The 237,641-nt window shown below is 33.3% G+C and overlaps 1 protein-coding gene across 6 annotated transcripts; it reads left to right on the top strand.

Moving 5' to 3' along the window:
• The first annotated feature begins 45,935 nt into the window (after positions 1-45,935).
• On the top strand, positions 45,936-195,074 carry LOC133334353 (sodium/potassium-transporting ATPase subunit alpha). Of its 6 annotated transcripts, none has more exons than XM_061542644.1 (10): positions 45,936-45,992; positions 169,079-169,159; positions 172,648-172,779; positions 172,855-173,121; positions 174,496-176,277; positions 176,354-176,569; positions 187,141-187,235; positions 192,592-192,766; positions 192,837-193,069; positions 194,922-195,074. In XM_061542644.1, the coding sequence occupies exons 1-10, from the start codon at positions 45,972-45,974 to the stop codon at positions 195,040-195,042; spliced, it is 3,123 nt and encodes a 1,040-aa protein (XP_061398628.1). In that variant the 5' UTR covers positions 45,936-45,971; the 3' UTR covers positions 195,043-195,074. The 6 variants fall into 6 exon arrangements, with proteins under 6 accessions (XP_061398628.1, XP_061398629.1, XP_061398627.1 ...); XM_061542645.1 differs by lacking the exon at positions 187,141-187,235 and adding an exon at positions 181,632-181,726; XM_061542643.1 differs by lacking the exon at positions 187,141-187,235 and adding an exon at positions 177,513-177,607.
• Positions 195,075-237,641: the final 42,567 nt, after the last annotated feature.

The following is a 237,641-nucleotide window of genomic DNA, read 5'->3' as shown; positions in this document are numbered from 1 at the left end:
ATCCAGAATTGAAAAAAAGAATTTCTTTTTACAGGTACACTGTGTTTGGTTGGGTTGGCGAAGAGAGTGAATTTTTTTACGTTTCTCTTTTCATTTACTCTCACTTATTTATTTATTTTTTGTTATTTATTTGGCTTTTACACTCAAACAGGTTGTTTTTAGGTTTTGGTGGGATTTGTTGTTGTTTTTAATTTTTATCTGGTGAATGATGAATGATTTCGTCGTCTTTGTCGTCTGACCGTAGTATCTCACACAACCAAAATTTTTGAAATTAAAAAAAAAATATCTTATTCAAAGGAAGTCAACAACTGAGATGAAATTATTGAAAAATATACACATGTGGTTGTTGTAAAAAATATATATTTTATTTTAATTTTTATGTGGTTGTTTTGTTTTCTTTTGTTTTGAAAAAATATTCACTTTTGTTGTTGATTTTTTATTATTTATTTATTTTAATTCTCAGGTGGGTTGTTTTCTTTTTTAGAATTTTGATGGGGTGTTTTTTTATTTTATGAATTTTTTTTAATAGCAATTTTTTGTAATAATTTTCAAAAGAAATTATTACAGCCACTTTTTAACTTGTTGTTGTTGGTTTTTTTTCATGGGATTTTTTCACACACTTTTTTTAAATGCTTTCATATATTTAATGATATCTATAAAGGAAGAAAAAAAATAAAAAAAATATATTAATTGGGTTAATGAAATAAATAAAAAATAATAAAAAACGTATTATATATAAAAATATTATTATTTTATATTTTTGTTAAAAATTTATGTGTGCATATTTCGTTGAGTTATTTTCATGAAATTTTTGTTCATATTTAAATATATATATATATATATATATATATATATTTTTATATATATATATATTTAATTTAATTAATAAAAATTGAATTGATGTTTTTAATTTTTTTCTCTCTGATTTTATTATTTATATTTGCCTTTTTATAAAGTTTGAATTAATTTTTTTAATTTTTTACTTATTTTTTAATTTTTATTTTATTAAAGTATATTTTTATTTTTAAAATAGCATATATTTTTTAATATTAAAATTGTGTATTGTTTATTTATATTTATATAACCTCCATCATGGTAAGGAGGATATATGCAATTTTGTTATTCCGAAAATCATGAAAAAATACTAAGCCTTGTCCTCGCTTCAGTTGTAAATCACGCTATATTCTGAAATCAAGTTCGAAGATAAGCTATTTCAGACCACATTCTAGGGTAGCTGCCATACAATGGTCCTTCCAAATTTTCGATACTTTCAAGATTATGGACACATAGCTTAACCGAATTAACTGAAATTTAGTATCAGTAGACAACAAATATCCCTATTAAAAATTATAACCAGTAAGGAAAATGGTAAAGTCGGACTGAGCCGACTATATGATACCCTTCACCACTTTGGGTATATTCTACATATGTATCATAAAAGACGTCGTCTTTTCGAAGGAACATTGACATGAAATTGAACGATCTAAATATGCGATCTTTATTTATAAGTATCGTAAACCGACCAAATTTATGGGAAAAATATGGCGGTTTTGGTGCATTATTTACCTTAAATCCGACGAAAATATACTATATGGGAGCTATATCTAAATCTAAACCCATTTTCACGAAACTTAGCACATTCGACTAAATTCAGTGCGCTATTCCAAAATTCGTGCAAATCAAAAGATATATAGGGGCTTTGGTACACCATTTACCCTAAAACAGACAGAAAATATATATGAGAGGTATATCTAACTCTGGTCTGATTTCCTCGAAACTTGACACACGTCATTCTAGACTTAATTCAGTACACCATGCAAAATTTCGTGCAAATCGAAAGATATGCACCATGCACCATTTACATAAAATCGGACGAAAATATACATGGGAGCTACATCTAAATCTGATCCGATTTTCTTCAATTTCAATAGGGTCCTTGGGCCATATATGTGACCTATGCCAAATCCCATGCAAATCGGATCATAAATGCGACCTGTACTTTGTTTACAATTTAACACCAACAAACGAACACAGTGTGGTGAAGGGTATACAAATTAGAAAACTTTTTCGGATAGCTCCATATAACGATACCCCCAAATTTCCGATATTTTGTGGAGCTTGGGCACATTTTTCAAAGGAAATAGTTGTAATTTGTTATTTTGACTTCCCATTTTGAACGAAATCTAGCTACTAAAAATTATAAATATTGGTCCAACTTTTTGGGGTTGCCACCATATATCCTGATATTGAGAATTTTGGTCAAGTTATTCGATCGAATTGGCTGTATTTTTTATGTTGGGTACTAATTGAGTACCAAATCCAGCCTCTAAAAATCATTAATATTGATTCAAGTTTTTGGGTAGACCCCGTATAACGGTACATACCCTCAAATTTTCGGTATTTTGGGGAACTTGAACAAATTTTTCCCAACCAAAATGATTGTAATTTGTTATTTTGTATTCCCATTTGGTACGAAATCTCCGTACTAAAAGTGATCAATATTGGTCCAATTTTTGTACGTCCCGCATTTGCGGATTTTGACTATTTTGTACAAGTTTTTCGATCGAATTAGCCACCAAAAATTATCAATATTTAATTTTTATTTATTTAAAGTTTTATTTTGTAATTATTTTATTTATTTTTTAATTCTTATTTATTTTTATCATTTCATTATTATGTTTTTATATTAATTTTTACAATTTTTCTCTTAATAATTTATTACTTTAAAATTACTAATTTACAATTTGAATATTTTTTACAGAATTTTTAATAATTTTATGTTTTATGTAAGGTATAGTTAAATTTTATCTATTAATTATATATATATATATATATATATATTATATTTATTAAATATTATATTTATATATTTTTTATTTTATAATTTTTTTAGTTTATTGTAATGTTGTATGTTAATTATTTAACATTATTTATATGGTAATTATTTTTGTTATTACATTTTATGATTCATAATAATTTATTATTTAATTTTATTTATATTCACATTTTTTTATTTAAAATTTAATTTTCTATAATTTTTTTATTTAATTTTAAATTATATTTTAACTTTATTAATTATAATTTTTAATTAATTATTTATATTATTTTCAATTTAATTTTATGTGTGTTTTATTTTTTATTTATTTTCCATAATTAATTTAAAGTAATTTGTTACTTAATTAATATTATTTTTTTTAATTAATCCTTCATTATTTATATATATTTATTTTTAAACTTAATAATTATTAATTATTTGCGTGTTTTATTATTTATTTCTTTTCCATAATTTTAATTATTTTTTAACTATATTAATATTAATATTTTAATTATTTATTTATAATATCTTCTATTATTTTTTTTGTGCTTTAATTTTTTTATCATTTGAAATTAATTTTAATTTTTGTATTTATTACATGCGTTGTTTTTCAATAATCTATACATCATTTGTTTGTTTTTTCCATTAAAAATTTCCATTCACGTTTATGTTTATCCAATTGAACGTGGTAATGTGTCACACATACTACATACATATGCGTAAAACAAAATCCCACACGTCTTGTTACATGCAATTCAACAACGGAGAGGGAAAATAACAACGGCAACAGCAGCAACAACAACACCATGTATTTGAAAACAATCAAAACAAAGAACGCCAGCAACAACAAAAACAACAACAGCTAAATAACATTACAATGAGATATTGAGTGGCTGGCTGGTGTCTGTGTGTATGAAGTGAGCCGCTGCTTGCTGTTGTTGTGTTACCATATATTTGGGTTTGTTATTGTTATTATTGTTGTTGCTTTGATATTCCTCGGCCAAGCAGCACGTATGCTTCGTGGGTTATTGTGTTTCGTTGTCGTGAAACTCTTATCAACAGCAGCAACAACAAAACCTAGACGATTTTTTCTGTTTGTCTACACATGAATGCTGAGATAATGCATTCAAATGGTTAAAGAGGGAGAGAGAGATAGACCGAGAGTGTTAACACATTTAGAGCGAGAGAGAGCACTCACATATGGCAGATAAAGATTTTGAACCTTAATGTATTTAGTTTTATTTTTTATTTTTAATTAAATCACAAATTCACACATTATTATTATTTTATTTTTGTTCACATTGTTATTATTTTTATTGTTGTTGTTGTTTTGCTTTTCGAAATAGTAAAAACCATGTTTTGTTTCGAACATTTTGGAATTTTTGTCAAGTGTTGTGTGTGCCGTTTTTTTGGTTTTCGCTTTGTCACTTGAAAAACGTGATCATTTTATAATTCCAATAAGAAAAAAAAGACATGACACCATGCAAACTGAAACACGGCGCACGCACACCCATACACATATACACAGTCATATAACCGCTATGTTTGTACTCTGGCCACTGCTGACTACGTTTATGGCTGAATGCCTGTGTTTGTGTGTGTGCGTTCATGTATTGGCTTGTTTGTTTTTCTTTTTTGCTTTTGAATGTATCTCGGCGAATGGTGTGGCAAGTGCGGGGCCCATGTGTGTGTGTGTGTTTATGTGTATCTCTGTGTATATTTTAATGAATATCTCATCTATGAGAATAGCGGCACCATGGATTGCTCTTTTAATATTTTTTTGTTGTGTTGTTGTTGTTGCTGTTGTTATTATTTTTTTCTTCTCCTTAGTTTGTCGAGTAACTACAAACTTGTTTACTTGTAAAAATATTTCACTTTTTGGAATTTTCCATGCGTTTTATTGTTGTTGCTGCTTTGCTCTGTGGTGTCGTCAGACACTGTTGCTGTTGTATTTTTTTTCTTTCTTGATATAATTTTTTGTTTTTGTTGTTAAGTACACCATGAACAAAGTATATTAAATTTTTTTCGATGTTGTTGTTTTTTTGTTGTGTTATCTTGGTTTTGTTGTTGTTGTTTCTTATTATTATTTTCATATAAATTTAATTTTTTTTGTCTACAATATTTTTTTTCATTTCAGGCACCGCCCGGTTTGTATTTGTATTTCTTTTTTGGGCACACAAACATTTTTAACTAAATTTTGATTTTTTTAATTAAATAATTTTTCTAAATTATTTTTATAAATTACCTTTTAAACACAAAATAATTTTTTTCTCTCACGACACAATTAATTTTTTATTTTTAATATTTTAATCAAAAACTTATTTTTTTCACTTTGAATTTTCTCTTGATTTTTTTTGCTTTGCTTTACTACACAACACTTCCCACGTTATTATTTAGCATAGAAAGCACACAAAAAACAAAAACATAAAATGAATTTCTTGTTGTTGTTATTTTTTTCTTCTACAAATTTTTTTGAACTCTTCTCCACACAACTTTTGGACTCGACGAGAACGTTCCGCTTACAAAAAACAACTTCACCCGTTTGCCACCAGTCACTGAATTGAAATGAATTAAATTTTTTCTAAAATTAACACACGAGACACGAACACGATGAGACACAGCAACGAAGAAACCCAAACAAAACACACATACAGGCATACGTTTACGCTCCCGCGGTGAGAGTACACGACGGACGACGACATCGTCTACGATGATAACAACGACAACGTTGACCGACCAAACACAACTCACACACACATGCACTCGAGAGTATGGTTTTTGGGGGGTTTTGGGTAACGGTGGGGATAGCTGGATGGTGTTGTGTGTGGCTAGGGTTGCCAGGATTTAGGGATTTTTTTGGACTATCAACAAATTATGAAAAGAGGTAAAAGTGATTAGCAGACCCTCTAAGGGCCCTCAAAAGACCATCTGCAGAACTTCCATAGATGGAAGACCACCAACAGTTTACTTTAAAAAATCGATGCTTCGGATATTCCTTTAAAACTCAGGCTACGATTTCCTTTAACAACATATTTCTGGCTTCTAATATTTCTTTAAAGGGACAGGCTTCTGATAGCCCTTCTTTTATTATTTAACAAAATTCGGACATCTGAGAGTTCTTTAAAAAATCTAGGCTTCTAATACCGGCTGTTCTGAATATAATCACCTTCCTCAAAGTCTGCAAGATATTCCAAGAATCTCAAAATTTTTAATAGTTCTTCAAAAGAATTCTTTGAAAAAATCGGAGCCCTGACATTCCTTTAAAATATCCAGGCTTCTGATTGTCCTCTGACAAATCCAGGCTTCTGATAGTCCTTCTAAAAATATTTAAAAATAAACGAAGTCTTCTGATGATCCTTTAAGGCGTCTAATAGTCCTTTGAATAAAGCCGGGCTTCTAATAGTCAATAAAAAAATCCAGGCTTCTTAAAGCCTCTCTAATAGTCCTTTCAAAAACCTGGGCTTCTAATGTACCGCTAAATCCCCAGGCAACGTCCTTTAATAACATTCTTTAAAATATCCAGGCTTCTGATATTTCTTTGCAGTCTTTTAAAAATCTAGGCTCCTGACGTACCTTTAAATAATCAGGCTTCTGATCCTCCTTTAAAATATCCAGGCTTCTGATAATTCTTCACAGTCTTTTAAACTTTCCAGGCTTCTGATAGTCCTTTAAAACAAATCAGGCTTCTTTGAGGAAACTAGGCTTCTGATAATTCTTTGAAAAAATCCAGGCTTTTAATAGTTGTTTGCAAAATCTAGGCTACGAATAGTCTTTTAAGAAATCTAGGCTTCCGATAGTCGTTTTTTTAAATCAAGGCTTCAAATAGTCTTTTAAGAAATCTGGGCTTCCGATAGTCTTTAAAAACATCCAGGATTCTGATGTTTTTTTGAAAAAACTAGGCTTCGAATAGTTCTTTAAGAAATCCAGGCTTCTTATAGTCCTTTAAAAAATCCAGGCTTGTATGAGGCTTTAAAGAAATCCAGGATGCTGATAGCCTGTGGAAAATCAGTCTTTTTAAAAACCCCAGCTTCTGACAGTCCAGGCTTCTGATCGACCTTAAAAAATATTTTTTTTACTTCCAGGCTTCTGATAGTCTTTTAAAAATATTCCTTTAAAAATTCAAGCTCCTAATATTCGTCTAAAAAATTCAGACTTCTGAAGTTCATCAGAATCAGGCATCATTCTTTCAAAATATTCTTTAAAATATCCAGGCTTCTGATATTTCTTTACAGTCTTTTAAAAATGTAAGCTTCTGACGTACCTTTAAAACCCAGGCTTCTGATCGTCCTTTAAAATATCCAGGCTTCTGATAATCCTTTACAGTCTTTGAAACTATCCAGGCTTCTGATAGTCCTTTAAAACAAATCAGGTATCTTTTCATAATCTAGGCTTCTGATAAGTCTTTGAAGAAATTCAGGCTTTCAATAGTTGTTTGCAAAATCTAGGCTTCGAATGGTCTTTTAAGAAATCTAGGCTTCCGATAGTCCTTTTTTAAAAATCAAGGCTTCGAATAGTCTATTAAGAAATCCAGGCTATCGATAGTCCTTTATGAAATTCAGGCTTTTGTTGGTTGTTTTAAAAAATCTAGGCTTCGAATAATTATTTAAGAAATCCAGGTTTTTGATAGTATTTTCAAAAATCCATGTTTGTATTAGGCTTTAAAGAAATCCAGGATGCTGATAGCCTTTGGAAAATCAGTCTTTTTAAAAACCCAGGTTCTGGCAGTCCTGATCGACATAAAATATATTAATTTTACTTCCAGGCTTCTGATAGTCTTTTAAAAATATTCTTTTAAAAATTTAAGCTCCTGATATTGCTTTAAAAATCCAGACTTCTGATGTTCCAGCTCGATACGTCTGACTATGACGATGTTCGAGAGTAGATGGTAAAACTCAGGGTTGATGCGACGACGATATTCACCTTCCGCGCAGATCGGTCCATAGATATTTTGGAGAATGTTTCTCTTAAACACGCCAAGAGCAGCCTCATCTGTTTGCGCAAGTAGCCATGCTTCAGATCCATACAACAGCACGGGTAGAATCAGCATCTTGTAGAGTGTAAGTTTGGTATGGCGAGGGGTGGCCTTGTTCTTAAATTGCTTACTCAGACCATAGTAGCATCTGTTGGCCAACACTATTTTCCTCCGGATTTCAAAGCTGATGTTATTAGTTTTGTTTATGCCGGTACCGAGGTATATAAAATCGTTCACAACCTCGAAGCTGTAGTTTTCAAGTTCCACAGTCGGTCCGAGTCTACTGAACATTTTGCGCGTTGATAACATCAGCTTGGTCTTCTCGCCTTTCACTTTGGCAGACACCTTATCAATTCGTTCAAAGGTGGCTGTTACTGCTCGCAATGCTCGACCCATTATGTTGTTAACGTCGCCATTTCTATTCACATTTGCATCTCGTATGACCCTTTCCAGCAGAATGTTACAGGTCACACGACAAACTGTCACCTTGTCGGAATCCTCGTTCGGTACTGAAGGGCTCCGAGAGGTCCCTTCCGATTTTAACTGCTGACCTTGTGTCAGTTAAAGTTATTCTGCAGGAATTCCAAACGCAGATATGGCTTTACAAACCTGTGAGAGGATTGGGCTGCCGTATGTACCAGGTCTGGTCTGTAGTGAATATGCCAGGTCTGAACTTGCATTGATAAAACCCAAGATCCATCGGCTTCCTCTATAGTTGGCACATATCATCTTTTCTCCTTTTTTTGGTCAGGATGCTGAGGTTCCAATCATTGGGCATACATTCCTCTAGCCTCTCCTGACCACCGGTCTTGAATTGTTCGCTGGTATCCATCGGCACCTGCTACTTTATTATTCTTCAGCCGATTGGTTGTTATTCTGTCCTCATTTTGGGTAGGTGGTAGGCTTTGCAAAATGCTCCTTCCAGATTCTCAACACGCTGTCTGTCACCAGGTTTCCTTCTTCATCCCAAAGCCGTCGGTTTGATGTTTTACTCGTTGGTAAAATTACCGAACTTCATTCTGACTCCTGTACATCTCGATTTGCTCTCGCTCACGTTTTTCTTGTTCTTTCTTCTTTTTTTCTTAAAATATGGTTCTCCTCTCTCCTTTTCTCCCGATAATTCTCCCTCGCATTACTTGTTGCTAGTGGTTACAGTGTTGCCCTATACGCTGCGTTTTTCACCTCAGTATCATTACGATACTCCTGATTGGACCAAGGGTTTCTTGATTGTTATCTATGGTACACAATTGTTGTTTTTGCTGCAATTTGTAGGGAGTGGGCAATTCTTTGCCATTGTGCTTCTATATTATTATCGGGACAAGGAGTGCTATAGGCTAACAAGTGGGTAAGTTGAGCAGATTAGGCTTCTGCTACCTGTTGTGTTTGCAGCTTTTGACATCGTGTTTCCGTGTTACATTAGACCGCACATTTGCTGCTACATTAAGACGGGTGCGAACCTTGACTGAATGAATAACTTCCGTCTATCACAATATTATCAATTAGATTTCTCGTTGCTTGATCAGGAGAAATCCAGGTGGTCTTATGTATATCGAGATGCTTGAATATGATGCTGCTATGTTTTTTTACTGCCGCGAAGTCAATCAACCTAATGCCGTTGTTGAACGTTTCTTCCTTGAAGCTGAATTTTCCGACGGTGGGACCAAAAATATTTCCTTTCCGAATTTTGCAGGCCAGCGGTCATATGCGTTTTCTAGGCGCTCGTTTGTCTTCAGTCGGAGCATGGGCGCAAAAAAGTCTGATGTAGAAGAAATTTGCGCTTTTATGCGGTTTCTAGCAATCCGCTAATCTACTGGAGTGAATCTGGAGACGAGAACTTTTATTCTCCTGTTAACCATAAATCCGCAGCCAAATTCATGTCTCGTTTCATGGCAGGTATGATACAGGGTGTAATCATCTGATTTACTTACGCCAGTTCCTTTACATCGCATTTCTTGCAAGGCAATAATATCGGCTTTGTATCTCTTGAGCACATTCGCCAAAGCGAAAACTGCTCTGTACAACGTGGGCACATTCCAAGTGCAGATTCACACATCGTGGTTCTTTATACGTTTGCGGGAGTAGTAAACTTTAGGGAGGTTTGTTTTTCTTTTTCGTTGCTTTTTCAAAGTAGGAGGGGTTTTCCGACTATGGGCAACTAACCCGACGCCTCAACCCATTTTTTATGCCTCTTATGGGTGAAGTCGCGGCACATATCAGCTCACTGTTTCAACGGATGATGAAAGTAGCAACCCCAGGTGACACCGCGGGGAGGTCAGTGTTTACAATTGAGGTGAAAGAGGGACCACGATATGCCTGGGCTTTGCCATGTTAAAGCCAATCAGAGCCGTTGCTAGGTATCTTTCATCTCCTACGTCACCATCAAGTGGGGATTTGTTGAACTATTCCGCAAAAGGATTGATCGGTACTAGAATCGCTCATCTAGACATTTCCGTTCATTAACCGAACTAAAGGAATCTGTATGAATGATCTAGTTTCTTTTGCGGAGCGAAAAGAACGAGACTTCTGACTCCCTTCAAGAACGACACTTCTGACTCCCACAAAATTATCCCGAATATTGGCAACACTGTCAGTAGGCCTTTGCATGGTGGTTTGTAATTGAGGCTGGCTGGCCAGTTCAAGTTAAGCCCTCATGTTGCATGGGAATTACGGGAGATGTTTATGTGCCAACTTAAACCTCAACATCAAACAGTATGATGTTGCCACTGAAATTCCCAATTGGAAATATCAAATGGATTTATTACGAATGAAATCCTATAGAAAACCTGAAATTTTTGACAAAAATTCTTCTTAAGGATGCCATTGACCTTTTCCGAAGGAAGGGAATTGTATGCTTTTGTTTCATTGTCTGCAAGGATCAAAGGATAAACGAGTGAATGCAACAAAAGAGACAATGATGAAATTTCAACAAAGCATTTAATACATTGAATACCCAGACAAACATAAGACTTTATAAGAAGGCAGGGTAGGGGGGGAAGGTAGCTAGCTCTTCAAACTATGGGAAACCTAATAGATGTTCACCTATTTTCAGAGGTGCTATAAAGGGAATTTTGTCTATATAAGACCTTTAATTTCACTTGTTCTGTTACGAACAAGTTCGAAAGAACTATTCTGCAAAAGGAATCATCGGTACCAGATCCGGTTCATCTAGTTCCTTTTGTTCCAGTAGTTCATTTTTTCTCTCGTTCACCTAGTTCCTTTTGATTCAATCTTTCATTTAGATTTTCCCGTTCATTGACCGAACCTTTTAGAAAATCCTTTAGAAAGTTTATTCAAATATCTGCATACCTTCTATTTGTTCCTGCCATGTGCTTATTATTATTCGATCGAACCCCTTCCCTCATTTAAATAATTTCTAAACAAATTTGTTTTTTATGTCGCCGTGGAATTTTTTCTTTGTATATCGGGAATGCTAATGGTAAAAATAAATATGTACCTTCCGTCAATTAAATGAAGTTCGTCTTAACGACCTGTGAATGAAATCAATTTTTGGTTTTTTGTTGATTTATTTATTTTTTTTCTGCGTCAGTGACAAAGTTCAGATATGTTAATAGATAAAATAAACAATGGGTGTTGTCACCTTCAGGTGGGTAGAGTATTAGAAGTTGATTTCGATTTATTTTTATAGCATTTAGAATCGGAATTTTTCAAGTATTCCAAATATCGATATCTAACAGGACAGTACAAACCATACAACTGCATATCCTGTGCCTGACCATAAGGTGAACCCGAACCTAAGCTCTAAGCCAGTAAATAGAAGCAGTCGTTTATGACAATATTCGGGAGAATTATTGTGAAGTCGAGGGTATTTATTAGGGTATGGATTTCCGTGTTTCATGGAGGATTATATCATACCTCTATGGCATAAATATAGTGTCAGACAGGCTATGGTCCAAGGCAGCATTCGGGTGAAATGAAAAAAAATAATACAGTTTGAGAGTAAGTTCCATCCAAGTATGAGATATTCTTTGGTGCTAATTTAATTGGAGTCGCTTCACGATATGTAGTGCTGGAGCTCTTCCTACAGAGTAAATGTTATGTCCTTCTCCCTATAATATTTCTACGATCACCATGGTGTTCGAAAAGGATCATTCCTAAGTAGTAGATTTCGACCATCTTAATCCTCACAATATAGTTAGGTTTACTGTTTCCAAAGCTTTCTATATTTTTACGCTCACCTTGGAGTTCGGCAGAATATTAGTGTTCCAAAGTAGAGTTCGGCAATCTCGTTGTTAAAACGGTTACTGTTTCCTTTGTTTTTTTTATATTTTTACTCTCACATTGGAGTTCGGCAGAAAAATGGTGTTCCTAAAAAAATGTTCGGCAATCTCTTACCTGAATCGGTTACTGTTTCCTTAGCTATCTACATTTCTGCCTGAATAGGAGAGTTCGACAATCTTGATCCTAAAATGATTTGCTTTCTATATTTCTACACTCACCATGGAGTTCGGTGTGATGAATAGTATGTTGTAGATTTTCTGGTTCGCTTCGCAAACGGAAACACGTTTATCAAATTATACGAAATTCTTCGTATACAAATAAACTATCAAGTATTAGCGGGCCTATACAAAATATCAACTTATTTAAGCTGAACTCGATGTTTTAAAGATTTGTAGAGGTTATCTACGTGGACTTTTAGACTTTGTCTAATCTGGACTAATTGGAGGAGGAGTAAAGACAAAAAACTTCTGATAAGTTTTATGGATTCCTCAGTTTCCTTCGTGTAAGCCTCAATATCATATAATATATCCTTTACATATTCCGCATAGTTTCTGTTCTATCCAAGGTTGTATTAGATGACTACTTCAGGACTATCCAAGCATAGTAGTCTGGCTCCATTGAAGAACATCAAGGTCACGGTTGTTCAAAAACATCATGTCAATGTGAATTATACCTTATATCATCATTGGTCCGGTCGTTTACTGGTTTCCAAAAATCTATATTAATAAAACGAGTTAAGCGTCCAGATGAAACGGCTGAAGCTAGATTCTTGAAATTTTGGGTAATTTGGGCTGGGTTTTTGGAATTTCGTACTAGAACATCACGAAAAGTACTAAATATGCTAGCGTTGGTATTTGGCGAACCGGAAGACCTAGAACTCTTAAATTTGGAATGAGGATGGATGTTCAGTGGATGGAGTGTAGATAGATGTATCAAAGGGTTTTTCTAAAGTCGCGCTATAAGTATCCGAAAGGTACTAAAATTTACTAAATTTGGTACAATTTCGTAGCATGTGAGCGGAGAGAGCTACAAATTTGAAATTTTGATTGCAAATCAAGATTGAGGAGTAGGCTTGCTACCTTTGGAGCATCCAGCAACAACTGCCCAATTGTCACAACCGTGGATATCGGTTTCGACATCTTGGCTGGAGGCTGGATTTCCAGAGGGAAGTTGTGGCTTATCAACCTCCTGGGAGGCCTTTTTACGGGTTCTCCGTCGGGCTGACTTCGATAGTCCCTTGCCCTCCGTCTTCGGGGATGCTGGTATCTGAGACGGCTCAGTACTCAGTTTACCCTTGGGGGGTTATGAGGGCTTAGACGTCTCAGCCTCCAACTTCCTAGATGTGTTAGGACCTCCAACAGTTTTCTCCTTTTTTGGAGGGACTAGGTTTAGGAATCATTTCAATCTATAAGACCCTCGCAATATATTACTGGATAACTTCCGAATGAATTTTAGGTTCCTCTTGATCAAAAGGAACTCCTTATTCGTTATGGAGTTCCTGTGCCGTGCGATGAACCGGTTGCAGTAGTTTACCGTTCTCCGAACAATCTTTTTGGCAGCGATCTCCTTGGCTTTGACTACTCTTGCAGTTCCTGGTACTGATGATTCATCCATCTTGACGACGGGAGTCTCATCAGTCCCAGTCTCCGCTTCATTGAAGTTTGACCTTGTAGAGTTCGAGATAGAGCGTGCCGAGGCAGCCACACCAACATTAGTCGAAAAATCGCATTCCATAATGATTTTGTTTTATGCGAAAAGGGGGGGGGGGTGTTTATTAAAATTCGGCTCTATAGAAAAATATTTTGGTGAAAAAATATTTGGCGAAAAATTGACCATGGCATATCCTTTTACCATGGCAAGGACTCGACAACTTAGCCTAATTAAACATGTTGAGGCGTCCAGGTATCATGAAGGGTCCGTTCTAATACAGTCGGGACCGTGCCTGCAATCTGTAGTACACTGATGGGCACGAGGTACACTGATAAATCTGAAATACTGAAATTTAGAGGATTTGGGTATGTAGGAAGTTTCGGAAATTCGTACTAATATGTTCTAAATGGTAATAAATTTTGGTACAACTATATTTGCGGGAAAGCGAACGGTCTGGAATCCTGAATTTGGGAAGTATGAATTCTATGGGATTTATATTAAAGTGTACTAGTGTTGAGATATGGATGCATGGGTATCAGTCAGATACACTAAATCTATGGTTAATATAAATATTATTCGGATTATATTACCAAATCGGCTTCACTTCATACGAAGTTTACTAGTTTTCATAATTTTGGAACTTTGTATTTGAATCAAATTGGGTCTTCCATTCGCTTTATACTGTGTGTGCACTTTTTCAAAAAAAATTTGGCGCTTTATGGGGGAGGCACCAGAATGTGTGGGTCACATTTTCACCAAGATGGCACAAAGTTTGGATTAAATTGGATATTCTAGTTTTCAAAATTGTAACCCTATGTGATGGAGGTACCTGAAAATGTGGCCCTTCTTCGAACTTGATTTAAGTTTGGAAGAAATATTATGATATGATAAAGTTTCGAGAATTATCACACACTCCATTTGTAATTCGTCTCCAAATTGTCTGAAACGGATTCGATCCAAAGTAACTTGGGGTCTAAAACCAAAATTTCGAAGTGGTATATTTTTGCCGCAATTATTGACCAATTCGGTATTAGAAATGTTCAATTGGCAATGTGACTAAAACGTTGTCACACATCGTGAATTATTTTTTTTTATAATTCATTTCACGTTGACAGCATTTAAGTTTTTATGTGGCGTCTGTGGGACAACGAATAAACGAAAATGAACGAATCATAAAAACGTAGTGCAATTCCACTCCTTCAGATTGAAATGGCAACGACAAAAACAAAGACTACGACGACGGCGATGATGATGATGAATAAAGGCGAGTCTCCAAATAAGAAACCACTTGGTTATGCTTCATCATGTGGGTGTGTAATTGAGGTGAGGGAACGGGACAGAAGGGGTCTTGACTGGTATCATTTCATATAAAGAGGGAGGGAGAGGATGTATGTTTGTATGTATGTATCTGTTGCTGAAAACAATTTTTATTGGCTTTTTTCTGTTTTGTTGTTTCTCCAATACTCATCTGGCCCGCAAAAACCATCGAACGGACGAATTCATTTGAACTGACGTAATGCGTTCGTTCACGCGATTCCAGTGTGTCAGCATTGTTGTTGTTGTCTGTTTTTTTTTATTGCTGCTACTATATGGGGTTTTTTCAAAATAACAAACATTATCATTGTATTCATAGTATTTGGACTTTCAATACTGCTGTCGGTGTTGTTGCTATCGTCGTCTCATTCAAAAGTCACGTGTTGCCGTTGATCGCAATTATTTCGTTACGACTTGAAAAAAAACAGAGAAAAACAACAGCAACAACAACAACAGCATTGTAAGGTAAGGTCTTTGGCAATACGATTTTGAGTGTACGTATCGTTTCGTTCGATTCATTCGAAATTTTTATTTTGAAGTTGGAATTTCGTGTGGGCATGTTAATGAAAAACAAAAAACGCACAAACACACATATATGAGTATGTGTATCTGTATGTGACTAATTTCGATTTCCAAAGATCGAAATACATACTTGAAAAACAACAATATTCAGTTAAATGCAACGCTCAGAATGATTCATCCGTTTACAAAATTATTTATCATCTAGCCTATAGAGCTACATATGTATGTATGTATGTACATATGTACATCTATATAACGTTGTTGATAAGTCTGTCATATGACTCATGTGAAATCTTGTGAAAATCTTAATCTGTATTTTTAGAATAGTTGTAAAACTGAAATAATCAAAATTAAATCGAAATAAAGGCAAGGCAAGTTCACGAATTTCAGTGGTCCTCCAAAAAATGTAGGACCAGACCAATAAGAGCAGATTTTTAAAGAATATTTTTTCAAGGACCATCAGGCCAATAGGCGTGGATTTTTAAAGAATATTTTTTCAAGGACCATCAGGCCAATAGGCGTGGATTTTTAAAGAATATTTTTTCAAGGACCACAAAGACAATAGGCGTAGATTTTTAAAGAATATTTTTTCAATCTTCATCAGGCCAATAGGCGTGGATTTTTAAAGAATATTTTTTCAATCTTCATCAGGCCAATAGGCGTGGATTTTTAAAGAATATTTTTTCAATCTTCATCAGGCCAATAGGCGTGGATTTTTAAAGAATATTTTTTCAATCTTCATCAGGCCAATAGGCGTGGATTTTTAAAGAATATTTTTTCAATCTTCATCAGGCCAATAGGCGTGGATTTTTAAAGAATATTTTTTCAATCTTCATCAGGCCAATAGGCGTGGATTTTTAAAGAATATTTTTTCAATCTTCATCAGGCCAATAGGCGTGGATTTTTAAAGAATATTTTTTCAATCTTCATCAGGCCAATAGGCGTGGATTTTTAAAGAATATTTTTTCAATCTTCATCAGGCCAATAGGCGTGGATTTTTAAAGAATATTTTTTCAATCTTCATCAGGCCAATAGGCGTGGATTTTTAAAGAATATTTTTTCAATCTTCATCAGGCCAATAGGCGTGGATTTTTAAAGAATATTTTTTCAATCTTCATCAGGCCAATAGGCGTGGATTTTTAAAGAATATTTTTTCAATCTTCATCAGGCCAATAGGCGTGGATTTTTAAAGAATATTTTTTCAATCTTCATCAGGCCAATAGGCGTGGATTTTTAAAGAATATTTTTTCAATCTTCATCAGGCCAATAGGCGTGGATTTTTAAAGAATATTTTTTCAATCTTCATCAGGCCAATAGGCGTGGATTTTTAAAGAATATTTTTTCAATCTTCATCAGGCCAATAGGCGTGGATTTTTAAAGAATATTTTTTCAATCTTCATCAGGCCAATAGGCGTGGATTTTTAAAGAATATTTTTTCAATCTTCATCAGGCCAATAGGCGTGGATTTTTAAAGAATATTTTTTCAATCTTCATCAGGCCAATAGGCGTGGATTTTTAAAGAATATTTTTTCAATCTTCATCAGGCCAATAGGCGTGGATTTTTAAAGAATATTTTTTCAATCTTCATCAGGCCAATAGGCGTGGATTTTTAAAGAATATTTTTTCAATCTTCATCAGGCCAATAGGCGTGGATTTTTAAAGAATATTTTTTCAATCTTCATCAGGCCAATAGGCGTGGATTTTTAAAGAATATTTTTTCAAGGATCATCCGGCCAATAGGCGCGGATTTTTAAAGAATATTTTTTCAATCTTCATCAGGCCAATAGGCGTGGATTTTTAAAAAATATTTTTTCAATCTTCATCAGGCCAATAGGCGTGGATTTTTAAAGAATATTTTTTCAATCTTCATCAGGCCAATAGGCGTGGATTTTTAAAGAATATTTTTTCAATCTTCATCAGGCCAATAGGCGTGGATTTTTAAAGAATATTTTTTCAATCTTCATCAGGCCAATAGGCGTGGATTTTTAAAGAATATTTTTTCAATCTTCATCAGGCCAATAGGCGTGGATTTTTAAAGAATATTTTTTCAATCTTCATCAGGCCAATAGGCGTGGATTTTTAAAGAATATTTTTTCAATCTTCATCAGGCCAATAGGCGTGGATTTTTAAAGAATATTTTTTTTTCAAGGACTAAGGTAGTCAAAGACTTTGTATACCTCAGTACAGCCATAAATAAAACTACTGACATCCGTTTTGAAATTCGGAAAAGAATAGTGTTGGCCAGCAGATGCTACTTTAGTCTATGTAAGCAATTTAGAAACAAGGTAACCTCTTGCCAGACCAAACTCACACTCTACAAGTCGCTTGCGCAAGCAGATATTGGAATATTTGAGAGAACATTTTTCCGAAAGTCCTATGGGCCGATCAGTGAATACGACGGTGAATATCGCCGTCGAATGACCCATTAGTTGTACCATCTATTTTCAGGCACCGACATAGTCAGACGTATCGAGCATCAACGACTACGTTGGCTAGGTTATGTTGTGAGAATGGATGAGGATGGTCCAGGCATATAACATCGAGCCAATTGATGGTTCACATAGAAGGAAATGCCACCAATTCGATGGAAAGTTCAAGTGGTAGACAACATTTTGGAACATGGTCTTTCAAATAGGAATAGCTGCGCTTATCGGCTTACGGAACAAATGTTCTCTCACAAGCCAATAAATGTGGATTTGTATGGAATATTTTTCCAAGGTGCTCCAATCGAACTCCCTGCAAGTCGCTGTTAATAACGGTTCAAGTCGTCTATGAAAGACTCCCTTCAGTTCGTTAATGAAATACCCCTTAGTTTTGCAAAGACTCCCATCAGTAAATCTCCCTTCAGCTCTTCTGCGAAACACTTCCTTCAGTTCTCCTTCAAAACACTCCCTCCACCTCAGCTATGGAAGACTCCATTCAGCTCGTCTGTGAATGACTAAATTCAGTTCGTCTATGAAAGCCTCCCTTCAGCTTCAGCGTCTATGAAAGACCGCCTTCAATTCCTCTGTGAAGACTCCCTTCAGCTTGTTTATAAAAGCCTTTCTTCAGCTTCAGCGTCTATGACAAACTGTCTTCAGTTCGTCTTTGAAAGACTCCCTTTAGCGTAAGCCTGCAGCTCGTCGTTGCAAAACTCCCTTCAGCTCGTCTATGACTAAACTCGTAAACTCTATTCGTTTACGAAGGCTCCTCTCAGCACGCATGAAAGACTTCCTTTAGCTCGTCTATGAAAGACTTCCTTCAGATCGTCTACGAAAGACGTCCTTCAGATCGTCTACGAAAGACTCCCTTCAGCTCGTCTATAATGACTCCTGAGAGACTCCCTTCAGCTCGTCTATGAAAGACTCCCTTTAGCTCGTCTAAGAAAGACTACCTTCAGATCGTCTACGAAAGACTCCCTACAGCTCGTCTATAATGACTCAGGAGAGACTCCCTTCAGCTCGTCTAAGGAAGACTAAATTTAGCTCGTCTATGAAAGACTCCATTCAGCTCGTCTATGAAAAACTCCCTTCAGCTCGTCTATGAAAGACTCCCTTCAGCTCGTCTATGAAAGACTCCCTTCAGCTCGTCTATGAAAGACTCCCTTCCGCTCGTCTATGAAAGACTCCCTTCAGCTCGTCTATGAAAGATTCCCTTCAGCTCGTCTATGAAAGACTCACTCTTCAGCTCGTCTATGAAAGACTCCCTTCAGTCTGCAAAAGACTCCATCTATGCTAGACTCCCTTCAGGTCGTCTATGAAAGACTCCCTTCAGCTCGTCAGCTATGAAAGACTCCCTTCAGCTCGTCAGCTATGAAAGACTCCCTTCAGCTCGTCTATGAAAGAATCCCTTAAGCTCGTCTATGAAAGACTCCCTTCAGCTCGTCTATGAAAGACTCCCTTCAGCTCGTCTATGAAAGACTCCCTTCAGCTCGTCTATGAAAGACTCCCTTCAGCTCGTCTATGAAAGACTATGAAAGACTCCCTTCAGCTCGTCTATGAAAGACTCCCTTCAGCTCGTCTATGAAAGACTCCCTTCAGCTCGTCTATGAAAGACTATGAAAGACTCCCTTCAGCTCGTCTATGAAAGACTCCCTTCAGCTCGTCTATGAAAGACTCCCTTTAGCTCGTCTATGAAAGACTACCTTCAGATCGACTACGATAGACTCCCTACAGCTCGTCTATGAAAGACTCCCTACAGCTCGTCTATGAAAGACTCCCTACAGCTCGTCTATGAAAGACTCCCTACAGCTCGTCTATGAAAGACTCCCTACAGCTCGTCTATGAAAGACTCCCTTCAGCTCGTCTATGAAAGACTACCTTCAGCTCGTCTATGAAAGACTACCTTCAGCTCGTCTATGAAAGACTACCTTCAGCTCGTCTATGAAAGACTCCCTTCAGCTCGTCTATGAAAGACTCCCTTCAGCTCGTCTATGAAAGACTCCCTTCAGCTCGTCTATGAAAGACTCCCTTCAGCTCGTCTATGAAAGACTCCCTTCAGCTCGTCTATGAAAGACTCCCTTCAGCTCGTCTATGAAAGACTCCCTCAGCTCGTCTATGAAAGACTCCCTTCAGCTAGTCTATGAAAGACTCCCTTCAGCTCGTCTATGAAAGACTCCCTTCAGCTCGTCTATGAAAGACTCCCTTCAGCTCGTCTATGAAAGACTCCCTTTAGCTCGTCTATGAAAGACTACCTTCAGATCGACTACGAAAGACTCCTTACAGCTCGTCTATGAAAGACTCCCTTCAGCTCGTCTATGAAAGACTGCCTTCAGCTCGTCTATGAAAGACTCCCTCCCAAAGACTGCCATCAACTCGTCTATGAAAGACTCCCTTCTGCTCGTCTATAAAAGACTCCCCTTAGCTGGTCTATATGAACTTTCTCTAGCTCGTCTATGAAAGACTCCCTTCAGCTCATCCATGAAAGATTCCCTTCAGCTCTTCTATGGATTATTCCATTCAGTTCGTCTATGAAAGACTTCCTTCAGCTCATATATAACGACTCCCTCGAGTTCATTTAATAAAGACTCATTTCAGTATTTCTTCAGTCCATAAAGACTTACCTTAGATTGTCTGTGAAAGACTTTCTTCAACTCGTGGTTTATAAAGACTCGTCTAAATACCACATTCATTCTCCTTTAGGACTCCCTGCAACCCGTCAATAAAAGACTCCTTTCAGCTCACCCTCCATATAGGATTCCAACTCAATCTTCTCACAACAAATCTAGTGGATATTTATTTAGCATCTCAAACTTCAAATTGTGAAGCCAATCAAATACCAGACAACAACTTCGTGAAAAAAAACAAAAGAAAACGAAGTTCGTAACGGAAAAATACAAACGAGACACAAAACATAACAGCAGCAGCAACAACAACAACAAGTTCATTATGTTTGAAGTGGGGCAAGGCAACTTAGACGAAAAACATTTACAAACAATGGCAAACACACAAATGCACATACACACACACGCACACACCGAAAAGCATACATACACACATTCACTGCTACAAATAGGCCGAGCCAAATACCATTGTTGGCCAAATGTGTTTCACATTTTTGAAACGTGATTTTTTTTTGTTTCGGTTCGAAATGAAGTTCGATGGCGGACGTCGTGGTTTACGACCACAGCCCCTTATAACCGGCAGTGGCAACAATATTCGTAACAACTACAAGTGTTCAAACATTTGTCACGTATCCACACGGTCACACGTGTTTCATTACTTATTTGTTGTTGGCGCTTTGCGGAATGACTGAACGAACGAACGGGGGAGCGACCGAGTGAATGGATGAGAATGACTCTCGGTTTTTATGTGCTGTTGCCGCCTCGTGAGTGATTGTGTAATGTGTGATGTTGTTGGCATTGTTGTTGTGGGGGTTTTGTTGTTTTGGTTTCTTTTTTAGTTCCAGTCGAAGTGAAATGTAAAAAATACAACAACAAATGGCCATTTGAAATGTAAATGTGACAAAAAAAAAAACTAAATGGAAGCTTCTTATTTGGGTTAATAAGAGAACGCTTCGAATGAAATTCAGTCACTGAGCTGACCACGTGAGAAACTTGCAAAAACATCACCTGTAGTTTCTAGAAAGTAATCGGGTTTTGGTTGGATAAATTTGGACAGACCTAGCTTTAGAAGAGCTGGAAAAAGAGAGGGAGTCTTTAATAGACGACGAACTGAAGAGTGAGTCTTTCATAGACGACGAACTGAAGAGTGAGTCTTCCATAGACGACGAAATGAAGAGTGAGTCTTTCGTAGACGACGAGCTGAAGAGTGAGTCTTTCATAGACGACGAGCTGAAGAGTGAGTCTTTCATAGACGACGAGCTGAAGAGTGAGTCTTTCATAGACGACGAGCTGAAGAGTGAGTCTTTCATAGACGAGGAGCTGAAGAGTGAGTCTTTCAAAGACGAGCTGAAAGGAGTCTTTAATAGTACAGTTGAGAAGAATCTTTCAAAGACGAGCTGAAGGGAGTGTTTCATAGACGAGTTGAGAGGAGTCTTCCATAGACGAGCTGAAAGAGTCGTTTTTAGACGAACTGAATGGAGCCTATCATAGACGAGCTGAAGAGTGAGTCTTTCATAGACGAGCTGAAGAGTGAGTCTTTCATAGACGAGCTGAAGAGTGAGTCTTTCATAGACGAGCTGAAGTGTGAGTCTTTCATAGACGAGCTGAAGAGTGAGTCTTTCATAGACGAGCTGAAGAGTGAGTCTTTCATAGACGAGCTGAAGAGTGAGTCTTTCATAGACGAGCTGAAGAGTGAGTCTTTCATAGACGAGCTGAAGTGTGAGTCTTTCATAGACGAGCTGAAGTGTGAGTCTCTCATAGACGAGCTGAAGAGTGAGTCTCTCATAGACGAGCTGAAGAGTGAGTCTTTCATAGACGAGCTGAAGAGTGAAACTTTCATAGACGAGCTGAAGAGTGAGTCTTTCATAGACGAGCTGAAGAGTGAAACTTTCATAGACGAGCTGAAGAGTGAGTCTTTCATAGACGAGCTGAAGAGTGAAACTTTCATAGACGAGCTGAAGAGTGAGTCTTTCATAGACGAGCTGAAGAGTGAGTCTTTCATAGACGAGCTGAAGTGTGAGTCTTTCATAGACGAGCTGAAGAGTGAGTCTTTCATAGACGAGCTGAAGAGTGAGTCTTTCATAGACGAGCTGAAGAGTGAGTCTTTCATAGACGAGCTGAAGAGTGAGTCTTTCATAGACGAGCTGAAGTGTGAGTCTTTCATAGTCGAGCTGAAGTGTGAGTCTTTGATAGACGAGCTGAAGAGTGAGTCTCTCATAGACGAGCTGAAGAGTGAGTCTCTCATAGACGAGCTGAAGAGTGAGTCTCTCATAGACGAGCTGAAGAGTGAGTCTCTCATAGACGAGCTGAAGAGTGAGTCTCTCATAGACGAGCTGAAGAGTGAGTCTCTCATAGACGAGCTGAAGAGTGAGTCTCTCATAGACGAGCTGAAGAGTGAATCTGTCATAGACGAGCTGAAGAGTGAGTCTCTCATAGACGAGCTGAAGAGTGAGTATCTCATAGACGAGCTGAAGAGTGAGTCTTTCATAGACGGGCTGAAGAGTGGGTCTTTCATAGACGAGCTGAAGAGAGTCTTTCATAGACGAGCTGAAGAGAGTTTTTCATAGACGAGCTGAAGAGAGTCTTTCATAGACGAGCTGAAGGGAGTCTTTCATAGACGAGCCAGAGGGAGTGTTTATAGGCGAACTGTAGAGAGTCATTTATAGATGAGTTGGAGAGAGTTTTTCGTAGACGAGCTGATGGTAGACTTTATAGACGGGAGTCTTCTTAGAAGTATTTCATAATTAAGCCAAATAGGTCTTTATAGACGAGTCTAAGGTAGTCTTTCATACCCGAGCTGAAGTCAGTCTGTATAGGTGAGCTGAAGGGAGTAACTTTGGAAAATGCTAAAAAATCTCCCTCTCCACGATTTTATTTATTTATTATTATTATTATTTTTTTTTTTTTTTTGCAAAAACTGTTGACCTTTCTCTGAACAACTTCCTCAAATTTCACAATTCGTTTTCAGTTTTTTTTGTTTGTTTTGTGTGTGTTTTTTTTTAATCGTTGGTACACTGAAATTGTAGGTAAATTGTCTAACATCCGTTTCCACCAACAAGTGCTGTTGTTGTTATTGTCAGTGTTGTTATTTCGTGTGTATCCGTTATTAGCTACACGTAATAATAGACAACATATGGTCGTAGAACGTGCGGCAGAACCTCAAGAAATCTCCGTTATTACTATGACGAAAACCAACAATTCCACAACAACAACAACGAATAAAAGTTTAGACGGAAAAGGAATAATGGCAAAATGTTAAGTATTTCCGTTGCCATATTCGGTGGGAGCTATTATTTTAACGTTAATTATTTTGAGGGGAAATTTAAAAAAAAATCGTGCTATTTCCATTACAAATGTTGTGGGTGGTATTATATGTTTGTTTTGACAAATAAGTTCGTAATATCACGAAATATTTTTATTCACTTTTTGCTATATGGTCGATGGTCTTATCTCGACGAACAAGATCCGACCTAGCATGCGATCCATTGTGAACTGTAAAAGAAATGCGCAACATTTTCTGTGATTATCGGCTCCTTTTTTTAAAATAACATTTTGATCTGCTTTTCCGGATCCCTTTACAGGGACTGATAGGGATGCCTATCAGTCTTCAATAAGAAAATCGTCCGGTTTTCCATAAAATGAAAAATATCCAATTAGAAGACCTTCACAATCCTGTATAAAAATATATTTCAGTTTTCTCTAACAAGACCTATCAGTCTTCTTGAAGAAATATCTCAGTTGGCTATAAAAAGGCCTCATAAATTTCTATAAACTTACCACTAGAAACGTACCTCTAGTCTTCGAAATGTGGACCTTCTAGTTTTCTAAAGAAAGTCCTCTCAGTTTTTTTCATAAGAATTATTTTCCGGCTTCTTTAAGGTGACCTACCAGTTTCCTGTAAGAAGACCTCTCTCTCGGTTACCTTTAAAAGAGGCTTTTCAGTTTCAAGAATAATAATAATAACCTCTGTCGTCCTCAAGAAATCTCCAAGAATTCTATAAAAAAGTCTCAGTGGTTTCTAAAAGCATACGTCATAAAAATACTTCTGAGTATTCTTTAAAGAAAACGTATGTCTATAAAAAATTCTTCCATAAAAAACTCTTAGACCCCCCATAAGAAGACCTCTGAGTCTTCTAAAGGAATACTTCCTAATCTTCTAAAGAAATTCTTTAAGAGCCTTTGGTCCTGAAGTTGATCTTCCGAGTCAATACAGTACATAGAACCGACTGTCGCGGGGCAATGTAGTATCTCTGAATGTACAGGTCAATGGATCCAAGTACTAATTAGTCCAAGGTTCTTAGAGTCACATTATATTGCCTATTGAGCATGCCTCAACTATAAGATCGATAAGGTCAAGAGCAACCACAATGTTCTCAGGTCACTATCCGGCGGTACATGGGGGGTGCTGATAAAGAAAACTTATTGGCAATCTACACAGTGATATTCCGGTCTGTGATAAACTATGCTGCGGCTCCAGTGTGGTCCGCTAATGTAAGTACAAATCAATGGCCAAATATTCTATACTGCCAGAATGCCTTCTGATGACTGCAACAAGGTGTCTCCATGTAATGGGCACGACTGGATGGAACGGTGGATAATACCTATCCTGCATGTGGTAATGGTCACACTACACCTTTTGAACTACCCAGGCCAATTAAACATCTATAATAAATCCTTCAACAATTCTTCAATATCAAGACTTCTATAAGGAGACCTCTCAGCCATCTATAAGATCATAGCTTTTTAAATAACCTTCAAATCCAAAGAGATTTCGCTTTTCTATGTGAATACCTCTTAGACTTCTATATGCCCATATTATGCTTTTAGAGGACCAGCTTTTCCCTTGAAAGATGGTCTTCTGACAGTAGAAGGCTTCATAACTATAATTTTTTCTATGAAATACTTATTGAAGGTCTTCTGTTTATAGACTCCCTATTAAAGTAGGACCTTAACAAGAAGAAATTTCCTAGAAGAACCTCAACTTCAACTTCCCAGCCAAACCTGCTCAACGAATTTCATCTTTAAACGTAATCACAGTCCATAGGGTTAGGACTCTACCTGTGCAGGTCGCAGCTTTTTTTAATCAGCAGCAAAAACTGAGACTTTGTGCACGTCTATAAAGTGATCTCTCAGTCCACTATAATACCATAGCAGATTTCTATAAGACAACTTTTCAAACCGAAAGAGATTGGTTCTTTTAAGTCAATTGAATATCCACATTTTTTATTGATATTTTGACAATTTGTTTGCCATTTGTTATAGGAGGACCTATTTTTTACCTTCAGAGGACCCTCTTCGATTAGTAGAAGGTCCCTTAAAGTTATTTTTTTTATAATCTTTTTTTTATTATCTTATTTATTTCATATCCCAACATATAAACTTGCCACAATGTTTCATAAGAAGGCCTGCTTTTCCCTTCAGAAGATCTTCTTCTGTCAGTAGAAGTCCACAAAAAAAAAAAAAAAAATCATTTTTTCTCTTTAATACCTCTTGGTGGACTTGATCTCTTGAAGGACTTCTCTATACAGAGAAATTCAATTTTTGGCTCCTGGTCCATAAAAGTCCTCTAGAAAATCTGCAAATGTCCTCTTCAAAGTCATCTGCTCATCAACGATTTTTGGAGATTTTCCTAAGTATAAAGCAGACCCTTGAATTTCTCCAAAAACTTATACATATAGGTTATCAATAAAGATCGCAGATAGCCTCTTGTAGATCAATTGAAGATCCAAAATTTAAATTTTAATAGATAACTTTCTTTGCCACAATTTCTTGTAAGTTTGTTTCCAAGCGAAATTTATCGCCCTCCCACACTTACATACACACGTTTATTAACAAACCTTTATTAGTAATCTAAAAATTTTGTGGATTTTTTTGTATGTATGTCGATTGGTCTGCATTTATTTTTTTTCTGATTAATATCCGGTTTCACTTCATTGAAACAAATGGTCTGTTCAGCAATTAACGGTTTCATTCGGGCTAAAGCTAAATTTAGCACATTTGGGTATTTTTGTTGTAGTTGTTGTTATTTTGTGTATTTTTTTTGTTGGTTTGGCATTATAAATTTAAACTGAATTCAGCCATTCAACCACACCCGTGCTCCAAAAGTCACGAAACCGAAATAAAAATAGTCAATACAAAGAAGAAGAAGAATAAAACAACAATAAAAAATAAACAAAGTAATAAACAAAACAACAACAACAACCAAAAATTATCGTCACTTTTTTTAAAATACGAATCACGTGTACAGTGTGAGGTGGTGGGGTAAACGGTTCAGAAGCAGAGTTCGAAAGGTTTTTTTGGAAAAATTCCACAACGTCTATTTGTTGTTGTTGTTGTTTTATTTGTTTTGTAATCTTATTTACATAAATAATATAGCATGTAATAAGAATTAAAGTGTAAGAAAAATGTATTTGTTTGCCGATAACCTGTTGAGGAATGTTCGAAGTTGTTCCAAAAAAAAAAAAAGAACGAATGTGTGAATCGGGAATATATCCATAATTTGAAGAAAAAGACGGTGAAGTCTTCTTATAGAAGACTGGGAAGTCTTCTTTTTGAAGACTGGAAAGTCTTCTTATAGAAGACTGAAAAGTCTTCTTTTAGAAGACTGGGAAGTCTTCTTTTAGAAGACTGGGATATCTTCTTATAGAAGACTGGGAAGTCTTCTTATAGAAGACTGGGAAGTCTTTTTATAGAAGACAGGGAAGTCTTCTTATAGAAGACTGGGAAGTCTTATTATAGAAGACTGGGAAGTCTTCTTATAGAAGACTAGGAAGTCTTCTTATAGAAAACTAGGAAGTCTTCTTATAGAAGACTAGGAAGTCTTCTTATAGAAGACTAGGAAGTCTTCTTATAGAAGACTAGGAAGTCTTCTTATAGAAGACTAGGAAGTCTTCTTAAAGAAGACTAGGAAGTCTTCTTCTAGAAGACTAGGAAGTCTTCTTATAGAAGACTAGGAAGTCTTCTTATAGAAGACTGAGAAGTCTTCTTATAGAAGACTGAGAAGTCTTCTTATAGAAGACTGAGAAGTCTTCTTATAGAAGACTGAGAAGTCTTCTTATAGAAGACTGAGAAGTCTTCTTATAGAAGACTGAGAAGTCTTCTTATAGAAGACTGAGAAGTCTTCTTATAGAAGACATAGAAGTCTTCCTTTAGAAGACTGAGAAGTCTTCTTATAGAAGACTAAGAAGTCTTCTTATAGAAGACTAAAGAAGTCTTCTTATAGAAGACTAAAGAAGTCTTCTTATAAAAGACTAAAGAAGTCTTCTTATAAAAGACTAAAGAAGTCTTCTTATAGAAGACTAAAGAAGTCTTCTTATAGAAGACTAAAGAAGTCTTCTTATAGAAGACTAAAGAAGTCTTCTTATAGAAGACTAAAGATGTCTTCTTATAGAAGACTAAAGAAGTCTTCTTATAGAAGACTAAAGAAGTCTTCTTATAGAAGACTAAAGAAGTCTTCTTATAGAAGACTAGAGAAGTCTTCTTATAGAAGACTGAAGATGTCTTCTTATAGAAGACTGAAGAAGCCTTCTTATAGAAGGCTGAAGAAGTCTTCTTATAGAAGAAGTCTTCTGGGAAGTCTTCTTATAGAAGACTGAGATAGTGTTGTTATAGAAGACTGGAAAGTCTTCTTAAGAAGACTGGGGAGACTTCTTATAGAAGACTGGGAAGTCTTCTTATAGAGGACTGGGAAGACTTCTTATGGAAGACTGGGACGACTTCTTATAGAAAACTGGGAAGTCTTCTTATAGAGGACTGGGATGTCTTCTTATAGAAGACTTAGAGGTCTTTTTATAGAAGACTAAGGAAGTATTCATATAGAAGACTGAGATGGTCTTCTTATGAAGACTTATAGAAGACAGAGAATGACAAGGAATGTCTTTTTCTAGAAGACTGGGGAGTCTTCTTATAGAAGACTGTAAAATATTGTTATTGAAGCCTGAGAAGTCTTCTAATAGAAGACTGAGGTGGTTTTCTAATAGAAGACTGAGAAGTCTGTTTATATAAGATATTCTTATAGAAGACTGAAAAGTCTTCTTATAGAAGACTGAGAGGTATTTTTATAGAAGACAGATATGACCTTCTTCTAGAAGACTGAGTGGTCTTTTTTATAGAAGGCAGAGATATCTTCTTATACAAGACTGAAGAAGTCTACTTATAGAAAACTGATTGAGCTTTCTTATAGGAGACTGGGAAGTCTTCTTATAGAATACTGAGAGGTCTTCTTATAGAAGACTGAAGAAGTCTTCATATAGAAGTCTGAAGAAGCCTTCATATAGAAGTCTGATGCAGCCTTCTTATAGAAGACAAAAGAAGTCTTCTTATATAAGTCTGTAGAAGACTTGAAGGCCTTCTTATTTTTCGTATTTTCCTTATTGTTTCCCTATTTTTTTTTTGCTCCCCACAACCCACCCTAATACATCGCCGTAATAGCAACAATCTATTGTCTGCTTTAAATGTCAAATCGGAATAGAGAGAAATGTTATTAAATCATGACACAATCGTGCATGCATTGCACAACCGACAGATAGACAGAACAGACAAACTATCCATATGGACTTAGAAGTGTATTCAAGACACGTGTCTGCGATTAAATAGAAACCTGATTGCGATTTAGTTTATAGCAAATGAGAATGTACATTTTGAATGTGTAGGGAAATACTTTGTAGCAATTAAATATTGCAATTTATTATTTAGAAAATATGTAAATAGAATTAAGAAAAATGTGAAAAAAATCCACGCCTTAGACAGTCCTTGGAAAAAATATTCTTTAAAAATCCACGCCTTAGATAGGCCTTGAAAAAATATTTTTTATAAAAATTCACATCTTGGATAGTCATCTCAAAAAAATGTTCCTTAGTAAATCCACTTTTAGATAGTCCTTTCAAAAAAATAGATAGTCCTTTCAAAAACAGATATAAATCTACACCTTGGAAGTCTTTAGAAAAAATATTCCCTAGTGAATCCACGCCTTAGATAGTCCTTTGAAAAAATATTCTTTAAAAAAAATCCACGCCTTATATAGAGCTTTAATAAAATATATTTTTAATAAAAAACCCCGTCTGATGTTTTTCTTATAAAAAATATTCCTTCGTCCTAGATTTATTTTTAAATTAAATTCTTCTGGTTATCCTTTAAAAATTGTGTCTTAAAAATCGGTTTTTGTTCTCCCTCCATTTCCGCTCAAAAATATGAATTTTTCACGTTTTTTTTTCAAATTTCGTAGATCACCATAGTGACTGACGTATGTACATACAAACATATTTAGATACACTCTGACATCAGAGCGGTTGGCAAACATTTTTATCGGACAGCTTCGTTTTTATTACGCGCGAAGTAATGATTTACAAGCTTCGCCATCTCTGATAACAGGGAGAACGCAATTCAGAGAAGTGTCAAAAAATGGGGACTTTGTTTTAATTCAATCACATGTTTCGAAAACGATTTGAAAACGTCACTTTTGGTTGGTGTGACAAAAAGCGTGTTTTGGCTGGTTTCGATGTCAGACTTGTCGAACCGTTTTGCTATGATAATTTTAGATCAAAACGTTTCCACGTCACCTCGCAAACATATTTACATTCACGTTTATTCGCGTTTGTTCATGTTTTTGAAAATTGAATGCTAAAAATAGTTAATAAACTAAATTTATTGCCAAAATAAAAATTAAAAAAAAAAAACACTTCAACAAACCCGAACAAAAGTTTAGATAAGGCCAAACATTAATTAACATAAAAAAACTTCGTTAATGCCATTAACGAAGAACCCAGACGTCTGTCTTTCACAACTACGACTATGACCTTCACGCGTTGGCAACAAACTCACTTTTTGTTTGGAGTAGTGCTCTTTGACACAAACTAACCTTATCATCATATCAGTCAACATGTTAACTGGGCTATAATCACTGGGATTGTTTGCGAGAACATCTGGCAGTTACACGTGTATTTAAAATTTTATTTCAAAATTAAAAAAAAAAAATATTTTAAAATTAAAAAAAAAATAAATAAATTTTAAGGGACTATTCAAGAGGACAGTCCGAAGTTCTAAAAAATATTTTTAGGGCCAATAGTTAGCCATGGATTTTTTAAAATTTTTTAGGACCTAAAGTTAGGCGTGGATTTTTTAAAAAATATTTTTAGGGCCTATAGTTAGGCGTGGATTTTTAACGAATATTTTTTCCAAAGACTATCTAAGGCGTGGTTTTTTTAAACTATCTAAGGCGTGGTTTTTTTAAAGAATAGTTTTTTCCAAGGACTATCTAAGGCGTGGATTTTTAAAGAATATTTTTTCCCAGGACTATCTAAGGCGTGGATTTTTAAAGAATATTTTTTCCAAGGACTATCTAAGGCGTGGATTTTTAAAGAATATTTTTTCCAAGGACTATCTAAGGCGTGGATTTTTAAAGAATATTTTTTCCAAGGACTATCTAAGGCGTGGATTTTTAAAGAATATTTTTTCTAAGGACTATCTAAGGCGTGGATTTTTAAAGAATATTTTTTCCAAGGACTATCTAAGGCGTGGATTTTTAAAGAATATTTTTTCCAAGGACTATCTAAGGCGTGGATTTTTAAAGAATATTTTTTCCAAGGACTATCTAAGGCGTGGATTTTTAAAGAATATTTTTTCCAAGGACTATCTAAGGCGTGGATTTTTAAAGAATATTTTTTCCAAGAACTATTTTTTATTAAAGAATATTTTTTCCAAGGACTATCTAAGGCGTGGATTTTTAAAGAATATTTTTTCCAAGGACTATCTAAGGCGTGGATTTTTAAAGAATATTTTTTCCAAGGACTATCTAAGGCGTGGATTTTTAAAGAATATTTTTTCCAAGGACTATCTAAGGCGTGGATTTTTAAAGAATATTTTTTCCAAGGACTATCTAAGGCGTGGATTTTTAAAGAATATTTTTTCCAAGTTCTTAAGGGTAATTACAAATTATATTTTAGCTCATATGGATAGGAATTTACATAACCCTCGACCTATTGCGTTGCATGCAAAAATATTGAAAAAAAGACAGTTCTGTTTGTTGCATGTGGCAACATCACACACAACCACAATTCAACTTTGTATAATGTGGGTGAAATGCTTAACAAGAAATGCAGGAGGTTCTAACAGGTTTCCAAATGCTTTGCAGTGCCGCAAACCAAACATATGTATGTTAGACTTGTTGGCTTGAAATACAATGTTATCGAACATATGTACTTACACTTATGTGTCTACATGGGGCTACGTAACGTAAAATATATTACGAAATGCGATTTGGTGGCACGTGTCTTAAATGCCAGAATGGACGAACGAACGAAGAAGGCGAATGTTTTTCTGGTGGTTTTGTTACAATGGTATTCTTTTATAGAGAGACATTAGCTTGTGATAGGCATTAGAAATTTTGTTCGAAGAACCTAGTCCACAGTCCAGACTTGCCGTGGAAGACTTATGTAAGAATAACACAGGGACTGTTCCTTATTCGTCCCCATTCCTGTGTTCTATAGACCAAAGAGCTCAGCATGCGGTCTGAATCTTCTTTCAGAGACAATTTTTTACTATTGTGGAGAAATGCTCTTCGTCCTCACTAGGTTGAATTTTATTTGGTCGCGTGGGATTACAATGGTAGCTACAAGTTTCCTTAGGTTTCTATATTAGGAATAAAAATATATTATTTAAAAAATCAACAGAGTTTAAAAAATGTGCACTTCAGACAGTCATTAGAAAAACTCTTTGAAATCGACGACTCTGATAAACTTAAAAAAATTAAAAACCCCTTAAGATATGCCTTTATAAAAATATCCTACAAAAAAAAAAACCTCCTGATAGCCCTTCAAAATTTATTCAAAAAAATCGACTTCTCTAATTGTCCTTGAAGCCTATGAAAAATTTACGCTATCTGTATCCAAGCCTCTTAAGTCTTCTGAAAACAATATATATTTTTTAAAACCCAGACCTCAGATATTCCTTTAAAAAACATTCTTTACAAAATCCACGCTTCTGGTAGTCATTCGACTTTATTTTAAAAACCTGCGCTTATGATAGCCATTCAAAAAAAAAAAAAAATTTTGGAAAACGGATCGTCGTCTGTCCCTACAAAACTCGTTCCAAATACAATCTTTTTAAAGTTCTTCGAAAAATGTTACTTAAAAAATCCATGAATAAATTCAAAAAATTATATGAAAAATCCAAGCCTGTAATAGTTCTTCGAATAAAATAAGAATTAATTTTAAAATCTTTGCTACTGAAAAATATTTACTTCTGATTGTACTTTTAAAATGGTTGTTTAAAAAGTCCAAGCCTCAGACAGTCCCTCGATAACTTTTCTACAAAAATAAAAGTCTTTGAATGTTCTTCGAAAAAAATTCTTTCAAAAGTCTACACCTCCGATAGTCCTTTGAGAAAATAAGTCAAAAAATCCAACCTTCCTTTAAAAAAAAAACAAAAAATTAAAAAGGAACGCTCCTAATAGTCCTCTTTAAAACGGCTTCTCAAATAATCCTTTAATACAATTTTATTTAAAATAGCCACCCTTCTGGTAGTCCCCCGAAATAATCTTTGCAAAATCCAGACTAGTGATAGCTTTTTAATAAAATTATTCCATACCAAATTCGCGCTTTGGATAGTCATTCAAAAAAAATCTTTGAAAAATTCAAGCATCTGATAGTTTTTCGAAAAAAAATTTTAAGAAGTCCTTATTAACATATTTTTATAAAATCCAAGGTTCTGAGACACCATCGATAAATATTATTCAAAAATTCCGACCTTCAGATATTCCTGAGACACCATCGATAAATATTATTCAAAAATTCCGACCTTCAGATATTCTTTTGGTATTTTTTTTTTCCAAAGAAAACTGCCCTTATAGTCCTTCAAAACATTATTCGCTTTGATAGTCCTTTAAAAAATCCACGCCTTTGATGGTCCTTTAAAAAATCCACGCCTTTGATGGTCCTTTAAAAAATCCACGCCTTTGATGGTCCTTTAAAAAATCCACGCCTTTGATGGTCCTTTAAAAAATCCACGCCTTTGATGGGTCCTTTAAAAAATCCACGCCTTTGATGGTCCTTTAAAAAATCCACGCCTTTGATGGTCCTTTAAAAAATCCACGCCTTTGATGGTTCTTTAAAAAATCCACGCCTTTGATAGTCCTTTAAAAAATCCACGCCTTTGATTACTTAGCTGGCTTGTTACAGAACGGTTGTTCCATAAGCCGAGCTTAAAAAAGATTTCCAAGCGCGTCGGTCTTGTGCGCAAGTCCACCAATTTGGAAGACCACGTTCCAAGATGTTGTTTTCTACTTGGTCTTTCCATCTAATTCGTGGCCTTCCCCTTCTACGGGAACCATCCGTAGGCTCATTTTTATATGCCTTTTGAGCTGGGGCATCTTCATTCATCCGAACGACATGGCCTAGCCACCGTAGTCGCTGCAGCTCAATACGACTGACTATGTCGATGTCTGCGTATAAATTGTAGAGCTCGTGGTTCATTCGACGCCGATATTCACCGTCGACGCAGATCGGCCCGTAGATCTTTCGGAGAATTTTTCTCTCAAACACCCCAAGCGCTGCCTCATCTGCTTGCGCAAGTACCCATGCTTCTGATCCATATAATAGCACGGGTAGTATCAGCGTCTTGTAAAGTGTGAGTTTGGTCTGGCGAGAGGTGGCCTTGTTTCTAAACTGCTTACTTAGACCATAGTAGCATCTGTTGGCCATCACAATCCTTCTCCGAATTTCAAAACTGATATCATTCGTTTTATTTATGGCGGTACCAAGGTATATAAAGTCTTTAACTACCTCGAAGCTGTAGTTCTCAAGTTCCACAGTTGGTCCGAGTCTACTGGACGTCTTGCGCGTTGATACCATCAGCTTGGTCTTCTCGCCGTTTACTGCCAGACCCACTTTAGCAGACTCCTTTTCAATTTGTTCAAAGGTGGCTGTTACCGCTCGCAATGTTCGACCCATTATATCGATGTCATCGGCGTAGGCGAGTAACTGGTGTTGTTTGGTGTACAGAGTGCCATTTCTGTTCACCTTTGCGTCTCGTATGACCTTTTCCAGTAGGATGTTAAAAAGATCACACGACAAACTGTCACCTTGTCTGAATCCTCGTTCGGTATTGAAGGGCTCCGATAGGTCCTTTCCTACTTTAACGGCTGACCTTGTGCCATTTAAAGTTATCCTGCATAGCCGTATTAATTTTGCAGGAATGCCGAACGCAGACATGGCTTTAAACACCTCTGAACGGATAGGGCTGTCGAATGCGGCTTTATAGTCGACAAATAGGTGATATGTGTCGATGTGTTTTTCATGGGTCTTTTCCAGGATTTGGCGCAGAGTGAAAATCTGGTCAATGGTCGATTTGCCAGGTCTGAAGCCGCATTGGTATGGTCCGATGATGTCATTGACCATTGGCTTCAATCGTTCACACAGCACACTGGATAGCACTTTATATGCGATGGGAAGGAGACTTATTCCTCTATAGTTGGCACATATCGTCTTGTCTCCTTTTTTGTGCACGGGACACAGGATGCTGAGGTTCCAATCATTGGGCATGCATTCATCTAGCCAAATTGTGTTAATCAGCTGGTGCATGCTCCTGACCAGCATCTGGCCACCAGTCTTGAATAGTTCGGCTGGTAACCCATCGGCTCCTGCTGCTTTGTTGTTCTTGAGCCGATTAATTGCTTTTATGACCTCATCTTGGCTAGGTGGTATACACTCTATACCATCATCTCCTATTGGTTCTGGGGTATCTTCTTCATCGCCACTATTTGATACTAGTAGCTTTTCGAAATGTTCCTTCCAGATCCTCAACACGCTGTCTGTATCTGTCACCAGGTTTCCTTCTTCATCTCTACAGGAGGTTGTGCCTGCACCAAAGCCTTCGGTTTGGTGTTTTACTCGTTGGTAAAATTTCCGGACTTCATTCTGACTCCTGTACATCTCGATTTGCTCACGCTCACGTTTTCCTTGTTCTTTCTTCTTTTTTCTGAAAACACGTTTCTCCTCTCTCCTTTTCTCCCGATAATTCTCCATCACGTTACGTGTTGCTACTGTCTGCAGGGTTGCCCTATACGCTGCGTTTTTCACATCAGTAGCATTACGACACTCCTGATCGTACCATGGGTTTCTTGGTGGTGGTTTTTGGTACCCAATTGTTCTTTTTGCTGCAGTTTGTAGGGAGTGGGCAATTCTTTGCCATTGTGTTTCTATACTATTATCGGGACAAGAAGTGCTTTCTTCAAGCAGATGGGTAAGTTGAGCGGAGTAGGCCTCGGCTACCTGTTGTGTTTGCAGCTTTTCGACGTCGAGTTTCCGTGTTGTATTAGATCGCACCTTTGCTGCAACATTTAGACGGGTGCGTACCTTGGCTGCCACAAGGTAATGGTCCGAATCGATATTCGCTCCTCGGATCGATCGGACGTCTAACACACTGGATGCATGCCTTCCGTCTATCACAACATGATCAATTTGATTTCTCGTTACTTGATCAGGAGAAATCCAGGTGGCCTTGTGTATATCGAGATGCTTGAATCTGGTGCTGCTAACTACCATGTTTTTTGCTGCCGCGAAGTCAATCAACCTCATGCCGTTGTCGGAAGTTTCTTCATGAAGGCTGAATTTTCCGACGGTGGGGCCAAAGATATTTTCCCTTCCGATTTTTGCATTAAAATCTCCTAGCAGAATTTTAATGTCATGGCCAGGGCAACGGTCATATGCTGTTTCTAGGCGCTCATAAAATATATCTTTGGTCTGTTCATCTTTATCTTCGGTCGGAGCATGGGCGCAAATTAGACTGATGTAAAAGAACTTCGCTTTTATACGGATTATAGCAATTCGCTCATCTACTGGAGTGAATCTGGAGACAAGGTCTTTTATTCTCCTGTTAACCATAAATCCGCAGCCAAATTCATGTCTCGTTTCATGGCAGCTATAATACAGGGCGTAATCGTCTGATTTACTTACGCCTGTCCCTTTCCATCGCATTTCCTGTAAGGCAATAATATCGGCTTTGTACTTCTTAAGTATATCCGCCAAAGCGAACACTGCCCCTGTTCTGTACAACGTGCGCACAGGCCAAGTGCAGATTCGCAGATCGTGGCCCTTCTTACGTTTGCGGGGGTCGTCAACATTAGGGGGGTTTGGTTTTCTTTTTCTTTGCTTTTTCATAGTAGGTTGGGTTTTCCGAGAGTGGGCAACTAACCCGACGCCTCAACCCATTTTTTATAGTTCTTATGGGTGAACTCGCGGCACATATTAGCTCACTATTTCATCGGGTGATGAGAATAGCTCCCCAGGTGGCACCGCGGGGAGGTCAGTGTCCACAATTGAGATGAAAGAGGGACCAAGATAGGCCTGGGCTTCGCCATGTTAAAGCCAATCAAAGCCGTTGCTTGGTTTCTATCATCCCCTACGCCACCCACGCCTTTGATAGTCCTTTAAAAAATCCACGCCTTTGATAGTCCTTTAAAAAATCCACGCCTTTGATAGTCCTTTAAAAAATCCACGCCTTTGATAGTCCTTTAAAAAATCCACGCCTTTGATAGTCCTTTAAAAAATCCACGCCTTTGATAGTTCTTTAAAAAATCCACGCCTTTGATAGTCCTTTAAAAAAATCCACGCCTTTGATAGTCCTTTAAAAAATCCACGCCTTTGATAGTCCTTTAAAAAAATCCACGCCTTTGATAGTCCTTTAAAAAATCCACGCCTTTGATAGTCCTTTAAAAAAATCCACGCCTTTGATAGTCCTTTAAAAAATCCACGCCTTTGATAGTCCTTTAAAAAATCCACGCCTTTGATAGTCCTTTTAAAAAAATCTTCAAAAAGTACAGGCCTCTGATAGCCATTTGAAAAAAAAAATATTTAAAAATTTAACGACTTTGATATTCCTTTGAAAATTTTGTTTTAAAAAATCCAGGCCTCTGAAAAAAAATCTTTAAAAAATCCACGACATTGATAGTCCTTTGAAAATTTTGTTTTAAAAAATCCAAACCTCTGTTAGTCCTCTGAAAAAATATTCTTTTACAAATCCAGTATTTCTTAATTATTTATTTTAAAAATCAGTCTCTCTTAATTATTTCAAAATTTAGACATTACGACAACATTCTAATATATTCCAGTACTATCTAGAATTTTTCTTAACGTAACGTTTTACATTACGTAACAAATTCTATTTAAATACTCGCAATTAACATATTTAATTGTCGAATGCAGTTTCAGTTTGTTGCATTTGTTGTAACCAAATTACACAGAAGTTGTAATTTGTTACCAGACAAATTGCAATCGTATGCGTCATGCAAATTTTCTTACGAGATTCGGTATATTTGTATGGAGTGTTGAAATTAATTACATTTAAATACATACGCGTTTTCCAATGTCAAGAAAATCGATTACAAAACGATCAATTGCCAAGTGCCACCATCACTGAACACAGCTCATTAGACGTCATTAGATTTATTTCAAATAAATTGTTGTTTTGAAATGTAAATGGTGATATTATTTTCAAAATAATACAATAGATAGTAGATCATGTTGATCGTAAAGGGTTACTGGCTTTTTTGGTTTTCTATACAAATATATAGACGCCTGTGATAATCCTTTAAAAAAATCCATAAAAAATCCACGCCTTTGATAGTCCCTTGAAATAAAAATTTTAAAAAAATCCTTCGAAAAAAATTCTTTAAGAAATCCACGCCTGTGATAGTCCTTCAAAAAAAAAAATTCTTTAAGAAATCAAAAATTCTTTAAGAAATCCACGCCTTTGATAGTCCTTCGAAAAAAAAATTCTTTAAGAAATCCACGCCTTTGATAGTCCTTCGAAAAAAAATCTTTAAGAAATCCACGCCTTTGATAGTCCTTCGAAAAAAATTCTTTAAGAAATCCACGCCTTTGATAGTCCTTCGAAAAAAATTCTTTAAGAAATCCACGCCTTTGATAGTCCTTCGAAAAAAATTCTTTAAGAAATCCACGCCTTTGATAGTCCTTCGAAAAAAATTCTTTAAATAATCCACGCCTTGGATAGTCGCCTGAAAAATATTCTTTAAAAAATCCACGCCTTGGATAGTCGCCTGAAAAATATTCTTTAAAAAATCCACGCCTTGGATAGTCGCCTGAAAAATATTCTTTAAAAAATCCACGCCTTGGATAGTCGCCTGAAAAATATTCTTTAAAAAATCCACGCCTTGGATAGTCGCCTGAAAAATATTCTTTAAAAAATCCACAACTTTGATAGCACTTTGAAAAAAAATTCTTTAAAAAATCCACACCTTTGATAGCCCCTTGAAAAAATTCTTTAAGTAATCCACGCCTTTGATAGTCTATTAAAAAAATTCCTTAAAAAATCCACACCTTTGATAGCCTCTTGAAAAAATTCTTTAAGTAATCCACGCCTTTGATAGTCTATTAAAAAAATTCCTTAAAAAATCCACACCTTTGATAGCCCTTTGAGAAAATATTCTTTAAAAATCCACGCCTTTGATAGTCGTTTGAGAAAATATTCTTTAAAAATCCACGCCTTTGATAGTCGTTTGAGAAAATATTCTTTAAAAAATCCACGCCTTTGATAGCCCTTTGAGAAAATATTCTTTAAAAAATCCACGCCTTTGATAGTCCTTTGAGAAAATATTCTTTAAAAATCCACGCCTCGGATAGTCCTTTGAAAAAATATTATTTAAAAAATCCACGCCTTTGATAGTCCTTTGAAAAAAATTCTTTAAAAAATCCACGCCTCGGACCGATAAAAGATCCCTGCCTCAAACAGTCCTCTGTAAAATATTCTTTAAAAATCCACGCCTCGGTTTGTCCTCTGAAAAATATTCTTAAAAAAATCCACGCCTCGAATAGTCCTCTGAAAAATATTCTTAAAAAAATACACGCCTCGAATAGTCCTCTGAAAAATATTCTTTAAAAAATACACGCCTCGGTTTGTCCTCTGAAAAATATTCTTAAAAAAATCCACGCCTTGAATAGTCCTCTGAAAAATATTCTTTAAAAAATCCTCGCCTCGAATAGTTCTCTGAAAAAAATATTTTTTTTTTAAATCGTCCTCTGAAAAATATTTTTTAATTTTTTTTATCGATCCATAACTTAGAATATGTGCTGTCTGTTCCCGAAGTATTTACGACCTTCGGCTGTATTATATAAATCGAATATAGAATTACAAATAGTTGGCCTAACGACTAGAATAATTTCAACCCCCTATTTGTTTATTTTAGATGCATTTATTTAGATAAGTTGTTGCTGTTTTTAATAATAATAATATATTTTATGCACGCTTGTTTGGTTCCAAATGTAATTGGCTTATAACACAAATAGATATTACACAATGTAATGTGTTTATTATTTAATAACTAACGATTTTATTTATAATTTTTAGATTTTTTAGGAATATCCTACACGTGTAACCTTCATGTTCAATTACATACAATGTTATAATATACATATATATTTTTCTTATACATATGCAAGTGTTAACAAGTTTATAAATTACCCGACTATCCATTTAGCAATGAGTTTTAATAATTGAATCAGAATAGATTGGATTTTTTTTTTGTATTTTAATTTTTCTCTGAAAACGTGCAATTTATTTTTATCATATAACAAAAAAGCCAAGTGACTGGGTACACACGTGTAAATACCTGTGTATGTATGTAAATTAACACAGAGTTATACAAGGGATAGGAAAATTTTCTGCCTTCGGGGAAAATAAAAAATAATAATAATTCAAAATTAACATAGACATGTAAATAAAAAAATAAATAATTGATTCACCGGATTACACCTTTGAGGTGTAACATAACAATTACCAAAAATAAGAACAATAACGTTTTTCTTCTGTCATGGTCAATAACATTTGTTTATGATGTCATATATCTATTGGATGTTAATAGTATAGATGTATGTAACCGATATATACATATATATTCCATATTTTTTTAATATTAAAAAAAAGAAATTAAAAAAAAATAAAAACGTAACATTAAAATACACTTAAAACTATCAGTTTTAATTTCATGCAATTAAATAACCATTTCCTTGACACGAATCACATTTCCGTTACAAACAAAGTGAGGAACATTTTTCAATTCAGACATATAGATGGTGCCTGTGTACATACTGCGCGCAGCATTGCCATTTCAATATCGAGAGCCAATTTGTTTGTATTAAATCATGAAATGTAGATGGCTCTGTTCATTTATAAAATGGCTTTCCCATAAAATTTGTCGGAGCCTGTGATTTCAGCACTCGAATATGAAGTCCATTTTTCTAATATTGAAAATTGAAATAATTGCGTTAGATTTGTTTCAAAATTTTGTTAAGTGGTATTAATTTTGTTTTTGGCTTTAAACATTATATAATATATAAGTAATATGTTTTGTAAACTTTACTAGAAGCCCGAGAAATATATCAGAACCTAAAATGAACTTCAATAACTTTCCGAATAAAATTCTCAATTGTTACCTTTTAAAAGTAATAATTTAGAAGGTTACTGGATTACTTCAACATCTTCCCAACGATACCTTATAGGTAGATGAAGAAGGACCCTTAACTTTCACATATATCTTTCAATAAAAATATATTCGATCTTTCCACTGCACAGAGTACTTTAAGAGCTTTCCAATGATGACCAGCTCGAATCGTTTAGGTGGCCAATGAAAAACTACCGAAAATAGGAAGGTGAATAACCTCTGATCCGAATTAAACCTTAATACATGGCCAATGATCTTTATTCTTGGGTCAATGAGTTTTAATCCGATTTAACCTTTACAAGAGGACAATGAATATTAATACGGTGACAGTGACCTTTAAATCGAAGTATGTCCCAATTCGTGGTGAATTACTATTATTGTCATGTTACCACTGTTTCAAAACCTTGCCTTTATGATCGTCGAATTATTGCGGGGGGTAGATTATAAAAAAAGGGTCCGTTGATTTTTCAAGAAAGGTACAAATATATCGAATCTAAAAATAATTATAATTTATTATATTTTTTGGTCACCGTCGGATGCAGCAGACACACAGCCAAATGGTTTATGAGTGGTGGTTAATTATAAATGACGTGATTATATGAAGTGACTAGCATATATCCGCTAGCAGGGACGTACGCAGGGGGGCGGCCCGGGGGGCCCGGGCCCCCCCGAAATGAAAATTTTTCACAGTAAATGTATGTTTGCAACAGCGATTTTTTCATTTTGTACTACCGGGCCCCCCCCCCCCCCCCCCGAAATGAAATCCTGTGTACGTTGCTGTCCGCTAGTTGTACCAATGTCCAAAACTTCCTACATACCTCAATCCTACACCTTCGCAGTCATCCTAAATCCAAGTTTCAGGATTCCAACTTTATCGGTTGACCCACAATTCAAATTGTACCAAATTTAGTGCACAGTAGTACCAATTTCCAAAACTTCCTACATACTACAATTCTACACCTCCACAGCAATCCTAAATCAAAATTTCAGGATTCCAACTCTATCGGTTCACCCACAATTTAAATTGTACCAAATTTAGTGCACAGTAGTACCATTTTCCAAAACTTCATACATACCTCAATCCTACACACTCACAGTCATCCTATATACATGTTCTTCTTACCCCAAACCTACACCCCCACAGTGATACTAAATCCAAGACTCTGGATTCCATTTCTATCGCTTCACCCACAGTTTAAGTTGTACCAAATTTAGTACACAGTAGTGCGATTTTCCAAAACTTCCTACTAAACACAAACCTTCACCGCCAGAGTAATACTAAATCAAATTTTCAGGATTTCAACTCTATCGGTTCACCCACAATTTAAATTGTACCAAATATAGTACATGGTAGTACCAATTTCCAAAACTTTCTACATACCCTAATTGAACACCTCCACAGTGATCCTTAATCAATATAGTAGATAGTAGTACGAATTTCTAAAACATTCTACATACCCCAATCCTACCCCCCACACTGATTCTAAAACCAAGTTTCAGGATTCCGCCTCTATTGGTTCATCCACAATTCAAATTGTACTAAATTTAGTACATAGTAGTACCAATTTCCAAAACTTTCTACATACCCTAATTGTACACCTCCATAGTGATCCTTAATCAAAATTTCAGGATTCCAACTCTATCGGTTCACCCACAATTCAAAATGTACTAAATTTAGTACATAGTAGTACGAATTTCCAAAACTTCCTTCATACCCTAATTCTACACCACCACGGTGATCCTAAATCAAAATTTCAGGATTCCAACTCTATTGGTTCACCTAAAATTCTAATTGTACCAAATTTAGTCCCATTTAGTACCCATAAGTATTAATTTGTTGAACTGAATCCTGACCCTAATCCTACATCCCTACAATGATCCTAAGTCTGCTTTTCCACAGGCAGATTTTTATTTGGCAAATTTTTTGTTTTCTCTTTTGAAATTTTCGCTTGCTTTTCCATTAGCAAATTTTTCTTTGCCAAATTTGCGAATCAAAATACAAAAGAAAGGAAATTAAAGTCAAAAGTGTTTGCATTTTAAAGATTTTTTTATATTTTATTTACTTTTTATATATTTTATTATATAAATTGCCAAAATTAAAAATTAAATTTCACTTGCACAAATTAAAGCAACAGGTTTGTAAACAAAAGCCGGCTGTGTGTCAGTAAAGCGAATAGGTTCAAAAGGAAATGTCAACAAAATTGTTTTCAACGAACAGAGCAAAGCAGAATTTGCGTGTACGGCAAATTCTGAACAGGCAAATTTTTGTTTTTCTTCCTCGCACCCCTCTCTCCAACAAACTCAGTATTTGCCAAATAAAAATTTGCCTGTGTAAAAGCAGACTAACTCCAAACTTCATTGTTCCAGCTCTATCGGTTCATCCAAATCCAAATTGTACCAATTATAGTACGATTTAGTACTTTTGGTACACATAAGTAAAAAATTTCCAAAACTACGTACATATCCCGTACAGTGTAGGATATGTATCCCTACGTACATATCCTACACTCTGACGGTAATGTTAATTTCAATTTTCAGGATTCCAGCTCGAATTGTACCTCCAAATCAAATTTGTACCAAATATAGTACTTTTCGTATACATCGACCCTACTTCTCAACGTTAATTTACATTCCAAATTTCAAGTTTTTAGCTCAATCCATTCACTTGCTACGAAATTGTACCAAATTTAGCACATTTTCGTACCTTTCGGATACGAATTTTTAAAAACCCCCACCTCAAAATTCCTTAAGTCGATCGGTACATTTATATTGGGAAAATGTTATGATGTTATGTGATAGTAGCTTGTTCATGCTCCGAAAAACCGTGTTCCAATTTAAAGACATTTTAGTTGGGGAACATAAACTGGACTTTTTAAATGTATTTTTTATTCACCAGGAATTCGATATGTCAAATTATAGCCACTTTCATAAAAAAATTGGATGATATGGGATCTATACCATACCATAAGAGGCATTGATAATTGTTGTTGTTGAAAAGCATGTTCAAACGCCCCAAAATACCGAATAATTACCCTAATGTATATTTGTAATATTGTTCATTTTTGGTAGGGATATTTTCTACTCAATGCGAATCCAAAATATAAAATTACAGCTGATTTTGTTGAAACGCGTGTCCAAGCTCCCCAAAATACCGACATTTGGGATGTTACGCTATATGGGGTATTCCCTATCGGAAACATGGACCAACGTTGATCAATTTTAGTAGGGACATTATCTACTCAAAGATATTCCAAAATATGAAATTGCTCCCAAATTGGTTGAAAAACTTTCCAAATTCAAGCTTCCCAAAATACCGATGTTTGTGGTGTAGATTTATATGGAGGCTTCCCTAAATGGTTGTCCTATACTGATAATATTTAGTGGGAGGATTTATTATCATACCATAACCAAAAATACCAATTACAACCAATTATGTAGAAACATGTGTCCATAAAGTTTAAATGCAATAAGTCAATTTTTTGTAAAAATTGAAATTTTGTACACACTTCTTCAATAAGTAAAAATACATCGATTTAATAAAAAATCTACAATTATCTCATTTGTTGTTGTTTTGTGGCGGTGATTAAAGGCTCTAAGTCCAATTTATCACATGTCATGAGCTGGTTTTTCTCTCTTCTAGAAAATTTTAAAATATGGACTTATTGATAATTTTTCGTAGGCAAAATACTGCTGATTCTGTTTAAATACATGTCTAAAACTCTAAAAATACTGAATAATGTGGAGTACCATACAAATATTCGAATGCCTACGAAATATAGGGGCTATACCAAAACGTCGACCGATACGGCTTAAATGCACTTTACAGACACCTCTCAGAAAAGTTATGAGATTTTTACCATTCTGATACTGATTACGACAATATAAGTTTTTTCAGAGGAAAATCAATACTTTCCGATTTATGATCCGAACTTAAACAGATGTCCCTACTTTTTATTACATATCATTAATATTGCAATTCTGAAACGTTTAAAATTTTTACTAGAGATAGTCATAATGACTATGTTTTTATTTTTGGGATAACTTCATATGTCCGTCTGTAGGTGGAGTAAAAGATGTTCAAAGATACTTAATAAAAAGTGCTGACATTTCTAGAATATCTCGGAAACTACTGATTTCCAACCGAAAAAATGTATGTTGTTGTAATCAGTATTAGAAGGAATACATATGGTAAAAAAATTTCAAAATGTTCTAAGAGTTGTCCGTAAACTGAATTTTTTTCATTAAATATACAAAAATTTTACGCGATGGTACCTGAATTGCATTACGAAATAGTTACATCGTCTATATCACATCTTATCCCGACATTACAAGTCTGTCTTAAACTCCATTTCAAGTCGGCTCTTTATCGCGATTTCTTCTTTCAAAACTTATTCTTCGTTAGTCGACTTACATAACCCTAAAACAAATAAGGAAGACGATGGTGTAACAAAATCCAACAAAAACAAAAAGAAGAATATTGAAAATTTGAGATATTCAAAACAACTACCTGTTTTGGGCGAGAGTTTGCAAAATTGTTGGTGAGTAGTCGAAATCTTCAGAAAAAAGGCATAGAAATGCTAAAAATTCAATAAAGAAAAAATATTAATAAAAAAATCGAATAAAAAATGTCAATACCAATGTCAATACGACTTCAAAAATTTAATTGAATATCGTTTGTTTAATTATTTTATGTTTTCATGTTTTCGTTCTCTCCCTTGATTCGTCGACTGTGGCTTCAACATTCTATTCTGGCTTTGTTTTTGTCGTTGTCTCTGACATCCATCTTTACTTGCTGTTGCTGCTGCTTCATCACCATTATCCGCATCCAATACGACGATCGGCCATCATTATTGGTTTCTTGTTCGGCGATCAGCAGCAGAGCAGAAGTGGCAATATAATTTTTATTTGTTTTTTGGGCTGGTCTTTTTTCCAGTTTTTTTATTGTTTTTTTGGTGTTTAAAAAAATAATATGAGTCGTTCGGATTTCGAGGTAAGTTTTTTTCTTCTGTTTTTTATAAATTTGCAAATTTTCTGTTCAAACACAAGTGATGATTATTTACATTTTAGAAGATCTATTAATGTATGACGATATTTTGAAATTGTTTATAAACAAAAAACATAAAATAACAAAAACTCCTTGTTAATAAGACGAAGTTTCGTTGTGTATTTATCTTTCTGTCGTATTTAAACATGGACTAATGAAAAGTGAAAACGTTTTGCTTGTTTACCTCAATTCGGGGTTGTGTGCGGAAGAAGAATCTTATGACGGGTATTCATATCCAAATATTGCACAATATTCCGTTGCAAGCTGTGTAAATAACCATTCTAAAAAAATAAATAAAAAATTATTAAACATTTTGTTTGATATTTTCTAAGCCAAGCATGTCTTAGCCAACATCTCGTGCATTGTGGTTGACGCCCTTTGCTAAACACACACACACACACTCACAAAACCAATGACATTTTTTTTCGAGGCGAAGTTTAAAGCTAGAATTAAGAATTAATTAATGAACCTGCTGCAGTCAAAGATATTGAGAGGGTATACCTTTGAATGTGGAATCTATGGATTCTGAAAAAGGTGCAATTTTTAAATAGTGATCCTCATTTTTGTTCCTCCACCAAGAAATCCATTTCAATTTCAATACAATTCCTCCCGCTTTTTTTATCCGTCATTTTCGGTTTGTTTTCTTCAAGTCTGGCCGCCGCTTGACCTCTGTGTCAAATGTTGACCACTGCATGACTACTAGATCGCCTCCGACTTAATTGGGGTGTGTTTGCGGCAAACTGCTCTCCAAGTTCTTTTCTATCCATGCTGTTGGTGTTTTCTTCTTCTTCTTGTAGTCCATTTAATTAATAATTCGTATGTGGAACAACAACAAAAACAACGTATTGTTATTTTGTTTATTTTTTGTTTTGTTTGCTTGAATTCCAATAGGGGCTCTCTGTTATGGCTCTGCCGGCTGTGGACAGCGCGCTGTTGTCACATAAACAATAACAGTGTTTGATTAGTGTAACACGTGGTAACGTAACGTAGTCTTGTCAGTGTAATGGGATGTACGTGGTTTATGGGCCTATATATTCATTGGGATTAATTTCTAACATTTAAAATTTTAAAAAATTCGACATTTCCGATTTTTACCCTCACTAATTTGGTGAATATTCAAAATACACTAAATCGTTTGTGACTTTTATGTAGGGGATGTCATGGAGAAGACAAAATAAATAAATACAGACTTCCGGTTGAAAAATTTAACCTTGAATGGTAAATTACTATCAGGAGAAAAGAAATACACTCAGGATGACAAATTAGTCTAGGACTTTGCATGTGGGGCAATGAAGAAACCTCTGGACATACACATATTGATAATGTTCTGTGAAGAAGTTGTTTACAAAACATTTCGGATATCATCAAAAATACCGAAAATTGGGTGTACTATTCGAAGACGCGAATTGATATCAATAATTGTTGAGAGGACAATTGAAAAAGTTTTGACATCCCATGATACACCATAATATCAAATTAGGTGGGTTTTTCAGTCGACCATTCGCCTGAAAAATCAGCAAAATGCCGAATAATTTTCTACCCACCGAAAATTATAAAAATAACAAGGAATTCTGTTGAAAAAAGGGGACCAAAGTTCCAAAAATATCGAAAAGGATGTGTCCAAAATCCCCATACCATTATTTGAGAACTATATCAAAACGTGCATCGATATATCCCATTTTCGATATCAAACATCCTAGGGGCAACAAAAAATATGTGCATAATGTTAAAGCTCTATTTGTAAGTGTGTGCGATCTTAAGAGTTTGTTAATCCACTATTAAGTATGGCGATCGATATTTCTCAACTAGAGGAATCAAACTAGGCTGTTCGTTACTGTTTTCACGAAATTGTGCAGTATTAAAGCCAGATCCTGTAAGAAGAATAGCATTTATTTTTACCGTTTTCGATATTATATCTCAATAGCGCAATCCATTCACCGTAACGTTGATCAAACTAATTTTTCTAATTAGGAACTGACATATGACATATATTCCTTTCCACATGGTTTCATTGACAGCTCCCCATGCGCGACTTCAGTGTATTGTCCCTACCTCCTGCAAGTGCTTTATTTCAGATACACTGTAGTATTCGTCACTTGTAGGTATTGAGAATTGCTCCTGACTCCATTTCCCCAGTAGCACATGGGCGACTTTCAGTTTTTTTCTCCAGAGGGGGATTAACATCAGCCCATTTCGTATGTGACTTAGAAATGTTTTTTTTTTTTTTTAATTCTCGCCGTTGTGGTATTGCTGTTTGACCGATGAAGCGGTTGTAGAAATTGTTTCTTTCGCGGTTGTAGAAATTGTTTCTTCGCGATCTGGAATTGATAAAAAGTCTGGATGCAGAGATCGTTGAACCGGTGACTACCTTTGTGGATAGTCAAATGGCTCTTAAAGCCATCAAATCTTGTTACATCAAATCCGAAGCCGTCCTCAAGTGCAGAGCAGCTCTGTACATTGTGATATCTTGGGTAATGAAAGAGCGGACGAACTAGCTAGACGAGAATCTCAATCAACCAATCAACCGATGACTCAATCAAACCACCCATATGTCTTTTTTATCGGAAATTTGAGGCATTCTTTGACGAAAGAGCCTGTGAACTTTGGCACAACGAACCTAGGTGCAACGTGTCAAGGTCCATTTGGCCGACTCTAACAAAAGAACGCACTCACTGTTGAACCTGAGCAAAGCTGAAATTAGAGTGATGACAGGAGTCATTACTGGTTGATCAGGGCTTTTGCTAGTAAATGGGATCTTGATGCAATTGATTACTGCAGATTCTGCGTTGACGAGGAGGAAACGGACACAATTGAGCATCTCCTGTGTCATTGCCCAGCCCTGGCTTACAGGCGGCACAGACTAATGGGTGCTCATTTTCTACTGAGTCTCAGCATCTTCTCAACAACCGAACCTGCTCTAATCTACGGCATGATTAGAAACATTAAGTGGTTAGGAACATATAACCTTGACATATAACACATCTTCTGTCTGACTCCTAGAACCATCGACCCTCATTCCTTCCTTCATTTAATTATGTATGATTCTCAACTCTCCTTTAATTCCCTAATCTTCTCTCCCCTACGGATCTGTCTTTGTCTCTTCTCTTCACTATATCTCTTCTTGTGGATGATCACAACGGACCTAACCGGTCTCAGAGTGCTGCAGCCACATAAGTGACTGCACATCCCCAAACTTAACCTAACCTTCTTTCCGGTAAATTTTCTCCCTTGGTTAATTCTTCTGATTGATTGCTTCGATTGGAAGATAATCGGCTCCAACATATAACCTATTGCCTCGGTAGCATCAGCGTGCTACTTGCGACTGTGGAATTGTATTTCCTATCTCCGCGAAGACCATTGTCCTTTCCTACCACCTCATCAGAGGTCAAAGAGGGATGTCACCGCAATTGCCGTTGTGCTGACCACAGTTTGTCAAGGGCATACTATGGCAAGTATTTGTCAGCTAAGACTCCGTTCGAATACATTCGGTGCCCTGGATGCAAACCTGGAAGACTTATGGGCACGAAGTCAGCGTTAGGGAGGTCACTTTATATGGTAGTTTCGTCTCGACTAGGGCTTCGTTCCAATACATTCGGTGCCTTGGCTGTAAACCGTGACTTCTGGACACGAAGTTATATAATACCTCAGCGTTAGGTAGGTCACTTTATATGGTAATTTCGCCTCGAAGATTTTGGGATCTTGAGATCTGAGGCTATTCCGCAAAACCTGCGGCCTGTTCGTCTCTTCTTATTTGATTTAGCAGTTTTCTACTATTCGCAACCTGTGGACGAATTCTATAAAATGAAGCTCTGCTCCGTAAACAAAGAGTTGTGATATTTGGGATGTCCTGCTAGGTGAATGCCAGTAGGAACGCAGTTAGTTTGCTAAATTTACATTGACTAAAAAAACATTGCTGAATTGACTTCATATAGAAATATAAATAGTCATGAGTTTTTCTATAGAAAAAGTTTGTAGAACTAATTTTTTTTCTGTAGGAAAAGTTCCCTGATTCTGAACTACTTTTTCAGAAAAACGTCATTGATTTGAATATTTCTATAAAGAACCACTACATCTATAGAGGGGAAAAAATGACTTATATACTCACATTTTCCGCTGAATTGACATTTACTGTAGAAAAATTTTGCTGAATTGAGTTTTTCTATTAAAGAAAAATCAAAAACATTTTTTTATGTAGAAAAAATCCGCTTAATTGACATTTACTATAGCAATATAAAAAATATTCCCGCATAAAAAGTTTGCTGATTGATTTCTTAGAAAAGTTCCCTGAATTGAGTTATTTTTTATCGCAGAATTACAATTTTTTATAGAAAAAATTGCTGAAAGTTTTGATGATATCTGAAGGTCTTCCCCCTATCGAATAACATTAGAAGATCTCTAGGGGATGTCATAACTACAGAAGTCTCGTGGAGTGCCTGTGAAAGGTTTTTTTGCCAAAATAGTCGGGTTTCTTTCTGCTGAATTTTGTAGAAAAAGTTCGCTGAATTGAGTTTTTCAATCGAGAAAGTCCGCCAAATTGAATCAACAGAAGATTTCTGAAGGACTTCCGTCTATGGAAGCACTCATATAAGGCTGTAAAAGAGGGGGTTTTCGCCAAAATAGTTAGCTGAATTGAATATTTCTATAGAAAAAGGTCGCTGAATGGAGTTTTTCAATCAAAAAAGTTCGCTGATTAGAGTTTTTTAGTAGAAAAATTTAACTGAGTTTTTCAATAGAGAAAGTGTGATAAATTAAGTTCTTCTGTAGGCAAAGTCCGTAAAATTACTTATTTCAAAAAGGAAAGTTAGCTGAATTGATTCTTTCGATAGAAAAGTTTCCTGAATTGATTTCTTTTATCGTAGAATAACATTTTTTAGAACAAATTGATAACTTGTGTTGATATTTTTTTTTCTAAAAACAAAATGGCATAAAATATGCATATAAGAGCTCTTCATCAATAGAAGATCTCTGGTGGTATTCTGTCTATAGGAGAACTCTAGCAATCAATTTCTGAATTGAGTTTTTCAATAATAAAAGTCAGCTGAATTGAGTTTTTCAATAGAAAAACTCCGCTGAATTGAGTATATCAATATAAAAACTTCGCTAAATTGAGTTTTTCAATGAAAAAAAGTCTGCTGAATTTAGTTTTCAGTAGATCAAGTTCGCTGAATTGAGTTTTTTTAATATAAAAATTCCGCTTTATTGAGTCACTCAATATAGAAAGTCCGCTAAATTGAGTTTTTTTTATTGGAAAAAGACCGCTGAATTTTGTTTTTCAATAGAGAAACTCCGCTGAATTTAGTTCTTCAATATAGAAAGTCCGCTAAATTGAGTTTTTTCAATATAAGAAATCCGCTGAATTGAGGTTTTCAATAGAGAAAGTCCGCTGAATTGAGTTTTTCAATAGAAAAACTGCGCTGAATTGAGTATATCAATATAAAAACTTCGCTAAATTGAGTTTTTCAATAGAAAAAGTCTGCTGAATTTAGTTTTCAGTACATCAAGTTCGTTGAATTGAGTTTTTTCAATATAAAAATTCCGCTTTATTGATTTTCTCAATATTGAAAGTCCGCTAAATTGGGGTTTTTATTAGAAAAAGACCGCTGAATTTTGTTTTTCAATAGAGAAACTCCGCTGAATTTAGTTCTTCAATATAGAAAGTCCACTAAATTGAGTTTTTCAATATAAGAAATCCGCTGAATTGAGGTTTTCAATAGAGAAAGTCCGCTGAATTGAGTTTTTCAATAGAAAAAGTCCGCTGAACTGAGTTTTTCAATATAAAAGGAACGCTGAATTAAGTTTTTCAATATAAAAAGTACGCTGAATTAAGTTTTTCAATATAGAAAGTCCGCTAAATTGAGTTTTTCAATAGAAAAAGTTAGCTGAATTGAGTTTTTCAATAGAGAAAGCCCGCTGAATTGAGTTTTTCAGTAGGCAAAGTTAGCTGAATTGCTTGTTTCAAAAGAAAAACAATTTTTTTCAATAGAGAAGTTCTCTGAATAGGCCTTTTATATATTGAAGACTTTTTGAAAGCCTTTTATTATTCATATACCAAAGTCCTTTAAATAATATATAATGGAAAATATATTCAAGTTCTTTTTCTTTACCCTATTCAAATCCCCTCATCATATTTTGTTTCTCACAGTGCACATTTCTTAATATGCCTGTATGTATGTATAAACACATGTAATTTTGTATTTACCCACAATTGGAATGTGTTTGTGTAACACGCGACATATGATTAATAACATTGGAAGGTGACAGCTGCTACGGCTACTGGCAGTTTGTCTCTCCACTGGAAAACAAAAATGTGCCAGTTGAATTTTTTGTTGTTGTTTCCAAAATAAGAGCACTTAAATTAAGAGAACTCATAAAAACAACTCTTAATTATATGAGTAATGTCTCTTTGAATAACGTAGACAGGGAGCTCAAAACCCTCTCATTGGCATATATATGTGTGTGTAAAATGGGGCTTACGACATGCGCTTTATTCTCTGACAAAAAGCTTTGAACCCAATTGGAAAACCACCCTTGAAATTTTAGTTATTCTCTCTTGCTATATAATAATAACAACAACAATGGCACGAAAAGCTTTTTTCTGCAATGGAATTTAGAAAAGCAAAAACAGCAAATATTCTTTTGCTGGATACTTGCCTGGTTGATTATATAACACAAACTGGCTGCTATGTGCTTTGCTGAGCAATTTTTTTCCTCTATTAGCCGTTTATCGTCCTCGCTAGTTGTGAGTTCGTTCGTTCACTCGTTTAGTTCACTTTGTGTATTATATCATCAGTGGAGAATTTCTCTTGTATGCACTAGAACAAATCCGACTCATCCCCCACCATACCACCACGGTCATTTCTCGTTTGGTGGTTTGTCCAACAACCCGCCCACACCACCTAACGATATCTCCTATATTCAATAATACCTCACGTTCAATGCAAATGTAATGACCACACTTACTTATTCCTCGTCGTCGTCTTCTTCCTCATCTTCGTGTCACACCCCTCCTGGCCTAGTAAATATTCTTCACATGTCATTCATTCGACCACCACCCACTAACACCCTCTTTGGAAAATGTGAAAAAAAAACAACAACAACAAGCGACACAACTTGTGTCTGTATCTATCAGGCAGTGAGTTTAGCCTGCCTGTTCTCTAGTATGTTATTTCACGTGTTCCCATAGAAGCGAGTGCGACGAGGCGGGGTTGAGGACATATAGATATCGTGTGTTATTTCTCTTTTGTACACAAATCAGGCATGGCAAATGTTTATATAATTTGTACATTTGTGAGGAATCATAAAAATTGTAATTTTTTTGTTAGATTAAATGATATGGGCCAAGTCCATTCCATAGGGCGGAATTTTTAGGTCAAATTTTGAATGATGAAATAGTTTTGCAGATGTCTTATATAAACGGTGGATTTTCCAGATTTCAGCTATACACAGAAGATCTTTCAGATATCTATTACAGATAGAAAATCTTTTTGAGGTTTCTTTTGGAATAAAACATCCTTCAAAGAGATCTTCTGTATACCTTGAAGAAGGCTTCAATAAACAGAAGATATCCCAGAGATATTCAATAAACTTAATAACTTTCGAAGGTCTTTTGGAGGCCTTCCATAAAAATGCAACTTTCGACAAAATTTCTACAGACAAAATACCTCCTAACGTTTTCTATAGAATCTCATGGGGAACTTTTTAAACAGATGACCTACTAGCAATGATTCTGAAATATTCTACAAACAGAATACCTTCTAAAGTTCTTCCTATAAGGTACTTCAAAGATCTGCGGTATACCTTCAAGAGATAATATATCCCAGAGATCTTCTAGAAACACAATAACTTTCAAAGGATTTGCAAAAGCCTTCCATAAAAATTCAACCTTTCACAAAACTTCAACTGAAGTTAGAATAAGTCCATTGGGCGCCATTTCAGGTCAATCTACACGGAAGAACTTTCAGATATCTATAACAGATAAAAAATCCCTTTTTCCTATAAGCAGAATGTCTTCTGTAAATAGGAAACTTTACCGACTTATATACAGAGATTTTTCAGAGGTCTTCAATGCACTGAAAATAACATAGGGATCTTTTATAAAGGCCTGCAGAAGCCTTCCAAAGGATTTCCAGAGGCCGTCCAAAAAAAAATTCAACCTTTTACAAAAATTTCAACATAAGTTAGAATATGTCCATCGGTCGCCATTTTTAGGTCAATAATCGAAATCTACACGGAGGAACTTTCAGATATCTATAATAGATGGAAAATTCGTTTTTTCTATAACCAGAAGGCCTTCTGTAAATTGAAGACCTTACCGACAATACACTGAAGATAACACGGAGATCTTCTATCAAGGCCTTCACATGTTTATACTTCAATAAAAAAAGCCATCGCAGAGGTCTTTTATAACCAGCTGATAATCCGGAGATTTTCTAAAAATGTAACAACTTTCGAAGACTTTCCTGCAAATTTCTTCGGAAAGAAAAAAAACTTCGAGATGTGTTTTATAGATATACGACCCTATAAAAAGAGAATCTACGGCAACTTCTTTTCTGTCTGAGGACTTGTAAAAGATCTTCTATAAACAGCCTCAAAACAGACGATGATTCAGGAATATCCCATAAACATAAGACCTTCTAAAGTTCCTCCCAAAGGGCTACTATAGATAAAGGATCATCGAAAGGTCTTGTAAGGAGATTTATGAATATCTCATTGATGTTGAAGGACTTCTGAATGTCTTCTATAGATCAAGAATCTATTAAGATCTCTCCTATATTTATGGTAGGGTTTCCATCTATATATGGTGCCTGGAAAGTCTTTCGCTATTCATAATATTTCTATAGATACAAGACCTTCTAGATTTCTTCTATAGAAATAAGACCCCTCAAGGTACTTTTTAAAACAAAAGGCATTGTAAAAGTCTTCTATGAACCTTTCCTTTCTACAGATAACGGATCTTCTAGAGGTCTTCTAAGCACATTTTTGAATGTCTCATTGATGTTAAAGGTCTTCTATAGATCAGCAAATCTCCTAAGACTCTTTTATGAATTGCTTCTGGTATGGTTTCCGTCTATAAATGATCTCTGGAAAGTCTTCCGCTATTCACAATACGACCCCTCAAGGTACTTTCTGAAACTCAAGGCTTTCTAATGGTCTTCTATGAACAAATAAAGAGGTCTCCTATAAACCGAAAATCTTTCAATGTTCTTCCTATGAAAGGTAGTCTTCCAAAAGCCTTCTAACGAAATACCTTCCTTCTATGGAAGAATTCTGAGTGTATCATAGAGATAGAAGGACTTCTGATAGCTGCCTCCTATATATAAAATATCTCCTAAGGGTTTCACAAATCACGACTCTGGAAGGAAGTCATATATAGAAGTTCTCTTGAGGCTAAGAGGACTATTGAGAGCGGACTCCTATATAAACAATATTTCCTAAGGGTCTCCCATAAAAAGACTTTGGAAGCTGAGTCATCTATAGCAGTTCTCTTGCACTTACACAGACGAAGAAGACCTTTCAAAGGGGACCTTTATTAGGTCTATTTGTGTATTCTTTCTATAGAAGTCCTCTGGATTTTTCCGGATTTGGTATCTCTTAAGAAAATGTTCGCTGAAGAAAATATTGCTGAATTCAATTTTTCTACAGATAAAGTTTGCTGAATTGAGTTTTTCAGTTAAAAAAACATCCTGAGTGCCGTTTTTCTGTAGAAAAAATTCCCTGAATCAAGAAAAAGTTCGCTGAATTTAGTTTTTCTATAGAAAAACATTCCTGAAGCAATTTTTTTTAAGAAAATATTCGCCGAATTGAAATTTTCCAAAGAAAAATTTGGGGGAATTTTCATTAGCCGTGGGAAAAGTTCGCTGAATTGAGAATGTTAATAGAAACTTTCGCTAAACTGAATATTTCTATAAAAATTTTTTGCTGAACTGAGTTTTCCTATGGAAACATATTGCTAAATTAATCTTTTTCTATTGTTAACGTTTGCTGAATTGAGTTTTTTTTTATTAAAAATACATACTGAGTTGTTCTTTTCTGTAGAAAAAAAAATTCCCTGAATCAAGAAAAAGTTCGTTTAAAAAAAACTTTTGCTGAATTCAACGATAAAGCTTACTGAATTGGGGTTTTCTATTGAAAAAGCATCCTGAGTGCCGTTTTTCTGTAGAAAAAATTCTCTGAATCAAGAAAAAGTTCGCTGAATTTAGTTTTTCTATAGAAAAACATTGCTGAAATAATTTTTTTTAAGAAAATGTTCGCCGAATTGAAATTTTCCAAAGAAAAATTTGGGTGAATTTTCATTAGCCGTGGGAAAAGTTCGCTGAATTGAGAATTTTAATAGAAAACTTTCGCTGAACTGAATATTTCTATAAAAAACTCAAGAAAAAATTCGTTTAAAAAACTTTTGCTGAATTGAGTTTTCCTATAGAAATATATTGCTGAATTCAACTTTTTCTATAGATAAAGTTTGCTGAATTGAGTTTTTCAGTTAAAAAAACATCCTGAGTGCCGTTTTTCATGTAGAAAAAATTCCCTGAATCAAGAAAAAGTTCGCTGAATTTAGTTTTTCTATAGAAAAACATTGCTGAAATAATTTTTTTTAAGAAAATAATAAGTTAGCTGAACTGCGTTTGTCATTTTTCTGTGGTTCTATCTGAGGAAGCTCCCTGTGTGTAGAAGGGCTCAGACAATTCCTTCATTGGCGGAATACTTCTTGTGGAAAACCTCTCGAAGGTTATGTTTCTGTCCGTAGAAAATTGTTTTATGGGAGTCAATTTTTAGAAAATCGTTTTTTTATATAAAATACATCAGAATGTCTATTTTTCGTAGAAGGCATGGAGAAGTTGTCTGTATAAGGCCACTGAAAGGTAGTCTATCTCTGAAGACCTCGTCAGTTGCTCTGTGAAAGGAATTCTATTTATAGAAGTCCTTTGGAAGGTATTATGTTTATTGATTGACTATCAATGGGAGGCCTCCTGAAGGTCTTTCGTTATGTGCTTTTGAAGAACCAGTTGTCTATTAAGGACCAGTTATAGGATCTTTTTATATAGAAGTCTAAATTCTGTAGAAGACATCTGAAGTTATTTTATCTTCTACATCTTTTTGCTCTATATCTGACCATTAAATTTGTAGAAAGTCCCATCGGTAGCTCTCTGAAAAGACTATCTCTTTGCAGGAGATCAACTTCTATTGTTAAAAAGCCTATAGAAAGTCTAAGGGTGGCCTCTGATAATCTAATATCCTTTCCTAAATTAGTACGATTGAACTTCTTAAAAAAAAATATGCTTTAAACTATCAGCGCTCTGATAGGCCTTCAAAAATTGACTTTCAAAATCGAGATAGTCTTAAAGAAAATTATCTTTAAAAAATTAACCTCTACTATGCATCCTTGAACGAGACTTCTATTTATTCTTTTATATTATTTTGTTTGAACAAACTTCTGTTTGTAAAACTTTCGAAGGTCTTCTATTTATAGTAGATCTTTTGGAGGACTTCTATAGTTAGAAGACTTTTAAATTGTTTTTGGAAGTCATCGGAAGGTCTTCTGTCAATATGAAACTTATCAATTGATTTTTCACTATAGAAGGCCTCTGAAAGGACTTCTATCTATTTAAGACCTCTGAAAAGACTTCTATGAAAAAATACCTCTTGAAGGTGTTCTATCTATTGACGACCTATTAAGGAATATTATAATGACCTTCTATTTTTAGATGGCCTTGTAAGAGATCTTCTACTTGTAAAGAGGTCGTATACACGTAGTAGAGCTTCCCAAAAACCCTTTCTATCTATATAGGACCTCTTAATGGTCTTCTATCTATAGGAGTTCTCTGGAAATTATTTTATTTATAGAAGGAAGTCCTTCTACCTATAGAATGTCAGTGAAGGGCCTCTGATTATGATCTGATCTATTTATGGATGATCTCTTCTAGACATAGCGTATGGACGACCTATTAGGGAATATTATAATCACCTTCTATTTATAGATGGCCTTGAAAGCTCTTCTACTTGTATAGAGGTCCTATACATGGGTAGCTTCCATGAACCCTTTCTATCTATATAGGACCTCTTAATGGTCTTCTATCTATAGGATCTCTCTGGAAATTATTTTATTTATAGATGGAAGTCCTTCTACCTATAGAATGTCAGTGATGGGCCTCTGATTATGATCTGATCTATTTATGGATGGTCTCTTCTAGACATAGAGTACATCAGAGGCCTTCTACAGAAGGCTTATTGAAGGTCTTGTATCTACAAGTTATTCAAGGTATTCAATATGCAAAAGATGTTCCAGATGCCTCCAAATTGGAGGCTCCAATAGACATTCAACGTTCCTAAGGTCTTCTTTAGATAGTAGACCTTCCAAAGATCTCGTTCGAGATGTCCTCTACAAGAATAAGTCCTAGCAAATAAAGAAATGTTAAGGGGATCCCCTACAAATAGGCCTTCCGGTAGGCCTTCCTGATATAGAAGGCTTCTGGCAGGCCTTCTACATATAGAAGGCTTCTGAAAATCTTTCTGCTCGATATATTTGCAATTTTTGGAAGGTAGTCTCGAGACCTCATGAAAGTCCTCCATTAATAGCTCTCTGAAAGGATTTTTATGTGTAGAAGTGGTATCATACTCGTATCTATAAGAGGCCTCTTGAAGTACGTCCACATGCAGAAGACCTTTGGAAGCCTTCTATAAATATAAGTCGCCCTAACGTATTATATTTGTAGAGGATCCCTTTAACGTTTCTTTATTTGCAAGGACTTATTCTTGTAGAGGACATCTCAAACGAGATCTCTGGAAGGTCTACTATCTACAGAAGACCTTCAGAACGTTGTATGTCTATTGGATGCCCCTGGAAATTCATTTGCATATTGAATACGTCTAAAAAGTCCTGAAAGTCTTGTATCTAAAAACTATGTATGTAGAAGCCTTCGGGTAGATGTAGAATTTTTCTGAAAATATTTCTGCAATATATAAACGGCCTGGAAGGTAGTCAACCTTTAGGGAACTCATGAAAGGCCTCTTTAGCTCTTTGAAAGGAGTTCTAATTGTAGAATTGGTATCATAACTATAAGAAGCCTCTTGAAGTACTTCCACATGAAGAAAACCTTTGGAAGTCTTCTATTAATATAAGTTGGCTTAACGTATTGTATTTATAGAGGATCCCTTTAACGTTTTTTTATTTGCAAGGACTTATTCCTGTAGAGGACCTCTCGAACGAGATTTCTGAAAGGTCTACTATCTATAGAAGACCTTCGGAACGTTGGAGGCCTATAGAAAGTCTTTTGCATATTGTATACCTCTAAAAAGTCCTGAAAGTCTTTTATCAACAAAATAGAGAAGGCTTCGGCGGGCAAGTACTCTAGATATAGAAGGTTTCTGAAAGTATTTCTACACCTATGGAACCCTAATGAAATACCTCCATTTTTAGCTCTTTGAAAGGATTTCTATTTGTAGAAGTGCCGGGAGATTTTTGGAAGATTGACAATCAATAAAAAACCTGTGGAAAATCACTTAGGAGGTTTTCGTCTTTTAAACACCTTTCATAATACTTTTATATATAGAATACATCCGGATCCGTACCAAGTAAAATCACCGTACGCGATTTGAGAGTAATTTGTGTGAAAAATAGCATAAAAACGGCTCTCTGCCGTTTTTCGGTTCTTCGGTACAAGACCTGTACAAAACCTCTGACGTTCTTCTAGCTTTGAAATACCACTTTTATCCTGTTGCAGGCCTAATGAAAACCTCCCAAAACTTTGATATCTTTTCTATCGAAAGAAGACCTCTAATGGCCACCTATCCCTTCCTGCATGAGGGTACAAAACGTACAATTGTACATAAATTTCGCATCCCTGCCAGGCACACACAGAGTCGTTACTTATTGATTCGTTTATAGTATTTTCATGTTCACGCTCTTCTTTTCTCTTTCTCTCACTCACTTCCTCTCTTTCACTTCATTTGATTCGGGTTGATTTCCTTCTTTCGTTCTTCATTACTCTACTTCAACATTGACAAAATTATTTGTGTCATTAGGGCGCGTCGTCGTCGTCAGCATGTATACCGTTCGTGTGGTGTGGTAACCCAAAAGGGATTTTAGGTGACATCAAAGGCATGGCGAGTTGATGTTCCACACGGAATTTGGCTAATTATTGAATTTTGTGTGATACACAATTGACCACGACCAGAGTTGAACAACACAAGTGCAGCTGTTCCGACAAAATCTTTCACCTCCTCCCCATTTTTTCGGGTTTTATATAACCATATATGAAAAACGAAAATAATACGACACCATCGAATGTCATTTGAAGTTTGATGACAAAACCAAACTACCTCCCACCACCCTCGCCCTCCCCAAAAGATAGGCTTTAATTTTGTGTGTTTGGTAATTACAGCCTAAAAGTATGTTAATGTTTTAAACGTGTGTCTGTTTTTTGTTGTCTGTTTTTCAGTATTGATTTTCCGATTCGTTTTTTTGTTCTCCTTTGCTTTGCATACTTTGTTATTCTAGCTTTTTCCGACTTTCGCTCGGTGTTATCTAATCACCGTGTTTTTTTTGCTGTACATTTCCTCAATATGTTCTTTGCCGTTTGTCGTTGTCGTCGTCGCCATCGTCATCTGCTGGCGTCTTAATTGTTGACATACCTCTCAGCCCAGCTCGTGTTGGCTGTCGTCTTTTTTTTGCTTTTCACAGTTTTTTCTATGAATCAGCATTTTTGTCGCCAATTGCCGGAATTAAGTCTTTAAGGGCATAATCATAAGTTTACGCTTTTAATTGTTGTCAAAGAATGTGCTTTTAGTTGTTGTTGTTCTTATTGCTGGGGGATAATGTTTTTTTTTATTTTTATTTAACTTCTTACTTATGAAATGAAGCGTAAAGCGAGCAATGCAAATTGCCCACAATTAACGCCTACGTTTACAGATTTTTTTTGATTAACACCATTAAGCGGTGATAGTTACTTTTGGAATTTTTCTTCTTCGTGGTTTCATATAATTTTGTGGATTTCAAAAATTTTTAATTGCAAAGAAAATGGGTCAACTTCTGAAGGAGAACAGGAAAAATTTTTGAAGGCCTCTCTGGAAAGACTCCTATCTACAGAGGATTTCTGGAAGGTCAACAATTTGTAGAGGACCTCTTGAAGTTCTTTCACATACATACCTTTTAATATAAGTCGCCTTAAAAGGGTCATATTCTGTAGGAGAACATGAAATATTATTGAAGATCCGAGCATTCTGGAAATGTTATGTCTATACAGGATCTCTAAAAAAATACTCCTATGTACAGAGGATTTCCGGAAGGTCTCCTAATTGTAGATGACCTTTTGAAGTTCTTCCACATACAGACGTCCTTTGGAAGCCGTCTATTAATATAAGTCACTTTAAATAATTACAATTTATTGAGGGTCCCTTTAAGGTATTTTATTTGGAAACACTTATACTTGTTGAGGACCTTCCAGAGGTCTCGCTCGCGAACTCCTCTACATATATAAATCTTTCCAAATGAAATACCTTAAAGGGACTCTCAACATCTATCTATAGAAGACCTCCGGAATATAAGTCTATTGGTGGCCTCTGGAAGATCTTTCGCATATTGAAGGGAGGTCTCCCAATTGCAGATGACCTTTGAAGTTCTTCCACATACAGACGACCTTTGGAACGATTCTTATAATATAAATCACCTTAAATTATTACATTTTTAGAAGATCCCTTTGAAAACTTTTATTTAGAAGCACTTATACTTGTAGAGGACCTCCCGAACGAGACCTCTGGAAGGTTAACTATCTATAGGAGACCTCCGGAACGTTGTATGTAAATTGAAGGCCTTTGGTAAGTCCTTCGTCTATTGAAGACCTCTAAAAAGTCCTGAATGTTTTATTTTGCTAGAAATCTCTGAACCTCTGGAAGGTCTTCTGTCTATTGAATAGCTCTGCAATACCCAGGTATGCTAGGAGTAGGTCTATATATCTGTAGGAGAAGGTTGACTATCATACCCAGGAAAGCCTTTTGTTTATGCTAGGAGCAGGTCTATATATCCATATGATAAGTTTAACTATCAATGGAAGTCCTCTGAAAAGCCTTTTATTTACTTAAGTCCTTTTGAAGGTCTTCTGTCTATTGCAGACCTGTTGGATGCCTTCAATAGACATACAACGTCCTATATAAATAACGTTGTATGTCTATTGGAGACATCTGGAAGATCTTTTGCATATTGAGGACATCTAAAAAGTCCTGACAGTCTTAATTTGTTAGAAATCTCTGAACTTCTGGGAGATCTTCTATCTATTGTAGACCTCTGCAATACCTAGGAATGCTATGAGAAGTTCTATATAACTAAAGAATTTTAATAGAAGGTCTCTGGAAAGCCTTTGTTTACTTAAGTTCTTCGGAAGGTCTTCTGTCTATTGCAGACCTGTCGGATTTCTTTATATAGAAGTCTAAATTTCGTAGAAAGGCCTTCGGAACGTTGTATGTCTATTGGAGGCCCCTGGTAGATCATTCGCCTTTGGAAAATCTTTGTCCTGAAATATATATATAACTTCACTTCTGTAGTTTAAAGCCCTATAGAGAGTCTGCTATCTTTATTGTACCTTTGGTATACGTTGTCTGCCAAAGATTTTTAGTCCATTGAACTCCATGCGAAAAATCAGGAAAGTGTTAATAACGTAGACATATCCGAATAACCTCTATCTCTTGGGATTTATCTATCTTTCGAGGACCTTTGAATTGTTCTGTTCCTTTCAAAGGTCTATATAAAGGTTTATAGAAAGCCTCTATTACCATAAATTACCTCAGGAAGGCCTTCTATTCACAGAAATCTTCAAAGCCTAAATGCTGTAGAAAACATCTGATAACTTTCTATCTCACAAGATTTTTTTTTATCCTGTAAAAGGTTTTTTTTTTAACTGAAGAATACTTTTGGGCGAACCTTTGTCTATATAAAACCATTAAAATGACTTCTATTTATAGTTTAAATCGGGATGGTATTTAATCATCATATGACCTTTTTGAAACTCCTCTGATAAGTCATCTGTTTATATAAGACCTCTGGAAAGTCTTCTAACTACAGCAGACTCCAATTTCTAGAGGATCTCTGGAATGTCTATAGAAGACCTCTGGAAGTTCTTTTATCTATAAAATACCTCTGGGTGTTCTAATATCTATATTAGGCCTCGAAAATGTCTTCTATTTATAGGCGCTCTCATAAAGGTCTTCTATAGATAGCAGAACATCAAAAAATATTTTATAGATATAAGAACCTTCAGATTTCTTCTATAGGCATTTTAGAGAGGTTCTAGAAATATTAGTCTCTTATAGATAGAAGACTTTCCAGAGGCCTTATATTCATGTTTTATGTTTATAGCATGCTTATTCTATCTTTACAATATTATGAGAAGGTCTTCTATCCATAGAACACCTTTGGACGGCCTTCCATATTCTAAAGATATTTAAAAGGTTTGCGATTTACAAAATATATGTATGTAGGCTTCTGGCAGATCTCCTAGGTACAGAAGATTTTTGAAAGATTTTCTGCACAGTACGTACATTTGTTCCATCTCTGGATACCTCTTAAGGGCCGTTCTTTCGTAGTTTTCAAACAGAATTCAAATTGTAGAAGTTCTTTGGTATTGTATCTACCGGAGACCTTTGTAAGGCTACCTATCAGTGGATGATCTCTACGAAAGTCTGCTGTCAATGGAAGTCCTTTTAAAGAACTTCTGTCTGTTAAATTCCTTTCGTAGGACTTTTAAATATAGAGTCACCTGTCTTTTGTCTCATATAATTTCTTCCTGATCTATACGTCTATAACCATATAGAAAGACTAAATGTTATTCTAGCTTTGAAATACCTCTTATATCGGCTGAAGGCCTACTAACTCTGATCTATCTATAGGCAGCCTTTGATAGACTCCTATACGATATTGAATGAAAAAAGAAAATATAATTTTATTTGTACATATAGAAGATAGCTGAAATGTGTTCTATTCAAAAAAGGATAGTCTGAAAGTTCATCAAATAAATTCTTTAAAAAATTCCCGCTCTAATAGTCCTTTTGGAAATACCTTAAAAATCCGCGTTCTTATAAATCTCCAAAAATATTATTTAAAAATTCAACCTCTGATAGACACCCGCAAAATATGCTTTAAAAATTCATACCTATTAGGTTTATAGAATTTTTTAATAAACCCACCTTTATGATGATAGTCCTTTAAAACATAGCCTTTAAAAATTCACGCCTATTTTGACCATAGAAAAAATATTCTTTAAAAATGCTACACTTATGATAGAGCCTAAAAATAGTCTTTAAAAATTCTACACTTATGATAGAGCCTAAAAAAATTCTTTAAAAATTCTACACTTATGATAGAGCCTAAAAAAATTCTTTAAGAAATCCACGCCTATTTTGGTCATAGAAAAAATATTCTTTAAAAATTCTACGCTTATGATAGAGCCCAAAAAATATTCTTTAAAAATTCTACGCTTATGATAGAGCCCAAAAAATATTCTTTAAATATTCTACGCTTATGATAGTGCCCAAAAGTATTCTTTAAGAAATCCACGCCTATTTTGGTCATAGAAAAAATATTCTTTAAGAAATCCACGCCTATTTTGGTCATAGAAAAAATATTCTTTAAGAAATCCACGCCTATTTTGGTCATAGAAAAAATATTCATTAAAAATCTACGCCTATGAAATAGCCCAAAAATATTCTTCAAGAAATCTACGCCTATGATAGAGCCCAAAAATATTCTTTAAGAAATCCACGCCTATATTGGTCATAGAAAAAATATTCATTAAAAATCTAACATTTGATAGACACCCGCAAAATATGCTTTCAAAATTCATACCTATGATAGAGCCCAAAAATTAAAAATATTCTTTAAAAATCTACACCTAGAGCCTAAAATATTCTTTAAAAATCTACATCTTGAGCCTAAAAATATTCTTCAAAAAATCACCCCTCTGATAGCCCTCAAAAATATTCCTTAAGAAATTCACCCGAATATCGATTTTACAGATAATTATACAATTACCTGTGAAAGCCTCTTATTTCAAAATTCTTCAAGTGACAGGCCAAGGTAAATTAATGGTAACGGGTTGGTACATACCCTGAAATTGATAACTGACTTTAATAAGGACAGATAGTCCGATAATGCTTAGATAATAAAGATAATCTAAATACCAAGTAACATTGCTTAGGGTAGGTAGATCATGTGTGGTTAGTGGCGGATCTGTTTAAAAGTTTTAATTTCAATGACAATTTTGAAATGAAAAAATTGAAGCAATTTTGTACATTTCGAAAATGAATCATTCTGCAATTTCAAAAGTTCTTGGCTTTTAAATTTTATCAAAAAATATGTAGTACCTTTTTCCTCTCCATACCAAAATGTCTAGCGAATTGTTAATTACACACAAAAATTTGCTTTTTTATCTAAGCGAATATTTTATTTTTTTCTTTACAATATTTTTCTTGGGATATCACTGACAGATGTCAGTGATTAGGTGTTAGCTAAAAACCAAAATAAACACGAAATGATCTATGCCTCAGGAAAAAAGAAAAATATTAAGAAAGGGGATAACTTTAACAAACAAGTTTAAAATGTGGTGTCAAGAACCCCTTAGAAAAGTCTGAGATCCCCTCAAAGAACTACTCCAGCACAGGTTTTGACTAGACTGGCTAGACTGTACCCGGGTGGGTACATGCAGTGCAAACAAAAATGCTTAAATTTTAACACCTCGATGAGGGTCTCTCTCATCAATTGTCATTGAAACCTCAAGTGGAACCCTGGAGATAGTTGTACGGTCATCCAGGCTATCGAACAAAAAATAAATATTTTTTTTTAAGTATCATAAGTTGCGACATAACAAATTGAGCAACAGCAAAAAATAAATAAAATAATAATCTATCTCTCCTATGTTTTCTTCAATAAAAAACTTAGGCAACTTTAGTTAAAAAAAAAATAATTCAAGCTAAATTACCTTGAAAAATCTGTTGCTGCTTATCATCAACTACACTCCAAACTATCTTTATTTTTTATTAACAACTGTGATTATTTTTTTCTGATATGACTTCATTTCTTTTTGACGCGTAACATCAGAATAATGTGCCTGGCATTCTTCTTATCTATCTATATAAATCTTTTTCGAGTAGTAGCTTTTTTTGCTAGCTAGCCGTCTGTCTGCCGAAAACTTTTCAAATGACAATTATTTTTCCAGTACGTAACATTCAAGTGGGCTATGTTCGTTCTTCTTCTATCGGTGTTGACAAAGATTTCGTAATAAAAGGAAATTTTGTATAAAGTTGTAGAAATGAAAATATTCTTAAAAAATCCGCGCCTCTGATGGCCTTAGAAAAAATATTCTTTAAAAAATCCACGCCTCTTATGGTCATAGAAAAAATATTCTTTAAAAAATCCACGCCTTTTCTGCAGCTAGAAAAAATATTCTTTAAAAAATCCACGTCTTTTCTGCAGCTAGAAAAAATATTCTTTAAAAAATCCACGCCTTTTCTGCAGCTAGAAAAAATATTCTTTAAAAAATCTGTGCCTCTGATGACCCTAGAAAAAATATTCTTTAAAAAATCCACGCCTTTTCTGCAGCTAGAAAAAATATTCTTTAAAAAATCCACGCCTATTATGCAGCTAGAAAAAATATTCTTTAAAAAATTCACGCCTATTATGCAGCTAGAAAAAATATTCTTTAAAAAATCCACACCTATTATGGTCTTTAGAAAAATATTCTTTAAAAAATACACGCCTTTTCTGCAGCTAGAAAAAATATTTTTTAAAAAATCCGCGCCTCTGATGGCCTAGAAAAAATATTCTTTAAAAAATCCACGCCTTTTCTGCAGCTAGAAAAAATATTCTTTAAAAAATCCACGCCTTTTCTGCAGCTAGAAAAAATATTCTTTAAAAAATCCGAGCCTCTGATGGCCCTAAAAAATATTCTTTAAAAAATCCACGCCTTTTCTGCAGCTAGAAAAAATATTCTTTAAAAAATTCACGCCTTTTCTGCAGCTAGAAAAAATATTCTTTAAAGCCTCTGATGGTCCTACAAAAATTATTCTTTAAAAAATCCTCGCCTCTGATGGCCCTAGAAAAAATATTCTTTAAAAAATCCACGCCTTTTCTGCAGCTAGAAAAAATATTCTTTAAAAAATCCTCGTCTCTGATGGTCCTAGAAAAAATGTTCTTAAAAAAATCCACCCCTCTAATGGTCCTTAGAAAAATATTCTTAAAAAACTCACGCCTATTATATTACTTACTTAGGTGGCTTGTGACAGAACTTTCGTTCCATAAGAAGATTTCTGAAAGATTTTCTGCACAGTACGTACATTTGGTCCATCTCTGGATACCTCTTAAAGGCCTTCTTTCGTAGTTCTTAAACAGAATTCAAATTGTAGAAGTTCATTGGTATTATATCTACGAGAGACCTTTGTGAGGCTACCTATCAGTGGATGATCTCTAGATAGTCTGCTGTCAATGGAAGTCCTTTTAAAGAACTACTGTCTATTAAATTCCTTTCGTAGGACTTTTGAATATAGAGGCATCTGTCTTTTGTCCCATATAATTTCTTCCTGATCTATACGCGACCTTTGGTGTCTATAACCATCTAGAAAGACTAAATGTTATTCTAGCTTTGAAATACCACTTATATCGGCTGAAGGCCTACTAAATCTGGCCTATCTAGAGGCAGCCTTCGATAGTCTCCTTTCCCTTTTTAAACGAAAAAAAATTAAAATTTTATTTGTCCATATAGAAGACTGCTGAAATGTGTTCTATTCAAAAAAGGATAGTCTGAAAGTTTATCAAAAAGATTCTTTAAAAAATTCCCGCTCTAATAGTCCTTTTGGAAAAATCTTGTTAAAAAAATACACTTCTCATAAATCTCCAAAATATGCTTTAAAACCCTATTAGGTTTATAGAATTTATTTAATAAACCCACCTTTATGATGATAGTCCTTTAAAAAATCCCCGCCTCTGATGGTCCTAGAAAAAATGTTCTTACAAAAATCCACCCCTCTAATGGTCCTTAGGAAAATATGGTACTGATGGTACTTACTTGGCTGACTTGTGACAGAACTTTCGTTCCATAAGCCGAGCTTAGAAAAGATTTCCGGGCGCGTCGGTCTTGTGTGCAGTTTTTTCAATTTGAAAGACCATTTTCAGCGATGTTGTCTTCGACATGATCTTTCCAACGTATTCTTGGCCTTCCCCTTCTGCGTGAACCATCAGCTGCTTCACTTTTATATGTCTTCTGGGCTGGGGCATCTTCATCCATTCTCACTACATGAACTAGACAATGTAGTCGCTGCAGCTCAATACGTCTAACAATGTTGATGTCCGAGAATGGCTGGAACAACTCGTCATTCGACGCCAATATTTACCGCCAACGCAGATCGGCCCATAGATCTTTCGGAGAATTTTTCTCTCAAACACTCCAAGAGCTGCCTCATCTGCTTGCGCTAGTAGCCATGCTTCAGATCCGTATAACAGCCCGGGTAGTATCAGCGTCTTGTAGAGTGTGAGTTTGGTCTGGCGGCAGGTGGCCTTGCTTTTAAGTTGTTTGTTGAGACCATAGTAGCACGTCTTGCGCGTTGATACCATCAGCTTGGTATTCTCGCCGTTTACTGCCAGACCCACTTTGGCAGACTCTCTCTCAATTTGTTAAAAGGTGGCTGTTACCGCTCTCAATGTTCGACCCATTATATCGATGTCATCGGCGTAGGCGAGTAACATGTGTTGTTTGGTGTACAGAGTGCCATTTCCGTTCACCTTTGCGTCTCGTATGACCTTTTCCAGTAGGATGTTAAAAAGATCACACGACAAACTGTCACCTTGTTTGAATCCTCGTTCGGTATTGAAGGGCTCCGATAGGTCCTTTCCTACTTTAACTGCTGACCTTGTGCCACTTAAAGTTATCCTGCATAGCCGTATTAATTTTGCAGGAATGCCGAACGCAGACATGGCTTTAAACACCTCTGAACGGATATGGCTGTCGAATGCGGTGTTATAGTCGACGAATAGGTGGAATGTGTCGATGTGTTTTTCGTGTTTTTTTTCCAGGATTTGGCGCAGAGTGAAATTTGCCAGGTCTGAGGCCACATTGGTATGGTCCAATAATGTCATTGACCATTGGCTTCAGTCGTTCACACAGTACGCTGGATAGCACTTTATATGCGATCGTCTTGTCTCCTTTTTTGTGCACGGGACACAGGTTGCTGAGATTCCAATCATTGGGCATGCATTCTTCAAGCCAAATTGTACTAATCAGCTGGTGCATGCTCCTTACCAGCATCTGACCACCAGTCTTGAATAATTCGGCTTGTAACCCATCGGCACCTGCTGCTTTATTATTCTTCAGCCGATTGATTGCTATTCTGACTTCATCTTGGCTAGATGGTATACACTCTATACCGTCATCTATTATTGGTTCTGGGGTATCCACTTCACTGATACTATTTGCCAGAAGATTTTCAAAATTCTCCTTCCACGCTGTCGGTATCTGTCACCAGGTTTCCTTCTTTATGTCTACAGGAGGATGTGCCTGCACCAAAGCCTTCGGTTTGGTGTTTTACCCGTTGGTAGAATTTTCGGACTTCATTCTGACTCCTGTATATCTCGATTTTCTCACGCTCACGCTCACGTTTTTCTTGCTCTTTCTTCTTTTTTTCTGAAAATACGTTTCTCCTCTCTCCTTTTCTCCCAATAGTTCTCCAACGCATTACGTATTGCTACTGTCCGCAGTGTTGCCCTATACATTGCGTTTTTCATATCAGTAGCATCACAATACTCCTGATAGTACCACGGATTTCTTGATGGTGGCCTTTGGTACCCAAGTGTTGTTTTTGTTGCAGTTTGTAGGGAGTGGGCAATTCTCTGCCATTGTGCTTCTATATTATTATCGGGACAAGGGGTGCGTTCGTCAAGCAGTTGGGTAAGTTGAGCGGAGTAGGCTTCTGCTATCTGTTGTGTTTGCAGCTTTTCGACGTCAAATTTCCGTTTTACATTAGATCGCACCTTTGCTGCTACATTAAGACGGGTGCGTACCTTGGCTACCACAAGGTAATGGTCCGAATCGATATTCGCTCCCCGGATCGATCGGACATCTAAAACACTGGATGAGTTTGCTGCCGCGAAGTCAATCAACCCGTGCCGTTGTCTGATGTTTCTTCATGAAGGCTGAATTTTCCGACGGCGGGCCAAAGATATTTTCCCTTCCGATTTTTGCATTAAAATCTCCTAGCAGAATTTTAATGTCATGGCCAGGGCAACTATCATATGTTGTTTCTAGGCGTTCGTAAAATATGTCTTTGGTCTGTTCATCTTTGTCTTCGGTCGGACCATGGGCGCAAATGAGACTGATGTAGAAGAACTTCGCTTTTATACGGATCTAATGGAGTGAATCCGGAGACGAGGTCTTTTATTCTCCTGTTAACCATAAATCCGCAGCCAAATTCATGTCTCGTTTCAGGGCGTAATCATCTGATTTACTTACGCCAACCCCTTTCCATCGCATTTCCTGTAAGGCAATAATATCGCCTTTGTACTTCTTGAATACATCTGCAAAATCGAACATTGCGCCTGTTCTGTACAACGTGCGCACATTCCATTGCAGAATCGCTGATCGTGGTCCCTTATACGTTTGCGGTGTTCGTCAACATTAGGGTGGTTTGGTTTTCTTTTTCTTTGCTTTTTCATAGTAGGCTGGTTTTTCCGAGATTAGGCAACTAACCCGACACCTCACCCCTTTTTTTATAGTTCTTATGGGTGAACTCGCGGCACATATTAGCTCACTATTTCATCGGGTGATGAAAATAGCTCCCCAGGTGGCACCGGTGGGAGGTCAGTGTCCACAATAAGCCTGGACTTCGCCATGTTAAACCAATCAGAGCCGATGCTTGGTATATATCATCCCCTACGCCACCCACGCTTATTATGGTCCATAGAAAAAAAATTCTTCAAAAAATCCACGCCTCTAAAGGTCCTAGAAAAATATTCCTTAAAAAATCAACTCCTATTATGGTCCTTAGAAAAATATTCTTTAAAAAATCCACGCCTTGAAAGTATAAAAAAATTCCGACCCTTTGTCCCACAAAAAAAAATTGTCTCATATTTTTTTTTTGCTCTGCAAAAATTACATAATCATTTTCCAATATATAATTTTTCATGCTTATTCTGACTTTTCGCATTGTGGTTGGATGTGGTGTGGCTGGCTGCCTTTGGCCTCCAAAGATGATGACTTGCCCGCTCTGCCCTTTTTGCAAAAAACAATAAAAACAAGGCAAACCTCCCAAAAACAAAACCCTCCAAAAACGGAAGATGTGCAATTTCTCGACATTCGGTTTGGCATTTTCACAGCGACCTCAACCAAAAATCTTCTCGCAATCGCATCCAATTCAATTGTACCTTGGCCTCACCACAGCGTCAACCCCAACGGTTAGCAGGCAGCAGTGCCACCGCATCGCCACCCTCTCCAACATTAAGAACTTTTAAAGGTCGTTGGTATTCACTATCAAATGGAAATGGAAAAAAATATGTTTTTTCTGTTGTTGTTATTGTTATGACGAATACGAAAAAAAAAACGGCGCAAGTGCAGAAAAAACACATAAAACTATGGAAAATATGAAGAAGAAGAATCACAGAGCTGGATATGAAAAACAAACCAAAAAAGTTCACATAAATACAGGAAATTAACATAAAAACCATACAACGAGAACCACAACAATGGCAATAAATTTTTTACAGTAGAAACTCGTAGATATGAAGGTCATAAAAACACTTTTATGCAGAATGGAAGATATTTTCCTGTATGGAAAATTCAATTTTCTTTGCCTTCTAGAGACCTTTTACTTCTGGAAGACCAGAATATATCTATGGGTCTTCTTAAATATAGTTTTTGGTGCTTAGAGGTCCCACTGTGGAACCAAAATGAAAAAAAAAATATTCCATGCGCGGACAGACAGAAAATAGTAATAACAATAAAAGAACGACATTGATAATGCCTCAACATCATATTTAACCTAACACCCATCCACCCACCACCTACCCTACCTTACCATCATCATCGAATAAATCTACTGAGGTAGTAAAATGTTTTTTGTTTGCTCTCTCTCGACTTCACCTTTCTACATAAGCACACGGGCATGTACCTCCCCCGCCCCTTGGTACCATATCGGTCGGTCGGGTCGAGTCGGAAACATGTGTAAATAGCATTATGCTCGTTTAAATACGAATATGAAATTGTCATGTTTAAAGTGGTGGCGTCTGTGGTTCTGGATTCGAACAATGCAAATTGGTCGGGAACTATTTTTATTAGGTAGAAAAAAAAACATGTACGATGATATTAATGCAAATGGGATTTGAAATTCGCGTGCAGAAGCTAAAAAATATTATTTTACATATCTTCGAAAATTATGCCAATGAGAGAGCATGGAAAATATTTTTTAAAAAATCTAGGTCTAGTATGGGGCTTAAAAATATCCTTTAGAAATTATATCCCTATTATGGAGCTTAAAATTATCTTTAAAAAAATTACGCCAATTATGGACCTTCAATCTTCGCCTATTACGGATCTTAAAAAATATCCTAGCAAAAATATTAAAAAATACACTCCTATTATAGTCCAAGAAAAATATTATCTAAAAAATCCACGACTTTTATGATCCTACAAAAATATTCTTTAAAATATTCTTTTATAGTCCCATTAAAAATGGGACTCAACTTCGAACTCCCTGATCATGTTAATCAGACAAACAGAAAGATGAGGCTGACAAGATGATAGAGGAGGTGAGTAAAAACATCGCCAAACTCACAACTAGGAAGAAGCAGTTGTCTGGGGCACAAAGGCGGAAGTTGGCCAGATTGAACCGGATAAACAAAAAGAGCGAGACACAGGCAGAAACTCAAAAGGATAAGCCTAACCTTCCCTCCACTTCTGCGGAAGCGGCGAAGAGGATAAGGTCTCCGGATGAGCAGGCGACTGTCAAATCCGCCTAAAACAAAAAGAGCTTCCCGTCTAATGATAATAAGAAAAAGCTGAGCCAAACCAACGACAAAGGAGACTGTCACGAGAATCCACTGACGAGGGCAGACGAGGCTGGCTCTGATATCAGCAAGACGAGTGCTTAGTCGGAACCGTCCGCAAAGACCGGAATCCCAAAAGGACCAACCGGAAGTTGCGAAAGAGGAGGATGACGGCAACATATGATAAGGAGCCGCCGTCTTATGCCAAGGTTGCCAGGAAGCGCTATCGAGACGAGCTCTGCTATGCAGTGATCGACGGAAATAGCGCGTTCGGTAAGCTAAAGAAGGAGACCAATAAAGAAGTATTAAATGTGGTCAATACCAAGATAATGGAGTACCTACTGGAAGGAGGGGACTCTATAGAAATGAATAGCTGCGATTTCAAAGGGGACTATCTAATGCTGGAATTTGGAAGTCCAAAAAGCATAGAAGCCCTGAGAAAGATCTATTGTGGACCTTAAAAAATATTTTTAAAAAAATCTATGCCTATTGTGAACCTTCGGCCCAGATTTAGATATAGCTCCCATATATAGTTTTGTCGGATTTTATGTAAATGTATCTTTCGATTTGCGCGAAATTTTGCACAGATTTATATATAGCACCCATATATATTTTCGTTCGATTTATGGTAAATGGGCACCAAAGTCCCTACATACCTACAGGGTACTGAATTACGTCTAGAATGGTATGTGCTAAGTTTCGAGAAGATCATTTCAGATTTAGATATAGCTCCCATATATAGTCTTGTCCGATTTTATATAAATGGTGCACCAAAGTCCCTATATATCTTTCGATATGCGCGAAATTTTGCATGGTGTACTCAATTGAGTATAGAATGACGAGTGCCAAATTTCACTATCTGATTGCCCACATACACCGGTCCGGCATATTTCAAACTATTAAGTGTGTGATGTTTCTGCATCTGCTGGAACTCATTAAATTATATACAAAAATATTCATTGAGCTTGAAAAAAATAAACGTAATACCCATATAGTTCACATTGAATTAGTAACAACAAATTTCGAAACAAAGCAAGTGCCTAACAAAAACAACAACAATAACAACAAATTATGACATTTCTATATCGAGTATTTATGAAGAGTTTTGTAAACACACACGATTTGATGCAAAACAAACGATCACTTCAATGGCGCACGGAAAATCGAATGGAAAATATTGCGTTTTATATGGAGAGGGAGGGAGATAGGTAGGTAGGGTAAAGCATAACCGGAACCCTGTCTATAATTTTTTTCATATTCACAATGTATCCCTCCACAAATCACGTTGATCAGGTGTATAAATATTGGACGAGTCCATGCATTTCTTTCCACCACTCACATGCCTATGTCACCTCACTTCATATCTCCAGACGTGCACCCGTCGTCATCGCCGATCTATTTGCAATCAAATAGCCAACAACAAAATTTGTATTTTTTTATCAAAATAACAACAAAACGAAATGATTTTTTTAATTGAATTATAATTCAATAAAAAAATCTAATCAAGTGACAATGAATTAATGACGATAAACTCTGTGTGGCGGTGAAAACTCGGAATACACAGCCTGCCCATCCATCCACCATCCACACCCTCATCTATCTATCCACCATCCATCCATCCACAGGTTACTGCTATTGCTTGGTGTCGAACAAATGGAAAATTCTGTGGCCCATTTGTGTAGTCGTTGTTAGTCGACAAATAATACCACAAATATGGATTAGGGACAGAGCACGAGGGAGAGCGAACGAACTGGCGGTGTTTTTGGTTTTCAGGGTTCTTATGGTTACAATAATACTGGTGCGGATGATGACGACAAACACCGACACTGAATCGACGGGGGAGCCCAACTGTATTTCAATTGACAACCCGCAAACTGTGGAGACTTGGATACACCAACCAAAACAGATAAAATAATCGTTGGCCTAGCAGGCGGCAGCGGGGACCATTTCGATGAGGGTTTGAGGCGTTAGGCTCACCGCCATTTAACAATGTTTTGAAATGACAAAAACAACAACAAACAAACCGAATCTCAAACGTAGTGGGTGGCTGAGTTGACTTAACTGCTGCACCAGCTGCTTTTTAATAGGCGAGAGATAGATAGATATTGTCGTCGGCTGATAATTTACAACAAGATTGCGGAATTATTTATTTTGATTTTTATTACAGATCGTAGGTCTTTGTCTTGAGAAATATATCAGCAAGCAGATTGTTGTCAAGGGAATCAAACAGAAATCTAATTTTTTCAAGGTTTTTAAGAATATTTTTTCAAATTCGTAGATTTTGAGGATCATAAAAGGCGTGAATTTTTTAAAGAATATTTTTTCTAGGACTATTAAAGGCGTGGCTTGATGAACGAATATTTTTCTAAGACTATAATAGGCGTGGATTTTTCAATGAATTTTTTTCTGTCCGTTTGGGAATATAATAGGAGTAGATTTTTTAAAGAATCTTTTTAGGCTCTATCCTTAGGCGTAGATTTTTTAAAGAATATTTTTTCGAGCTCTACCTTAGGCGTAGACTTTTTTTCAAAAAATACTTTTAGGCTATATCACAGGCGTCGATTTTTTAAAGAATATTTTTAGGCTCCATCACAGGCATAGATTTTTTAAAGAATATTTTTTCGAACTTTACCTTAGGCGTAGATTTAAAAAAAAATATATATTTTTAGGCTCTATCACGGGCGTAGAGTTTTCAAAGAATATTATTAGGATCTATCACAAACGTAGATTTTTTTAAAGAATATGTTTTCGAGCTCTACCTTAGGCGTAGATTTTTTAAAGAATATCATTAGGATCTACACTAATGTGTAGTTTTTTTTTAATATTATTAGGATCTGCACACAGGTGTAGATTTTTTAAAGAATATTTTACAAGCTTTATCACAGGCGTAGATTTTTTAAGGAATATTTTTTCAGGGTCTGTAATGGGCGTAGATTTTTTTAAAGAATATTTTCCAAGCCCTTTCATATGTGTAGTTTTTTTTAGAGAATATTTTTAGGCTATATAACAGGAGAAGATTTTTTTAAGAATATTTTGAGGCTCTTTTTTTAAAGAATATTATTAGGCTTATATTTTTTAAAGCATATTTTTATGGTTCTATCACAGGCGTAGATGTTTTAAAGAATGTTTTTAGGCTCTATCACTTTTTAAATATTAGATTGAAATATTTTATTGAAGTGAAAAAATAAAAGTATTTTCCAAATACATGTACATACATGAATAGAGTCTACTATGTTACAAATCCACAATATAGAATACAGTATATATTAATTTGTTAAACACATATTTCAACACTTTCCCTTGTTTAATTAATTAATATTTAAGCGATTACATAGGGATTGTAAACGTGGCTTTGGTAGGGGTTTGGTCATTAGATCAGCTAGTTGATTCTCAGAAGAAACTTGCAATGTTGATATTAAACCTTCCGTAACCTTTTCACGTATGAAGAAATGTTTCAGGTCAATGTGTTTTGTACGCTTATGAAATTCTGGATTCTTTGCCAGACGTATTGCAGCCGTATTGTCAATTTTTATCACTGGAATTTCATTGTAATTTATTATATCCTTGAAAAGTCGTTTAAGCCATATTACTTCTTTTGAAGCTTCACTTGCAGCAATAATTTCTGCTTCAGTTGTTGAAGTTGACACAGTTGGTTGCCTTTGACTTATCCAAGATATAGCTCCACCTGCAAAAGTGGCAACAACACCTGTTGTGGATCGTCCAGTGGTTACGCATCCGCCGAAATCAGCGTCACTATAACATTCTAATATCTTTGGTCCTTGCTTCTTATAAGCTATTCCAACATCTATGGAACCAGCAATATATCTAAAGACTCGTTTAAGTCTCTGAATATCTTCAGAAGTGTAGTTTTCAAGATACCTTGATAAGTAACCGACGCTATATGCCAAATCTGGTCTTGTTCCCAACATTAGATACATGAGAGCACCTACTGCTTGTCTATATGGAAATTCAATTGTTGCTTTCCCTGCTCTTGTATCACATTTGATTGTGTTTTCCATTGGCGTTGAAACTGGCCTGCACTCTGAGAAATTAAATCTCTCCAGAATTTTCTTTGCATAGGCTTTCTGAGATATTTTGATTTGATCATCGCTGTTTTCTTTTTCGATACCAAGAAAATATGATGCGTCATTGCTAACGATTTTGAACTCCGATTTTAAATTCTTAAGGAAATAATCCAATTCCATTTTGTCCGAAGCAGCAACTAATCCATCATCAACATAGAGAGCAAGGATCAGCTTTTTGCCACATTTCTCCCTAGTATATAAACAACTGTCTGCGGAACTGGTTTTAAACCCAAGCTTTTTAAGAAAAATTTCCATTCGTTGGTTCCAGCATCTGGGTGCTTGCTTCAAGCCGTATAGACTTCGTTTTAAAAGGCAAACTCTATTTGTGCCATCATTAAAACCATCTGGTTGTTCCATGTAAACTGTCTCGTTCAGTTCACCATAGAGAAATGCTGTAGCTACATCGAATTGTGACAAATGTAATCCTTCAGTTGCAGCAATACTTAAGACTGATCGTATACTAGACATCCTTGCTACTGGACTGAATGTTTGATCGTAGTCTACTCCTTCTTTTTGCTTAAATCCTTTTATAACCAATCTTGCCTTGTACTTCTCAATACTGCCATCTGCTCTTGTTTTGATTCGATAAACCCATTTTGACGGGAGTGCCTTCGCTCCTTTGGGAAGATTCGAGAGTACCCAGGTATTGTTTTCCATTAATGAACTCATCTCTAATTTCATGGCTTGAATCCAATAATTTCTCTCTGTACTTTCAACAGCTTCCGAATAACTTGATGGAGGTTCGATTTGATTAACAAAATTATGTGACATCATTACAAATTCATCACTGACACAATTTGAAGTTATAATAGTTCGATTTCTCAACCTTTTGACATTTATATTATTATCTGTGTCATCTAAGGCATCTCTATTACGTTTTCTAGTTTGTATTTCTTCAAAACCTTCAAAATCTTCCATATCGCATGCAGAATCTTGAGATTGACTTTCACTTTCATTGTCTTGCTGTTCGACCTCTATATCTGATTCCGGAGGGTATACATCTTGGACCTCATCTTCTGAACTGTCGTTTAGACGAATTCGTATTGGTACTTCATTCCCTTGTGTTTGTTGTATATTAGTGGAAATCTTACTATGTTGCTTTTCTAAAATTTCTTGTTCTGATATCTTTTCAAAATTACAAAATATCACATCTCTGGATATTTCTACGGCATTTCGCTCTTTGATGTAGACACGATATCTCTCATCGCCGTCATATCCAACAATATATCCAATTATTGCCTTTCTATCCATCTTCTTGCGACGTTGACTGGGAATATGAATATAGCATTTTGATCCGATTATACGAAGGTGTCTTATTCGCGGCTTCTTTCCATACCATAACTCGAATGGACTTTTATTCTCTTTAGATGATTTTCCAGTTCTATTTAATATGTATATGGCTGATTTGACAAATTCTGCCCATAGTGATTTTGGAAATTCTATATCCTTGTTTGAGTTCATAAATGTTCTCGCCATCTCTACAATGGTTCTATTTTCTCTCTCAGCACCACCATTCTGTTGAGGTGTATATGGAGCGGTAAACCTTTGACTCACTCCATGTTTCGCTAGAATATTCTTTACATCTGCATTGGAAAATTCACCACCATTATCACTGTGCAATGTTTTTATGTTGTGTCCTTGGCATCTGGCATGAGCAAGCATTTCTACCAATGTATCCTTTACATCTGATTTGTTCTTCACAATATAACCGTATCTAAATTTTGTGAAGTTGTCCTTATAAACGACTATATACTTATATCCTCTAAATGATGATGGAAATGGTCCGCAAACATCGGTCGATATTAACTCTCCTGGGGATTTCGCAGTTTCGCGTTTACCAAATGGTAATCTTGACAACTTACCAAAAATGCAAGGCTTACAGATTTCATTGCTTTTCTTTACCCTTATTCCCATCTCATGTTCTAGTTTCTCCTTAACGTACTGTTTATTTTGGTGTCCCCATCTTTCATGGTATAATTGCAGCTTCGACTTTTCTATTGAACTTGAAGCACATTGATTTACAGATATCTGATGAAAATCAATTTTATATAAAGTTCCATTTGCCTCTCTGTGTCCATATAAAACGGTTTCTCCATTTACATCAAGCCTGCATTCATTTATTGTAGAATAAAACTTACTTGATGGGTTTCTATCATGTGAGGCCAACACAGAAAAAAGGTTTCTGGATATACCAGGAACATACCATACATCATAAAGTTTTACTGTCTTCTCGACATCCTTTACTTTTGACAAAAATTGAATTGTACCTTTTCCCATTGCATGTAAAGTCTCTTTGCCTGCAGCTTGTATAGAATGAGATTCTTTGAAAGATTCGTAGTCGATAAAGAATTCTTTTGAATTTGTTACATGCCTTGTTGCACCATTGTCAATCCACCAATCATTGACGGATATGCTCAAATTAACTTCTTTCGTTACAGAATGAAGGGCAACATTGGAACGATGGTCTTGGCTTACTGATGGCTTTGACTTACATGGTTTTCCATCAGCTATCCACTTTCTGCAGTCTTTAATCCAATGCCCCTTTTTCTTGCAGTAGTGACAGGTTCCATCTCTCGTATTATTTCTAAAATTCTGCATATTTTTCCTTTTTTTCTCATTCAGAGCTAATGCTTCTTGTTTTTCCACAATTTCATCTTCAGATTTCTTAAAATTCCTTTCAAACAAGCAGAGCTGCATAAGTAGTTCATCTAAGGACTTGTCTTCATCTCGTGTGAGCATCATCCAACTTGATTTGAACATTTCAAATGATTTAGGCAATATGTGTAGAATCTTGCAGATCAGAAGTAATTCTGGCAGCTCCTTTTCTCCTTTTATTATCAAGCCAGAATTGATTTCATTCCACAAGCTTTTAAGCTTGGATATATGTGTAGAAACGTCGTTTTCTGGTATCCATTCAAACGAAAAAAGCTCCGTGCACATTTTGAATAACTGATCTTTAGATGTTGCTTCAAATTGCTGATGTAACGCCTGCCAGACATCATATGCAGATTCTTTATCCATGACTTTCATGAAAATTTCATCTGAAATAGTGCTTGTGATCAAGCTCTTGGCATAGCTGTTAGCTTTTCTGTAGAAATCACACCGCTTTTTGTGGTCCCTCATTTGGGATTCTGTAGCTCCTTCTTCTAGGGGTTCCGGTTTTGTAATTCTGCGCTCAATTACATCAAAAGCTCCCTCGTAAAAATCTAGAAGATCCTTGACCTTTCGCTTCCAAATAGGCCATTCCGACTCTCCACATAACGGCTTCACGTTTTTGCAAAATTCCATTGTTTGCTCCTTTCTGATATTTATTTTTCACAGAATCTTAAGAAAATTTCTTTTAATATTTATTTTTTTGTTTTTTATAGACTTCAAAAAATGTTAATAAAATTCAATTTATTTTTATCGGGCTTGCTGGGCTCATAACCTATTAGATTGAAATATTTTATTGAAGTGAAAAAATAAAAGTATTTTCCAAATACATGTACATACATGAATAGAGTCTACTATGTTACAAATCCACAATATAGAATACAGTATATATTAATTTGTTAAACACATATTTCAACATTAAATATTATTTTTCCAGGTCTGTAACGGACGTAGATTTTTTAAATAATATTTTGTCAAGTTCTATAATAGACGTAGAATTTTTAAGAAATATTTGTCAAGCCCTTTCATAGGCGTAGATTTCGTACGTGTTAAGGCACTAGGGTCAATAGACATATCGCTGAATAATATTTTCATAGATGAAAAAAAATTTTTTTTTCTATAGAAAAAATTGCTCAGTGTTGTTTTTCTGTAGAAAAAATATGATATCCTTGGATTAGTATTGTTTTGCTATAGAGACAAATCTGAGACCCTTGCCTTAGTGTTGTTTTTCTAAAGAAAAAAATTTGAGGCCCTTGGCTCAGTGACTTTTTTCTATAGAAAAAAATCTGAAGCCCTTGGCTCAGTGATATTTTTCTATAGAAAAAAATCTGAGGCCCTTGGCTCAGTGACATTTTTCTGTAGAAAAAAATCTGAGGCCCTTGGCTCAGTGACATTTTTCTGTAGAAAAAAATCTGAGACCCCAGGGATCAGTGTCTTTATTTCTATAGAAAAATCTGAGACCCCTGGCTTAGTGTTCTTTTTCTATAGAAATAAATCTGAGACCCCAGGGCTCAGTGCTTTTGTCCTTATTTCTATAGAAAAATCTGAGACCCTTAGCTCAGTGTTATTTTTCTATAGAAATAAATCTGAGACCCTTGGTTCAGTGTTCTTTTTCAATACAAAAAAATCGGAGATTGATCTTTTTTTTTATTTTGAAAAAAACTACCTGAGAATCTTGTCCCATCGTTTTATTTTTTTTCTATAAAAAAGTACTGAGACCCTGGTTTCACAATTTTTTTCTATAGAAAAAATCTGTATCAGTTGGCTTTTTCTATAGAAAAAATTGAAACCCTTGGCTGAGTGTTATTTTTCTATAGCAAAATAGATCGTGAGACCATGCTCAGTTACATTTTTTATAGAAAAAAATCCTGTTACCCTAGGCTTTGTGTTCTTTTCCTATAAAAAAAGAATGAGACTCTGGCTGAGTGTTCTGTTCTTTTTTCTATAGTAAAATTCTGAGACTCAGGGACTTTCTACAGAAAAAATCCTGAGACCCTAAGTTCCGAGACTTTTTACTTTATTTTTCTATAGAAAAAAGATTGGTAATTTTTTGAACCCTGATTTATCTTCCCACAAAGTTGAAGCTACATCCGAAAGACCCGCTCTCAAACGGCTTAAAACTAAAATTTAAATTTTATTTCAATGTCATTTATCACATGTGACAATGTTATTCCGCTGCCGACTGATTAATTAATTACTGACAAAAAAACGACGAGACACAAATCATTGGTGTGCCAAACCCCGACCATTTGGCATCAACGAAACTTAGAAAAAAATTGACAACACACAACAACGTTAACTGGTCAACTGGTATTGGATCGGAATCTGTCTAAAACGAAAAAAAAAATAAAACTGATCATTTTACACTTCATTGGAAACGCAAATCAATAATTAAACAAAATAATAAACAAAACCGAACTGTTGTATACAAGATTACAATCATATCTAAACAAGTGCAAATAGTTGTCGTTGTCGTCCAACGAACGAACTGGCGCTCTGCACTACAAATAACCCTGACTTCCTAATATCCATTGACAGCAACTCAAACAATAACAACAACAACAGCGGCAATAGAATCGAAAAACTGTCGTAACTCAAATTTCTATTTCAAATAAATAAAAGACAAACATTGTGTTTTGACAAGGCTATATATATATATATATATGTATATAAGTATGTTTCCAGCGAACAGTTAGACAAACAAAATGGTTTTTTTTCGATGGAGATTCAATGGGAGAATGAGGTATTTAATTGTGATTAGAGTTTTTTTGACTGAAGCTTGAGGCGACCATCTCAAAAAAGTCACTGAGCCAAGAGACTCAGATTTTTTTTCTGTAGAAAAAAGAACACTGAGCCCCCTGGGGGTCTCAGATTTTTTTCTGTAGAAAAAAGAACACTGAGCCCCCTGGGGGTCTCAGATTTTTTTCTGTAGAAAAAAGAACACTGAGCCCCCTGGGGTGGGTCTTAGATTTTTTTCTATAGAAAAAAGAACACTGAGCCCCCTGGGGTGGGTCTCAGATTTTTTTCTATAGAACCTCTGTGGGTCTCAGATTTTTTTCTGTAGAAAAAAGAACACTGAGCCCCCTTGGGGGTCTCAGATTTTTTTATATAGAAAAAAGAACACTGAGCCCCCTGGGGGGTCTCAGATTTTTTTCTATAGAAAAAAGAACACTGAGCCCCCTGGGGGTCTCAGATTTTTTTCTATAGAAAAAAGAACACTGAGCCCCCTGGGGGTCTCAGATTTTTTTCTATAGAAAAAAGAACACTGAGCCCCCTGGGGTGGGTCTTAGATTTTTTTCTATAGAAAAAAGAACACTGAGAACCCCCTGGGGGTCTCAGATTTTTTTCTATAGAAAAAAGAACACTGAGCCCCCTGGGGGTCTCAGATTTTTTTCTATAGAAAAAAGAACACTGAGCCCCCTGGGGGTCTCAGATTTTTTTCTATAGAAAAAAGAACACTGAGCCCCCTGGGGGTCTCAGATTTTTTTCTATAGAAAAAAGAACACTGAGCCCCCTGGGGGTCTCAGATTTTTTTCTATAGAAAAAAGAACACTGAGCCCTGGGGGTCTCAGATTTTTTTTTCTATAGAAAAAAGAACTGAGGCCTGGGGGTCTCAGATTTTTTTTCTATAGAAAAAAGATTTTTTTCTATAGAAAAAAGAACACTGAGCCCCCTGGGGGTCTCAGATTTTTGTCTATAGAAAAAAGAACACTGAGCCCCCTGGGGGTCTCAGATTTTTTTCTATAGAAAAAAGAACACTGAGCCCCCTGGGGGTCTCAGATTTTTTTCTATAGAAAAAAGAACACTGAGCCCTGGGGTCTTAGATTTTTTCTATAGAAACAAAATCACTGAGTCTCAGAACTTTTCTTAAACTTTTCGAACTATCTTCCCCCACTCCACTATATCTTAAATTATGCCTCCCCAGTCTGTGCCTCTTCCATCATCTCGAACATGCTAATCAACCTTGACTGCGTGGGTTTAGGTTATTGTTTTTGTTGGTGTTGATTCTTTAAATGGTTTTATACAGCGTAACGAGGTTGAGCAAATAATAAAAACAACAACAAAATTTAAATCTCAATCAAGGGTCTTGGCATTTTTTTTGTTATAGAAAGAGAACACACTCAGGAATCTTTTCTATAGAAAAAACACTGAGCCTAGGGTCTCAGGCATTTTTTCCATAGAAAAATTCCTGAGAACCTAGGCTGAGTGTTTTTTCTATAGAAAAAATGCCTGAGACACTAGGCTCATTGGTTTTCTGTAGAAAAAATTGCTGAGTTCCTAGACTCAGTGGTTTTTCTATGGAAAAAATGCCTGAGACCCTAGGCTCAGTGTTTTTTCTATAGAAAAGATTCCTGAGTGTGTTCTCTTTCTATAACAAAAAAAATGCCAAGACCCTTGATTGAGATTTAAATTTTGTTGTTGTTTTTATTATTTGCTCAACCTCGTTACGCTGTATAAAACCATTTAAAGAATCAACACCAACAAAAACAATAACCTAAACCCACGCAGTCAAGGTTGATTAGCATGTTCGAGATGATGGAAGAGGCACAGACTGGGGAGGCATAATTTAAGATATAGTGGAGTGGGGGAAGATAGTTTTCTGTAAAAAAATGCGGGTAATATAAATTTCTTCTAAAATCGAAAAGTTTAAGAAAAGTTCTGAGACTCAGTGATTTTGTTTCTATAGAAAAAATCTAAGACCCCAGGGCTCAGTGTTCTTTTTTCTATAGAAAAAAATCTGAGACCCCCAGGGGGCTCAGTGTTCTTTTTTCTATAGAAAAAAATCTGAGACCCCCAGGGGGCTCAGTGTTCTTTTTTCTATAGAAAAAAATCTGAGACCCCCAGGGGCTCAGTGTTCTTTTTTCTATAGAAAAAATCTGAGACCCCCAGAGGGCTCAGTGTTCTTTTTTCTATAGAAAAAAATCTGAGACCCCCAGGGGGCTCAGTGTTCTTTTTTCTATAGAAAAAAATCTGAGACCCACAGAGGTTCTATAGGAAAAAATCTAAGACCCACCCCAGGGGGCTCAGTGTTCTTTTTTCTATAGAAAAAAATCTGAGACCCCCAGGGGGCTCAGTGTTCTTTTTTCTACAGAAAAAAATCTGAGACCCCCAGGGGGCTCAGTGTTCTTTTTTCTACAGAAAAAAAAATCTGAGTCTCTTGGCTCAGTGACTTTTTTGAGATGGTCGCCTCAAGCTTCAGTCAAAAAAACTCTAATCACAATTAAATACCTCATTCTCCCATTGAATCTCCATCGAAAAAAACCCATTTTGTTTGTCTAACTGTTCGCTGGAAACATACTTATATACATATATATATATAGCCTTGTCAAACACAATGTTTGTCTTTTATTTATTTGAAATATAAATTTGAGTTACGACAGTTTTTCGATTCTATTGCCGCTGTTGTTGTTATTGTTTGAGTTGCTGTCAATGGATATTAGGAAGCCAGGGTTATTTGTAGTGCAGAGCGCCAGTTCGTTCGTTGGACGACAACGACAACTATTTGCACTTGTTTAGATATGATTGTAATCTTGTATACAACAGTTCGGTTTTGTTTATTATTTTGATGGCATTTTTTCTATAGAAAAAATGCCTGAGCCTAGGGTCTCAGGAAAAAAACACTGAGCCTAGGGTCCCAGGCATTTTTTCTATAGAAAAAACACTGAGCCTAGGGTCCCAGGCATTTTTTCTATAGAAAAAACACTGAGCCTAGGGTCTCAGGAATTATTTCTATAGAAAAAACACTGAGCCTAGGGTCTCAGGATTTTTTCTGTAGAAAAAACACTGAGCCTAGTGTCTCAGGGATTTTTTCCATAGAAAAAGCACAGAGCCTAAGGTCTCAGGCATTTTTTCTATAGAAAAAACACTGAGCCTAGGGTCTCAGAATTTTTTTTCTATAGAAAAATAAATATTTTTTTTTTTGTTTTATGTCATGTCAAACCTTGATTGTTTACAATATCTTTCTAATTGCCAATGTTTTCACTGATCATGGCAACATTTTTTTATTGCTCAATAAACTATTTTTTTTGGAACGCCAACATTGACATTGTGAGTTTGCAAATTGAAAAAATAAAAACTGTTTAGGGTGTGGTGGAACCCTGTTTTTTTGTTTTATCAAAAAAATTTTCCCTCCACACGAGTCTCGATAAACCGAACTGATATGAGCAAACCAAATAATACAAATTTCAATGTTAGCTTACAAGCATCCCAACGCCTCCTCCATGCACTCACTGGGGCTCATTGTCAGTGGCCGGTAGTTGTTGTCTTTTTCCCTACACTAATTTTCAGTTGTAGGTGGAGGGGGAGGAGCTGGGTACACACATGAAATGTGTTGGTACATTATCTCATCATTCCGTGCATATGTACCTACATATGTTCGTTTAATTTTTCAGTAACATGATAAATATTTAACAAATGTAAACTAGAACAACGACAACAACTAGTACTACAACAACTAAAGTACACAACATATCTGAGAAATATACAGAAATTATGTTGACCTTGTTCGACAGGCGAAAATTGTCCCTATTAAGATTGTAGTGTGATTTTTCTTATGCCTTTTGGAAAATTTTCTTGTATTTGTCTGTTTTATTTTCTTTGCATTTTCTGTGAATGTAATAATGGGAAAATTATTCTGGGGAAATAGGTGATGTATGGCATTTGAATATAGAATGGAGAAATCTGAGACCCCCAGGGCTCAGTGGTCCTTTTTCTATAGAAAAAAATCTGAGACCCCCGAGGGCTCAGTGCTCTTTTTTCTATAGAAAAAAATCTGAGACCCCCGAGGGCTCAGTGCTCTTTTTTCTATAGAAAAAAATCTGAGACCCCAGGACTCAGTGGTCCTTTTTTCTATAGAAAAAATCTGAGGTGATGTATGGCATTTGAATATAGAATGGAGAAATCTGAGACCCCCGAGGGCTCAGTGCTCTTTTTTCTATAGAAAAAAATCTGAGACCCCCGAGGGCTCAGTGCTCTTTTTTCTATAGAAAAAAATCTGAGACCCCAGGACTCAGTGGTCCTTTTTTCTATAGAAAAAATCTGAGACCCAAGGGCTCACTGGTCCTTTTTTCTAAAGAAAAAAAATCTGAGACCCCTGAGGGCTCAGTACTCTTTTTTTCTGTAGAAAAAAAAAAACTGAGACCCCCCAGGGCTCAGTGCTCTTTTTTCTATAGAAACAAATCTGAGACCCCCCGAGGGCTCAGTGCTCTTTTTTCTATAGAAACAAATCTGAGACCCCCCGAGGGCTCAGTGCTCTTTTTTCTATAGAAACAAATCTGAGACCCCCCGAGGGCTCAGTGGTCCTTTTTTCTATAGAAACAAATCTTAGACCCCCCCAGGGCTCAATGGTCCTTTTTTCTATAGAAAAAAATCTGAGACCCCCCAGGCCTCAGTGGTCTTTTCTTTTATAGAAAAAAATCTGAGATCCCCAGGGCTCAGTGGTCCTTTTTTCTATAGAAAAAATCTGAGACCCCCAGGGGGCTCAGTGTTCTTTTTTCTACAGAAAAAACTCTGGGACCCCCAGGGGGCTCAGTGGTCCTTTTTTTCTATAGAAAAAAATGTGAGACCCCCAGGGCTCAGTGTTCTTTTTTTCTATAGAAAAAATCTGTGACCCCCCAGGGCTCAGTGTTCTTTTTCTATAGAAAAAAGTCTGAGACCCCCCAGGTCTCAGTGTTCTTTTTTTCTATAGAAAAAAATCTGAGACACCTATGGCTCAGTTTCTTTTCTGCAGAAAAAATCTGAGACCCCAGGGCTCAGTGTTCTTTTTCTATAGAAAAAAATCTGAGACCCCTATGGCTCAGTTTCTTTTCTGCAGAAAAAATCTGAGACCCCAGGGCTCAGTGTTCTTTTTTATATATAAAAAAATCTGAGACCCCAGGGCTCAGTGTTCTTTTTCTATAGAAAAAAATTTGAGACCCCAGGGCTCAGTGAATTTTTCAACAGGAAAAAATTGGAAGCCCTTGTCTTAGGGATTTTTTGCTATAGAACAAATCTGAGTGCCTTGGCTCAATGATTTCTTCAATAGAAAAATTTCCTGAGATATTTAGTTTTTTTTTATATAACAAAATTCTCGAGACCTTGAGGTCGGCGTTTTTTCTAAAGAAAAAATTCTCGTTCGATATTTTTTCATAGAAAAAATGCTGAAACCTCTAGATCGTTATTTTTTCTATAGAAACCTTTCCAACCGATATCTCTAACAAACGAAACTATTAAAATGTTTCGGTACTAAGTACAACACATACATATCTATGTTTTATGTAGTGGATATTTGTTCATACGTTCGTATGTCTGTATGTATGTCGTCGTCGCCGTTGTCACCGTGTTGTAGTTGACTGACAATTGTCGTCATAAGGCATTAAATTTAATAAAAATTTATTATAATTTAAGAATCTCTTTTTTTCTGCTGCTGCAATACAAAATAGAAATACACACATATGTATGTGTGAATGTGTATATAGATGTTCGTGTGTGTGTGAGCATTTAAACTGACGCGACAATATTCCACAATGCCAGTTCATTTGGCACAACGATAGGATAGCTAAATAGATTGTCTACGAAAATTCGTCGTCGTTGTTGTTGTGGTTGTTGTCCGGCCACTTGTCTCCTTGCAATCACCATCACGATCGTAGCGTGTTGTTTAGGTTCATAAAGCCATTACTACCGAATGCTGCTGCTGTTGTTAGTGTTTTGATATGATGTGAAAGCGTTATTTTTTCAATTCTCATTTGAGGATTGCTGATTTCTACGGCCATTTATTGTTGTTGCTGTGGTTGTTGTACAATTTTCCAATTGTATGTGATTTGTAACACATTTCAATGATGAATGGAATTGCACGACATGTCATCATCATCAGCATCAAGAGCTGTGCATTGCTGGCTGAGTGGATGGATGCCTGGCGGCCAGACAAAAGAAGAGTCCATAAACTGGACATCTAACGGCCTTTAAATGTGTTTCGAAATCTTGAAACGTGTTCAAGATGATGACAATCATCGCCATCAAGCCATCATCATTATCATCATCATAATATTCATCATTTATGAGTGTGTCTACGGGTTATCATGATCAAAATGAGATATGAATTTCAATTAACTGTAAACTATTGTTTTAAATTAAAATTTACATATTTTTTATTTTGAATGAAATTGAACGGTTGGTTTTGTGTGTGTGTGTTTTTTGTAATATAATCACGGTAATTATGTTTTTCACAATGTGGCGTATACATATTGACAATATGTATACGCAGGCGGTACCTTTCATTAAAATTAATAATTTTGAGTAGGAAGTCATTTCGATTTCGAGGTGGAGTGTATTTTAAATTAACCATTCCTTTTGAAACAAGGCAAAATATTCGTTAGAGAATATAGAAATTACATATATTCCTGATCAGCATAATATCCTATGTCGATTCTGTCTGTCCTTTGTAATCACAATAGATATTTCAAATTTTATACATACACATAATTTGCTACTAATCTTAGAAGCTTATGTCCACTTTTTGATATAGCATATATTTTCTGTATTTAGACAATCTACGTCTCATTTTCAAATCAAAGTGGGTTCTTGGGGTTCTTGTTAGAAAGTAATTTATAAGTCTCTACCGACTTCCGTTTTTTTTAATGTCAGGATAATGTAATGTAGGGTATACAAGTTTCTGCCACTACCGAAGATAATGCCATTTTTACTCGTTTTACAAAATATTGATTATAGGAAATTTTATTATAGTAAAACTTTCTATAAACAATGCTATCGATAACAATTTTAATAAAAAATGTTATCCATCACAAAAATTTTCCATCTATAACATCAATTTCTAAACAAATTACCAACGATAACAGCAATTTCTATGAAAAATGTCATCGATAACATTGTTTTCATTAACAAGTTTCTATGACATATGTCACCGATAACAGGAATTTTGTAAAAATTTCTTTTACAAATTGGCATTAATAACATTTACGATTTGGCCTTAATCGATAGGTTCAATTCTGTTGAAAAAAGATAATACCATATACTACAAAAAAAATTTCACCGATAAAAATATTTGCTGTGCTAGGTAATATGTCACGGATAAAATAAAGAGAACATCACCGATAACAATATTTTCTATAGAAACATAAACCGATAACAATATTTTCTATAGAAAAATAAACCGATAACAGAATTGCTTTATGAAATAACAACATTTTCTATATAAACACCGTGTCTTTAATTAATATAACAACATTTTCCTATAAAATTGTGATCGATGACAACATTTTTTGATAAAATTTAAACGATAACAACATTTTCTATAAAATGTGTCATCGATAACAACATTTTCTATAAAATGTGTCATCGATAACAACGTTTTCTATAAAATCTGTCATCGATAACAACTTTTTCAATAGAAAATTTCATCGATTACATATTTTTTGTAGAAAATTCCATTGATAACAATATTTTCTATAGAAAAGGCCATCGATAATAACATTTTGTATAGAAAATGTCATCGATAACAATATTTCCAATAAAAAATGTAATCTATAGCAACATTTTTATAGAAAATGTCATCGATAACAAACTTTTCTAAAGAAAGTGTTATCGATAACAAAACTTTCTAAAGAAAATGTCATCGATGACAACATTTTGTAAAGAAAATGTCATCGATAACAACATTTTCTAAAGAAAGTGTTATCGATAACAAAAGTTTCTAAAGAAAATGTCATTGATAACAACAATATTTCCAATAAAAAATGTAATCTATAGCAACATTTTTTATAGAAAATGTCATCGATAACAACATTTTCTAAAAAAAGTGTTATCGATAACAAAACTTTCTAAAGAAAATGTCATCGATAACAACCACATTTTCTAAAGAAAATGTCATCGATGAAAAAGTTTTTTTCTAAAGAAAATGTCACCGATAACAACATTTTCTAAAGAAAATGTCATCGGTAACCACATTTTCTAAAGAATTTTCTTTTTCGATAACAAAATTTTCTATAGATAATGTATCCGATAACAAGATTTTTTATACAAAATGTAACCGATACTAATGTTTATCGCAGAAAATTTCATCGATAACAACATTTTTGATAGGTAATGTCATCGATAACAATATGTTATATAGCTAATCTCACCAATAACAACATTTTCTACAGAAAGTGCCAGCGATAAAAATATTTTCTATAGAAAATATTTTTATCGATAATATTTTCTATAGAAAATATCATCAATAACAAGATTTATTATCAACGATAACAATATTTTTTCATAGAAAATGTCACCGATAACAAAATTTTATTTTGAAAATTTAACCGATAACCGAATTTTCTATAAAAAATGTCACCGATAATAAAAGTTTTCGATAGAGAATATCACTGGTAATAACATTTATTTCAAAATGTTACCAATAACAAGATTTTGCATATAAAATGTCACCAATAAAACCATGTTCTGTAGAACGTGTCACCGATAACAACATTTTGTATGGCATATCTTAAAAATAACAACATTTTGTAAAAATGCCACGATAACACCACTTGCTGTATAAAATTATCGATAACATTATATCATCATAATTTTCTGTATAAATGTAACCAATAACAACATTTTCTATGGAATATCTCACTCAAAGGTTCACCGATAACATAATTTTCTATAGAAAATACTACCGATAGCAACATTTCTCAAAGAAAATGGCACCGATAACAACAATTTCTGTTGAAAACGTAGCCGATAGCAACAATATCTATAGAATATATTACGGATAAAAACGGGTTTTATAGAAAATCTTACCGATAACTATATTTTTTATATAAATAGTTACCGATAACAAACTTTTCTATAGAACATGTTGCCGATAACAACATTTTCTGTACAAAACGTTCCCGATAACATGATTTTATATAGAAAATATAACTGATAACAAAATGTTCTATTGAAAATATCTCCGATAACCACATTTCCTTTGAAAAATATCTTTGAAAAAATGTTTTTAAGAAATATGTCACCAATAACAACAAATTCACCGATAACGATATTTTCTCTTAAAAATACCACCGACAACAAAATGTACTATAATATGTCACCGATAACAACAAATTCATCAAAAACGATATTTTCTCTTAAAAAATAAAAATACCACCGACAACAAAATGTACTGCAATAAATGTAACCGATAACAATATTTTCTATAAAAAATATCACCGATAACTACATTTTTATTAGTAACATCGTCGATAAAAACATTTTCTATGGGAAATGTAACCGATAACAAATTTTCTCTCTAGAACATATGATCGATAATAACATGTTTTATTACAAATATTACCGATAACAACATTTTCTATAGAAAATATCATCGATAGTAATATTCCAATATACAAAAATCTTATAAAAATATTTTTATCGATTGCATCTTCCGTAGAAAAATGCCGCTATTGCTAACGCCTACAATAGAAAATGTCATCGAAAACAACATTTTCTATTGAAGGCGTTAGCAATAATGGCATTTTTCTATAAAAGATACAATCGATAACAAAATTTTTTAGAGGTTTGTTTATAAATACAATATTCCTAAAAAACTATTTCGAAAACTAGGACTTCCACAGCAATCTATACGTGGACCAACATTTCATATTGAAAATATTCTCGAAAATAATTATTTTATAAAAATTATTTTAAAATTATTATTTTTTTATATAAAAAAACATCTTCTACTTCGTCAGATCAAGGAATCCCCCAACAAAACATATTCCCACGCTCAGATGACGTTTTCATTATTGTTTATTTTTTTTATTCGTATCAAATGTTGTGGTTAATCACTTTGCATTGGCCCCCACCCGTTTTTATGACATTTCAATTACTTCAAATCTAAATTGAAATTCCTTGTTCCGTAATTTTGTCCAGTTTTTTCCAGTTTTCCTTTTTTTTTTTTGCTTTGTTTTGTTTATTTTTATAAGCACCCCGGTGGTTTATTGTCGTCTAGGCAATGGAAACAAATTGAAATGTTTCAACACCAGTTGCTGGCGTTGAATCTATTTCGAAGGTTGATTGAGGGGTCTTAAGGCTAAAGACTAAAAAATAGTAACAATTTATGTGACGTGAAGTTTTTTTTTTTTTTGTAAAAGAAAAATTAATTATCGTCACCATATAAAGTTTTACGTCATCGAAGATAGAAATCAAATTTTTGAGACACTTTTAATAAACCGTCAAAGTTTTTTTGGTGAGTTTTACGTCATTGGACAGTTTGGTGCTTTTTTTATTATTTTCTAACGAAAAAATAATATTTTTGTTAACGATAAAATAATTAAAATCGATTATCACCTACATATGAACGTGTGTTTGACAACCGGTATGTATGCATGAGTTGAAGGCATGCAGCAGCAAGTATTTACAAATCAATATTGACCACATCAGTTAGTGATTGCTTTGATTTAAAAACTACCATGGCAGCTGAAGAAAAAAAAACGGAGTACTTCTTGCGAAAGTGTTACTGACGTCTTGTTTTTTATTTTATCAGCAACTCTTATCATATCTGGGGTATATTTTTGGTCAAAAAAATAGCACGTCATAGTGTCCAAAAAACAAAATTACCTATGAAGAAATTATTCAAATAAACAATCAACCAAACAAAATAATATTCCTAATAATTTTGAATGCATTATATTTGTATAGAGATTATCATAGTTATCGATAATACTGAAATTGGTCAGGCGAGTCCAAAGTGATTATAGATAGCCACCATGGCCGTCAATAGTCGAAAGTTTAGACAAATTTATTTTTAAATCAAATTTTCTAACACCATCATTCACAGCACAACACAATTAATTGAATCAATAAATAAATGAATGAATTTATGGCGGTGGCGTATACATTACGACAATACGTATACGCATGCAATGAGGGGGTGCTATAAATTGCCAAAAATATCTATTTTAATCATGCACAAACAGGCAAAACACAGCATACACTAATTGAAGGGGTAAAGTGAAATGCCATAGAACATTCAACACGTGTGTTTATATCCCTCGAACTGCTGGACACCCATTATCTGTAAACGCAAAACCTAACAACGTATACATGATGGCAACACGTATACGTCAATGAGTGTGAAAAATATCACCTACTTCAGCTATCAGTTTTTTCTCTTGTAATCACTGCAACCCCATGACCATGATTATCATTTTCCAAAAATCAATATTCTAAACAAACACCGATTATACTTGTGCCTCACACAAGGTTCTAATAAACACAAGTGATCCACAAACAAATATTTCAAATAAACCGACGGCCGACCAATACGAACCTTGAATAGCCGTTATATGTGATTATCAAAGTATTAGGTTTTGATTTATTATTTAGACGATTTGAAATTTATTAGTTTTTGGACCTAATTTATAATGTATTTTTTGGTTGGGGCTTTGGGCGGCTGGTATGTTTTTAATTTTTCATTTTATTATAGCTAGACTTTTTATTTCCCAAAAAATAAAACGTGATTTTAAATCAATAATAAAAATCGACAACTTATTAGCAAATATTGAATAAAAATACTTAGATTTATTTCAGACGTTAATTTTGGCACAACAAAATAATAAATTGAAATAAAACATAGTACGATATGATTTTATTAAAAACTCTAATAGTTTATATAGCAGCAGTATCGATAACTACTGTTTTAAATAGTAACCAGTAAGCGGAGCAGTATAGTCGGACGGGGCCGACCACATGATACCCTACACAACTGCCACGAAAATCTAATTTTCTGTGATACTACATTCTGAGATTGGGCAATATTTCGCGATATTTCCACCCTCTTGATCGACTAGAGGCCAACAAATAATAATAATATTCACTACATCTCTTCTAATTACTTGCCCCGATTCCTTTCACCAGGTGTTGTGTTGTGATGTTCGGCTTTCAATTGTGGCCTATAGATCAACTCGAAAAAAACACAAAAAATTAAGTGTCGGTCCACTTCATCCCAATATTATTAATTGGTCATCACCGAAAATTATAGGCGTTGTCCTTGACCATACCTGGATCCTCATGGAAAATTTCAAAACGCCCTCTAGTGTGGTAATGGGTTACTAAATAATATTTAAATACATAAGCACATGTAAATATTTAAGTGTAACTCCCACATCCGATTACACACGACAACATAATTAGAATCAATTTAAAGGTCTTGGATATGATATCAACTTTTCGGGTTCTTGTTCTTCAGGCGTAAATATATGGGCAATATTGCCAATTTTTTAATATTCCATTTTCAAAAAATCAGCTTTTTTGTTTTTGTGGCACATGAATGATTTTTGGTACACATATAGAGAAAAATGTTCTGACTCCGAAACCGTTCGCGATCAAATTTTTGGTTGATGCGCGCAAAAGTTATCGAGGTTTTAATTTTGGGCATAAGAAAAAAATCTTTAAATTACGCCGTTTATTATATTGACCAAAAACGTTGATATATATCTTCCTCCGTAAAATAAGAATATGAATATATTATAATAATCACGATAAAGTTGCACATATTCGCGAAATATGACAAAAATAAAAAAATATAGCAGATTACATCAATATTTTCATTATATTAATGACATACACACACCTAAAAATTAATTTAAAAATATCTACATAATCTAAACACGATGGTGAATCAAATGATATCAAAATCACACAAGTCCGTGTAGCGGTTTCTAAATCAAAGCGACAACAAAACAAGATATTGAGGAAAAATATTTGTTTTTGGTTCGAAAAAATAATGTCGTCATATTTATTTTTTTAATTGTATACAAGAAATTTCAGAAAAAAATGTTGGGGTTATTCTGCTATTTTACCCGAATTTCGCCGAAAAATTTACATATATAATAGTAATCACTTTTTGTGTATAAGTATACGCCTTGCGGATTATATCAAGACCCTTCCGATAAATCTTAGAATTCTACAAATAGGAATAAATCTTAAAATAAAATAATATTATGAAATATACATTTTAACTTGCGTATAAATCGCGTAATTCTCAAAATCATTTGATGCGCATGCGGTTTCCAGGAAGTACTGAAGTTTAATCAACTTCAATCCAATCCATATATATTATGCGAAATTTCATTTGACGGCTAAGATGTGCCACACGTTCCATTGAAGTACCCAAAAAATCGTAAAACGCGAATAATTTCCGAAAACTCCACATGCCATTAACGCGCTCCGATTTCGGTGTGCACCCTAAAAAAATACATCGATCTATACCGATTTCAATGTGGTCAATTAAAAACCATGGATGTGCCAGCTCACACTATTTTTGAGATGAATTGCTTCTAAATCGCGTAATTCTCAAAATCATTTGATGCGCATGCGGTTTCCAGGAAGTACTGAAGTTTATCTTACAATCCATATATATTATGCGAAATTTCATTTGACGGCTAAGATGTGCCGCACGTTCCATTGAAGTACCGAAAAAATCGTAAAACGCGAATAATTTCCGAAAACTCCATATGCCATTGACGCGCATCCGATTTCGGTGTGCACCCTAAAAAAAATACATCGATCTATACCATTTCAATGTGGTCCATTAAGAACCATGGATGTGCCAGCAAAATCTATTTTTGAGATAAATTGCGTACATCTCTCTTTCGGCTGAAGTTTTTAAAGTTCTCTTTTCGAAAAAGATCAAAATCCGTATGGGGTCATTTATTGAAGCGGAATTGATACACAGAAAACGCAAATAAATCCGCGATATTTTCAAAAACATTTTTTGCCAAATTTTGTGTTTTTGGAAGGCCAGTTCCCGCCGTTCTAGTAGATGGATTTTCACGAAGAAGGTTTTATATCATCCGAAACGTAAAAAACCTTGTTTATCGCGGGTACCCATATCATTCAGTTGACAGATCTAAAAATTTGGCCCGAAAAATAGGTTTTTTAGAAATTTGATCGCACAAAATTCGCACCTTCGGATGAGTATTACTCTGAAGCTGTGCATACTACATACACAAAATACATATCAAATTACGCAGATTCGCGACTACAATAATCTTATAATCGATTTTTATAAATTCCTTTTTGCGTATTAAAGCTAGAAGTAAAATTAAAAAAAACACTCAAAATCGAGCTTCAAAATGTCAGCATCATTTAAAGGTAGATGCAGTTAAAATTTTGAAAAATGATACATAAGGGGCGTAGTCCCCATTTTGTTGGCTTCTAGTTTTATTTTGACAAGAAGACCGTGCAATGAGTGGCTTAGTCACAAATCGATAGAGAACATAAAAAAACTGGTTCGCCTCAACCTGTTTTTACAAATTTTTTTTTACATTAAAGTAGACACAGCTTCCACCAAAATAAAGTTTGGAGGTCATTATCATGAACAGTTTGCAACGACAGATCAATTAACCCAAAACTAGTCACTTTTTTTCATATACTTAAGTAGCTCCCGAGTTATAAAGGGGTGAACCTCCGCTTCAGCTATGTTAAAAAATTGGCAATATTGCCCATATACGATATAGAATACAAATTTTGTCAATTTTCACACAAAAGTCAGGGTCAATTTGACCCGCTAAATATTGACCGATCTTAATCAAAACAGGCATGTTTATTCTCTGTCCCGATCCCCTTGCACAAATTCGCGGAGTTTGGGCCATAATTGCGGCCTCTGGAGCGACCAGAAAATCAGACAAAAATAAAGTTTTTGGTTCATTTCACCCCCTTAATATTATCTGATCTTTCCAAAAAACAATAGGGGTCTCCATTGGCCAGAACCCATTCATCATGCAAAATTTTGTGAAGATTGGTCTATAACTGTGGCCTGTATCATATTTACAAATTATAATGGACAGACGGACGGACACACATGTGTAGATCGACTCAACTAGTCGAAATATGACTTAAAGGTTGGTCTAGGACCAATATTTCGCGGCGTTACAAACTTTTGGGGCTGCACAAAGCTATAATACGCTGACAACATAGTTGTGTAGGGTATAAATACGGTCGATATCAACTATTTCTACAGGAAATCCAGTCGATAAAAGTTTTTTAATATCAACGATAAAAGCAATTTCTATAGAAAATATCATCGATAATAATATTTTCTATTAAAAATTTGAACTAACTATTTTTTTTATAGAAAATGTAATCCATAGCATGATTTTCTATAGATAATGCCATTGATAACAAGATTTTCTCTTTAAAATGTCGTCAATAGCAAGCTTTTCTATGGAAAATATCATCCATAGCAATATTTTCTGTATAATTTGTTATCGATAAAAAGATTTTCTTTAGCAAATATCATCGATAACAAAATTTTCTGAAGAAAATTATAACGATAACAACATTTTCTATAGAAAATACTATTGATAACAATATTCTCAATGGAAAAACTTACCGATAATAACAATTAATTTAAAGATGTGATCGATAACAACATGTTTACTATAAACATATATCGATAACATTATTATCTATATAAAACGTCCGATAATAAAAAAATTCTATAAATAATTTCAGCGATAATAATATTTTCGATTGGAAAACTCACCGATAACAACATTTTCTGTAAAAAATGTCATCGATAACAACATTTTCTATAGAAAATGTCATCGTTAATAAAAATTTGATCAATAATTTTGTTTATGAACAATGTTATCGATTAAAACTTGTCTATAGAAAGTATCATAGATATCAAGATTTTAAATAGAAAATTTCATAACAACATTACCAAAAGAAAAATTCATCGATAACAAGATTTTTTATAGCAAATGTCATCATCATCATAGAAAATTTTAGAACAACATTACCAATAGAAAAATTCATCGATAACAAGATTTTTTATAGCAAATGTCATCGATAACAAGATTTTCTGTACACAATGCTATCAACATATATAGAAAATATCACAAACATTATCTATAGAAAATAAAAACATTCTCGATAACAACAATTTGATCAATAATTTTTTTTATGAACAATGTTATCGATTAAAACTTCTCTACAGAAAGTATCATAGATATCAAGATTTTAAATAGAAAATTTCATAACAACATTACCAATAGAAAAATTCATCGATAACAAGATTTTTTATAGCGAATGTCATCGATAACAAGATTTTCTGTACACAATGCTATCGATAACAACATATTATATAGAAAATATCATCGATAACAACATTATCTATAGAAAATAAAAACATTCTCTTCATTAAATGTCGTCGATAACTAATTTGTTTTTTTATCAGTAAAAAAAGAATTTATGCTCAATGTTATCGATAACAACTTTTCTTTAGAAAAATTTCTATAGAAAGTATCATCGATATCAAGATTTTCAATAAAAACTTCATCGATAACAAGATTTTCTATAGAAAATGCCATCTATAACTCGATTTTCTATAGAAAATGTCATCGATAACAAGATTTTCTATAAACGATGTTATCGATAACAACATTTTCTATGAACAATGTTATCGATAAAAACGTTTTCTTTATAAAATACCATCGATAACAATATTTTCTGTGCAAAATTTCACCGACAACAATATTAGTCGATAATAAGACTACAAAAACTGTTTTCGATAACATGATATTCTAGAGTAAATATCATCGATAACATGATTTTCTACTAAAAATTTTTTCTATAACATTATTTTCTATAGAAAATATCATCGCTAGCCAGATTTTCTATGGAAAATGCCACCGATAATAAGATTTTCTCTGGGTAATGTTACCGACAACGACATTTTCTATAGAAAATGTCATCAATAACAACATTTTCTATGAACAATGTTATCGATAAAAATTTTTTCTGTACACATTTTCTTTATAAAATTGCATCCATAACAATATTTTCAGTAAAAAAAAATCACCGATAATAATTTTTCTAATGAAAAAGATATGATAAATTTCTTAAATTTCTATAGAAAATGCCATCGATAACGAGATTTTCTATGGAAAATGCCACCGATAAAAACATTTTCGTTAGAAAATTTTACCGATAACAAGATTTTCTATAGAACATGTTACCTATAACAAGGTTTTCTATGGATGTCATGTATAACAATATTTTCTATAGAAAATTTCATCGATAACAACATTTGTTATCGAAAATGTCATTGATTACAACTTTTTTATAGAAAATGTAATCGATAGCAATATTTTCTATTAATCATGAGGCCGATAACAAAATTTTCTATCAAAAATGTGACCGATAACATTGCTATCGATAACAAAATGTTATTTTTATAAATCTCAACGATACCAAAATATTTTAATGATCATATCAACAATAATAATGTTTTCTATGGAAAATATGGTCATCTGGGACCATTGGTCGACTTGTGGTCTCATTACGTTGTGGTATCGGCTTCAAAGGTTCCTGCGTAGCCTTGCTACTTGGTTCGACTTTCGTCTTCCCAGTGTTGGCTTTCCCATTATTCTTCTTAGCTGCTACTAATGCATACTAGACAAAGGCAGAATGACAGCACAATCTGCATCAGCGATGATTTTTAATCTGACCGGATATTCCTTATTGCCCAGGTTTTTCTTGAGGAGATTTTGGTTTTCGGGCACTTTTCTGTCATCTGACTAATTTTGTTTTGAGTTTTTGGCTTTTGTAAATTGGGTACCATTAGTTACCACCTTGGTAGAAGTCACGACTAGGGTAGCCACCGTACGCCTCTTGAGAATAGACACGACCTCTTCCCAACCTTTAGGGGTTTCTAAGTCGCTAATTTTGTTTGGGTATTGGTCGACAAATCTGTGGTAATAATGGTTTCTAAAGTCTGCTCTTGGATTCTTTGCCCTGCTTTATTTGTCTCAGAAGCACTGGCCACTACCAAATCAGGGGAAACCACCACCTCTCTATTAGAAATGTCGGCATCCTTTTGTACCGTACTTTGGGTATAACTCTACCTACCTTAAATTGTTTATATTGGTCCACTTTTTTAGACAGTTCCTTTAATTCGCTATTTTGGGCTATGGGTTTTCATTGGTCCACCATATAGCGTCCCTAATGTATTAATTTTTGATATTTTGAAGTTTTCAACCGAAAAAGCTGCAATTATATAATTTTGGTTATCATTGGGTTGCAAACCATCTTTACTAAAAATTACCAATATCGGACCATGATCAGGTAGGCATAGCCGCCTATACAATGATTGCTTGACTTGGCTCTAATTTTATATTTTAAATTATCATTGGGTTGCAAATTGTCCCATAAAAATTATAAAAATTGGTCGAGTTTTTTATGTTGATATGCGCCTTTTCCAACAGGCCTTTCCTTTCCACAAATTATTTTCAATACATTTCTATATTAATATATATAACCCCATTGAAAGATCCCGCGTAATTTTATGTGTGTATGTTCAAGGTCTTAGTCGAATATTCCAACCTGAGTTCATGTAGTTTCGTGTATTTCGTTTTCTTCTGACAGGAATTTACCATGGCATAGACCCCATATAAAAATCCCGATTGATTTTACGTATTCTGTATGCCTCATCATGGTAACGGGATATAAAGAGTTCGATCAAGCGAACTTAACAACATTTTATTTCCTGTTTTACCCGATAACGCTTTTCAAGAAATGCTTATTTATTGACAAGGTAATTTTCCCATGGAATAATGGCGCTAAAAACGATAAATGAAATAAATCTAGCCTAATTAGGATATAATTTAAGAAAATATTACCGGTAACAATTCCGGCCTGCAAATATTATTGCAAATATATCGTCAAGAACTACACCCAATTCGTCGTTCATTGATTAAACCTCATTGAGAACAATAATAAATAATCGATAATTTTTTTTTGTCGCCTGGATGTGACGTCTGTGAAAACAACGATTACTAGCTAAAATTTCGAAAATACTATTTTGTTGTTGCTGTTCGATAATTGTTATTTTTTTTCGTTCTTCAGTTAACTACGTATGTATAACATCATATATAAACTTACATAATATTATATTCCAGTACTATTATTATCAATATCATCATCATCAACAGCAGCGGCAGCAGCACCAGCAACACCTCCAGCTAAGGCAGCTTATCTAAAAGAGGTTTTTTTTCAATGGCCTGAAAGATACTCAGCTTTTTTGATATCAACAAGGTGTACAGAACAGATAAGCCCGAAGAATAAACAAGAAACAAAAAAACTTAACTACAAAACTGTGTATACACGAGTAAAGTGAAGTAAAAAACCCTTGGCGGATTTTTACCAAAAAAAATTTATGAAACAAAATGAAAAAAAATGACTTAAAAATTGAGTATAAACAGCTATAATAACAAATATATGACATTATTTAGGCGAAAAATATAAACACCAATGCCAATAAATATAAATTTAATTGTGGCAAATAAAAAAACTCGAAAAAATTGACTTGAGTCCTGCAGAACTTAAAAAAAAAACATGTCGAATAATGACTTGTCAATATTAATCGATTTTTTAGGATAGCCCCTAAATAACAGTACCTCCAAAAAATCGAAATTTGGTCACAATTTTCAAACGAACTGGCTGGCTATTTTTTGATATTTTGAGTTCTCACTGGGTAAAAAAGAACCCACACCAAACGAGATCAACGAGCTGTCGATGAAAAAAAGTGAGCAAAATTTCCAAATTTGATCGAAATTGATTTTTTGGTATTGGGTCTTCTGGAAGCTTCCATTGAGATCATTGGGTCTTCTTTGTCATATGTCATAGCCATACTAGCATGATTCGCTTTCCCAAGTGGATAACTTTCCCTTATGCTGGGGAGGGTCTTCGCTACTAGTGACAAAAGTGAAATCGGCCTGTAAGATTCACCTTTACTGGCTGGCATTCTTAACTGACTTCAGTAGCGGGATCACCCTGCCCAGTGTCCAGGCTTCGGGAACGACGTGGCTATCGACACATTGAGGATTATATTCCAGTACTATTGGTCAAGTACTCGACTCCTGGCTCGCCCAGCTGTTTCAGCATATACACGGATATTCCGTCAGGGCCCAACGATTTGGATTACTTCGCGTTACGAATGACACATACAACATCACCCATTGTGTGAACTGTGGTGGTAACTCCTCGGCGGAAGATCTTATACAACGTAGTACTCTTCGCTTCGCCCAGTCGCTCACGGGATGATCGACAAACAGCCGGTTAAAATAATTCGCGCATCTCTTCGGATCCGTCATAGCTGTTTCATTGTTAAATGTGACTGAGGTCCTATCATCCTTTTTACCAGGATTCGAGGGCGACTTAACCATTGCCCACAGTTTACTTACACCGATATCGATGTTGCAACTCTTCAGGTGCTTCAACCATTTATTCTGTTTATGTTCCGCGACTAATCTGCTGGCCTCAGTTCTCATCATGCTCATTTGCTAGACCAACTACTTCTGCATCTAGATGTCATCTTGGGTATTCGACCAGCATGTATAAATCTAGCTGCTGCAGCTGTAATAATGTCTCGGAATTTCCTTTCTGCTACCCGTACATCAAAAGTAATTGAAAGTTCTCTGAAATACTGGTTGGTGAGCTCTCTGAATGCTTGCCAGTTGGCTTTGGCTATGGGTAAGGAAAGTGTGGAGTTCAGAGATGCCTATGGAGACGATTATGAGAAGGTGGTCTGAGACAAGAGAAATGACGGGCTTCCAGACATATGAAATCTTATAATCATGAGAAGCCACTATCTTTCCTAAAAAATGTATCCTTAATATCACAACTATTTTCCGACATCGTTCTACGACATCACTATATACGCTCATTATTCCTTTTCACTCTCTTCTTTTTTTTCATAAAAAAAAGTATTCCTCCCGAGAATAAACACCACAACAACTATCCTTTTTTCGACTATGTTGTTGTAGCCGTTCATTTCCTATATGATTTTGTCAGGTTTTGTAGCCAAGTTAAGAAATGCAGCTACTTCCACTCGCTGCAACCACAGATCTTCAGAAGCACGAGCAAGTCGAATAGATTTGGCTGGACAATTGAATAAGTGCAGTGTGGTATGAGGACCCGTACCACATGGTGGGCAGACATTCTGCACCTGGTCATAAACCTGTGCCAAATACGAATTTAGGCGACTGCATCATCCAGAACGTAATTGGGCCAAAACTACTCTGATTTGTCTGGGCAGTTGACGTTCTTCAGCTGCTGTGAATGAGAGTGAGCTCCGAGGACGGCATTCATTTTGTATTCGTTCGGCACTGCGGCTACTGCATCAGTATGAATGCTATTCAGATCTGCTCGATGGGTAACTTGATCTAGAGGCTCCTTTTTTATAACGTTGGATCTGGGAGGGAAGTCTTATCCACCATATGATGGGATAATTGTCCCTGAAGCACCCGAGCCTGTGCTATGCTGACGTAAAGGACGGATCTTCGTTTCCTCATGAAGATGGTCCACTGCTGTCATGAGGAGGCACCTTATCACAGTCCTCAGGGCGGCGTTCTGACAGGTCTGAATACTTCACCATTTCGTAACACTAGTATTCGCAGACCACAATGGAACCGCATAGCTAGCCACAGATCGACCTATTTCTTTGTAAGAATTCAAAAAGGTTTCGTTATCTGCACCGCAAGTGCTGCCGGCAAGCGACTTGAACACCTTGTTTCTACTTGTCAACTTATTGCGCGGACGATTTAGTTGCTTGTATGCCCCTCATCTCCGAGGTCCATGTGGTGAATAATGTGGCCGACGACTTCGTGGCAGATATTTTCATATGGACTTATGTCAAGTACTCGACTCCTGACTCGCCTAGCTGTTTCAGCATATACATGGATATTCCGTCAGGGCCCAACGATTTGGATGACTTCGCGTTACGAATGACACATACAAAATCACCCATTGTGTGAAGTGTGGTGGTACCTCCTCGGCGGGAAGAGATCTTATACAACGTAGTACTCTTCGCTTCGCCCAGTCGCTCACGGGATGATCGACAAACAGTCGGTTAAAATAATTCGCGCATCTCTTCGGATCAGTCACAGCTGTTTCGTTGTTAAATGTGACTGAGGTCCTATCATCCTTTTTACCAGGGTTCAAGGGCGACTTAACCGTTGCCCACAGTTTACTTACACCGTTACCGATGTTGCAACTCTTCAGGTGCCTCAACCATTTATTCTGTTTATGTTCCGCGACTAATCTGCTGACCTCCAACGTCTGATCTCTGACCCTGGGAATCTGCTAGGTTAGATCGACGCAGCTCATCACGTTCATTTGCTAGACCAACTGCTTCTGCTGGGAAATTAGGTGTCATCTCGGGTATTCTACGAGCAGGTATAAATCTAGCCGCTGCAGCTGCAATGATGTATCGGAATTTCGTTTTTGCTACCCGTACATCAGAAGGAATGGACAGTTCTCTGAAGCGCTGATGTATGAACTCTCTGAATCCTTGCCAGTTGGCTTTCCTATGGTTAAGGAAAGTGTGTAGTTCAGAGATGGTGAAATCGGGCAGTCTGCCTATGGAGACGATTATGAGGAGGTGGTCTGAGACAAGAGAAATGACGGGCTGCCAGAAATCCCCCAGTTTCCTATTGCCCTCCAAAAGGACACTAATATTAGGCAAATAACGCGATTCACAGCTATTATTCGGCGGTATGTACACGTTAAGTACCTCTACCTCGGTACTACCACATTTGCCTGCTACCCCCATACATTCCATGTATGAGTTACTAGAGTCTACCTAAAGCGAGATAGAGATGTATTGAACAGAGTGGTGCACAAGGTATGCTAGGTCCCCACCTCCACTTCTGGTGCAATCCTTCCTCAAAACGTTGTAACCACCACAACTTTGTAGGCTATAATTTTCATTATGGGGAGGTGTTCTGAGACAAGAGAAATGTCGGGTTGCCAGTTGACGTCATTTATCAGACCTGGTGACACTATATGGTTATGTCAGGCGAACTGTGAAACTCTCCCCTTATTGTGATGGGTGCAACCTCATTTACCGTGCAGAACGTCGAGCTATCAATTTGCGTTGCCAACACAGTTCCCCTCTTGTCATTACCTAGGACAAAATGCCGCAACTCATGGTGAGCATTGAAATCCCCCAATATGGTAGGGTATCATATCAACCAAATTGGCTGTAATTTGGTATTCTAGGGTTTTCATTAGGTGGAAAATCCTCCTAGCAAAAATTACCAATAATGGATCCCATATAACGATAAGTCCCGAATTTCAGTTTTTTGAAAATATTTTTTTTTGCTTCTCGTTGGGGAAAAAAATCCCTTTTACAAAAATCAATGTAAATAAAAAGTAAAGTGATTGACTAACTGCCACATGACTTACTTAACGATTCATAAACGACCTGACGAAACGGCTTAAGCTAGAATCTTGAAATTTGGTGTGAGACCACTCTTAGTCGAAAGGTGTCAGATAAAGCTGGGTTTTCGGAAATTCATACTAGAACGGCGCGAAAAATACTAAAAAGTACTAAATGCGGTACCATTTGTATTTGGCGAACCGGTAAAGCTAGAACTAATAAATTTGGAATGTGTATAGTTACTAATGGATTGTATAGGAGATGTACCAAAAGGAATTCGACTTATAAATATCCGAAAAGTTCTAAAATGTACTAAATTAGCATGTGAACGGAGAAAGCTATAAGCTTTAAATAAGGAATGCGAAATCAGGGTCGATATAAGCAGGTGGATTTGGAAGTGTGTACTCATGCATACGATACGTACTAAACAGTACTAAATTTTGTACAATTTGACTTTGGAAGATCGAATGTAACTGGAATCCTGAAATTTGAAATGAACACACCCTATAGCCACACACCCATGATTCGTCACCAATTATGACCTGTTTTGAGGTAATATGGATCATTGAGACAATGTTCAGGAACTTTTGATCGATGACCCATGATATCCCACAAATATATTTATATGGCTATCTACTTTCCACAACAGTACCTTACCTCTTTGTGCCACCATATAAAATTGCATTTAAAATTATCTTTTAAATCTCTCCCATACTCTCTTCCTCTCCCGTTCTATCTGGAGATTATGTTAGTAACCCGCTTGTCTGTCTGTGTATCAATGCCTGGTAATTGCAATATTTTTGTGTCCGGAAAACCTCAATTGTCGTGACTTTTAAATTTGCAAATCTACAGCAGAAGCAACAACAAAAATTCTAATAAAAATAAAATATCAACAAATTCTAAACAACAACAAAAATTACATTTAGCAACAGATCAACGAAAGAAAGACATTTCGTTTTTTTCAAGTACCTAGATTTTAGCTCACACTTTGATTTTGGTTTTCTTGTTTTAAATTTATATTGGATTTGTAACCAAGTCCAAATTTAGTCAAATGATGAAAAACGAAGTGTATAATAGGGTGTGACGCTTTCAAAGGGTCTTCTGTAGATGAAAATTTCACAAAAATATCATAATATATAACACCCCATAGACTTGGAAAGTGTGCGGGACTTCGAATGACATCGGAATGAGGAATACTTTTTAAAACGAAGTGGATAGTGTGCCGGACACAAACCGGCTTCAAAAACCATCGTAATGTGGAATACTTCCTAAAATGGAAGAATAGAATCCGAGGTCTCAACCTCGGCATCGACATCAACACATGAGGATAACCTCAAATGACAGAAGATAGCGCCATCCAGAGGAAAATGGTAAAAGTAAAATCAGCAAAGACACCAACCACTGCACAAATTTCATATAGGAGTGGTTTCTAGGCAACGATAGGTGGCAGCCTAATTACCTTGGACAGGTTACAGCAGATCAATCTGGCACATTACTGAAAACACAAATTATGTATGAAGCCCAAAGTTCCAAGAGAAGTAAGAGGAAATAAAAAGGGGTTCCTATTTTTAGAAACCATACTATTTACATATAGTAACTAGGGTAGTGAAGTTTTTCCAGGCGACCAGACTGGAGTTTTCTGGGGGAGCTGAACAGGTCTTTATAGAGAAGCTGGAGGTAGTCCTTTTAGACGAGTTGAAGGCCGTTTTTATAGATGACGACGAGCGGGAGTAAGACTTCATAGGCATCCTGATTGCAGTCTTTATAGACGATCTGGAGGGAGTATTTATAGACGAGTTACAGTGATTGGCTGGAGGCAGCCTTCATAAACTGATAGCCGAGGAAATTTTTAATAAACGAGCTGAAAGGTGGGAGATCTTTATAGACTCACTGAAAACCAAGAAGTTTCTGTAGATCTTTTGAACCGCGAAAAGTCTTTATAAAGAGAAAGAGGTGAGTGGGGACCTTGTAGATGGACCCCATGAGCTGAAAAAAGTTATATTAAATAAAAGTTGTCCTTTTGAATAAAGTAAAGTAATTCGGGATAAAATAGCCTGCACCATCCATCAACGACTATTTTTACCGGGCTGACAATTTATCCTTAAAAAAAAAAAAAACTGAAGACACCGATGAAATGTTAAAGAAAAATCTAAACAGGGGCTGCTGACGATACCAAAACCCGCGTTTCTTAAGTGTATCAAAGATTAGAAATAAAAAAGAGGATTTTCTATAGAAAATTAGATCTTAGATCTTATAGAGGACCAGAATGTCTTCATTCAGCATGTCAGAGGGCAGTCCTGAACTTGTTTTTATTTAAGACCAGAGGGTCTTACTTTAAGATACCTTAATGACTAGAAGAACAGAATGTCTTCATACAGAGAACAAGAAGGCCTTCAGAAGACCGAGTAGGTCTTCCGAGTAGGATAAGATTTTTTATAAGAGAATAATAGGTCAATTTATAAATGATGAAGACATTTTTCGTAAGAAATCTTGTAGAAGGGTGGAAGAAGAAGACCAGGCGGGTATTTTTTATAAAGGAGATATTTAAGACATTTTATTAAAAATCAAGAGGTCTTCTTTTACAAGAAGGGAATAAGGTATTCTTATACAGTCGACCAGAAGGTCTTTTAATAGGAGCCATAATGCCGTCTAATAGAAAGGCAGATCAGACCAGAAGATCTTCATTCAGAAGACTTGAAGGTCGGTATTACGTAGTCCATAATGTCTTCATACCGAAGAAGGCCAAAGTTTCGCTTGTAGAAGATCAGATAGTTTTTATTCAGAAGAACAGAGGGTCTTCTAAAAGAAGGCGGAATGTCATCCTATAGAATGGCAGACCAAACCTGAAGAATTTGTTCCGAAGACCAGAATGTATTTAAAAAGAAAAAATGAGACATTTTGGATGAAATAAAATATGTGATATTTATGTAAATGTGAATCGACTTAGATCAATCGACTTCAAACAAATATCAATAGGCCATCCGTTGGGCTATGTCTGTACTTCTAGAAGACGCAACTACGTAATTCTATGCTCAATTTTGTACGTTGTGCAAAATTTGATATCAATCTGATTAACATGGGGAGTTTGATGTCCAATTTACTTGAAATCGGACGAAAATATGTATGGAAGTTATAGCCAAATATGAACCGATTTTAACGAAACTTGTCACAGGTTAGGTTATACTAATTTCAGTACGTTTTGTTCCTATCAGTCATAATCTATAATATAAGGGAGCTATATCTAAATCTCAACCGATTTTCAAATCGAAAGATATATAGGGACTTTGGTGCGCCATTTACATTAAATCGGCTAAATTTAAATCTGAACCGATTTTCACGAAACATGACAGACATTACTCTACGCTCAATTCAGTACGTTATGCCAAATTTCGTGCAAATCGAAAGATATATAGGGACTTTGGTGCAACATTTACATGAAATCGGACGAAACTATATATGGGAGCTATATCTAAATCTGGACCGATTTTCACGAAATTTGGCAGACACCATTCTAGGCTCAATTCAGTACGTTGTACCAAATTTCGTGCAAATCGAATGATATATAGGGTCTTTAGTGCACCATTTATCTTAAATCGGACGAAACTATATGTGGGAGCTATATCCAAATCTGAACCAATTTTTCCCAATTTCAATAGGGTTCGTCCTTGGGCCAAACAAATGAGCTGTGCCAAATTTCATCCAAATCGGATTATAAATGCGACCTGTACTTTGTTCACAAAAATACATGGACGGACAGACGGACATGCGTAAATCGACTCAGAAAGTGATTCTATTCATATTCTCAAAAGGAACCATGTGTCTATCTCGTTTTCATATGCCTGTTACAAACATATGCACAAAGACATAATACCCGGTACCACAGTGGGGTGAGGGGTATAATAAAAACAAAGTTGTTTTTGCCCAAAAAGGGGCGTTTTATAAGTGTTTCGACTATTGGGAAAAATAGGTGGATTATAACTCAGTGGGATTACTTTGGACATAATAATTATTTATGAATAAATAAACGGTTCATTCGATCAGAAATAAATGGATCGTTTTATCTGAACTTAAGGTGGACTTAGTACTTCCATTGAGCGGCATTTTGTCCATTCTCCGAACTCTTAAATATCTGAAAATATGACCTATTTAGTAGCTTATGGTCGAACAGAAAAAATCCTCTACTATTTGAGTGAAGAACTCCCTATGTCGCATTTCCTTCCCTCGAAGATGAAATTTCGAAGCTCATGATTGGTATAAATATCCATTTAAAGAATGTCGTCCTTCATTCGCGAAAAAAAACACCCTACTATTCCATAATAACCACTTCGCGGAGGTGTATCCAATTTAATAGAAACAAACAACCTACAAAATATGAAAATATGAAAATAAATGAAAAAACTCAAACGATCTATGAAATCTTTGTCAGTTGTGTCGACAGACAGACGGACACATCATTAAGAAACATTTCACACTTAAATCAGCGCAATAAATTCAAATAATCATTCATTCATGGCAAAACGACGCTTTCGTTGTAGTTGTTCTTGTTGTTGTTTTTGGGTTCTTTCACATTTTCTAGAGGATAGCAAAAAATGAAATAAAACCTTGTGATGTGTAAAATGCAAAAATTGCACATTATCACCATGGAAATGACAATAAGGTTAAAACCACAGCAACAACAATGTGTCAGAATCAGTCAGGCGAAGTGGTCAGGGTGGAGGGAAAAAAAAAATATAATAACTACAACAAATATATATTTTTTCTAACAAGTGATAGTTGCAACTTAAATGAGGTCAGAGATACTTGAAAATCGAAAATGGGGAGAATTTTATTTTGAAATAAATTTATTTTTTTTTAAACGGCGGTTACTTCGTCATTCTTGACCCTTACTGAGTCCTTTGATTTGTTTTCATTATTTACTCTGGGGGCTAAAATTCTGCTCCAAGCAAATAGTGGATATTATTTGCAGTAAACAAGTTGCTCCCATTGGCTCACTGTTTCTCTCTCTCTTTCTCTCTCTTTAGCCGTTAAAGTTACAGTTTTTTTAATGTTTATATTTAGGTTATTTATAATTTACAAATATTTCGACTCGAAAGAGTATAAATAATCACTTAAAATTACTTTGAAATGATCACTGCCCTTACAAGGCAAAATTCAAATAACAAAGATGAATTTCAGCTGAGCACGGCTAGGGCTCGAACCTAGGTCCTCGGAGCAACACAAATGTTGCCAGACCACTTCACGTTCTGAGCCATCAACACACTTCCAAAAACGGTTGCGCAAAAACATGTGTATACCATGGAAGCAATTGTAGGTGTGTGGATTAATTATCCATCGCTACAACAAAAATCTGCTTTGAAAATGACTGCTCCTAGAATGAAGACAAATGTCGAACTTTGATAAATTTGAATTTAATTCGCATATGCAAGTTTCGCATCAGGGCGGAATAAATACAAGTTATCAACGTACGACCTTTGTAAAGCCACATAGCCCAATATGCCAGATGAGCCGCTTAACCAACGGCGAAACGCGTCGCATAATGGTGGGTACGTAGGTTCTTCTCCTGGCTTTCCTTTTCATTGCAAAACTTAGATCATCAAGCTCGACTCGAAAGAGTATAAATAATCACTTAAAATTTACAAATATATTTGTAAGGATGCTCCTGACTAATTTTTAGTCCGTCCATATTATACATCTAACTCTTGTCCCAATCACATCTCAACCGTCTTATTATCTGTGGCCCTTGTCCTCCATGGCAGATTCAATTGTGATCTCTTTTCTTTCATCACAAATTTACTGACTAAAGTTTTTAGAAAAGTTTGCGGTCTCACGAAGAAATTCCATTGTTTTAGTTTAAATAGTTTTCTTTTTAGACTAGCTTTAAATGACCGGAAGACATAAATATTGTAATTTACTAAGTTAGAATAATAAAAAAAATTTCCCCAGACTCACCAAAACAAATAAAAAGAAAAGAAAAAAAAAACTTTTCCTCCAGTTTCTCTGACATTGTCCTCATTACTATTTTTTTCTTGCTGTTGTTGTTATTCTTTTGTTGAATTAAAATCTCTCATTCGGTTGACAGTTGGAATTAAGATTAATTATTTGAGTGGCAAAGTTTCACAAAAATGTTAGATGAGTCATGGAACTAATAAAACAAAAAAGTCCTAGTTGCCTTCTAAAAAAACAAGGCTTTGAGGTCATATCGATGTTTATATAGTAGACAACAAAGTATTATCATAGAAACCCACAGGTCGTCTTATAGTAAACCCAATTCTTCTGGTAGAGCGGAAGGGTTTCTTGCAGAAGGTTGGAAGGGCTTATTATTGACGATCAGAAGATATCCATTCAAATGTTATTATATAGTAGACCATAAGGTTATCTTATAGAAGAGCAAAAGGTCTTCCGTCTAGAAGGTTTTCATACAGAAGACCACAAGGTACACGAGATCAGAATGCCTTTTAAACGTCGAGAAATAGGTCATCTTATAAAATATTAGGAAGTCTTTAGGTGGATGCTTTCCTTTGGAAGATCACAATGTCCTCTTATAGTCAAATCGTACGAATATGCATTTATTATCTATCTAAAATCTTATGTATCTTATCTTTGTAGATAATTTGAAGGTAAAAAATCTCGTCGTGGAGTAATTAGTTTATATATAGAAGGAGAATATGTTTTACCAAAATATTCCCCATTCGATTTGTTGGAAGAAATGTTAAATGGCAAATAATAGCAATTGGATACTCAACAGGTTATGGAATTGGAATTGCATAAAACCTTTATGTATTCAATTGTTTAATTACGAACTCATTTTCAAGGTCCAAGTAAAAATTTTAGATTCAACACTACGTCTTGCGCGTTGATACCATCAGCTTGGTCTTCTCGCCATTTACTGCCAGACCCACTTTCGCAGACTCCTTTTCAATTTGTTCAAAGGTGGCTGTTACCGCTCGCAATGTTCGACCCATTATATCGATGTCATCGGCGTAGGCGAGTAACATATGTTGTTTGGTGTACAGAGTGCCATTTCTGTTCACCTTTGCGTCTCGTATGACCTTTTCCAGTAGGATGTTAAAAAGATCACACGACAAACTGTCACCTTGTCTGAATCCTCGTTCGGTATTAAAGGGCTCCGATAGGTCCTTTCCTACTTTAACTGCTGATCTTGTGCCACTTAAAGTTATCCTGCATAGCCGTATTAATTTTGCAGGAATGCCGAACGTGGCTTTAAACACCTCTGAACGGATAGGGCTGTCGAATGCGGCTTTATAGTCGACAAATAGGTGGTATGTGTCGATGTGTTTTTTGTGGGTCTTTGCCAGGATTTGGCGCAGAGTGAAAATCTGGTCAATGGTGGATTTGCCAGGTCTGAAGCCGCATTGGTATGGCCCAATGATGTCATTGGCCATTGGCTTCAATCGTTCACACAGCACACTGGATAGCACTTTATATGCGATGGGAAGGAGTCGTATTCCTCTATAGTTGACACATATCGTCTTGTCTCCTTTTTTGTGCACGGGACACAGGATGCTGAGGTTCCAATCATTGGGCATGCATTCATCTAGCCAAATTGTACTAATCAGCTAGTGCATGCTCTTGACCAGCATCTGGCCACCAGTCTTGAATAGTTCGGTTGGTAACCCACGGCTCCTGCTGCTTTGTTGTTTTTGAGCCGATTAATTGCTTTTATGACCTCATCTTGGCTAGGTGGTATACACTCTATACAATCATCTCTTATTGGTTCTGGGGTATCTTCTTCTTCAACGCCACTATTTGATACCAGAAGCTGTTCAAAATGCTCTTTCCAGATCCTCAACACGCTTTCTGTATCTGTCACCAGGTTTCCTTCTTCATCTCTACAGGAGGATGTGCCTGGACCAAAGCCTTCGGTTTGGTGTTTTACTCGTTGGTAAAATTTCCCGACTTCATTCTGACTCCTGTACATCTCGATTTGTTCACCCTCACGTTTTTCTTGCTCTTTCTTCTTTTTTCTGAAAATACGTTTCTCCTCTCGCAAGAAAAGGTTCTTCCGATAGTTTTCCATCGCATTACGTATTGCTACTGTCTCATAGGATTGCCCTATACGCTGCGTTTTTCATATCAGTAGCATTACGACACACATGATCGTACCACGGATTTCTTGATGGTGGTCTTTGGTACCCAAGTGTTGTTTTTGCTGCAATTTGTAGGGAGTGGGCAATTCTCTGCCATTGTACTTCTATATTATTATCGGGACAAGGGGTGCTTTCATCAAGCAGTTGGGTAAGTTGAGCGGAGTAGGCTTCTGCTATCTGTTGTATTTGCAGCTTTTCGACGTCAAATTTCCGTGTTAAATTAGATCGCACCATTGCTGCTACATTAAGACGTGTGCGTACCTTGGCTGCCACAAGGTAATGGTCCGAATGGATATTCACTCCCCGGATCGATCGGGGATGAGTGCCTTCCGTTTATCACAACATGATCGATTTGATTTCTCGTTGTTCGATCGGGAGAAATCCAAGTGACCTTTTGTATATCGAGATGTTTGAATCTGGTGCTGCCAACTACCATGTTTTTTGCGGTCGCGAAGTCAACCTCATGCCGTTGTCGGATGTTTCTTCATGAAGGCTGAATTTTCGGACGGTGGGGCCAAAGATATTTGCCCTTCCGATTTTTGCATTAAAATCTCCTAGCAGAATTTTAATGTCATGGCCAGGGCAACGGTCATATGCTGTTTCTAGGCGCTCGTAAAATATGTCTTTGGTCTGTTCATCTTTATCTTCGGTAGGAGCATGGGCGCAAATGCGACTGATGTAGAAAAACTTCGCTTTAATACGGATTATAGCAATTCGCTCATCCACTGGAGTGAATCTGGATACGAGGTCTTTCATTCTCCTGTTAACCATAAATCCGCAGCCAAAAACATATCTCGTTTCATGGCAGCTATAATACAGGGCGTAATCGTCTGATTTACTTACGCCTGTCCCTTTCCATCGCATTTCCTGTAAGGCAATAATGTCGGCTTTGTACTTCTTGAATACATCCGCCAAAGCGAACACTGCGCCTGTTCTGTACAACGTGCGCACATTCCAAGTGCAGATTCGCAGATCGTGGTCCTTTATACGTTTGCGGGGGTCGTCAACATTAGGGGGGTTTGGTTTTCTTTTTCATTGCCTTTTCATATTTGATGGGGTTTTCCGAGTGTGGGCAACTAACCCGACGCCTCAACCCATTTTTTATAGTTCTTATGGGTGAACTCGCGGCACATATTCGCTCACTATTTCATCGGGTGATGAGAATAGCTCCCCAGGTGGCACCGCGGGATGGGCATTAGACCTATATTTAAAAAAACTGTATGCACAACAGCTTATGGAATTGGAACTGTATTCACTTTCCTTCAAAAATTAAGATCCGAGGATAAAATATCGATACAATAATAAGTGTCACGCTCTTCTAGTCCATAACCCTCTACGAAAGGTTTCCATGATGGTACGATTATAGAACAGAATAAATTATTCCAATATCTCTCGAAGACTTCTTTTTCCTGTTGCCAGGATGGGCATACATCTATATTTAATAAAAAAATGGATACTCAACTGTTTATGGAATTGGAACCGTATTCTCTTTCGTTCAAAATTATTCAAGTATTTAAAGACGAAAAAATCAAGATCCGAGTATAAAATATCGATACAATAATAAGTGTGACGCTCTTCTAGTCCATAACTCCCTACGAGAGACTTCCATGACCGTACGATTATAAAACACAGAAAAGGTAATACCAATATCTCTCGAAGACTTATTTTTCCTGTTGCCAGGTTGGGCATAAATCTATATTTAATAAAAAACTGGATACTTAACAGCTTATGGAATTGGAGCCGTATTCTCTTGCGTTCAAAATTATTGTATATTTAAATCCATAAAGTAGCGATACAAAGACCCATGCTCTTCTAGTACATCTATAATATATTTCTTCAAAATATTTCCATGGTCGTACGATTACAAAATAGAAAAGAAACTATTCCGATACCTCTACATAGACTCTTCATGGTTGTCTCTATTGCTGAGAGGATGAGAAGACAGCAAATTTTTGATACCAAACGGATACTCAAGATGTTGCGGAATTGGAATGGAATACCCTTTCATAAAAAAAGTCCGGCGAAAATGATCAATACAACAATAGCTGTTATTCTCTTTTAGTTCATCTTCCATAACTTTGGTCGAAATTCGTCCAATGTAGTACGATTATAAAACTGTTTCTTTAGATCGGGACAATTTCTTTTTAGTTTTTCCTGTCGCCGGAATTAGCAAAAGTTCCATATTTAATAACAACGAAATCGGAATCGTATTACATTTTGTTCAAAATGTATTCAAATGTATTGCTTATTATTTTCTATTACCATCAAGATCTGGGTACATAGCGGCTTCATGACTTAGATTTAAATCAAATCCTGTACACCTGCTATTCTGCTACTCACTAAAGTTTAAAGTCCAACCGAATTACTACTTCGATTTTCAACGACCTACTGTTTGCAGCAACCAACGTCTTTCATGGTGTCTGCATGAGTTGTCAATTTGAGCACTGCTCCATTATACATTTCACAGCGCATGTTCTGCTTACCAAAAGAATGATTTTCGATCGAGAACCTATTTCGGAACAACCTATTTCAGGATCTACTCTACAAAAGGAACGATCGGAACTTGATCGGTTGAACTAAATGAATTAAATTCTGTTCACCAAAAGAAAATATTTTGGTCGATGCGGAACAACCTACTTCAAATAAACTATTCTGTTAAAGGAACATTCTGAACTAGGTTGGATTCTTTCGTTCATGTAGTTCCTTTTCTCCAATCGCTTTTTTACACTCGTTCACCTAGTGCCTTTTGATCCAGTCCTTAATCTCAAATTTTATACTAAATAAACGAAGGTCCGTTTACCAAAAAATAGACATAGGTCGGTGCGGAACTACCTGTTCAAAGAAACTATTCTGCAAAAGGAACGATCGGTACTAGGTTGTGTTCTTTCGTCCATCTAGTTTCTTTTCTCCAATCGTCTCTTTTTTACACTCGTTCGTCTAGCACATTTTGATCCAATCGTTAATCTCAATGTTACCGTCTATTGACTCTGTACCAATGAACGTTTGAACAAAATTATGAGCCTAGTTCCTTTTGCAGAACGAACCAAAAATAACTGAACCGCTTCAGGAACGAAACAGCCCAACTCTATAAAAGAGGACCTCAGTATGACCTTTAGGTCTTATAAAGGAGTACTTGATGGCCTTCTATAGAACCTTCTCTATGGGAACTGTCCTTTAAGACTTCTTCTATAAAATACTATATTCTGAGTCTCCTACAAAGATACCTTGTGTTCTTTTTAATGTAGACCTTTCTTCTCTTCAATTGATATTCAAAAAGAATTCCATGTTCGTAACACTGTGCCGATAACTATGATCTGCATACTGTACCGATTTGTTTACACAAATTCATATTCATGTTTAAATATTTATTAGCATTAGAACAAATATTTTCGACTGGTATACACTTTTCCTGTGGCATTGTAAACAACGACAGTATTTACATTAGCTTTTGTTGGGGTCACTCGAAGTTTAGTGGATGAATGGATGGCGGGTGACCACACACAAAATGAGCAACACTAACTAGAAAAAATAGCAGTTAATGATTATAATTTTCCATGGTCATGATCAACATTTAAATAGTCAGATAGAGAGAGAGAGAGAGAGAGAGATCAGCAGCCGGGCAGACAGCCCGTCAGTTAAAAATTTTAAATACTGTGAATAGATTTTGTCTCCAAACTAACAACCCCCCACCCCCACATTCGCTTCGTAATGAATGGAAATATTTATTATTGTTGTCTCAGTCTCAGTATCTTGTTTCTTGTTTTTTTCACTTCAAAATTTCTAGTCGAAAATTAGAATTTATGTATGTCGTCAGATTATTCCGGATAGAACAAGATCAATAATTAGATCTTCCTTACAATAAATGTTTAAACGCCAGTAATGAATGGCCATTCAAGCAAATAAAATCTCATAGAACGAAATGTTTAGATTAGATGACAAGAGCCCAACCCCTCTCCTTTCTCCATCATTCCATGACATGGTCTTCTTTTGACTGGCCCTGGTCGGGAATTGTTACTCGCTATGTCATTCATATTTGCCGTGATATCTTTTTTTTTTTTTTTGGTTTTTATTATTTTTAATCAACATAAATCAAGACGACGATAACAGACGACACTGTCGTTTCGTTTTGGGGTTTTTTCTTCTGTGTATCTTTCTGTCGGTTCACTTGATTGCCATCTTAAAGCTAGAGCGTGAAATCCGAAAAAAAAACTAACGAAACATTGAGCCTGATCATACAGGCGGCGGCAAATGTCTATCTATGGGTCGGCGATGATGCTGTTGATGGTCACTATGCTTGTGCTCATCAAGTAGCTTTTCCTGTTATTAAAATTGTTTCTATGTCTCAATGATTATTCTATTGCTTAGTAGTAGAAGGGAGGTAGGAAGTGAGAGGATACACAAATGACCACAACCTCCATAGCTTATTTTCTTTTTATTGAAAATGAGGTCATCAAGGTTTTCTTTCTACACGAAGTAATTCCTTTGTTTAGGATATCATTTTTACACCCTATGTTGTCAGGAATCTCTTATCGGAAATATTTTCCGTGTTGGAAATTATTGTTGACCTTTGGACTTTCTTTTTTTATTCGTTGTTTCGGCATTGAAAATTAAAAATATTTTTGGTTTCTTTTTGAATTGATTTTTATTTTTCCTTATTATTTTCCAATAGAAATAAATACCTGACGTTTTGGAAAACATTTATTTAGTCGATGGGATTTCGGAACTTGAAAACATTTATATAGTAAACTGAAAACAGTCAGGGTTGCGATCATTAGTTAATTGACGACGTTCTATATACAGCACACGGAGAATATTATAGTTTGAGACCTAGGCGCATATTCTTATCAGTTAGAGTTGGGCCGTTCCGGTTTATTGGTATTATTCCGATAAAGGAACGATCGGAGCTAGGTTCAGCACTTTAGTTCATTTAGTTTATCTAGCTACTGTATTTACATTTGTTCGTTTTTCGGGTTTCATATCTTTACTCCAAAATTTTTCGTCCATTTTGTCACATTTTTAAATAAATGTATAAATATCAACGCGGAACTATCAGAGCTATGTGAACAAAAAGAGCAAGAGTTATTCAAATGAACTTTTTATGGGCAGAATAAACTAGTTCCATTCTACAAATGGAACGAGAAAGATCAATATGCTTCGTAAACTACTAATTGCCGAACTCTATTATCAGTCCACTAAGTTTTTTAGTATCAACGCCGAACTATCAGAGCTATGTGAACAAAAAGAGCAAGAGTTATTCAAATGAACTATTTATGGGCGGAATAAACTAGTTCCATTCTACAAGTGGAACGAGAAAGATCGATCTGCTTCGTGAACTACTAATTGCCGAACTCTATTATCAGTCCACTAAGTTTTTTAATATCAACGCCGAACTATAAGAGCTATGTGAACAAAAAGAGCAAGAGTTATTCAAATGAACTATTTATGGGCAGAATAAACTAGTTCCATTCTGCAAATGGAACGGGAAAGATCGATCTGCTTCGTGAACTACTAATTGCCGAACTCTATTATCAGTCCACTAAGTTTTTTAATATCAACGCCGAACTATAAGAGCTATGTGAACAAAAAGAGCAAGAGTTATTCAAATGAACTATTTATGGGCAGAATAAACTAGTTCCATTCTGCAAATGGAACGGGAAAGATCAATCTTCTTCGTGTACTACTTATTGCGCCGAACTCTATTAGCAGTCCACTAAGTTTTTAGAGATATTATCTTCAGAAATTATATTTAATAATTTCTTTAGGTATCAACGCAGAACTATAGGAACTATTTGAACTATAAATAGCAAAAAGAACGATTGAAATGAACTATTTAGCAGTCGGAACTTTATTAAAGGGAACTATTCCTTGAACTAAATTACCAAACTCTATTATCAGTCCACTATGTATTCAGGGATGTTCTCCCCAGAATCAAAAACAAAATAATGAACGATGAAAGGGAGATATTTTCCAATGAACTCTGTAGGAGTTCAAACTATATTAAGAAACTATTTTCTTTCTAAAAAGGAACGAGAAAGATCGATCTATTTCGTGAAATAATTATTATCCAACTTAATTACCTATTCCCCGATTCGTGAACTAATAATTTCCCGACTCTATTATCAGTTCCCCTAGCTGTTTTAGGTATTTTCTTCCCTAATTTCTTATTTTCTTTCCCATGTGACACTGGTGCACTCAGGCTATTTAGGCAACGAGTGAACTCAAGTCAATGAGAATTTTCTTGGTACTTACGCAAACCTTTTTGAATGAACTTGTATAAAATGGACAAAATTTCATAACTGCTGTCTTGATGTAACAATTACTTCTGATTCCGTTTTTTATAGTGGCACTAAAATTTAGCTAAAACTCGTCAGAAGTCATAAGTTGATGTATGCGACAAATTCAAATCTTCAACCTATGGCACATGTAGTATATATTTATTCTTACACTTGTATTTTTTTATATATCTCTATTGGTCCATTCCTTCCGAGTTCATATTTGGATTCAAATAGAATTTTCAGAGCTAATATACATATAGGGAATCGATTTAGGTTTGGTAAAAATACTACGACGTTCAAAGCTTGAATCAAATCGGGTACTCATTTCGTTTCAGAGTAGATGACACATTTCCAAATGTTGCTGGGGGATGTATAAGAATTAGGAAATATCGTCCCTGTACTGGTTCAATCATTTTCGTTTCGCTCCGCAAAATAAACTAGGCCATTCATTTAGTTCAGTCATTCATAGAACTAGACGTCTGTTAATTCGGACGATGAACGGGAAGATCTAGATGGACAATAAGAAGAAAAGGAATTAAGAAAACGAGGGCAAAAGGAACTAGATCTAGGAAAACCCGAATCTAGTACCTATCGTTTCTTTTGCAGAATAGTTCCATTGAACTAATTCGAAATATGTAAACGAGAGCATACGGAACTAGATGAAGGAAAAAACCCCAACCTAGTACCGATTGTTCCTTTTGCAGAATAGTTCATTTGAACTAGTTCGTTTCGGAGCGACCCAACTCTGAAGGTTTAAAAATTCTACGATGTGTAAAGATTGGATCAAATTTTCCAAAATGTTGACCCTTTGTGAGGGTGGTACCAGAAAGAACGACAGGTTGCTCATCCATCATTGAATAGGTTGTAGGTTTAATACAAAAATGTTATAAGGTGGTGTAAAGTTTGGCTCAAATAAGTGGTCCGATATTTATTTTCTTCGAATTAGATTAATGTTTGGAATAAAGATTACATGAAATGATTAGACCAATACACTTGGGATTTAAAAAATAAACATTTCGCTGAGGCATATATTTGACGTATCAATACTTTGATATCCTCAGTTGAAAGTCTGATCAGAGAAAACTTCCACAATTAGACACAACAACTTTGTAGATGTGTTTCAAATACTCGGTAGGTCATGTTGCTAGTATCAACACCTATACATTATGTATTATGTCGGGTATTTATATCCAAATAATTTGGAAAATACATATGCGAATTTTATAATTGCAATGCAGTGTCTGAAATGAACAAACAATGAAATGCTAAACTACCAACAGTCGAGTAAGTGGAGTGATGGAGTTTCTTTGTAAGAGAAACAATAGCTAAAAACACGATTACTAAACTAACAGCCACCAATTGAGGGAAGAATCCGTTTCTCCCGTCTCTTGGTGGTTTTTATTAAAAAAAAACTGCCTAAAAGAGAATGGTCGTGATATTTTTCTGGTTTTGGGAAATGAGCTAAAAGAGAATGATAAATGAGCACAAATAGTGTTAAAGTAAGACGAAGAAAATAGTTTTGATATTAATGAAACGTTTACATATTTTTGGAAAATATTGGCTTTTTAAGAAATTTTACTCGTACTAAAAGAGTTGCATGAACAACATGAAAAAGAAACAAAATATGCAATAAAGAATTTTTGTGTGTGCTAGTTTCGTTAATCATTGCTTTTTGTTTTATTCCAGCTAAGTAGATGAGATGATTGGACATCTTTAGTATGTCCCAGGAAATGGGGCTTCCATCTGTCGTTGCCTAGATATAGGGCCTCATTGAATGTTGTGCAGTGGTCGGGGTCCTTGCCTATTTTGGTGTTGCCATTTTCCCCTAGATGACGCTTCTCTACTATTGTATAGTCTGGCACAAATGACAAGTGTCATTTTCGATATGTTGCCTAATTTTCAAAACCTGAGTGTCTGTAGTTATACCCTTCACCACACTATGGTACAGGGTATTATGTCTTTGTGCATATGTTTGTAACAGGCAAAAGGAAACGAGATAGACACATGGTTCTTTTTGAAAATATGCATAGAATCACTTTCTAAGTCGATTTATGCATGTCCGTCCGTCTGTAGATGTTAAATTGTAAACAAAGAATAGGTCGCATTTATGATCCGATTTGGATGAAATTTGGCACAAATCACTTATTTGGCCCAAGGACGAACCGTATTGAAATTGGGAAAAATCGGTTCAGATTTAGATATAGCTCCCATATATCTTTCCGTCCGATTTAAGGTAAATGGGGCACCAAAATCCCTATATATCTTTCGATTTGCTCGAAATTTGGCACAGAGTATTGAATTACGTCCAAAATTATGTGTGCAAAGTTTCAAGAAAATCGGTTCAGATTTAGATATAGCTCCCATATATAGTTTCGTCCGATTTAACGTAAATGGTGCACCAAAGTCCCTATATATCCTTCGATTTCAATGAATTTTTGCATAGCTTACTGAATTGAGTCTAGAATGATGTGTGTGAAATTTCTTGAAAATCGGTTCAGATTTAGATATAGCTCCCGTATATATGTTCGCCCGATATAATGTAAATGGTGCACCAAAGTGTCTACATATCTTTCGATTTGCACGAAACTTGGCTCAGCGTAATGAATTGGGTCTAGAATGATGTGTATTAAGTTTTCTGAAAATCGGTTCAGATTTAGATATAGCTCCCATATATATTTTCGTCCGATTTAAGGTAAATGGTGCACCAAAGTCCCTATATATCAATCGATTTGCACAAAATTTGACATAGAGTACTGAATTAGGTCCAGAATGATGTGTGCGATGTTTCGTGAAAATCGGATCAGATTTAGATATAGATCCCATATATATTTTCGTCCGATTTAAGGTAAATGGGACCCAAAGTCCCTATATATTTCGATTTGCACGAAATTTGGCACAGAGTATTGAATTAGGTCCAGAATGATTTGTGCCAAGTTTCAAGAAAATTGGTTCAGATTTAGATATAGCTCCCATATGTAGTTTTGTCCGATTTAAGGTAAATGGTGCACCAAAGTCCCTATATACATTTAGATTTGCATGAAATGTGGCACACGTACTGAATTAAGTCTAGAATGATGTGTGCTAAGTTTCGTGAAAATCAGTTCAGATTTGGATGTAGATCCCATATATATTTTGGACCGATTTAATGTAAATAGTTCACCAAAGTCCCTATATATCATTCGATCTGCACGAAATTTGACATAGAGTGTTGAATTGAGTCTAAAATGATGTCTGCCAAGTTTAAAGAAAATCGGAATTAAGTCCAGAATGATGTCTGCCAAGTTTCGTGAAAATCGGTCCAGATTTAGATATAGCTCCCATATATAGTTTCGTCCGATTTCATGTAAATGGTGCACCAAAGTCCCTATATATCCTTCGATTTGCACGAAATTTGGCATAACGTGCTGAATTTAGTCCAGAATGATGTGTGCCAAGTTTCGAGAAAATCGGTCCAGATTTAGATATAGCTCTCTTATATTATAGGTTGATTTTAAGTAATTGACGCACCAATGATCCAATATATGGCTGATAGGAACAAAACATACTGAAATTAGTATAATCTATATATAACTTCCATATATATTTTCGCCCAATTTTAAGTAAATTGGACATCAAACTCTTCATTTTAGTCAGAATGACATCAAATTTTGTACAACATACAACATTGAGCATAGAATTACGTAGTTGCGTTGTCTAGAAGTACAGACATAGCCCAACGGATGACCCATAGATATCTGTTTGAAGTCGATTCATATTTAGATAAATATCACATATTTTATTTCATCCAATTTCATGTTAATAGTCCTGTTTAATGTACCCATAGTGGTGATGGGTATCATATAGTCGGCCCCGCCTGACTTTACTACTTTCCTTACTGGTTTTTATTTCGTTTCGTTCCCTTGCAGCAATTTGCTATGTCATAAACTCCATATAAACCTTCCGATTGATTTCAGGTACTGACCTCTTGGTTGCATTTTCTGTAACTGCATTTTGGATTTTCATTACTTCCTGATAGATACGAACAATTTTAAAAAAAATAGGAAGAATGTTGGGACTTTATTTATCTAGAATTTTTGACAACAAAAATACGGTTTTGTGGTTTATTATTTGATGGTATATCATTATTTAAAAATATCTAAAAATTCTAATGTCTTGATTTTTGATGAGATTAATTGCGATTGATCATTTTTGTTGATAACTATTTTTTTCGAAAATCACAAAATGTTTTTATTTTTTCACATTATTCAGATAAGTAGTAAGTTCAAGATTGGCCATAAAATAAACACCTATTTTGGTTTATTTGGACTCGTTTTGTGTTCACCTTTTGCGGTCATATCGAATATATCGGCTGCTCTATTTATGGATTTCATTAACGTTCAGATGCAAAATGATGAACAATGGTTGGTGGCTTTCGAACTTTTAAACGTCTGCACGTTTTTCACACTTAACAAGTGAAAAATCTTTATCACCTTTAACTCATAAAAAAACGAAACGAAAAAAAAACGACGATCAGAAAAAACGATATTCACGTCTCTATGTGTGTATCCCACTTATATCGATATAGTATAAATAATTTAGTAGCGGCGTAGAATAGTTGTCTATCCCCTGCGACACACAAAGCCTCGCCAATACTGGCCAACAATGAGATAAAGTGCGGAGAAAAAAGCTAAGAGTACCCATATTAAAAGCATTCCCTTCACACTAATATTTCCCATTTAATTTACAATAAATGTAAATTTATTTAAATATTCGTAAATATATTCTATTTTCTTTAAAAACTTTTCAATTTCGTTAAAATCCTATTTTAAGACCAACTTTGCTCACATTTCAATACCTTTCGGTGCAGAAGTTTGATATGACATCATAATTTGTGGAATTACAACAATAGAAGAGAATAAATAACAATTTAAGTGGTAGTTTATACACAGAGATACACGACACAATCACACCAATACAAATACAAACATAAAACAAATACATTGTTCAATTTTACTTCAAGGCTGTGCTATTTTAGGGAAATGTTTTACTTTGTTTGTCTCTGTCACCACAAAAAGGACAACTCATTAAAAGTCGTTTATATATGTGTGAGTATGTACATAGCAATTTAGCATTCAAAACACAATACCAAGACAAGTATATGTATGTGTAGGGTCATTAGTATATTGTTTTATTTATTGAAAGTCCTTTTTGTCGTGAGAGGATATTGTGATATCCTATCAATCACAAAGCGAACAAGGAAGAGAAATTAAGGTCTTTATGTTTTAAGACTACTATTACTGACAACCTCGACATGCCTAATATAGATGTGTTTTCAACAAAAAAATAGCAGATCGAAAACTTGAGTTTGGATTTTGTTTTTTTTTTATAATAACAAATCGATTAAATCCTCGGGACTAACACCTGAGGGTGGGGTTTTTTTCTTATAGAAAACATCTCGATGATAACCTTAGCATAAAAATCCGAGATTAAACTTTTTATAAACAAAAATTCCGGATTGTTTTCTAAAGAAAAATAAAAAATCGTATTCAGAACCCCTAATGTATATATTTTTGCTGCCAACTTCAGGAGGGCACCCGATGTTAGATGTTTTCTACGGAAAAAAAATCGTTGGTAATCTTAGGACGAAAATTTGAGTACGATTTTTTAAAGAACAAAAAATCGGTGACAATCTCAGTGACTATATGTTGGATATAAATCGGTGACAACCTAGGGATGAACATGATGCTGAATTTGTTTCTGTTGAGAAAAAAATCGGTGTCAACTTTAGGACTAAAAACTGAGGTTGGAATTTTTCTATAGAAAACAAGTCGATTACAATTTCAGTATGAAAACATGTTATTGGATTTTTTTCTATACCATATAAATCGGTGACAAACTCAGGATGAATTGATTTTTTTCTATTGAAAACATTTTCTTTAGAAAAAAATTTTTATAGCAAAAAAATCGTTGACAATTTCAGGACGAAGAACATAAGGCTGGAATTCTTCTATAGATAAAAATCGAAGACAACTTCAGGACAAAAACATGTGGTTGGATTTTTTCTATAGAAAATAAATCAGTGATGAACAGGTGATTTTGGATTATTTTCTATTGAAAAAAAAAATCGTTAGAAAAAATTGGTGACAACTTTGAAAAACGAAGGTTGGAATTCCGTGACAATTCAGGACGATCTCAGGATTTCATTTTTCATTTTTTTATAGATGATAGCCTCAATCTAAATCATCAAAGCTCCGTGGATATATATGGAACTCTGATTATTGATTTTTCTATATCGGAGTAAAAATGTGTGTCGTCTTTGTATGTATGTCCATCTGAAATCCCGATAAAGCTCGAAATATTTAAGAAAGAAAAAAATCTATATTATGTGTAATTTGTTAGAGTATTTCTATAGAAAAAATTAATGACAACCTTAGGAAAAATACTTAATTTTTTCTATAGAAAAAAAAATCGATACGAAGCTCAGGACAAACATCGTCATATCCCATGGAATTGGTGACAAGTTGAAGTCTCAGGGCTCTTCATGATTAATTTTTTTTAATAGATAATAACCTCAGAACTCCCGAGGTTGGAGTATTTTAACAAAAAAAAAAAATTGTTTACATTCACGGGACACTGCTGGTTAATTTTTATACCCTCTCCCATAAGTTGGTGTGTATTATTGTTCGGAATATAAATGTGTTTCGATGTAGCTATGTGCAATCGTCTGTATATCTGTTGAAATCATAGATAGATAAATAGATAGATAGAGCTCGCAATATTTAAGATTTATAAGGTATAAAACATGGGATATATCGGTCCATGTTTTCCATGTTTTGATATTGCCCCCGTATTTGGTTACCCATAAATATTCGGTATTTTCGAATTAACTGTAATTTGGTATTTTGCTCTTATTAGGTAGGAAATCTTTTCAACAGAAATTATAAATATCGGTATACTTTTAGGCTTCATAAACAGTAATCCCCCGATTTTCGAAATTTTTAGCATTTTGGTCACTTTTTTTACTGGATTGGCTGCAATATGGTATTTTGGGTTGCAAATGTCCTTAAAAAATTATTAATATTGGCCGAATTTTTATGGTGGCCTCCTACATAATGGTACCTCCCAAATTTCCATATTTTGGGGAACTTTATATCGACCGAATTTGCTCTAATTTGATATTATGGGTTTTCATTTTATCTACAAACATCCTACCAAAAATTACAGTATGCGACAAAATCGAGCTCATGGTCTGGAGTGTGGAAAATTTCTATTGGGGAAGAAAGACATTGGCAAATATTCGAACTAAAATCTCCCCAACTAAAATTTTATGACAAACATTTTTGTAGAATATTTCGAGGATCAAAAATAATTTATTTCGAGGATTATGATAAACAGGACTTGAAAGCAACCGACTTAAAAGGACAAATATTCCACAAAAAAATTTCACATTCGATTTTACTAAAAAAATGCAATCTCCAAAAATACATACAATAGCTACTAATCATATGAAATATGAGACAACCTCTTCATGTATAATAGGGTCGCCAGCAAAAAAATGATCACGCCATACCTCCGAATCTTGAACTATGGTGAATTTTTCCTTCCGGGGTTTGTTTATACTCTCATCGGGGTCTTTCACCCCAATTGGAAATTTTCTCTTCCCAAAATCTTGTCGCACAGTGCTATCAATATCGTTCAAGGTTTTGGTATAGGATGGCAATCTTCCTAACAAAAAAGTTATAGATATCTGTCGATCTTTGGGTGTTACTCCCATATGAAGGTTCGGTCCCTCAGGCGCTTTTTCCACTTTCGAAGTGACAGTAAGTTAGCATTACGAAGGGGTTGTAATTTGGCATTTACGAACTTTAGTGGGTAAATTAATTCTTGTTCTTCGCGGAATATTTTCAATATAAGTTCAGAGGTAGGTACATAGCCCCCAATAAAAGGCCAAATATCATTCTCGGTATGTTGTGAAGTTCCTACCCGAATTTTCCAAACTCAGTGACTGTAGTTTTTTATTTCGTTTTCTCCTGGCAGATATTGACCATGGTATAGCCCTACATAAATAAGTTTCGCTCAATTTTAGGTATTTTGAATGCCGCATTATAGTGGAGGGTAAAAATCGACCCAGTCGTAGCGACGTTTTTAATTGTTTTCCTATAGAAAAAAAACCTTGATGACAAACTCCAGACATCCTAATTTTTTCTATTTTTTTTGGTGACAAATTCGAGACCCTTAGTATGGAAACAAAAAATGGATAACAAATTCAGGACTCCTTAAATATCATCTTAGATAAGCTCAGGCTTTCTCGGTTTAGATTTTCACTTTTGGAAACTAGATGTTTTTCTTTAAAAAATCGACGTAACCATGCGGACATCTATTGTTCGATTTTATAAAGGAAGTTGACACTTGAATTGGAATATTTAGCTCGATTACAAACAATTATTTCTCTATCCTCCTTCCGCTCTCTATCATTTGTCCAACCTCCTCTCTCTATCAAGTCCACTCTTCTTCTAGGTCATTTGGTCTCTTGTCAGCAAACATATTCCTTGGTGGAAAATTATAATGATAAAGTGCCAACACCCCCAACCCCCAAACGACTGGCATAACTGCGGAACTTTATCCACTCCATTTTTGGCAAATAACAAAATAGTGTCATTTCTAGTTGACTGCTCCTTTTTTGTCAATGTTATTTTCTTTGGTGTTAGTGTTGGTGTATATTTTCCTTATTTGTTGTTTTTTGCCATGGCAACACCACTTAGCCATTATATATATGGTGGGGTTTGGGTCAATGTAAGAACGAGGCTATAAATGGAAAAAACTGTTTTTTTTTGTTTGTACTTTTAACATTTGTTGCCAATTTGTTGTGCAAATTCTTCGTGGCGTCATCGAGCCTCCAGCGGATATATATTTGAGGGTGTGTGTATCTATGTGTGTGTCGAAGAGAAGTTACATAAAAAACCACCCACCAAACAACCAACCAACCTTCTTTTCGTAAATGTTTTTTATGGCTTTTCTTAAGAACTATAGTTGCTATGACCCCATTGCATTGTTGCAGTTGATGGTAATGTCCTTTCTAAGGATATCGTAATTTTTTTCGTATAAAGGAATATTAGAAGCATAAGAAAGGACTTTTTTAAGAATATTTTCTCAGGGGCTAAGAGAGACAGATATAATATTTTTTGGAGGATTTGTGGGACCAATAAGCGTAGATTTCTTAAAGCCTATTTTTCAAAGACAAGCAGAGCTCTAAGCGTGGATTTTTTGAATAATATTTCTCAAGGACTAGAAAAGGTCTAAGCCTTGATTTTTTAAAATAATATTTTTGAAGGACTAGCAGAGGTCAGCGTGGATTTTTTAAATAATATTTTTCAAGGACTAGCAGAGGTCTAAGCGTGGGGTTTTCTAAATAATATCATTCAAGGACTATCAGAGATTTTTTTTAATATTTTATAAGGATTAGAAGAGGTCTTAGCGTGTATTTTTTAAATAATATTTTTCAAGGACTAGCAGAGGTCTAAGCGTGGATTTTTTAAATAATATTTTTCAAATACTAAAGGAGCGCGGATTTTTTAAATAATATTTTTCGAAGACTAGCAGTGGTCTAAGCGTGGATTTTTTAAATAATATTTTTCGAAGACTAGCAGTGGTCTAAGCGTGGATTTTTTAAATAATATTTTTCGAATACTAGCAGTGGTCTAAGCGTGGATTTTTTAAATAATATTTTTCGAATACTAGCAGTGGTCTAAGCGTGGATTTTTTTTAATAATATTTTTCGAAGACTAGCAGTGGTCTAAGCGTGGATTTTTTAAACAGTATTTTCAAGGGCTAGCAGAGGCCTAAGCGTGGATTGAAAAATATTTTTTAAACAGTATTTTCAAGGGCTAGCAGAGGCCTAAGCGTGGATTGAAAAATATTTTTTAAACAGTATTTTCAAGGGCTAGCAGAGGCCTAAGCGTGGATTGAAAAATATTTTTTAAACAGTATTTTCAAGGGCTAGCAGAGGCCTAAGCGTGGATTGAAAAATATTTTTTAAAAATTATTTCAGTAGTCAGACTTTTTGTTCTGTTTCGGCCCACTGTAACATTTTCATTAACTGTACATGTTTGCATTACATTTAAGCTTAGCCAGCAATTTATTTGAATTTAATAGATGGACATGTGAGAATTAATGCAAATTTTTCCAACTGACATTAAAACAAAATTACCTGGTTGGTCTTCCAGGTCTTCTTTTACGTATACTCAACCCAAACAGTAACACATACACATGGAGTGGAATTTTTTACCACCTGGGTGACACTAAGGTTCGTCAACAATGTGACTCTTGTGACTAGTATATTTCGGGGCTTACGGTGACTAAATGGCATTAACGCACTAACCAACAATAACAACAAAGAAATTAAACAAAATAATTAAATAAAAATAAAAAAATAAATGGCTAAGTAGACAACACCTTCAGGAGCTATTAGAAATAGTTGACAAAATTATAGAATGAGAAGTGAGTGACGTCTTTAAATAAAAAAAAATATTTTACTATATTTTATTTATTTATAAAACGTTATGTTTTATGGCAATAAATATGCATAGTCTATTATTTGGGAAATATATTTATAAATACCAATACATGAATATAAATACATAATATTTATAAATACTAAACAGATAAGAGAACAATGAAATTAATATAAATTTTACTCCTATAAATAGAACAGTATTTGAAGTTTCAACTTCTGCAAAATTAGCACAGCTACGTGGAAATTTCCATTTGCTTTTGTTAACCCATGTACAAAAATATGCAATTAAATTTGTTTTAAAAAACCAGGCTTATGAGACTTCAAGCCCTCCAAAAATATTATTAAAAAAAAACCACGCTAGTCCTTGAAAAAATATTATTTAAAATATCTGCACTTAGAAAAATATTATTTAAAAAATACACGTTTAGTCCACTGCTAGTCCTTGAAAAATATTATTAAAAAATCCACGCTTAGTCCACTGCTAGTCCTTGAAAAATATTATTTAAAAAATCCACGCTTAGACCTCTGCTGGTCCTTGAAAAATATTATTTAAAAATTTAGTCCTCTTTTAGTCCTTAAAAATATTTTTTAAAAAATCCACGCTAAGACCTCTGCTAGTCCTTGAAAAATATTATTTAATAAATCCACGCTTAGACCTCTGCTAGTCCTTGAAAAATATTATTTAATAAATCCACGCTTAGACCTCTGCAAGTCCTAGGAAAATATTATTTAAAAAATCCACGCTTAGACCTCAGCTAGTCCTTGAAAAATATTTTTTAAAAAATCCACGTTTAGACCTCAGCTAGTCATAGGGAAATATTATTCAAAAAATCACCGCTTAGACCTCTGCTAGTCCTAGGAAAATATTATTTAAAAAAATCCACGCTTAGACCTCTGCTAGTCCTTGAAAAACATTATTTAAAAAAATCTACGCTAAGACCTCTGCTAGTCCTTGAAAAATATTATTTAAAAAATCCACGCTTAGACCTCTGCTAGTCCTAGGAAAATATTATTTAAAAAAAATCCACGCTTAGACCTCTGCTAGTCCTTGAAAAATATTATTTAAAAAATCCACGCTTAGACCTTAGCTAGTCCTTGAAAAATATTTTTTAAAAAATCCACGTTAAGACCTCAGCTAGTCATAGGGAAATATTATTCAAAAAATCAACGCTCAGAGCTCTGCTAGCCGTTGAAAAAATATTATTTAAAAAATCCACGCTTATTGGTCTTTTAGTCCTTGAAAAATATTGTTTAAAAAATCCACGCTTAGACCTCTGTCAGTCCTTGAAAAATATTATTTAAAAAATCCACGCTTAGACCTCAGCTAGTCCTTGAAAAATATTTTTTAAAAAATCCACGTTTAGACCTCAGCTAGTCATAGGGAAATATTATTCAAAAAATCAACGCTTAGAGCTCTGCTAGCCGTTGAAAAAATATTTTTTAAAAAATCCACGATTAGACCTCTGCTAGTCCTAGGAAAATATTATTTAAAAAATCCACGCTTAGACCTCTGCTAGTCCTTGAAAAATATTTTTTAAAAAATCCTCGTTTAGACCTCAGCTAGTCATATGGAAATATTATTCAAAAAATCAACGCTCAGAGCTCTGCTAGCCGTTGAAAAAATATTATTTAAAAAATCCACGCTTATTGGTCTTTTAGTCCTTGAAAAATATAATTAAAAAAATCCACGCTTATTGGTCTTTTAGTCCTTGAAAAATGTTATTTAAAAAATGCACGCTTATTGGTCTTTTAGTCCTTGAAAAATATTACTTAAAAAATCCACGCTTATTGGTCTTTTAGTCCTTGAAAAATATTACTTAAAAAATCCATGCTTATTGGTCTTTTAGTCCTTGAAAAATATTACTTAAAAAATCCAAGCTTATTGGTCTTTTAGTCCTTGAAAAATATTATTTAAAAAATCCACGTTTAGACCTCTGTCAGTCCTTGAAAAATATTATATTAAAAATCCACGCTTAGACCTCTGGTAGTCCTTGAAAAAATTATTTAAAACCTCTGTTAGTCCTTGAAAAATATTCCTAAAAAAAATCCGCACCTGTAGTTCTGTAGTTTAAAAAAAATATCAGTCGCTATTGCTCGTATCGACCTCATCAAAATCCTGATTAGAATTTTTGATTCTTTATTATTTTCGTTACGTGTTTTTATTTTACATTACGTCGATTTTTGTTAAGATGGCCTTTTCTGGTTGTTATCAGTTAACAAATCGACATAAAAAATAAGGGTTTGTATCTATCAAGGAAAAAGAGGCCAGGCCGTGTCATGCCATACAAGACCCGGCAGGGCTGGGCTAGGCAAGGCAGCCAGCCCGATATCATTTGATTTATATTTAATTTTTATAACAAATCAAGTGAGGAGCTAAGTGCACAACAACAACAAGAACTACAACCACATATCAACATCGACTACGACGACGGCAATGACAACGTCGATGGGTGGTTGTGGTGGTATTGACTGATGATGGTTGTGACGAATGGTGGCAGTGGTTGGTCGGTTGATTGAACATTTTCTTGTTTTTGTTTTTGGATTCAAGGGGGCTGTTGTGATTGACATCATTATTGACGCAGTGTGACGTCATTCTTTTTTTTCTTTCTTTCGATTTTTGTGGTTCTAACCATTTTGGCCAAAATAGCCGACAAACACTTGAGTTTATAAACTACAACAACAATAATAACAACAATCTACAGATAAACTATTTTTATGTGCATTGAAATACGATTTAAACAGAACATGACGACAACAACAACAGCAGCAGCAAGAACATGCTTTAATTTTTCCATTGAATACCTGCCAAAGGAGAACCCTTTTTTTGTTAGAGATTTTTGGTCATTTTATGTTTTCAATTTTTTTTTTGTAGTTGTCTAAAACCGGATTATTTTCTTTGCTGGCCACAGCAAATAAATTCCTTTACATAAGCCATAAACCCCCAAAAGAAAGAAAAAGAACGGCCAAAGAAGAAGAAGACGATGGAAAAAATGTATTCCTTGAAGCAAAAACCCACCCCTAATCCTTTTCATCGGATTCATCTTGTTCGCCGATAGATAAAGAAACACCGACATGAAAAGGCTCTCTCGCTCTCTATAAACCTGACACAAAATTGTGTGTAAAATGCGCAGAAGCCGAACTCACAATATGACCTGAACTTAGTCACGCATTCCCATAACGAAGGAAATCAAATTTTTATGTATTGTCTCAGCCCAAAATGAAAATGATACAGTTTTTCTTCTTTGTTATCTAATCCTTGGACAGTGGTTATGAGGGCTAATTGGGGGTAAATTAGATAATGATTTAAACAATATTTTTTCAGACACTAGCAGAGCCGCAATCGTGGATTTGGTTCAAGGACTACTAAACCAGGGACTTTTAGAGGTCCAAGCGTGGGTTTAAAAAACATACTTTACAAGGACATACTTTACTTGGCTTGGACCAAGCGTGGATTGTAGTAAGAATATTTTTAAGGACTACCAGATGTATAAGCGTGGATTTTTTAAATAATATTTTTCGGGGACTAGCAGAGGTCTAAGCGAGAATGTTTTAAAGAATACTTTCTAGTGTCTTCTTGTGGTTGACTCCAAGAAGAAATTATTGGACAAGTTAGTGTAATTCATATTCCTCTCAAAGCGTCGGAAGACCTTATGTTGGGCATTATCCAATGATCTGCCTTTGATGTTTAAAATGTTGCTATGTACACAAATTATGCAGTTCAAATGAGTTTCTTATTTGAGAAGCAATCTGCGTTTTTCAGTCTCATAAGTGCTGGCCATTACCACACCGTAGTCACCAGATTGGATCAATGCCATTAACTGCTTTCCTAATAAATTCCACAGACTTCTGATTTCCTCAGTTAATGTATACCTGACCAAACCGAAGGTTCAAATTCGTCACGAGATCAAATTATGCCCTTAGTTGGGTAGCAGTCGCTCTAGTCAGTGTTTTTTCCAGTCCCACATGTGGAGGTGTAAGCCGCACATAAGTCACAGTTATCCTAAGTCACAGTTATCCTTCCTCACTTCGTCAGTGAGGAAAAGGTCCTTCAAATACCAATCGACGGAGGTCAATGATTGTCGGTTATCGGGAACCACTACTTCGTTTTCAACATCTGGGATCCTTACGTGGTCATTCCATTTATGTTTTCGGTCTGAAGTGACTCCCACTTGTATACGGCGGCAATTGCTCTGTCGGTGATGTTAAAATTGATATTTCATTTGAGCCTTTTTCCATGTAATTTGGGATTATTTCCCTTAAGTTTTAAAATGTCGTTTACATAACAGACTGGTTCGAATTTCTTCCCGGTTAAGTTCCTTAAGACACTTTTGCTCTACTTTGTCCCTGATAGCTATGCCTACTATCTATACATTTATTCCATAGCATATGACTTATCCAGTCTATGATTGCTAGGTGAACTCGAAAGGCTTCTATGGATTGGATAAGCCCTGAGGAAGTTTACAGTCGCTGGTCCAAGTCTAAGGAAATCAAATATAATTATACCCTACACAACTATGTTGTCAGGGTATTATAGCTTTGTGCAGCGCCAAAAGTTTGTAACGCCGCGAAATATTGGTCCTAGACCCATCTTTAAGTATACCGATCGTCATATCTCGACTAGCTGAGTCGATTTAGACATGTGTGTCCGTCCGTCCGCCCGCCTGTCCATTATAATTTGTAAACACGATACAGGCCACAGTTATGGACCAATCTTCACGAAATTTTGCATGTAAGATGAGTTCTGGCCAATGAAGACCCCTATTGTTTTTGGGAAAGATCGGTTAATATTTAGGGGATGAAATGGACCAAATACTAAATTTTTGTCGGTTTTTCTTGACGCTCCAGAGACCGCAATAATGGCCCGAACATTGTGAAATTTTGCATGGAGAAGGGGATCGGGTCAAAGAATAAGCATGCCTGTTTTGATAAAGATCGGACTTTTGTGTGAAAAATGACAAAATTTGTATTCTATAGCGTATATATATGTCCCTGAAGGACATAGACCCGAGAAGTTGATTTTATATCCAAGAGGAGTGGTTGACCTTTAAATTAATACCAATTATATTGTAGTATGTGCTCGGATGCGGGAGTTACACCCAAATATTTACAGGAATCTCCGTATACATATATTATTTAGTAACCCATTACCATACTGGAGGGCGGAAATAAAGCGCTAATCGCTTTGAAATGTTCCATGAGGTTCCAGTTATGGTCAAGGACAACGCCTATAATTGTCGGTGATGATCAGATAATAATTTTGGAATGAAATGGATCGAAAACTTAATTTTTTGTGTTATTTTCGAGTCGATCTATAGACCACAAATGAAAGCCGAACATCACTACACAACCCACGGTGAAGGGAATCTGGACAATAGCTGTACTGAATACTCGAAATATTCGGAAAATATGTCACTGAGGTGCTGTTTACCTCTAATCGGGCAAGATGGGGGAAATATCACGAAATATTGCCCAGGCTCGGAATAAACATCAGCAAAAAATTTGAGTTCCGTGGTAGTTGTGTAGGGTATCGTATGGTCGGCCCCTTCCGACTATACTGCTCCGCTCACTGGTTTTTTAATTAATTCTGCTAATTTATCCTAAAAACAAGAAAATCATGTTGGACGCCATTTTTGAAAGTATACATTCGAAATATGCATCAAATGAAATTTTTAAAAACCACGTTGGGAGCCAAATAAAATTGATATAATATTCCAATAGATAACTCTTCTGAAAACTTTAAATAGTATGTTATTATCTTTTGAGGAAATTATCGACGACTTTTCTGAAAAACGTCTGAAGCGTTTATAACGACATCGGTTATAATGACGGTATCCACAGTCCCGAGAAAAGCTTTTCCCTTCATTTGATATCGTTTATAACATCATATTGTTTATAGCGACCAATTCGGACGGTCCTTTGACCTTCGTAATAAGCGATTTCGACTGTATATAGATATTCTAGATAGTGCGTGAAAGCGTTGGGCGCCACTTGTAAAATCCTTGAGTAAATTTACATCCGTTGAGCCCATTTTTTATTCAAGTCTAAGGTAATATTTTCCAAAAATAAATGACAAAATCCAGTTTAATGTTCCACAGACATGTTCAACCCTTATTTTTATAAAAATAGTTAGCTCAGCAATTGGGCGCCATTTGTATTTTATTTTTCAAATTTGTAGGAAAAATCACATAAAAATTTTTAGGAATTTTAAAAACAATAAATTCGTGCGAATGTAAATCTAAAAATTTTGACGTCAATCTTCCCACTGATTCCATAACTATTATTTAAGTTTGAAATAAATCGAAATTTTACATTGGGCGCCATTTTAAAGTATCTAATAAGTCGCAATAATGTACGCCATTTTGTTGTATGATATTTATGAAATTATTGACTTTTTAGCGGAGGGAAACAAGGTGTTTTCTTATAATTTATACAGAAACTTGAAATAGTGGTCCATCCCCTCATTGGGCGCCATTTATGGAAGAACATTTTTTTTTATTCCGAGGGAATTTAATACCTAGTCATTCGTAGTCAACACATTGGGCGCCAACTATTTTCTTCTTTTAATATCAAAGGAAATTAGTAGCGAAGAATTGTACAGAAACTTTACTAAAGAACTTTTTTTAACTCAGGGTGAATTTATATATATATGTATATATATTTTAATATTTAAATTTACAAATTTATATTTAACTATCGATAACATATGGGTCAACACATTGGGCACCAACACTGTTAAATATCAAACACATTTATATTAAACAATCGGTAGGATATTCGTAGTGTTAACACATTAGGCGCCAACTTTTTTTTATTAAATATAAAAGGAAAATTTTAATAAATGTAGCTTAAAAATTGCTTAAAACTTTTACATAAACTTGAAATAGAGACCCATCCCACACGTTAGTTGCCGTTTATGAAACATACATTATTTTAATTCATATACCTTTACTAGCGTTTGAAATAAGTTTTTTTCTTTTAACTTCTACTGAAACCTGAGAGAGTGATCCACCCCTACGTTGGGCGCCATGTATGAAATTTTTTTTAATTAAAAAATTATATATATATATATATATATATATTCTTTAAGAAATAGACTCCTGCGGCTCTACTGAACTTTGAAAAAAATATTCTTTAAAAAATCTCTTGAACCTTGAAAAAAGCATTATTTAAAAAATCCACGCCCGTGGCTCTGCTAAACATTGAAAATTTTGTCATAAAATAACGCGCCTGGGGCTCTGCAGTCCCCTGAAGATACATTTTTTAATAAAAATCAATCCTTGTGGCTCCGCCAGTTTTTGTAATCCAAGCAAGCTTCTAGTCCTGCTGGTCCTCTGAAAAATATTATTTTAAAAATCCACGCCTGTGGCTCTGACGAACATTGGAAAAAATCCTTAAAAAATGCGCGCCTGAGGCTCTGTAGTCCACTAAAAAAAATCCACGCCTGTGGATCTGCCAGTCCTCTGTAAACCACTGTTCTTCACCTAAACTGTGTTCTCTGGCATATGTCCTTCTTCTTCTAGTTGTGTTGTTTATGCACAATGTTGTCTCTCGTGTTTTCCGCCAAAGAGAACCCTTGCTCACAAAATCGCTGGCAAGGCAAATAAAATTTTGCGCGCGCCATTATTTCAAATTCTCACTCTTGCTCGGATTTTGTATTGCTCTGTCGGACCGACAATGCAGTACAAAAAATTAAATAATAACAAGAAGAAGAATAATTTGCTAATGTGTTGTTTTTGTTGCTGCCACACACAATTGCTTGTTTTGTTGTGTTCGGCTAGCTGGCTGGCACTTGTCACAGTGCCTTACATTTTCAAATAATACAAAACAAGAAAAAATTCTCTTGGAAAAATTATGAAGAAGAGGCTAATTTGTTGGTCGGTTCGTGTGTGAGAGAGCGCGAGTGGGGTAGGGTCTGGGGGGACATATATGTCGAGAGAGTATATGTGTTATTTTTTATAATCTCTAGATTTGCCATTAACTACAATTGTTACTAGCGTTAGTGTTGCTATTGTTGTTGTTGCTTTACTATTTAAAATTTCCAGACATTTCTTTTACAAGAACACACAGAAATTCTGAACTGAAAATAAAAAACTATTCTCTATTCTAAACTATTATTCCATTTGTACGTCGTACAATATGATGAGGGTTGAGAGAGAGAGAGAGAAAGAACACGATAGAGTATGAGAACGTGCTACACACTCCCTCTTCGTTCGTGTGTGTTAGACAATTTGACACATTTTTTTCCATTCATTCCTGTGTGTGGGGGCGTTAAGAATTTATGTTGTAAGTCATGTAAAACTTAAATTAAATGACATTTTTAATATAAAAATTGTTTTAAATTTTACAATTTATTAAATTTGTAATATTATTTTGTAATTTATTGTATATTTTGTAGTGTTTTTCATAACAAATAATTTGCATATGAAAGTATCTCTCTCCAATGAATTTTTGTTTGTACTTTTTCTCTGTTATTTACTTAACTCTGCTGGAATAGTTGTAATCGCTCTCTCGCTCTCAGTTGCTTCTTCTTTAATTCTCACTTGATGACGTTAACATTGGGGCCGTTTGCTTTGTATTTGGTTGTGCACTTTTTTTCATTGTGGGGTTTATTGGTTGGTAGCAATTGAATTTGAATATTTGTATACTAGCTGTGTTGTCAAAGTAGCGTTTTTAGCCCTAGTTGATATAAGAAAAATTATGATGTTTATGATAAATGAAAGAAAAATACTATTTTAAAATAAATATTAAATGTAATGTGTAATGTTATAATTATAATAGTCTCTCGATTATACAGACGATGTTATAATACATCTAAGTGGAAAGAGTCCTAACTTGGCACACGCAAAGACTGAAACGGAGTTAAACATTGCCTTTAACTGATCAAGGCTGAAGGGCCTTAACGTGAATCCGGACAAGACGGAGATATGTCTTTCATCAAAAAGATAAAAATGGGAAAGTATGAAATGCCCAAAACAAAGTAATAACCGCCATATCAAATAAAGTTAAATGACTGGGAGTCATTCTAAATAGGAAATTTAAATGGAAAGATCTTGTACAGTAACGGGTCAACAAGGCCCACAGATACTTGCTTTCTGTCGTAGGCTTTAAATGGGGTTTCATCAAAGATGATACCCTGAATCTAAAATAGCGTTATTAGATCAACATTAAAATATGCCTCTGAAGTCTTATGGGTAGCAATGGACAATATCAACTATGACTTTGAAGACTATATAGATCTAATTGTTATCCAAATAAAATATGAAGCGGCTGTGGCAGCTTTAAGACTTAAAGCAATGGTCGAATGGATCGATACCGAACACTATTACTCCGTTCCAGAACCTAAAAGATTCAACTAATTTTACAAGTTCTGCAACTTTTTACTCGAAAATCGTTCCTGAACCCATAAAACTGATAAAACATTGAACCAAATTTAAGAGAACACAAAACAAAATGGCGTTCTCTTTGTCAACTTTTTACTCGAAAAATTTGTCCGAGTAAAATTGGTAAAAAGGAATGCCAACTTCTGATTGGCTGTTATATTTTGACATATTTACTAGATTTTCGTTACCGAACTGTACTCCTTTTTACTAGCTTTACTATTAAAAATGTATTGGAACATACCATAAATGTTGCAAAAAATATATAGTGGAGTATACAATGTGATCCACAGCAATTCACAATTTTGAGTTAGACCAAATGCCCGAAATAAGAAAAGTCACATCATTTGAAACCAGTGATACAGGATAGAGGCTCATGGAATAGAGGAAGATTTGCACAAATGCCCTCTAGAAACTGTTGTTACTCAGATGACTCCCGGCTAGCAGGAATGACGAGACTGTGTATTTTTATTGCTGAATCAATAACGCAAATTTAAATTCGCCTGCCAGACAATCCTACAGTTGAAGGATAAAGCTATAACAGAGTGTCTAAACAAGTTATAGCCTCAGCCTTATGGCGGCAAGAATTTGCCTCACTGAAATATTGATTTTAAGCCCCATGCTTCTTTGAACCAAATCCGTTTCAGACTATTTGGAGTTGATTTACAAACGTCCGTTCGTCTTTCTGTCCGCCTGTTGTCCACGATAACTTTCGAAGATAGTAACGATTTCATCCAAACTTACACTTTAGTACACCATTTACATAAAATCGGAATATACATGGGAGCTATATCTACATCTGAACCACTCGTCCGACAACTGTTAAAATTATTCTAGTGACAGCTCATCATAATTTTTACAAGCGTACAAAAGCATTTTGGTGACCAATCCGTTGGACTATTGTGTCTGGAGTATTTGGAAAGCAAGTCTGGCACTAAAAAATACCAAAGTGTCGATCACCTCCAGCAAGCGCTTCGCAATGGGCTAAAGTACCGCAGAGCAACATTCGGGCAGCGTGTGACGGTTTAATTGGCCGTTTGAAGGCCATAATTCGTGCCAAAGGTGTCAAATTAGAACAAACCTAAACTTATTCTTCGTGCCAAAGGTGCCAATTCGAACAAATATAAACTTATTCTTAAATTTGATACTTTTTGTGACATTTTTTGATTTCATTCAATAAAATTAAAAAAAAAATGCAAAAATTATGGCGTTTGACTTTGTTGGAGTTTTTTTATCTCACCCTGTATGCGTACATAGATTATGTAAACTACAATCTCCTCTTAAGCACGATATGTGGCTGTGGCAGAATCGCCATTTTTTGTAGTACATTAAGCGATTAATTTTCGTCGATGTCAGACTTCCAAATGAAAAGAAAAATGACTTAATTACTTTAAATCAGTCCAGATTTACATATTTTGTTCGACCCTAATGGTCATGCTAACGCTGGTAACGTTTACAAGAAATCATCAAAGAAAAATTAATTAGCTTCAGGATGGACAAAAAGTGACAAATAAACCTACCAATTACTAACTGAATATGTTTTCCCTGCTAATCATATATTTTGCCTTACCTTGGATATAAATAACTTCTTTTATAACGAACTAATTTGCTTGGTCCCTACTAGTTCGATTTAACCGTATTTGACTGTATTTTCGTTCGTTTCCATGTCAATGGTCCTCCAGAGATGCTATATGGGCATTTCCCGAAAAAGGTAAACCAAGGCCGAAGAATTTATTTCTTTAATTGTTCTTAAATACATAAAGTAAAGGCAAAAATACAAAGAAAGACCGCATTGTCATTTTTCTTCTTGTTCTTAGCAAAAAATGCTAATTTAACGACTGTAAATGCAGACACTGCAGAAATAAAAACTGCAAAATCAACAATGTCGCGTGAGTTACGCCGCGTGAGTGACCGAGAGAAATCCTTCGCAAGTAAAGGATATGCCAAAGTGCAATAATAATGCTTGATATCTCTTATTCATGTAAAGAATATTAAATGTTCAAAATATCCACACAATTCGCAGAGTTTTCCCATTATTATCAATGATGTCTAAAGTCATGTATATTTGAAGTCGCGTGAGTGACCGCTCTTTTGTTGCTTTTATCTCAAAAGTTAAAAACCGGAGGATCTCAATATCACTCTGATAGCACTCCTAAAGTTCTACAACAAAGTATTAAGAGAGATTTGTAAAAAAATAAATTGTTTTCGATTTATTTAACATTTAAAGTTCGATTTTGCTTCTGAAAGTCGTGTAAGTGTCTGCGGAAGTACCCATATCTATTCTATCGACACATTCAACCAAAATTATTTGTTATGATTGTTTTGGTGATTTTTTTCAATATTAGATTACTTCATGCTGTCAATTCAAGCTTCAAACTGCAATTTATTTCACTTCAATATCACAATTGTTACCCAAGATACAGCCATTTTATACTTCATACTTGAACATACTTCAAAACAAAAGACGTTTTTGTTAAAGTTTAAAAAGTTGACCACACTTGTTAGCCTTAATCAAATGGGGATAGAGCAAACATTTTACATGTGTACCTCTCTCTCTCTCATTCTCTTGTGTGAACAAATAGCCAGCCATCCACCTATTGGGAGGTTTTCTAGTTAGGAACAACAAATCGGTATTATCTAAGAGATATTTGAGAATGGGAGAGAACGAACAACAACATTTTGATACACACAATTGGAAGCGTGAGTATTTTGTTGGTTGGCTAACTACCACTACCTCCACATATCAGCCCCAAAAAATACTTGCTGCTGCTTGTGTACTTCCTCTTTGTGCTGTTCTTTTGTTGGTGTTTCTTCCTATAACTCAGCTGAGTTGTGTGGTGAGCATTGTGTGGTGTATCTATGTGTGCGCTCAGAGAGCTGTGTACATGTGTGTGCGTGTTTTTCTGTATTATGGGGCTGACTTGTCTCGATTTTATGTGACGGTGATGAAAGCTTAAGCACTCGCAACTCGTTGAAAAATATCAGTCGAGCGCTGATACCGTACTGAAGAGGTCGGTCTTCTTGGAATAAGTAGAATAAATACTGAAAAAAATATATTATATTTTGTCTTACACGTCTCCGGGTTGTTTGTAAAAAAATCAAGTAGAAGAAAAAAATTATATATATACTTACATATATATAAGAAAAAGAAAAAAAAAACTAAACTGAAAAATAACGAAGAAGAAAAAAAACATAGTTTTTTGTTTTTAAAAAAAGAAAAGAAAAAAATGAAAATTGTTTAAAACATTTCGAAAAAAACGAAGAAGAAACAAAACGAAAAAAAAATAATTCTGAAAAAAAAATACAACAACCCAACCGTGTTAACACATAAAAAAGGATACCACAAAGCAAAAGAGTTTTCGATTATTTTTTTAATATTTTTAAATAAATGGTTTTAATTTAATTTACAGAGTTGTTAAGAAAAATAATACAAAAAAGTGTTGAAATTTTTTTGATTGAAAAAAAACGCCCGAAAAAACGTTTTACCTACCTAACAGAAATTCTGCCTAAAAAAGGGGGTAGTTTTTAACCCCTAACGAAATAAAAACGAGAAAAATTGTGTAACACCAGTGCTACAGAAAGGTAACCAACACATACAGACACACTCGCACTACCACACACACACACCCAATCACTTCTAACATTTACCCAGCCGCCGCACAGGCATCCTCCTTCTTCTCCTACGAACACATGAAAAGAATACATAGATACTCAAAAAAATGAAAAAAAGAAGAAAATAAAAAGACAAAACTAAAAGCGAAAAGAAACGAAAGCAAAATTTTTTGTAAATGCAAAAATGAAAAGAAAACCCAACAACAAAAAAGAAAAATAACACACGAACGGAAAAATTATTAGTACACTGAAAAAAAAAAAAATCGTAAAAAAAACTCAAGTACTTTGTAAGGACAAAAAACGAAACGGTATTAAGATTCTTTTTTCATCATATTTTTGCTTCGTTAAGTTTTCGTTTCTTATTCGGTGGTGTACAAAAAGAGAGCAGCGAGTATTCTTCTTCTCTCAAGGCAAATGGTGTCCTTGCAAAAATAAAATCGATTTTTTTTTTTTTGTTTCGTTGGTGTGTGGTGTATGGACATTTTTTTTACTTTGGTGGTGTGAAGGAAGTGAAAGACTTGAAATCAGCTGTAAATTGAAGTGTTTGGTTTAAGGCCCAGTGTTTCAAAAGTGTTTTGAATTATTATTATTTTATTAAAAATATATATTTTTTTAAATTGCGCCAATTTTTTTTTTTCAATTTTACCCCATCACATTGATTATTTGGCATTTACATTTGATATTTCTTTAATTAAAAAAACAAAAAAGAAAATTGAAAGAAGAAGAGGAAAATTGAAAAACGCACACACACTTGAAAATTCTGATGCTTCTGACGTCTGTAGTTTAAAAAAAAAAAAACATTGCTTGCCTTGTGGCCTACCAGCCATTCATCCATCTGCCTGGCTGTCTGTCTTATGGCCCTGAATTGATGAAAAATAAATTAACAAGAAAGAAATATATGTATATTCACACATACAACCGCCCTGTTTGCCTCTCCCCAATCTGGTCCCATTTTTTCTTGTTTGTGCCCTATAAATCATTGATTATAGTTTTTCTGTTCAATACCAAAAATATTTCATAATAATATTTTCTTCTCATATTCTCTTTTAGTTTTGCAATTTTCATAAAATTTTCTTCAAGTTTTCCTATCGCTCAAAAAGCTTCTAACATACAGGAAATATACAGAGAGAAAGAGACACAGAAAGAGACATTCCACGCCAAACATGTGATATGAGTAGTCGTCATTTGTAAGGGAAACAAAAATCCTTAAGAGAGAGAGAGAGAGATACAGAGAGGAGAGAAAAAAACGGCATATTTCCAGTAAAAAGGGAACACACTTCCCTTTTGTTGTTTCCCTTGACTGGATTTTTCTCTACTGATTTTAAGGGAAAAATTAAAGGTTCCAATTGGATTCTTAAAACAAATCAATTGGAATGAAGAAAAACTTGTTCAGGAAACAGATTTTCCTTTCGGATTTTTTTTTTTTTTTTTTTTTTTGAGAAAAATCAAAGTGGTGGAATTTTAATTAAAAAATCATTTTTTATTTTACCGAAAGGATTTTTAGGCAATTTTTTTTTAACAAATGAAGGAAGAGAAATTCATAAAATTTAACCTTTCTAAAATTTCTTTAAGGAAGTGCGAATCATTACATGATTAAAATTATTATGGAAAAAATCGCTTTGAAGAATAGACCTCTCCTTGAAAGGATTATCATAAAGAGCAAAACTGAAGAGAGTGACAAATATTCCAATAGCTTTACTAATAGATGTTGGAAAGTAGTACTATTGCATTTTTCCCTATTGGAATTTCTCTCTCACAAGTTTGAAGACAATGTGCTTGACAATTTTATGACTTCCAGGAGGGTAATAATCCCTAATATCTATTAGTCATGTTTTATGGACCCAAGGAATTTCTGTAAATATCTGTCATTAGGAAAATGTTGAACATTTCCATTTTAATTACATAAAAATAATGTAAATGTAATAATTATGAAAAAAAATATTTTTTTCGCCACTGATGTGAAATTTGACTTCACAATAAAATAACCCGTAGTATTGGTTACTAGTTAAAAATCATCGTTCTATAAAAATTCGTTCAGTTAGAATTTTCATCGAGGTTTATATACATTTTTCTTTCATAAAAAAATGTAATCGTTATAAGAAAGTTTGTTATATATAAATCTGGTTTTTTGCAATACGGTAATTTTTTAGCAAAAATATAAATTTTTTTCATTTCCTCTTTTCATTTTTGGAAGAAAATAACTTTTCTTTTAAGAGAAAATTTTCAAGCAATATCCTTTTTCACATTCTCCATATTTTCTTTTCTGGCTGAATTCTCTTGAAAAGTTACCTCCCAATAAGGAGCTGCAGAGAGCCAGGAAGAGAGTAGACTTCATGGAAGTGAAAATGTGGGTTATTACATAATCATGAATGGAGTTTGTATTTCAAAGATTTTATATAATATGTTTTTTTCGAAATTATATAAATTCTGTAAGGGTTTTACAGAAAGATATTTGTAAGTTTAATGCTACAAATTATTGAATTTTTAGGAAATTCCCAATTGAAAAGCAAGATAGGCCAAATCCCTTTGGATAAAAGAAATCGAAGGAAAATTTCAAAATATATATCTTTTCTATGGAATAATATTGTATTTCAGTCAGTTCGTTGGTAAATCCCTTTAATTTTTGATTTTTTTTTTTTCAAAAATCTAAAATTTTTCTGGATTCAACATTTTTTGTACAAACATATTTTGCATAAAGAAATTACTCAACATCGAATTACATTAAAAAATTGTTTTCTAGATTCAAGCTTTTTTATAAAATCCTATTTTTTAGAAAAAATTTATTCAGCATCGAATTGCTTTAAAAATAATTGTGAATCTTAGAACAAAAACGGAATATTTTTTTCTATCAAATATTTAAATTCAAAATCTGAAATACAAGTATAAAATTTTTTCAAAGAGTTTTTAATACTTTAATGATCGGCTTCGGACTGTTCTTTGGAAAATGCCTTTAATGTTTGGATTTTTTTTTTCAAAAATCTAAAATATTTTAGATTTTTTTTTTTATAAAATCCCATTTTTCAGAAAAAAATATTCAGCATCGAATGGCTTTAAAAATAGAAACAAAAATTGTACCTCTGGAATAATAACAGAATATTTTCTCTATTAAAAATATTTAAATTCAAAATCTGAAATACAAGTTAAAAATTTGTTCAATAAGTTTTTAATTGAATAATAATTTAAAATTTTAGAAGTATGCTCACTTTAAAAGTTTTAAATATAAATTAATATTTATTTCGTTTTTGCAAAATAGTCAGGCTTCTTAATATTTGTTTAACTATTTGCTCCTTCAGATATTCATTCTCAAATATTTAAATTCTATCAAATATTTAAATTCAAAATCTGAAATACTAGTTTGCAATTTTTTTCAATGAGTTGTTATTTGAATAATAATTTTAATTTTCATAAATAGGCTCAATTTTAAAATATAAATATTAATTTTTTTTAAATTAATATTTGTTAAATCTTCTGACCATCAGATACATTTTCAATATGCCAATTGCAATATCAATATATGAATTCAATTTTAATTTTAATGCAAAGCATAGTTCTTTTTTAAATCCGTCCTTTCATTTAATTTAGGATACTATTGCCTATGACCAATTATAAAAAAATTATACAAAAATATTTATTGAAATATTTATTTCTACATATAAAACATATTTAATTTTATTGACTTTAATCATAAAACACATATGTCTTATGATTACTCAGTTAATACAATTTTCCACTCTCGGTTATTTCCATTGAATTTATATCTCTATTTCTCCTTTTCTATCTCTCTCTCTTTCCCTGTTCTCAAAATATCTGTATTTCAAATTTAAATGAATTTCCACTGTGGAGCAAATTAGTCCCTCTAGCCCATTTTTTTAATTCTAATCTAATAAAAATTCTTATTCTAATCCTATACTCCATAATAAAAAAATCCTTTATTAAATAGAACTTCCATTCTAAAGAAACAAAATTTATTTCCCTCTCTCTCTCTCCTTATAGAGTAGAGTGTGATGATGTATTTTTCATTTGTAACACATTTCTTTTTCTACAACAAACCTCTACTATGCAACTCTCTTTCTCTGGCTTTCTTTCTCATTGAATTCATAAATATTTATTATGTAAAATTAATTTGTAGTATATTACAATTTATATTCATTTTCTCCAATATAAAACATTTTTCAAGTTCTCTCTACAAAAATAAATGGAATATTCTACTAAACAGAATAGTAATTGCCTAATTAAGTTGGTATATTTCATACTCTATCTCTCTCTCTCGTTGTATTGTTATACCGTTTTCCAATACAAAGTGATGCCTTCACTGTTTCAGAAAAGCAGTCATGTTAAAACAAGAGTGCCGCTAGGCAAGTCTATCTCCCCCTCTCTTCTTTACATTGAATGTTATAACACATTCCAGCACTATTACTAGGACAATTTAATCTCTCTTGCAAAACGGTAGTTTTGTTGGTTAGTATTGCTGTTCAATGAGAGTAGGGCTTGTTGTTATTGTTATTTACAACAGTGAGAAAAGAAAATATCTAATACATACGGTGAATGTTATCATTGCTTCCAATTGGAATATCATTGGAGAGTTAATGACTTTTGAAAGGGAGAGAACCATTTTGTTTTATAATACAAAGTAAAACGACCATAAGGCAAGACTTTCATTTAAAAAAATTATGTCGAAAAGGAACATTTTAAATGTTATTATTGTTGTTTTTATTGTTTTAAATATTTTCAAGTATTTATTGTAATATTCAATAGAAAAATGCTTTATTTTAAAGGAAGTCATTTAATGATATATTGCAAAATAAAATTTGTGTCTCCCTCTCTCTTTTGTTCTCCCATTGAATGATATAAGCATTCCATTACTACAATTGAAAAGGAAAGGGAAGGCAAGTTATGCAGGGTAGGAATTGTTAGTAAGAATTACTGTAGAATTTTTTAATATTTATTAAAAAACTAAATTAAAAAATTGAATTTTTCGAACATATCTGAAAGGTATGAAAGATATATAGAATAAAACTTATTAATTTTTGTCTTGCCAAAATTCAGCACAAATAGTGTCTCTCTCTTACATAAAAATTGTTATACAGTTTTTGTACTATAAAAAATATATTTTTTCAATTTCGAATATATTTGTGAGGTGTTAAAGAATAAAGTATTCTTAAAAATAAAAATTATTAATTTTTTCCCTTGCAAAACTCATTTAAAATTTTTTCTCTCTTGACAAATAAAGACTCGTTATACAATTTCTAACGAATGGAGTATTAGAGACGAAGTGTGTGTGTAAAAACATAAGGGTGTCAAACTACTCTGTGAAAAAAACTACAAAAAATATCCTTTTCTTCTTCTTCTTCTTTTTTGTTGTACAAAAATTACTACTGTTCATGTTGTTGGTGCCTTATAATTTTCTTTACTGCGATTACATAATATGCCATATTAAACAAAAATGTTCTATTTTTTCCTCCCAATTTTGAAAACAAAAATTCCAGTATTATTATTAGTTTTTTCGCAACTAAAAACAGTTTTATAAATAAATTAAACGAACGAAATGAATGATCAGGTTAGTAAAAAACTAAAATGTTTTTTTCAATTATTATTATTTGTTATTTTTTTATTTCTTTATACATTATTTTACATTGTATTTTATAAATTTTTTATTTATATAATTTAAAAATTTTTTATTATTATTTAAATTTTTTATAAAAAAAAAATAGTTCTATGAATTGAAAAAAAAAAATTATAAAAAAAATTTGAAAAAAAAAATTAAATAAAATTTTGAAATTATATATGTTTATTAATTGTATTTTTTATAAAAATATATATATTTTTTATAAAAAAAAGGTTTTTTTTAATAAAAAAATATACTTTTTAAAAAAAAATTATATTTCTTTAATTAAAAAACTAAATATAAAATAGTAAAAAATGTGCAATATTATTTTTTTAAAGTAAAGTTATAATTTCTTGCAGTTTTTTTAATATTGAAATTTTTTATTATATTTTTGTCCTCTATATAAAATATCACAAATTTTCTCGGTGTATAAATGATTATTAAAAAATCAAACTTTTTTAAACTCAAAAATTATTTGCTCTTGGTGTAATATTTTATATCAACAAAAAATATCCAGTTTTTTTTTAATTTTTTTGAATATTCAAAATTAATTGTTGTTCTTGGTGTAATATTTCATATCAACAAAAAATATCCAGTTTTTTTACACGTGATATCTCTCAATTCCATTGAACTGAGCTGAAGTTTATCTTTTTTTAACAGACATTGTCTTTGGTTTTGAATTGTAAAACGGGGGATTTTTTTTCAGGTCTGTTTAATTATTTTTTTTTTTCTTAGGTATCAGAACATTTCTTGGAAGACAATAATTATTTTTATTTTATTGTAAAATTAAATTAATTGTAATATTTTGTAGTGATGATGTTGAAACGTGATTTAAAAAAAAATATTCTAACCACTTGCAATTTTCCTTGCGGTTTATAATAAATTATATTTATGTCGATTTCAAATATAAATTTATTTGAAACGTGTGACCACGACAGTTTTTTTGTTGTATTTAAAAAATATATGTGACTACGTTTTAAAAACCCCATCATATTGAGGATGTGTGTGGCGATATGAGAATTTTTTTGAAAGAAAGTTTAAATGTGAAAAAATATTTTCTATTGGAAATTGTATTTCTGAGATTTTTTAAGAAAAAAAAAATTTCTGATTTTTTTAAAGAAAACAAATTTTCAGATTTTTTAAAGGAAAAATTTTCAGATATTTTTAAGGAAAAATTTTCTGAATTTTTTCAGGGAAACATTGTCTGAATGTTTTTCAAGAAAAAACATTTTCTGATTTTTTTTCAAGGAAAAAAATATTCTGATTTTTTTTCGAAAAAAATGATTTGGAAAATTTTTTTGTTAAAGAAAAAATATTTTTTTTCAAAGAAAAATTAATTTTTTATAGAAAAAAATCTTATTTCAAGGACAAAAATTATTTTTTCAAGAAAAAATTATTAAGGAAATTAATATTTTTTAAGGAAAATAATATTCTAAATTTAAAAAAAAAAAAAAAAAATATTTTGAATTTTTTTCAAGGAAAAAATTATTTTTTCAACAAAAAAATTACTTTTCAAAGGAGAAAAAAATATTTTTCTAAAAATAAATTTTTTTGTTAATGAAAAAATTTGTTTGTTAAAGATAAAATAATTTTTTTTTTTCAATGGAGAAAAATACTTTATATATATATTTATATATTTTTTTTCTATGAAATATATTTCAATATTTCAAAAAGTATTTTTGAAAAAAAAATTTATGCTGAAAAAAAATAATTTATTTTTTCTATTTATTAGAAATCTCAACCTGAGCTGTCCTACAGCTTATCAAAAGAAAAGAATTTTATTTTATATTCTTTACTTAGACAATATTTTCTTATCGTCCCCAAAGCGATTGATGACCTTCCTTAACAAAAATTATCTTTAACACAACCAACCAAAAGAACCTTCACCTACATTCGTTTTTCTTTTCCATTTTGTCCAGAAATTTCTTGAAAAAATTTAACCCCCCCTCAAACAGATAAAAAAAGAAAAAAAGAAAACCATTTGTTGGAAATTATGTGTCGGCCTTTTTTCCGAAAGAAAAAGCCCAGAAAGAGAAGAACAACTTTAACAAACAAAACAAATAAAAAAAAAACATCGGGGGGATTTTGAAAACCATAAACAAAAATCAAAATTCATTATCAAAACCATAAACAAAAATAAAAAAATATGGCAGTAGCCGATGGTGGTGGTGATCGTAGACACCTCTCGTTGGAAAGAGATTAGCCAACAAGTTTTAACCAGTTTTTGTATCTCAAACCAGAATAAACTGAAATTGGAGCTGGAACCGTAATAACATAACAACAATGATTATCTAAATCTATATATACAACTCTACCCGCCTTTGTTGAATAATATTTGTTTTTATTAATTGCCAAGATTTGAAGTTGTTTCTCCTTCTGCCTGGAGGCTACGACGTAGCAATTAAACTATCAATCACAATAAAAATTTCATGTTGATAAAAAATAAAAATAAAAAACAAACAAAAAATCAAGTAACAAATCTCATGGAGTGTCTCATACATAGGAAAAAAATATTTTTTTCTTTCTTATTGGAAATCATTAAATATTCATAGAGACGACGTCTACTCTGAGTTGCTGCCTTCAGCAGCAAGCTCTAGCTTGTGTTGTTTTGGAGGAGATCAAGCTGAGTTTTGTATTTGAGTTTGGTTAAGTGCTGTAATCTCCGCCGTCGTCATCACCACCACACCCCAACTTCTTCTTCTGCTACTCCCCTTCTCCCCAACCCCCCTCCGACTTCTGTCGATTGCACTTCAAACCAAACCAGCAACAACAACAATGCCAATGAATTTATTATTCATAATAAACACTGTGTTCGTTGAAGAAAAAAAAACAAAACCGGCTTAAACCAAGTCACATGGTTTCAGTTTTTTATTTGTATTTTTTTTTCTATTGCCTGGAATCCGAAAAACGTTTGATGGCTGTTGGTGGTTAGCTGTTAAACGCCACTTTATTAATAAACAAAAAAAAAATTATGGAGGGGGTGGGGGAGAAATTGGAATTTGTACCTTTGGAAAATATAGAAAAGAAATTAGTTAAGAGGGGGATTAAGTTCCAAGGGGTCGAAGGGGGTTACAATTTTTTAATTTGTTGTGATAGGATTTTTACTTCCTGAGAACTCAAAATGCAAAATTATAGACTATTTGGCCAGCTAACAAATTGTCAATAAATTCGAAAAACATTTTGTTTAAAAAATATTTGAAAAACACTTCATATTCGAGAAAATATTTGTTTTTATTAAAAAAATAGGATTTTTACTAGAGAATAGGATTTTTTACTAGAGAATAGGATTTTTACTCCCTGGGAACTCCCCCCCCCAAGTTTCTTTGATTTTTTCTAGAGAAAATTTCTTTTCAGAAGTTTCGTTTTCTACAAAAAAAAATCTTGTTTTTTTTCTATAGAAAAACATTTCTCAGAATATTTTTTATGGAAAAATATTTCTCGGAATTTTTATTTTTTTTTTTCTGTAGAACAAATATTTCTCTGACTTTTCTTTAGAAAAATATTTCTCTGAATTTTTTTCTATAGAAAAATTTTCCTCTGAGTTTTTTTTTATAGAAAAATATGTCTAAATATTCTTTTTGTAGAAAAAAAGTGTCAGATTTTTTATTCTATGGTAAAATATTTCACAGAAATTTAACCTACGAAAAATTAATTCTCTATTTTTTACCACAGAAAAATATTTTTCTACAGAATATGAATGTATTTTTTTCTATAGAAAAATGTTCCTTTGAGTTTTTTTTTTCTATAGGGAAATAATGTTCAGAATTTTTTTCTATAGAAAAATACGTCTCAATCTTCTTTCTGCAGAAAAAAATTCAAATATTTTTAAATTCTATGGAAAAATATTTCTTAGAATTTGAAACTACGAAAATTTAATTCTCAAATCATTTTCTAAAGAAAACAATTTCTCGGAAATTTTGCTATAGTAAAATATTTGACGATTTTTTCTATAGAAAATATTTTGTTATTATTTTTCTATCGAATGTATTTTGTTAAATTTTTTCTATAGAAACATATTTTTCGGAATTTTTCCCTATATAAAAAAAAAATTACTCGGATTTTTTTTTCTAAAGTGAAATGTTCTTTATAAAATATAATTCTCAAAATAATTCTCTGATTTTTTACAGAAAAATATTTGTGATATTTTTTTCTATAGAAAATATGTCACTTTGATTTTTTTATAGAATATTTTGTTAATTTTTCTATAGAAAAATATTTTTCCAATTTCTTCTTCTATAGAAAATATATATTTTTTTATTCTATAGAAAAATAATTCTCTGATTTTTTCCTATAGAAAAATATTCCTCAGATTTTTTTAACAGAAAGTATTCCTCAGATTTTTTGTACGGAATAATTTTTTAAAATATTTTTTAGAAAATTATTTCTCAGATTTTTTTTATACAAAAATATTTTTCTGAATTGTTTCCTATAGAAAAAATATTCCTCGGATTTTTTTAACAGAACAATAATTTTCTGAATTTTTTCTAAAGAAAAAAATATTTCTGAGATTTTTTCTTCAGAAGAATTTGTCTTTGAATGCATTTTTTTAAAGAAAAACATTTTTTTTAAATTTTTCTTTACACCTTTACTGATTTTTTTTATTCCGCAGAAAAATAATTCTCTGAATTTTTTCCTATAAAAAAATATTTCTGAGTTTATTTTCTACAGAAAAACATTTCTCACAATTTTTTCTATACTCTCCGATTTTTACAGCAAAATATTTCTAAGATATTTTGTCAAAAGAAATTTTTTTTTTTGCTATAAAAAATGGTTCTCTGATTTTTCTATACAGAAAAAATATAGCATTGATGTTTTTTGTCTATAGAAACATTTATTTATATTTTGAGATTTCTAAAATTTGTGTTCCCATAAAAACTCCAAATTCTTTTATTTTCAAAAAAAAAAAAAAAAAAAAAAAAAAAAAAATTAAAATTTTTTTAAAAAGATTTATTTTTATATTTTTTTTAGAAAAATATATTATTTAATAATTATGGCCTTTCAAAAATAATATTTTTTCAACTGGTCAACTGGTTATAAAAAAATAATTTTTTAATACTTCGAACATGGCTCATCCCAAAATACGAAGTGTAAATATGGAAACAAAAATTTCCATTGAATACTAAATGACAATATGCTGTGTGTACATAACAACAACACCAACAAAAAAAATCCATCAATAATTTGTCGGGAGGGGATCTCGGGAGCTAAGTTGGAGGCAACGACAAAAAAAAAAGACCTTTAAAACACGTTTTATTTCACTTGTCGTCGTTGTTGTAGTTATTGTTGGTGATTTAACCTCAGCGTTTAACGCCTGGCAGCTACTGTAATAGTAATGAACAAAAAAAAATTGAAATGAAATAAATGAATGTTTGTGAATGCGGGTAGAATTTTGAACACCAAAGTCACCCAAACAGAAGCACACGCACACGAACTGGCTACACAAAAATGCTAAATATAATTAAATAACTGTTAAATGTTTAAATTAAACACAGAGCAGATGAACAAAAAAATATTTTCAATGGATGAAAAAAATGCGCCCGGCAGCAGCATTCAGGGGCATGGATTCTCAACAGCACAGCCAGCACCCATAAGTGCTGAAATGTGTTTGGCTGTCTATTCAAACATTCCAATTTACAAACATACTAAATTTCAAACACAACACCATGTTTCAATGATGAACTTGAAAATCAATTTACAAAAATCGTGAATGTAACACGAATAGCAATAAAAAAAAAATATTTCAAAAAAGCCTCCCTGCCAGTTTTTTTTTTTTTTTTTTTTTTTTGGAACAGCAATTTCTCTCATAAAAATCAAAGTTGTTCTGAAATGTTGTATTTTTTGTGTGGGGTGTGTGGTAATACAATTTCACGTTCAAACACATAATAACAAATTTTGTTTAGATTTTGAAAAAAAATGAGGAAAAATTATAAAATAATTCAATTGTGAGGTAATCGATCTTGGCTAAAATATTATGACTTAATGCAAGTATTTAAAAGGCATTTAAACATATTTGTTTAATAGGGCAACCTACTTTTTTCGCTTTTCTTCGAATTCGAAACAAAATTTTCAATTTTATGCAACAAGAAGAAGAATCTAAAATCACTTGATAAGATACTATTTCCCTGCCAGACAAAGCCCCAAACACAAGAAATATACCACGACCAACGAAAAGTAGTAATCAGGCGGTTGGTTAGACAGGTCAAACTAGACATAGACAAATCAAACAGCAACAACAACAACAAAAAGGAAAACAATCAAAAAGCGACCGAATCATCATCATCATCGATACGACAAAATAATTGTTGTAAGAAATTTGAATGACGATACCGACAACACTGTCGCCGCCATCGACGGCCACTAAGGCAATCGAGTCGAATCGTCTTTGTTGTCGTATCAAACAAATTAGGTTTCGACGTCAAATCGTGATGAGATTGGCTGTGGCCGGTTGATTTTGTTTTCAGAATTTTTTTTATATTGAAAATCAAAAATAAATGAAATGAAAAGAGTACACAACATTTAAATAAACTAAATTAGAAAAAAAAAAAAACAAAACATAGAGAGGAATAAAGAAAATCACAAAAGAAATATATACATACATAAATAAACTACAATTATTTGTTTATACTAAAGAAGAAGAGGAAAATAAATATAAATATCTAATTGAAATTTTGCTTGTCAATAGCCGGGCAAATGGGGTTTAAGTGAATGGCAACATTCAAACAAATCAAGATTTTTTTGATTGACTATTCATTTTTGGTGGTCAATGAGATAAAAAATATTTTTCTTTAGAATAGGGTAAAATATAGAAGCATTGATGATTATTCATAAAATTAAAACAATATATATATATATATATATATATTAAAAAATTAAATAATATTTTTTGAAAAATACTTTTTTTCAAATATTTTTTTTTTAATTCAATATTAATAAATAATAAAACAAATTGGAAAAATAGTTTTAAAATTTGTGACAATAATTCTCAGATTTTTTTTCCTATAGATTTTCTATAATTTCCTTTCCTATAGATTATCTCAGAATTATTTTTACAGAAAAATATTTCTCTGTTTTTTTTATAGAAAAATATTTCACTGATTTTTTTTTTCTTATAAAAAATGTTGTCAGAATATTTTTTTTGTGCAGAAAAATACAAATACAAAAATACAAATAAATTAAAAAAAAAAAAAAATTATAAAAAAATATTTTTTTTTAAATATTTTTTTCAAATATCTTTTTTTTAATATTTTTTTTTATTCAATATTAATAAATTATAAAACAAAATTGGAAAAATAGTTTTAAAATTAGTGACAATAATTCTCAGATTTTTTTCCTATAGATTTTCAATAATTTCTCTTCCTATAGATTATCTCAGAATTATTTTTACAGAAAACTATTTCTCTGTTTTTTTTTTATAGAAAAATATTTCACTGATTTTTTTCTTATAAAAAATGTTTTCAGAATATTTTTTTTTTGTGCAGAAAAATATTTCTGAAATTTGTTTCAATGAATTTTTTTTATTAAAAAATTCTTTATTTTTTTTCTACAGAAAAATATAGCTTCAATTTTTTTTCTAAAGGAAAATGTATTAATTTTCTAATTTTTTCTATAGAAAAATATATCAGTGTTTTTTTTTTGTTACAAAAAATTATCAGAATAATTTTTTTGTGCAGAAAAATATTTCTTATTTTTTTCTAGTTTGAAAAGTAACATAACACACCTATTATACCCTCCTCCTCCTAGGTCAAATTTGAAACAGTAGTATTTTGTTTTGTTTCGTGTTTTTTTTTTAATTAATTAATTAATAATTAATTAATAGCCTTTAACTTCGTAGGAAACACACAAAACCGGTTATTATGTTCGGTTTTTGTTTTTTTATTTAATTTCTGCTAATCTACCGTTAATTAAGTCCAGATTAAAAAAAATAAAATAAACATTCTATTAATAACAACGTTTAAGCCACAATAGCCTTATTATTAGCGAACGAAGACATTAATTAATGTGAAAACGATTCGTAAGAAATTTTGTTAATGCAAATATAAAAAAAATTATTTGGAATTTTTTAAAACAGGTATTTTTTCGATTTTTTTTTTTGTTTAATTTGGAGGTAAACAAATTTCTTCTTTGTTGTTATCACATGGCAGACATATAAAAAAACAAAGGCGACGGCGGATGACAGTGAAAAAATATATCAAAATGTTTTTTTTTTTATAATATTAAAACATTATATAGACCATAATAAAACAAAAGTATTTTCTCTGTTTGAATATCTATATGATGGGGTGTTGTATAGATAGACAGATATACATACATACGTTCACACAGCCCACAATAACAAAACAATACATTTTTGAAGACAAACGAAAAATCGTGCTGAGGATTTTCGTTAAATGTCTCGCCCGAAAAACACACTGAAATTAAAAAAAAAAAAAAATTGCTTGGTAATAATAACTACGTCAGCATTGAATCTTCAGACGGCATAAGAATTATGGTTAAAACGCTAAGTATGTACATATGTTTGTGTGTATGTATGGCGGTGGCGGCTGCGAGACATTGTCTGAATGACAATTTTAATTTTTTTCGTTTTTTTTTTTTGGTCTACACTTCATGTTGCCAAAATTCAGGTTATACAACCATATCAAACATAAAAAAATATTTAAACATTTTGATACAAAACAAATGTGTGTCTTAGGAGCGGGGGATATTTCTTCATATAAATTCATTTTGCGTAGAAAGCAAAAAAACATGCAAATAGTTTGTTTTTTACTATTGCTTTTAGCCAAGGGGGACCACCATCCACCAGTTGTGTAAATAACGCATTTCTAATTTAAAATTGAGGGAGAGCATAATTGAATTTTTATTTCGGAAAAAATTAAAAAAAATATATTTTTTCTCGTATTTGAGAGTATTGATTTCAAGGAAATTTTTCACTTCTGCCTGGTTATGAAACCGAAGATATATTTTTTATGTTTATTGTCTGCGTTTCATGTTCTTGTTTGTTTCTTTAATTTCTTATATATCTCCGGAATTTTGTTTGCCAGATAGCCTGTGATAGCACGCAAAATTACTTAATCATCAAATATAATAATCTAGATAAAATGTGAGTAGCTATGCAGATAAATGAAATCAAATAAAATATTTGAAATATTTTTCATTTTACTTCCGGCAAAAACAGGGATTTAAAAAAAAACATGCTTTGGAAATTCAGTTCATTTAAAATGTTGCGGGTTGCTCGGAGTAACACATTTCAACAAAATTCTTATAAGAATCGAATTGGGTATCAAATTTTCCAACCAAAAATCATAAATGATGTTCCACTTTGTAGGGTAGCTGCCATATTAAAGTTTGTTATTTCGAGGAGTTCGACCATCATTTTTTACCAAATTGGCTTTAATTTAGTATTTTGGATCGGACCACTTTGTAGGCTACCTTCCTTCTATAAGGATACCTCAGAATTTTGGAAACATTTTTTCAACCAAATTGGCTGTAATTTAGTATTTTGGCTTCTCATTGAAAGTGAAATCTTCCTACCAAAAAATGATCTATATGGGTACACTTTTTAGGTTGGCCCCTATATAAGAGCACCTCCCAATTTTGTGTATTTTTGGATTATTTTTAATGTTTTTTTTAATTAAAGTGACTGTAATTTGGTATTGAGGGTTCTCATAGGGTAGTAATAGCCATACCAAAAATTATGAATATTGGTCCAATTTTAAGGTTAGCTCCCATATAAGGATACTTCCCACAAATTCATATTTTGAGAAGCTTGAACACACCTTCCAACCGAAGGGGCTGTAATTTGGTATTGGAGATTCTCATAATGCGCTATAATCATCCATACCAAAAATGATTATTATTCGCCAATTTTTTAGGATAGCCCTCATATAAGGGTACCTCCAGAATTTCGATATTTTGAGGAACTTGAGTACGTCTTTCATCCGAATTGGCTATAATTTGGTATTGGGGGTTCTCATTGGGTAGGAAATCTCCATACCAAAAATTATCAATATTGGTCTACATTTTAAGGTAGTCCCCATATAATGGTACCTCCCAAAATTCGATATTTCGGGGAGCTTGAACACACCTTCCAACCGAAGAGGCTGTAATTTGTTATTTAAGGTTCTCTAAGGCAGTAAACATCTATACCAAAACTGATCAATATTGGTCAATTTTTTGGGATAGCCCTCATATAAGCGTACCTACCGAAATTCGATATTTTGGGGGGCTTGGGCACACCTTTTAACCGAAGTTGCTGTAATTTGGAATTTTAGGGTTCTCACAGGTTACAAAATATTCCTACCCAAAATGATCAATATTGGTCTACTTTTTACGGTAGTCCCCATATATGGGTACCTCCCAAAATTCGATATTATAAGGAGTTTGGGCACATTTTTCATCCGAATTAACTGTAATTTGGTATTGGCGGTTCTCATAAGATACAGAATATTCATACGAAAAACTTATCAATATTGGTCAATATTTTAGGGTAGCTCCCATATAAGGCTACCTCCATAATTTCGATATGTTGAGGAGCTTGAGCACGCTCTTCGACCGAAATGTCTGTAATTTGGTATTAGGGATTCTCATAAGGTGCAAAATATTCATACCAAAAATTATAAATATTAGTCCACATTTTACCTTAGTTCCCATATAAGGGTTCCTCCCAAAATTCGATATTCTAAGGAGTTTAGACACATTTTTCATCCGAATTGGCTGTAATTTGGTATGTTGGGGTTCTCATAAGATGCAAAATTTCATACCAAAAATTATCAATATTTATCCACATTTTACGTTAGTCCCCATATAAAGGTTCCTCCCAAAATTCGATATTCTAGAGAGCTTAAGGCAGATTTTTCACCCGAATTGGCTATAATTTAATATTGACGGTTCTCATAAGGTGCAAAATATTCATACCAAAAATTTTTTAATATTGGTCAATTCTTTACGGTAGTTCCCACATATGGCTATCCCCAGAATTTCGATATTTTGACGAGCTTGAGTATGCCATTCGACCGAAGTGGATGTAATTTAGTATCAGGGGTTCATAATGTGTTGCGAATCTTCCTAGCAAAAATTAAAAACATTTATCTACTTTTTAGCGCATTTTGGGGAAGTTTGGACCGGATTTTCAAAAAAATAAACAATTTCTTTTTTTTTCTTAAATTTTTATTTTATTTAGATTTTTTATTAAGAAGGGCATCTTAATAAAAAAATATGACACCTTGTTATTATATCGTGAAATTTCGCATTAATGGGCCCCTTTCGAATCGAAATTAATTCATTGTTGTTGTTGTTATCTCACAGATATTTGCGAAATATTGGCATAAACAGTTAATATTTTGCTTGTTTATTTGTATATATATGTTGTTATATATTTAGATATTAATTACTAAAGATAATTTACTAAAATATATAACATAGTTAAATATATAAATAAAAGAAAAAAATATTTTTTTCCTTTAACAAAAAATACCTTAATTTGATTATTGATTGCCAGACGGCGGTCGTGTGCCGCTGCCACCGTTCACCTCTTTCCATGGCTCTATAATTAGAAGTATTATGCGCGTATTTTTTGTTGGTGGTGGAACCTTGAATTGTTTTCTTTTTTTGTAGATAAAAAATATATCAACAACAACAAAGAGAAACTAAATAAACAATATGTATATTTTTTGTTATTAAAAAAATTGAGCAAATAAGAACATTGTCATTATGCAGAGTAATGAGTTTCCACTTTTTTTTTGTTCGTTACCCAACCACGTGTACGGTAGGAATTTTTTTTAGCTGCGCATTTTTTGTGGTCATTACTTGGGTTATTGTTGTTTTTAATAATTATTACGAATACTTATGAATACCCTGAATGCGTTTGAAACGTGTCAAGATTTGAAAAGAATTTTTACGTGTTATTTTCATGAAATATTTTTTTTGCCACTCTGCAGGGGGTCCTAACTTCGAAATATTTTTTTTTACTGTGAAAATAAAAACAAAAATGTAATAAATTAGAAAACAAAACAATGCAGAATATATATATATATATATATAATGTTAGACATACACAAAAATGAATAAATGAAATATTTTCCCTAACAAAATTATTCCAAAGGAAATAAATATATATTTTTGAATAAAAGAGGGAAATAAATATTTTTTCTTTATTACATTTTCTTTCAAGAAAAAAAAAAATAAATAAATAAATTTTCAAAAAAATATGCACTTTGCCATATAATAAATATAAAAAAATATATATGGCCTCTTTACTGTCTCTTGCCACAGATATTATGTGTGTTTGTTTGTTCTATTTATGAAATATGACAAAAAATATTGAAAAAAAAAAAAACAAAACATCCGTTTTTCTAAATGTCAACGGGGCTGTTTTTTTCTCGTTTTTTTGTTTCTTTCAATGTAAGCAGAAATTTATGATTTTTTTCTTAAGGAGAAATTAAAGAAGAACAAAATTTAAAATTAGAATATTTCGCCGCCAATGCAAAAAAAAAAAACAACAAACTGAGAAATAAAATTGTATGTATGTATAGAAATTTTCTTTGTAGGTAGGTTCTTTGACGTCATTGACTAAAACCAAAAAAAACTGATGATGGCATTGAAATTTTGTGACATCATTCCACAAGGAATGGTGTATTTTTTTTTTAATATATTTGTATGCATGGGAAGAGAAATGTAGGTTATGAGAGGTATATTTATTTTTTATATGTATATATAACTTTTGATTCTCTTAATGAGTGCTGGGTTATGTTAAGAGAAATTTGAAGGAAAAAATTCTCTTAAAAATGTTTTGGATTTTTTAACATTTGAAATGTTGAAAATATTTATTTCTATATTAAATATATATACAATATATTGCAAAAAATTATTTTTTCCTTTCATAAAAAATATGGGTTTTCATAAATCTCAAAAACATTTCTTCAAATGATTAATTTGGATATTTGGTCCTTCGAGATAATCTACACATAAATTACTATATTTGTATATTGAATATTTCCGATAAATTTATGTTCGTTGCTCTTATTAAAAATGAAAAAGGGATTTTTTTTATTTATTGATAGAATTAAAAAAATCTCATTTAAGAAAAAAATTCCTAAAAATTTCCCAAAATTGACATTTTTTCATGACAAATTTTTCCAACATAAACATAAATAGCTTCCAAAATAAACATATTTTTATAAATCTCAAAAACAAAAATTTTCAAAATGAAAATGTATTAAAAGAAAAACTACAGAATATCAAAAATTTCGGGAAAAAATTCCAATAAATAACAATTTCCCTTCAAGGGAAATTTTTCTTTTTCAACGTAAATACAAATTTCCCTCAAATCTTTTTTTTATTTCAATCGAAAATAGTAATTTTTGTGAAAAACAAAAAAATTTCCCAATAAGAAAATTTTTATTTTTTACGCAAATATTTCTAATTTTTCCTAAAATTGTCAGAAAATTAAAAAAAAATCGGGAATAAATCCAATAAACAAAAAATGCCTTTAATTTTTTCCAAAATTTCCTGAAAATAAAAAAGTTCGAAAAATCGTCATAAATTTATTTTTCAATGAAAATAAAAATTTCTTTCAAATCTATGTTTATATCAATCGAAAATAGTAATTTCTGTTAAAAACAAACATTTCCCGGAAAATTTCCCAAAAGGGAATTTTTTTATTTTTTAACGCAAATGTCTCTATATTTTCCTAAAATGATCAGAAAAATAAAAACTTCGAACAAATTGCGATAAACAAAAATTTCCCTTCAAGGAAAATTTTTATTTTCCATCGAAAATTAAAAAAATTAAAATCCTTTTTCCCAAAAGGAAAATTTTTATTATTTACCGCATATGTCTATAATTTTTCCTAAAATTAAAAATTTCGAAAAAATTGCCATAAACAAAAATTTCCCTTAGAGGGATTTTTTTTCAACGGAAAATAAAACTTCCTTCATAATTGGGTTTATTTCACTGAAAAATTAAAGTTTCAGTTAAAAAAAAATTCCCAGAAGAGATTTTTTACGCAAATTGAAACAAAAATTTTCCTGAAAATTTCCCAAAAGGGATTTTTTTTATTTTTTAACGCAAATGTCTCCAATTTTTCCCAAAATGGCTGAAAAATTAAAAATTTCAAAAAATCTACCATAAACAAAAATATCCCTTGAAGGGAATTTTTTTATTTTCCATCGAAATTTCCTTCATAATTGTGTTTATTTCACTGAAAAATTAAAGTTTCAGTTAAAAAAACAAAAATTTCCCAGAAGAGATTTTTTTACGCAAATGTCTTTAATTTTTCCTAAAATAGCCTGAAAATAAAAAAAAAATCGGAAAATTTTCCAATAAAAAAATTCCCCCTTTAAGGACATTTTTTATTTTCCATCAAAATCCAAACTTTCCCGAAAATTAAATTTTAATTTTTTAACGCCAACGAATCTATTTTTTAAAATATTATAGAAAAATTTCCCTATAAATTTTTTTTCCATTCATTGCTCTCAAAGGAAATAATAATTTCCCCTATTTTTACCCTTAAAAAAATGTTTCCTTTTTTCTAAACCTTGTCTATAAAAAATCCATTGATATTTATTCTGAATTTATTTAAGCATTATAATAAATTCAAGAACAACAACAAGAATGTTGTTCATATTTGAAAATACTTTTTCAAAAATTGATCACAATTAATCTTTCTCCACACATGCACGCTCCACACTCTCGCTCTCTATCCCTTTCTCTCAAGTTCAACTTAATCTTGGTATTTGTTGTCAACATTACTTAGCTTAAATTAAATACAAAAATGATTCATTAATTTCCAAGTCATATTAATGTAAAAATAAATATAACTAGACTACAATATGTTTACATATATGTACATATATACATATATTTACTTACCTATATTTATATAGAAAACAAAAAAAAACCCAAGCTTGACAGTCGCTGGCCTACCATACAAAAAAATATCTTTGATTAAATTTCGAAATTGTTTCTATACGTATATACCAGGGACGTATGTGTGTGTAACAGCGATTTTTTTCATATATATAAATCCTGTGTACGTTGCTGGTATATACATATATGTGTGCGTCATATATATAGAATTTAATTCCAAGAACATTTTTTTTATTTTATTGTGATAAATGATTTGTAATTATGGTTTATATATGATGTCGACTTTGTCTGTCGGTATGTATGCACATCATCATCATGTCTGTGTGTGTGTTTGTCAGTCAATGCGCTTTATTTATTTTTTTTTGCGCTTTGTTTGACTGGATTTCAATTTTGTTGATTGTTTTCTTTATATATGTATGTACATGTGTACATTATGAAAATTCTTTTCCTTTGAAGTTGAATGTCTTCAATGACATTGTTGTCGGGCTGGCTGGGAGGCTTTTTGTGCTATCCACAAAGAGAGATAATGACAAAAAAGCTTCAAAGAAATTGATTAATATTGGGGTGTTTAATTGATTTATAATATTATTTATAACATAAATACCCATAATTGATTTGTTGCCTATAACACCCCATCCCCTACCCCTTTATTGTAATGGGGGCAAGTCGAGTCATTAAGAAAAAAAAAATCATGTGGTTGGCTGACAGGCGGTTAGTCATGGCAAAAAAAGGGGGCTAGCCTCAAAAATTATTAAAAAAAATTCAGTGAAACAAAAAATTTATAATAAAAAAACATTAAAAATTGTCTAGACAAATTTTTTAATAAATAAATAAAAAATATTTCTACCACAAAAGTCATGGCAAATAAAAATTCAAAGGGGGCTAGCCTCAAAAATTATTAAATAAAAAAATATATGGAAAAAATTATAATAAAAGAAATATTAAAAATTGTCTAGACACTTTTATAATTAATAAAAAAAAAGAATTCTGCCACAAACAAAAAAAAATTTGTTAACTTGTTTTTAATTTCTGAGAAAAAAAATCCTTACTTCCTATAAAACATTATTTAAAATTCTATATACCCATAAATAAAAAATATTTCTACCACAAAAGTCAATGCAAATAAAAATTCAAAGGGGGTTAGCCTCAAAAATTGTTAAATAAAAAAAATCTATGGAAAAAAATTATAATAAAAGAAATATTAAAAATTGTCTAGACACTTTTATAATTAATAAAAAAAATAATTCTGCCACAAACAAAAAACAAATATTTTTTTACTTGTTTTTAATTTCTGAGAAAAAAAAATCCTTACTTCCTATAAAACATTATTTAAAATTCTATATACCCATATCTTGTTTATATACATTATATAAAACACGTGTCCTTAAAACTAACCCAAATACCAAAAGGACATGCGTCAGCCTTTGGTTTATTGGCTTCATAACAATTACTAAGCAACTTGAAAAAAAAACATGACAAATCCAAAAGAGAACCCCCTCAACCCTCACTCCACAAGGAAAAGTGGGGGGTTGACTGATTTGACCTTTTGAATAATATCATTACCCTGCCAACCAAGCGAACCCTTAGCTCTACAAAAAAAAACCCAAATCCATATAAGCAAAAAGAAAATACGATTTTGTATGTCTCCGATGATGACTCATCGTAGTAATATTGGGAACAAGGACACAAACATAAAAAAGGAATTGATTTTTATTGTTGTTGCTATTATTGTATTGTATTTTTTACGATATCGTAAACTCAATCAAAAAGGAGTGTTGGTTGCTTCGGAAGGGAAGGTCTTTTTTAATGGGTTTTTCATTTTCCGTTTTTTTGTCTGATAAGAATTTAATGGTAAGGGTTGGGGTGGTCTATAGTAAATCCACTGTAAGGGTGTGTATGAGTATTTATTTGTCATTAAGGATGGGCTAATTTTGGAAGGACAAATGTATAATTTTTCGGAATATAAATTGGAGCATTAGATAAGTATGCATTTTCATTTTAATTGCTTTATGGTAATTAAATTGAAATTTGAGGGTTTTGAAATATTACACCAGGGTAAAAATAAATTCATTATTATTCGATTAGTATTTTTGATTTAAATAATTGAATTTGGAATTTTGAAGAGCATATATTTTTTGATTATTTAATATATTTATTTAGGGAAATTAAAATAGTTATATAAAAAAATAATTAAAAATTGGAATTTGAGCCTAATGATCCATTTTGAAATAATACACCAAGAGCATATATTTTTTGATTATTTATATTTATTTAGGGAAATTAAAATATTTATATAAAAAAAAATAATTAAAAATTAGTTAACGAGATTTTTTATTTCATTTTAATTTAAAAAAAAAAAATTTTATTTCACCAAAATAAAAATATTTTTATTGATTAATCAATAAAATATAGATTAATAATAGATTTCATTTTAAATTATAAAAAAAAAATATTTTAATATTCTTCATCTATATAGAACAATGTAGGGAAAATAATAAAAATAATTTTTAAAACAACAACAACAAATAAAATTTATTAAATAAACAATATTTCTAATATTTTATTAATAAAAAAATATATATTTAAATATATATAAAAAATAGTTTTTTAATTAGAAAAATTTCAAAGTATTGAAAACTTTTTTTAAATAAAATTATTTTAAATATTTCAAAAAAATATATATATTTGAAATATTTAATAAAATAAATATTTTATTTTATAAATATCAAAATTTTTAATATATTTCTAAATACAAAATATTTGAAATATTAAAAATATATATATTTTAAATACAATTTATTAAAAACAAATATATGATTTTTTCAAATAACAAAATGTTTGTTTTAATGAATATTTGAATATATTTTTTAATTACAAAAATAACTATATATATTTTTTTTAAATAACAAAAATTATTAATTTTTTTATATTATAAAAATCAATTTTTTTTTATTAATAAAATATATATAAAAACAATAATTAAATATTTTTACTTTTATAATATAAAAGTAAAAGAATTGAAAAAATATATGTGAAATATTTATTAAAGTATTTTTTAATCTCTTTTAATAAATATTTCACATTTATTTTTTCAATTCTTTTACTTTTATATATTTTAAAAGTAAAAATATTTAATTATTGTTTTTATATATTTTTTATTAATAAAAAATTGATTTTTTAATATAAAAAAATTAATTATTTTTGTTATTTAAAAAAACAAATAATTATTTTTGTAATTAAAAAATATATTCAAATATTCATTAAAACAAACATTTTGTTATTTGATTTTTTTTTTTTTTTAAATTACAAAAATATGTCTTCTTTAAAAAACTGATTTTTTTAATAACAAATTTTTTTAAATATTTAATTTTTTAAATAACAACATATTTTAAGAATATATTTTTAATGTTTGAATATTTGTTGTTGTTTTTTAAATACCAAAAATTAATTATTTTTATCAATTGATTTTTTATTTAATTTCTATTTTTTTATTTATTTTTAATAATAGTATTTTTTTAATTTATTGGTCAACTTTATCACGTGTTTCCAATATATTTCCTTATATAAGAAAAATTAAATGAAAACAAAATTCAATGTCTTTTAATAAATAATTCATGTTTTCTTTGTATAAAAAAATTTAAATTTATTTCCAATATTCGGTTAGTGTGTTCCAAAATCACATTGAAATTCAATAGATGTAGGCAAAGCGTGTGTATAACAGTTAATTTATATAAGTCAAAATAATCAACTTCAAATATTAAAAAAAAACATTTTCAAAATGCCACTCTAATACAATATCCAATTGGAATTGCATTAAAAAATATTTATATAACAGTCGGATTTTATCAAGGCAAAATCATTTATTAAATGAAAAACAATTTACATAAATCGAATTGAATTTTTTAAATATATATTTTTTTAATATATTTTTTTTTAAATATAATTTTTTAAATAATTTTTTTTTAATATCTTTTTTTTAAAAAAATAAAATATGGGGTTCTTTTAGAAATTTCTTAAATTTTGTTTTATCATAGAAACTCGTTAACTAATTTTAAATATATTTATTAATACTTCCCTTAATTTATTTATTATTAGTTATTATTTTTCAATTTATTTATAATATTTTCATGTTTATTTATTATTATTCGTTATTAATTATATTTCTACAATGTAAGAATTATTATATAATCGTATGTATCATCATCACTTGTGTTTTGTATACAAATTTGTTTGTAATTTTTTTACATCATATTATTGTTTTTTTCATATAATTTATTTATTTTGTTTTTTCTTCTTTTTTATTTTCATTTACCCATCATACATTTCACCATTCACTGTGTGTGTGTTGTCTATATATTATTTTGCGCCAATTCTATACGCTGTGTTGTTATTGTTGTTATGTGATCGATCAAATAACAAATTTTGTCTCTGTGACAAAATGCTCAAAAAACGCGCCCGACCGTCCGATCGATTCGACTGCCCTACTGCTCGCCGCCTGCTCGACCGCTCATTTTTTTGAATGCTTGATTTTTTTGATATTTCTGCGCCCATATACATTTTGTTTTGCATTTTGTTCCCTTATTTCTGATTTGAATCTGTTTGTCTGCCGTACCAATTGCCGTCGATTGTCATCATCAACAACGCCGTTGCCCCCCTTACTGATCTTACATATATATGAACAAACAAATACATACAAAAAATATATATAAAAATTTGTATAAAACAAACCATAAATATATATGTACTTGTATGTATGTGTGTCATATTGATAGCATGGGAGAGCGGACTCCTATCGGGTCGCAACGGTTGTACCAACCGATGACGACAATCTTACAGCCGATGGCCATTACAAGGTAAATATTTTCAGTTCTTAATTTTTTTTTATTTTTCGTTTTGTTTTTGTATATATTTTTTTCTATTTTTATTTATAATCATTTGTTTTTTGTATTTATTTTTTATATTTTTTCATTAACATTTTTATTTGCAACATTTATTTGCATAGAACATGTGACCCATTAAATTTTAATTTTTAAATGCATGTTATTTGGTAATGGTTTATATTTATTTTTTAAAAATTTAGAATTACTATTCACAAATTAATCACTCAATCAATCTATTACAATTCTCAGAATGTCCCTCCAAAAATGTTGTTAGCGAATAAGGGATTACAGTTTTATTGGATCAACAAATTGCCACAAATACTCACATTAACTTTTTAAAACGATGTATAGAAAATTGTCAGGAAAAAGCTTTAAAACTCCTTTAAAAATATAATTGCGTTAAAGAATCTATAACAACTTTCAAAAATTTATATTGTTCCCTCACAAATATTCTTTACAAATTCCTGAGATAGTCTCTCAAAATATGCTTCAAAATATTCGGATTTGCTTCCTAAAATATGTCCGAAAAATATTCAAAATATGCTCCCAAAAATATGTTTCAAAAATGTTCTGATGGTCCCCCAAAAATTATGCTAAAAAATCCTGCTTAAAATAATTGTCTAAAATATTATAATTTTCCTACAAAAATAGATTATACTTCAAAAAATTAATTCAAAAATTTATGTTTTAGCATCTGATAGTTTTTTTTTAAATGTGTGTCTTAAAAATCCACGTTTGAGGCCCAAATAAAGTCCTTAAAAAGTAATTTAAAATTCACATTTTGGCCTCAAAGATATGCTTTAAGACTACGCATGTAGCCCCTCCAAGCACAAATATGCTCCCAAAAATAGGATTTAAAAATATTTAGATAAGCGCCTAAAAATATCCTTCAAAAATACTCCGATAGTCCTTTAAAACGACTTTGAATAGACCCTCAAAAAATTACCTTAAAGACTCCACGCTTTTGAGTAGACCCTCTTGTTAAAGGTGTCCTTAAAAAATCCACGCCTCCAAAATGTGTGCTGAAAAATACAAGCTTTTGAAAAGACCCTCAAACATTTTCATTAAAACACTCACATTTTTGAATATAACCCAAAAAAAGTCCATTGAAAATACACGCTTTTGAATAGAAGCTAAAAATGTGTCCTTAACAAATCCACGACTTTGGATAACCCTCAAAAATATCCTTTAAAAAATACCAAACCTTTGGATAGCCAAAAAAAAAATGCCCTTAAAAACACCACGACACCAAAAATGTCATTAAAAAGCTCACGCCTTTGAATAGACCCTTAAATATTACCTCAAAAAGAGACCTTAACAAATCCACGCTTTTGAATTGTCCTTCAAAAAAATTCCATAAAACATCCACGCCTTTGGTGGATAGTCCTCAAAAAATGTCCTTAAAAAATACACATCTTCGAATAGTCCTTAAAAATTCCACGCCTTTTTATAGTCCTCAAAAATATTCTTTAAAAAATACTTCGCCTTTGAATAGACCCTCCAAAAATGTCCCTAAAACCAACGGCTTTGAATATTACCCCAAAAAAGTGCCCTTAACAGATTCACGCTTTTGAATAGTCCCTCAAAAAAATGTCCAGAAAAAATCCACACCTTTGGATAGTCCTTAAAAATATTCTTTAAAAAAGACCGCAAAAATGTCCCTAAAAATCTACGCCTTAGGATAGTCCACAAAAAATATCCCTCAAATATCTACGCGTTTTGGTAAATCAACAAAAATATTATTTACAAAAACCCACATCATTGGATAGTCCTCAAAAAAGTCCCTCAAAAATCTTCGCCTTTGAATAGTCCTTAAAAATCCAGACCTTGAAGAGACTCTTTAGGACCTGGCCTCAAAAAAAATCCACACCATTGAATAGTTCTCAATTTTTTCCTTAAAATATACGACTTTCGAATAGTCCTGCGATTTTTTTTTTTTTTTTTTGAAAATCTACTCCTTCAAAAATATTTATCAAAAAGTTCCACACCTTTGGATAGTCTTCAAAAAATATTCTTTGAAAAAAATGTACACCTTAGAGCTTTAATAGACTCCCAAAAATTCTCTATAAAAATGCCCGTCGCTTAGAATAAAAACCCAAGCATTTGATCTGTAAAAACCCTCCTTAAAATATTTTTTTTTAATTCAGACCTTAGAGTTAGAAAAAAGTCCAAAAGGTCTTCAATATTTCCTCATATGAAAATATTTTCAAAATTTTGTGTAAATATTTCCCTAGTTCAAAAAAGTTCAAATACCATTTAAATTGCTTTCTTTTCACTTACTCTTCCCCCTTTCTCTCTCTCTGTCTCCTACCATTTCTCTATGTGATAAGACTTGCCAATTTTTTTTATTTTTAAATCAATGACGTCGTTTCAAAATTCAATACAATTTTAAAATATATACGCCATGTGGGCCAAGCAAACCAAACACGCTGGCTGACTGGTTGGCTGGCTAGCTGCTACCTATCTCTACACTTGTGAATTAAATTAAAATATGTTGACAACAAACTTACGGGTGCTGCTGGTGCTGCCGTATGTTTTTTGTTGTTGTCTCACCTAAATTCTAAAATTAACAACAATAACAAAAATAAAATGGAAAACAACGTAAACTGGTAGTGACTCTATTTTTTGTTGTTATTGTTTTTTAAGAATCAAAATAGAAAATGAAAACAATTTTGAAAGATTGATTTGGCAAACTCATCTATTTGTCTGTCTGGCTACCGACTAACAGCCTGCCTGCACCACAATTCAAACGTGACAATTTTGTTGTTAGTGGTTTATCAGTTTGGGTAATTCTAGACCCCGTATCACAAAATTTTTAAATATTCTCACGACAAAAACAAAATCTGAAAATTGTAACTAAATTAAAGTTGAGTGATTATTTGTGATATTGAAAATAACATTTTGTTTTCACTTTTTTTAATTACTAATTGTTTTTCCATTAACATCATCATTATCATGTATTTCCGTTTTATTTTTGGCTTTAATTTTTTGGTTTTTTATTTAAAAAAAAAGAAATTAAGGGGTAAGTTGGCATTTCCGTTTGGAAAACAAAATTGAAAAAAAAAACTGTAAACGGATGAGGTAATATTACTAACTACAATAATTTTGGAATCTATATCTACAACAACAAAAAAAGTAATAATAATACTGGTATGAATACAATAATTAACCTATTTTTAATTATACTATTTATTTCGAAAAAAAAACGGTACTGGGCCTTATTAAAAAAACACAAAGTAAAAACAACTCTAAAGCACTTATCGTAAACAAAACTACACACTTTAAAGTAAATGGCATGATAAAACAATAAATTTTTTGGTAAAATGGTCTACAAAAAAATAACTCTATTGCTTTGAGTATCCTTAAATATATATTCAATATATTTTTTCAAAATATTTTCAATTTCATTTTGATTTTCAAAACTAATCAGAAATATTCTTCCTTCTCCTCTAAACTTATAGACAAAACGCAAGATGCCGGCTAAAGGGGCGAAAAAAGAAAATTTAGATGATCTCAAACAGGAGTTAGATATCGATTATCATAAAATCACTCCTGAAGAGCTGTATCAGCGCTTTCAGACACATCCAGAAAATGTAAGTCGTTCATGCATCAAGTTCCCTTATTAAACAGATTTACTAATTATTTGTTGTCTTTCTCTTCTTTTTCAGGGTCTAAGTCATGCTAAAGCTAAAGAAAATTTAGAACGTGATGGCCCAAATGCTCTCACACCACCCAAACAAACACCCGAATGGGTGAAATTCTGTAAGAATTTATTCGGTGGTTTCGCCATGTTATTGTGGATTGGTGCTATTTTATGTTTTGTGGCCTATTCTATTCAGGCCAGTACCAGTGAAGAGCCATCCGATGATAATTTATATTTGGGTATCGTATTGTCAGCTGTAGTTATAGTTACCGGTATTTTCTCATACTATCAGGTAAGTTGGAATACTGAAAAACAATTTTATGAAAATCTTCAATTGTCCCTCTACGATTAGATTTCTTGTGTATACAAACCACCTTCAGAACTCTGATAGTTCCTTAAATATAGATTGTAAACTCCACTCATAGGACTTCTTCAGTTCCTTATTAAAATATCAAAAATATCAACCGAAATCCTTACCTATAGGACAGATAGTCCCTCAAAAATAGCTATTGAAAGCCGCAATCATAAGACTTATATAGTCCCTCGAAAATATCGATTGAAAACCTCAACCATGGGGCTCAAATATTCCCTCAAAAATATCATTTCAAAATATCAGTCATATAACTTAGAAAGTCCCTCAAAAATATCGATTGAAAACCTCAACCAAAGGATTCAGATAGTTCCTCAAAAATATCGATTGAAAATCCCACTTATTGAACTCAGATAGACACTCTAAAATATCGATTAAAAACCTCAACCATAGAACTCAGATAGTCCCTCAAAAAAATCCTTCCAAAACCTCACTCATAGGACACTGATATAAGCCCAAAAATATCCTTCCAAAACCTAACTCAGAGGACATTTATATAAGCCCAAAAATATCCTTCCAAAACCTCTCACATAGGATATTTGCCCAAAGAATTCTTTAAAAAATCTACGCCTTAGGCCCTTGGCAATCCCTGAAAGAATTCTTTTAAAAATCTACGCCTTAGGCCCCTGGCATTCCTGAAAGAATTCTTTTAAAAATCTACGCCTTAGGCCCTTGGCAATCCCTGAAAGAATTCTTTTAAAAATCTACATTAGGCCCTTGGCAAACCCTCATTCTTTTAAAACCCCTTACAGCTGGGAAAATCCTTCAAAGAATTCTTTAAAAAAATCTCCGCCTTACAGCTGGGACAATCCTTCAAAGAATTCCTTAAAAAATCTACGCCTTAGGCCCTTGGCAAGCCCTCAGAGAATTCTTTAAAAAATCTACGCCTTAGGCCCTTGGCAAACCCTCAAAGAATTCTTTAAAAAATATCCCTCAAAAAATTCCTTAACAATTTACGCTCTTGGGTTCTTATAGACCCCCTCTGAACGCTACTTTTAAAATCCTAGACTTATGGCTCTTATGGAACCCCCTAAACACTGGATAGGGGTTCTTCGAAATTCCAAACTTTAGGGCTCCTACAGACCCGCAAAAAACCCCATAAAAGTAGCATAAGGCTCCCTCACAATAACACTCTCCAAAAATTCCTCCATTATAGCTCTACTACTCCCGCTAAAATAATCGTTAAAAACTAAGCACTCAGTTTGGCCCCCCAAAAATCCCCTTTCAGTGTTTTCTTTTCTCCTGTTTGTCTCATAATCAAACTAATAACCCATTCTCTCTCTCTCTCTCTTCCAGGAATCAAAAAGTTCAAAAATTATGGAATCTTTCAAAAACATGGTTCCCCAATTCGCCACTGTCATTCGTGAGGGTGAAAAATTAACTCTCCGCGCTGAAGATTTAGTCTTGGGCGACGTTGTCGAAGTGAAATTCGGTGATCGTATCCCAGCTGATATTCGCATTATTGAGGCTCGTACATTTAAGGTTGATAACTCATCGTTGACTGGTGAATCTGAACCCCAGTCCCGTGGTCCCGAATTTACTCACGAGAATCCCTTGGAAACGAAAAATTTGGCTTTCTTCTCGACGAACGCTGTCGAAGGTACTGCCAAGGGTGTCGTCATTAGCTGTGGTGATCACACTGTCATGGGTCGTATTGCCGGTTTGGCATCTGGTTTGGATACTGGTGAAACACCCATCGCTAAGGAAATCCACCATTTCATTCATTTGATTACCGGTGTGGCTGTCTTCTTGGGTGTGACCTTCTTCGTGATTGCCTTCATTTTGGGTTACCATTGGTTGGATGCTGTTATTTTCTTGATTGGTATTATTGTCGCTAACGTACCTGAAGGTCTATTGGCTACTGTAACTGTGTGCTTGACTCTAACTGCCAAACGTATGGCTTCGAAGAATTGTTTGGTTAAGAATTTGGAAGCTGTCGAAACTTTGGGCTCCACCTCAACCATTTGCTCCGATAAGACCGGTACCCTGACCCAGAATCGTATGACAGTCGCCCACATGTGGTTCGACAATCAGATCATTGAGGCCGATACAACCGAGGATCAGTCGGGTGTCCAATACGATAGAACTAGCCCTGGATTCAAGGCGCTCTCTCGCATTGCCACTCTCTGCAATCGTGCTGAATTCAAAGGCGGCCAAGAAGGTGTTCCAATTTTGAAGAAGGAAGTCAGCGGTGACGCCTCAGAAGCTGCTTTGTTGAAGTGTATGGAATTGGCCCTCGGCGATGTCATGAATATCCGCAAGCGCAACAAGAAATTGGCCGAAATTCCATTCAACTCCACCAACAAGTATCAGGTCTCAATTCACGAAACCGAAGATCCCTCAGATCCCCGTTATTTGCTCGTCATGAAGGGTGCCCCCGAACGTATCTTGGAACGCTGCTCCACCATTTTCATCAACGGCAAGGAAAAGGTCTTGGACGAAGAGATGAAGGAAGCCTTCAACAATGCCTACATGGAATTGGGAGGTTTGGGCGAACGTGTCTTGGGTTTCTGCGACTATATGCTGCCATCCGATAAATATCCCACCGGCTTCAAGTTCAACGTTGACGATGTTAACTTCCCCATTGACAATTTGCGTTTCGTCGGTCTCATGTCCATGATTGATCCCCCTCGTGCTGCCGTACCCGATGCCGTTGCCAAATGTCGTTCGGCTGGTATTAAAGTTATCATGGTTACTGGTGATCATCCCATTACCGCAAAGGCTATTGCCAAGTCTGTCGGTATCATCTCCGAAGGTAATGAGACTGTTGAAGATATTGCCCAACGTTTGAACATTCCCGTCTCGGAAGTTAATCCACGTGAAGCCAAGGCTGCCGTTGTACATGGTGCTGAATTGCGTGATGTTAGCAGCGATCAATTGGATGAAATTTTACGTTATCACACTGAAATTGTGTTCGCACGTACCTCACCACAACAGAAATTGATTATTGTTGAGGGTTGCCAACGTATGGGTGCTATTGTGGCTGTAACTGGTGATGGTGTCAACGATTCACCTGCTTTGAAAAAGGCTGATATTGGTGTTGCTATGGGTATTGCCGGTTCCGATGTGTCGAAACAGGTGAGTGGGGGAATTTGCATAAATTTCAAAGAGTGAGAGAGAATTTTAATTGTGTATTTCTTTGTTTGTTGTTTAGGCCGCTGACATGATCTTGTTGGATGATAACTTTGCCTCCATTGTCACCGGTGTTGAGGAAGGTCGCTTGATTTTCGATAACTTGAAAAAATCTATTGCTTATACCTTGACCTCCAACATTCCTGAAATCTCACCATTCTTGGCTTTCATCTTGTGCGATATCCCCTTGCCTTTGGGTACCGTTACCATCTTGTGTATTGATTTGGGTACTGATATGGTAAGTTGAGGGCCTTTTCTTGAGGGTCACTTATTTAAATTTGAATGAATATTTTTTTATTATTATTAAATATAATAGAATTGTTGTTAAGTATTTTAGGTAGTTCATTTTTTTAAGTTAGTTTTAAGGAAAGTGATATTTTTAAATTACTTTTTTTATAAAAAAAAATATTTATAATATTAAAAATAAATTGTAAAAAAAGATACCAGCCATATCATTGGCCTATGAAGGACCCGAAGCGGATATCATGAAGAGAAGACCACGTAATCCAGCCATTGATAATTTGGTCAATGAAAGGTATAGAGAATTTATTTTGTTTGATTTATTCCTGTGCAGGAAAACCAAGTAGAGGCTAGCCCAGCCAAGTGGAGAGCCAGCAATCGAAAGACCTGTAAATGGCTAGAAATTTGTGATATACGTAAACCATTTAAGCTAGTTCGTAAGCCTTGATGCCTTAACATTGTAGTTGGGTCTAGAATCATTTGAAAAAACAAAATTGTATTTATTTTCATTTTATAATTTTTATTTTAAAAAAATGTTTTTATTTTATAATTTTTAATTTTTAAAGAAATTAGTTTTTAATTTTCTTTGACAAAATTTACTCATTGTTATGTCTTTTTTTATATATTCTATTGTAATTCTGCTACATCTACTACCACTACTACTCTTGTGCTCTACTCTACTGCGAAAACCTACCTGTACTACGTGTGTGTGCGTGATTCTTAACCCTGGCCTTAATTTGTTTAAAATGTGGGGCTACAATGAACAAAATGCACACTCTTAAATGCACACTCTTCCAATTACAACAACACACATACATACACAAATATTCCAATACAACAAAAATTCAATCCTTAAAATTTGTGAAATTTTGTGAAACCGGTGTGTGCGTGACTCAAAACCCATGCCTTTGTTGTGTGTGTATTTGGCATCGGTTTTATAGGTTCCTGCCATCTCTTTGGCTTATGAAGCTGCTGAAGCCGATATCATGAAGCGTCCACCCCGTGATCCATTCAACGATAAATTGGTCAATTCCAGGTGCCTATACAATTTTTTTTATTATTTTTCTGTTTTATTGTTTTGTTTTCTAACACAAAAAAACTCTCTAACCTGTCTCCATGCGTTTTTGTCCAACTCACAAACTAACAACAACAATAACCTGTCCATTCTTAAACCACCCCCTCTTAAAAATGGTATTTTTGCCACTTCTTAAAAATTAAGAAGTTGCTTCCCCGTCCCTCGCTCTCTCTCTCTTTGAACACCAAATGGCTGGATTTAAAAATTAAAAATATAACTTTCTTTATAAGAATTAAAAAAAAAACAAAATGATCAATGTCTTTGCCTTTCACATTCCATCGATGTTGTTAAACTTTAATATATTTATGTGTGTACGTGTCAAGAACAAAACAAAAACAAAAAACATTTCTCTTTTTCTAACACCAAACCAACAAACTAATCACACTAAAACAAAATAATCAAAATGGATCTAATTTTCAAAATACACCAAAGACATAACCTCAATCAACTAACTATATTTTTAAGTTTTCTAACCCCCCTTCTTCTTCTTTAACACATTCATTCATCTCATTATTCTTAGCAATTGTATAATACGTTTTTGTTCAACTTGGTGTTGTGGGTAATCATGTTTTTTTTTTTCTAATATAAAAAAAATAATTTTAAGATCATCTTCTTCATGTGACACTTGTTTGGTGTAAAAAAATGTAATTTTTGTATTAGAAATTATATTTCCAAACACCTAACAGAGTGTTGAATACTCTCATCATCGTCATCATGCTCAGCTCATCTACGTTGTAGTCCCCCCTTCACTGCATTTGCACATGAACCCGAAAGAATTTTAGATTATTTTAAAATATTTTTTTTGTTGAAATTATAAACCATTCATATATCACTTTTATTATTTTATATATATACATATATGATGATGTATATAATATAATATTATATAATCATTTTTGTTGTTGTCATTTATATACTAAGTATATATATTTATATATAAATAAGCTGTAATTTGCACATGTGAAAATTTTAGGTTAAAGGAAATGTTTTCGAAATTGGTTCTATATATACCTACATATTCGATTTTTTTATTTATTTATGAATTTTGTGTGTATTTTTTTAATTCAATGGTTGTTAGTAACAGTTTTGTAGTTAAATATTGAAATGCACTAAAGTGTTTTTTTTTTAACTTTCGATTTTAATACTAAATTTAACAGAAATCGAAATACTATAAAAATACAATATTTTTCGGAATTTATGGACTTGAGTTTCAAATTTATTTTCACTAGAATTTGTAAAGGATTTTGAAGAAGAAAAAAATATTCCAAATAAGAGACCTACAAATTAAGATTTTTATTTTTTATTATTAAAAAAATATTTTTTTTTCGAACAGTATATTAAGGAAAATTATTTTCCGGATTATAGGGAGTGTAGAGATATGATTTTCAACTAAATAATATTCCGGATTACAAACAGTGTAGAGATTTGATTTCCAATTTTTTTTTTAATATTATTTTCAAATTACTAAAAATACCAGTGCCTTTAAAGAAATAGTACTTTTTAATTTAATTAATTAATTAAATTTAAAGCAATGATCCGAAATGTAGGGATTTGATTTTAAACCCTTTTTAACTATTTTTTGTTCATCTCCCTTGTCCGTCTGTCCGTTGAAATCACAATAGAGCTCATAATATTTAAGATACAGCTTTGAAATTTTGTACATACATTGCCACTATTTTGAGAATATATTTGACATTGAAAATGAGATCTACCGTTCCAAGTTCTCGTATAGCCTCCATATAAGTAAACCTCCCATTAATCGGTATTTTGTGGATTTTGGAATGTTTTTAAACTGAATTGCCTCTAATTTGATATTTTGGGTTTAAACTGAGTGTGAAATCTCCCTACCAAAAACCACTCAATATTGACCCATTTTATAGGGTAGTCACCCAAAAATTCCCTAAATTCCCATTATTTGTGGAGTTTTGACACAATTTTCAACCGAATAGACTGAAACTTGGTAACATGAGTTCTCATTAGGTGTCAAATCTCCCTACCAAAAATTATCAACATTGGTCCACATATTAAGGTAGCCCCCAAGTAAGAGAGCCTTCCAAATTCCCATTATTTGTGGAGTTTTGGCACAATTTTAAACCGAATTGGTTCTAATTTGGTATTTTGGGTTCTCATTGGATAGCAAATCTTTCTACCAAAAGATATCAGTATTGGTCCATGTTTTGGGGTAGCTCCCATATAAGGGTACATCCAAAATTCCCTATATTTGTGAAGTTTGAGCACTTTTTTTCAACCGAATTGGCTGAAATTTGGTATTTTGGGTTTTCATTGGATAGTAAATGTTGTTACCAAAAATTACTTATATTGGTCAAAGATTTCAGATAGCCCCCATATAAGGATACCTACGAAATTTCTGCTATTTGTGGATTTTGGGCACGATTTTCAACCGAATTGGCTGTAATTTGCTATTTTGGGTTCCGACTAGGGAGATTTGACACTCCCTACCAAAAATTATCCATTTTGGTCCACTTTTCAGGATAGCCCCCATATAAGGGTCCCTCCCAAATTTCGATATTTTCCAGATTTCGAACACGTTTATAAGCCGAATTGGCTGTAATTTAATAATTTCAGTTTTCATTGGTTAGCATATCTCTCTACCAGAAATTATTAATTTTGGTCCACATTATAGGGTTACCCTCATATAAAGGTACCTCCCAAAATTCGATAATTTGCCGATTTCGAACACGTTTATTAATCGAATTTTCTATAAATCGGTATTTTGGATTCTTATTAGATATTCAATCTCCCTACCAAAAATGATCAATATTGGAAAACTTTTTAGGGTATCCCCCATATAAGGGTCCCTCCCAAATTTCGATATTATGCCGATTTTGGGCACGTTTATTAACCGAATTGTCTATAATTTGGTATTTTGGGTTCTAATTTGGTAATCAATCTCCCTACAAAAAATTATCAATATTGGCAAACTTTTTAGGGTAGCCCCCATATAAGGGTCCCTCCCAAATTTCGATATTATGCCGATTTTGGGCACGTTTATTAACCAACTTGTATCTAATTCTGCATTTTGAGTTCTCTTCCTACCCAAAATTATAAATATCGGTTCAAGTTTTGGTATAGCCCCTATATAACTTTATCTTTAATTTTTTCTAAATTCAGGGTTATTTTTTATTTATTTTCAATATTTTTTTTATAAAAAATAATAATTATTATTTTAAAATATCAACATAAAAATACACACAAAGTATATATTTAAAACAAATTTACTATATATATTTCCCCTGCAAGACTAGCGTTACCCATTTACAAAAAAAAAAAAAAACAATTTGTATGCACTTTTTAGATTTAAGTTTATTGTTAATATTTATTAATATATAAATATGTATCTATGTATATTACAATATGTATAAATTAAAATTTTACCATCTAAGGTAATTTAATTAAATTTTTATAGGAAAAAATGCTGCCTACTTTTAGGCATAGGTGTTATATAGGTTAGGCAAGGATAATATTTAATTTGATTTTGTTATAAATACGAAAAATATGGGTTTGTTGTAAGTTTCATTTGGTTTATTTTTTTTTAAATTACTTAACTGTGTTTTTTGTGTAAAGCAGAACCCAGTAAGCTTTTTTATTGTCTCTATCTCTCTTGCTCTCCAAATAATAATTAATCATTTGATTTCTTTGTTTATTTGTTTTTTTTACACACATTTCCTTCTCTGCGTTGTCTCGTTACAAAACGAAAATTTTGTTTTGACACAAAATAATTTGGTTTTTGAAAAAATAACCCTACCTTTCCCCATCCCAAAAAATAAAACAACATACATTACACAAAAAAAAAAAACATACCACCCCCTTCCCTTGTATTTTGAACTGAAATAAAACAAAAACTACTTTGTAACGACCCCCAAAACTCCCCCTTTAATCCCGTTGCGCCTCCCTCAAACTGCTGCGTGTAAAATTGTGTTAAATATTTTGTAAAAAAAAACCAACAACAACAATGCAAACTTAGGTACCCGCCATTTCCCTTGCCTATGAAGAAGCCGAATCAGATATTATGAAACGTCAGCCCAGAAATCCATTTAGCGATAAACTGGTCAATGAAAGGTAAAGTTTTTCTTTGTGTCATCAGCGAGTTTTTTTTTTAAATATATTTTTTTAAACAAATATCTCAAAAGCAACAGATTTATTTCGAATTAAATAAAAACCAACCAACCTTAAAAAGAAAATAAACGAACAAAGGCTTTAAATTAGCACCCAATATACCTCAACAGAGGTTTGATTTTCTTGTTAGAAAACACTCACTCTTATTTTCCAATTTTCTTTCTCATCAACAATAACTATAAGAAAACCTCAGAGCATAGGAGGTCTCTTAATTTGTTTCTTCTTAAAAACAAATGCGTAAATTTTTTTGTCTTTCGCTCTCTCTCTTTATCTCTGGAACAAACTCCCCTCTCTCTCTCTAAACAACAGAGTAAAAATTAAAATTTCTTAAGATATTATTTTTTCAATATCGTAAAAGCAAAGTACATTTTCTTTATATATGGAATAATTATTTTAAAATTATTTAGCTTTGTTATTTCAAAATATTTATTTAGTCTCAATATAGTTTTTTGAATTTTATATTTTTTTTTTAGAATTTAGTTTTGAATTTTATTTCATATTTTTGATATAATGAATATCTATTTTATTGCTTGTTTTTTTTATTATAAAAATTTTTTTTTTTAATTTTTCTCTTATTTCAATACCTTAGTGTTGGTTTTTATTAAATAATTTTTGATTATTTTTTTTTTTACTTTTTAATAATGTAGCTTTGATATTTTTTTTAAATTCAATCGCTTTTTTTATAAAATATATTTTTTGATATTTTATTCTCTTCATAATAAAATAGTAATTCAATATATATATATTTTTTTAAATATATCAATATTTATATAGAAAAACACAAAGAAAAACTATAATATCTTCTTAACAAAAAAACAAAATTATATTATATACAATAAAATATATAATTGTTTAGCCTACATATATATTTTATATCTACATTATTACTTTGCTAGAAACTTTTTCTCAATATTCTCTCGACTTACTCTTTCTCTCTCTTCACCATAATAATAATATATACTCAATAATTAATTTAATGCAAACATTTTGCGCCATATTTATACATTTGTATTTTTTTATTAAACTTCTAAATGCAAACTGCGCTGCCCTATATATCTCTATCTTTCACCCAGCCCCCATACCAAAAAAAATTTAATCAGAACCGATTTTTTTGGGATCAATTTTCACACTTCACTCTTGTCCACCTAAACCCCCAAACCCGCTAAAAACTAAAAAAGAAAACAAACATTTCCTCCCCCTTTTCACAATGACGTCTACTCACCATCTTCTTCCCACAATCTTTTTTGGTCTTCAATTTTTTATGCTCGCAAAAAAAAAAAACAAATATTTTTTCTCCATACTATTTCTCTCTCCATTTTTTTAACTTAGCCTCTATTTTTTTAAATAAAAATATATACATTTTGTTTATAAACATATAAATATTTTTTATATATAGACATTTGCCATATACATATATGATATTTAAAAATATTTATCTAATCGGCCTATTTTGTTCTCCTCTAATGGCTTTTTTTAATATATAAAATTATATAAAGAAGATTTTGTTGAGGAATGTCCCTTAACCCAAGAAATGATGCGAAGAAAAACAAAACATTTGTTGAAGTATTAAAAAAAATAATAATAATAATAAAATACTTTAACCCAAGAAACTACAATCTAAAGTTCTCCAAATCACTTATTTCCCACAGACTATTGCCTAGTTTTGGGTAAATATATTATATTTGTTAATCATATTTTTCTAAAAAAATATTTGCATGCTAAAAGCAATTTAATTCAATTCCAGAGATTTGCAATTAAGAAGGAATTCACTCTACATTTTTTTGGAATAAAAAAAAAATATTGCCTAATTTTAGGCGAACAAATCTCCATATTTTTATTTAAAAAATATTGCCTAATTTTAGACGAGCAAATTTCCAATTTTTTCAGAGTGTTGATTTTTCTTTAAAAAATATTTTCTAGCCAGTAAAATGGTGTACTTCATAAGCAATTCCAATGTCTTCAGGACAACTTCAATATAGGAGAAAAAATGGAGTCTACTTTTAGGACACATGGAGCCTACTTTCAGGCCATATTATTTAAGTGATTTCCAAATGTTATTTTCCTAAAAAACTTGCTATCTATGGTATTATTTGTGATAACGTTCAAGGACATTTTTGTTCCTTCCAAAAAAATTGCATATCTTTAGAGAAATTCAAGGATTTCCAAGTCGAATACCCTTTCAGAGAATGAAATGAAGCCTACTTTTGGGACGCATTATTTAAATTATATCCAATTTTCTTTTAAAAATATTTTTTTTTCTATGGAATAATTCATTAATAAAGTTCCGGAAATTCCTTCAAATCCAAAAGGATTCACTTTTTTCGATTGATTCCTTCTCTCACCCCCTCTCTGTGTGATATTGTATTTAAATCGCCCTATTATAAAATTGAAATGAACTTCAACAAATGTTTTTTGTTTTGTCATCTTCGTCTTCTTCTAACTTCTTCCCGAACCGTTAAGGTAAGTTCAGCCCGTTTAATTTTTAGTTTCAATATTTTGAATTTTTTTGGTTTATTCCAAATAGGAATGATTTTTTCCCATCTATATAAATGTAATAATAATAGAGTTTATAAACATAAGCATAACTAGTTGTGTAGAAGATAAATTCGGGTGGAGTTGCGATTGGACAATATGTTGGGCGTCAATTTAAAAAAAAATTTAAAATATTTTTTATTTTAATTTTTAATATTTGGAGCAGTAGGAATTTCTTATCAATCTACATTTTCGAAATTCTGACTAAATTAAAACGGGTCTCATATTGGGCGCCAAATTGAAAATTGATATTACATATTAACAAGGACTTCAAAAAAAAAAAAAAAAAAATATCACAAGAAAGACTATAATAAAGTAGAAGAATTTGTTACTGCCAATGAAGCACCATATTGTGCGCCAATTTGGAAAAATTTCGAATAAAATCCCAAGATAAATCGCACTATAATATCCAGGTATAACGTTGTTACATTTCCAATAATTGAAACATTTTATGATTCTAATAAGAATGGTCCACACAATGGGCGCCAATATTTAAATAATAACCCTAAGTAATGTTTTTATTTTCAATAATGCCAAAGGAAGTTCATTAAAACTTTCAAATAATTAGTTCTTTATATTTTCAAAACAATTGTGATAGACGAGACTGTCCCACATTGGGCGCCAATAAGAAAATTCAGCATTTTCGTTAAAAGTAGATCAAAATAAATTGCTATATTCAGTTTTAGTAACACCAAGAAGTCCACTTTAAATTCAGAATAACTTTTCTGACTTATCGTTCAACAATAGAATCCCACATTGGGCGCCAATATTAAAATACATAACCTAAAGGAATGTGTTTAGTTTCAATTATACCAAAATATGTTAATTATAAAGTGTAAACAATTATATCCTTAAATTTTCACTAATTGTAATTGATCACAGTGTCCACACATTGGACGCCAATAATAAAAATTCAAAGTTTTCGTTGAAATTAAAAAAAAAATAAATCGCAATATTCAGTTTTAGTTAGGCCAATTAAGTCCAGTATAAATATGAGAATAATTATGCCTTAATATATCTCTATATGATGGACCCACATTGGGCGCCAATATTAATATACATAACCAAATGAAGGTGTTTTGTTTCAATTATTACCAAAATATGTCCATTATAATTTATAAATAAATATATCTTCATATTTTCAAAAAGTTGTGATTGATCGCACTTTCACACATTGGGCGCCAATAAGAAAATACCACATTTACATTAAAAAAAACCAAAATAAGTCGTAATTTTAATTTTCCATAATACCCAAGAAGTCTACTATAAAATGGGAATGGTTATATCTTCATATTTTCAAAAATGTTGATTGGCCACATTGCCCCACATTGGGCGCCAATATGAAACCTCAATATTTTCATTATAAAAATCCGAAGCTTCTATAAACGTTTCCGGTATTGATCGCCAATCATATGACATAATATTGGGCTGTTCTTTCTTTTGCGATTGTATCTTTTGACGAACCCACATTGAGGAATTATTTAAAAAAATCATGAATTATTTAAAAAAATAATTTTTAAAATTATTAAAATTTTTGACAGGACCCGCATTGGGCGGGTCTTATGAAATTTTGTGTTCCTTTACGATTAGCGCCGTAATTGGAACATATAGAATACTTTTCAAAATTATGACATTTTTTGGGCCTGACTCACATTGGGCGCCAATTCATAAAATGATCATAAATATTGTACTAATGTCCCTATTTAAAAAAAAAATCCCCTTTAAAAATTGTCATTTGGGCGTTAAACATGTATACATGCAACTCCACCATTATCTTCTATATCCTGTGTGTAAATAATAAATCTAGAAGTAAATTCTTCTTTCCTCAAGTAGAACATTTCTTTTGTCAAAATATTTAGGTAAATTAGATATATACATATATTTAGAATATATTTATACATTCAAAAACCAAACAACAGCATTCATATAATACTTCCACAAAACAACAACAACGATTTTGCCATACTTTAACAAAACACCACCAATTACAAAAAAAAAAAAAAAATCCCCCAGCAACATAATTTATACTCCTCCTGGTCTCTTTTGTCCTCTATTTTTGGTGCAAGTCCTTTGATTTCTTCTTTTCGAAACTTATAGTAAAGTGATTTTTTATTTTTTAATATTTTCAACTAAGGAATGTGTAATGGAAAAATATATTTTCCTTTATATTTTTTTCCTTTTTTTTTTAATTAATTATAAAAAACTATTGAAATTTCTTTAGCAACTATCTAAGATTACTATATTTAAAAAAAAAAAACAAAAACCAAAAAATCATTATAAAATTCTAAGATTCACAAAACTATTAGAAATTTAGCAAAAACCAAAAACAACAAACTTTTCTACGTTTTTAAGTCAAATTAGTTTTAGTTAACTTAAAATTCTCCTAAACCAAAAACTACATAGTTACTATTTAGTTTTAAATTTAATTTTGGAAATCAAAAAATATCAAAAACCAAAAAACAACAAAAAAATTGAAAACCAGTAACAACAACACTCCCCCTATTAATTAGAAACCTAAATCTAATTATACTATTTTTCTTCTTATGAATTTTTTTCCTTTTAAATTTTTCTTGAAATTCTTTTTTACCTCTTAACAAAATATATATAATATTTATATATCCGAATCAAACCAACCAACCAAACAACAAACCGAACTGTGCACTTGTTATTTTTATTACCTTTAAATCTACTCTCTTATATATACCAAAAACAAAATATTGCTAATGAACTCGACACGACAAAACAAAAATATCCATTTACAAATCAATTCTCAAAACACTTGAAAACCAATCCATCCAATCCACCACAACAACCAAAAAAAAAAGGTACCGGCCATTTCTCTTGCCTATGAGCAAGCTGAGAGTGATATTATGAAACGACAACCCCGAGATCCTTATCGTGATAACTTGGTCAATCGCAGGTCAGAATTTTAGAAAATTAAGAAAAAAAAAAAACAAAAACAAAAAACTAGAACATAAATAAACACCATAACCAAAAACAAAACTACAACTTAGTACCAACATTTAAAAAATTCAAAACCAAACAAATTTTTTTTGTTGCAAAAATACCAAAAAAAAAAACTTGCCTAATTTAGAGTGTTCTCTAGTTGCATTGTTCAATTTTTAGAAATTTGTTTTCGTTCCAAAAAACCAAACACTACCTAACTCCCAAGGATACACCAACTGAAAAAATTACAACTCTATTAAAAAATTGGCATACAACAAATTCCACACACAAACAGACTTGACTACAACAACCACAACGTTCGTTTGTATATGTTTTTGTAGTTTTGCCCTGCCCCCAGTTCAATTATTGTTTGGTTTCAGTTCTGTGTTTTTGTTTTCTGAATTCGTTCGTCGTTCTGTTCTACTTAGTTAGACAGTTACAAAGTTTTAGCGGCAAACAATAGTTATGTTTTTAAATTTGTTCAAAACAAAAAAAACCAAACACTCATATTCTCAGAAAGTTTCATAATCATCATTAATAATCAATTGTTTTCAAAAGTGTTTTCAACGTTTTCTATGTTTCAGAAACAGAAAAAAATATTTGTAATTGTTGTACTTCAAATTAAATGATATTAAAAATTAACAATTTCCAAGAAAATTATGAAATTATGAAATTCCCATGGAAAACATTAAACCCCATGTTGGGCGCCATTTTTGAAAATGGTTAAATTTTACGTCTAAGGCAATTTAACAAATTACCCAATATATAGCACAATATTTTTCATTAAAACTTTTGAAATTCTCTTAAAAAACGTAAAACGCCACGTTGGGCGCCAACACTAAAATAATTATTATTTTTTCTTCTAATTAAATTTTACGTCTGAGGCCATCTAAAAAATTACCCAATATATAGCTTAATATTTTACATTAAAACTTTAGAATTTCTATTAAAAACTTAAAACCCCACGTTGGGCGCCAACATTAAAATAATAATTTTTTGTATCTTCTGAGTCAATTTTTCCGGAATGGCTTTTGGCGAAAAAGGTCTGAGGCAATTTACTCATTAAAAATTTAAAATTTTCAAAGATATGCGTATAGAAATTCTCGTTAGAACGTGCAATCCCACGTTGGGCGCCACTTAAGATTTTTTAAAGGACATCTGACATTTTTAATTCAATAATTCTAAAATCTCCTAAAAACCTGGAACAATACGTCGTTGGGCGCCATTTCTAAATTAATTAATTCGTAATATTATAAAGAGATTGCCAATAATTAATATAATAATATTATATTTTTTAAAGAAGTGTATTGTCCACGTTGGGCGCCAATTACTAAATACCCTATTTTCTTTTTAAAAATGTTCCTTGTAAAAACCACGCAAATCCATAATGCGTTCACATTTTTTTTTTTTTTTAACAACAATTACAATTTATTTTTCTTGGACAAAAAAAATCTTTAAAAAAATGTGGCCTATATTTGTCGAAATTTCTCCATTTTTGTCTTTGTTTTCATTACCACCACTAAAAGTGTTTTCATAACAAGCACCTGTATTCTGATTTAATATTCTGAATGTATTTTATTCTTAAAAAAAAACGAAAAAATAATTGGTTACTATATTGGATTGGTTTGAATTTACTCTTCTATCATCGGATTTTTTTAAAGTTCTATATTTCATTCTAAAGATGTCATCATTCTCTTTGAGTGTGTCAAAATTCTAAATGTATTACTATCTATAGCAAAAACAAAAATTTTCAAAATTATTTACCAAAAATTCAAATTATTTTTTTTAGGTTAAAATATTACAAAGAATTTTGAATCCCCCCAAAAATTTATATATATCAAATAGAAATTATATACATACATATATACTAATTAGTAAACAAATAACCTAGACCAAAAAAAAAAAAAAAAAAAAAAAACAAAAATAGATATAGAAATTTTTAGTTGCAGCCTAGTGCAAAAAAAAAAAAACTAATAATAATAACAATAGATATAGAAATATTTAGTTGCAGCTTTCTTATAGAAAATGTATAGACATTTTTATTAGAAAATTATTTTGTAAAAACAATTATTTAGTATATTTTTTATTTAAATATTAATTTTTATTATTTCAATAGAGATTATAAAAATATAGGGACCATTTTTCTTATGGACACTTTAGAAATTCCCTTAAAAACGTAAAATCCCACGTTGGGCGCCAATTTAAGTTATTATCTTCTAAGGCGCAATTCTCCAGGAATGGTTTTTCTGGAAAAGCATCTGAAACAATTCACATATTTTATATTAATTTAAATTTAATATTAAATATTAATATTAATTTTCCCCATATTGGGCGCCACACACATTTTTAAATGCCAGCCTGCACTCGTTAAGCCATTGTTTTTTAATTTAAGGTAATTTTTCAAATTACTTAAAATTTTCCTCAAAAATAAGAAACCTTATGTTGGGCGCCATTTCTGAAGGACTATATTCTTAACTTTATAGAGAAATGAAATAAATAAATAACATAATAATTTCCAAGAACAAAAATTAAATTCCCAAGGAAAACATTAAACCCCACATTGGTCGCCATTTGAGAACGGTCATATATTAAACGTCTAAGGCAATATATAGAATTAAATTGGGCGCCAATTTCTTTAGGAATGTTCTTTATTAATGGTCTTTCTGAATGACGTCTGTGCCGATTTATTCATGAATAATATATATTTACAGAAATATGTATTAATACTAGTTGGAACGTCAAACTCCATGTTGGGCGCCTCTTGCTAAATATAAATTTTATAAAATGTCAGTTTTCACTCGGTGAGCCCATTTTCCAAACAACATTATATTTTCCATTCTATTCTGTTGGATTATTCTAAAACAAAAAACATTTGGGCGCCATTTTGTATTTTTTATGGAATTAAAAAATAATAATAAAATACTTCATTATTTTTCTAATATTTAAAATGGAAATAGAATTTTCAGGTTGGGCGCCATTTTTGAGGATTTTATAATTCGGCAATAGTAACACATACGTTTAGGCAAAAATCTCACTCTTAGTTAAACTCAATATTATTTCATATATTATAACAAAATAGGAATTTAGTCGTCTACTTCTTTCCTATTTCTCACTTATTTTCATCATAATTAGTACTTTAGGTTGTATTCTCCGGAGGATCGATTTTTTAGTTTGAATTTTTAAATAATTATTTTTTTAATTTATCAACTAAAGAGTTATATGACCCAGGTTAAGCGTAAGTAATAAAAAAATGTCTCTACTATTTTTTTACAAATTTCTACAACAACAAAAAATCAGCTCTTATACACCGATAAAAAATCAAGAAATTTCCCTTCTTTTTTGGAGAAGGGAATGGAAAAAATACGAAAAAAAATTGTGCACGATTTTTTCTACATCTTCTACTACTTCTCTTGTTCTTCTTCTACTTCTTATTGTTCATCATCTTTAAAATATATTGTATTTATTTGTTTTTATTTATATAAATATTTCTTTTTTATAATGGCATAATGCATGTAAAGCTTTCTAGTTTGAAATAAAAAACGAAAAAGCTTTTCACCTATCAGCTGTAAATATTTATGTGGCATGTTGCAAAATACATATTTAAAAGATTATATAAAAAAATCATCACATTTTTTATGTTTCAAATGCTTTAATAAAACAAAAAATTAAAGTGCTTTGCTTTTTGTCCATTTTTTTTATTATTTTAAGCAATAACAGCAATGTTTATCTACGACGAAGAAAAAAATATGAATTTTTTTTTTAATTTATAAAAAATATATATTTTTTAAAATTCGAAAAAAAATGTAATCTTTATTTTGGAAAAAAATTTTATATTCATAAAAATATATATTTTTTTATTCATATTTTTTTAATTCATAAAAAATAATTTTTTTAATTCACAAAAAAAATAATTCAATAAAAACAATTGTATTCGCATCTTTTCAATGCATTAAAAATGTAAAAATTAAATTTTACAAAAAATATTTTTTCGAATTTTAAAAAAATATATTTTTTATAAATTAAAAAAATCGAATAAAACAATATGAATTAAAAAATATTTTTTTTTCGAATTGTGAAATAAAAATATTTTTTTGTATGAATTAATTTAAAAAAAATATTTTTTTAATTATTTGTTTTTTTAATATCTATTTTTTAAATGTTCAAAATGTTGTTCAAAATAGTATTCTTCGTCATAGATCAACAATACTGTCACATACTTGCTTTCTTTATATAATTTTCAAAAACCAACACAATTCTACCAAAAACAAAAACATGTTTTATGCTGTACAGATTAAAAAAAAAAACTCTTACACTAGTTTCAAATTTTACGTTTTGCTCTTGCCGCTAATGAAAGCTAAACGCCGCCGACGCCTCTAAAGCCGAACACGCATTTGTAACAATTTCCCACTTAAAAAAACAAACAGCTTTCAAAAAACAATAATGCTTTTAATTAAAACAAAACTCTTTCAATACCCTAGTGTGTATTGAGTGCGTCTTGTATTGTATTAAAAATAAAAAAAAAACATTTTTTTTTTTTTTTTGTAAAATTTTTGCAAGTAAAAGGCAAAAGAAAAAACAAAGCTTTTTTAAATACGTTCAACACCCCTCCAACCCAGTACTCTGTCTAACTATAAACTTTGTACTATTGCCCCCCAAAACCTACAACTATTCTTTTTTGTAACAAAGTGTAAAATCTTCTCTCATTTGTATACAAAAATTGATTTTCAAAAATACCAGCAATTCGAAAATATTCACTATTTAAAAAAATCCACCATTTGTTCAAAATTCTTAAATTTAGCATTTTTTCTACTAAAAAACACATTTAATAAATCAAATTAATTGGTGTTGGTTGTAAACAAAAAAATCTAAAAAAGAGTATTTAATGTTAAAGTTTTTAAAAAATAAGAAATTTTTGAAAATTTAAAAATAAAAAAAATTAAATTTTTGTATTAAAAAAATTTAATATTTTTTATTAAAAAAATTTAATCAATATTTTAAATTAAAAAAAATTTTAATTTAAATTCCCAATTTATAAAAATATTTTTTATTATAAAAATTTAAAACTTTAACATTACCAGTAAATACTTTTTTTAAAAATTACCCTGTCCCTTTTACTAACCCCACAAAAAATGCTAAATTCAAAACTCATTTCAAATGATACTAAAAAAGAGAAAAAAACTACTAATTTTTTTTTACTAAAAAACCAAATACTAACACATTTTTAACTGAACTAATTTATTTCCAAAAATAATCTAAACTATAAAACAATTATTAATCATTTTCAATTTTCCCCCCCTTACACCCTCATCCCCATCATTGTTGAACAACAGATTGATTTCCATGGCCTATGGACAAATTGGTATGATCCAAGCTGCTGCCGGTTTCTTTGTCTACTTTGTTATTATGGCTGAGAATGGTTTCTTGCCATTGACATTGTTCGGCATCCGTAAGATGTGGGATTCCAAGGCTGTCAATGATTTAACCGATTCCTATGGTCAAGAATGGGTAAGTTCAGAACACATTCCATTGAGAGAATATTTGATATTAATTTTGTTTTTGTTTTTTCCTTCAACAGACCTATCGCGATCGCAAAACTTTGGAATACACCTGCCACACAGCTTTCTTCGTTTCCATTGTGGTTGTACAATGGGCTGATTTGATCATTTGCAAGACCCGACGAAACTCCATTTTCCAACAAGGCATGAGAAATTGGGCCTTGAACTTTGGTTTGGTATTCGAAACCATTTTGGCTGCCTTCTTGTCATACTGCCCCGGTATGGAGAAGGGTCTTCGTATGTACCCACTCAAGTAAGTAGAAGAACAAAACGACAAATAAAATAAATTATTATACTAGATATATAAGGGATTATAATTATAATAACCCAAGAGACCTCTGTAGCTTTCGACAGGCCTTGAGTAGACCCACAATCTCCCCTTGTGTCTCCTAAGCCGAAGGAAGTACCTTCGAAGAAGTTTCTCTTCTTTGATTAAAGAATATAATTACATTTTACCATCTCGATATTAAACGTTCGTCCGATTAGAAAAAAATCACCATAGGCTATCGAATTGAGGCTAGAATGACGTGTGTAAATTTGCTTTAAATCGGTTCCAATTTTCAGATAGCTCCCATATGAAAATACTTCCGATTTTACATAAATCGCGCACAACGGTGTTACGTTTGTCCGATTGATACGAAATTTTGAACAGCGTAATGAATTGGGTCCTGGATGATGTGTGTTGAATTTGCTTATAATCGATTCGGATTTTGATATGGCTCTAACATAAAAATCGGTTCGATTTCATGTTAATGGTGCACCAAAGATCCAATTTTATTCCGATTGATACGAAATTTTGCATACAGTAACGAATTGGTCAAAACGGTGCGATTGACACGAAATTGTGTATAGTGTATCGATTTGAGCATAGTAAGTCATGTGTCAAATTTGCTTTAAATCGATTCAGATTTCGATATAGCTCTCATATAAAAATCCATCAGATTTTATGAAAAAGGGGCACCGAGTCCCAATATCAGTACGATTTACACAAAATTTAGCATAGCGTACGGAAATGAGTCTAGAATGATGTGTGTCAGGTTTGATTTAAATCGCTTCAGATTTCGATATAGCACCCATATATATTTTACTCCGATTTTGTCAAAACGGCTCACTAAAGACCCTAAGATGGTTCAATTGATCCGAAATTTTGTATAGTGTACCGATTTGAGCCTAGCAATACATGTGCCAAGTTTGCTTTAATTCGCTTCATATTTCGATATAGCTCCCATATAACAATCCGACCGATTTTATGTAAAAGGTGGACCAAAGTCCCAATCCCAGTACGATTGACACGAAATTTTGCATAGCGTATCGAACTGAGTGTAGTATGATGTCTGTCAAGTTTGCTTTAAATCGCTTCAGATTTCGATATAGCTCCCACATAGTATCTCCTTCGATTTCGTCAAAAAGTCTAACCAAAGACCCTAAGTTGGTCCAATTGACACGAAATTTTGTATAGTGTACCGATTTGAGCCTAGTAGGGCATGTGTCAAATTTGATTCAAATCGATCCTGATTTCGATATAGCTCCCATATAAAAATCCTTCCGATTTCAGGAAAAATGTGGGCCAAAGTTCCAATATCGATACGATTAACACAAAATTTTACATAACGTACTGAAATGAGCCTAGCAAGACATGTGTCAAGTTTGATTCATATCGCTTCAGATTTAGATATAGCTTCCATACAAAATTTCGTCCGATTTCATGTAAATGGTGCACAAAAGGCCCGAAATTTGTTCGATTGTCCTGAAATTTAGTATATGCCACTGAGATGTGACTAAAATCTCATGTGCTAAGTTTGCTTGAAATTGGTTCAAATTTAAATATAGCTCCCATATAAAAATCCGTCTGATTTCATCCGGTGTTTATGTAGATGGTGCACTAAGGGCCTAATGTTGGTTCGATCGATACGATATTTTCCACATCCTACTAAATTGAGTCCAGAATAGCATATTCAAGTTTGCTTTAAATCGCTTTACATTTATATGTAGCTCCCACACATAATAAAATCCGCATAGAAAAACATGTTTTAAATTTGGTTCAAATCCATCAGACCTATTTTAACATTTTCTAATTTTTTTTTCTATCTTCTGTTTTATTTCAGACTCGTTTGGTGGTTCCCAGCCATTCCATTCATGTTGGCCATCTTCATTTATGATGAAACTAGACGTTTCTACTTGCGTCGCAATCCCGGTGGCTGGTTGGAACAAGAAACCTACTATTAAACAAATCAGCAACAAAAAAATACCAACAAAAACATCCTTCTCCTCCAACACCACCACCACAACTCTACACCTCCCTCACACATTATATATTACTGCATATACTATTTTTGTTATATGGCTGCTTCATCCATTTCGAAATGTTATCCAGCTCTGCTGCCATCCACAAAATACTATTCTCCATACCACCACCACCAACAACACCACTACCGCCCGCTAAGCCTCGAAACTTTGTTACATTAAAAAACAACAAATTCAACTACATCAATCACCATGAAGAAGAAGAAAAACGTCAACATCTTTAAAAACCTGGAAGAGAAATCAAATCAGCTTCTTCAATAAGAAAAACCGAATTAAAAAAATTAAACAACCACATGGAAACATCGACGATTTACACACATAGAACAAAAATACATATGGCTCTCGATGTTTGGTGTTATTTAAATTATTATAAATAAAGATTAATAAATAATAAAAATAAATAAATAAAAAAAAAATACAAAAAAATTATAAATAAACAAAGTAAACTCCCTCTGCCCCCTTTAAAAACACAAAACAAAGAACAAACAAATAAAAAAAAACAAAGGACAGGAGATAAGAAATTAAAAAAAAAACAAACAAACAACAAATAGATGATTTTTAGAAGAAAATACAAAAACCATACTGCTATTTAAAATTAAGATGCAACAAAAAAACCAACAACAACATCATCAATAATAGAATGAAAAAACCAATTTTGTTTTTGAAAACCAAGTCGAGGATAAACAATATCCAAATATCTTCAGGTCTTGGAAAAAACTTACAAAACAACTACGAATGTTTTTTTAATTTTGTTTTTTTTCGGATGTAGAAGAACAAGAACTAACAAAGAAAGAGAGAGTGAGTGAGAAGGATTAGTAGAAAAAGAAATAAAAGAAGGAAGACGCTATTTTGGTGGAAGATGCAGATGTTTAATTTTTTTCTTTAGAAGAATAAGTAGGAGCATTATTCTTGTATGCCGCCTCTATGTTATGATGAATATTATTAATAATAAATAAAAAACAAGAACCCTAAAAGTTAAAAAAATGAAAAGAAAAAAAAAACAAAACAAAAAAATCTAGTTTAAATCTATTATTATTATTATTAATTACTATTAATTAATAAAAAACCAGTTTTAATTAATTTGTAAAATCAACAAAATACATACAAACAACAACCACAAGTAAACAGCATTAGAGTAACAACAACAACTAGCAATGCTGATTTAATTTTTAAAAGTGTTTTTTAGAAACTAGTTTTTGTTTTTTTTTGGAGAATAAGAAAAACATTCTCTGTTTTCTGTTTTATTAATTAAAAAACAAACAAAATATCCTTCCACCATCAAACTGGAATTAATAGTAGAACAGCCTATAAACAAATAACGAACTCATGCGCCGCCCTATTATGGCCAGCTATTCTAAAGCTAGGCCAGCAAATAAAGCTAGCCAACCCCCTCTTTCTCCATCTCCACCAACACCACCACAACAGTAGTAGCATCAAAAATCCAGCAAATCCAATTATTACTATTAATAATATGATTTATTATTTTTTTTTAATTTTAATTATTATTATTTAATAAAAAAAAAAACAGAAAGAAACAAACAAAAAAAAGAGAAAGATAATTATTTAAACGATTAAGTAAATTTAAATTATAAAAACATAAATAAGATTTAAATTAAATAAATAAAAAACAAAAAAACAAAAAACTAAAAAAACCTAAGAAACTATGTTACCCTTTTTCTTCACTTTTAGCGCAAGATGTGTGTGTGTAGTAGTAGTCTAGAAGTAGATAATCCTCTTCTTTAGTGGAATATTTAAGTAGGGAATTTCGAAATTTTTTTTAGGAATGGAGGTTATTTATCCAATTTTTTTCCTACCATCAAAATCATGTTGAGAGTAAGAAATCGCTTTTAGTCTTTGAATATTTGTTTTCGAGAAATCAAGAATAATGCTGATCCTATATTAACCCAATGTTAGTTCGATTGACACGAAATTTTGTGTAGTGTTTCGATTTGCGGCTAGCAAGACATGTGCCACGTTTGCTTTAAATCGGTTCAGATTTAAATATAGCTCCCATATAAAAATCCGTCCGATTTCATGAAAAAGGCTCACCTAGGGTCTTCGGTGAGCCTTTTAGTCCGATTGGCACGAAATTTTGTGTAGTGTAGCGATTTGAGTCTAGCAACACATGTGCCAAGTTTGCTTTAAATCGCTTCAGTTTTAAATATAGCTCCTATATAAAAATCCGCCAGATTGTATGAAAAAGGTGGACCAAAGACCCAATATCACGACGATTGACACGAAATTGTGCATAGCCTATCGAACTGAGTCTAGTAGGATGTGTGTCAAGTTTGATTTAAATCGGTGCAGATTTCAATATAGCTCCCACATGGAATTTCCTCCGATTTCATGAAAAAAGCTCACAAAAGACCCTATGTAATTCCGGCTGACACGAAATTTTGTATAGTGCATCGATTTGCGGCTAGCAAGACATGTGCCAAGTTTGTTTTAAATCGGTTCAGATTTCGATATAGCTCCCATATAAAAATCCGTCCGATTTCAGGAAAAATGCTCACCAAAGACCCTAAGTTAGTCCGACTGACACGAAATTTTGCGTAGCCTACTGAATTGAGCCTAACAAGACATGTTTCAAATTTGATTTAAATCGCTTCAGATTTCGATATAGCTCCGATATAAAATCTAGTCCGATTTCATGTAAATGGTCCATAAAAGACCTAATGTTGAATCGATTGTCCTCAAATTTAGTATATACTACTGAGTTGCGACTAAAATCACATGTACCAAGTTTGCTTGAAATCGGTTCTGATTTAGATATAGCTACCATATAAAATTTCGTCCGATTTTATGTAAATGTTGGACTAAAGACACTACATCTTTCCGATTGACACGAAATCTTGCGTAGCCTATTGAATTCAGGCCAGAACGACGTGTGCCAAGTATGATTTAAATCGGTTCCGATTTTGTTATAGCTACCATATAGCAATTCTTCCGGTGTTTATGTAGATGATGCACCAAGGGATTGGTCTCTATACAGACCAATTGGTCTTTATAAAGACCTTCGGTCTCTATACAGACCAATTGGTCTATATAAAGACATTTGGTCTCTATACAGACCAATTGGTCTACATAAAGCCCTTTGGTCTCTATACAGACCAATTGGTCTATATAAAGACATTTGGTCTCTATACAGACCAATTGGTCTATATAAAGACCTGTGGTCTCTATACAGACCAATTGGTCTTTATAAAGACCTGAGTGGTCTCTATACAGACCAATTGGTCTTTATAAAGACCTGAGTGGTCTCTATACAGACCAATTGGTCTTTATAAAGACCTGAGTGGTCTCTATAGAGACCAATTGGTCTTTATAAAGACCTGAGTGGTCTCTATACAGACCAATTGGTCTTTATAAAGACCTGAGTGGTCTCTATACAGACCAATTGGTCTTTATAAAGACCTGAGTGGTCTCTATACAGACCAATTGGTCTTTATAAAGACCTGAGTGGTCTCTATACAGACCAATTGGTCTTTATAAAGACCTGAGTGGTCTCTATACAGACCAATTGGTCTTTATAAAGACCTGAGTGGTCTCTATACAGACCAATTGGTCTTTATAAAGACCTGAGTGGTCTCTATACAGACCAATTGGTCTTTATAAAGACCTGAGTGGTCTCTATACAGACCAATTGGTCTTTATAAAGACCTGAGTGGTCTCTATACAGACCAATTGGTCTTTATAAAGACCTGAGTGGTCTCTATACAGACCAATTGGTCTTTATAAAGACCTGAGTGGTCTCTATACAGACCAATTGGTCTTTATAAAGACCTGAGTGGTCTCTATACAGACCAATTGGTCTTTATAAAGACCTGAGTGGTCTCTATACAGACCAATTGGTCTTTATAAAGACCTGAGTGGTCTCTATACAGACCAATTGGTCTTTATAAAGACCTGAGTGGTCTCTATACAGACCAATTGGTCTTTATAAAGACCTTCGGTCTCTATACAGACCAATTGGTCTTTATAAAGACCTGTGGTCTCTATACAGACCAATTGGTCTTTATAAAGACCTGTGGTCTCTATACAGACCAATTGGTCTTTATAAAGACCTGTGGTCTCTATACAGACCAATTGGTCTTTATAAAGACCTGTGGTCTCTATACAGACCAATTGGAGTTTATAAAGACCTGTGGTCTCTATACAGACCAATTGGTCTTTATAAAGACCTGAGTGGTCTCTATACAGACCAATTCGTCTATATAAAGACCTTTGGTCTCTATACAGACCAATTGGTCTTTATAAAGACCTGAGTGGTCTCTATACAGACCAATTGGTCTTTATAAAGACCTGAGTGGTCTCTATACAGACCAATTGGTCTTTATAATGACCTGAGTGGTCTCTATACAGACCAATTGGTCTTTATAAAGACCTGAGTGGTCTCTATACAGACCAATTGGTCTTTATAAAGACCTGAGTGGTCTCTATACAGACCAATTGGTCTTTATAAAGACCTGAGTGGTCTCTATACAGACCAATTGGTCATTATAAAGACCTGAGTGGTCTCTATACAGACCAATCGGTCTTTATAAAGACCTGTGTTCTCCATATGAAGATCTATTGTAATGGAAGAGAGACGAGGGACATTGTGTTTACTTCTGAAGTTGAAGGTATAAATTTAAATATTTGAGTATTTTATATATCTGAAAATGCAAACATATTTCTAATTTCAAAAAATAAATTTTGGATACCAGTTTTTTAAATAATTTTTTTCTACAATTTACTTTTCTATTCCAAGGCTAAAAATCAGTGACCGATAGTTATATGTATGAGGTTTACTTGATTTTTGTTGAATCAGTACTCAGATTAAAAAACCGTCGTCGTTGGTTTGTAACCGACAATTTTAAATATTTTACAGGCCTGAACATTGTGAATGAAGTTTTTCTTTTAAAACTTCATATTGAATTTACTTACTTAACTACTAATATTTATACCGCCAAATAAATATTAAACTGTTCAATATATAAAATGACTACATGATAGTAAAAAACTACTAATTCAGAATTGTGACAAATTGAGAAATTTTTCCACACTTAATTTTGTTGTCACAAAAATCTTTAAAAGAAACGCAAGGATATTTGAAGTAAAAAATAGCAAAAAAATACTATATTTTACATTGAAGAGTAAAAAATGGAAACCTGATTTTTATTAAAAAAGTTTTAATTTCAAATGGATTTAAGAGGAAATTTTTTGACAAAGTTTCCAAAATTGTAGCTGCATATAAAACAACAGCTGTGGAAACTTAAAATCAATTAGAATAAGCGAATAATGAAAAAGAACACAATCCACAAATGAAAGACGAAATTCTGAAGACAATTCCAAGTGATGAACCAAATAAAATGAACCAGAATGTACTAAAAAACAAAACCTGAATGTAAAACCGCCAAAAAACCTAAACTGAATGGAAAATATATTTGCAAAAACATAGCAAATACTTGATGATTATTATTACAATAACTTTCAAATATAAACATATATTTAATATATTATTACAAAAAATATTTAATTTGCACTTAACAACAAAAATATTTAACACTTATATTAAAACTTTATTAAACAAGCAAGGTCCCAATTAGGGGCCACACACAATATTATTATATTAAAAAAAAAACATATTAACACCCTATTCCAAATATATATGTATTTGTGTGTAGTTCAGAGAGTTTAATATGCAATATTACAACAACATTAATATATTATAAATTATTTAAAAACAACAATACATATATCACAAGAAACAAAAGAAATGTTAAAAGAAACAAATAATCTTAAAGGTTATATTAAATGCCCCTAAAAGTATGCTATGAAAAGTATAAAGGTGGACAGTTACGATTGATCAGCGTATGTTATCATTGATGGATGAATGTTTTTGTCGATAAACAATAAGAATGGGATTTTGTATGGAAAATTCAGAGGAAAAGGATTTTGAATTAGAATTCTGAAAGGAAAATATTGAAATATGAAAAGGGAAAGGAGTGGAGAAAAAGTCAATATTGAGGCATGTGGTACAAGTGAGGTCGAATATATGAATGATTCGGAATGAAATATAAAAAATGGAAACAGGATTTCCGAATGCAAGAATATACTTCTTTTTACTACGATAACGAATATTCGTTTATGGTATCGAAGAAAATAATAAAATCGAGTAGATTTTTGCAGTACGGAACAGACCATTTAATAGCAGCCAAATAGCCTATATTGAAATACATAAGTACGTTTATATTACAACAGATTTAGTAAATACAGTCGATCTAAATTGTAAATTCCATTAAGCGGTGTACACACGATCACTTTTGACTGTTAGTTCTCTTATCGATTACTGACTGTCGTACAACCATGAATATTTTCGTGGTTGCCTGATGAATAACAAATATGAGAGGCCACACTACAAAACAAGCAAAATGCGGGCAAGAGTGTCAGTCAAAAGTGAAGCGAAAAACAGCTTTCTTTAGAATATTAGAATGTCAAATATCAGAAATTTTGACGTTTTTTAGGTTCTCAAAATGAAAAGGCATTTCACAATAATGGAATTTGACAGAACTCTTAAGAAACAGCTGCTTTGTGGCTGATTTTGATCAGAACATTTGGTAAGGTTAAATCAAATCAGCACACTATGCAACAACTAAAGCTACGTTTGCATTCGAGCTATTTATTCTCATTTTAACAAATTTACGTTTATTTCTCAAGTTTAATGTCAAATATCTCGTCGTTTCTTTACGTTTTAAAAATGTGAAGTCAATTCACAACAATAGAGATTTTGACAACAAACATGAGAAACAGCTGATATGTAAATCATCTTCTTTCCTAATAGGCCTTCAATTAGAATCTAATCAGCTGATTAATAACAACCAACCCTACGTTTAATAACATAGCAGCAAAATATAAAGAAAAAACCTAAATATTGGAATAACAAGGTCGTGCAAAATCAGAGTAAGGCCTTTTAATAGGGTATCCAAGAAACCAAAAAAACAGCTGTCATTTCTTAAAATGTCAAAAATTTGAAATAGGCCTTGGAACAGAAAATTTGGTAGGGTTTAACAAAATCAGCTGATTAATTAATAAAGAAGGCTATGTTTTAATTTTACTTTTTACGTCTTCAGTCAGCTGATTTGTCTTATACTCCAAGTCATGATTATTTAGACCCAGTAGTTCTTTGTTCTACCAGTTTAGAAAATTGGAATAACAGGGTCGGCATAAGGCCTATTAATAAGATAACCCAGAAACCGAAAGAACAGCTGTTATTTCTTAAAGTTAAATGCCAAAAATAGTCTTGAAAAACACCTCATATTTAGCAAATCTTTCTGGATAACCTTATTAAACAGGCCTTGGAACAGAAAATTTGTTAGGGTTAAATAAATTCAGCTGATTTATTAATAACGAAGGCTACAATTACATTTGAGCTTTTTTCTTCTTAAGCCAGCTGATTTGTCTCAAACTCAAACTATACTCAAAGTCATGATTATATAGACCCAATAGATATTTATTCTGCTAGTTTTACTTTATATTTTCCAATTAAAAATTTAATACACAAACTTATATATAATGATTAAGTGTTTAATACTACGTTTACATGCCCGTATATTATTACGGTAGTATTTTGCCATGATAATTCGTTTGACTTAAAATGTAAGAAACTTTACATCAACTACATGATATGATCTATTGATAAACATCAAATTAATGATATCAGGTACAGATTATCGTAATAATAGACGGATATGTAAACACAATATTAAACAGTAAATCATTAAAATTATAGGATTGTGGATTAATATTTGTAAGATATAAAATATAATGAGTAGAAAAAAAGACTATATGGGTTTAATAATCCAGGCATTAGATAAAGGTTAAGGTTAGAAGGAAATCAGCTGATCGAACAGCTGCTAAGACTATGTTTATATTCAACCAATCGAATATAATCGTATTATAGTTTATTTGATCTCATACGAAATGTCAAATTAACTATTATGAGATTAGTTTATCATAACAATAGATGTGAATGTGAACATAATCTAAAAGCGCGTTTAGACTACGAAATCCACTCAACCCGTATATAGGAGGTTAGGTACACATTTGGAATTCAATCATAAATTGATTATTTTTAAATAGCAAGAACAGAGCGAGAAGGTTTTGTAAATATAAACGTACTTTAAACATCTAGTAAACTATAAAGTTAGGTTTACCTTTCGAATTCAATGAAAATAAAAGAAATGATAAGAACAGAATGAAGTTGGTCGCATATTAAATAGAATCGAAATAAAATGTAAACAGAATTTAAAAGCGATTTAAGACTACGAAATGCACCCGATCTACAGGTTGACTTCGTAAATCTCAACTTATTATATACAGCTTTTGTTGAAATATAAGTTTAGGTTTACATTTGGAATTCTAGAAAATCGAATAGTTTTGCAATTGAAAGAATAGAGTGAAGTTGGCTGCATATTAAGTAAATATGGAACGAAATGGAAAGAATGAAAGTAAAGGAACGTTAAAATGGAACGGCATGCTTTGAAATGGAAAGAATACACGATTGATGACGATTGAGAAGATTTTAAAGAAAATAGAATGAAGCTTGTCTTGAAACTTAAAAGAGAAGAAATAAAAGAAATGGCAGCTGTAATATGTTAGAGAATGAAAATTGAATTGATTGAAATTTCGTATAAAGGGCTAAATATGAAAATAAAATACATATAGGACTAATAAACGTCCAAAAATATTAATAATATTAAAAAACAAACATATTGCATGTTAATTGTTCTAAATATTACCATTAAAACGGAAAATATTACATTACTGCAAGATGATATAAAATCCATTAAAAAATACAAACAACATATTACAAAATACGACAAATTCAGAAAACACATTTTGAACTAAATACATTTATATGGGAACTAAATAACATCTAAGATCCCACTATTAATTGATTAATACAATAAATATTTAAACAAATATTGTAGTTGTAGCAATTCACATATATTATCATATAAACCATATATTAATATTGAAAAATTGACCGCATTAATTAATATTCAAATAAGCAAGTAAAAAAATCGACCACATACAATATTCGCTATGGACTGCTAATAAACATCTACAGTCCCAATGATTTGAATGTTTAAAAATAAAATAACATTGATGAAAAATATTCTAGTTTTAAGAAACTGAAATTTAGAATTAAGTGGAGCTAACAAAACATATATCACCAAAATCTTAATAATTTGTTGTTTTAAATTCTCTGGAAGAGAAAAGAACAGCCAGAGAATTATAATGAAGATAAAAATTATTAAAATATTATGACTCTCTAATAAAGATCATAAATAGAGAGGAAAGAAAATTCGCTATGATGAAAACAATTTTCAATGGTTTAGAAATTGAATTGCTGCTAAAAAATCGTTCTAATTAGGAAATCATTTTATTAAGACTTCTAGAAGGAAATATGAAGAAAAATCTTCTACCTATAAAAAGTCCTTTAAAGCATTGTCTAAGGATTCTAATGTGAATATGACATTTAAAGTTGAAAACTCTTCGGAAAGAGCTCTACTGAATAGAAAAACCCTTGATGAGTAGAACTTTTTAATATCTCATGTTTATGGACGTTTCTTTATGTATCTCAAAATGTGTAGTCATTTCACAGTGGATGGAAATTTTGACAGCTGACTTGATAAACAGCTGGAATTTATATTGTAGAGGGTCACCAGACAATTTTCTTTTTAATGTCTCATGTTTATGGAAGACCTCTTCAAGATTTTATACTGCATATGGAGCTTAAAATGTCTTAGATGAATGGAAAGACTTCCTACATGACACTATATGACCCATCCTAAAGCGGTGTAAACACTATAAATTTTTTTCGTGGTTGCCTGAGTGGCACATGCCACACTATCAAACAAGCTTAATTCGGGTAAGAGTGTCATCCTAAAGCGCATATTAAATAACATCTTCACTATACAATTTCCTAACTATGGAAGACCTTTTAAAGATTTTTATATTGTAGAGGGTCACCAGACAATGTACACTATATGACCCACAAACTATAAATTTTGAGTGGCGGCTTTTTTATCGGTTACCTGATGAATGACGAACATGACACATGCCATACTATCAAACTAACTAAATTCGGGCAAGAGTGTTATTCAGAAGTGATAGTGTGTACACCGCTTAACAATTGTTTTAAAACGTCAAAAAAGTGAGTGAAGTTGGTCGCATATTAAATTGAATCAGAATAAAATGAATGAAAAGAGTCTATGCAGAGGCCAAAATCCGATGATATTTATAGAATATGTTAGAAAAAAATTGCAAAATCTTAAGATAATTGAAGATTGAATTAAAGAAGATATTTTAGCAGTTGGGATTGTTTTTGAAAGATTGTTCTGAAAGATTGGAAATAAATTCAAAATGAAAATTGTTTTCATGGAAACTCTTAGGATGAAATAATGGCTTAACATTTATCCAAAAGGAAAAGGAATGGAAGGAACAGAAAAACGTACTAAAATATTTGAATCAAGACATAATAAATAATAACAAAAACAATTAAATGAATTAAACAATAATTAATTAAATTAAAAAAATTTAAACAATATATTAATAAAATATATAACAAAAAATTACAAAATATATAATTTAAAATATTGAACAAATATATATTACACAAAAATTTAATTGAATTGATTTAGAAATTGACCACATTACAAAAAAAAATATATAATAAAATATTTTATTAATTAATTTCTATTGCTTTCATTGGACGCCGTTAAAAAATATAATATTAATTCGGAGTCGAATAACATCATGACTCCTTTAATTAGAAAACAAAAATAACACAATAATAATTTATTTATTTAAAAAAATATATTAAATTCAAACGTTTATGTAGTTGATTTAGAAAAAATACATATATTCAAATATTAACAAAAATTATATAACATATTACAAATACAAATATATATTCACAAACATACACATATAATTACAACTCTCTGGCTACACTCTTAACACTATTAATTGCATTATAAAAAAATCTTTTTTTTTCTGGTAAACAAATATAAATATACAATATTTTACGTAATACTATGTACAAGCTGTAATAACAAAAATAACAACAACAATTTCAAGAAAATTATACTTTAGTATTATAACACAATAATATATTAACAAACATGAATTTTAATTATTAAAAGAAAGAAAAAACAAAACAAAACAAACAAACAAGGATCTACAACTATGACTACAAGGATATTAACAATAAAACATGATTATGATTTATTAACAAAAAATAAAGGATATTACAACTGGATGAACCAACCATTTGTTTATCAACAATTAAAAAAACAACAACAAAGCTCTTAACACGGCTATGGCTATGAAGAAGATGTTACAACTTTAAATCACCAGAAGGACTCTATAACCTAAATACAACCACAAGGATAGCGACAACAACAAAAAAAAAAATCATGAATGGAGAAATAAAGGATACTACATACCACTGGAAATGCAATATTTAACAACAATAACTTTATAATTAAATTTGCATTATTTGAAAATGTTTATGTGAACAAATCATTTACACATTTAAACATAAATTTTGAGTGAAAATTTCATCGTAAAAGCCATGGAATAGAAATTTAATTGTTTTTTAATATTTCCACAACAATTTCTATATGTTTGCATAATGATTTGATAACAATTTAAAGCTATAAATTTAAGAATTTCCAAACCATTAACTTCTGTTAAGGCTTTTGTAATGAAACGCCTAGAAGTATGCTTTAAAAGTAAACACAGTGTTACCTCAACCAACAACGAAGATTATTGTATTAACAGAGAGCTGACAGTGTAGAGTTTCGAGTAGTGTTTTCAAAAATTTTTCCATCGAATACTTGAAAATAGTCTTAGAATATCATTTAGGAGTCTCAAGAGATAACATTTGTGACCTTACAATGAGGCAATGCTGGATTGTAAAGCCTTTGAAGAGGCCATTCAAGAATGGGTAATTTCAAGGGTTTCTTATGTTAAATAGGTGGGGTTTTTTAAGATGAATTTTTAGTGAAAAATTTCATCGTAAAAGCCATGGAATATAAATTTAATTGTTATTTAATATTTCCGTAATATATTTCATATTTTTCTAATTAAATTTTGACAATTTAAAGCTGTAAATTTATGAAATTTCAAACCACGACCATCAGTTAAGGCATTTATAATGGAACGCCTAGAAGTATGCTTTAAAAGTAAACACAGTGGTGACAGGGAGATTAACAGAGAGATGCCAGGATGGTGTTAAAAGGAGTGTTTTCAAATATCTTTCCAACGAATACTTGAAAACAGTGTTTGGAATATATTTTAGGAGTCTCAAGAGATGACATCTGTACCCTTCCAAGAGGCGTTGCTGGTTTGGAAAACCTTTGAATAGGCTATTCAAGAATGGAGAATTTCAAGGGTTTACTATGTGAAATTGGTGGGGGTTTTTAAGATTTATCAAGCGTTTAAATGCAAGAAAATTATAGAAGACAATTATCGACGGACTCAGGGGTGTTCAGAATACAAAAATGGGGCCCTAATAGGCTTCAAAGTAGTCCCAATAATCGAATAATGGGATTAAAAACACAGTTTTAACAACAACCTTACAGGGGTTTATTGGGTCAAGATAGGTATAGAAAAGTTTTTTTAAGCTGGGTGAGGCAGAGAGCCGTTTGTTATGCATTTTTCACTTAAATTACTCTCAAAGAGAGCATACGTGTGCGGGTTTGTCTGATGCGGTTTCAAAGTAGTCTTCAGAGATATCTTTGAACGGACCTTTATGGTTTTAAAGTAGTTTTTTTATTGATTATCTTTATGGAGTCAATAAAGAGAACCTTATGAACGATTTGAGGTAGATTTTAGACGATGATATTGGGTCTAATTGGGCGTCTCAGTGAAAATCTTTATTAGACTAGAATTTGGGAGGGCCAGGAGACAACTCAATATAGTTTAGATCGAATTCTATTAAGGTCTTTAAAAGGACATTGATGGAAAATGGTATCCGAAAATGACTTTTAATACGTCCACATTTAGGACTTTTAAGGGTTTTCACTACTGATACATCCTTCAAAAAATTAGAGCCTATACTGTCGTCTCAATACTTGAATAAGGGGTTTAAATGGGGTTATGGAATCGGATATATACGGAGATCAATTATTTTTTAAAGCTCATTAATCCTTCTATAGCTCTAGTGGAAGACGAAGAAGAATTTTTAAAGATGACTATAAAGACTTTAAAGATAGAGGATTGTGTATAATTTATGTGGGGTGCGTATAAATTTTTTCAACACTTATACGCAACAAGGATCTAAAAATACTTATATGAATGCCTTATAAAACACATAATATATGGAGGACTTTTATATAAATAGAACCTAATCTCTGACCCTTATTAGTAGACAATTTTGAATATTATTCCTTGTATCGATATAATATTATTCAAAAGGACTGGTAATGATGTTTAAGCTTCTTTTTCGTGTCTTCTGCCAATTGAACTCCTCGCAGGTCTTCTATTCATAGACTTGTTTATATATATTTTTAATGATAATAACCTTCAGGGACCTACAATGTGTTACATATCTGTGCTAGATATAGCCTGTGTTCAGTAATACGAATAAATGGGGTTAAATTTAATTTTTTTTAATAAAACGAGCATTATTATACTCACAAAGGATTCACTGACTATAATGAATCCCTTTTATTTCGCAATAACACCTAAATATTATTAGGAAGATAAAAAAAATTAGCAACTTGTCATTTAAAATGGCCTGTATGAGGTTTGCATAAATATGGGCATTCATCAGAGGGTGCGTATAATTTATGACAACACTAATACGCAATCAGGCCACATAATAAAGGGGCATTCTAGTTTGCTAAAATCATTGTAAGTGTCGGAATAATATTGCAGTTTTATTAAAAAAAGCCTTCAAGAATATAAATATTTTTGGGAGGTATTTTATTAAAAACGGTCTGTAAAGTGGGTGCGTATAATTTATGTCAACACTAATACGCAATCTGAAATTTGAACATTAAATACCTAATTGTATATAACTTTCAGAGGACAACTTCTACGATGAGTCGTATTTATATAAATTTTTAAAAACATCTATGTAGACCTCTGTAATAACAATCCAACAATCCTAATTATATATTTTTTTTAAAGAAAAGGATTATTATTTTCTTTTTAGACATATACACACACCCAAATACACACATACCTATTATATATCCTTACACATAGCAAAAAATAAAGAAAACATAATTAATAATAATTTAAGTCCTAAATATTGTATAATTGTTTAAATTAATAAAGAAAAAACTAAACAACATCAACATAAATTCGGAATCCAACAAATAAAACATTGACTAATTTTTAAGAATTGTAAACATATTATAAAAAAACAAATAATATATTAATTTAAAAAAATATGAAATGTATTGTAAGTTATATAAACAAATTCCATTAAATGTTATAAATTATGTTTCAATACTATTAAGAAAAAAAACAAAACAAAATGAAAATTTGTAAAATTTAAAGAAAATGAAACTTCAAATATCCATAAGATCAGGATTAAAATAAATTACGTATTTCTCGATGACAATTCCAAACAAAATTTGAAAGAAATAACACAAATTCTCAGTTAAAAAATATGTTTCATTACTATGAAATATTTTTTTGAAATTTTCAGAAAAATATTTGATTAAGTGTTTTAATGATAATTTTTTAAAACAACTTAATGATTTTTTATATTTTTAATTAAAATCTTAATGAAAAATATTCAAAATTATTATTGAGTTTTTTCATAAATTATCATTAAAATATTTAATAAAATATTATTTTCTATTAATTTCTAAAAAGCGAGATTTTGTAGTAATTTAATCGAGTTAATCGTCACAGAGAAAATCATTTAAAAAAAGAGGCCCATTTCAAGTTCTAAACTGCCAAGTCGCGTTTTATATTTATTTGCCGAAATATAAACGAAACTTTCAGCTGTTAAAAATTGTTTAAATGCTGGGCTCACCAATTAACAATTCGAATTGAATAAAAATAAAATTCTGTATTTAAAAAATAAAATAAAAAACATTCAACATTGTAGAATGCCATAATTTTAAATAAAATTCTAATAAGAACAACAACAACATAGAGGCCTACAAGAATTTTTTTCGTATATTTTAAAATTTAATTAACATTTGGCTTGTGTTCCCCTTCCTCCGAAATTACAGCCTTCATTTTTCAATTAATTTTTTTTTTTTTGGATTTTTTCTGTCCCTATTGGAAAAAATATTCCATCTTTATATCTCTGTTTTCGAATTGGAAATTTTTGCCATTTTATGAGTAGTATTTTTCCTCTTCTTCTTTTCTGTGCTTCTCTCCGCAAAATCGCTGCCACTCTGTCAACTGTCTGTAACGAATGCGTGCATTGTTAGTATTTTGTAGCATCCAATTGGTAATATATTGAATATAAATCGAATAAAAAATAATGAAAATATTGAAATAAAAAAAGAATTAAAAACAATCTTCAATTTGGACAAAAAAAAAAAAAAAAAACAAAGGAACACAAATATTTATTGGTGTTTTATTTATGAAGTATTGTTAAAAGGGTAAGTAAAGTGGATTAGATTTCAAGGATGGGGTGCGTATAATTGATGCCAACACTAATAAGCAGTCCGAGACTTTATTTTGTTCCATCTTATTGGAAATATATTCAATAAAAATAAGAACTACGGAATCTCTTCAAAATGAAGAAAAATAAGGAAGACACATATTTACTAGTGTTTTATTTAAGAAATGTCGTTTAGTGGGTAAATATAGTGGACGACGTGCGTATAATTGGTGTCAACGCTTATACGCAAAAAGGAATTTGATCTCATTTTTTTAAACAAGGGACTATAAAAACTTATTATGATTATTGATTGGAATAATCGGGTAAACATGTTTGTTGTTTAGTGGGTAAATATAGTGGACGACGGTGCCTATAATTGGTGTCAACATTACACGCAAAAAAATGAATGTGATCTCATTTTTTAAACATGGGACTATAAAAACTTATTATGATGAACTTTTGTCTTCAAATATTCATTGGAATAATCGGGTAAACATTTTTGTTCTATGAATTAAAAAAATGGTAACTTTTTGAATAAACAAATATAAAACGGATTTCAAGAATCTAAAGAAATTTGGAGGACATATCCATGGTTTTGAAATAGATTTTTCTAAATTTTTAATAGGACTCCACGAAGAACTTCAAAGATTAGTGTTTCATTAAAAGCGGCCAGTTAATGAGATTGCATAAATTGGAGAATTTATTCGTTAGAGTTGGTGCGTATAATTTATGTCAATACTAATACGCAATCGGAAATATGACCATTAAAACAGATTCTACAGAGGGCAACATCTAATAAGAGATTAAATATGATTAAGTGGGTAAGTAAAATGAATTAGTTTTAACGACGAGGGTGAGTATAATTTATGTCAGCACTATTGTACAAACAGGATTTAAAATAATTTGAACATGGGGTTATAAAAATGTAAAATTTGTTTTGCCATTTTTTTGAGTAAATATTTAATAATTGGAAAATATTTTAAATAAATCGAATAAAAATAATAAGCAAACCAGTGAGCGGAGCAGTGAGCGGAGCAGTATAGTCGGACGGGGCCGACCATATGATACCCTACACAACTACCACGGAACTCAAATTTTCTGCGGATGTTTATTCCGAGCTTAGGCAATATTTCGCTATATTTGCACCCTCTTGCCCGATTAGAGGTAAACAGAATCACTTCTTTACACTGAGTATTCAGTACAGCTATTGTCCAGATTCCCTTCACCATTGGTTGTGTTGTGATGTTCGCTTTCATTTGTGGTCTATAGATCGAATCGAAAATAACACAAAAATAAAATATTCGATCCACTTCATTCCAAAATTATTATCTGATCATCACCGAAAATTATAGGCGTTGTCCTTTACCATAACTGGAACCTCATGGAACATTTCAAAGTGATCACGCTATAGTTCCGCTCTCTAGAGTGATAATGGGTTACTAAATAATATACGAATATGGAGACACCGGTAAATATTTAGGTGTAACTTCCACATCCGAGCACATACGACGATATAATTGGTATTAATTTAAAGGTCAACCACTCCTCTTGGATACGTTGTCAACTTCTTGGGTCTATGTCCTTCAGGAGTAAATATATACGCTATTGAATACAAATTGTGTAATTTTTCACACAAAAGTCAATGTCCATTTGACCCGCTAAATATTGACCGATCTGTATCAAAACAGGCATGCTTATTCTTTGACCCGATCCCCTTCTCAATGCAAAATTTCACGATGTTCGGGCCATTATTGCGGCCTCAGGAGCGACCAGAAAAACCGACAAAAATTAAGTATTTGGTCCATTTCATCCCCTAAATATTAACCGATCTTGCCCAAAAACAATAGGGGTGTTCATTGGCCAGAACCCATCCTACATGCAAAATTTCGTGAAGATTGGACCATAACTGTGGCCTGTAGCGTGTTTACAAATTATAATGGACAGACGGACGGGCGGACGGACACACATGTCTAGATCGACTCAGCTAGTCGAGATATGATCGGTATACTTAAAGGTGGGTCTAGGACCAATATTTCGCGGCGTTACAAACTTTTGGGGCTGCACAAAGCTATAATACCCTGACAACATAGTTGTGTAGGATATAATTAATGTTGAGTTCAAAGGACTAGGATGCGTATAATTGATGTCAACACTATGGTTTCAAAATATGGTTGATATGGTTTCAAAATATTTATAAGTGTGTCACGTTCATATAATAATCTGTTGTTTCTAATTTTTCATCTGAATAATCGGATTATTATACCCTACACAACAATGTTGTAAAGGTTTTACAGCTTTATGTGGCCCCAAGGCCTCGGAATGTTGGTCCTAGACCTACCTTTTAGTATAACGATCATCATATATCGACTAGCTGAGTCGATCTTGATATCTGTGTACGCCCGTCTGTCCATTATAAATTGTAAACGCGGTACAAGCCACATTTATGAAAAATCGTCCCGAAATATTTGCAGGCATGACCTGTGGTGGCCAAATGAGACCCTATTAACGATCCGTTAATATTTAGGTGATTAAATGGACTAAAAACCTTATTTTTGTCTATTTTTCGCTGTTGAGGCTACAATTACATCGTGAAATTTTACATGGGCAAGAGGATTTAGTCATAGAATAAGCATAACTGTTTCGATGATGATCGGTCAATATTCAGCGGATTATATGGATCAAAACTTTTGTGTGAAAAATTACAAAATTTGCATTCTATGGCATATATATACCTATTATATATAGTGTAGTATATTGTTATATAGTGTAGTATATCTCCTATATATGGGCAATATTTCAAATTTTTTTAACATAGCTGAAGCCGAGGTTCACCTCTTTATAACTCGGGAATTACTTAAGTATATGAAAAGAAGTGAATAGATATGGGTTAATTGATTTGTGACTAACCCACTCATTTCACGGTCTTCGTGTCAAAATAAAACTAGAAGTCTACGTCTCTTATGTATCATTTTTCAAAAATTTAACTGCATCTACCTTTAAATGATGCTGACACTTTGAAGCTCGATTTTTAGTGTTTTTTTAATTTTACTTCAAATTTCAATCACGAATTTCTAAAAATCAATAATAAGATTATTGTAGTCGCGAATCTGAGTTAATATATATATATATATTTTGTGTATGTAGTATGCACCACTTCAGTGTAATACTCATCCAAAGATGAAGATTTTATGTGATCAAGTTTCTAAAAAACCAATTTTTCGGGCCAAATTTATAGATCTGTCAATTGAATGATATGGGTACCCGCGATCAGTAAGTTTTTTTTACGTTTCGGATGAAATATAATATTTTTCGTGGAAATCCATGTATAGAACGGCGGGAATTGACCTTCCAAAAACACGAAATGTGGCGAAAAATATTTTGGAAAATATCGCGGATTTAATTGCATTTTCTGTGTATCATTTCCGTTTCAATAAATGACCTGATACGGATTTTGAACTTTTGCAGAAAAAGAACAGAATTTCAGCCGAAAGTGAGATATACCCATATGGAGCTTTCGGAAATTAATCGCGTTTTACGAGTTTTTGGGTACTTCAAGGCAACGTGTAGTACATCTTAGCCGTTAAATGAATTTTCGCAAAATATGAATGGATTGGAAGATCAAATTATTTTGAGGATTATGTCATCATATGAGGATTATATGATTTTTTGATTTTTTGAAAATGGAATATTAAAAAAATTGGCAATATTGACCATATATATAGACATCATAAATGCAAACGGACGAAGCAAAAAAAAAAAACGTTATAAAATATAAAAAAATGGAGCATGGCTGGAAATTTTTTCTAAGTTTAACTGCACTATTTAGATTTTTTTATTTGGTTTTTAAAGATTTTTTGTCAGTTACGTCATTTTGGCTTGATATTTTCTGAAACGAAAGGACGTAACTACAACACAATTGTAGTACAAAAAAATTATAGAACTTTGCACAGGGTGCTTCTCCACCCAGTGGGAAAGAAAAATACCTAATTATAGCTGATTACTTAAAAACAAAATGAAGAAAAATCTTAAATTTGGGGTACCGCTATATAGTGGCTACCGTAAAAATTGGTCGATATATCTCATTATTAATATCAAACATCCCAGAGCGATAAATTGTTATTTTAAATTCACTTTTACTATCAGATCTGCGTACGAAAAATAACCAATATTGGTATATTTTTCAGGGAGACCCCATATTCTGTATTTTAATGATTGAAATTTTTTATTTTGGGTAGTGGTGTGGTTGTAAATCTTCCTACTAAAAATTATAAATATTGGTCCACCTTTTAGGGAAGCCGTCATATAACGCTACACCCCAAAAGATCGGTATTTTGAGGAGCTTGAGCACGTTTTTCAACTTATTTGTGGGCAATTCTCATTGAGTAGAAAATATTCCTACCAAGAACTATTATCATTGGATCATGTTTCCGGTTATCCCCCATATATTGGTAACCATAATTATTCGATATTTTGGGGGTGTTTTGGAGGTACGATCCTATTTTCTGTATTGAATACTTAACCCACATTTTCCAGCCGATGGGGCTGTAATTTTGTATACAGTGTTCTGGATAGTTGAGTTATATACAATTTGTGCGGTGTATATAGAACCCAGTTCTGATATAACCCCACGTACAAGATCAGCTTCTTTTTCGATAATAATAAAAACCAGTAAGGAAAGTAGTAAAGTCGGACGGGGCCGACTTTATGATACCCTTCACCACTTTGAGTATATTCAACAGATGAATCCTAACAGACGTCGCATTTTTAACGGATCAGTAAAATGAATTTGGAACCATAAACACGTCATTCTGCAACCGATACTAAATTGTTCATTTGGTCAGATATAGAAGCTATATCTAAATCAGAACCGATTTCAGGAAACTTAGCACACATCTAGACCCAATTCATTACGCTGAGCCAAATTTAGTGCAAATCGAGAGATATATAGGGACTTTTGTGCACACTTTACCTTAAATCGGACGAAAATATATATAAGATATATAACTAAATCTGAACCGATTTTCAGGAAACTTAACACACATCATTCTAGAGATAATTCATTACGCTGTGCCAAATTTCGTGCAAATCGAAAGATATATAGGGACTTTGGTGAACAATTTACATTTAATCGGACGAAAATATATATGGGAGCTATATATAAATCTGAACCAATTTTCAGGAAACTTAACACACATCATTCTAGGCCTAATTTGTTACGCTGTGCCAAATTTCGTGCTTAAATCGCATATGCATATTCTCAAAAGTGTGTATGTCGTTTCCTTTTGCCTGTTACAAACATATGCATAAGACATAATACCCTGTACCACAGTGTGGTGAAGGGTATAAAAAAAAATTTGGTTCAAGAACCTCAAAATACGAAAATTGAGGGGTACCCTTATATATGGGATACCAGAAAAAATTGTCCAATATTTATATTTTATAGTGGAGAGATTTGCTACCTAATAAGAACTCGACTAACTAAATTACAGTCAATTCGGTCGAAAAATACGATCAGAACCCCCAAAATACCAAAAATTTGGGGGTACCGTTATATGGGGACTACCATAAAAACTGGACCTATTTTTATAATGTTTAGTGGAGTAATTTGGTACCCAATAAGAACCCAATGTACAAAATTTCAGAGAATTCCGTTATAAAACGTGCCCAAGAACCCGAAAATACCGAAAATTGGGGGTACCCATATATGGGGGCTCTCCGAAAAAATGGACCTTTATTTATAATTTTTGATAGGGAGATTTGCTACCCAATAAGAACTCAAAGTACCAAATTTCAGCGAATTCAATTAAAAAACGCGCTCAAGAACCTCAAAATACCGAAAATTTGGGGGTACCCTTTTATGGGAGCTATCCGAAAAAATGGACCTATATTTATAATTTTTGGTAGGGAGATTTGCTACCCAATAAGAACCCAAAGTACCAAATTTCAGCGAATTCAATTAAAAAACGCGCTCAAGAACCTCAAAATACCGAAAATTTGGGGGTACCCTTTTATGGGAGCTATGCCTATACGTCGACCGATTTTCTCCAATTTCAATAGGGTTCGTCCTTGGGCCAATTAAGTAATCTGTGCCAAATTTCATCCAAATCGGATCATAAATGCGACCTGTACTTTGTTCACAAAAATACATGGACGGACAGACGGACAGACGGACGGACAGACGGACAGACGGACATGCGTAAATCGACTCAGAATGTGATTCTATGCATATTCTCAAAAGGAACCATGGGTCTATCTCGATTATTTTTGCCTGTTACAAACATATGCACAAAGACATAATACCCTGTACCACAGTGTGGTGAAGGGTATAAAAACTAAGAGAACTGATGAGGATTTGTGGCGAAATCCGAAACTATAGTCTTCTCTGTCTTTCCCGAAAGTAATCAATGTGACCATAACCCACTTTAAAAATACAAACCTTGTTGTTTTTATTTTTTAAAACAACAAGAAAGGGATCAGGCTGGCTTACTTAAAAAAGTGATAATAATAAATTTTGATCCGATTTTTCTCATATCGACTCTTGGTAAATAAAAACTAAATTTAAAAAGTCCCATCTAAGTTTTACAAGTAAACTGTCTGTAATTTGGAACACTATTTTATCGTAGCAATAACAACCTATATAGTCCCCATATAAATGTTCCGATTGACTTGAGGAATTTTGAATTTACGCCACATGGTGGAGGATATAAAAATAAAATATATTTTGACAGAAATTATATATAACCAGTAAAGAAAGTAGTAAAGTCGGACGGGACCGACTATATGATACCCTTCACCACTTTGGGCATATTCAACAGATGAATCCTAACAGACGTCGCATTTTTAAAGGGCCAGTAAAATGAAATTGGATCCATAAACATGTCATTCTGCAACCGATACTAAATGTTTCATTTGGTCAGATATAGAAGCTATATCTAAATCTGAACCGATTTGAGGAAACTTAACACATCATTCTAGACCTAATTCAATGCCGAATTTCGTGCAAATCGAAAGATATATATATGGGAGCTATTGGAAAAATATATATGGGAGCCGTTTTCACGCACACACATTTACCTTAAATCCAAATTTCGGACGAAAATATATATGGGAGCTATATATGGGAGCTATAATCTGAACCGATTTTCACTTAGCACACATCATTCTAACACACAAATCATATATAGGGACTTTGGTGCAGACCTATATCTCATCTACACTGCCTAATTCATTGCGCTGTGCCAAATTGCGTGCAAATCGAGAGATATATAGGGACTTTAGTGCACCATTTACCTTAAATCGGACTAAAATGTGTATGGGAGCTATATCTAAATCTGAACCGATTTTTCCCAATTGTAATAGGGTTCGTCCTTGGGCCAAATAAGTGACCTATGCCAAAGTTCGACTCAGAAAGTGATTCTATGCATATTCTCAAAAGGAACCATGTGTCTATCTCGATTCCTTTTGCCTGCTAAAAACATATACACAAAGACAATACCCTGTACCACAGTGTGGTAAAGGGTATAAAAGTTATAGATCCCACATTATGGTAGAGGAGAACTCAAAAAATGTCCAAAGTCAGCTCGGCTAGGATTTGAACCTAGGTTCCCTGTGCAACACAAGACATGTTGCAAAACGACTTAGCGTTCTTAAACATCCAACACACTTTCGAAAGTTGCACAAAACATGGATATACCGTGGAAGCAATTGTAGCGTTGTGGACATGTTATGATAAATGTTACACACTTTATACTATTTACTTATTTAACAGCATGGCAAAGCTCTTAATATCTACACCAAATAAAAAATAATTACTTTGGACACAATGATAATATACGAAAATCACATTGTTCCTCTTCATTAACCACACACACACAAATACAATTGGGCGATAAAGAATTCTGATAGCATATTTTCTGGGCGATGAAACCCCAAAGAAGTTTTACTATCTTTAGCTGAAAATCTTCAACTTTTCAATTCTCAAGTACTTCAACAAATAAATCAACCAAAATGTGGCCGCATGGTATGAAGAAAAAATTTAGACGATCACAAAATGTTCTCGTACTATCGTCATATATTTCCTAAAAACGCACTAACTGAAATTATTTTTTTGTCGTTCATAGTGACTGACTGATTGCGGTTAAGTCCAGTCTTTAAACGTCATATCAGAATATGGACGTCAACAGGTTATAATTTCCTATGGAAGACAATGGCTATCTGCGGTTGGTTGGTGGGTTGCATGAATATGGGTCGCCATAGTCGATGGCGTAAAAAAATCAAATTCGATTAAAAATAGATTTAAAAAAAGTTAATATGATGCAGTAAATAAATATCGTGGAGAACACGTTTTCGGTTTGCGTACTTCAGTTCTTTGGTTATTGATAAGATAGGTGAAAATGTTTAAAAGGTTTTTGATGATTATTATCTAGGAATTTTTGGTTTTACGTTGAATTTTTATATTGAAATAATATTAATTAATTATGAAGACTAAAGAATAGATTTTATGGCCTGTAAGAATACACATGAAAGGAAGCCATACTATACCCAAAATCCATCTCAGCCTGCAAACACATTTACATAATATTGGGTGAGAGGGAAGCAGCAGGCGTAGAGAGTGTGAGAAGGACCGCGAAACTCTGTAATATTCCCTATGTCACTGCCAGCCTTTGCAAGCCATCAAACCTAATTCTCGGACAATTGAATTCAAGTTCTAACTGACTTAAGGGTGTAAATGGAAACGACTTTAATAAGAACACGCAATTTCTGGTTATGTTATACCTTCTGAAACTAGAAAAATGTCGTTAAATTCATGAGGGTCGAACTTTTTACAAACTCCACCAAGGGGTGTTTATTAAAAAAAACTTAAATCTATCGGAACTTGATATGGAACTTATTATTGGCAGGATAAAACGAATACCAAAACAATTGACAATCAGGCCGGAAAATTGGAACCTTGGATATATCGAAGATAATGAACGTGCTTAGTGGGGAGGCTATGTGTAAATATGGACTAATATAGAAAATGTTCTATGAGGAAGTTGTTTACCCACCATAGCCCCAGAATGACACACATAGCTACTAGCATTACGATTTGGTACAGAATAGGTATAGTGGGGTTGGAATTTTATATGGGGACTATACCCAAAAATCAAACGATATTTTAATTTTTAAAGCCAACTCAGACGGGAAGACCATATGATATCCTACAGAAATACCACTGAACTCTAACTTTCTGCGGATCTATATTCGGAATCTGGGCACTACTAGAGTCAACAGCTCCTCTTTCTTACCCGGTTCTCTTTTTGGAATCATGTTTTTGGGTATTTGAGTTCGTCTGTCTGTCCATCCGTCTGTCTGGCCGGCTGGTGCGCACGATAACCCTCGAAGGGAGTAATCGATTTCATCCAAACTTTGCACATTGTAATATTTCTCCCAAACTTAGTTCAAGTTCAAAGATGGGGAATATTGGTCCACTTCTTCTGGAAGAAGCCCACATAATGGTGAAAATTGTGATAAACCTATCCGATTATAACCAAACTTTGTACAACCTAGATCAAGTCTCTTCGTCCACTCCTTTACAAATGATCAATATTTATAGATCCAATATCAGCCGAACAAAATGTCCGATTTATATCAAGCCTAGATAAAGTCGAAAGATGGGACCCATTGGTCGAACTCTTCTGGTACCTCCTCCAAATGGTAAAAATCTAATATCAGGTGAATGAAGTGTTCGATTTGAACCAAACTATACACAACCTATTATCTTTACCAAGCCTATGTCAAATCCAAAGTTATTCGTCGGCCTTCTCCTTCTGATAAATCCTTCTCAAAGGATCAATATTTGATAAACCCAAATATAAAGCAAGTAATAAAACATTTGTATGTAATTCCGAAGATCTCCGTAAATTATAGGCTGAGTTAATATACTTATCGGCAATACAGATTGAAACTTTTTAACTAGTTATATCCTACGCGACTATGTTGTCAGGATATAATAGCTTTGTGTGACCCCAAGAGTAAGTAATGCCGCGAAATGTTGGTTCTTAATCCGTTTAGTATACCTATAGTCATATCTCGATTAGCCGAGTCGATCTAGACTTGTGAGTCCGTCCATTATAATTTGTTAACACGATACAGGCCACAGTTATGGATTAATCTTCACGAAATTTTACATGTAGGACCGGTACCGGCCAGAGAAGACCCCTATTGTTTTCGGAAATGTTCCTTTAATATTTAGAGGATGAAATCGACCAAATACATAATTTTTGCCCGTTTTTCTGTTCGCTGCAGAGACCGCAATTATAATCCCAACATCATGAAACTTTACATGGAGAATGGGATCAGGCCAAAGAATCGACATGTCTGTTTTAATAAAAAGGTCAATGTTTAGCGGGTCAAATAGAACTTGACTTTAGTGTGAAAAGTGGCAAAAATTACATTCTATGGGGTTGAGGAGTTGACAAGATATCCAAGAGGAGTGGATGGCCTTTAAATTGATACAGAGTCTGATATTATATAGTATTACAATTACCACACGAGAGGACGGAAACGTAGCGCTGATGGCTACAAAATGTTCCTAGAGGTTCCAATTATGGTCAAGAACAACGCATGATGGTAAGAATATGTTAGGGGATGAAATGCACCGAAACTTTATTTTTGTCGGTTTTTCTAGTCGTTTTAGATACTATTATAGATATCCAGATATTATGTCGTAAATGTTCAATCTTCCGATCCGATTTGCTCCAACGACGAACCCTATTGCAACAACCGATTCAATGTTGCACCATTGACCCACCATTTATTTGATTCACTCTTCTTGTTGTTAGCTGGCTCGACACAGAACATTTGTTCCATAATCTTTCCAATTTGAAAGTCCATGTCGTCCTCAACTTGATTTTTGATTCGAATTCGTGGCCTTCCCCTTCTGGGTGAACAATCAGCAGGCTCGCTTTTATATTCCTTTTGAGCTATGGCATCCTCATCCATTCGCACAGCATGACCTAGCCACTGTAGTCGCTACAGCTCGATACGACTGACTATGTCGATGCCCGTGTATAGATGGTTCATTCGACGCCGATATTCACCGTCGACGCATATCGGCCCGTAGATCTTTCGGAGAATTTTTCTCTCAAACATTGTAAGAGCTGCCGCTTCTGCTTGCGCAAGCACTCATGCTTCAGATCCATATAACAGCACGGGTAGTATTAGCGTCTTGTAGAATGTGAGTTTGGTCTGGCGGTAGGATGCCTTATTTCTAAATTGCTTACTTAAGGGAACCCCACCCATTCTCGATTTTAATTTTTCAAGATTTCCAATGGGCTGGTAAATCAATACCAATGCTTGTTAAGGTTTGTAACTTTGCACATATATATTTGAAGATTTAAAAGAGAAGAAAAATAATTTACAAACAATTTTTGTTATTGTTTTGTTGTTGTTTTTTGTAATTAAAGAAAAGTCCTTATTTTTGATGGCGGGCATGATAACTCCTCACTGGAACATCGGAACCCGAAAATTCCAACTGTTTTAGAAAGAGGACATGTCTGGCTCTCGTATGAACTAGGATTATTGACTTCGCTCTAAAATTAACAAAATGGCGGACCTTTGAAAAAATATTTTTGGAAAATCGCCGATTTTTTACCAAAAACCAAGTTAAAAAATAAGGAAGATCTTCACCGATTGGCTTTATCCTAGTTCATACGAGAGCTATACACTCCCAGAGAAACGTTGCAAAATTTGGAACCGATTGGATTATTAGTTTTTGAGTTATCGTGCCCGCCATTCGCCGAAAAATGTTTAGAGAAAAACGCGTTTAAAGTTTGAGAAGCCCTTCAGCCGTCACTTGATGCTGGCACAATAAATCGGCTATATCTTCAAGAGTTCTTGAGATTTTCACTTGAAATTTTGTAGAGACATTCTTTAATCAGTGTAGATTCGAATTATATCAACAAAAATTTTGACCCCGAGAATGGGGGGGTCCCCTTAAACCATAATAGCATCTGTTGGCCTACAATATCCTTCTCCGAATTTGAAAACTGATGTCATTAGATTTATTTATGGCGGTACCAAGGAACATAAAATCTTTGACTACATCGAAGCTGTAGTTACCAAGTTCCAAAGTTGGTTAAAGTCTACTGTACGTCTTGCGCGATGGTACAATCAGTTTGGTCTTTTCGTTATTTACTGCCAGACCCACTTTGGCAGAATCCTTCTTAATTTTTTCAAAGGTGGCTGTTACCGCTCGCAATGTTCGACCTATTATATCGATGTCATCGGTGTAGGCGAGTAACATGTGTTGTATGGTGTATAGCGTGTCATTTCTATTCACCTTTGCCTCTCGTATGACCTTTTCCAGCAATATGGTAAAAAGGTCACATGAGAGGCTGTCACTTTGTCTGAACCCTCGTTCGGTATTGAAGGGCTCCGAGAGGTCATTTCCGACTTTAACTGCTGATCTTGTATCGGTTGTAGCCGAAAAATGATGATCGGTATACTAAATGTTGGGTCTAGGACCAATACAAACTAATAAAGCCACATAAAGCTTAAACCCCATTACATCATGGTTGTGTTGGGTATAATTATTTCAAAGTGGGTTATGTCCCCAGGGCTCCCCCTGCGTTAGTCCTTTCCCCCTTGTACTGAGAACGTTTATATTAGAAAATGTTAAACTTTACAATTGATATGTTAAATATAGCTGGGTAAAATATATATATATATTGTAGGCCTGGTTTTTATGCACTCCACGTTATGGAGAAGGATATTATGGGCAATTTGTAAGTTTACTGCGAACATAACACACCCATCTACTACTTTTTTCGGTTGTAATTTTTCATTGATATTCTAAAACCATATGTGTGTGAATAGTTACACACACTCACATATGTATATATATATATATATATAGAGTTCATATATCTGAGCGTAAACTCTTAGTACTAATGCAACTCAAAACTAACACTCAAAACTCTCAATTGTCTCTCAAACCGGATATTGAGTAAAACTGCATTGCGCAGCTACTATTTTCAAAGCGAAGAGGAAACTCTGTCTCTCTCTGCTGCCATTATAAAGTTTCCAAGCGAAACTGTTATATTGCTAATCTCTCTCACCGCTTATGAATTTTTGCCGGTTAATTTCATAGAGAACCCAAATGTCACTGGGAAAAATCCAAAGACTTCAAAAAATTTCACCGAAAAAACAATCCCCTTTTTTACATTCCATCACTGTAATTGCTGTGGGAGATTTGAGATTTCAGTACAAGCCAAAATACCAAACAGCAAAAAAAAAAACGCAATATTTTTAACATGACCTAGTCAATGTGAACGGTTAATAATAATGGGGTGGGTGTGGGTGTCGGTAGGTGGCTGTGTCTACCTTTTTTGATGCGTGTGAAAGTGTGTGTGTTTGAGGGGGGATTGGCGCGCTATTGTAATAAATCATACTGAAAATAATTAAGAGTATAGATTTTTGTTGTTGTGGAAATTATTTTGTTTATGGAAAACTAAAAATAAAAACATTTAATATAGTCGTACCATTGGACAGGTAAATGGGTGGGGATATGACATGCATGTTGCGTTTGACCTACATTTTAGACATATGCAATGGAAAATAGGTGTCCTAATTTTTATAAAAGTCATCAATTTGAAATTTTTTTTGATGTGAAGTTTTAGAAAATTAAGTCTGAATTGCAAATGCCATAGAATATACAACGAAGTTGGCAAACGAAATTCAATGAATGAATTAAATGGGAAATTATCAATGGAGGGATTTATATTCGTTATGATAGATAATTGAGCGGATTTTTTCGGACATGAGGGTCATTTCGCTAGTATAGACTGTCCAGTGAACATAAAATTAAAAACAGAAAAAGGAATCATTGTAAAATTTTAATTTTTTATTCCCGGTATTCCTATTTAGACAGTCAATATGTTGAAATATATAAAACCATGAATTCTCTTATCATTGCATCTTTCTCTTAAAAAATGTTCAAAATATTCAATTTACTCAAATGCCTTTTCTGTACTCATTGCTGCAGTTTTGTTGAAGATTTGGCCAAAACCCAACAGGAGTCCAAATTCCAAGGAATAAGAAAATGTCAATGAGGACAGTATCATTACATATTTACCCCAAAAATGAGTATTTCAGCACAACACACAAACATATTTGGAATTTGGAATGGCTAAAAATATTCTTAAAAAAATCCACGCCTAATTTGTAGTGGCTAAAAATATTCTTAAAAAAATCCACGCCTAATTTGTAGTGGCTAAAAATATTCTTAAAAAAATCCACGCCTAATTTGTAGTGGCTAAAAATATTCTTAAAAAAATCCACGCCTAATTTGTAGTGGCTAAAAATATTCTTAAAAAAATCCACGCCTAATTTGTAGTGGCTAAAAATATTCTTAAAAAAATCCACGCCTCCACGCCTAATTTGTAGTGGCTAAAAATATTCTTAAAAAAATCCACGCCTAATTTGTAGTGGCTAAAAATATTCTTAAAAAAATCCACGCCTAATTTGTAGTGGCTAAAAATATTCTTAAAAAAATCCACGCCTAATTTGTAGTGGCTAAAAATATTCTTTAAAAAATCCACGCCTAATTTGTAGTGGCTAAAAATATTCTTTAAAAAATTATTGGTCGCTATAAATTTCCTTTAAAAAATCTACGCCTAAATTCTAATCCATAAAATATTCTTTAAAAAATGCCTAATTTGTATCAGGGTGAAATTCTAAGGCAATCTAGCCATGTCCGTCCGTCTGTTGTAATCACGCTATCTTCTGAAGAATTGAGATAGGGTGCTGAAATTTTGCATTGGGTTGTTTTTTGTCTGCAGGCTGGTCAAGTTCGAAAATGGGTTTTATCGGTCTATGTTTAGGCATAGCTCCCATATAAGGGTACCCCCCAATTTTCGGTATTTTGGGGTTCTTGAGCGCGTTTTTCAGCCGAATTCGCTGAAATTTGGTACATTGTGTTCCTATTGGATATTAAATCTCTCCACAAAAAATTATAACGGTACCTCCTAATTTTCAGTATTTTGGGGGTTTTTATCGTATTTTTTTCAACGAATTGGCTGTAATTTAGTATTTTGAGTTCTTAATATGTACCAAATCTCTCCACAAAAAATTATGAATATAGGTCAATTTTTTCGGGTAGGCCCCATATAAGGGTATCCCCAATTTTCGGCATTTTGGGGTTATTGAGCGCGTTTTTCAACCGAATTTGCTGCAAAAATCTCCCTACCAAAAATTATTAATTTTCGCCCCCGTTTTGGCCTAGTCCCCATATAACCCCTTTTTATACACTACACAACTATGTTGTCAGGGTATTATAGCTTTGTGCAGCCCCAAGAGTTTGTAACGCCGCGAAATATTGGTCCTAGACCCACATTTAAGCATACCGATCGTCATATCTCGACTAGCTGAGTCGATCTAGACATGTGTGTCCGTCCGTCCGTCTGTCCATTATAATTTGTAAACACGATACAGGTCACAGTTATGGACCAATCTTCACGAAATTTTGCATATAAAATGGGCCAATGAAGACCCCTATTGTTTTTGGTAAAGATCGGTTAATATTTAGGGGATGAAATGGACCAAATACTTAATTTTTGTCGGGTTTTCTGATCGCTCCAGAGGCCGCAATTATGGTCCGAACATCGCAAAATTTTACATGGAGAAGGGGATCGGGCCAAAGAATAAGAATGTCTGCTTACTTATTTTTTATCTGTTTTTATCATTATTCAGCGGGTTAAATGGACTCTGATTTTTGTGTGAAAAATTACAAAATTTGAATTCTATGGCTTATATATTTACTCCTGAAGGATATAGACCCGATATGTTGATAGTATATCCAAGAGGAGTGGATGACCTTTAAATTGATACCAAATATTTTAATGTATCTATTCGGATGTGGGAGTTACACTTAAATATTTACAGGTGCTTACGTATTAAGATATTATTTAGTAACCCATTACCAAATTAGAGGGCGGAAATATAGCGCTGATCGCTTTGAAATTTTTCATGAAGTTCCAATTATGGTCAAGGACAACGCTTATAATTTTCGGTGATGATCAGAATAAAATTTTGGGATAAAGTGGACCGAAAACTTAATTTCTTTGTGTGTTTTCTAGTCGAATATAAGCCGAACATCACAACTCAATCCACCGTAAAGGGAATCTGGAGAAGTAAGTAAAAGGGCTGTACTGAATATTTGTAATATTTGGAACATATAAGGATGATGTGCTGTTGACCTCTAATCAGGCAGGTCGAGGCAAATATCACGAAATATTGCCCAGGCTCGGAATAAACATCCGAGTTCCGTGGTAGTTGTGTAGGGTATCGTATGGTCGGCCTCGCCCGACTATACTGCTCCGCTCACTGGTTTATATTATCTGATTTGTTCTGCGTTTTGGGTTTGGTTCTAAGACTCTGTTGTAATCATTTCACCTGCGGAGGATAGAACGTAAAGTTCGATAATGTACTATATATGAACTATAGCCCTGATTTAGGCCTAGGCCTAGCCCCTGTGTAGGACGTACCAGAAGGAGGAGACCGATATTCCTCATATTCGAACTTGAACTATTTTTGGAAGAAATAATAAGATGGGCAAAGTTTGGATGAAATCAAAATTTTCTGAAACAAATTTGGTCCAAAGAAACATGGGATCTAGAACCAATATTTCGATGAGGCTCATTTTCACCGTGTCAAAGTGTATACACCCTCATTAGCCATAACGTTGAGGGTATAATTATCCATTAAAACTTTCTGAAAGTTGTATCATGGTTTAACATAATCGGTTTGTATGATGGAGGTATACGATGGAGGGTATACAAAGTTCGGCCCGGCCGAACTTAACGCTTTTTCACTTGTTAGTTCCTAAAAATATTTTTTATAAAATCAACACCTAGTTTCGAATCCTAAAAATGTTCTCTTAAAATTCACTCCTAATTTGTTTTCCCTAAAAATATTTTTAAAAGGGTCTCTTATTATTAATCATAAGTACCTCATTTGGAATTTCATCATTTATGAATTCAAAACTAATGATTTTCAAAAGACATCTGTTCCAGCACTACTGCCACTTATAGTGGATAAAGACCGAATCATCCTTTATCACAAAGTATTATCCACGACACATAATTGCATCATTTTGAAGCCAGAAAGCGTAATTAGTTGGCCAGCCCTTTGATCGTCTCACAAGACAACGGCTTACGAAGTGATGTGAAATATCATTACAAACATTTAGATTCCCATTTACATGCATCGCCATTTGTTAAATTGGAAACTCAAAGAACGAAAAATAGAAAAAAACACACCGAAATGAAATGAAACTGTCCATTAATCATTGGTTAGAGAGAAGTGCATGCTAGAAATCCAATTAATTTTCTCTCACACATGTGTGCCCTAAATGTATGTGCGGCTACGAGTATGTATGTGTGTAGTAGCATCAGCAACATACCAACTATTACGAAAAATATATATTTTTTATATATTTTCCTAACTAAATAAAAACAATGACAACAGAAATGTTACTGCTTCTTTCTCTTCGTCTTATCACAGCCATAAAAGTGGTTAGTGTGTTATGTGCCTGGTTGAGGGTGTGTGTGTGTGTGTCTAATAGCTGCAGTTTTATAAATTAACTTATATGTGTATAGGTAGCTTCACTGAACATCACTTCTAACAACTGTCATTTAGCTAAAAATCCTTTCTTCTAAACGGAAATTAATAAATGCAAAATACAGTTGCTGCTCCAGCTGGAGCAGCTAGGAAAATGCCGGAAATACCATAAAGACCAGGAAACCAGCAACATATTCTATATGTGTGGAGAAGGAGGGGGAAAGAGAGAAAACATAGCAGAGGTGGATTAAGCAGAGCACCATCAATTGAGGTCAATAGTCTAAGATGAGGATTTGATTGTATGATGAAAAAGAAACGGAATTCGAAAATTATCCCCTATGGCGTATAATTAACGATATCACTTATACGTATATATTAAGGGACTAGAAATTGGGCGTGGATTTTTTAAAGAATATTTTTAGGGACTAGAAATTAGGCTTGGATTTGTTAAAGAATATTTTTAAGAACTGAAAATTAGACGTGGATTTTTGAAAGAATATTTTCTTACTTACTTACATAGCTGTCTTGTGACAGAACTTTCGTTCCATAAGCCGAGTTTAGAAAAGATTTCCAGGCGCGTCGGTCTTTTGCGCAGTTTTTCCAATATGAAAGACCATTTTCGGCGATATTGTCTTCGACTTGATCTTTCCAACGTATTATTGGCCTTCCCTTTCTGCGTGAACCATCAGCTGGTTCGCTTTTATATGGCTTCTGGGCTGGGGCATCTTCATCCATTCTCACAACATGACCTAGCGACTACGTTGGCTGAATATGTCTAACAATGTCGATGTCCGTGAATAGCTGGTACAACTTATAGTTCATTCGACGGCGATATTCACCGTCAATGCAGATCGGCCCATAGATCTTTCGGAGAATTGTTCTCTGAAACACTCTAAGAGCTGCCTCATCTACTTGCTTCAGATCGGTATAACAGCACGGGTAGTATCAGCGTCTTGTAGAGTGTGAGTTTGGTCTGGCGGGAGGTTGCCTTGCTTTTGAGTTGTTTGCTCAGACCATAGTAGCATCGGTTGGCCATCACTATCCTTCCCCGAATTTCAAAACTGATGTCATTTATGGCGGTACCAAGGCATATAAAATCTTTGACTACCTCGAAGCTGTAGTTCTCAAGTTCCACAGTTGGTCCGAGTCTACTCGACGTCTTGCGCGTTGATACCATCAGCTGGGTATTCTCGCCGTTTACTGCCAGACCCACTTTGGCAGACTCTTTCTCAATTTGTTCAAAGGTGGCCGTTACCGCTCTCAATGTTCGTCCCATTATGTCGATGTCATCGGCGTAGGCGAGTAACATGTGTTGTTTGGTGTACAGAGTGCCATTTCTGTTCAATTTTGCCTCTCGTATGACCTTTTTCAGCAGGATATTAAAAAGGTCACACGACAAACTATCACCTTGTCTGAATCCTCGATCGGTATTAAAAGGGCTCCGAGAGGTCCTTTTTGATATTAACTGCTGATCTTGTGCCTGTTAAAGTTATCCTGCATAGCCGAATTAATTTTGCAGGAATGCCAAACGCAGACATGGCACTCGACAGCCCTATCCGTTCAGAGGTGTATAACCTCTGAACGGATAGGGCTGTCGAGTGCGACTTTATAGTCGACGAATAGAAGGAATGTGTGGATGTGTTTTTCGTGGGGTTTTCCAGGATTTGGCGCAGAGTAAAATTTGGTCAATGGTGGATTTGCCAGGTCTGAAGCCACATTGGTATGTTCCAATAATGTCATTGACCATTGGCTTCAGTCGTTCACACAGTACGCTTGATAGCACTTTATATGCGATGGGAAGGAGACTTATTCCTCTATAGTTGGCACATATCATCTTGTCTCCTTTTTTTGTGAACGGGACACAGCATGCTGAGGTTCCAATCATGGGGAATGCATTCTTCTAGCCAAATTGTGCTAATCAGCTGGTGCATGCTCCTGACCAACATCTGGCCACCAGTCTTGAATAGTTCGGCTGGTAACCCATCTGCACCTGCTGCTTTATTATACTTCAGCCGATATATTATTGATCATATATTATTGGTTCTGGGGTATCCACTTCACTGCTACTATTTGCCGAAGATTCTCAAAATGCTCCTTCCAGATCCTCAGCACGCTGTCTGTATCTGTCACCAGGATTCCTTCTTTATTTCTACAGGAGGATGTACCTGCACCAAAGCCTTCAATTTGGTGTTTTACCCGTTGATAGATTTTTCGGACTTCATTCTCACTCCTGTACATCTCGGTTTGCTCACGCTCACGTTCTTCTTGCTCTTTGGTTTTCCTTTTCTTTGCTTTTTCATAGTAGGTTGGGGTTTCCGAGAGTGGGCAACTAATCCGATGCCTCAACCCATTTTTTTATAGTGCTTATGTGTGAACTCGCGGCACATATTAGCTCATTATTTCATCGGGTTATGAAAATAGCTGCCCAGGTGGCACCGCGGGGAGGTCAGTGTCCACAATTGAGATGAAAGAGGGACCAAATAAGCCTGGGCTTCGTCATGTTAAAGCCAATCAGAACCGTTGCTAGTAAGACGTAGTCGAGCGCAAAACTCGATTTTTGCTTCTGACCAAAAAGTCGATTTTTAGACTTTTCGATTTTTGCCTTTGACTAAAAACTCGACTTTTCGATCTTTCGATTTTGTCAAAACTGTTCAAAATCGATTTTCGACTTTTACTGACTTCTGCAAAATCGACTAAATATTTGATTTTTTTTATATGAATTATTTTGAACAGATAAAGTAAAGTTCCGGAAAGTACAATTTTTGGGCAATTTGGGCTTTGTGATAAAAAAGCAAGTATTTAAGAAGAAAATCGAAAGTCGATCTTGAAAAGTCGACTTTACGATTGTCTCATAGATCAAATGCCGACTTCGACTTTTCAATACAAAAAGTCGATTAATCGATTAGTCGAAAGTCGATTTACTTATCCCTAGCCGTTGCTTGGTATCTATCATCCCCTACGCCAGCCGAAAGAATATTTTCAGGAACTAAAAATTAGGCTTGGATCTTTTAAATAATATTTTTAGTCACTAGAAATTAGGTGTGGGTTTTTACAGAACGTTTTTGGGGATTAGAAATAAGGCTTGGATTTTTAAAGAATATGTTTGGGGTTTAGAAATTAGGCGTGGATTTTTATACCCTTCACCACACTGTGGTACAGGGTATTATGTCATTGTGCATATGTTTGTAACAGGGAAAAAGAAATGAAGATAGACTCATGGTTCCTTTTAAGAATATGCATAGAATCACATTCTGAGTCGATTTATGCATGTCCGTCCATGTATTTTTGTGAGCAAAGTACAGGTCGCATTTATGATTCGAATGGGATGAAATTTGGCACAGCCCATTGGTTTGGTCCAAGGACGAACCCTACTGAAATTGGAGAAAATCGGTTCAGATTTAGATATAGCTCCCATATATAGTTTCGCCCGATTTTAAGTAAATGGTGCACCAAAGTCCCTGAAAATCATTAGATTTGCACGAATTATGGCATAGCGTATTCAATTAAGTCTAGAATGATATGTGCTAAGTTTCGTGAAAATCGGTTCAGATTTAGATATAGCTCCCATATATAGTTTCGTCCAATTTTAAGTAAATGGTGCACCAAAGTCCCTGAAAATCATTAGATTTGTCCGAATTTTGGCATAGCGAACTCAATTAAGTCTAGAATGATGTGTGCCGAGTTTCGTGAAAATCGGTTCAGATTTAGATATAACTACCATATATAGTTTTGTCCGATTTTATGTAAATGGTGCACCAAAGACTCTATATATCTTTCGATTTGCGCAAATTTTGGCATAGCGTACTGAATTGAGTCTAGAATGAAGTTTGCTAAGCTGCGTAAAGATCGGTTTTGATTTAGATATAGCTTCCATATATATTTTCCTTCGATTTTATTTAGTGCGCACTTGGGAACATCGGACTTATACAAAACGTCGCAATTTTGCTAGGTTAGTTGCCCCTGTAAGGTTATTTCGTCTTAGTTCTTCGTCCAGGTCTTTCATGGTCGTCCTTGATTTTTGGTCCTTGGAAGATTTCATTCCAGTTCCATTCTGGCTAAATTTTGGACATTTTTTTGTTATGATGTGGTCATGTGTGTCTCTGTATCGTTTACTCGAAGCACGAGGATCCTACTTATTGTCTTGGTCCAAAATATTCTGCATACAATCCTGAGGTATTTTTGATGAACGCCGCTAGCTTTTCTGTGATGGTGTTAAACCAAAGCCAGGTTTCACTGTCGTATAGCAGAATCGATTTTTCCCATTGCGTCGAATATTTTAAGCTTGGTTTTTTTGGATATATGTTGTAGCCCCCACAAACAGAATTTTACAACTAAACCCCATACTTAGCGGGGTCTATGTTGAGTATTTTAATTGCTTACAGAAAATTAGGCTTAGGCGAACTTCTCTCTGTTTTTACTTGTTTACTTTAAAATTCTCACACTAATAGAAGTGCTTGCTTTTCCGTATCACATTTCATGTTTATTCCTTAAGACACTCCTCTAAAATCCGATTGACATATAATTTTGTTGAAAACGGTTCAGATTTAGATATAGCTCCAACTTTTATGTTCGTTGGTGTATTTACCTAAACTTGCACAAAACGTATCATAAAATCGATTTACAAAATTAGTCCCATTGTACGCAAACGACTCTAAACATGCCCGAATGAAATGAAATTTAGCATAGGTTCCAGAAACATCACATATTCAAGTTTATTCAATTTCATGTCAATGTTCTTTTGAAAAGGCGGAGTCTGTTAGGAAACATATGCAGAATATACTTAAAGTGGTGAAGGGTATCATATAGTCGGCCCAGTCCGACTATACTACTTTCTTTACTGGTTAAAGAATATTTTTAGCGGGTAGAAATTAGGCGTGGATTTTTTAAAGAATATTTTTGGGGATTAGAAATTAGGCGTGGATTTTTTTAAAGAATATTTTTGGGGTTTACAAATTAGGCGTGGATTTTTTAAAGAATATTTTTGGGGTTTACAAATTAGGCGTGGATTTTTTAAAGAATATTTTTGGGGTTTACAAATTAGGCATGGATTTTTTAAAGAATATTTTTAGGGACTAAATGTAGAAAACCTTTTTTCATATGTTCGAGAAACACGAACATTGCGTTTAGCTTTGTGTGTTTTTTTGGGAGTTGTTTCTGTTGCCCAAATGCAAATTTAGATGTCGTGCACCAATTTTGCATTTCTAAAACTTAGAATTATATGTTTAATATGCAACATATTTTTTCTGCATCCAGCCTAAATGTAGGCTATGCTGCTACTACCATATGGTATTTGCTGCAAATACCGAAAAAAATAAAATCAACTCTAATTGCAAACAAATTTGCATAGCTTGCAGCGGTGTTAGCAATGAGTGAGAGAGAGTAAGAATTCAGCAATGTGTAAAAAAACACTCAAGAGAGAGAGGGAGAGAAATATAGAGACGCAGAAGTCCAAAAATTTGCAATCAAACTGTTCGAAAGTCATCAACATTGCGTTGTATAACAGTTTTCCATGTTCGGTTGTCCTTTCCTTAGGGCTGTCATGGAGAGCAACATATGGTAGCAAAGGTACGTAACCCAATGGGAAAATTCAGTCTTTCTGCAACAAACGAGCGCATTACAACGGTTAAACAAAAAGAGAACGGCCAACAAAACCCCGTGGACCTTAATATAAAGCGGCTAAATACCGGGCGCGTAGAACCAACAAAAACAAAACAATAACAAATCGGGAATACAACAAAAAACCAAACAAAAATAAAAAATAGTTCGGAAAGAAAAACAACAACAATCTGGGTGTATGTGTATGTCAGTCTGCCTGGCATTTCCAAGAATGCGTGCCATGAAAAATTCATAAAAATAAACGAAAGGAAGAAAAAAATTAACAAAACAAAAACAAGTGAAATTCATGACGACAACAATGAGGATAATGAGAATTACAACTCTGTTTTCAATATAAAAAAACAGCAACAACAACATTTTGTTCTTACAACGACCAACAACAACACCAACAAAAAAGTACAAGCAACAAACAGCCACCAACCAACGAACGTATTCCGACTGAATTTGAACTGCTGCGGCTGCAGTCTACGGTGACGGTTTCGACGGCATTTCGTGTCAAATGTTTGTTGTTCTTGTTACTGCTGACGATATTTGGGTTATGGGGGCCAACCACCAGCCGGAGAAAAAGGTGTAAATACCCCAATTAGCCCTGCTGCACTTACTTCCCCTAACTCCGTTTGCTCTCAAATGGGTCAGAGTTAATTTGTTAATAACCTGATAAACACGATAATTTGCGGAATTATTTTCATAAATGGAAATTAAAAATAAAAGTCAAATATAAAGTGAAGTGCGAGAAGAAAAAAATTGAAAAGAAAAATCCCCAAAAAATTGTGACATACTTTTAGGCTCTTTGAAATTTATTGCCTACGTTTTTGGGGTGTTCCGGCATCTTGCAGATAATTGTGCAGTTCAACGACACCTACCTATGGTGTCATCAACAACAACATCATCATCCTCTGCGAATAACAACGACGGCAGATTTACCATTAAAGTAAATATATTTTCTATTTTCCAATATATGAATGTTACAAAAAATGATGCCTACTTTCAGGCTTTCATTGACAATAAAATGTAACGACACGAACATTATAAAATGATGATGATGACCTTTTCATGTTGTTTCTTTGTGATTTCATTTTATTTTTTCGGCACGTAATGTATGACATCAGAGATTTGTAAATATTCTCCTATATATATACATATATACAAATATCTACATATACATATATAGTATAGTTTTTGGCTGTCGAAATCTTGGCAGTGGCTCCACTGATTCTGCTACTCTCTCACACTGCACACGGTCAATGACATTTGAACTCAACAATTTGTGCAAAACGAAAAAAAACAACAAAAACAAAAAGGAGATTTTTGACATCTTCTGCCTCATAAGTGTATGCGGAGTAGAAAATTAGGCTTTTTTTGCCATTTTGTTTGTTTGTTGTCATATTTTGTTTTTCGTGGGGTGGGAAATAAATTGTATCATTTTTGTTTTTGGACAAAAAACAAAAAGAAAGACAAAAAAATTGTGACAACATTTAGGCGTTGCTCGGATTTTAGAGGAGTGTCTTAAGGAATAAACATGAAATGTGATACGGAAAAGAAAGCACTTCTATGAGAATTTTAAAGTAAACAAGTAAAAATAGCGTAAAGTTTGCCTAAGCGTAATTTGCTGTGAGCAATTAAAATACTCAACATGGACCCCGCTAAGTATGGGGTGTATGTTTAGTTGTAAAATTTTGTCAGGACCCTCCACATACGGAAGTGGGTTTTGGGTGGGGGCTACAACATATATCCAGAAAAACCAAGCTTAAAATATTCGACGCAACGGGAAAAATCGATTCTGTAATACGACAGTGAAACCTGGCTTTGGTTTAACACCATCACAGAAAAGCTAGCGGCATTCATAAAAAATACCTCAGGATCGTATGCAGAATATTTTGGACCAAAACAATAAGTAGGAGCATCGTGCTTCGAGTAACCGATACAGAGACAGATTAAATGTAGGAATGGATATGTAATGACCACATCATAAAAAAAATGTCCACAATTTAGCCATTCTGGAATGAAATCTTTCAAGGATCAAAAATCAAGGACGACCATGAAAGATCTGGACGAAGAACTAAGACGAAATAACCTTACAGGGGCAACTAACCGAGCAAAATTGCGACGTTTTGTATAAGCCCGATGTTCCCAAGTGCACACTAAATAAAATCGAAGGAAAATATATATGGGAGCTATATCTAAATCAAAACCGATTTTTTCGCAGCTTAGCAAACTTCATTCTAGACTCAATTCAGTACGCTATGCCAAATTTCGCGCAAATCGAAAGATATATAGGGACTTTGATGCACCATTTACATAAAATCGGACAAAACTATATATGGTAGTTATATCTAAATCTGAACCGGTTTTCACGAAACTCAGCACACATCATTCTAGACATAATTGAATACGGTATGCCAAATTTCGCGCAAATCGAAAGATATATAGGACTTTGGTGCACCATTTACCTTAAATCGGGCGAAACTATATATGGGAGCTATATCTAAATCTGAACTGATTTTCACGAAACTCGGCACACATGATTCTAGATTTAATTGAGTACGGTATGCCAAATTTCGTGCAAATCGAAAGATATATAGGGACTTTGGTGCACCATTTACCTAAAATCGGACGAAACTATATATGGGAGCTATATCTAAATCTGGACCGATTTTCGCGAAACTCGGCACACATGATTCTAGACTTAATTGACTACGGTATGCCAAATTTCGTGTAAATCGAAAGATATATAGGGACTTTGGTGCACCATTTACCTTAAATCGGGCGAAACTATATATGGGAGCTATATCTAAATCTGAATCGATTTTCACGAAACTCGGCACACATGATTCTAGACTTAATTGACTACGGTATGCCAAATTTCGTGCAAATAGGAAGATATATAGGGACTTTGGTGCACCATTTACCTAAAATCGGACGAAACTATATATGGGAGCTATATCTAAATCTGAACCGATGTTCACGAAATTTAGCACACATCATTGTCGACTTAGTTCAGTACCCTATGCCAAAATTCGTGCAAATCTAATGATTTTCAAGGAATTTGCTGTACCATTTACCTAAAATCGGGCGAAATTATATATGGGAGCTATATCCAAATATGATCCTATTTTCACGAAACTTGGCGCACAATAATATAGACTTCATTTATTACGCTTTGCCAATTGTTTGCCAATTAAGTGGCCTGTGCCAAATTTCACCCAAATCGGATCATAAATGCGACCTGTACTTTGTTAAAAAATACATGGACGGACAGACAGACGGACGTGCATAAATCGACTCAGAAAGTGATTCTATGCATATTCTCAAAAGGAACCATGGGTCTATCTCGATTATTTTTGTCTGTTACAAACATATGCACAAAGACATAACACCCTGCACCACACTGTGGTGAAGGGTATAATAAACCTGGATGGAGGATTTTTATACCCTCCACCACACTGTGGTACAGGGTATTATGTCTTTGTGCATGTGTTTGTAACAGGCAAAAGGAATCGAGATAGACCCATGGCTCCTTTTGAAAATATACATAGAATTACATTCTGAGTCGATTTATGCATGTCTGTCCGTCCATGAATTTTTGTGAATTTGGCACATGCCACTTATATTGCTCAAATTAAAACCCTATTGAAATTGGAGAAGATTCAGATTTAGATATAGCTCCCATATATAG

The sequence above is a fragment of the Musca vetustissima genome, unplaced genomic scaffold, assembly GCF_032173495.1.
Source record: "Musca vetustissima isolate MV318-11 ecotype Yass unplaced genomic scaffold, APGP_CSIRO_Mvet_v1 utg2553, whole genome shotgun sequence".
Taxonomy (NCBI): domain Eukaryota; kingdom Metazoa; phylum Arthropoda; class Insecta; order Diptera; family Muscidae; genus Musca; species Musca vetustissima.
Note: the sequence above shows the minus strand (reverse complement) of the source record. Positions and strands in the feature narration are given on the sequence as shown.

Coding starts and splice junctions, on each gene's coding strand:
- LOC133334353 (XM_061542644.1), top strand. CDS start 45,972: ATGAGTCGTTCGGATTTCGAG. Junction 173,122..174,495: donor GTATTTTCTCATACTATCAG/GTAAGTTGGAAT, acceptor TCTCTCTTCCAG/GAATCAAAAAGTTCAAAAAT. Junction 192,767..192,836: donor ATTCCTATGGTCAAGAATGG/GTAAGTTCAGAA, acceptor TTCCTTCAACAG/ACCTATCGCGATCGCAAAAC.